At 39.1% G+C, this 244,104-nt stretch overlaps 2 protein-coding genes and 1 pseudogene across 2 annotated transcripts; 1 reads left to right on the top strand and 2 right to left on the bottom strand.

The window, feature by feature from the left end:
* The first annotated feature begins 20,464 nt into the window (after positions 1-20,464).
* On the top strand, positions 20,465-110,821 carry DNAJC3 (DnaJ heat shock protein family (Hsp40) member C3). The gene is made up of 12 exons (XM_030312874.1): positions 20,465-20,655; positions 38,569-38,679; positions 49,035-49,159; positions 51,319-51,393; positions 72,567-72,719; positions 74,224-74,405; positions 74,858-74,977; positions 78,483-78,588; positions 78,673-78,793; positions 103,971-104,103; positions 104,951-105,099; positions 107,040-110,821. The coding sequence occupies exons 1-12, from the start codon at positions 20,574-20,576 to the stop codon at positions 107,195-107,197; spliced, it is 1,515 nt and encodes a 504-aa protein (XP_030168734.1). The 5' UTR covers positions 20,465-20,573; the 3' UTR covers positions 107,198-110,821.
* On the bottom strand, positions 27,594-27,858 carry LOC115512145 (annotated as a pseudogene).
* A 5,683-nt stretch (positions 110,822-116,504) lies between the features above and the next one.
* Positions 116,505-242,968, bottom strand: UGGT2 (UDP-glucose glycoprotein glucosyltransferase 2). The gene is given in 31 exon segments (XM_032593625.1): positions 116,505-116,787; positions 124,798-124,924; positions 129,447-129,563; positions 130,833-130,947; positions 131,833-131,993; positions 133,642-133,824; positions 137,557-137,641; positions 138,701-138,793; positions 140,661-140,746; positions 146,086-146,170; positions 147,846-147,931; positions 148,284-148,442; positions 153,988-154,171; positions 160,389-160,468; positions 162,860-162,962; positions 167,657-167,752; positions 173,519-173,643; positions 178,801-178,932; positions 183,789-183,995; positions 188,735-188,829; positions 190,919-191,017; positions 191,108-191,231; positions 191,601-191,765; positions 205,853-205,984; positions 212,759-212,894; positions 213,468-213,553; positions 214,383-214,502; positions 224,645-224,701; positions 224,703-224,796; positions 229,522-229,598; positions 242,855-242,968. Coding segments are annotated over 31 exon segments (3,546 nt in total). The 3' UTR covers positions 116,505-116,764.
* Positions 242,969-244,104: the final 1,136 nt, after the last annotated feature.

A 244,104-nucleotide genomic window follows, 5' to 3' on the forward strand; every position in this document is an offset into this window, starting at 1 on the left:
TCAAAATTTTGTTTCTATTTCTCTTGTTTGAAAATAGCAAGTGTGAGAAAATGAAAATTACATTGAGGTAGGCAGTTGGGGTAGTGATTAGCACCCATTTATTATCATTTTTTTTAAGTGTATTTATTTTGAGAGACAGAGAGTGAGAGAGCATGGAGAAGGGGCAGGGAGAGGGGGAGACCGAGAATCCCAAGCAGACTCCACACTATCAGCACAGGGTCCGATGTGGGGTTTGATCTCACAAACCGTGAGATCATGACCTGGGCCAAAATCAAGAGTTAGATGCTCAACTGACTGAGCTACCCAGATACCCCCACGTCTATTTATCATTAAACACAATCAGGCCTTACATGAGTAAAACCAAGATTAGATACCGAAAGTGGGACTATGAAGCAAAATACCTAAAATGTATTGAACCAGACAATACATGTCATGTATGCCCTTATTTTGATCACCTGACTAATGTCTTTTAGTCATAAGTTTAATATCCTATATATAGTATGAACAGTCTGTAAAATGTATATGCAAAATTTGAGGAATAATAGAATGAATACTTGTATACTCACCACCCAGGTTAAGAAATAAAACATTCCTAGCATTTTGGAAAACCCTCTCTATGAACCCCCACTATCACGTCCCTCTCTACCTTCCTATTTAAAATTGTCCTAACTTTTGGGTTAAGTCATTCCCTTTTCCTTGTAATTTATACGCTATATGTATATCCATTATTGTACATTATATTCTTTACTTTTGAAAAACTGAGTAGCAAGCCCAAACTCTGTAAAGATGAGTCAGATGACTACCTGGGCCCATACTGCCTTTACACGTCAGCAAGAGGACTTTCACCCCAGCCTGGTTGTTTAGAAAAGTCCAAGGAGCTAGTGGACCAGGCCCTCCAGCAGCCTGTGCTTTCCCATTCTAGACCATGTCCCAGCTGCACGGAAGCCCAGAATTTCCTCCATAAACAGCCATGCTGACTTCCAGAACCTGCATGGGCTGCTTCCCAAGTCTGTCTTCTCAGAGATGGACTGCTGCTTATGGTTAGCACATGGGATGGCCTAACCATTTTAGCACTTCTAACAGAGTTATTTAAAAGCACTAGATAGTGTAGACATACAGGTTGGTGCTTATACACCTGTGCACACAAAGCCCCTCACTTGTTCGGATGGTGCCAGCTGGGAAGAGAAGAGTTGCTGCCCTGGGAGCTTGTCTGAGAATCCAAGAATTCTGCCTTCAAACCTGGCTTTTCCGCCTCAGCTTCCTTTGAGTAACTTAAAATGGGGTGCTGCTGGCAGGCAGTTATAGATGTATATTGCAAACTCTAGGGTAACCATTAAAAAAGTTACAAAGAGAAGTATTACTGATATTCTAAGAGAGAAGATAAACAGAACGATATATAAAGTGCTCAGTAAAGGGGCACCTGGCTGGCTCAGTTGGTAAAGTGTGCGGCTCTTGATCTCCGGGTTGTGAGCTCGAGCCCCATGTTGGGTGTAGAGATGACTTAAAAAAAAATCTTTAAAGAAATTACTTAAAAAATAAAGTGAAATAAAATAAAATGCTCAATTAAAACCAGAGAGGGCAGGAAAAGAGGGAGAAAAGAAATAAAGAACAAGTACAATGAATAGAAAATAGTTACAAACATGTAAGATGATAACCCAATTATATCAATAATCATTTTAAATGTGAATGGCCTATGCCATTTGCAACTACATGGATGGAACTAGATGGTATTAAAGCAGATTTCAGAACAAGGAAGATGGTCAGGGATTTAAGAGGTACTACATAATGATGAAGGAATTTATGTTCCAAAAGGACATAATGATCCTTAACATGTACGTACAGTTGACCTTTGAACGATGCAGGGGTTAGGGGTGCTGACCCCCAAACAGTTGAAAATTCATATATGACTTTTAAATCCCCCAAAACTTAACTACTGATAGGCTACTATTGACTGGACATGTTACTGATAACATAGTCATGTTACATACTGCATTCTCACAATAAACTAAGCTAAAGAAAAGAAAATGCTATTGAGAAAATCATAAAAGAGAGAAAATGCATTTACAGTACTGTAATATATTGAAAAAAAAAATCAATGTATAAATGGACCCATGCAGATCAAACCCGGGTTGTTCAATGGTTGACTATACTCCATCCAACAACAGAACACATGTTCTTCTCAAACTTGCGTGGAACATTCAGGAAGATAGACCACATTCAAGGCCATTTAACACACCCTAACAAATGTAAGAGAATAGAAATCATGCAAAATATATTCTCAGGTAACAACAGAATTAAACTAGAAATCTATAGAAGAAAGATAGCTGGAAAATTCCAAAATATTTGGAGATAAAACAACATACTTCTATGTAGGACATGGCTCAAAGAAGAAACCTCAAGAGAAATTTTTAATTTTGGACTAAATAAAAACGAGAACTTATCAAAATGTGTGAGATGCAGTGAAAGTAGGGCTTAGAGGGATATTTGCTGGTTACAAGCAAGTCACTTTTACTTACACCCAAGGGGACAGCAATTAGTTTTGCCTTTTCAAGGGAGGAAGCCTCAAAGATTTTGAGGCCATATTTTGAAATCACCACAGCAACCCATACCTCCCTTTGGTTGTTCTCTGTGGCCTAAGTAGTGAAATGGCCTGGTAGCAATTTCAAGTTAGAATTTAACTGAGCAGCTCATGGTGGCTCAGTCGGTTAAGTCTCTGACTTGGGCTCAGGTCATCATCTCGCAGTTCGTGAGTGTGAGCCCCACATCGGGCTCTGTGCTGACAGCTCAGAGCCTGGAGCCTGCTTCGGATTCTGTGTCTTCATCTCTCTCTCTCTACCCCTCTGCCGTTCATGCTCTGTCTCTGTCTCTCTCAAGAATAAATATTTAAACAAATTAAAAAAAAACAAAAATTTAATTGAACCATTAATGTATTGCCTTGAACTGACTCAGATCTGGAAGACAGGTTAAAAACAAAAACAAAATCCCAAACCTGTCAAGGAAGGTGGCTCAGTCCTGGCGCTTGTGGTGGCGGGGGAAGGGATCATACGTATCAACTCAGGACGTATGGTTTCATGACATGCCACACTTTGGAGCCACCTGATTAATTTATCACAACTGGGGGGGATATCCACAGGGGCCGGAGTATTTTAATTGGAATCTGATTGCCATGGCCACGGTACTGCCTGCCAGGATAACCAAGTGCAGTTTACCCCTGGTGGTTAGCAGCTTTCATATGGGCACACGCATCTTGAGCTCCTCCTGTTCCCCTGAGATCTGGGAGCCCATCCCAGTGACAGCGCTCGCACTCAGCATTCCGTGTTGAGAGAAGGCTTTTTGTACTGAGCTGTCACCTCTCTTAGGAGACGGATACAGAATCTGTTCACTACACCTTCATGCCTCCTTCCTTAAATGTATCTTCTTGCTCTGCAGAGGCTGGAAAGCTAAAACCCATGCCTTTCTCAGACTCCTTTCCAGCTCACATTCTGGAAGCAAATTGGTTTCTGCCAATTAGATACACTCTTGAATGGCATGAAAGAGAGAAGTGGGACAGGAACTATTTGCCTGCCGTCGTTTTTGCTGGCAAGCAAGGCTATGCGGATCAGTGTCAGTAGGTAAAGGCAGCTGTTGAACTAAGTGTGTCTAGGCACAACTCTCAACAGCATCAAGTGGCTGTTGAGACAGCGGTGCCTTTTTCTCTTATCAAAGGATCAAACTCCAGAATTTCACAGCTCCGATGCTGTCCTGCCCTCCACACACTCCTGTATCTCTGTTATGATTTTGCAAGCATCTAATTGGGTGCAATTATCTTACTGCTTAAACTACCTGCAGTGGTTTCACTTTTCCTACCATAACACTGGTTCCCCTTAACTGTCTATATGTTTTGTTATGAAAATGAAAGTTTATGTCAAAAATGTGGTGGTGGGGAGCTGCCTGGACTAGGTGAGCATCATCTATCCAATCCTTTATTCCCTTTTCCTCGAGTCTCTGTATTCTTTCCTTTAGACTTGTTAAGGCATTTCTGACTTTTGAGATGTAATTGGTCGTGGGACAAAATTCTGTACACATTTACATCGAATGGTCTTTCCCCAACTTGTTATGCACTGAATACACAATCTCTGGAGGTTCCCCATATCTGTACATTCTTCCAGGTAGAATATGGGGACCGTGCTCCTGATCTAACAACCTTAAAGTCTAATTCCCCATTCTCCAAGTTTCGGAGGGGACATAGTTTAGCAAATTTCTACAACTTCTTCTAGACTTCTAACTCTGGTGTATCAGTTGTCAGGATTACCTCCCCCTCCGCCTCCCCCTACCAGGGCCATTTGAAATTTGTGGCTGGTTGCCATAGCAACCGTGTGACTTGGGCTCTGAGGGAAATTATTAGTTCTCATATGCAAAGGTGGCAATGTGCCCTTGGCCAAAGAAAGCAGGGTGAGGGGTTATTTCAAGATGGCTTGAGGATTTCAGTTTCCTTTATGTCAGTTCCTCTCAAACTTTCATCAGAGTCCCCCCGCTCCCCATCAGAGCTGTGAAGACATCCTAAACCTGACAGCTATGAGCCCACCTGAGAGTCTCTGATTTAGTAGGTCTGGGGCAGGGCTAGAAAATTTGCATTTCTAGCAAGTTCTCAGGGGATGCCAATACCATCTCAAAGATGCACTTCATTCAGTCCTACAAATCCTCTTCAATGTTGCCTTTCCCACTAGCCTGGATGCACTCCCTCCTGATCATTTCTCCAACCTTCATGTGAAAGACGTACAGAGACTTGCAAAGTCAACTTGCAAAATCAGTTTCTGGGTTTGGTTTGTACGTCCTCAACCTTACAGCTTTAGAGAGGAACCGATTTTTTTTTCAAAGTTGCAGAAAAAACTGGCATATCACCAAGATGAAATTTTGAGATTTGATTTTGTTCTCTTGTTTTAAGTTATACACTGAGTGAAAAAATGACCATCATACCTGGTTGTCCGCCATTCGTCATCCCTTTAATTTGGTCAGTGAAGCAACTACGAGGCTCCCAGAGCCCCAAACTTATTGAATATTAACAGGAGTCTCAGATTCTTTTGCCTTATAGTAGTCAAATAACTAATTCCAAACACCCCACATTTCCCCATGGGTGCTCTTTTTTCTGGCACCACTTTCCCTGTTAATTAAGGTTCTTTGCTTGTCAATAACAGAAACTGATTATGGCCTGGGGTGACTGGCAGGATAGTAGGTAGTTCACATTATCAAAGGAGAAATCGATCAGCCTTCGTGAAAGACAGTAACCAGGTGAGATCCAGAGCTCTCTGTAACTCAGGGCAATCCCCCTGCCCCATCTACCCTCAGCCCTTTGAAATTCTACTCCAGATTCCATTCCTGTGAGAGGGAATGTGACGGACCTAGTGTGGATCATGTATTTGATGGACCCTAAGGTGGTAGTAGGAAAAGGGGCTTTGATAGAGATACAGTCAGTGGTTCGGAACCCAACATGACTGCATGGAGAGTGGAGTGAAACTCCCCAAAAGGAAGATATTCCAAGCAGAAGGGTAACAGATGTCTGTCTAGTCTGAACAGTACTGACTCTCTTTTACCACCCAGCTCTACGACCTTGCTTTTAGGAAAGGTATCCTGATGCTTTTCTTCAACAGGTTCTCTCTCCCTAAAGCGAAGGGTCAAGATTTAAAGATGCAGATAACACAGGACAAAGGATAGCACCTTTCTTTCTTTCTTTCTTTCTTTCTTTCTTTCTTTCTTTCTTTCTTTCTTTCTTTCTTATTTTGTAATTTACATCCAAGTTAGTTAGCATATAGTGCAACAATGATTTCAGGAGTAGATTCCTTAATGGGCCTTAGCCATTTAGCGCCCCCCCCCACAACCCCTCCAGTAACCCTCTGTTTTTTCTCCATATTTAATAAGAGTCTCTTACGTTTTGTCCCTCTCCCTGTTTTTATATTATTTTTGCTTCCCTTCCCTTATGTTCATCTGTTTTGTATCTTAAAGTCCTCATATAAGTGAAGTCATATGATATTTGTCTTTCTCTGACTGACTAATTTTGCTTAACATAATACCATCTAGTTCCATCCACGAAGTTGCAAATGGCAAGATTTCATTCTTTTTGATTGCTGAGTAATACTCCATTGTGTATATATACCACATCTTCTTTATCCATTCATCCATCGATGGACATTTGGGCCCTTTCCCTACTTTGGCTGTTGTCGATAGTGCTGCTGTAAACATTGGGGTGCATGAAGATAGCACCTTTCTATCCCTTTGAATAGTTTGGATTTTTCTCTCTCAGGGAGGTACATACTTCCTACTTATTGATTCTCCATCTAGATTCTGGGATCTTAGCTTCCTTCATACAGATACTAGGATCCTAACCAGCTCAAGACAGGACAGTCACTGTTGCTTAGAAAAGCATAGAAAATCAAACACATTCATAGGAATTTTCCCATTCTTTTCAGGGATGTATGCTGTTGCTTATTTTTTCTTCTTCTGTCTTGTTCTCCTGCCTTCTAATTTTAGCTTCACCTGCAATAGTAAGGGGAGACAGCGTTCAGGACCTGCTTCTGCCTCTTGGCCCTGCTCCTTGTGAAAGCCAGTCTCCCCCGCACCCCCTCAAGCACACATCGAGGCTTTATTCCAAAGGACAAGATGGCTTTCAGGAACCAGTACATAGTACGGGTAGTACCAGAGTGGCTGGCAACCAGAAACTGTATCAGTTGGCTTTCACCAGAGTAGCAAACAATCCCCCAATATCATATTGAGGATAGGAAAGTCTACTGTTTATGTTTTACATCGGCTGTAGGTTGCTGTGGCGTTGATGCATGTGGTCTCCTTACAGGACCTAGACAAGAACAGCAGCCCCTTTTCTGAGACATGCTTTTCTTTTGGAAGAACAGCTAAGTCACATGTTAGCTCTTGAAGAGGGAGTGATAAACCCAAAGTGGCAAATGGGGCACTCCAGATGAAGGGTGTATGAGGATATTTTGTACTATCTTTGGAACCCTTTATAGTAGGATATAGGTTTCCCCCAACGCTGAAAATAGGGCATTCCTAGGAAATCTTCTATAAGCTGCAATGATGTAAGGCAAACAAGCAATTACACTAATTTGTATGGAAAATGTTTTGAGCACTCCCAGACCCCAAAATTTACCTTTCTTGGGCACATCTTATGGATGCACAAAATACAGGGAGATAAAGCACAGATGCTTGCAGGGACATGTCAGAGCTCTGGTGGCCTGATGGCTGCAAAGCCGAGTCTAGTTTCCAGGGAACTAGGGGCTTGCACGCTTGCTGCTCACAGCACACGCTGCCTGTATGAGGGCTCCCTGCAAAACAAATGCTGGACACTATTTCTGCTTTTTTTTTTTTCTTCATAAAAGAGAAAATCCTCTTCAGGTTTCTTTTGGTTGGAGAAAACAGTTACTAATGTTGGTCTTTCGTAAAAGTGGAGTGGCATACCATGAATTTTTGAAAGGGTGGTGGGGTGAGGGTAGCTGTATAAATGTATAAATACTGAAACTAACAGTATACAGTATGTTAACTAACTGGAATTTAAATAAACACTTAACGAATAGTAAGGGCAATCCCGAAGAAGGCAGTGTGGGTCTGTATACTGGTTCCATGAAGTTACCAGGCACCCAGCTTCTCCCAGCTCTCTGCAACTTTCCATGTGCCCTGCCCCCTTGTGGTTGAAGATGGGTGCTGCAGTTCCCACAATCACCCTCTAGGTCACTGCATGGAGTAAGGGGAGACTATGCCTGTTAACATTTAAGTGTAAAATTATGTCAAAATAAAAAGTTAGGAAAAACAAGTGATTTGTGTAAACATTTCTCTTTTTTTAAGTTTATTTATTTTGAGAGAGAAAGAGAGCACAGGGGAGGGGCAGAAAGACAGGGAGAGAGAATTCCAAGCAGGCTCTGCACTAACGGCATAGGGCTTGAACTCAGAAACTGTGAGATCATGACCTGAGCAGAAATCTAGAGCAGGACCCTTAACCGACTGAGCCACCCAGGTACCCCAACACATTTCTTTTTTAAGTGAAATTTCAATAATTATTTTAGCTAGGTATCATAATGGGTGTCGTGACAGTGATGAATCCAATCATTTAGGATTTCTAGAAATTTGAGGGACTAGAAATTTAAGATTTTGACAAAGGGTATCATCAAATGGGAAAGAGGATCTAGTAAGAAGTGAAGCTTCATTATTTTTCTTGGAGGTAAATATAATATATAAGTCCAGGAAAAATTTCTTCAAGAATGACTCATAGGAACAATATCCTGGTGTTCTCACATGTTAAAAATGGCTGATCTGTGGCCTTTGTTCTTGTGTGTGTGTGTGTGTGTGTGTGTGTGTGTGTGTGTGTGTGGCCTTTGTTCTTACATAAGTTTTGCTCAATTGCCTTATAGAAATGAATGCCCAGCAATACAGAAAGTATAGACCCACCCAGTCTAAACTTACTTTATCTAATAAATGACCTGAACTTTTTGTCTGGCTGTTCATAGTGTTACTTCTTTTTCTTTAGAATTTAGCATTTTTACCTGGATATGTCTCAAGAGTGATAGTTTTGAAACAGTTTTTCCTGGTACAAAGGTACCTGAATTTAAGGTACAGATTCAAATCCTATTCTAATCTTGGAGAATTGTTTTATGTATTGATACATGTGTTCTCTTCCTGTATTTCCATTTTCTCTGTTGGGAACTCAGAAGTGTGTGTAGAATTGGATATTGCTTGCCTGCTTTCTCATCGACATTTTCTGCCAATCCTTATTTTAATTAACATTTTTATTGAAGTATAATATTCCTATGAAAACTGCACAGATCATAAATGCATAGCTCATTGAATTATCATACCCATGTAGCCACAACTCATACTTTAATTTTTTTTTTAATTTTTTTTCAACGTTTATTTATTTTTGGGACAGAGAGAGACAGAGCATGAACGGGGGAGGGGCAGAGAGAGAGGGAGACACAGAATCGGAAACAGGCTCCAGGCTCTGAGCCATCAGCCCAGAGCCTGACGCGGGGTTCGAACTCACGGACCGTGAGATCGTGACCTGGCTGAAGTCGGATGCTTAACCGACTGCGCCACCCAGGCGCCCCAAATTTTTAAAAACATTTTATTTAATTTCATTTTGCTTCCTTTTCTCATTCCTAAACCGTACGTATCTTTCTAGGTTTTCAGCATGATTTTCCTTTCCAGTTTGGCCTTCAATGCTGTAACTGCTTCTTTTTTCCTCCACATTTTTCCCTGAGTTCTGTCAGCTTTCAATTCTCCATTTCCTCCCCAGGCTCTGTATCTCTACTTGTTCTTTTGATGTATTGCATATTTACAGGAAAGTGCTACATACTAAGTATATCCTACCTATGATCATGCAATATATGCAACATCTAAATATATCATGATCTGTGGTCCATCAAAATACATAATATTTCCAATATGTAGGACCCCATATACTCTTCACAGATAATACCCATTACCCAGAGGTAATTTCCATTCAGGCCTTTTTCAGTATAGATTAATGTTGTTTCTTCTTGAACTCTTTCATATAAATGGAATTATCCAGTAAATTGTCTTTTGTATCATTATTTTTAATTGTGGTAAAATATACATAGCAAGGGGCACCTGGGTAGTTCAGTCATCTGACTCTTGATATTGGCTCAGGTCATGATCTTATAGCTCCTGGAATCAAGCTCCACGTGGGGAACCTGTGCTGACAGCATGGAGCCTGTGTGGGATTCTCTGTCTTTCTCTGCCCCTCCCCTGCACATGTGCACACACTCTATCTCTCTCTCTCTCCCTCTCAAAATAAATAAAAAGTATATATGTAGCAAAAGTTTACCTTCTTAATCATTTTAAGTCTATAGTTCAATATTATTAAGTATAGTCACATTGTTACAGTACGCACTCCTTTGTGTTTATATTATTAAAGTCATTATATGAGTTTATCATTTTTTAAACAATTCATTCTCCTGTTGAGATATTTTCAGTTTGTGGCTATTATACATAAAGCTGCTGTGAACATTATTGTACAAGGCTTTTTGCGGACATATGTTTTCATTTTTCTAATACCAATGCCTAGGAATGGAATTTCTAGGTCATCAAGTAGACATAGATATAATTAAAAAAAATTTTTTTAAAGCTTATTTATTTTTTAGAGAGAGGTAGGGGGGGGAGAGAGAGAGAATCCCAAGCAGGCCCTACAGGGCCACACGAAGCCCAATGTGGGGTTTGAACTTATGAACTGTGAGATCATGACCTGAGCTGAAACCAAGAGCAGACACTTAACGACTGAGCCACCCAGGCGCCCCAGATATAAATTTAACTTTGTAACACATTACTAAACAGTTTTTCCAAAGTGGTTGTAACATCTCATGCTCACCAGCCATGTGTGAAAGTTACCGTTGCTCTAAATGCTTGCAACCCTTGATATTGTCAAACGTTTTTCATTGTAAGTTATCCTGATGGGTGTGCAGCAGTATCTCATTCAGGTTTTAATTTGCATCTCCTTGGTGACAAATCATGTTGTGCACTGTTTCATGTACCTAATGGCCACTTGATTCTGTCCTTTTTGATTATGAAGTGAAGTTTTCCTAAAGCTGTTTTTGTAGGGAGTTTGTATAGAGGAAAATATGGGGCTGTGTTCCATGCTGGTCATCATTTTTCTTATGATCCAAGGATTGGTATGAATTGATCTAGTTTTCACTACTTCTGTGCAAAGGGAGACATGTAACCACAAGGCTGTTCATCATGTGAAGTTTCTCTTCTCTTCCATGGTGATACACTGCTTCTGGGAAATGATAATTAATCAATTATCATTTATTGATAATAAATAACAGCATTTATTTCAAGTCCATATCTTTTGTTTCTTGGAACTAGAATGTGCTGTGAGTAGCTTCTGTCACCAACCAGTGTATCTCATTCGTCTTGTTGCAAGCCAGGTATTTGGGTTTTGCAGTATAGGAAATGCCTCTACCCTGGAGAACTATTTTGCTGCATTTTTAAACTTTTTTTTTTTTTTTTTTTTTTTTTTTTTTTAGATGTGCATTATCAGGCATCCTCTCTCTGATTCCTCTACCGTTTGGCATTTCTCCCGCTTACTTTGGGAATTGGAGATTCAACATTCTTCTACATTTTGTTGAGATTGCAGTTAGCTTTCCTCTTTCTTATTTGTTGTGGTGATGCTGGTGACTTTGGGTGATTTCCAAGAAGGAAAGGAGATACTGACCTGTCACTACCACCTTCAAAGTAGAAGTTTTGGTAAATATCAATTACCAAATTAAAGCAGTTAGTTTGCTTCCATATTTTGCTGAGATTATTTATTTATTTTTAAAGTTTATTTATTTATTTTGAGAGAAAGAGAGAGATCGCAGGGGAGAGGCAGAGAGAGAGAGAGAGAGAGAGAGAGAGAGAGAGAGAGAGAGAGAATCCCAAGCAGGCTCCACACTGTCAGCCCAGAGCCCAACATGGGGCTCCATTTCAGGAACCATGAGATCATGACCTGAGCTAAAATCAGCAGTTGGATGCCCAACTGACTGAGCCACCCAGGCACCCCTATTTTTTTATTAAACATGAATGGGTGCTGTATGTTATTTAAGGATTAAATATATTAGAATGATTTTTCATCTACCTGTTAATTTGACATATTTCATTGAAAGACGTTTTGATGTTGATCTATCCTTGTATCCCAGGATAACCTCTTCTTTATCTTTCATTTTTAACTACCTGAATTTGATCTGGAAATATTCCATTTAAGACTGCTTTATCTAGTCTCATAATTTAGTTGATGATTTTCTTTTCTTTCCAATTTTATCATCTAGCCTCTTAAAATGAGTTGGAGAAATTTTCCTCTTTTTGATAATACTCTGAAATACTTTGTATATAGCAGGGATTACAAATCTGTGAGGGCCAGGTGGCTTTTTTTTAGGGAGAGACACATAATTACTAATTTACTTTCTTTAACAGCTATTGGCTTATCCAGACATTCTATTTTTCTTTTCATCTCTACTTTCGAACTTATTGGCATAAAGACGATGTTTTATTTATCTTTATTTTATTTATCTTTATCTTATTTATCTTTATTTATCTTATAAATTAAAACATCTCCACCATATTTGTAGTTGTGTGCTCCTTTTAAATTCTAATCTGCCTTTTCTCGATTTGTTTTTAGCTTGTTCTATTTATGTCTGTTTTGTAACTTCTATCAATAATGAGCTTTTTGGTTTAGATCCCTCATATTTCTTTGCCACTCCCAATACAGTAATTTCTGCTCATTTTTTATTATTTCTTTCCTTCTATTTCTTTATTCCTGCCTTATAGTGTTTCTAGCATCCTGAGCTGAACATATTGGCCATTTCACTTGCTGTAGCAGTATTCCACAAATTACGATAATGTAGCATTTTCATTATCATCTTGTTTTGTGTAATTTGGAATTTTCGTGATGATTTTGTTTTTACCACGAGTAATTTAGAGATATATATTCTTTTGTTTCCAAGCACATGACTTGGAAAAAAAATCTGCTTTTTGTGGACTTTCAATTTAATTGCACTAAAGTGAACATGAAATGAACATTAAATGAGTGTAAAATGAACATGAAATGAAAGTAAAGTGAAGTGAAATGCATGATACTGATTTTTTTAATATTTGTTTGTTTACTTTATTTATTTATTTATTTATTTATTTATTTATTTATTTACTTATAGCATGAGCAGGGGAGGGGCAGAGAGAGAGGGAGAGAAAATTCCAAGCAGGCTCCAAGCTCAGCACAGAACCCGACTCAGAGCTCGAACTCAGGAAAGGTGAGATCATGGCCTGAGCCGAAATCAAGAGTAGGATGCTTAACCAACTGAGCCACCCAGGTTCCCCTGTATGATCACGATTTTTAGGAATTTGTAAAATTTCCTTTGTGAACTAGGATTTGGTAGATTTTTGTAAATGTTGCGATTTGAAAAAAAAAAAAAGGAGGTCCTATTTGATAGGCAGAACATCATCTTTTTTGTCATACAGAGCTGTTAAAGTATTAGAAAAGCTTGTTAAGTTTTTGTTCACATTTACTAAGATTTTCTGGGGTTTCCAATCCTTACTATGATTTTTGTGTGTGCCTGGTCTAAGAGTTTCTGATAGCGGTATGTTTTAAATTTCAGGGACTAATCTTTTTTTTTTTTTTAATTTCCAAGATTATTTATTAATTATTGTGGTGGGTTAAATTCCTCAGAGCCTCAGAATGTGACTTTATTTGGAAATAGGGTCTTGGTAGATGTAATCGGTGAAGAAAAAGAGGAGAGGACACACACAACAATGCCACACAAAGGTGGAAGCCGAGATTAGAATGATGACTACAGGCTAAGGCATGCCAAGGATTGCTAGGGACCACCAGAAAGGAGGGAAAAGCCAGCAAAGATTCTTTTCTAGAGCCTTCAGAGAGAGGATGGCCCTGTCAGCTCCTTGATTTTGGACCTCTGGTTTCCAGAACTATAAGAAAAATAAATTTCTGTTGTTTTTAAAGCACACAGTTTGTGGCAATTTATTATGGCAGCCCTAGGAAGTTAACACAATTATTTTTTTTTATATCCTCCTGTTCTCATTTCGTTTATGCCTATTTTGTTCCGTGCTTCCTTTCTTGCATTTGCAGATGTATTGTATTGGGTGTCTTGTATGGATATTCTTATATTTCTTGCATTTATATCTATAAAGCATCCTTAGTCTATAAAGTTAATTTCCTCTTCTGTGAGTTCAGGCTCCGTTGTTGATTTGTTGCCTGTCTTTCTTGGCATGACAGCTCTTGATATGTTTTGAACTTTTATTTTGCAGTTCCATTTTGGGTGGACAAGTAGGTTTGTATTTGCTATTCCTCTGTGAGCCTCCTGAAGTGGCTGGCTCCTTTTCATAAGTGAGGCCTCATTTACTGCCCTCCGTCCATCAGCAGGCCTGTTGGCTCCGCCTCCAAAGTAGATTACAAATCCTACCACTTCTTTCCATCTTGGCCATTACCACCTTGAGCTATAAAACTTTCTGACTGGTAATTCTGTTATCACTCTTGCTCACTGAATCAGATACACTGATTGTCAACTGTGTGGGTGCCCCAACAAACTCCCCAGGGCCTTTGAAGTTACAGGGAGTCATGTCTCTAGTTATGGCCAGTGGAAGTGTAAATGACATGTGTTCATTTCACATGGATTCAAGCTCTATTTTTCTTTCTATGCCTGGGCAACCAGAAGATGTTGGATACATTATTGCCTACTTGTAGGGAGCTGTACAGCAGTTGCCTCATAGGGAGTTTCATAGGAACTGTGTTGGAATTTGTGTAGGTTAACTGTATCCCAGAAATTTTCATATGTTGTATTTTCTTTTTTATTCAGTTCTAATGTTTTCTAATTTCTGTTGAGGCTTCCCTTTTGACTCATGGGTTACTTAGAAGTGTGTTGTTTAGAAATATTTGAAGATTTCCCTATTACCTTTCTGTTATTGATTTCTTGGTTAGTTGTATCATGGCCAGAGAACATACTTTATATAATGAGTTCTTTTATTTTATGATTGCAATTATTTTAAATTGGTGAAGTTTTGTTTTATGATGTAGGATATGGTTTATCTTGGCGAATATTCCATGTGCACCTAAAAAGAATGTGTATTTGTGGGGCATCTGGGTGGCTCACTTGGTTGAACGTGTGACTTTGGCTCAGGTCATGATCTCACAGTTGCTGAGAGAGCATCGGGCTCTGTGCTGTCTCTGCTATCTCTGCACTTTGGATCCTCTGTGCCCCCCTCTCGCTGCACCTCCCCTGCCCACGTTCTCTCTCTCTCTCTGTCAAAAATAAATAAACGTTTTTTTTTTAAAAAAGAATGTGTATTCAGTAGTGTTCTATAAATGTCAGATGGATTCAGTTGGTTAATGAACAATTCTTCTGATTTTCCTTGCTGATTCTGTGTACTCATTCCATGTATTACTGAGAGAGAAGTATTAATGTCTCCAACTAAAATTATAAATTTCTCTCTTTTACCTTTCAGTTCCGTTAGTTTTAGCTTCGTGTATTTTGAAGATCTGTTGTTAGGTGCATATCCTCTAGAATTTTTATGTCTTCTCATTGAATTGATCCTTTTATCATTTTTAATGTCCCTCTTTATCCCTGGTCATTTTGTTTTGCTTTGAATTCTACTTTGTCCCATATTAATCAGTCATCTGGCATCTTTCTTTTCTTTCTTTCTTTCTTTCTTTCTTTCTTTCTTTCTTTCTTTCTTTCTTTCCACTTACTCATTTTTGAGAGACAGAGAGAGACAGAGCATGAGCAGGGGAGGGGCCGAGAGAGAGGGAGACACAGAATCTGAAGCAGACTCTAGGCTCCGAGCTGTCATCACAGAACCTGACGCGGGGCTCGAACTCACAAACAGGTTGAGATCATGACCTGTGCTGAAGTCGGACGTTCAACCAACTGAGCCTCCCAGGCGCCCCAGCATTTTCTTTTTTTAAATGTCTTTTTCCACAGCTGTCCTGAGATTTACTACATTTTAAAAATTGTGGTAAAAAAAGGTATAGCAAAATAAACCATATTAACCACTTTTTTAGAAGTTATTTTTACTTTGAGAGAGACAGAAACAGCACGAGTGGGGGAGGGGCAGAGAGCGAGGGGGTGAGAGAGAGAATCCCAAGCAGGCTCTGCTCTGCCAGCACAGAGCCTGATGAGGAGCTTGAACCCATGAAGCCACATGCGCACTCTAAGGAAGCCTTTTCAGGTTGTTCCTGGAATTGGAGGTTAGGGAGAGAGAGAACATGAGCAGGGGAAGGGCAGAGAGAGAATCCCTTCTTGACAGTGCAGAGCCTGACATGCTTGATCTCATGAACCATGAGATCATGACCGGAGCCAAAATCAAGAGTTGGGTGCTTAACCGACTGAGCCACCCCCAGATGCCGATGCCCCTAACCACTTGAAAAAAAAAAAGTTTGGTGCGCCTGGGTGGCGCAGTCGGTTAAGCGTACGACTTCAGCCAGGTCACGATCTCGCGGTCCGTGAGTTCGAGCCCCGCGTCGGGCTCTGGGCTGATGGCTCAGAGCCTGGAGCCTGTTTCCGATTCTGTGTCTCCCTCTCTCTCTGCCCCTCCCCCGTTCATGCTCTGTCTCTCTCTGTCCCAAAAATAAATAAAAACGTTGAAAAAAAATTAAAAAAAAAAAGTTTATTTATTTATTTTGGTAGGGGGGAGGAGGCAGAGAGAGAGAGAGGGAGAGAGAGTATCCTAAGCAGGCTCCAAGCTGTCAGCACAGAGCCCGATGCGGGGCTCAATCCCAGGAACCATGAAATCACGACCCGAGCTGAAATCAAGGGCCTGACGCCTAACTGACTGAGCCACCCAGGGGCCCCATGTTAACCACTTGTAAGTGTACCGTTCAGTAGTCTTAAGTATATTCACAATTATTATGCAATAGAGCTTTTCCATAATGTGAAACTGAAACAACAGCTCCCCATTCTGTCTCCCTCAAACTGCTGAGAACCACCATTCCACTTTGTTTCTATAGGTTTGCCTACTTTAGATACCCACCCCAGCTGTCTTTCTTTTGATTAGTATCTGCATGATAAATATTTTTTCCATCCTTTTACTTTTTCTTTTTTTTTTTTTTAGAGAACTCTATTGAGTTATAATTGATATAATTTACTCATTTAAAAAAATTTTTTTTTAACGTTTATTTATTTTTGAGACAGAGAGAGACAGAGCATGAACGGGGGAGGGTCAGAAAGAGGGAGACACAGAATCTGAAACAGGCTCCAGGCTCCGAGCTGTCAGCACAGAGCCTGACGTGGGGCTCGAACTCACGGACCACGAGATCATGACCTGAGCCGAAGTCGGCCGCCTAACCGACTGAGCCACCCAGGCGCCCCTATAATTTACTCATTTAAAGTGTACAGTTAGGGGTGACTGGGTGGCTCAGTTGGTTGAGTGTCTGACTCTTGATTTAGTCTCAGGTCATGATCCCAGGGTCATGGGATTGAGCCTGGTGTCAGGCTCTATGCAGAGCATGGAGCCTGCTTAAGATTCTTTCTCTCTCTCCTTCTGTCCCTCTCCCCTGCTCACATGTGCTCTCTCTGAAAAACAAAAAAATAAATGTGTACAATTAAATATTTTTAGTAAATTCATGGATATGTGCAACCATCACCACTACCTAATGTTAGAATATTTTCATCACCCCCCGAAAGAAACCCTGTCCACATTAGTAGTCACTCCCTATTCTTTACTCCCAGCCCCGGGATACCACTAATCTTGCCTGTATGGATTTATCTATCCTGGTCATTTCACATAAATGGAAGCCTACAATTTGTGGCCTTTTGTGACCAGCTTCTTTCACTTAGCATAATCTTCTTCAGAGTTCATTGATGTTGTAACGTGTATCAGTACTTTATTCCTTGTTTATAGTCAAACAATATTTTATTGAATGGATTTAGCACAGTTTACCCACTCTCTTGTTGATAGGCACCTGAACTGTTTCTACTTTTGATTATATAAGTTAGGAATGTCCGTGTAACAAGATTTTGTGTGAACATGTTTTCAATCCTCTTAACTATATATCTAGGAGTGGAATTGCTGGGTCATATGGTAAGTTGACATTTAACATTTTGATGTTTGTTTTCTAAAGTGGCTGTGCCATTTTACATTCTCAATAACAATATGTGAAAATCCCCATTTCTCCATATCCTCACCAACTCTTGGTTATAGCCATTCTATCAAGTATGAAGTGGTACCTCATTGTGGTTTTGAATTGCATTTCCCTAATGGCTAATGATTTGGACTATCTTTTTATGTACTTATTGACCATTTACATATATTCTTTTGAAAAATGCCTATTCAGATTCTTTGCGTATTCAATTGGGTTGTCTTTTTATTCTTGAGTTGTAAAAGGATATATATATGTATATACATATATATATATATATATATATATTTTTTTTTTTTTTTGGATACAATTCCCTTATCAAATCTACAATTTGCATTTTTTTCTTCCATCTTGTGTATTGTCTTTTCATTTTCTTGGTGTCCTTTGAAGCACAAAAAATCTAAATTTTTATGAAATCCACTTTAATTATTCCTCTGTGCTTGTGTTTTTGGTGTTGTAGCTAGGAACACTTTACTTAACCCAAGAACATGGAGATTTACTACTATCTTCTTTTATGAGTTTTATAGATTTTATACTTTATGGTCTAAGTAGGGAAGGGGTCCAACTCCATTCTTCTGCACATGGATCATTTGAAGTGACTACCTTTGCCCCATTGAATTGTCTTGGCATCTTTGTTGAAGTCACCTGGCCACAAAAGGAAGTTCATCATACCATGTAGACAGCTTTATAATTGATACGTTATTTCCTTTATTGTCCATTTTGACATTATCTGTCCTTTAATTATTGTGTTTATAAGATTAAATGCAATTGTTTCTATGCTTGGAGTTAGATGTAAGGATATAATTTAGATATGAGATAGATATTAATATCTATAAGTATATTAGATTTAAATATTTAGATATCTAGATATTCATATATATAAATCTATAGACATAAAATCTGGAAAAAATAAAGTCCTTTTGATTTGTTATCATATTTTCACAAGAAACCTTTATTATAAAGACATTGACTATTAGAATTCACTTTAGAAAGTTTGTTTTGAAGAGTTTACCCATTGTATGTAAAACATTTTATCACTAATTTCATATAATCAAAAATCAGAAGGCCTAGAACTGTACCAGTTTTTACATTTTTTTATTGAGCTATAATTGACATATAACATTGTATTAGTTGTAGGTGTACAATGATTTGATATGTGCACATATTACAAAATAATTATAGGTTTAGTTACTATCCATCGCTATAGTTACAATTTTTTTCTTGTGATGAGAACTTTTAACACCTGCTTTCTTAGCAACTTTCACATATACAATACGGTATTGTTACTTTTTCAAATTCAGTATTATTAACTATACTCTCCATGTTGTACATTATATTCACAGGACTTATCTTGTAACTGGATGTTTGAAACTTTTGACCACCTTTGACAACCACCAATTTGTTCCCTGTATCCGAGTTTTTTAGATTCCACATACAAGATCATATAGTATTTATTTTTCTTTGACTTCTTTCACTTAGCATAATGCTCACAAGGTCCACCCATGTTGTTGCAAATGGCAGGATTTCCTTTTTTATGGCTAAATAATACTCATGCAGGCATGCCACATTTTCTTTATCCATTAATTCATCTGTTAATGGTGCTTAGATTGTTTCCATGTCTTGGCTATTGTAAGTAGTGGTGCAATGAACATGGGGTGGCCACACAGCTGTTTAAAAAAATCAATATTAATTCATTACAACTGTCCAAAGATTCATCTATTTATTATCAATATTACATGAACGTTTTATTTATTTAATACTCAGTTGTATACTTATTGGTAAAGTAAGAAGTTTATGCTTGGCAATAAACACAGAACAGCATTACTGTTTTACTCCACCTAAAACATCAGCTTGCGAGCTGGATTGTGTTGGGGACGCCAGAGAAAGTGGCTTTGAACAAAACTTAACGCTAAAGCGAGTAACTTGAATCTTATCTTGTTCAGCTTCCTATCTCTCTTGTTGAGTTTCCTTTGATGAGGACATGATGCAAGATCCTTTCTAACAGGTCTCCCCCCTCACCCCCCTTATGGTTGACGCTGGCTACACTCTCCAGACCCCCTTGCTCTCTTAGCAGCTGTGCCTCCCTGGTTGTTTCTTCACAGAATCTTCCAGAATTGTTCTCTTTTCTGGGCACGCTGGTCCGCTGGCCAGTGGTGGGGAGGGGGTTCCCGAGCTTCCAAACCATTCTCGCGGGCCTCGGGTCACTAACGTACTTCTGCCCGGCTGTCTCCGAAATGCTCCGGGCCCCACCAGCTCACCCTCCTCTACCGAGCCCGGGCCTCTGGCCGTTTCTCGAGCACTCTTCAGAGGAGTCTGTACTCGTTCCCAGACGCTCGGCTGGAGGTAGCAGGCTCTGAGAATCCTGCAGTTCGCCGGTCCATTCCGAGACCTCCACTCCAGGCGCTCGGACTTCCTGGGACCTGGCTTGGCCTTCTCATCGCGGGCGCGGCGGCTTCACCTAGCTGGCCAAACAGCACACCGGAAAACCTCCTCCTCGCTAACCTCCGGCTTCAGGAGCGACCCTAAAAGGCTTCCGCGGCCTGCGCATGCGGACTCGGCGGCCGCCACACAGCCGCCCCGGCCGCCTCCCTCCCGGCCGCGGCCGTTTGGAGCTCCCTGACAGCTCCACGACCAGCGGACGCAGCCTCGTCTTGTGCCTCCACGTTGTCCTATCAGAGACGGGGCGGGGCGGCGGCCCCCGCAGCCTATCAGCGCGAACCACGATCCCGGCGAGCCCGGTAGGCGCGGGGCCAGGAAGAAGGCGATTGGGCGGCGGCGGCGCTCGGGGCGTAGCGTCGCCCGGACCCCGCCCACCGCTGCCTTCCTCTGCTGGGCGCCAGCTGCGGCTTAGGCCTGAGCGAGAGCCGACGGCGGGCGGGCGCAGCTGCACCCTGAGCGCCGGCGGGGCTGGTGGGCCCCGCACCCTCTCTCCTCCTTACTGCCCGCGCCCTTGGACATGGTGGCCCCCGGCTCTGTGACCAGCCGGCTGGGCTCGGTGTTCCCCTTCCTGTTGGTCCTGGTGGACCTGCAGTACGAAGGTGAGTCCTTCCCTGCTCTGGCCGGGGAAGCGGGCGCCCGGGCCAAGCCCCCTGGCGCTTCCCCGCCTGCGTCCCGGCGCGAGTCTTCCGGCGGCCGGGGCCGTGGGGCGGGCATCGGGGACTCCGCGCGGACCGGCTGGGCCTGAGCCCGCCCCGGGGCGGGGGCCGGCGCTGGGTTCCGGGTTTGTCCGGGGACGGGGTGGTGGGACTGGCGGGCCGCCGGGCGGGGACGGCGGGTTTGGAGGGAGGATCGGGACCGGAGGGGGTCGAGGGGGTCTAGGGGAGCGGGGCACCCGGCAGCGACTTCGGGAGTGTCCTGGGACGCGGAGTCGGGAGCAGCCGTCGGGCCCCGGCCTCGCTTGGGACCCTCGCTTGGCGCCTGGAGACACTTGGTCAGTGGTGCTGGGAGGAGGCAGTAAAGGTGGCCAAAGGGGAGGCTTCTTTCGATTTGGAGTTCCGGGGGGAGGGAGCAGTGTGTCCGGCCGCGTGAAGCGGTGGGGGACAGTGCTGACCGTAAAAAGTTGAGTAACCATCGCACTCCTGTACTCTGCGGTGGATAGAAGTTGTTTGGTTGTTGCCGGTGCTGGAATTCAAGGTCCCGGAGGGCAAGGCACAAAGTTTGTGGTTTTACTATGCTCAGGATGGTGTCCTTCTACTTAGGGCTGGTTTTCCTTTTTCCGAGTTCTCTTGGGGGGGAAAAGGCCCCCTTAAAGGTGCAAACGCTTAAATTTCGCTTGGGTCCTACAGATTGGAGTGTTGGTTACTCTAACAATAGCAAAAGTAGAGGGCTGTCCCATCCTAGAGGTCAGCGAGTGGAGTAAGAATTAAAGTTGAAGGTGCCAGTTGAACTAATGCTTCCAGCCTGGTGACTGTGACAAATAATTGGGCATAATGACCTATTACAGTCACTGATCTACTTTCATTCCTATGCAAAGGGCTAGTAGTCAAGGGGTCACACATTTCAGTATGAGACTTAATGTTAGATTTAGAGGAAGTGAGGAGCTGAAGTTGGGACTTGTTTATGGTAAAATCCCCTCAAAATTCTCAACTTCATTGATGTTGTTCTCCTGGTGAGCATATTCTTTTCTGAACCTCAAATCCGAACATATAGCGTGACAACACTGGGACAAAGAATTTGACATTCGTATTGCGCCAGTCTAGGAAGTTGAGATTTGAATGCCTGGACCACTTTTAATATGGGTCATGTACCTATTCCAGTTCTCTTGCATTTTCTAATGCTAACCCTCCCCCGCCCCAGTGTCACATTTATGTCCAGTTACTACTGATGGTTTATTTTGACCACTTAAGAGAAAGTTGCCTATGTTCCATTTAAAGCTTTTTTTTTTTTTAATGAAAGTGCACACTTCTATGTGATTTTCTTTTCCTGCTAGCTTTTGGACTACCTTTTTGGAATTGCTGTTCTGTATATCGTTCTGTAAGACTCTTTTTTTTTTTTTAAGTTTATTTATTTATTTTGAGAGAGAGAGAGGAGGGGCAGAGAGAGAGGGGGAGAGAGAGAATCCTTAGCAGGCTCCACACTGTCAGTGCGGGCCTGACGTGGACTGAAACTCCTGAACTGTGAGATCTGAGTCACCCAGGTGCCCCTGGTTCTGTAGAACTCTTAATATTTCATTTCCCTCCTACAGTATTTTCCAGAAGGAAAACTTTGTTAGGGAGTTTTTCTGTATAGGAGGCATTGGTGACAGTTCTCAGAGGAAAGCCAGAGTGCTGTTTTTCAGGAGCATTGTCTGTATGAGGGTAACAGGGACTTGGTACAGGTGGCAGGGAAGAAAGGGAAAAGACGTGAAATTTATTAAAGGTCTGTGTGCCAGGCACCTTTCTATGAGTGATCTCTTACGGAGGTATTTGATACTATTCCTCCTTTACAGATGCATTTAATTAAGTGTAGCTATAAGGTCACAGAGCTGTTAAATCTAAGAGCCATAAGTTAAGCTCAGTTTTTCGACTCTGAAGTTCATCTTGTGTGCAGGCTGGAGGCAGAAGTTAAGTGGCTAACAGTATCATGTGGGCCCAAACATTTGTAACTGGTGGCAGCTGGGAAAAATCAGCATTTTGTTTGTTTTTTTTTTGGCCACTGGCAGTAATGAACAGAAAGTTGATTTCCTGGCATGTTTAAAAGTGGTCCCCAAACTTGAGTGTGCATCAGAAGCTGCCTGGAGGGCTTTTAAAAACTGAGTGCTGGGTTCCCCTACCAGTGTTTCTGATTCAGTAGGTCTGGGTGGGACCTGAAATTTTGCATTTCTAAAAAGAAATCACTGGTGAGAATCACTGGTCTAACAAGACATATAGAGGAGTAGATTAGGTGTCTGCCATGTACCAGACACTAAATTTGGTGATGAGGATATAAAGATAAGAAAGAACCTCTTACCTGAATTGGCAAACTGTTAGCTCCTGTTTTCCAAAATAAGTTGTGTTTGGTTTCAGTAACCTCAGAGTCCTTCAGGGGGATTTAAGTCTGAGGTTTGGAGGGAGAGGAACTGAAGGAGAAGGGTGTGAGAAGAGTGAGTGTGAAGCAACGAGAGCTGCATGTGACAGAGAGGGTCACCAGTAATTGGCTTAGTTGGCCTAGTTTCTTCCGTACTTAAAAATACTCGTCTTTGGTTTTTTTCTAGGCTTTTCTGTTAATTGTAATCCAAAGAAAGAAACTATGTAGCAGTCTTATGAATTGAAAGATTACATCTCTTAGCACCCCCTTTTAAAAAGGCCCTTGAAAGAAGGAAGTCTAAAGCACTAGGTTAGGAGTAGAATTTTTGGAACAGAAAGAAAACTTTAGTAGTGTCTAGTATTCTCATGTTACAGATAACGTAGCTATTTTAATTCTTTGCTAATGGTTTGTTCTGTTTCAATGGGAGCACAGCCTGGGAACCAAACTTTCTTTTAACTCTTTTTCTTACTAACATGCTACTGGGACTCAATTTTTCTTTATTTCACTGAACTGACCTGACTAAACTGTTTATTTGGCCATAGGAAAAGAATAGTTGGAAAATTTTAAGTATAAGTGATATTGATAACTTCTATATTCGCCTAACCTACTGAAAGTATGTTTTGTCTTCTCTAGGATTTTCTGACATTATTTAAATTCGGAAAGAAAAAATAAAGCAGGGAAAATGAGTGACTTTAAGTAATATATATACATTAAGTATTTATTTATTTTTATTTTTTTTAATGTTTATTTTTGAGAGAGAGAGAGAGAGAGCGCGCACGTGCAAGAGCGTGAGCAGGGGAGGGGCAGAAAGAGGCAGACACAATCCAAAGCAGGCCCCAGGCTGTTAGCACAGAGCCTGACGCTGGGCTCCAACTCATGAGCTTCGAGCTCATGATCTGAGGTGAAGTTGGACGCTTAACTGACTGAGCCACCCAGGCGCCCCTATACCAAGTATTTTAGCAGGTGGTCAGATAGCTTCTAGAATTATTTTAATGCAATATGCTGTAGTTAGTAGTGTAAAAGTTCCAATTTACTTGACTAGTTATCGTTTGCTGAACAAGAGCCTGAAATGCAGTTTTGATTCTGTGGGACAGGTTGTTCTCTGATGGGATTCTTTGTAGTAATTATTAGGCTTTATTTTCTCATATGAGTGAATTAATTGTGGTTAAGTTGAATTTCTAGTGTCATGGTTTTCCTTTGATTAATGTCCAGCAGTTTATCTTTGTTCATATGGAAGTATCATGGGAACCCAGTCACCTGCTTTTTAGAACTAAGACATTTCAATTATAGATTTATTTTTCTTCTAAGATCTTTAGAAAGCTGTTTTTAAAAAATTTTGTTTATTTTTTGTTTTGTTTTGTAAATCTGATGAGTTTGTGTCATTTGCAGTTCTGGATATGGGAAAGACTCATTTAATCAGTCAGCAGAGGCTTACACTGTAGTGCTTTCTGATGAGATACACATAGTGTGGAACTCACAGTTTTTGTCATCGAGCTTACCGACCACTTGGGGGTATAAGACATGCTTTGTAAAGCATATATATTCTTTTCCCTTCTTTCTCAGTTTAGATTTAGTGGTCCACCTTGTAGTTGCTCTATTGAAAACAGCCTTTAATTTCCTTGCTTCTGTATTATTTTGTCTTACTCACTTGGCAAAATTTGACACCTCTTCAGTCCAACTTGGCAGACTTGTTTGTTGTACCTCCGAGTTGAACATGGCTGGAGAAAAATGGAGATAACCTTGCTGACTGGTTTCATTTTAAGCACATAATCTCAATTTCAAATGCATATGCAATACTGCCAACATTCCTACAATTGCCTTGTGTGTCTGTTCTTGAAAATCTGCATTTCAAACCTTTTCTTTCCTTAAATCTCCAATGTAACCCTCCTTTCCTCCCTTCCTTTACCTCATTCTCTTAGAACGTGTCCTTGTTTGAGAAAATGAAGGCCATCACAGGGTAGTTTCCTTTTCTTTCTTCCACTAAAGGCACTCACTAGCTTACGTGTATCTGTACCCAGTTTGCTACTTTTCTTATGTTAAAATGGATAAAGCTTCTCTATTCCTGGCAAAATCCAATTCGTATACTTATGTCCTGGATTCCATTTTCTCTCATCTTCTGAAAGTATTGCTCCTATAGTTATCGTTTTTCTCCTGCGTCATCACTTTGTTCCTCTCTGTGGGATCCTTGACATCAGCACTCCCAAGATGCTGTAGTGTTTCCATCCTAAACTGTTCTTTGATGTAGTGTGTCCCTTCAGCTACTGAACTGTATCTTTGCTTCTCTGGACAGCAGGACTTTGAAGAGTTGTTGATAGTCTCTATTTCCTCCTCTTCGGTTCTCTCTTCAACACGTTACTCCGCTGATAACTGCAAAGCCTTACATATCAGACTCTTATTTACTTACACCTATTTCGTCCTAATCTTCCCCTCATCGTTAGGCTCCCACCACACAACTTCTTTTACTTCCAAATGCCAACCTCATTTCTGACTGAGAGTCTTGATTCTTGCTGTTCCCACGGTTTGGAAAGCTTCATATGAGGTCTTCAAATGAACGTTCGTATTTCAGAGAGGCCTGACATACTATGTTAAAAAGCATGCTCTCCTTCAGTTAATAGTCTCTGTTTACTTTTTTGAATTTTCTTCATAAAATTTCACATTGTCTGAATTACCTCGTTTACTTTTCTTGCCTGTTATCTCAAGAATATAAGCTTTGTGGAAAGAGCTCTTATCTCTGTACCTAAAACATGCTGAGATGAAGTAGATTAAATATTTTTTAAATTGGTGAGTGAAGTTGGCTGAGATTTTGTTTGTTCGTTTGTTTTTTGTTCTGTTTTGTTTTTGCAAGGACTCTTCATACTTATTTTCTACATTCCTTGAGCAGGGGATCACATCACAACATTTATACCTTCACAGTTAATTGAAGCAAAGACAGACAATGTCCACTGAAATTGAGCAAACCTGGTTACAATAGATTTTATTTTCCAAGTTCATTTAAGGAAGATTTCGGTGCAGACATTTAGTTCAGATGTATTACACAACTACTCAGCCTTTTTTCCTTTCATTTTGGCTGAACCACTTTTTAGGTCATAATGACTTTAGGGTTTCCAGCTCAGTGTATTTTTATTGAAACTCTTTTGTCATTGGTCCTTAGTTGACTATGGAATTGCTAAGATAATGCACTTCTTGCTCTTTCTGTGGCCAGTTTCCACTTTTTCTGTGTTTCTGCCATGAGACTTCTTTCAGACTCTGCCCCCCTCTTGCTTGCATCTTGGATTCAGATCAGATCTTTTATAGACAGTATTTTGTCCTTTTTTTTTTTTTTTTTTTTTTTTTGGCCTCATGTGCCTTTGTAGAATGACCTTTGGGTTTTCCTCATCCCTAACATTTTTTTTCTTCCCTTTTAAAGATTTTATTTTTAAGTAATCTCTACACTCAATATGGGGCTTGAACCTGCAACTCCAAGATCAAGAGTTCCATGCCGTACTTACTGAGCCAGCCAGAGGTCCCTCTCATCTCTCACATTCTAAGTGCTCCAACCTGAATAGCTACCCTGGGCTTGTTTCTGGCCCTGTCACCTGGCCTTAGCTTGAACCTTAGTATCTTTGACCCTAGTTGTTGCCTTTTTTGTTCTTGTTCTTCAGTCTTGATTGTGATTCTCACCACATCATATTCTTTTTTTTTTAAATTTTTTTTTAAACGTTTATTTATTTTTGAGACAGAGACAGAGCATGAACGGGGGAGGGGCAGAGAGAGAGGGAGACACAGAATCCGAAGCAGGCTCCAGGCTCTGAGCCATCAGCCCAGAGCCCGACGCGGGGTTCGAACCCACGGACCGTGAGATCGTGACCTGAGCTGAAGTCGAACGCTTAACCATCTGAACCACCCAGGTGCCCCACTACATCATATTCTTAACCCCTCAACTTTACATTTCTTAAAATTCTTTAATTTTGCTCTTCAAAATATGATGGATTTCAGTACTAACTTCATTGAAGGACTTAACTACTCTACCTTGTTTCTTATGCTTCCTGTATATTTTGCTGACCTATGGTTATGCTCATCTAAGGAGGAACCTATTGTTTCATGCTATTAGGCGATGGCATGATGTTTGGTTGCCTAATCAGAAAACAGGAGATAGCTTGTTACCACTGCCACTGTATGTGGCAAAGGAATAAAAAGTATCCGTGGCTGAAAATAGGGTTGAGATACTACAAAAACAGCCATGATTTATAAATAATTTTTTCTTTTTACATATTAGTGTCTTTATGCATCTTTGGTAGCATCAGTTTGATTTGGTACTTGTTATCACATATTATATATTACACTAAGTATTTTGTTGTATGCTGCTGCCAGTGTATGTAAAATATACATATTCTTGTGAAATAGAAATTTATGAAAATGCAGAGAGATTGTTAAGGATTGACAAAAGTAGAATTTTAGTATGGCATATGTTTAGGGATAAGCTTTTCTACAGGCTTCAAATGTAGTGCTCCTTTGAATATTCACTGGTTCATGAAAAGTGGGTTAGAAAACCATCCACAGATTCATTTTTCTACCAAAAGGAACAGACCTTCTGGGGTCTGAAGGGATTCCTACTTGAAGTTACTCTAGTCAGCAGGGGATTGTGTTGAACCTTGTACAGACAGAATTGTTTCACATCTGCAGCCGCTTGAGAAAACTTCACAAGCTTGCACTCCTGCTTCCAAGGGAGCTGTTGAACCCCTTGCTTCATAGCCGCAACCAGTGGAGGAACCAGACATTGGATTTTATTATTATGATGAGTTGTGATACATTTAAGAAGGAAGATAGTTACATCAGTCAGTGAATATTGAGTGTCCACTGTGGGCAAGGTACTGGATGAGGTGATATAAAGAAGAAAAGATGGTTTCTTTTCTCAAACTTGCTTTTTACCTGGGTTGGGTTCTCAGGGGTTGTGAGAGGCCAGCAAACTGTGAAGGTCAGTAATTGAGACAGTGGTATTGCAACTTAAACTCATGTACTTTTGAGTGTGGAGATGTCATAGGAGCACAGAAGGGGCTTTCTCCACCCACCCTCTCACTGCAGTAGTTAGGGGAGGTCTCACAAAGGAGCCAGCATGTGAGGACGGAATCCTGTTGGGGTAGAAATATCCCAGGGGGCAAGTGGGAAAGTCCTTTTCATGGAACAGCAAGTGCAAAGGGATGTAGCATGAGAACACAGTCTCTTCAGGGAAGTACAACCAGTTCATGCTGATACAGGAGTGTAAAGTAAGAGGTGGAGGAGTGGTCATGATGAGACTGGACACACATCACGGGATCTGATCATGAAAGGTCTTGTTTGCCTTCAGAGCTGAAGGGGTTTATTTTTATTTTTGTTTTTTAAAAGTTTTTCTTTTCTTTTCTTTTCTTTTTTTAATTAAGTAAGCTTCATGCCCAGTGTGGAGCTCAACATGGGGCTTGAACTCATGACCCTGGGATCAAGAGTCAGCTGCTTAACTGACTGAGCCACCCAGACACCCCAGTTCTGAAAGGGTTTAGATTGAACTTAGCCAGCGATGTGAAAATACCGCATCCTTTTTATTAGGAGTGCGTTTTTGAGGGATCACTTTGGCAGCAGCATGGGGGCTGGATTTGGAAGAAGGTGAGAGAAGATCCCAGTTAGAAGGCATACCACCTCTTGCAGGGAGAAAGGCGCCTATGCAACAACCTTTATGCTGTGGCAGGGTCTGTTAGGGAGACGTGACCAAGGTGCACTGAAGGCATAATCATTCTTTCTGGATGATTGGAGAGGGCCACAGAAAATTCTTGTAGAGGAGGTGGTATTTACTTATCACATTAAATAGAAATTATATTGGACAAAATTGTAACGTAATAAAGATCTGAGTTTCATTTAGAAGGGACAGAGAAATGCTGGATACCTCTTGTAATCCTAGAAGGTGAGAGAAATTTAGTTTGAAGAGTAACTTAACTTTTGGGGTGAGAGTAAGGCATAACTTTTTTGGAGGGTATATACCAAATTAAATTTATCTGAGGGAACAGTACAAATGAAATAACTTAAGTGGAAGTGTTGGTATAGTTTACAGAAAAGTTAAAGGTAACCTCAGCATGCATGCTTATCTTTGGTGACCAGGGAAGTCAACCTCATGACTATGTGAAGCCAGCCTAAGGCTTAGCTGTCATTGTTACTTGTCTCCCAGGATGTGCTTATCAAAGAGATACTCTGCCATACCAATTCTGGGGCCCCCATTTTTTGATGGATTTCACCTGCTCATTCAGGTAATAAATGTCAGTGGAGTCACATAAGTAGCGGTCATTTTTGTCAGTGACCAGTTTGTGCAGTATTGTGCATTCAGTAGTGACAGATTTATGCGTTTTTCCAAGGTAACACTTGCACACTCTATTGCCTTCAGCCAGCTCTCTCACTTACCATGGTTTACTTTCTTGATATCCTGAAAGATTTGAGATTTGGTCACCTGGTTGGTTCTGCAGCTTCCTCAGTATCTTAGCATGTTTCCTCTCTTGAGATTGGAGAAGAAAATATCTGACAAAGTTCTTCAAAGCCACACCACTGAGGTCAAAGTAGTAAGGCATGGAGGCAGAAGTAGGTAGAAGTAGGAGTCAGAGAGCTCCAGGTTGATCTGGCAGTTGATGGTGGTCCCTGGTTCCTGGTTGTAGTTCTGGCACACCTGCGAGGGTAGCCAAGGAGGGTTCTTCTAAGGGCACTGTGGGGAGGTGGTGGAGAGTCAGTTGGGTGTTGAGCTCTGGTTCCTTCCAACCACTGTGAAAGCAGGAAACCACAATGACTCAGTGAGGAATGTCTGACCCAAAATGACTTGATGGAATAGTTCAAAGAACTTGGCAGATGCATTCCTTGCTTCTCACTAGACCTAGGTTCAAATCAGCCTTGGAGGTTGGAAACCATTGTGCTAAAATGTCATATTAAATGATGGGTCGAGTGAATGAAGCATACAGGGCTTAGTAACTGCGGGACACCTAGCCTAGATTAGATAGGGAAAAGGATCATGGCCTATGCTGAAAAGAAAGTTGGGCTTTGGAATCGAATCTTGTTTTGACAGATACTGTGAGTCTTCTAGCAGCATGGGTAACTTCTTTAAACCTCAGTTTTCTGAGCTGTAAGAGTATGAAACATGTTTATTTTCTAGGGTTGTTGTGAAAATTAAGTGAAATTATGACACTGAAAGTATCCAGCCCATAGTAGGTTCTTAATTCCTTTTGTGTTACATCTTTCCTGTTAAACATTTTCATAGTTGGATAAGGAAAACATTTTCACTAATAGTTTATCTCATGCCCAAATTTCTTCCCTCCTCGGGCAGTCTGGAATCTTGTATTGAGTACATTGATCTGATCCTCCCTTTGAGAAAATGTATCAGGAAAATGTTTTAAATGAAACCTTCATACTATTTTGAAGACTACCCCCTTCATACCCCCTGCATTTTGAGAATACACAGAATCCCATCGACATGCCCCTGTAATTACTTGAGCCTCCTGTAATGGGCTGGATTGTTCCAGAGTTCACACACAGTGCTTTCACCATTCTTATTTGATTCTTAGTCATTCTCTAATTTACCATGGCTTCTGTACACACATTTCTCCCTTCATGAGCGATGCACAAATTTTTGTATTTTACACTAGGCACTATAAATGTTTATGGATGGATAGCTTATATTAGAAATTATCTTTTAAAAAATGAAAATGAGCTATCTTTAACTGTTTTAATATTCCACCCCTAATCCCTTAAAGAGATTTAATATAACATTTTATTGTGGAAAATTGCACACATTTACAAAAGTGGGGAATGGTATATGAACCCCTAGGTACCCATCTCCTAGCTTTAACAGTTACCAACTCATGATTGATCTTATTGCATCTATACCCATGGATTATTTTTAAACCTATCATACATGCTCTCATTTCATTCATAAATATTTTAGAATCTGTAAAAGATAAGGATTGTTGTAAATTTTAGGATCTATATCACCTATATTCTCTGCAGTATCTGATTATAATGCTGTCCCTTTGAACTACACTTAAACAAGTGAGGCAGGGTGTTGTTGTTGTTGTTGTTGTTGTTGTTGTTGTTTTTGGGGGTGGGAGGAATGAAACCATTTTATTGAAGTGCTTGGGGGAAAGGTCCAGGGGTAGGAAGACAATGAGATCTAACATCCTCTGTCCTGTTGGAATCTCCCCAGCTGCACAGTCCTCTGAGAAAGGAGGCAGGGTTATTTTGCTTTTCTTTCCTGACTTAATTGGCTGCTTCGTTGTAAAATATTATATGTATATAGTGTTTGCAAATATTCTTTACAAGATTTTTCAGTTGCAAGTGATTATTCAATCAGGAACATCTTTCTCAGTTTATTAAGTTTGTACTGTATTAGTACATGAGTACATTTTTACTGGAAAAAGTTAATCTAGGAATATATGTTATATATTTTAAGCATAAATGAAATCAGAGTGTATATACTATAATGCAGCTTGCTACCCACCACACTTCTTCACATTCTTGTCTGCCTCTAATCTCTTTTCCACACTGCAGCCAGCAGGGGTCTTTTTAAAATGTAAATCAGGTAGTGAGTTCCTTAGTAAGACCCTTCTAATGATGTGTCTTTGTACTTAGAATAAAATGTAAGTTTCATACCTTGGCCTGAAAGGCCCATTGTGATCTATCTTGCTTGCATCCTCTATCCTTTTTTTTTTTTTTAATTTTATTATTTTTAAATATTTATTTTGAGAGAGAGAGAGAGCACACATGTGCTTGCGCATGAGCAGGAGAGGGTCAGAGAGAGAGGGAGAGAGAAAATCCCAAACAGGCTCCACCCTGCCAGCGCAGATCCCTACATGGGGCTCTATCTCAGGAACCGTGAGATCATAACCTGAGCTGAATGGGCTCTATCTCAGGAACAATGAGATCATGACCTGAGCTGAAACCAAGAGTCCGAAGTTTGACTGAGCCACTCAGGCACCTGTCCTCTATCCTTCCTAACATGCTGGAGCCTCCTTTTGATTCCTCGAAGGTGAGCTTGGTCCTATCTAAGCCCTTTGCACTTGTTTTGTACTCCTTGTCTGGACATATTTTGGCATTCTGGAGGCACTTGTCATTCAGGATCCTCCCTATCCCCATACCCCTTTGTGTTTTAACTCAAACATTATCTTCTTAGGGAAGACTTATTTGACCCCTTTGTATTAAGTACTCCTCCTTTCCTCTGGCAGTTTGTTATGGCACTTAGAAATGATTTTATCTGTCTTTTTCTCCACTGCTACAGCAATAAATGAATAAATAGTTGGTCTGTTCTGTGTGTTATGAATGCTGCATCCTTTTGAATTTGTAAGAATGGCCATTATATTCATTTTTAGAATTTTTTTATTATTTGTTCCACTAATTATTTCCCCTAAATTCTCTTACTTGGTATTAGTTTCTTAAAGATTGATTTTATGATTATCTTTGTAAATTTCAGAATTGCTCATTGCCAGTGTGAGAGCAGTTTGTGGGAGAAGGCCAATTGTCTGGAGGCTGGGAAATCCAAGGGTCCCTTCCTTTTCCTTGTACTGGAGTTTGGAGCACAAAGGACTGCATCTACCTCCATGGCACACATTCCCCGGAATGGTGTTTGTATGTGATTTTGCCCACTAACCCTATTCTGTCCTTTCTACATTTTTCCCCTAAGATTTCTGTTTCTCTGATGGCCTTCTTCTTTAAATAAAAATTCCCCCCTCACCCCCAGCAAGGTTATGCATTTATTCTTTAAATAGCTTCTGTAAATTTGAGTATGTTGGGAGGTAGGCTCATGTGCTAGTCCCTGTGGTCCACTTACTTCAAAACATTTTTGATGTAAGAGATTTTTTTTTTAATGTTTTATATTTGAGAGAGAGAGAGAGAGAGAGAGAGAGAGAGCACGAGCAGGGGAGGGGCAGAGAGACAGAGACAGAATCTGAAGCAGGTTCCAGGCTCTGAGCTGTCAGCAGAGAGCCCAACGTGGGGCTTGAACTCATGAACCATGAGATCATGACCTGAGCCAAAGTTGGATGCTTAACCGACTGAGCCATCCAGGGGCCCCAGTGTAAGAGATTTTTATAAGCCAGTTTTCTCTTTATTGAAAGGATTTAAATTTTTTAAAAACTTGATTTGGGAAAATCTTAAAAATATACCAAAGTAGAGGGAATAGTATTGTGAGCCAGCTTCAGAATTTATCAACATATGGCCAATCTTATTTCACTTATACTTTCATTTTCCTTTCAAGATTATTTTGAAGTCAGTGCTGTTCTTCATATTATATATTCTGTAAATACTTCAATATGTGGCAGAGATGCCAGTGTAATGTTCAAAAACAGCCTTTCTCCAGAGTCACTGATGGGAACCCTGCCCGCTAGGGCATTCTCATAAATGACTAAAGCCTGAGGGATTCTCCTCATTGCCTCTTTGAGGAAGACCACCCTGTTCATCTCTGTTATGGCCACAGTTTAACACACAGTGTATATTCAGTAACATTTGTTTAATGAAATACCTTGGTTTCCGTAGTCTTCATTATGAAAAGCAGGTTATTTTTGGATATGGTATGGAATTAGGTGGAACTACAGGTGACCCTCACTGTCAGAACGTAACTGGTTTCTGAATCGTTACTGCATAGTGAATTTACAGAGCAAGAGCCTATATTCTCATTTTTAAAGGGAAAAATAGGGGTGCCTGGTGATGAGGTTTTGGGATGATAGTGGGGTTTGTGGGGTCTGGAGCCGACAGCCAAGAAAGAATTCTTGAAGACATCTTTGGTGCAAAAGTGATTTTATTAAAGCACGGGGATAAGACCCATGGGCAGGAAGAGCTGCTCTGGGACCCTGTGGAGAGACTGCTTATAGAGTTGGGATTTGGTGGGAGGTAATGTCAAGAGGAAGTTTCCGAAGAGATTTTCATCTGCTAAAGAAGACTCACAGGATACTGGAGGCCTAGCTATTGTCAAGCTAAGGTGGTTTTTCCTCTAGCAAAGCATTAGCATTAAGACAGTAGGGAGTTCCTGGAGAAACTCTAGCCTCAGGTAGTTGTTAATGGGTTGCAGGTTATAAGGAAATTTAATTTTATCTGCTGTTTCCTTCTGCCTTTGTTTCCCACATCACCTGGGGGGCTCAGTCAGTTAGGCATCCAACTCTTGATTTTGCCTCGGGTCACGATCTCTTGGTTCATGGGATCTTACAGTGCTTGAGGCCTGGAGCCTGCTTGGAATGCTCCCTCCCTCTCTCTCTGCCCTTCCCCCTGCTCATTCTCTCTCTCTCTCTCTCTCTTTCTCAAAATAAAGAAATAAACATTAAAAAAAATAAAGGGAAAAATAATGCTTTCCCAGCCCATTGAAAACTCCCAACTAATTTCTCTACATGTTACTCACACACTCTTAAATGGGGTAGACGTCTTCACATTGTTGCCCGAAACAAACAGGGTTCACAGGATCCTAAGTTTTTGAGGCCATCAAGTTAAGGTTTTCTCCTTCCCTCCCTCCCCTTCCTTGTCTTCCTTGTGTGGAGGGGTCCATCAGGCAGCCAAGGTAATAAGACACTGCACAGAAACTAGGAATGCTGGAAGCTGAAAAAGCTACTTTGTTTAGTAGGGAAAATAGCAAGATAGAGTGCATTTCTTTCAGCTCTTTGCTATGTTAGATGAAATAAAGAATTCAGTTGCTTTTGATGGCTAAAGTGGCAGGCTCACATAGTTGCCCACATTGTTGTGGATATCCTGGACCCTGCACTCCTGGTCTTTCTTCACCCGCCCTCCACATCCAGCCAGTCACCGCAAGTCATGTGTAGTTGTCTTTCTCTCTTCTATTCCTCTGAGCAATCTACTCTTCTTTTTTTTCATGGCTTCTCCACACTCCTACTCCACACTCGATCGCCTCGCTGTCAAGTTACCTGGGTTGTTGTAACAGGATACCTTATAATTTCCCTCTTCCGTGCTGGCTATTTATGAGACTCACCTAGCACTTAAAGTGACCCACTCCAAAATAATTAAATCATGATGGAGAGGAGAGAGAGCTGAAATGCAGGACTTTAATTTCTCTGAAAGCCTCATTAATTCTCTTCCGTCTGGGCATTTAAATGTGATGTTCTTTGTGTTTGGAGTGTTGGTTTTTTTTCCCTCTTAAGGCTTTTTCATGCAGGCGGTATTGTCCCCATTTTTCCTTTGGGTTTCGGGTGATACTTCAGTAAAACCCCCCTCAGTGCCGTCCAGTAGAACTTTCTATGATGATGGGAAGTGTTCAATATTATGTGCACTGTTTCCTGGACTAGCCGGTAGCTTTCCAGCACTTAAACTGTGACTAATGACTGAGAAATCGAAATTGTTTTCATTTTTTAAAAAATTTATTTTTGAGAGAAAGAGCAGGGGAGAGGAGGGGAGGGAGGGAGAGAGAGAGAGAGAGAGAGAGAGAAATGAATGAATCTTAAGAATCTTAAGCAGCCTCCATGCTCAGCACAGAGCCTGACACAGGACTCCATCCCATGACCCTGGGATCATGACCTTAGGTGAAATTAAGAGTTGGACAATCAACCCACCAAGCCACCCAGGCACCCCAAATTTTAAATTTTATTTAACTATAGGTGTTAGGTGCCCTAACTTGTGTCCTTACAGCACCCTGCGTGTATTCCCCCACTACCACACTATATTGTATATTTTCCGAAAATTGTATTATTAAAACATTTCATAAAGTTGAAAGAATTTTGTAATGTATGCTCCTATATCCATCATCTCGATTCTGCCATTAATATAATTATCATACTTGGTTTTAACACATATTTATCTGGGCATTTCTCTACCCATTAATTCTTTTCAAAAAAATATATTTCAAGGGGCACCTGGGTAGCTCAGTTGGTTAATCGTCTGACTCTTGATTTTGGCTCAGGTCGTGATCTCATGGTTTGTGAGATCGAGCCCTGTATGGGGCTCTGCGCTGACAGTGTGGAGCTTGCTTGGGATTATCTCTCCCTCTCTTTCTGTCTCTTCCCCCACTCAAAATAAATACACAAACATAAATATATATATTTCATAATATCCGTGCAGATTTCCCTAAACACTTTAACATGCATATCATCAACAGCTTTTTGGGGGGTAAAATTTATGTATAATAAAATGTCCATATTTTAAGTGTCTATTTGCTGAGTTTTGATAACTGCACCTCCCTGTGTACCCAAACCTCTATCAAGATTACAACATTATCACCCCAGAAGGTTCTCATCTGCCCTTTCCCAGTCTGTCCTTTCTCCCACCTTCCCAAGTGATGATTGTTCTGAATTTTTTTCGGGCAGTGTCTATTTTAGCATCATTCTAAGTATCTGAATAGTGGAACCTCATGCTCACCATAAATGAGAAATGCTTTGGCTTCTTAGTTTCCATATGCACCCTTCTACACACGTTACATTCAATTTTGTGTTTGATTTTCAGCTCAATCGGCTGTGTGGCTACAAAAATAAGAAATTGTTTTAGGGCTGACATGGAAGCTCGCAGAAAGAGACTTGAGCTGAGGGCTCGGGCTGAGCTGCTTCTTTCTTTGTCTCTGAAAGTGCTCTAATGCACTCAGAAGAATCCCCCCGAACTACAGTCCTTACCTTCATCACTACTATTATTGGGGTCAAGTGCAACAACAGTCTCGGTTTTCTAGTTAGCATGGGATTACTGTCAACCACAAATGGTATCTTGATTAATTACGATTCTAATACCTGCTATGGATTACTGACATCTTATTTCTCATTGACAATGAGCTCATCACTACATTCAAGCTCAAGGATATGACCAAACTTGTCCTTAAATCCTGTCTTTGTGGGTCTGCTAGGACCATTCCCCAGTGCCAACTGTATATAAGTCTGGATCCATTCAGGAGACAGAGACCACAGAGTAATTTAAAAGAGGGAAGTTTAATATAAAGAATTGTTACGCTATGATAGGAGAATAACTATAAAGATGTAAAGGGAGCTCTAAAGGATACTCTGGGGCTAACAGATGGTCCTCAAAGAAGGGCCAACTTAGAGGGGTGAACTAGTAAAGTCTTGGGTTTAAGATCTTATTAGAGAAGGTAGAGGTACAACCTTAAGTTGCTGGTAGAAAAGTTTGCTGAGTTGCTGAGATTAGAGCTGGTCCACTGTAGCTGGGCAAGCAGGAAATAACCCTCTTAAGTGTAGTTGAACCCGGGTTGGTTGGCCTGTGTGTGTGTGGGGGGGGGGCGGGGGGGGAATCAGGGTGCTGTGTGTGGGCATAAAACCTGGACTTCATGGTGTCCTCATTGGGAGGTAGTGCCTGGTCAAGGCTACCAGGTTGCTGAGGGACTGGACCCAGGGGCATATGGCTAGGACTGGGAGCCACTGGGTATCCTCCCCATAGGTACCGTGCAGTAGGAACCAGAACAAAATAAAGATAGCAACAAGACCCTGAAGGTGTCTTTCCTGCAGTGCCCCTTCAGTACCTTTTACTTGACAGAGTGTAATATTGTACTCAGTATAAAGAAGAAATGCTTAAAAACTCCAGTCCATTTTTAAAGCCAGGTCCTGAAAGGTGAATTCAGAGGAGAGAGGTAGCACATTGATAACTGGCCTAGTCAGTCAGAGGAGGTTATTTTACTCACAGTTCCTCATGAGCTCCCCATTTTACCCAGAGTGAAACCAAAGCTGTACATGGCCCTCTGCTTCTTGACCTCATCTTCTAGTACTGTTTTCCTTGTTGGCTCTGGGGTAGCCATCCTGGTCTCCCTGCTGTTTCTGAAACATAAGCTGGGATTCTCCTGACTTAGGGCCCTTGCGCTAACTGGTTCCTCTTAGAAAGTTCTTTTTCTACATATCTGCCTGGTGAGTTCTTCCTTTCCTTTGTCTTTGCTCAGATGTCAGCTTCTCCATGAGGCCCGCCCTTGACCATGTTCTTTAATACTGGAAGCACCAGCACTTCTGGTGCCCTCATGTGGCTTGACTTTTTCCGTGGTACTTCTCACCTAACATACTGTGTAGTGTATGTATTTCTCGTGTCTGCCTTCTCCCTTCATAATGTCAGGTGCCGTGAGTGGCAGAGGTGTGTGTGTGTGTGTGTGTGTGTGTTTTGCTCACTTATACCAAATACCTAGAATAGTGCCTGATGCATTGTAGATGCTTAATTAGTACTTGAATATTAGAGTGGACTTGGTGATAATACCCATTAAAATGAGATTCTAGTTTAACAAAGGAATTCTGACTTTGTTGTTCGATGTATTTTTACTACTGGGTTATGCAGTTTCCCTTATATTTTGGAGACAGTTACATTCTTTTGATATGACCAGGGTGTATTTTTGGGTGGCTTATATGCTTTAAATGAAGCACTGTGCTTTATTAAGTTACCTTTTCTATAGCTAAAGCTATGTCTTTGGCTTCTGTGACTCTTATCTGGGCAAATGCTTGAGGGAGATAACTGTATTTTTAACATTTTATTCAGAATTGAATCTTGGTCATGGAGAGTTAACTGATTTTTGTTGTTGTTTTTAGGTGCTGAATGTGGAGTAAATGCAGATGTTGAGAAACATCTTGAATTGGGCAAGAAATTACTTGCAGCTGGACAACTAGCTGATGCTTTGTCTCAGTTTCATGCTGCAGTAGGTTTGTATCTTGGAAACAAAACCCTCAGTGGCCATCCTAGTTATTTCTAGTTAATAGCATTTGGATAACATTTAAAATAAACATTATTTAATGTTGAAAGAAAACATTTAAAAATATTTGCAGGATTTTGGGTGAAATAGACTAATAAAATAAATACACAACACTTAAATGCATATGTACCTAACACAAGAGAATTTTCCAGATAACTACATTTTCTACTGTAAGTATCAAGAATAAGTCAAGATAATTTTTTTTAAGATTTTTTTTTTTTAACCTTTATTTATTTTTGAGAGAGACAGAGTGAGAGCAGGGGAGGGGCAGAGAGAGAGAGGGAGACACAAAATCTGAAGCAGGCTCCAGGCTGTCAGCACAGAGCCCGATGCGGGGCTCGAACCCACAGACTGTGAGATCATGACCTGAGCTGAAGTCGGACACCCAACTGATAGAGCCACCCAGGCGCCCCAAGTCAAAATAATTTTGACAGAAAGCTTTTCTCACTGTATTATATAGTTTTTTACCCCCCCTAAAAGATTTCACTAAAGACGGTTTAATTTTCTTGATGACTTGAGATCAGAAGTATAGTTCTTTTACTTTGAGGCCCTTGGGGGTTCCTGCAGTCCGTTGCCTCTTCTGTGTTGGTCAAACTTCCTCACTCCCTTAGGCTGGACATCCTGTTTGCTCACTTATGTTTGTCTATAGTTTCTACTCTCTGCAGCTTTTAATCTATTGGGACTGAGAGAAACGAGATGGCCACAATAAATAGGTTCTAAGTGAGGGCTTAAAGGATTTTCTATATGCTTTTGTGCAGGACTTTCTGACACTGACTTTTTGGAATCCTCTCTTAAATTATACATTCTCACCTTTATTTGGGATGGTTAAGAGTGACAAGTTAACCTGTAGGGTAATGAGGTGGGTTTTTTATTTTTTTCTATATTTTTGATAAGATAAAGTTCTCACCAGAAGAATGATCATCCCACTCCTGTAATTTACTTTGTAAACAGAACATAATTAGATTTTGGTTTGGCAGTATTTTTCTTAATGCTTTTTTGTAAACTCACACTTTTATTACTGGTATTATTAACCCTCTGGAATAACAGGAAACCAAGGTTTTTAATCTTGGCTTTGCCACTTGATAATCCTATGATTATTGGTTAAGTTATGTAAGTAAATATAGATTTAAACAAGTTACCTGCATATTCCTAGCAGTTTTCACTGTGCCACCTAAAAAGGATTTTTTGTGAAGATTGGTGAGAATAATGTATATAAAGATTTTTTTTTTGAAAATAGGGTACAATCACACATGTAGGATCTGTAGAAATATAGTTTTTATATCTCTGAAAATTAAGACTTTTAAAAAACAGACTTGATATGTTAATAGAATTTTCTTAACTATGTGAAATTTCTGTTAGGTAGGTTTTTTCATTTTAGCAATTAGCTCACCTTGGGAGGTGGTAGGTAATCGGCACAGCAATTTGTACCAGTTAATTTTCACTGGAGACCATATACTAAATGACCATGTCATTACTGAGTCCACACTGTTCTGGTGGTTTGAGCTCTGCTGCAGCATGGTAATTAAAAAAATTTCAATTATTGTCTTAGATAAAGTGTGTCTTAAAAAATATTGATTCTTCCCTAGTACTACAAGAATATTTGCAGAAACTTACACCTCCTACCTATTTTCTACTTTATTATTTGCTTTTTTAAATCTCCCTTTTAGCAGAAACGTTAAGGCCATGGCATATTGTTACGGTCGTTTAAAATGACTTCTTGCTTTTCTTTAGCTTCACTGCTGTACTTGAACTCTTGAGATGGTTCTTCCCCAAAATACACAATAAAATATTATATTCATTGTCAGATGTCAGTTAGTAAAGCTAAGAACTGATAATTTATTTGTGAAATTCGGCGAAGGGAGAAAGTGAAGCAGTGCTAGTGCATTCAGAGTTCAGAGAGCTGTAGAGCTATGTGCCCTTTTGTTCGTCATGATTTGGCGACTTACAACAATTCTCAGAATGTTCACATGTCTTAATTTCTCAGAAAGACCTGTGTAGTTTGGGACATTCATCATCTTAGTTTGTGTCAAACACAGATTATAGCCAACTGTAGAAAACAAAGATTAAATTGTATATGATGGCAGTATACAGGAGATGGTGAGGGGGGTGGTGGTGTCATGGCCTACTGACCCTCCTATTAAAAGTGTGTTTATCAGAAAAGAACGTTAGATCCTCTGTTTCAGTTGTCTGGTTTACTAGACCTCACATTTAGCATGGCCACACTGGCTGCTTCAGGTAGCCCAGTGAGTTAGGGAGAGCGTCTCACCAACAGTGAATTTGTCCGGGTCTCCTGACTTGTAGACTAACAAGTTGTGTGCTTGTTGCTGTAGGCGGTAGAGCTGGGCTGCTGTAAAATATATGCCAATCTTCTGTGGTGAAATATCACCCATGGTTTAATACATTGCTTTAAACTGACTGTGTAAAAGAGTTCATTAAATGTTTATTCATTTGTTACACTTCCCAGCTTCTAAATTTTGTGATGTACTTTATTTAACTTCTGTGATTAGAAATTGATGTGAAAGTTTGTAATAGAATTTGGCTGGCAGCATTGTAAGTATCAATGGATCATTTCTTATTATAATGCTGTAGTTGACATTATTTATGGTTGTGGCACCCTTCCATTTTCATTCTTGAAAAATTACTAGGTGCATTTTGAAAATTACTTGGGCTTGGTATGTTTTATGATTACATTTTTAACACAATAAAAGGTTTATGTATTAAAATTCAGTAGCGTCACATTGTTCCTACAGAGTGGTACGGGTCTATCAGTGATATGAAGTTTTTTTTGTATCTGGCATATGAATATTTTTTGGCAGGAGTTTTAAGATTTAAGATGGGGAAATATTCTTGATCTGTCGGAAACTGTGATTTAAGGAAGGATGTTGATTATCACTTTCCAATTAGTCTTCTAAAACAGTTGCATCCATTTCAGTGTTATGAAGTAGTCAGACACAAGTATTGTTTAGAGATTTATCATTAGAGAAAACTGCAGTGCAATGTGAAAATGACCTGACTCTCATTCCCGCTGCATGGTCTTAAGGAAATAATGAATTCTAGGGTCTGAAATCACTTTTTTGATAGACCTAACAGAATGTCTGAGCTATATCGGGCAGGAATGCCTGTCTAATGTGGTGGATTAAATGGTAGGCATGTCTGAAATGATAGTTTTCTCTATTTGCTTGGTAAGAAAGTCAGTATCACATTTATAGTTTTGCTAAATCAAAAAACAAAACCTATGCCTACATTTATTTGTCACAAACGTATCATGGTGCTTTCTCATCACATTTGGACCTCATTTGTGAAATGGGGATGGGCATTTACTATTCACATTTAGACAGAAGGAAAGAAAGTACCTTAATGACTTTTTAAACATCATGTTCTAATGCAAAAGATTGTGAACTTCTTAAGGATAGGTAGAATCTCATTGTTGTTATTACCATTGTCATTATTTTTATTGAAGTATAATTAGTATACAATGTTAGTTTCAGGTGGATGGACAACATAGTGATTGACAATTCTGCACATGATTCAGTGCTCACCACAATAAGTGTAGTCATGTCATCATACAACATTATTATAGTATTATTGAGTATATTCCCCTACTGTGTGTTTCATCTCTTTTTTATAAAATAAATAATTCTTTTTATCTATTTTACCCATCTCTCTACCCCACCCCATCCAGTAGTCATCAGTTTGCTCTCTATATTTAAGAGTCTGTTGTTTGTTTGCTTATGCTGTTTTTTAGATTCTACATATAAGTGAAATCGTATGGAGGGTGCCTAGCTGGCTCAGTTGGTAGAGCATGTGACTCTTGATCTTGGGGTTGTGAGTTCAAGCCCCATGTTGAGTGTAGAGGTTTATTAAAACTAAAACCTTTAAAAATAAAATAAATGAAATCGTATGGTATTTATCTTTTCCTGATTTATTTCAGTTAGCATAAAGCATAATACCTTTTAGGTCCATCCATGATGTTGCAAATGGCAAGATTTAATTCTTTTTTTTTATGGCTGAGTAATATTCCTCTGTGTGTATGTGTGTGTGTGTGTGTGTGAGAGAGAGAGACACACACACACACACACACATCTTAAAGATAGGTAGTATCCTATTTTGCCATTATTATTTTACTCTCTGGTAGGTGCTCCGTAAAAGTTTAAATGAAAGGATAGAGTTGGGTTAGCTGGGAGCAAGAATAACATTTTTCTGTATTTAGACAAGTGTGGTCTTTCTGTTTTCCACTACCACTGTTTATAACATCATTTGTAATTGGCTTTCTGATGTATTTTCTTCATTAGTTGTATTTTATTACAGCTTATCTTTTCATATTTGAATAGTAGTTTGAAGATTAGACCTTAAATCCATCTCTCATGTTCAAGTTTCTAATAAACGAGTATAACAATTTGAATGGCATGTTTTCACATGAAATCTAGTATTTCTATAGGTAGGCTTGCAAGTATTTTAAATAATGAACTGTATTGTGTATTGAATGGATAACAGGATAAGTGATTATTTTCAAGGTTGTCAGATGTTGTTTTATGAGAAATTAAGCATGAATTTTATTTATTTATTTTTTTAATTTTTTTTTTTTAATGTTTATTTATTTTTGAGACAGAGAGAGACAGAGCATGAATGGGGGAGGGGCAGAGAGAGAGGGAGACACAGAATCGGAAGCAGGCTCCAGGCTCTGAGCCATCAGCCCAGAGCCTGACGCGGGGCTCGAACTCACGGACCGTGAGATCGTGACCTGAGCTGAAGTCGGACGCTCAACCGACTGAGCCACCCAGGTGCCCCAAGCATGAATTTTTAAACCGATCCTTGTTCAGTTGCTACTTCATGCACAATGATACAGGAATGGACACTAGTTCTAGGAACTGTTGGTATTTTAAGATGAAGATCTAGGGAAAACTATTTTGTTTTGCCATTCATGTGACCTCATACGACTAAGAACATTGATTTGAAGGCCAGGGAAATAAAAGGACAAATTAACTATTGGGACCTCATCAAGATAAAAAGCTTCTTCACTGCAAAGGAAATAATCAACAAAACTAAAAGGCGACTGACAGAAGAAGATATTTGCAAATGACATATCAGATAAAGAATTAGTATCCAAAAACTATAAAGAACTTACCAAACTCAACACCCAAAAAACAAATAATCCAGTAAGAAATGGGCAGAAGACATGAATAGACACTTCTCTAAAGAAGACATCCAGATGGCCAACAGGCACATGAAAAGATGCTCAACGTCACTCCTCATCAGGGAAATACAAATCAAAACCACACTGAGATACCACCTCACACCAGTCAGAGTGGCTAAAATTAACAACTCAGTAAACAACAGATGCTGGCGAGGATGTGAAGAAATGGGAACCCTCTTGCACTGTTGGTGGGAATGCAAACTGGTACAGCCCCTCTGGAAAACAGTGTGGAGGTTCCTTAAAAAATTAAAAATAGAACTACCCTACGACCCAGCAATAGCACTACTAGGAATTTATACAAAGGATACAGGAGTGCTGATTCATAGGGGCACATGTACCCTAATGTTTATAGCAGTGCTTTCAACAATAGCCAAATTATAGAAAGAGCCCAAATGTCCATTAACTGATGAATGGACAAAGAAGATGTGGTTTATATATACAATGGAATACTATTTGGCAATGAGAAAGAATGAAATCCTGCCATTTGTAACAACGTGGATGGAATTGGAGGGTATCATGCTGGGTGAAGTAAGTCAGAGACAGATCTCATGTTTTCACTCATATGTGGAACTTGAGAAACTTAACAAAAGACCATGGGGGGAAGGGAAGGGAAGGGGAAAAAATAGTTTCAAACAGAGAGAGGCAAACCATAAGAGACTCTTAAATGCAGGGAACAAACAGAGGGTTGATGAGAGGGGCAGCGGAGAGGGGAAAATGGGTGATGGGCTTTGCGGATGGACTTGTTGGGATGTGCACTGGGTGTTTTATGTAAGCGATGGATCACAGGAATCTATACCTGAAACCAAGAGCACACTGTATGCACTGTATGTTAGCTAACTTGACAATAAATTATATTAAGAAACAACAAGGTGTTCACTGAAAACATGAAAAAAAAAGAAAAAAAAAAGAGCACATTTATTTATTTTGAGAGAGAGAGAGCAAGTGAAGGAGGGGCAGAGAGAGAAAATCCCAGGAGGGGCAGTGGGAGGTGGGGGAGGAAAGAGAGAGAGAGAAGCGGGGGCTCTCCTGAAGCAGGGTTCGTGCTCACCTGAAGCAGGGCTCGGCCAGTGTGAGACTCAAACTCATGAACTGTGAGATCATGACCTGAGCCTGAGTCAGATACTTAATGACTGAGCCACCCAGGCACTCAGAACATTGATTCTTGATTGATATGTTGAGCCATTGTCATTTGATTACTCAATTTTGTAGGTTCATTGTTATAAAATGGGTCTCTAATCTGATTTCATATCTTAAAAATACCTAAAAACTGAAGAATAAAGTAAATGAAAGTGCTCCAGATTATTGTATATAAACATTTTTTATTTTTTATTTTTTTAAAAAAAAATTTTTTTAACGTTTATTTATTTTTGAGACAGGGAGAGACAGAGCATGAACGGGGGAGGGTCAGAGAGAGAGGGAGACACAGAATCCGAAACAGGCTCCAGGCTCTGAGCTGTCAGCACAGAGCCCGATGCAGGGCTCGAACTCACAGAGTGCGAGATCATGACCCGAGCCGAAGTTGGCCGTTTAACCGACTGAGCCACCCAGGTGCCCCAAACATTTTTTAATATATTTGTAATCAAATACTTAAAAGCTTTGTCATATGTAATCCTCATTAGAGGTTTTTCTGCATGGACTGAAATGGTCAGTTTTTCCCCAAATAGAAGTGTAGGTACCTTCTGATAAGTTGCCCAATGCTAGCATTAAGCATTCTTTTTTTTTTTTTTTTCCTTGAAAGAAATAGATACAGAGGTCAAAATAACCAACATCTGTTTTTCAACATGCCATTGCTGATTTCATATGGGAGAATGATCTGAATATCCTGGTGAGGCACATCTTTTTAAGAGCCAGGTCTGTTCTCTGGAATCCCTGCGTGGGGTGGCTGGCAGGGAGAAAGGGAACTGGGTGACCAGATGTTTGTTTGCTTTGCCTCCTGGATGGAAAGCACTCCAAATGGAAAGCTTACCCGGACCAGTGAGGTCAGAATCTACAAGCAGCAACTCTTTGAAAAGCAAGAGATGGCAGTGTCTGTCATACCCTCTGTGCCAACTTGGGAGGACTGCAGGGACCAGAGGGCAGGCAATGCAGCAGAGACGTTAGCCCCCTTCCTTTTTTGTCCCCTCTGAGAAAAACCTCTTCTGGGCTGGACAGAGTGTGACAACAAAACATTTGCTCCCTGGGTTTACAGACCTGGCTCTGGAAACAAGACCCATGGGAAGTGGACCATATTCATCCGGAGGCTGGGAAATGTTTCTCTTGGTCTGTGGCAGGGCTGATGTTGGCGTGCTTCCTCCTTGTCCACAACAGGATGGCACTAGGGAAAGCAAACAGAACAGAAGCCCTTCACATGAAGGGTTTCTTGGGCCTTCTCAATGAGAAGGACCCAGGAATCAAAGCCAGAAGCAAGGGAGGAGCTCCTGGGGTATGGTAGGGCTGAGGAGACCCTGTGGGAAAGCTGGCTAGCTCCAGGGACCCGCTGAGTACTACAGTGTCCTGTGGAAATGAAAGAAAGACCAAAGAAGCCATGTCTGTACTGACTTTAGCCCCTTGCTTGTCCTAGGCAGGTCTCAGTGTTGGCATTTGTTGTGGTGATCAGGAATTTGTTTCCATTTCCTTTTATTTGAATACCTTGGGCCAGGTCATATGGAGACACTCGAGTGAATTCATTCAAGGAGTTTTATTTTCTCTAGACTGAGGTATGTGTATAAATAATTGATACCAGAGGGAGTGATAAGTGTTATGGGCACAGTAAGAGGTATACTATATTATAGAATGTTATGGAAATTGAGGGAATGGAAGGTATATATTTCACATGTGTCATCAAATGAGTCATTTGAGCTGTGCCTCAAAGATTGAGTAGGATTTGGACATACGAAGATGATCATGTGTGATGTAAACTCCAGGTCTTAAATCATGTTACTTCTAGTATTTTTTGCTTAGTGTAAATAAGTCATGGAAAACTTAATTTTTTTTTAAATTAATATAAAAGCACTCCATGTTTATTATGAAACATTTTGGAATGTGTTTGGTATAAAGAAGAAAATCTGATCTCTCTGCCCAGATAACTACTGTTGACATGTGGTGAATTTCCTTTTACTTTCAGAGGCAGTCACTTAAAAGTGACTGGTATCAAGTCATTGTTCAGGCCAGTTATGCTGCCCAGACTCACATATTTTTAATTTATTGTACATTCTAAATCAAATATAAACTGAACCTAAAAATATTATATATCATTTATGCTCTTAAGTATAGTTACTCTATATCTTACTTTTTCCTCAGGCTAATTATAGCATTTTGTAGGAAATACCCTATATACAGGCGGCTGACTATGCTCTTTTTTTTTCCTGGTCTCCTGAGCAAAATTGATTAGGAAAGAAATTTTCAGTGATGTTTAGCTGGGATGTATGGATTGTTTTTGGTTTTTGTTTCAGATTTGAGGAAAAAATAGTTCTTTAATTGTTAAAATGCCCAGTTTTCATAGCTTTTCAAAAATATGATCCTAATAAAATAGTATAATGAAAAGTATGTTACAAAATTTTACTGTTTTGACCATTTTTAAGTGTATTGGGTTAGTGGCACTAAGTGCATTCACATATTTGTGCAACCTGCATCACCATCCATTTCCAGAGCTTTTTCATCATCCCAAACTGAAACTCTACCCATTAAGCAGTTGTTCCCCATTTTTCTCACTCCCTTTCTCTCCTTCCTTCCTTTGTTTTTGTAATAGCCATCTTAATGGATGGGAAGTGGTATCTCACTGTGGTTTTGATTTACCTTTCCCTAATGATTAGTGATGGTAAGCATCTTTTCATGTGCTTTTGGCCATTTGTATATCTTCTCTCATATATGGTTTTATAGCTTTACTTTCTCCTCCTGTCCTCTTTAGCTCAGCAGTGGTTCAGGTAGGTTAATGCCATTAACAACTGCTCAAAACCATATTTTGAATGATGACAAACCATCCTGTCATAGATTGCCATTGGTCATGTTTTTCAGATGATAAGACCTTCAGGGGTAGAACTTTCAGAGAGTTTTAGTTGTGAATCTTATAATGATAGAACTGTGCATAAATAAATATTTGTTTAAGACACGTGACTGGATTTGGTCAAGATATATATCTATATATCTATATCTATATATACACACACATACACACACACACACATATGTATTTCAAAATTGCTTTCTAGAAGGACTGTTTGGCAGCACAAGGTTTACTTCCACTGAGTAAAGTAGAATTAGCTAAAAAACCTAATCATCCATCTGTTTTCCTTCTTTCAAATATTGGTAACTTAGTCTTGTCTCATTTCCATTCTCCTCCTTTGTCCTAAGGTTTGTATCTTTATTTCTTCACTGCCATATTAATTGGAATTTGTGAGGGAACAGAGATTGTACATTTAATATGTCAGTTTAATTGGAAGTCTATAATTTTCTTAACTCTGAATAAAGCATAGTCACATTCTCAATCAGTATTTTTAAAAAAATTTTTTAATGTTTATTTTGAGAGAGAGAGAGAGCATGAGTGGGGCAGGGAGAAAGGGAGACACAGAATCTAAAGTAGGTTCCAGGGTCTAAGCTGTCCACACAGAGCCTGACACAGGGGCTCGAATTCACGAACCATGAGATCATGGCCTGAGCTGAAGTCGGATGCTTAACTGACTGAGCCACCCAGGTGCTCCTCAATCAGTATTTAACTTAAGGAAATTTCAGTAAAGACAAAGACTGAATTACATACTTATAAAAGTTGTGAGTCGAATATAGTTAATATTTTAGATCAGAGGTTGGCAAACATTTCCTCTAAAGAGCCAGATGATGAATATTTAAGCTTTTCAGCCATACAGTCTCTGTGCATTTATTTTTATTTTTATTTTTTGACAACTCTTTAAAAATGTAAAAGATATTCTTGAAGCCTGTGGGTTGGATTTGGCTCAGAGACTACAGTTTGCCAATCCTGTTCTGGATTTATTTGGAGTGATCTTGCTAGTCAACTGGACCCATTATTGATGGAAAGACTCTTAAATGCCTTAAGGGAATTGCAAAGTCTAGTATGGTTCAGGTGATTTGTGTTTTTAAGGAAATTACCAAGAGCTAATATTTATTATTTTAATTTTCAGATGGTGACCCAGATAACTATATTGCTTACTATCGGAGAGCTACTGTCTTTTTAGCTATGGGCAAATCAAAAGCAGCACTTCCTGATTTAACTAAGGTGATTGAACTGAAGATGGATTTTACTGCAGTAAGTGCATCTAAACTTTCTTTAAAGAAAACTTAAGGAAATTTGGAAGAGGTAATTTGTTTTTAAAGGTGAGGATCGACCTGTTAGGCATAGCTGGGGAGCATAGGAAGCTGCTGTGGTGTAGTAGACTGGGCCGTAAGAACAATCCAAAGTCCCTGGAATCAAAGATCTGTGTGAAAAAGGAACAGTGGGTAAATTTGGTGAATTTTAGAAGCTTGGCAGTGACATCATCCTTGTGGCTTAGAAAGACCTCTGTTTTTGGGGGGAGTGTAGGGCAAGATGTGAGGCTGAGTAACCAGTTGATCAAGAGGCTATTGAATTAACAGGCTATCAGGTGACTGACAGTAGTTCCAATTAAGGCTGTCATAGGAAAGATAAAGAAAAGGAGATAGGTCACTTACATAGTGGTTTGTAGTAAGGACACAGTTCTGAATTAGATGGCATCCTCCCCTGCAACCAACACACAAGCTTCAGAAATGGAGGAATTTACAGTCTAATGGGATATCCTGATGTTTGGCATTTAATGTAATGGCTTAAAGTAATGGGATAAGTTAGATGCTTTCAAAATTAATTTGGTAGCCCGTTTACTGTTTATATCCTGCCATAATCTAAAAAGGACTTGGGATAACTGATTAGATATGGGTGAATGTTTGGTTTGAAATATTATTATTATTTTAGGACAGAATTGCCAAGTGTCAGACTTTCTTTTAATCTGTTACTTTACCTAGCTGAGCACAACCTTTCACAAAAGTTGAGTAGTTCATTTTCCTAGTATTATTAGTTAGTTAAAGTGGCTTCGTTTTCCTTTTTATGTGTGTTGATGCGCTTAACAGAGGATCAGGGAAATTTTTTGTACTGTCAAAGTAATGTGTTAAGTTTTTTTTTTTAATTTTTGTTTTTAATGTTTATTTATTTTTGAGACAGAGAGAGACAGAGTGTGAGTGAGGGAGGGGCAGAGAGAGAGGGAGACACAGAATCCGAAGCGGGTTCCAGGCTCTGGGCTGTCAGCACAGAGCCAGATGCGGGGCTCGAACCCATCGACCGCGAGATCATAACCTGAGCTGAAGTCGGACACAACCGACTGAGCCACCCAGGCGCCCCAGTAATGTGTTAAGTTTTAGTGGAATGTCAGTGTGGTTTCTGTCTTATGGTCACATTGGTCATCAGAGAGTGGTATTCTTGGAAGAGATGGGATCATGCACATGAGAAGAGGAATACCAGAGATGGAGGGGGAAAAATGATGCATGGGAAAAGGGAAGAGGTGTTATTCGGTTGTAGTAGAGTGAATATTTCCAAAGTTAATAAAAACAAAATTATATCTAGAACTTTGATTGGTAAAGTCCCAAATTACACAGCTTTTTTTTTTTGTGGTGACAAAAAAGTTATTACGATGGCCAAAAAAAAAAATATTGAGATAAAATTCACATATCATCAAATTCATCCTTTTTTAAAGTGTATAATTCAGTGGTGTTTTAGTGTATTCACAAGGTTGTGCAGGCATCACCACTGTCTAGTTCCAGAACATTTTTATCACCCCCAAAAGAAATTGAGTACCCATTAGCAGTCCCTCCCCATTTATGCCCTGGACTCTGGCAACCACTTTTCTTTCTGTCTGTGTGGGCTTGCCTATTTGGACATTTCATATAAATGAAATCATTCAGTATTTGTCCTTTTGTGTCTGACTTCTTTCACTTAGCATATTGTTTTTACGGTTTACCCATGTTGTAGCACGTGTCAGTACTTCATTACTTTTAATGCTGAATAACAATAGCAATATTCCATTGTATGTGTGTGTGTGTGTGTGTGTGTGTGTGTGTGTGCATGTCACATTTGCTTATTGATTTATTAGTTGATAGGAATTTGGGTGATTTCTACTTTTTAGCTATTGATTTGAACATCCATGTACAAGATCTGTGTGGATACATATTTTCAATTTTGGGGGATATAGCACAAAAAGTATTTTTAAAGAAGCATATTTAATGCTTAAAAATTATACACATTCATTGGTTCCAGGAATTGTTCTCAAGAGTGCCAAGTCAAATGGGCATTGGAAAAATAAATATTTCGTTAATAGTTCATTAGTGTATTTGGTTTCATTCTTTGTGTTTAAAGAAAATTTGGTAATGCGTGGTTCTCAGAACGCCCTTTCTTTTTTCTAGGCAAGATTACAGAGAGGTCACTTATTACTCAAACAAGGAAAACTTGATGAAGCAGAAGATGATTTTAAAAAAGTGGTAAGTTCAGCTTGTATTTGGCTTTATGAAGATGTTGAACTCCTTTATGAAGATGAGTGAACATGTTGGACTTATTTTTTTATATAGTAAGACATTTAGTAATAACTTTGTAGCTAAAAGGGAAAATCATTTGATTTGTATATATAAAAATCACAGTTTCTGTATTAATACATAGTGACTGACATGAAAGAATCACTTTAAAAGTTGGAAGATAAAGTATATGGAATGAATATATAATTTTAATTCAGTTTATATAGCTCACGTGTTCTGCTTTGTTTTCCGTGAGGATCTAGAGATATCAACTGAACTATTCTAAAACTCCTCTAGATACCCCTGGGAAACACTTCATTTGATTTGAAGGAATAAGGAGACATTCTTAAAAGGGAGTTTTGTAATTTCCTGTATGGCTACTCTACAAAGTGTAGTGTTTTGAATTCATTGGGGGATGTTATAGATTACCTATAATTGAAAAATGATTTGTTGGAGAGACAGCCAAAGTCTTTATGCCCTCATGAAGCTTATTTTAAGACCTGCATTTTTGTTCCATCTGGATTTGTTTCTGAAGTGGTCTAGAAAGGGCATATATACAGTTGACCCTTGAACAAAATGGATTTGAACTGCATGGGTCCACTTTTATGTGGGCTGTATAAGTACTGTTAATGCATTTTCTCTTCCTTATGATATTCTTAATAATGTTTTCTTTTCTCTAGCTTACTTTATTGTAAGAATACAGTATATAATACGTATAACATACAGAGTATGTGTTAATTGACTATGTTATTGTTAAGGCTTCTGGTTAACAGTAGACTACTAGTAGTTTTGGGGGAGTCAGAAGTTTTATGAGGATTTGACTGCGTGGGGTGGGTGGCATCGGTGCCCCTAACCCTGTGTTGTTCAAAGGTCAACTGTATAAAACCCCATTGTTCATTATTTGCATTTTTGTAGTTTATAAAAATACTTAGTTACTAGATGATAACCACTATGAAAATAAAACTGAAATTTCTAATATTTTCATAACCTCAGTATTTTATACCCTTAGTATTTCATAACCTCAGTGTTTTCACAGTACTCAGTCATATGCAGAGAAATTAAACATTAGACTTAATTGTATTAAAATCTAATCAGCAGCTGTCTCCTGGTCTCAGTAAAACTGGATGTCCTTTTATGTTTATTTAATTTTCCTTACTACTTGGGAAGGTGCTTGAGAACAGGCTGAAGGATAGGTCGTGGGATGTGATGGCATCTGAGTCCCCAGCCTCGTTCTTATACATAGCAAGTGTTGTGAGAAATTTGTTGAATGGATGGATGAATGATAAAACATAAGAATGAGTTTCCTTCTTTTTAACAAATGCCTAAATCTATTATGTAGAATTGTTTCTCAATCACAACATTAGAGTAGCCTTTTAGGAATAACACAATTTAGAAGAAAGCTTTAGCAAAAATTAATCCTTACTGGGCATTGGATATATCCTTCTGGAAAAGTGAGTTCTTTGAATTTTGGGTATGTCTTCAGTTAATGTCTTTTCTGTGATCAATATTAAAACCTCACAGAGGGGTGGCTGAGTGGTTCTGTCAGTTGAACATCCAACTCTTGATTTCAGCTCAGGTCATGATTCCAGGGTTGTGGGATTGAGCCCTGTGTCAGTTTCCACATTGAGCATGGAGCCTGCTTAAGATGTTGTCTCTCTCCCTCCCCTTCCCCCTCCTTCTCCCCTCCCTCTCCCCCTCTCTCCTCTCTTTCTTCTTTCCTCTCCTCTCCCTCCTCCCATCCCTTTTCTCCCTCCCGCCCCCCTCCCTTTGCCCTCCCCTGCATTTGCTCTCTCTCTAAAAAACAAACAAAAAAAACCCTCCCAAACCTCACAGAAACAAAAGGGGGACTTTCCACTTTTATTTATTTTTTAAAATTTATTCATTTAACTTCAAGTAAGTTAACATACAGTGTAGTATTGATTTCAGGAGTAGAACCCACTTACATATGACACCCAGTGCTCATCCTAACAAGTGCTCTCCTTAATGCCCGTCATCCTTTTAGCCCATCCCCCTACCCACCTCCCCTCCAGCAGACCTCAGTTTGTTCTCTGTAGTTAAGAGTCTTATGGTTTGCCTCCCTCTCTGTTTTTATCTTATTTTTCCTTCCCTATGTTCATCTGTTGTGTTTCTTAAATTCCATGAGTGAAATCATATATTTGTCTTTCTCTGACTTATTTTGCATAGCATAACACCCTCTAGTTCTATCTACAATGTTGCAAATGGCAAGATTTCATTTCTTTTTGATGACTGAATAATATTCCATTGTATACACACACACAAACACACACACACACACACACACACACACACCCCACCTCTTCTTTATCCATTCATCAGTCAGTAGCCATTTGGGATCTTTCCATAATTTAGCTATTTTTGATAGTGCTGCTATAAACATTGGGGTGCATGTGCCCCTTTGAATCAGCATTTTTCTATCTTTTGGATAAATACCTAGCAGTCAAATGCTGGGTAATAGGGTAGTTCTATGTTTAATTTTTTGAGGAGTCTCCATTCTGTTTTCCAGAGTGGCTGCATTCCCACCAAAAGTGTAAGAGGGTTCCCCTTTCTCTCTTGCCAACGTGTCTTGTTTCCTGAGTTGTTAATTTGAGCCACTCTGACTGGTGTGAGGTGGTATCTCAGTGCGGTTTTGATTTGTATTTCCCTGATGATGAGTGATGTTGAACATTTGTAACTTCCTGATGAGTGATGTTGAACATCTTTTCATGTGTCTGTTAGCCATCTCGATGTGTCTGTTCCTGTCTTCTGCCCATTACTTCACTGGATTATTTGTTTTTGGGTGTTGAGTTTGATAAGTTCTTCGTAGTTTTTGGATACTAACCCTTTATCTGATATGTCATTTGCAAATATCTTTTCCCATTCTGTTGGTTGCCTTTTAGTTTTGTTGACTGTTTCCTTTGCAGTGCAGAAGCTTTTTATCCTCATGAGGTCCCAGTAGTTCATTTTTGCTTTTGTTTCCCTTGCCTCTGGAGACATGTCAAGTAAGAGGTTACTGTGGCCAAGGTCAAAGAGGTTGCTGCCTGTGTTCTCCTATAGGATTTTGATGGTTTTCTGACTCACATTTAGGTCTTCCATCCGTTTTGAATTTATTTTTGTGTATGTTATAGGAAAGTGGTCCAAGTTCCTTCTTCTGCATGTTGCTGTCCAGTTTTCCCAGCACCATTTGAAGAGACTATCTTTTCCATTCCATATTCTTTCCTGCTTTGTGGAAGATTAATTGGCCATACATTTGTGGGTCCATATCATATCTAGGTTCTCCATTCTGTTCCAATGATCTTTGCGTCTGTTTTTGTGCCAGTACCATACAGTCTTGATGATTACTGCTTTGGAATACAGCTTGAAGTCCAGGATTGGGATGCTTCCAGCTTTGCTTTTCTTTTTCAACATTACTTTGGCTATTCAGGGTCTTTTCTGGTTCCATACAAATTTTAGGGTCTTTTCTGGTTCCATACAAATTTTAGGATTATTTGTTCTAGCTCTATGAAGAATGCTATTATTTTTGATGGGGATTTCGTTGCACGTGTAGATTGCTTTGTAGTGTCGACATTTTAACAATATTTGTTCTTCAATCCGTGAGCATGGAATGTTTTTCCATTTCTTTGTGTCTTCTTCAGTTTCTTTCATAAGCTTTCTATAGTGTACAGAACTTACTTTTTTGGTTATTAGGTTTATTCCTAGGTATCTTAAGGCTTTTGGGGCAATCGTAAGTGGGATTGTTTTCTTAATTTCTCTTTCTGCAACCAGTTTCATTATGTTGATTTTATATTCTGTGACTTTGTTGAATTCATATATCAATTCTAGCAGTTTTTTGGTGGAGTCTTTTGGGTTTTCCACGTAGAGTATCATGTCATCTGTGAAGAGTGAAAGTTTGACTTCTTCCTTCCTTCCTTGTATGCCTTTTATTTCTTTTTGTTGTCTGATTGCTGAGGCTAGGACTTCCAATACTAACTTGAACCACAGTGGTGAGAGTGGAAATCCCTGTTCCTGACCTTAGTGACAAAGCTCTCAGTTTTTCCCCATTGAGGGTGTTACAGCTGTGAGTCTTTCATATATGGCATTTATAATGCTGAGGTATGTTCCTTCTACTCCCAACTTTCTTGAGAGTTTTTATCAAGAAAGGATGCTGTATTTTCTCAAATGCTTTTTCTGCATCTATTGAGAGGATCCTATAGTTCTTTTTTTTTTTTTTTTTAATGTTTATCCGTCTTTGAGAGACAGAGAGAGACAGAGCATGAGGGGGGAAGGGACAGAGAGGGAGACACAGAATCGGAAGCAGGCTCCAGGCTCCGAGCTGTCAGCACAGAGTCCAACGCAGGGCTTAAACTCACGAACTGCGAGATCATGACCTGAGACAAAGTCGGACCCTCAAACGACTGAGCCACCCAGGTGCCCCTGAGAGGATCATATAGTTCTTATCCTTTCTTGTGTTAATGTGGTGTATTGCACTGATTGATTTGCGAACACTAAGCCAGCCCTGCAGCCCAGCAATAAATCCCATTTGATCATGTGAATAGTGCAGTTGAGTGTCTCTTAGTTTCGGCTCAGGTCATGATCTCATGGTCCTTGGGTTCGAGCCCCGTGTCGAGCTCTGCACTGACAGCGTGGAGCCTGCTTGGGATTCTCTCTTTCTGCCCCTCCCCAACTCACGTGTGCATGCTCTCTCTCTCTAAATAAATAAATAAATAAACTTAAAAAAGAAAATAAAAAGAGAATACTCTTTAAGAAAATGAATGTCTGGTAGAATTCCCCTGGGAGGCCATCTGGCCCAGGACTCTGGGAGATTTGTTTGTTGGGAGATTTTTGATAACTGATTCAGTTTCTTTGCTGGTTATGGGTATGTTCAAATTTTCTGTCTCTTACTGTTTCAGTTTTGGTAGTGCATGAGTTTCTAGGAATTTGTCCATTTCTTCCAGATTGCCTCGTGTGTTGGCATATAATTTTTCATGGTATTCTCGTACAGTTGTTTGTATTTCTGTAGTGTTTGTTGTGATCTCTTTCATTCATGATTTTATCTATTTGGGTCCTCTCTCTTTTCTTTTTTATAAGCCTGGCTAGGGGCTTATCAATTTTGTTTATTCTTTCAAAGAACCAGCCAGCATTGCCACTTTTCGATTGTTTTCTGACGGTCATACTTCTGCTAGTGCATTCTTAAAATTGCCGTTGCTATTATTATTATAGGATACTTCCATGACAGTATGCAACTGAATTGAATGATTTTTTATTTTTAATTGAAATTTGTATTGAGATAATTGTAGATTCCCATACAGTTGTAATTAATAATACAGAGAGATCCTGTGTACCCTTTACCCAATACCTACTGTCCCCCAATGATAACATCTTGTAAAACTATAGTACGATATTACAACAAAGATATTGACATTGATACAATCTGTCTATTCAGATTTCCTCAGTTTTAGTAGTAGTGTTCATTTGTTTTTTTTTTTTTTTTTAATGTTTGTGTATTTATTTTGCAAGAGACAGCGATCGGGGGAGGGGCAGAGAGAGAGGGAGACAGAGAATTCCAAGCAGGCTCCTCACTGTCAGTGCAGAGCCAGATGTGGGGCTCCATCCCACAAATTGTGAGATTATGACCTGAGCCAAAACCAAGAATCAGATGCTCAATGGACTGAGCCACCCAGGCCTAGTGTCCGTGTCTGCGTGTATGTTTAATTTGATACACGTTTTATTTACACCGCAGTTAACATACTCAGCACTTCTGTTGCCACAAGGATCCTTCCTGTTGCCCTTTTATAAGCACACCCACTTCCCTCACATACTGTTTTGGCCCCTCATCCACTTTCGGCAACCACTAATTTGTTACTCATTTCTTTAATTTTGACATTTCAAACATTATACATGGACAAACATTATATAACCTTTTGGCATTGACTTTTTTTTACTCCATATAATTCCCTGGAGATTCATTCAGATTGTTGCATATATCACTTAGTTCCTTTTAATTGCTAAGTAGTCCATGGTATGTGTGTGACACTCGTTCATCAATTAATGGACATTTGGGTTGTTTCCACTTTTTCACAATTATGAATAAAACTGGTATGAACTTTTTTTTTTTTTTAATGCTACAGATATTCTTGCATAGGTTTTAGTGTGAACAGAAGTTTTCATTTTCCTGGGATAAATGCCTAGAAGTGCAATTTCTGGGTTGTGTCATAATTGCCTGTTTAGTTTTATAAGGAACCACCAAACTGCTTTTCAGAGTGACTGTGCCATTTTATGTTCCTCTGCATCTTTGCCAGTATGTGGTTTTGTCACTGCTTTTTTCTTTTTAAAATTTATTTATTTTGAGAGAGCACATGGGTGTGCCTGCTAGCAGGGGAGGGGCAGAGAGAGAGAGGGAGGGAGAGGGAGAGAGAATCCCAAGCAGGCTCCACGCAGTGAGCACAGAGGCTGACTGGGAGCTTGGTCACATGAACCATGAAATCATGACCTGAGCCAAGATCAAGAGTCGGATGCTTAACTGACTGAGCCACCCAGGTGCCCCTCTTTATGTATTTTCAATACTTTATCACATGTGTGGTCGGCAAATATGTTCTCCCTGTCCACAGCTTGTCTTTTACTATTCACTTTTACTATTCACAGAGAGAAGATGTTTTTAATTTTGATGATATTCAGTCTATCCATTTTGCTTTTTCTTCTGCATACACTGTTTTTGGTGTCCTGTTGAAGAACTATTCTCCAAGCCTTATGTTCCGAACGTTTTCTCCTATGTTATTTTTTTTTAAAGTTTTATGGTCTTATGTTTTACATTTAAGTCTGTGTTCTATTTTGACTTAATGTTTGTGTAATGTGTGAAGTTTAGGTTGAGGTTGATTTGTTTTGCCTTTGGATATGCCATTGTTCCAGCACCATATTTTGAAAAGGCTTTCTGTCCTTCACTGAAGTGCTTTCACACCTTTAAAAATAAGACGTTTGCTGTACTTGGGTGGGTGTATTTCTGGGTTCTCTCTTCTGTTTTCTGTGTGTCTATCCCTCTGCCATTCCTGTACTCTGTTGGTGTTTTAGCTCTATAAGGAGTCTTACTAGGGAGTGGAGTGATTCCTTCTCACTTTATTCTTCTCTGTCAGTATCGTTTTAGCTATTCCCTGGCCTTTACCCTTTTATGTAAATTTAGAATAAACTTCTCTATGTCTACAAAAAGCCTTGCTGATATTTTGATAGGAAAGGAATTGCAATAAGCTTAAAAGTCAGTTTGGGGAGAAATGAAATACTTATTATGTTGAGTCTTCCAATCCATGAACATAATATGCCTTCCCATTTGTTTAGGTCTTTGATTTCTTTTATCAGTGTTTTGTAACTTGCAATGTACAGATCCTGTACATATTTTGTTAAATGTATATACCCGAGTTCTTTTTTGGGTGTGGGAGGGATGATTTAAAATGGTACTGTGTTTTTTTGTTTTTTTAAAATGTTTTTTACATTTATTTATTTTTGAGAGACAGAGAGAGACAGTGTGAGCAGGGGAGGGGCAGAGAGAGAGAGTGAGACACAGAATCAGAAGCAGGCTCCAGGCTCTGAGCTGTCACCACAGAGCCCAATGCGGGGCTCAAACCCACGAACCGTGAGGTCATGACCTGAGCTGAAGTCGGACGCTCAACCGACTGAGCCACCCAGGTGCCCCTGGTACTGTGTTTTTAATTTCATTTTTCATATTGAATAATCTTTGTGATTTTTTTTTCTTCAGGAAAGTGTTCACATATTTAAATTTGTAGAAGAAATTAAAAAAAATTTTTTTAATGTTTATTTACTTATTTAGAGAGAGAGAGTGAGCAGGGAGGGGCAGAGAGAGAGGGAGAGAGAGAATCCCAAGCAAGCTCCACACTGTCAGCGTGGAGCCTGACGCAGGGCTCGAACCCACGAACCATGCGATCCTGACCTGAGCCAAGATCAAGAGTCAGACACTTAACCAACAGAGCCACCTCAGTTCCCCATGGGAATACAGATGGGAGGCCAGGTTAAATCTTAACACTGCAAAAGCTATGTTTATTATGTAATAACAATTTTGTTGTGTGTAATAATAATTATATTAGATTGGATTGGGTTTAGAGGAAGATTCAAGTACAGAATTTATTATTTTACAGTTATTTTATGTTTCACTTGGAATAAATTGGAAATACCTGGACTTAAGATTCAGATTAATAATTAGAAAATCTGACATGTATATCTTTTGTCTGAACAGTAATTACAGTGTCCCAAGGGTGTAGGTGTTAGAGCATCATGAAATGAGAATATTGAGAAGAACTTATCAGTTAACATATGTATATAAATGATTAAATTTTAAGCATTTGGAACCTTGATTCTACTGGGAAAATGATAAAAGAATGTTATCAGATGGACAACACGAGATATAAACCCAAACCCAGTGTCCACAGTGTCCAGTCTTTCTAAATGTAAAGATGAACATTAGAACTATTCACAGGACCACTATCTCTTATGTTTAGCAAAAATAGATAACATACAGCCCAACCTTGATGAGACTTTCCAGTTTATAACTGTTTCCAGTTATATAATACTGTTGACATTGCAAGTATAAATAGAACTTTTACAGAAAAATCTGGCGGTAAGTATTATGAAAGAAAAACATTTTGCCCAAAGATACTTATTGGAGTTCTATTTGTTTTGGAAACTATTAGAGAATATTGTGTCAGTATGATAGAATAATATTCATGAACAAGAATTATTTATGTTTGCTATTGATTTATAGACCTACATTACAAAATAAAGTCAATTAAAGGGCAAAATAAAAGTTGTGTGTAAATGCTATTTCTGATTACAGAAAACTTTTGTGTGCTAAACTGGTATAAGTGGCAATTGGTTAACATTTATAGTTTTTTTCTGTTTTAAAGTTGTATAAAACAAATTCTGAAGAAAAAAGACAAGTTTTGGAACAAGAGGCAGGAAGGAGCGTTGGGTTTTAGATCTACTTTTGTACTTTAGCCATGGTTTGTACAGCACTCAGCATGCACGGGGCGTATTGCTAAGGACTTGGATGGATTATTTCACTTAATCGCTATTCTGCCTCTGTGGTCTGGCATACTGGTAGTCTCATTTTCAGCTGAGCAAATAGAGGTTCAGAGAAGTTTGGTGACTTGCCCAAGATTACACCAGTAGCAAGAAAGTAGGTTAGAAAATTCTAGAACCTGCATTCTTATGCACTGTACTGTTGCTCTCTGCTGTCATTAGTAATTGTATGCATGCTCTGAGGGCTATTCCTGTCGAATATGGGCACAGGACTCAAACCTGTATGTGTTTCACATGGTACAGAACATTTGTTGTTATTCGCGTTAAGAAGTGTGAGAAAACGTGTATTTGCTTATATACAGACAAAAACCTCTGGAAAGATAAGCAAGAAACTGATAACATTGGTACTTCTTGAAAGAAAGGTGATTTTGAGAAGTTCTTCCCTTCTGAGCACCTTGTTTTCCTCATTGCAAAGCATAGAAATTGTATAGATGACATCCTATCTTTAACGTTTGGTACCATAAAGTAGATGATTTCTGGGTCTCGTTTGAAAAGATAAATTTTGTGTTATGACTGCATTTTATTTTTAGCAATTAAAGAATCCTTATTAATTTTTAAAGATTTGTGAATATAGATGATCCATAATAACTTGTTTGCTTTATATATTTTTTAGTTAAATGGACTTTTTGTGGTATTTAGGAGCATTTACGAGCCTGTTACATATAGTAAAGATTTAATCATACTAGTAAAGTGCTGTATACAACCAGGTAGATGTATTCAACTACATTTTACATAACGGAACAGAAATTTGAATATACTTAATCTCTTTTTGGGCTACAGTGAGAAACTCGTTCTTTGTTAGGTGTACAGGTTACTCTACTGTTGGAGGCTGTCCTGTAAATGAGCATCACGTCAGGTCCATACCAGCTATCCTAATCCTGATCAGTACTTTACGTGGTTTAGTTTGTCTTGGAGCCATCAGTGACTCCTGCTGTAGCCAGTGCATGTGGTCATTTGTTAGGTCAGTGAGCATTTGAGTGCATATTATTTGCAAGGCAGAATGGTAGGTGTTAGAGAATTGCTGATGAAGAAAACTAGTCTCAGCCTTTGGAGAGATTGTACTAGGGTAAGAAATAATCTGGCGAATATGATACCATATGACAAATGTTGTGATTGAGCCCTGTGGGAACAGACACAATGGTCACCTAACTTAGCTGGGATTTGGGAGTCTGGAGTCAAGAAAGGCCTTTTTAAAGGAGGATGTACTTGAAGTCTGAATGGTAAGAGAATGAATGAATCTGTGTTAGCAAAGTGGCTGGGAGGGCCATCCAGGCAGACGGTGAGCATCCTGTCATTTAAGAAAACGACACCTCTAGTACCACTGGAGTAGGGGTTTGAGAATGCTGGACAGGTAAGCAGGGGTCTGATTGCAGAGAGGACATATGTAGTGCTGGGACCTGGGTGTGTGTTTGTTCATTCGTTTAATAGCCATGGAAGGTTTATGCTGGGAATGTCATGATCAGGGTTTTGCTTCAGTAAAACCCAGACTACTCTGGAAAATGGGTTGGAAGAAGATGAGAGTGGAAGTAAACAGTCTGATAATTAAGCTGTTGCAGTAAGTAGTCCAAGTGTGACTTTATGGAGGCCAAAGATTAGGCTGGAGTAGGTGGGGATTGAGAGAAATAGGTGGACATTTAGGAGGTTGGATCAAGAGAGATGCAGTGATTGTGCTAAGGGAGAAGGAACAATTAGGTATGATGCCCAGGTTTCTGGATTGTTCAAATTGATTACATGTCCATGCTATTCCCTCAGATAGAAACTCAGAGAACAATTATTTAGGAGAGAAGGATGGGTAGAGAAAATATGCCTGTCTTATACTTTTTTTTCCTCAAGTTTTTATTTTAATCACTTAGTGCTCATCACAAATGCACACTCCTTAATCCCCTTAATCACCCACCTACCCCGCCCCCATCCCCTCTGGTGACCATTAGTTTGTTCTCTGTAGTTAAGAGTCTGTTTCTTAGTTTCTCTTTTTCCCCTTTGCTCATTTGTTTTGTTTTTTAAGCATTTTTTTAAAAAAATTTATTTATTTTGAGAGAGAGAAAGCATGAGAGTGAGCGGGGGAGGGGCAGAGAGAGAGAGAGGGAGAGAGAATCCCAAGCAGGCTCCGTGTTGTCAGTGAAGAGCCCTATGTGGGGCTTGATCCCACGAACTGTGAGATCATGACCTGAGCCAAGACCAAGAGTGGGACACTCAACCGACTGAGCTACCCAGGCAGTCCTGTTTCTTTTTTTTTTTTTTTTTTAATTTTTTTTTTTCTTCAACGTTTATTTGTTTTTGGGACAGAGAGAGACAGAGCATGAACGGGGGAGGGGCAGAGAGAGAGGGAGACACAGAATCGGAAACAGGCTCCAGGCTCTGAGCCATCAGCCCAGAGCCCGACGCAGGGCTCAAACTCACGGACCGCGAGATCGTGACCTGACTGAAGTCGGACGCTTAACCGACTGCGCCACCCAGGCGCCCCAGGCAGTCCTGTTTCTTAAACATCTTCTTTATCCTTTGATTAATCGATGGACACTTGGGCTGCTTCCATATCCTGGCTATTGTAAATAACACTGCTATAAATATAGGAGTGCATGTGTCCCTTTGAATTAGTGTTTTTGTATTCTTTGGGTAAATACCCAGTAGTGTGATTGCTGGGCCATAGGGTAGTTCTATTTTTAACTTTCTGAGGAAACTCCATTCTGTTTTTCAGAGTGGCTGCACCAGTTTGCATTCCCACCAACAATGCAAGAGGGTTCCCCTTTCTCTGCATCCTCGCCAACACCTATTGTTTGTTGCGTTGTTGATTTTAGCCATTCTGACAGGTGTGAGGTATAGTTTTGATTTGCATTTCTCTGACAGTGAGTGACGATGAATATCTTTTCATATGTCTGTTGGCCGTCTGTATGTCTTCTTTGGAGAAATGTCTGTTCATGTCTTCTGCCCATTTTTAAATTGGATTATTTGTTTTTGGGTGTTGAATTTTATAAGTTCTTTACATATTTTAGATACCCTTTATTGGATATGTCTTTTGTAAGTATCTTCTCCCAATTTGTAGGTTGCCATTTAGTTTTTGTTGATTGTTTCCTTTACTGTATAGAAGCTTTTTATTTTTTAAATTTGTTTTATTTTTTAAAGTTTTTATTTTAATTTCCATTACTTAACTTACAGTGTTATATTGGTTTCAGGTGTACGATATAGTAATTTAGCACTTCCACACATCACCGTGTAGTCATCACAACAAGTGCAGAAGCTTTTTATTTTGATATAGTTTATCAATAGTTTATTATTGCTTTTGTTTTCCTTGCCTCAGGAGACATATCTAGAAAAAAGTTGCTCAGCTGATGTCAGAGAAATTACTGCCTGTGCTCTCTTCTAGGATTTGTATGGTTTCAGGTCTTACATTTAGGTCTTTAATCCATTTTGAATTTATTTTTGTGTATAGCATAGGAAAGTGGTCCAGTTTCATTCTTCCACATGTTGCTATCCAGTTTTCCCAACACCATTTGTTGAAGAGACTTTTTCATTGGAGAGTCTTTCATTGGATGGTCAAAGATTAATTGATGATATAATTGTGGGTTTATTTCTGGATTTTGTATTCTGTTCCCTTGATCTATATGTTTCTATTTTTGTGCAAGTACCATGCTGTTTGATTACTACAGCTTTGTGATATAACTTGAAGTCTGGAATTGTGATGCCTCCAACTTAGTTTTTTTTTTTTTTTTCCTCTTTAAGATTGCTTTGGCTATTCCAGGTCTTTTGTAGTTTCATACAAATTTTAGGATTGTTTGTTCTATGAAAAATGCTGTTGGTATTTTGATAGAGATTGCATTAAATGTGCAGATTGCTTTGGGTAGTATAGATATTTTAACAGTGCCCTCCAATCCATGAACGTGGAATGTCTTTCCATTTCTTTGCATCATCTTCAGTTTCTTTCATCAGTGTTCTATAGTTTTCAGAGTACAGGTCTTTCACCTCTTTGGTGAGGTTTATTTCTGGGTATCTTACCATTTGGGGTACAGTAGTAAATGGGATTGTTTTCTTAATTTCTTTTTCTGCTGTTTCATTATTGATGTATAGAAGTGCAACAGATTTCTGTAGAGTAATTTTGTATCCTGCGACTTTACTGAATTTGTTAATCAGTTCTAGCAGTTTTTTGGTAGAGTTTTTCAGGTTTTCTGTATATAATATCATGTCAGCTGCAAATAGGGAAAGTTTGACTTCTTCCTTATAGATTTTTATGCCTTTTATTTCTTTTTGTTGTCTGATTGCTGTGGCTAGGATGTCCAGTGATATATTGATTAGAAGTGGTGAGAGTGGACATCCTTGTCTTGTTCCTGACCTTAGGGGAGGGGCTCTCCATTCTTCCTCATTGAGGGTGATGTTTGCTGTGGGTTTTTCATATATGGTCTTTATTATGTTGAAGTCTGTTCCCTTTAAACCTATTTTGTTGATGGTTTTTATCGTGAATGGATGTTGTACTTTGTCAAATGCTTTTTCTGCATCTGTTGAAAATGATCATATGGTTTGACGCTCTTATTCTTTTTTTTTTTTTTAAGTTTACTTATTTTTGAGAGAGACAGAGACAACATGAGTGGGGGTGGCAGAGAGAGAGGGAGAGTGAGAGAGAATCCCAAGCAGGCTCTGTGCTGACCTGAGCTGAAACCAAGAGTTGGATGTTTAACCCACTCAGCCAGCCAGCCGCCCCCGACTCCCTTATTTTTATAAAAATATCCTGGAGCGCCTGGGTGGCTCAGTTGGTTAAGTGTATGACTTCGGCTCAGGTCATGATCTCATGGTTAGTGAATTTGAGCCCTGTGCTGACAGCTCAGACCCTGGAGCCTTCTTTGGATTCTGTGTCTCCCTCTCTCTCTGCCCCTTCCCTGCTCATGCTCTGTTTCTCTCTCAAAAATAAAAAATAAACATTAAAAAAAAGTTTTAAAAATTTTCCTGATTCTCAGCAACTCATTTTATTTAATAATTTGTGATCTATAAATTCTTCCTTCTTATCAACTTCAAGATACAGTAAATGCACTTTAAACTCATCTGTTTTTGGACTTTGGTGTTTTATCTTTTCCTTATTTATCTTTGCTATCAATGCTTTGGGTTTAAGTGAAAAATCTTTAGATCAAGGCAGTGTTCCATGTGATCCAAATACAGTGAAGGTAATGATCAGTTTAAATGTTTATTTCATATTTCGGTATTTTTCATTTTGATGAAATTGGCAACTCACGTTTTGTTTTTGGTGAGAAGCCATATTATTAGATAAATATCAGTGCCAATTGCAATTTAATTTTTTATTTAAGTACAAAGCTTTGGTGTGATTTTTAATAAATAAACTCTTCATTGGTAGTTTGTGTTACTTGAAGACAAACTACCATAAATCTACCAAATGCATCAATATAACTTTAGGCATTGTTTTTTCCATCTTTAATCTTTTAGTACAGAAAGAATGATTGTGGTGCCTCAAGTTAACTAAATCAGAAATAACCAAAGTTAAAAAAAAATACTAAGTATTATGAACTAGGAAGAAAAGGGAGCAGTACTTTTAAAGGCATGAAATAAATTTAGTTATAATTTAATATAAAGATAGCAATGTGTGCTATAGCTTGCTACAGTTGCTCTCTTTTTCTTTGAATCAGAAATAATGCTATATATGGGTAATAGTATAAATATGCCATAATTCATCAGATATAAGGAGCTATCAATTGTAAGACATGTTATTATTTTATGCTGTATTAAAAGAATAAATGCTGCTGGTTAATAATGCCTTCTTATAACTTAATATTTTTATTTTGTGCTTATAGAAAGAGCTATTTGAGACTTAGACACAAGTTTTTATTATCACACTGCTCTGCTCATTGCCTTTCTGTTATACATTAACTTCATGAAGACTTTGGCAGTTAAAACCTGTATGTATAGTACCAACGGTGTTAATAACTGGAGTCAAGCGTGCTAGACCATTTTTGCGCATATGCAGTCATGTTGATGGGCTGATGGTAAGACTCATTCCACTGAGAGAAATCAAAGTATGCTTTATCACCTTGCTTTAGATGTGAGGCAGAAAGGGAAGAGGGAAGGATGAGGCTTAAAAGATAGCAGCAGTAAAATGGAGTTGGACTCCTAATTACATCAAGGAAAGAGGAATCTAACATCCTAAATAATAAGAGGAGCCATTTTTAAAAATTTTTTTTAACGTTTCATTTATTTTTGAGACAGGGAGAGACAGAGCATGAACAGGGGAGGGTCAGAGAGAGGGAGACACAGAATCTGAAACAGGCTCCAGGCTCTGAGCTGTCAGCACAGAGCCTGACGCGGGGCTCAAACTCACGGAGTGAGACCATGACCTGAGACGAAGTCGGCCGCTTAACCGATGGAGCCACCCAGGCGCCCCAAGAGGAGCCATTTTTGAACAGCATGGGATGGTGATAGTGACAGTGGCAGTGGGTTGGGAATGGGACGTGGAATTCTTCTTAGTGAAACGCTGTTAAGATGTCTTGCTGGAGATGTAAGGTGGGCAGTTGCATGTTTGGCGTCAGCGTACATGTAAGAGGGAGCGGTTAAGAATGTAGGCTCTGGAAGTGACTTTGAGCCATAGTTTCCTCCTGTGTAAAATGGAGATAATCCAAAATGCCCTTTAGGGCTTTTGGTTTAGCTTTAGAATATTGCCTGAAACCTAGAGAGGACTCAGTAAATGTTTTCTGCTGTCATGATTGATCTTCATCATCACCATCATCCAAAAACATGGGCTTTGGAGATACAGACCTTAGTTGGAAAGTAAGCAAGACTTCTGGCAAGTTACATAATCATTCAATTTCTTTATCTAAAGTTGGGGTAGTAAAATCTAGCTCATGGGTAATAGTATAAATGAAAAAAGAAAGATAGGCATGCAATGTAGGCATTAAGGCAAAAGTCCTGTTTTTTAGCAGTTTATACTTTAGTTGGAGGAAATAAGCGCTAAATATGTAAAAAATTAATAGCACAGAGATATTTATAAGAAGTGACATATAAGTTTGGATAAAACGATAAAATTAAGAATTAAGAACACGACTAGAAGTTGGGAGACCCACCTCACTTTTTCTCCTGATTAGCTGTGTGATGTTGGGCAAGTTATCATTATCCTGTCAATACTGTGAGACTCAGTATTTTCATTTACAAAGTGCGAGTTGATTGGGCAGGATGATTTCTTAGGTTACTTCCTTGTTAAGAGTTTCTTACGTGATTTCGGCATTTAGAGAGAAGCGATTACTACCATAGTATGGAACAGTTAGGGAGGCTAGGAGGAAATGGGACATGAAAAGGGTGTTGGTTTGATGAAAATTGTATGAGGGAACAAGAGAGTTTTGGAATCTCGAAGATACCTTTTTTCTTGTGTTATAATTGTGAGAAATTAGCCTATCCTCACATTTCCATGTTTCATTTCTGGTAGGTTTTATTTACGAATTTCACAAATATTTGAATTTATATTTTGTCAGGTTCATTGAACGTTCTTGCTCGTTTTCCTTGTACGTGCTGCGTCCCTCTAGGGCAGCAGTTCTTAAGATGGCTCTCAGGATCCCATTATACTAGTCAATATGGAGGCCTCCAGAGACCTTTTGTTTAGCAATATTTACGGGATTAGAAGTTAATTTTAGAAATTAAAAAATACTTATTAATTTAAAAGTAACAAACCCATTATGTTAATATAGATTTTTTTTGCATGCAACCTAACTATATTTTCAAAAACAAAAAGTTTAATGAGATAAGTTTTACATTTTTACAAATCTCTTTAATATGTGGCTTACTTGAAGACCATCAGATTCCCAGATCTGATTTATATTTTGGTTGAAGTACTATTGAAGAAAATGTGGTTTATACATATAAGCAGTTGGAAAAGGAAGAATGTTTTAATAGTCTTTTTATATAATTGTGGATACTCTTCGATGTTACACCAAAACTCCAGTAGTTATTGGTTAGTTGCAATGTGGACTCTGAAATCCTGCCAGTGAACTTGTAGTACTCTGTCATAATGAAATCCATTAGTTTAGGCTGCACTTTGAATGGGTACTTTGTCTTTTATCCATATGTGTTTTGGCCCCACAGACCCCTGAAAGAGTATTAAGGATTCCCAAGGGTCCCTGGATCATACACTGAGAATCACTACTATAGGATATATACCTAAGAGGATAATTGCTACTTTGAAAGTTATGGGCATTTTAAAGCTGGCCAGTTTGGCACTGTCTCGTTAAGTGGTTATTCCAATTTATATTCCCACCAGCAGTTTAGGGGGGTTCTATGAGCCCCATAACTTCAATACCACTTGGTATCAGTAGTATTTTTGCTGGCTTGGTTGGTATAAGAAATGCAACTTTACATCTTTTGTGTCTATTTCTCTTAGATTCTATTTATCCAACTGTTTCTTTTGTGTCAGTGAAGATAGTCCTTAAGAATATCTTTTTCTCTTAGTCGTTACTTCACGAATTTCAACATCCATGCTTACTAAGGTTTATAGATAATCAATATCTTTAGCTTCCTCCAGAAAATTACAGGGGCCTTAGAATACTTTAACTCAATCACCTACTCCCTGGCTTGGATATAATTATTTTTCAAAAATTGGGGCTTTTTATTGACATTCAAATTAGTATTATTTTTGTATAGATCCCTTAAAGACTTAGGAAAGAATTGGTGAAGGCAAATTCTAGGAGTTGCTAGAGAATATTGCAATATACCTCAAATATTACATATTTTTCCATGTTATCAAATAGTAACAAATTAAAAATGTAAACTTGTGCTACTTACCTCTTAAAACCATAATTAAATTTAATAGAATTGGAAGATTAATTTCTTGAGCAACAGGCAGTTTGGTGAATATATTTTATGCTAAAGTCTAATTTTATTTTGACCTTGAGTCAAATTAAGGTTTTATTATTCTGGGACTTTAATTGTAAAGGCATCCAGTTCAAGTTGGCTGGTATGGAATGCAATGATAAATAAATTGAATGGCCTTTTAAAGTATGTATTATGTCTTGCATCCTGTCCTCATTATGAATTTATATATTCTAGAAAGTTCAAAAAAGGAGCTTGGAATTTTTATTAGCATTTTTTGGAATACTCGCTATGTGGTGGTCCTTTTGATTTCTCAATGACTGCTCCTCAGGGTGTAAGCATTATTATTCCCCTTTTATTGGTGAAGAAAATGCAAATAATATACAGATAGTAAGTGATAAAGCCAAGGTTTGGGCTGAGGGTTTGTTTTTTTCCCCATTTAGATTTTATTTTAAAACATTAATGGTAGAAAATCTGTTTGGAAATATTCACAACCTGGCCATTGAAAAATGGTAAAACCACTATATTAGTTCTCTGTTGCTGCTTAACAAATTACTCAAAGTTAGCAGCTTAAAGCTTCCTACCTTTGTGATCTTACAGTTCATGGGGTCAGGAATCTGGGCAGGTTTAGCTGGGTCCTCTGCCCCAGGGTCTCTCCTAGGCTACAGTTAAGGTGTCAGATAGGCTTGCAGTATTATCTGAAGATTTGGCTGGTGAAGGGACTACTTCCAAATTCACTTTGTTGTTGGCAGGATGTAATTCCTCTTGAGCTGTTAGGTTGAGGCCTTTGTTTTTTCTGAGTGTCAGCCAGAGGCTTCCCTTGGTTCTTTCTTTTGTGGGTCTCCCCATAAAGCATCCCACAGCAGGCAGCTTGCTTCGTCAGAGTGAACAGGTGAGAAGGCAAGAGATGCCAGCAAGAGAGTGAGTGCTAGCAAGATGGAGGTCACAGTGTTTTGTACCTAACTAAGGAAGTGATGTCCTGTCACCTTTGTCACATTCTGTTTCTTAAAAGGAGTAGGAGAGGGGATCACACAAAGGTATGAATTCCAGGAGCCTGGGGGTCTTTTGGGGCCATCTTAGAAGTCTGCCCACCACCACTACCAACCTGTAGTTTTCATTTGAAATCCCAGAAATGGGAGTGTATTTAGATTAGATTAGAGAGCAGCTCACCCCTTTTAATAAGCCCCCCATCCCATAGCTATTACGGGTTTATATCGAAAAGCTCAGTGATCGCAGTAAACGGTAAGAAATAAGAAATAGAATATTGTCATAGGTAGCGGTTTGGTTGAAAGGGTCTGAAATACGAAACACTAAAGAAAGAGAAGGGATATCAAGAAATGTGAAAAAAGGAGAGGGAAATGCTAGCAGGGTCCAATCCCTACATGTAAATATCTTGGAGGAGCCCGGCCTGTGGTAAGAGTGAAAATTTTCATCTCCTTTAACCCTCTTTGAAAGTCCTCAGGGTTACAAGTAAGTCCTTAGTCTCAGACTCCTTTCTTCCCTCCTTGCAAGAATCTCCTCCCTCCCCTAGTTCCCTCCAGCCTCAAAGAGCTCCAGACGACCTGACCTCACCCCCTCTTTCTCATTCCCATTCCCATTGTCTGAGCACCAAGTGAGCCTGAGCTCCATCCTCAATCTCAGGCTTTAGGACTTTACCTGCTCTCACCTTCCAGCAAGAAAAATTGTGTGGTAGAGATTAGACTGTAAAGTTTGAGAGAGAAAAGGGACAAATTCCATACAAGAGGCAATCTCTAATCCATTCTAATGAATGTATCCTATTCAAAAAGGAGTGGTAGTATACGTACAGGAAACAAGTTATCAATAAACTACTTTTACCCACAGCAAAGTGATAGTGCCTGCACATTTTCCTCCTTCCAGTGTGGTCTGGCAGAAGTATTCAAGACCAGCCCGAAGATGATGAAACAGTCATAAATAAACATGCCACGGCCTCTCAGCAGCTCCCTTCAGCTGGATAATTCAGTCATGGAGGGACAGTCCTTGCCAGAGCAAGCTGAGGTTGTGAGTTCCTAGTTACCTATGAATACTTAGAGTCCTGTCCATTCCTTCAAAGCTAAGGATTAAACAGACAAAACAGAATACCTTAAGTATCCTGAAAACCAAATGGAGAAATGTAGAGCCTCTACCAAGAAATAATATGCTCAAGGTTTCTCATGTGGAGTGTTCTCTCCTACCAGGTAGCTAGTAGGGTGTTTTTTTAAAAAAATGAATCCACTAAAAGGAGAAGCAGTATTATTGGTCAGTTGAAGGAGAGACATTTCTAGAAATAATCTCCCATTGGCACTACCTCACCCCAAATTGGAACCCATCAACTATGATTCCCATCTTGGTAAGAATATTAGATTTCAGAAGTTATTACATATAAACTATAATTGCCATGAAAAAAGTCCCCCCCTCACCCAAGTCAATAGCTTTTAAATGTAGGCACTCAATTTTTTTAAGCCATTAAGGTTAAGATTGTCCATATGGAGGAAGAAATTGTTCAGAGTCCCTGTGCCTAGGCTGGGCTGGGAGCAAGAATGAACTGTAAGCAGACACAAGGGATCTTAAAAGTTTGACAGAAATGGCCTAAAACTGTGGTAGCGGTCACATACTTGGTACATTTGTTAAAAATCAGAATCACATACTTAAAATGCATGAATTTTATGGTATAAATTATACCTTTATAAAGTTATTAAAAAAGAGACAATGTGTACATGTCTTAAAACTCCATTAGAAGCCTTGTGATAAAGTATTACTCTAATTTTCCCCCATAAATTCTTCCTTACTCATTACACCTTAGCCCCTCTGGTGCCAAATCTTTGTTCTATAACCTCTAAAAAATACTGCCATCTCCTCAGTTTCCCTATGTTTTTCATTATTTTGGTAAAATCATTTTATTCTTAAAAATACACATTTAGGATATAGAACTAGAAGGCCCACTACATGAAACTCTCATTACTCCGCAGAGCTTAACCTAAGAGTGAGGAGGGTGCTGTCCTTACTTCATTCATCTCTGCTCTTTCACAGTCCTAAGTGTGTTTGCATCCTAGGAAGGTGCGGGGACCATAGGTCATTTCACAGCTCGCTCCTGTGTACCTTACAAATGGAGGTAAAGGTGCTCTCATGCTGGTCAGCCCTGGGGGCAAGTTCTTGCACAAGCCAGTTTTGCCAGCGTCTCTTACCCTTTTTTCCCCTGATGAATTTAAGTATTTACGATGGTCAGATCGTTGTGTGTGTACTATGGGTATTAGATTTAAGAGATTAAAAACCCTGCTTAATTTCTCTTCTCATTCTTATAGCTCAAATCTAATCCAAGTGAAAATGAAGAAAAGGAAGCCCAGTTTCAACTTGTGAAATCTGATGAAATGCAGCGTTTGCGCTCACAAGCGCTTGATGCTTTTGAAAGCTCAGATTATACTGCTGCTATAACCTTCCTTGATAAGATTTTAGAGGTAAGTTTCTTAGACATTGCAGCTGGCAAGCCTGACACATGCTGTGTTTTACTCTGAGGCACATTCATGCACTTTGACATGTTATGTATCACAAGCAACCTAGAGAGGATAAGATCACATTGGTCCTTGGGCTTTTAGCTCTTAAGTGAGAGATGGTGTTTATGTAGAACAAAATTTGGAACTGGAGTTTGCAGTAAATGTACTCGATGTGCTGTGGAATGGGAGTTACACATTTTTATACATTGCTTGCTTTACTGTTTTTGTTTGATTTTGCATGGGGGGGTGGAGAGAATTCTAGAAGTTAGATAAAGGGGGTGAAAGATGAAAGAACTGGTTGAAGAAAAAGGAAAAGTAATGTTTCAGGGGAAGAAGGTTTAGAGTGAGAAGTCTATAGGGAAGAAGCAGATGGAATGTTGACAAGCCCCAGAGGTCAAGACAAGAGCTCAGTCTATAGTTTCCTTGCCTCTGAAGGACTTAATGACAGATGGTTTCAGAAGGAAGTCTACTGAGATATTCAAGTAGGAGCAATCCTAATTCTTGTTTATTTATCATTTTCATGGCACTTTGATGTACAATTGCATTTAATCATGGCAGGAAACTTAACGTATGTAGAGTAGGTGCTTCTTTGATAATTTTATAGAGGAAATTGTGTGATACAGTCGAGTGGAATTCATGTTTTATTAAATTATTTTGTTTATGATTTGTTAAGGAAACATAAAGTTATAATTTTTATCTTCCAGGACTTAGATAACCATTTTTACCTACTTGATTAGCCAAGATATTTAATTTATGTACGTGTTGATTTTGGTATCTAAAATATGTGAAAAGTTGATATGACCTTAGAACAGCTCTAAGAAATGTGTAAAGATACTTCCACAGGCCCTATTGGTGACCTTTTGGGTTTACATTTTTAAAAAAAACTCATGCATTTATAAACATTTTGACAAAGTGGAAATGGTGAAGCCTCCACCTTCTCACATTGTTCTCCTCTTTTCTTTGTTTTTGTGGTATGAGAATTTAATTTCAAGGAGACAACATTTTACAAAAGAGAGTTCTATTTAGTTATTAGTAGAATAGAAGTATTTTGCAGGTTTAGAACCTAGATTTTATGTTTTGGAACTAGAAATTAGAATTGTTGATTAAGTACAAAAACCTGACTAAAGAATATTCTTTTCAAAATCAGATGTGCTTCACTGGGAGCAGCCTTCTAATAGTAATGCCATGTATTCTTATTTTCAGAGTTTTAAAATTATATAATTGAAGGAAGTAGGAAAGGGGCCTTGTTAGCGTATACATCCCTTCCCCCATTAGAATTGAAGATATCCTTGGAGAAATTATTTTGTCGCATCTGAATTGTATCAGCCTTTTTAATACTTTACGATATAGAAATCACAGTAATTGAAGATGGTTTCATGTTGATAAGTGTGTCAGCAAACTACGCGGGATGAAGTATGAGTGTGCATAGTTTACTGCTTCTTAAAGTCTAGTTCTCTTGTTTCTCAAGGTTTGTGTTTGGGATGCAGAACTACGGGAACTTCGAGCTGAATGTTTCATAAAAGAGGGGGAACCTAGGAAAGCGATAAGTGACTTAAAAGCTGCATCAAAGTTGAAGAATGATAATACTGAGGCTTTTTATAAAATCAGCACACTGTACTATCAACTAGGAGACCATGAACTGTCCCTCAGGTCAGCTCTAGTGACATACACATCTCGTCCTCATCCTCTTTTCACTGTTGGCAGTAAGATGATAATCCCGTTTTTAAAGACTTTAATTTTAAATTAAAACTGTGGTTAAGGTTGTTTTTATATTCTTTATTTGTATATTTTGTATTTTCCCTAAGTTATTTTATTTCCACATAGTTTATTTTCATGAGCTATGCTTATTAAAATAGAGATATATTTGCAGAAAGAAAATAGGGTGTTTAATGTATAATTCTACTTAAGTTATTATAATTTGAGTTAATACGTGTGTGTGGCACAATGCCACATGTAAAAGTATATGGTCAGTTGTTAAGTCAGTGTGTTTTGTTTAATCGTTACAAGCAAAAAATACCTTTAGTGTGATTTCTGTATTGTGGAAAACCAGTCATTAATTATTTTGACTTGGAGTATTTTCCTGTTTTTAAATACATGAGCAGTGAAGTTCGTGAATGTCTTAAACTGGACCAGGATCATAAAAGGTGTTTTGCACACTATAAACAAGTAAAGAAACTTAATAAGCTAATTGAGTCAGCTGAAGAGCTCATCAGAGACGGCAGGTAAGAATGTGTTTGTCTGCAGTCTACAGCCTCCCTTCTCTGTCTTTTCTGGGCACAAAAGAAGAGTTGAACTGCTTGCTCTCTTACTCATTAGCCATTGAGGATAGACTATCCTAGATAGCCCCGGGCCTTGGCAAAACTACTGCAGCTCTACTTAATATTATTATTTTTAAATATTTATTTATTTTTGAGATACACAGAAAGAGAGAGTGCGAGTAGAGGAGGAACAGAGAGAGAGGGGGACACAGAATCTGTAGCAGGCTGCAGGCTCTGAGCTGTCAACACAGAGCCTGACGTGGGGCTCGAACTCACGAAGCGTGAATTCCGTTGGATGCTCAACTGACTGAGCCACCCAGGTGCCCCTGTACTTATTTTTAATAAGGCGGAATATAAGTAATAGTAACTGCATAATATTCTTACCAGCAGATTTATTTATATTTCACCAAATATTTTTTTTTTTTTTTTTTTTTTTTTTAAATTTTTTTTTTTCAACGTTTATTTATTTTTGGGACAGAGAGAGACAGAGCATGAACGGGGGAGGGGTAGAGAGAGAGAGGGAGACACAGAATCGGAAACAGGCTCCAGGCTCTGAGCCATCAGCCCAGAGCCCGACGCGGGGCTCGAACTCACGGACCGCGAGATCGTGACCTGGCTGAAGTCGGACGCTTAACCGACTGCGCCACCCAGGCGCCCCTCACCAAATATTTATTGAGTATCTCCTGTGTCAGGCACTGACAATGTACTAAGGGGTGCAGAGATGAATATGACATGGTTTTTGGTGTTAAGAAGCTTGAAGATTAGTGTGGGAGACGGACATATAAACTGATTGTTAAAAGATAATGTGGGATCTAGAGTGATAGAGATGTATACAGAGTATATAGAGACTTTCTTGTGGTATAAGATTCTCAGTTAAGTCCTTTTGTTAGAGCACCTGAAAAATATTGTACCACTTCTTTGTGGCCTCCATGGTTCCTGATGAGAAACCCATGGTCATTCTGATTGTTTTTCCCTAAAATAACATATTTTCCTCTGACTGCTTTCAAAATTTGTTTTCTTTGTTTTTAGTATTCAGAAGTTTAATTATGGTGTATCTTGGTGTGGATTTCTTTGTTTTTATCCTATCTGGAATTTATTTAGCTTCTAGAATATGTAGGTTTGTGTCTTGTCAAACTTGGGAAGTTTCAGCCATTACTTCTTTTTAAAGATTGCTTATATTTTAAATATTTATTTATTTTTGAGAGAGAGACAGCGTGCAAGCAGGGGAGGGGCAGAGAGAGAGAGGGAGACACAGGATCTGAAGCAGGCTCCGGGCTCCGAGCTGTCTTTAGCGCAGAGCCGAATGTGGGGCTCGAACCAATGAACCATGAGCTCACGACCTGAGCTGAAATCAAGTTTGATACTTAACTGACTGAGCCACCCAGGTGCCCCTTAGCCTTTATGTCTTGAAATATTTTTTTAGCTTTACCCTCTATCTCTAGTTTTTGTCTTAGATTCTGATTGACATAAATGTTAGCTCTTTTGTTTCAGCCCCACAGGTCCCTGAGGCTCTGTTCATTTTTCTCCATTCCTTTTCTTTCTGATCAGATTTCGTAATTTTTTTTATCATTCCAATTCACTGATTCTTTTCTCTGTCCCCTCCATTCTACTGTTGAGCACGTTCAGTGAACTTTTTATTTGGGTTTTTCTAGTTTTCAGTTCTGATAACCAAACGTTATTCTTGTATCTCTTCTGTTTCTTTGCCAAGGCCGTCTATTGCTTTCATTTCTTTAAGCATGTTTGTCACTGCTGCTATTGCCAAGGCTACTTTAAGATCTTTGTCAGATAATTGGTTTTGGAATTTATTGTCTTTTCTCGTTCAGCTTGAGATCTTACTGTCTGTTGGTATGATGAGTGGTTTCTGATTGAAACCTGGACACTTTCATTTTATAAGACTGTTTTTTAATTTAAATCTGTTTTGCCTGGCTTTTTCAGACATTGTTCCAGCAAAGCAGGGGCGGGTATCACTTTGTTGCTGTCGGGGAGGTAGAAGTTTTCCCCGTTGGCATTTGTTGATAGCTGAGGTGTGGGGTTTCTCACTACTGCTTGGAGCAGGTGGAGGTTGGGGGATATTTACTTCCAGCCATGGATGAAAGTCCTAGCTTCCCACTTGGCCTTCTCTGACACCACCATGGTGGGGGTGTGGGCACACCTCGTCATAGCCTCTCCACTTGACCTGTTGGCATTGGGAGGGAGCCTTATTTTTTCTTCTGTGGCGTTTGGCTGGAGTGGAGCTGTTATTGTCATAAATTTTCTGTCTTGCCAGGCTGCCCTTTCCAGGTCCTGTGGCTTGAGAGAGTAGGCTCTTGCTGGGTTTTGGATTTTTTGTCTGCACCCATTGGCATTTCTGGGTTGCTGGTCTCTTCAGCTCCGAGTCTGCAGTATATGAAGCAAACAAAAAAACCCGGGAAGCTTTCTCATATTGTGTTTCCCCCTCAGGCCGCATGTCCTGGGCTGGTCTGCCTCCTTCTCTCCCCTTGCTGAGTTTTTTCATATGTTGACAAATACATAATGTGTAGGGGTATTTAATTGTACCTAGTTGGCGGAAGTGGGGAAAGTACATTCACTCCACTTTCCCAGAAGCTACCTTTTTTTTTCAAGTGAAGTTCAGTACTTTCTAACTGAACTTTTTGTTTTGATCTAATCATCATTTCAAATGTAGTTGTAAAAAGGAAAGCAGGGTTTTGCATGCTCTGTACGGCTTCCTACAACTGTTGTACTATCTTGGGAAACTATACAACACTATCCCAGCTAGGATTTTGACATCAATAACTTCTGTTTTAAGCGTTCTGCTGAAATCTGTGTTTTAATACATCAGCATTTAAATGTGAAGATTGTAATGCATTTTGGGAAAAATGTGCCACAGTGGCATATAAATATATTGTTTAGTGTGCCGTTACTGAGGAAAGTAACTTCGTGTATAACATGGCTAATATTTTTCACTAGTTTTTTAAAAAAGGCTGAAATAGCTTTTATTGTTCTCAGAAAGCTAGTAAGTTGGGAATTTAAGCAGGTTCTTTTTGCAGGGAACCACATTGTACTTAGTTGTGAATATTGACATTCATTGTATAAAATGACATGTAGATAATGGGCTTTGTTATTTCATGAAGGTGTGTAGGGACCAAGAAATAAACCTGATCTCTATTTTGCTGAAAAATGCCATGTGTAAGTCAGACTTTAAGAAGATGTTTTACTCCGTTTCAAAATCATGAGCATTATTCTGTAAAGAAATTCATCATTTTGTTTGATTGGTATTCACAGGTATGCTTTGATTTGTACATAGACATTTTCTGTGGTCATGTGTTCTATCTCCCAACTTTTGACTGATAGTAAGGTAAAAGTCGTGTTTGAAGTCACGTACTCATTTAGGTGAATTGATTGAGCAACGATTAGTGAAGAGTAGAGGGGTCTTTCTTTAACCCCTGAGATAGAATTTCATTTTTACTCATCATGATTTGCTCATTAATAGATACACAGATGCGACCAGCAAATATGAGTCTGTCATGAAAACAGAGCCGAGTGTTGCTGAATATACGATTCGCTCAAAAGAAAGAATTTGCCACTGCTTTTCTAAGGTAACAGTTGTTTCATTCGCAGAAGTGTGAAAACTTAATATATGGCAAAACAGCCATAAATCCTTTTCTCACATTTACTTATAGGATGAGAAGCCTGTTGAAGCTATTCGAGTGTGTTCTGAAGTTTTACAGACGGAGCCTGACAATGTGAATGCCCTGAAAGATCGAGCAGAGGCCTATTTAATAGAAGAAATGTATGATGAAGGTTAGTCTTCAAGGAATTTGATTTGCAGTATCTAAACGTTGATGTATATGAAATTAGCACATGTTTAACATCCTTTTGTTTAGAACAAGTTTACCAGAGTAGCTGGAAGTGTTGATGACTTTAGGAAGATGGCATTGAGTTTGAAAATTAGTCTTCCTTAGTGGAACTAGTACACCATATGAGGAAAGATTTCTGCTGTTGAAACCAGTTCAGGGGGATATAAAAATAAAAATTTCAGCCTTTTTTTTGTTGTAGACAAGTTAGAATAGATAAATAGCAAAATAAAAATTTAAATGATAGATTTCGTATCATCCAGAGATAAATGCTGTTCATTTGGGATTTATATCTTTCATACTTTTTCTGTGCATATATATTAGTCTATGTTTTATGCATATATATGTGCGTGTATGTATGTATATATATTCTATGCATGTGTACAGTATACATATTATACCTACAACATACATATATATGTCATATATGTCCTACATATAAATGATCTTTTTTTAAGTTTTTTTTTTTTTTTAAGTTTATTCTGAGAGAGAGAGAGAACACGAGTGGGGGACGAGCAGAGAGAGAGAAAGAGAGAGAATTCCAAGCAGACTCCGTGCTGTCAGCGCAGAGCCCGATGGGGGCTCAGTGCCATAAGCTGTGAGACTGTGACCTCAGCAGAAATCTGGAGTCGGTGGCTTAACCAACTGAGCCACCCAGACGCCCCTAAAATGATCTTCTGTGACCAAAAGCTGTTTAGTAACATTAGGGTAGTTGCTTATCCTTCTTTGTTCAAGTTGAAGTAACAGAGAGGTTTCTTGTTAGATGTTGTAAGGACCTTGAATAAGGTCAGTGTCCTATTTTCAGAAGATAACTAAAGTATATGGTCATATATTTTAAAAAAAGGAATCCTTTCATATTTATTGTTTTGTGGCTTTTTTTATGTGACTGTATGCTATGAACATTTAAATAAGATGGTTTTTAAAAGAAGTGAGCCTTATAGCCCTTATTGCAAAGTTTTCATTTCAATCAGGTAAAGCATTTTAAATTGAGAATGGTAAGAGTATTTTTCTGGTGAAACTTGGGTTGTGGTATTCTTCCCCCCCCCCCCTCCAATTAAGTGCTGGATATTTACTTAATAAAAAAGCATGCAACTATTAATATGTATTACATTTAATGTCATGTTAAAGTAATTATGATATGGTAAGCGGTAATCCTGGGTAATACTTTAAACATACTGAGAATGTATCTGTAACAATGATAGATTACATAGGTTTGTGGCACTCATTTTCTTTTAAGACAAACTGATCATTTGTTTTCTGCTTTTCACAATTTGAAAAGAATCTTGCTCCTAAGTGGTTTCCTATGAGTGCTGACAATTCTAGTTACTGCTATTTGTGGGACATTTTATAGTATAGTCCTTGAGGTTTGGTTGGGGCTTGGAATGTACATAATCCAAATGATCTTCAAGAAGATCCTATTGGCATCCTTGTTCTTTTCACTTTTGAGCTACTGTGTCTTCTCAGTGAGATTGGCCATACTGTAGGATTCTGCATTCCCGTTAGTGTTTGGAACTCTTCATCAAAGGTACTTTTGTCATTTGTATTTAAACCCTCAGCTCTAATTGTGAAATTAGAGAAGCCACAGAAGAATATGAAAAGCGCTGTTAAAAAAATGGTTAAATCTTGTAGGCTACTAAATGTAATTTGAAGATGCTTTTGTAACTTGAAAGCTAAACTGACTTGCTTTTTAGGGAAACTTGACAGCTTAATTCTTAAAAAGATGCTTCATACTAATTTAATAGAATAGATCTGTCTTCAGAGTCTGTTTTTTCTTTTAAAATTTCTTTTAAATAGGAGTCTATTGGGGTGCCTGGGTGGCTCAGTCACTTAAGCGTCTAACTTCAGCTCACGTCATGATCTCATGGTTTTGAGCCCTGCATTGGGCTCTGTGCTTACAGCTCAGAGCCTGGAGCCTGCTCCCGATTCTGTGTCTCCCTCTCTTTCTGCTTCTCCCCTGCTTTCTCTCTCTCTCTCTCTCTCTCAAAAATAAACAGACATTAAAAAAATAAATAGGAACTTATTCTTTGTCTTTGTTGGTGGGTTTGGATTATACACTGGGAATCTTTCTGAATTAAGGTTTTCAAGTAAAATGGCTGTTTGAGTCACAAATATGGCAATTAAGCAACCTCATGGAGAGACTGAGAATGGATTTCTAGGCCTCTTAATTTGGGGGGAGGTGCCGAGGACACCTGTATAACTAAAACTGAAGGCTATTACTTATTGAATTGAAGGTTTAGTAAATGATGAGATGAGTAAGTAATCTTACTTACCTAGGCTAAATAATATTTTGAAATCCTGAGTTAAAATATGAGGGCTTTCCATATTCTGTTTACTGGCTTAGCCTTTATTTAAATAAGCAATTAAAAATGATGGTAGGAATGTAGTGAATAGAGAAAAACAAAGTTTTAGGTTAGTGAATAATGGAACATGGAGACTTATTAATTTGGAGATTCTGGCAGAGTTATCAGGAAAGATATTAGGGGATTCCACTCATGAGAAAGTAAGTAAGATTGTTGTTTGAGGATGCCTCTGAGATCATGAAAAATGAAGGAGGCTCTTCAGATAGATGAGTAATTAAAAATTTTTTTTTAATGTTTTTTATTTATTTTTTGAGAGACTGAGTGTGAGCAGGGGAAGGGCAGAGAGAGAGGAGGACAGAGGATCCAAAGCAGGCTCCATGCTGACAGGGTGACAGCAGCAAGCCCAATGCAGGGCTCGAACTCACCAACCATGAGATCACAACCTGAGTCCAAGTTGGAAACTCAATTGACTGTGTCATCCGGGCGCCCTGAGTAATTCTTTTTTTTTTTTTTTTTTTTAATTTTTTTTTTTTTCAACGTTTATTTATTTTTGGGACAGAGAGAGACAGAGCATGAACGGGGGAGGGGCAGAGAGAGAGGGAGACACAGAATCGGAAACAGGCTCCAGGCTCTGAGCCATCAGCCCAGAGCCCGACGCGGGGCTCGAACTCACGGACCGCGAGATCATGACCTGGCTGAAGTCGGACGCTTAACCGACTGCGCCACCCAGGCGCCCCCTGAGTAATTCTTTTCATAGCTTTTCAGAGGAACAAACTGACATTGAAGCGATACTAAACAGCAAAGTTCCTTTGAATATAGGGATGATTCAAGTGCCATCCTTATGAGATAAGGAGTTAAACTGGCTAGAACTTAAGCTACATGACAACCTGTGTCTTTCTTTCATTAACTGATCCATCTCAGCTACTTGTGCCTGGCACATAGCAGGCACTCATATGTTTGCTGAATGAATGAAGGTAGGTAGTTTATCAGTAAGTTCATAGTGGAAGGAGTATGGGATTTGGAATTAGTCCTATATTTGAGTCTGTGTCATTTATTTTATTTTTTGTTTTTACTTGAGGAAAATTAACATAACAAAATTTGCCATCTTAGCCATTTTTTTTTTAAGTTTTATGACTGGTGCTCATCACCACAAGTGCATTCCTTAATCCCATCACCTATTTCACCCATCCCTCACCCACTTCCCTCTGGTGACCATCACTTTGTTCTCTATAGTTAAGAGTCTGAGGGGCACCTGGCTGGTTCAGTTGGTAGAGCATGACTCCTAATATCAGGATCATGAATTTGAGCCCCATGTTGGGTATAGAGATTACTTAAAAAAAAAAAAAAAAAAAGTCTATTTCTGGATTTGTCTCATTTCCTTTTTTCCCTTTGCTCATTTTTGTGTGTGTGTGTGTGTGTGTGTGTGTGTGTGTGTGTGTGTGTTTCTTATATTCCACATGTGACTAAGATCATATGGTATTTGTCTTTCTCTGGCTGACTTAGTTCACTTAGCATTATGCTCTAGCTATATCCATGTCATTGCAAATGGCAGTATTTCATCCTTTATTATGGATGAATAATATTCTGTTGTAGATATATACCACATCTTTACCCATTCATCTATTGACACACACTTGGACTACTACCATATCCTGGCTATTGTAAATAACGCTGCTATAAATATAGGAATGCATGTGTCCCTTTGAATTCGTGTTTTTGTATTCTTTGGGTAAATACCCAGTAGTACGATTACTGGGTCATAGGGTAGTTCTATTTTTAACTTTCTGAGGAACTTCCATACTGTTCTCCAGAATGGGTGTACCAGTTTGCATTCCCACCAACAGTGCAAGAAGGTTCCCCTTTCTCCGTGTCCTCGCCAACATCTGTTCTGTCTTGTGTTGTTGATTTTGGCCATTCTGACGGGTGTGAGGTGGTATCTCATTATAGTTTTGATTTGCATTTTTCTGATGATAAGTGATGATGAGAATCTTTTCATGTGTCCATTGGCCATCTGTATGTCTTCTTTGGAGAAATGTCTGTTCATGTCTTCTGCCCATTTTAATTTTTTTTTAAATGTTAATTATGAGTTTTAATGCATCAAATATGATAAAATCAAAAAATGTAGGTGAAAAGAAACATAACATAACATATAGAAATTTTTAGCATCAATTTTTCGTGGAAAACCAAGTGGTCAAAAAATAAACAACACTATGTAGAGGATTTGAGAAGTATACCAGGACTGTAAATTTTGAATTCTGTAGTATGCAAGTAGAGACTAACTCTTTTCATAGTCCCTCTGGACATTTGTTAAAATTAATCCTAAAATAACACTCAAAGAAAAATTCCATAAACTTTAAAAATAAGAGATAATATTCTTTTTTTGTGCATTCAACAGATTTTTTTTCAATTAATTAAAACATATATTTGTCACAAAACTTAAAATAATAAACATGAAGCTGTACCTTTAAAAATTACTGATAATGGTTTCATATTGATGGGAGTAATGACATCTTTTGATATCTTTCATGAGGTGTCTATATGCAACTTGGTGAAAAGCTTAGGTTCTAGGTTAAGTTTAATACCTGGTTGGTTTATTTCCTGAGATTTGACTTCTGTCAATTTTTAGAATACAGATTCACTGTAATGAGTCAGGATGGTGGCAAGTGCTGGGGGCTCTGTTAGATGGAAATGATGGACAGAGCTCACTGGTGACTGCATTCAGACGGTAACCCAACCAGCATGTCCACATATGGTGCTATGGAGAAGGATTCCTACTCCAATCTGGCTTCATTTAGTCCTGGAAACTCATTCTTTATGTTCTACAAGCATCTGCATATAGTGTGAAAATATGCTCAATAACATGCCATTGATTTTATTCTTGAGCAAATGAAGAACCATCAACGGTAGCGAAAGAGCCAAGCTTCACAATTAGTTGTTTGCACATGTGTCCCTTATTCTTTTTTAAAAAATTAATTATTTAAATTTACATCCAAGTTAGTTAGCATATAGTGCAATAATGATTTCAGGAGTAGATTCCAGTGATTCATCCTCTATGTATAACACCCACTGCTCATCCCATGAAGGGTCTTCCTTAATGCCCCTTACCCTTTTAGCCCATCCCCCCACCCACAACCCCTCCAGCACCCTCAGTTTGTTCTCTGTATATAAGAATCTATTATCCTTTGTCTGCCTCTTTGTTTTTATATTGTTTTTGCTTTCCTTCCCTTATGTTCATCTGTTTTGTCTCTTAAAGTCCTCATATGAGTGATGTCATATGATATTTGTCTTTCTCTGACTAATTTCTCTTAGCATAATACCCTCTAGTTCCATCCACATAGTTGAAAATGGCAAGATTTTCTTTTTGATTGCTGAATAGTACTCTATTGTATACATACACCACATCTTCTTTATCCATTCATCCGTCAATGGATGTTTGGGCTCTTTCCATACTTTGGCTATTATTAACAGTGCTGCTATAAACCTTGGGGTGCATATGCCCCTTTGAAACAGCATACCTGTATCCCTTGGATAAATACCTAGCAGTGCAATTGCTGGGTTGTAGGGTAGTTCTATTTTTAATTTTTTGAGGAACCTCCATACTGTTTTCCAGAGTGGCTGCACCAGTTTGTATTTCCATCAGCAGTGCAAAAGAGATCATCTTTTTCTGCATCCTCGCCAACCTCTGTTGTTGCTTGAGTTGTTAATGTTAGCCATTCTGACAGGTGTGAGGTGGTATTTCAGTGTGGTTTTGATTTGTATTTCCCTGTTGATGAGTGATGTTGAGCATCTTTTCATGTATCTGTTAGCCATCTGGATGTCTTCTGTGGAAAAGTGTCTATTCATGTCTTTTGCCCATTTCTTCACTGGATTATGTTTCTTGGATGTTGAGTTTGAAAAGTTATTTATAGATTTCGAATACTAACCCTTTATCTGATATGTTATTTGTGTATATCTTCTCCCATTCTGTTGGTTGCCTTCAGTTTTGCTGAATGTTTCCTTTGCTGTGCAGAAGCTTTTTTTTGATGAGGTCCCAATAGTTCATTTTTGCTTTTGTTTCTCTTGCCTCCAGTGACGTGTTGAGTAAGAAGTTGCTGCGGCCAAGATCAAAGAGGTTTTTGCCTGCTTTCTCCTCGAGGGTTTTGATGGCTTCCTGTCTTACATTGAGGTCTTTCATCCATTTTGAGTTTATTTTTATGTATGGTGTAAGAAAGTGGTCCAGGTTCATTTTTCTGCATGTCGCTGTGCAGTTTTCCCAGCACCACTTGCTGAAGAGACTGTCTTTAATCCATTGGATATTCTTTTCCGCTTTGTCAAGGATTGGTTGGCCATACATTTGTGGGTCCATTTCTGGATTCTCTATTCTGTTCCATTGATCTGAGTGTCTGTTTTTGTGCCAGTACTATACTGTCTTGATGATTACAGCTTTGTAATACATCTTGAAGTCTGGGATTGTGATGCATCCAGCTTTGGTTTTCTTGTTCAGGTTTGCTTTGGCTATTTGGGATCTTTTCTGGTTCCATACAAATTTTAGGATTGTTTGTTCTAGCTCTGTGAAGAATGCTGGTGTTATTTTGATAGGGATTTCATTGAATATGTAGATTGCTTTGGGTAGTATTGATATTTTAACAATAATATTTGTTCTTCCAATCCATGAGCATGGAATATTTTTCCTTTTTTTGTGTGTGTGTCTTCTTCAGTTTCTTTCATAAGCTTTCTATAGTTGTCAGTGTATGGATTTTTACCTGTTTGGTTAGGTTTATTCCTAGGTTATGGTTTTTGGTGCAGTTGTAAATGGGATCAATTGCTTGATTTCTGTTTCTGTTGCTACATTGTTGCTGTATAGGAATGCAGCTGATTTCTGTGCATTGATTTTATATCCTGAGACTTTGCTGAATTCATGGATCAGTTCTAGCAGTTTTTTGGTGGAATCTTTAGGGTTTTCTGTATAGAGTATCATGGTGTCTGCAAAGACTGAAAGTTTGACCCTCTCCTTGCTGATTTGGATGCCATTTTTTCCTTTGTGTTGTCTGACTTATGAGACTAGGGCTTCCAATACTGTGTTGAGTAAGAGTGGTGAGAGTGGGCATCCCTGTTGTGTTCCCGGCCTTAGGAGGAAAGCTTCCCCATTGAGGATGATATTAGCAGTTGGTCTTTCATATATGGCTTTTATGATCTTGAGATATGATCCTTCTATCCCTACTTTCTTGAGGGTTTTTTTTCTTTAATCAAGAAAGGATGCTGTATTTTGTTAAATGCTTTCTCTGACTCTATTGAGAGGTTCATGTGGTTCTTTTTCTTTCTTTTATTGATGTGATGTATCACACTGATTGAGTTGCAGATATTGAACCAACCCTATATCCCAGGTATAAATCCCACTTGGTTGTGGTGAATAATTCTTTTAATGTATTTTTGGATCCAGTTGGTTAGTATCTTGTTGAGGAATTTTGCATCCATGTTCATTAGGGAAATTGGTCTGTAGTTCTTTTCAGTGGGGTCCTTGTCTGGTTTGGAATCACGCTAATGCTGGCTTCATAGAATGAGTTTGGAAGTTTTCCTTCCATTTCTATTTTTGGAACAGCTTCAAAAGAATAGATATTAACTCCTCTTTAAATGTTTGGTAGAATTCCCCTAGAAAGCCATCCAGCCCTGGACTCTTGTTTTTTGGGAGATTTTTGATTACTGGTTAGGGGTCTGTTCAGATTTTCTATTTCTTTCAGTTTTGGTAGTTTATATGTTTCTAGGAATTTGTCCATTTCTTCCAGCTTGCCCAATTTATTGGCATATAATTGCTGATAATATTCTCTTATTTTTGTTTGTATTTCCACAGTGTTGGTTGTGATCTCTCCTCTTTCATTCTTGATTTTATTTATTTGGGTCCTTTCCCTTTTCTTTTTGATCAAACTGGCTAGGAGTTTATAAATTTTGTTAATTATTTCAAAGAACCAGCTCCTGGTTTCATTGATCTGTTCTTTTTGTTGTTGTTTTCGTTCCTTTTTTTTTTTTTTTTTTTTTTTTTTTGCTGTTTTTCCAACTCTTTAACGTGAAAGGTTAGGTTGTGTATCTGAGACCTTTCTTCCTTCTTTAGGAAGGCCTGGATTGCTATATACTTCCCTTATATGACCACTTTTGCTGCATTCCAGAGGTTTTGGACTGTGGTGTTACCATTTTCATTGGCTTCCATGTACTTTTTAATTTCCTCTTTTACTTCTTGGTTAGCCCATTTATTCTTTAGTAGGATGTTCTTTAGTCTCCAAGTATTTATTGTCTTTCCAAATTTTTTCCTGTGTTTGATTTCGAGTTTCATAGTGTTGTGGTCTGAAAATATGCATGGTATGATCTCAATCTTTTTGTACTTCTTGAGGGCTGATTTGTGTCCCAGTATGTGATTGGCTCTGGAGAATGTCCCATGTGTACTCTAGAAGAGTGTGTATTCTGCTTTAGGATGAAATGTTCTGAATATCCATCTGGTCCAGTGTGTCATTCAAAGCCATTGTTTCCTTGTTGATTTTCTGTTACATGATCTGTCCATTGTTGTAAGTGGGGTGTTGGAGTTCCCTACTATTGTGGTATTACTATCCATGAGTTTCTGTATGTTTGTTATTAATTGATTTATGTATTTGGGTGCTCCACGTTTGGAGCATAAATGTTTACAATTGTTAAGTCTTCTTGGTGGATAGACCCCTTAATTATGATACATTTCCCTTCTTCATCTCTTATTACAGTCTTTATTTTAAAAAATCTAGTTGTTTGATGTAAGTATGGATACTCTGGCTTTCTTTTGGTGACTATTAGCATGATATGGTTCTCCATCCCCTTATGTTCAATCTGAGGGTGTCCTTAGGTGTAAAATGGGTCTCTTGTAAACAGCATATAGATGGATCTTATTTTCTTATCCATTTTGTTACCCTGTGTCTTTTGATTGGGGCATTTAGTCCATTGACATTTAGAGTGAGTACTTAAAGATACAAATTTATTGCCATAATGTTGCCTGTAGAGTTGGAGTTTCTGGTTGTGTTCTCTGGTCCTTTCTAGTCTTTATTGCTTTTGGACTTTTTGTGTTTTTGTTTTTGTTTTTCTGTTTTTTTCATCTTTTCTCAGAGTCCACCTTAAAATTTCAGGTCTGGTTTAGTGGTCATGAACTCCACTAGTTTTTGTTTGTCTGGGAAACTTTTTATCTTTCCTTCTATTTTGAGTGACAACTTTGTTGGATAAGGAATTCTTGGCTGCATATTTTTCTAATTCAGCACATTGAATATATCCTGCCTCTCCTTTCTAGCCTGCCATGTTTCTGTGGATGGGTCTGCTGCAAACCTGATCTGTCTTCCCTCATAGGTTAAGGGCTTTTTTTCCCTTGCTGCTTTCATGATTCTTTCCTTGCCTGAATATTTTGTGAATTTGACTATGATAGTCCTTGCTGATGGTCAGTTTTTGTTGAGTCTAATGGGAGTTTTCTGTGCTTCCTGGATTTTGATGTCTGTGTTGTTCCTTGGTTAGGAAAGTTTTCCACTATGATTTGCTCACATAAACCTTCTACCCCTTTTTCTCTCTCTTCATCTTATGGGACCCCTATGATTTGGATGTTATTCCTTTTTAATGAGTCACTGAGTTTTCTAATTCTTAAATCATGTGGTTTTGCCTTAGTGTCTCTCTTGTCTTCTGCTTTATCAGTTTGTCCATAACTTTGTCCTCTGTATTGCTGAATTCCTGCTCTGCTTCATCCATCTTTGCCGCTGTGGCACCTATTTGAGATTGTATCTCAGTTATGGCATTTTTAAATTTTGACCTGACTGGATTTTACTTCTTTTATTTCTGAAAAAAGGAATTCTATGCTTGTTTCCACCCCAGCTAGTATTTTTATTATCGTGATTCTAAATTCTGGTTCAGACATCATGCTTGTATCTGTGTTAAGTCCCTGGCTGTCATTTCTTCCTGTTCTTTCTTTTGGGGTGAATTCCTTCGTGTTGTCGTTTTGAAGGAAGGAAAATAACTAGTAAAGTAAAAAGCAAAATTAAAATTAAAAAATTGAAAACAACACACAAAAAAATCAAATAAAGGATGCTAGATCCTAGGTGTGTTTTCATCTGGTTGTTTTAAGAACCTTGATAGAATAGAGAAAAAAGGGAAAGAAGAAAAAAAAAGGAAAACATTTGAAAATATAAAAAATGAATACAATAAAATAGAATGAAATGATGAAAATAAAGTAGAATTTAAAAAATTTACAAAAATAAATACAGTAGAAAAATTAAATATTTTTTATAAAACAAAATAAAAATAGATTTATCTTTCTGTATTCAAGAATAAGAAAAGAAAAAGGGAAAATAAATTGAATACATGGACCAGTGAACAGAATGAAATACAATTGAAATTATATCCAGTTTCCGCTGGAAGTCAAACTACGAAGCACTTTAGAGTCCATAAACTAAGCAGGCGGAGAGACTTGTGTTCCTCTAGAGCAGTTAGCCCAGTTGGACAGGGCTTGGTGTAACACCTTGTTTTCCACTAGATGGTGCTGCTTAATTACTGGGGTGGATCATTGTGGCTCGTGTAGGCATGTATGTGCATGTGCAGGAGGGGTGAAAATGGCTTCACCCAGCTACCCAGTCTCTAGCATCAGAACTCTGCTCTCGTCAACCTGCAGTCTAGCACCCCTCCTTTTTCTGTGGCTTCTGTTCACTCCCCTTTTCTACACTGTACGTGACGAACCCATCAGCCTGCCAGGTGGCATGTCCCTTCCGAGTTTTATCTCAAATGGGGCTGTTTCCAAACCCCTCACTTCTGAGGGCCCTGCAGTGTTGACCTGCTCAGACCCTCTGGGGGAGGGTCTTACTGAGCAATGGCTGGGTGCCGGCCCACCCCCAGGAACGTTGGGGCGACTGCGCTGCTGCAGATACCCCAAGACTGCAACTGGGCTTTGGCCCACCCCAGAAAAACCCCAGAAAAAGTTCACGTGATCATGTAGCAGCAGGGTTTCAGGGATTATGGTAAATCACAACACGCATCTGGCACCAGGTTTCACCCTTAATGTCCTTCTTCCAACACCAGTGAACGTGGCTGTTGTCCAGGGTCTGCTGGGACCTTTGCCTGTGGCGAGGCTGCACAGCCTCTACCCAGTGTCCTCCCAGCAGGGGAACCACCTCTCCCCCTGTGGCCCAAGGACCTCTCAGACCTCATTCTCTCTCCTGGGGATTCATCCTTCCCACCAGAGCTCTGCCAGATATTGAGCTGCAGGGTTTCAGACTCTGCACTCCCTATAGAGTCAATGTTATTTAAACCCTCTCCTTTCTCCCTTTCTTGTTCAGTCACTTGCGGGTATTTCCACTTTTTCTCTTTCTCCCCAGCTGCTCTCAGGGGAAGTGCTTTTCCTGTACTCTCCTCCCTGTCTCCGTCCTCTTGACACAAACAAAAATAGCTCCTTACCCTCCATGGCTTCTCCCTCCCCCAGTTAACCTCTCTGCACTACATACTTGCTGAGTTCTGTGGTTCACATTGTGCACATTGCTGTGTTAATCCTCAATTCAGTGTTCTAGGTGTACAAGATGTTTTGGTGTCGATCTTAGCTGCATTTCAGGGACAAGAGAGGCAAGAAAAAACCTTCCATGCTGCTCTGCCATCCTGTCCCCTTGTCCATTTTTAAATTGGATTATTTGTTTTTTTGGGTGTTGAGTTTTACAAGTTCTTTATATACCCTCTATTAGATATGTCATTTACAGATATCGTCTCCAATTTTGTAGGTTGCCTTTTAGTTTTGTTGATTGTTTCCTTTTGCTGTGCAGAAGGTTTTTATTTTTTAATATTTTAATGTTTATTTAAAATTTTTTTAAATGTTTATTTTTGACAGAGACAGAGCATGAGTGGGGGAGGGGCAGAGAGAGAGAGGGAGACACAGAATCCGAAGCAGGCTCCAGACTCTGAGCTGTCAGTATAGAGCCTGACGCTGGGCTTGAACCCACGAACTGTGAAATCATGACCTGAGCCAAAGTCAGACGCTTAACCGACTGAGCCACCGAGGAGCCCCAATGTTTGTTTATTTTTGAGAGACACAGAGACAGAACACAAGTTGGGGAGGGGCAGAGAGAGATGGAGACAGAATCTGAAGCAGACTCTAGGCTCTGAGTTGTCAGCACAGAGCCTGATGTGGGGTCGATCTCACAAACTGTGAGGTCATGACTTGAGTCAAAATCCAGAGTCGGACGCTTAACCAACTGAGTCACCCCGGTACCCCTGAATGTTATTATGTTTGTGTTACTACATTTGATGGAGTCATGAGTTCCCTAGGTCTATTCTCATTTTGCATAATTCTTTTTACTTTCTTTTGTGTTCAACTAGATCACTTTCCGTTCTTGTCTTCTAGGTCATTAATTCAGTCCTCTGCTTCTTCCAGCCTGCTGTTCATTTCATCAAGTGTGTTTCTCATTTAATTTATTGAGCCCTTTATCTCTGCTATGTTATTCTTTATCTCTGTTGTTTCACTCATGTTCTCCACTCTTTTCCCAAGTCCGGTGATTATCCTTAAAGTCTCCCTCCACCAGGCATGTTACTTATATCCGTTTTGCTTTAGATCTCTGGCAATGGCCTTGTCCTATTCTTTCATTTGGGACTAATTCTTCTATCTTGTCGTTGTGTCTAAGTCTCTGTGCCTACTTCTGTGTGCTAGGAAAGGCAACTATCTCCTGTTCTTGAGGGTGATGGCTTTGTGAAGAAGAGGTCCTGTAGTGCTCTGTAGTGTCCCCTGTTCCCCAAGGCCTGGCTCTTCCAGGAGCGTCTCCAGTGTGTACTGCGTGTGCCCTGCTCTCGTGCCCCTGCTGCTTTATCCTTCAGGCTGGTCATCTCCAGAGCCTTTCTTTGCCTGTTGTGGACATTGCTTGATCCCTGGCCTGAACGTGGTGAGTTCTAACTAGTTGTGCTCTGGTCGGCTTGTGAAATGTGACGTGTTGTCGCTGCCTCATCCCACAAATACAACTACATAACTATGAAGTCATCCTCAATACCCCCAAAATCCATCTGAAGACAGGAAAAACAAACTCCACAACTAAGAGTGGAGAAATGTGAAATGTGACGTGTTGTCGCTGCCGCTGGAACGGAGGCCTTGGAAAACTCCTGGATGGGGAGATGAGGTGTCAGAAGGGGTTTGGGCTTGTCTGGGGGAGGGTGCCAGTCACACTGGGACTGAAGTGGGCCTGACTGGGAAGGGCAGTTCTTCTGGTGCGTGGGGGGAAGGGGAGCTTGGTGTAAGCAAGTTAGGTAGTGAGCGTCCAGGCTCTGTGCTTATGCTCAGGGGCAGGGCAGGGAAATGGTGCTGACTGGTTCCTTTGTTCCCAGAGGGGGCCTATGTTTGAATGCTGCTTCTCGGGGACACACTCTGAAATGAGCAGCTAACCTCCCACTGTGTGCCCCTGGTGCTCTTCCAATTGCTGTTTCCATGCTGTATGTCCGCAGGCTGTTTGCCCAGCCTTTTCTCCAAGAGCAGTACAATGTGCTCTAAGTTCTCCCAGAGCCAATCACGCTGACCCTAAAATTCTAGGCTGTAAGCCCCGCTGGTTGTAAGAACCTGCAAAATTTGGGTCCTCTCACTTTCCTAGCCAATTGCTATGGTGATTTATTTTCCCTGCGTGCTCCTCTGTGTGGTACTCTGTCTTTTGCCCTTCTCTATGACTCCAGCACTGTCCCCACCACAGTGGCCACAATCTGTTTTTCTCCCAAAGAGTGTCTTTGTACTTCCTGCCTCTTTTGAGGTGGCCTCTTCTCCACTCTTAGTTGTGGAGTTTGTTTTTCCTGTCTTCAGATGGATTTTGGGGGTATTGAGGATGACTTCATAGTTATGTAGTTGTATTTGTGGGATGAGGCAAGCCTAGGGTTCTCTTACTCCTGCTGTCTCCAGCATCTTTAGCTGTTTTTAAGGTACGAGTACGTTCACATTGTTGTGCAACCACACGAAATGACAGGACAGTTTGTGGCCTCAGCTGGAAAACTCCAAAGATAGTGGTTGGAGTTATCTGAAGCCTTATCTAGTCACGTGGCTGGAGGTTGATGCTGGCTGTTGGCAGAGGCCTTAGCTGGGGCTGGTGGCTAGAGCACCTGCCTGTACCTTCTGCATGTGGCCTGGGCTTCCTCACAGCGTGCTGACTAGGTGCCAGGGCAAGTATTCTGTAACCCCAAGCCAAAGACTTTCCTACACTGGGGACCTCGTTCTTGCCCATGGTGTTTCTCCACCTTCTCTACCATCAGACGGGGAGAGGATCACTGGCAGAAGCCACAGTTCTAGGTCAACTTGTTACCCTCACCCCAAAGACCAGGAAAACCCCAACTCCAAGAGACCTCTCAGACTCCAGAACACTCCTCCTATGTTTTTTGGTACATTGTTTCCATTATATTCATTTTCAGGACAGTTGTTTGGACCTTGCATTGACTTCTCTCTATAAACAGTTGTATGGGATGCCTAGCTTCTAGGTCCAATCTGTGACTGCTGCATTAACTCCATTTGACACAGGTGTTCTGGTATTACTATGGATATCCAAAATTCTAAGAAAAGGAGCCGAGTAGTACTTTTTCTAGATAAAGAGCTGGCCTGGGCAAAATTGTAAAATAGATAAAGTTTGTCTTTGATGTCCTGTGTACAGATTCTTGTGTCCTCTTGCTTATCCTGGGACACTATCTCATGACACTCTCTAGGCTCACCATCTTCCACAAAAATATTCTGTGTTCAAGATTTATACCACCTCCTTGCTTCAGTGCTCTTGTGCCCCCCAGTACAGTAGTATTTGAGGAACAGTGGCTAATTTTAGGATATTTACATAAAACACGGATAGATTTCTATTCCTTATGATATAAGCAAGTGCCTGTGCCACCACTTACATGTTAGGCAGTGTTGGGGGCAGGTATAGAGCTACAGGGCTCATCCTGAGTCAGGAAGGACTGAGAGTGGATCATATTTGTCATGGCTGCTGCTTTTTTTTTGAGGTCATTGGCCAGATTCCCTGGCTCCCAATATATGGGGAGAAGGAAGGGAAGAGATTGGTTGTATTTAAGATCATACCTAAAGTTAGCTTTGTAAGTTGGAAGCTGCTTGTGTACAGTTGACCCTTGAACAACATGGGTTTGAACTGCATGGGTTCACTTACATGTACATTTATTTTGATAAATACAGTACAGTAGTATAAATGTATTTTTTCTTTCCTAGGATTTAAATTTTGTTCTTTAGCTTACCTTATTGTAACAATACAATGTATAATATATATACAAAATCTGTGTTAATCCACTGTTCATGTTATGGGTGAGGCTTCCGGTCAGCACTGGCTACTATTAGTTAAGTTTTTGGGGAATCAACAACTATATGCAGATTTTCTTTTGTGTAGGGGGTCAGTGCCCTAACCCTGACATTGTTCAAGGGTCATCTGTTCTGATGATGCTAGTCATATAACTGTGGGCCCACGTAGTCAGAATCTTGAAAGCAGGTATTTTTGAACCTTCCACGTCTTGAAATAGGTGCATCTCCCTTGGCTTCACCTAAGGAGTTGGAAGCAGGTTGTTAGCCTAGAAAATGGCTTAGTCCTTTGCAAAGACAACTAGTGTAAGATGCTGTATATGTGGATTGCTTAAGTCCTTTGGTTATAAATTCATGAACTGTAAGTCTGGCCTCCATTTTTATTTACATACAGACTGCTTAGCCATAGCCCCTTCTTTTCTTTTTAAAAGTGCATGGTTTCAGGGGTGCCTGGCTGGCTCATTTGGTAGAGCCTCCAACTCTTGCTTTTAGGGTCATGAGTTTGAGCCCCATGTTGGGTATAGAGATTACTGAGAAAAATAAAAGTGCATGGTTACAGGGAGACTACAAAGCTCCCTGCTCTGTGGGGATTAGCACATTTACCAATCAGCTTAGATTTAGCACATTTGCATATCATATATTGCTGGGCAAAACATGGTACCACTTGTATCTTGGCAACACTGGGACTTCCTCTAGGAAATACTGAGGAATCCATGAGCTTAATAGGAGATGGAGAAATGGAAATATTTACAGTAGTTCAGCAGCATTATGCAGCAGAAAAAGATACGTTACAAGCTAATTTCCAAATGATCAAAAGCATAAAGTATTGGAAAAAATATTAAGGAAAAAAATTGGGACAGACACCAGGTGTGGGAGATGTAGCTGGAACAGAAGTCCAGGGGCAGGAGAATGATGGGGTCCTTTGCTTTTCCAGTGGTGACAGGCACATCTGACTGGACAGAGGGGAAGTTTGGATAGGGGGAAGAAAGACATTTGATAGGTTTTTGTGTGACCTCAAATATTGAAGTGACTTCTTTAAGAGAAATAAAAACAAACCCAAGTATTTATCATGTTACAATAGAGACAGACTAAGTACATGAAACAAGGCCTATATTTATGTCTGTCTACTCCAGGGCTTAAATACAGTTGGTGAGATCTCCTGACTATTGATAGAGAAATTATAGTGCAGGATTTAGAATTTCATAGTCTGACAAACTGAAATTCTCTCTTTGTATTTTACTGTTGACACTATCTCTTTTCCAAGTGAAAAATTCAACACCTATGTATACAGCACATTGATACATAGCTTCAGTTAGTGTGCAGGCCATGTTATGTCCATGTTATGGACTTCCTAGAGGAAGTCCCAGTGTACAGAATTAAACCTCTACACTATTTAAATCAGCCTAAAATGTAATGGTTGAGCTTGCCCTCAGTCTAATGTTGGAATGCAGTCTACTGTAGGAAGTAGTTACATGCATGGAGTTTGACTTTAATAATATCAGAAATAGCTCACTGTTTTCTTACATGATGAGGCTATATTATAAGAGTTCTTGGATAAGGTCGTTGTCTTAAGAATGAATATGTAGAAAACAAGGTGGTAGAAAATTTATGATTTCCATTGTCTTTATTAGGACAGTCTCAAAGCAGGGAAACATTCCCCCTTACATGCGATTATGAGAAATTTCAAATACAGAAAGAAGTAGAAAGAATTTTACAGTAAGCACTCATGTCCTCACTATCTAGATTCTGAAGTTAATATTTTATTATGTTTTGTCATATTTAATCTGCCTATCCCTCTATTTTTCTGTCAGTTCATCTTTTTTAGATGCATTTCAAAACAATGTAGACTTTAGTTTACTTTTCCCCAAATACTTCAACTGGCATATCATTAACTAGAATTTGTTTACTGTTTTCCTTTTTATTCCTTATTGAGGGAGAGTAGTTTTAGATACAATGAAATGCACACATCTTAGGGATACCAGTCCTGAGTTCTGATACCCATGTCATCTATTAAAAAGAAAATTATTTGTGATACTTGTTAAAGACCTTAAGGAAGGCTTTATTCTTGTGAAGGGGAGTGGCTAATCACCATAGGTGTAGGGACCACTACTGCAGTGTGGGGTCTTGCAGTGAGGGGGAGACTGGGTTCAACTCTGACACCAACAAGGACAAGTGGGGATTTATAACCAAGGAGCATCATGGGGGTCACTGGATGGAAAATTACCAAGAGGAAACATCATGGAAAGGGGGGATTCTTGCTGATGGCAGGGCAGGGTAGGGAATGAGAAAATTGATCAGATACAAATTCAAATTTGGTCAGATACCAAAATCAGGGAGATGTTAGCTAAACTGACTTAGCAGGATTCTTGCTCAAACTGGATTATATAACAACCAAGAGGAAAACCCAAGGTCAGGCCCTTAGAAAGAGGTCTCAGAGGAGCCTGACTAAAATTTTGGTTAAAGAGAGTGTCAAACGCAAACTCCTATCAAGATACAGAACATTACATTTTCTTCTTGTCCCTCACCAATCAGTCCCGATCCACTGCTCAGGCAGCCCTTGTCCTGATTTTCCTCATTTAGTTTTTCCAATTCTAGATCTTCATATTAATAGAACCATGTTGTATGTCCTCTTTTTTTTAATGTTTATTTTTGAGAGAGTGTGCATGAGCGCAAGCGGGCAGAGAGGGAGACACGGAATCTGAAGCAGGCTCCAGGCTCTGAGCTGTCAGCACAGAGCCCGACGTGGGGCTTGAATTCACAAACCATGAGATCATGACCTGAGTAGAAGTCGGATGCTTAACCCACTGAGCCACCTAGGCGCCCCTCTTTAACTTCTAATACTGATAGTTTTGTAATTCTTTTTTTCCTTCTTAATATAGCTTGAGTTTAGCCAAATTTATTGGTCTTTTAAAGGCAACAACTTTAGGGATTTATTAATGTTTTCTATGATTTTCCTTTATTTCATTGATTTCTTCTTTGTTTCCTTCCTTTGACTTATTTTGGGTTTACTTTGTGCTTTTTGTGGTTGAATTGCCAATGATTTTAGGTCTCTCTCTTTTTTCCTTCAGTATAAGCATTTAAATTTTTAATGTTTTTATTTATTTTTGAGACAGAGAGAGAGACAGTGCACGAGTAGGGGAGGAGCAGAAAGAGAGGGAGACACAGAATCCAAAGCAGGCTCCAGGCTCTGAGCTGTCAGCACAGAGCCTGACGCGGGGCTCAAACTCACGGGCTGTGAGATCATGGCCTGAGCCAAAGTTGGATGCCCAACCGACTGAGCCACCCTTCAATATAAGCATTTAAAGCTGTACATCTCATATTTTGTTTTCATTATCATTTGGTTTGAAATGTATTCTAATTCCCTTCTTTTTTGACACATGGATTATTTGGATTTTTTTTTAATTTTGAAATGTTTGGTGGTATGTTATTAATTTTATGTGGTCACTGTACATACTTCATGTGATTTCCTTCCTTTTAAATTTATGTAGACCTGTCTTTTAGTCCAGTATGGTGTCTGTTTTTGCTGACTGTTCTATGTGAACTTGAAAATAATGTGTATCTGCAGTTGTTGCGTGTAATGTTTATGTTAGTTTTCCCATCAATTGCTGAGAGAGGAGAGTTTTCAAGATCTTTAATTACCTGTTGTGAAGGTTGCAAACTTTCTTATCTTTCCCTTTAATATTGTCCATTTTTCCTTTAAGCACTTTGAAGGTCTGCTATTAGCAACGCATGCATCTGTGACTGCTAAATTCTGTGCGTGAACACTGCTTCCTGTCTCATATCCCCTCCTACCAAGTCCAGAAAGGAGTATTTCAGTATTCTCAAAAAACTCAGAGGAAGAATTATTTTTTACCCCAGATTTTTATATATAGCAAACTATCAATTAAGGTAGTTTTTTGTAATTATTTGGAAATTTTCCTTTTCAGTTCCATATCTCTGTGGAAAGCCTGTGGCTTTATTTCTCTGTGAAAATTGTTCTGTTTAGTTTTTCTTTTAGGATCAGTTTGTGTTACTCATTTGAGTTTTCAAATTTAGCAAAGTAGTAGTCTCATTATTTTAATTTCTTCTATCTTATTTGTCACTTATTTCTTATTTTTGGTTTTGATCCTGCTTTCTTTTCCGATTAGGTTAGAGATATGTATTGATTTTTGCCAAGAACTAAGCCTTTTGACTTACCAGTTCTTTTTCTTCTTCATCCCTCCTTTGGTTGTGGTTTCTCTAGCTTTCTCTTTGGTAAGTTCATCCTCGAGGGGTTCCTAGGAAAATTTATTTTCTCATTTCTTTTATGTTTGTATCTTTATTCTTAAAAGGATGGTTTGGTTAGATAAGAAAATCCTTTGCTCACACGTTTTCTGTATCTTGAAGTTATTGTTCCATTGTCCCCTGGCACAGAATATTGCTCTGGAAAATCTGGGGCCAGGTTCAAAGAGCCCTCATCTTTCAAATGCATAATTAGACTAGCCAGCATAGGTCTCCCTCTTTACTGTTACCATCCAGTTTGCCCTGACACCTAGTGTGCCCTTTCCTGAAATAACAAATGAATTTACAGATTGAAAATGTCTTAAATTTAATCTGGGGGCGCCTGGGTGGTTCAGTTGGTTAGGTGACCGACTTCAGCTCAGGTCATGATCTCGCAGTTTGTGAGTTCGAGCCCCGTGTTGGGCTCTGTGCTGACAGCTCAGAGCCTGGAGCCTGCTTCGGATTCTGTGTCTCCCCCTCTCTCTATCCCTCCCCTGCTCACACTCTGTGTCTCCCTGTCTCTCAATAATAAATAAACTTTAAAAAAATTTTAAAAATATTTGAATTGTTTTGTTCTACTGGTTTGGTTTTCTCCTTCTGAGATCTAATTATGTGTAGGTTGTATTCCCTTTGCTTGTCGGGTATAGCTGCTGTTTTTTCTCTAGTCTTCTTAAACTCTTTATTTCCATTTCATTTTGTTAGATCCTTATTTTTTTCCATATGATGCTGCTTCCGGTGCTCCTTCTCATTTCATCTGTAATTCTACGATAGTTGTGATCTTCTTGAGTATTGACTACTCACATTTTTGTCTCCTCTTTGGCTCACTCTCTCTTTGCTGAGTTCTTATTCTGCTTTGTGATTACCCTTACAAGAGGTGATTGGATAAGTTCTAAAAATTCATGGCATGTTTGCTCAGAATTCTCATGTGTTTGGCTACTGTTCTGATGTGTGTTCATCAGGTAAGTCTTGGTGCTCTTTTCCTGTCTCTATTTAAAAGCTGTCCTTGAATTGATGCTGTACCATTTTCTTAAAAATCTATTTTGAGAGAGAGAGAGAGCGAGCGCATGAGCAGGGGAGGGGCAGAGAGAGAGAGAGGATCCCAAGCAGGCTCCAAGCTATCAGCATGGAGCCCGACATGGGGCTCGAACCTAGGAAGTGTGAGACCATGACCTGAGCTGAAACCAAGAGTCAGGCACTTAACTGACTGAGCCACCCAGGCGCCCCGATGCTGTACCATTAAAATGAATTATCCTGCCCTAGCTATTTGTTGGCAAGTCCTTTGGTGTGTGTGTGTGTGTATATAAGGGAGTGCTGGGGACAGGGCAGCCTTCTGTACTTAGCAATTGCAGTCCTCTCTGCTTCACTGTTTCCACAGAGATTCTGCCTCCTGCTAAAATGGCCTTTCTACATAGCTCTGCCCTCTCTGCTTCTCTGAACCAAACCGTGTCCAGGTCATCAGCTGCCAGCCCTGCTGCCCCTCTGCCACCAAAGGGGTATATCTTTTACACTTGAGGGTGAGCCCTCACCTTCAGAGAGCACATAGTTGCTGGGGTTTTCTGAGATGTGCTGCTCAGGGCTATTTTCTCTTCTCGTATTCTCTTTTTTCTGTCTTTTCCTGAGTAAGGTCTTTGCTTTATCTCCACTCTGTCTGGCTTTGGATTTCATGGTTCTCATAATATGCAAAGGATATAGGTTGTCACTTTAGGGTGAGCCCATACTCCTAGAAAGTTTTTGTTTTTGTTTTTGGGCTTTCTCACTATTGCTTCCCCCTCTCATCTTGGATTCATGGCTGATATTAGCTAATTTTAGCAGGCCTTGTACACTTTGATTGTTTTGCATGATATCCTGGAGGAGATGGTTGGTGTCCATGGACATATTTATATTGGGGTCTGATGTTCTCTTTTAGAGGCTCTCTAGGTCCCTGTACTGAGAATAGACTTTTAGGGGGATAAGGGTGGAAGCCGGAAACAGCTGTTCAGGTGTATTAACGGTGGACTGCATATGTCACATTGGTCATTGGAGAAATGGTGAGAAGCAGGTAAATTCTGGACATAGTTTTTGGGATTTGCTAGTGGACTGAAGGACTGAAAGAGGCAGTCTTTTGCAGCTGTGCACATCTGTCTTTGAAATGCTGCTTCTGCACTGGGGAGCTTAAAGCAGGCTTTAAGTGGGTGGGACTGTTCGCAGGGAGACTTCCCCTGTGGCGCTTGCCATCTGGCCCAGTTGCCAAAATGAACAGGAAATTAATCATTTTACTTATTGGGTGGAGTTCTTGTCCTTGTTTAGTCCAGGTCTGTTGTAGAGATCTGGAGTGTCCGTGGGCTTGGTTCTGCCACCCTTCCTGGTTCCCACAGCCACATTGGGGGCTGCGCCACGTGCGCATCTTCTGTTCGGTTCAGAGACTGATTCTTGGGCCCTGGTGGGGCGAATGCAGCAGTGGCGGCTGCACACTCACAGGGAGAGCCCGCCCAGACATCCCTCAGTTCTCTCCCGAGCTGTCCTGGTGGTTGCGTAAGCTGCCCCTGCTTGCTGAATGCTGAACTGAGGATCCTTGGCCAAACACAATGGCTCCCACATCTGTGAGGGCCTCTGCTTGCACTGGGGTTCTCTACACGTAGGAATCAAATGGGATCATGGTAATAACGAATAAACCTTTCTTTCAGAAATTTCTGAAAGTTTCTGGTCTGCTGCTGTTTTTGGTGCTGCCATGATTCTATTATTTTTGTGTGTGTCATTTCTGTGGAAGAGTGGGATGGAAGGGATGTGCCCTCCTCTGTCTGCCAGCTTGGTCTAGTTTGCTTTGTTCCCTAGGAATCGACTGGGGGGACTGGCAGAAAAAGGATTTGGGAAGATTTTTTAGATTCAGAGGATAGAGAATGAGTTGGCTGATATGTAATAGACGGTTTATTCAGGGCCTGAATATTTCTGGCTTATTCTGCTTTTCACGGATGCTTAATGACAGTATGGGATAAACATAATTGGGTGTTACTTTTATTTTTTTGAAGATTCCTCCTTAGAGTGTGGAATCGGAGTAAATATAATGTCCATGGGAAGTTTTAACATCACCTATAGTAAGTTTCTAATTAAATTACCTACCTGTAATCATGTGAATGTAGGAAACAACCTATATAATTTTATATTTTTTCTGTATGGGGAAAAATGTGCCTACCATAAGTTTTAATAAAAGATAGAAGACTGCTTCGAAGGAGACAGTCTGAACATTTAAGAATTAAAACATGTTTAAAATGTAGAGTTTGCATTAATAGCAAAATGGCATATATCAAAACATTTTGTATTAAGTTCCTTCAAAGTACATTTCCTTACTAGATTGTGGCATCAAGTGCTATGGGTATTAATTGTAAAGTTAACCCTCACTACTATTTATGATGGTTTTGTGTACTAAATTGGAAAGGTATTTTATGTTGTCATTGTGGATTGGGTGACTGTAATAATGTTTCATATTAATACGCAATACTAATGCACTGAGGTAGGAATTAGGATAAAAATTTAAACATACCATCCCCGACGGGCCAAAGGTAGCATGGGTGCATTTTCTATGGAGTGCAGGCTTATGACAGTAACTGTCCCTTATGCAGGGGATACCTTCCAAGTCCCCCAGTGTATGCCCAAAACTGCAGATAGTACTGAACCCTATATATACTGTTTTTTCCTATACATCCATATCCATGATCAAGTTTCACTTATTAATTAGGCACAGTGATAATAAACAATAATAATACAACAGTATTAATGAATAATAAAACGGAATAATTATAACAAAATACTGTCATAAAAGTTATGTAAATGTGGTCTCTAGAAATACCTCATTGTCCTGTACTCACCCTTGTTCCTGTGGTGATATGAGATGATGAAATGCCTGCAGGATGAGTCGAAGTGAGGTGAATGACATAGGCATTGTTGTGACAGGGCATTAGGCTGCTCTTGACCTTCCAGCACTATGTCAGAAGGAAGGATGATCGGCCTTCCTACTCCCTTCCAGGATCAGCTGTTGCCAAGACCAATGCTCAGGCATGTCATCAAGAGAGAGGTCTTTTCCCACAGTGCATTGCACTTCCATAAAAACTAGAATTTGCATTCAGCAGTCCATTATTTGAGATGTCTGTCCAGGGAGAACAATAAGGAAGACTTGTATTGGAGCTTCTCAAGGCCGCTCCTAGATTTGATGATTGGGTAGGAGGACACATGAGACTCAGCATACAGTTGTACTCAGGCTAAGATTTAACCTAGTGAAAGGGTACAAAGTAGTATCAGCAAAGAGAAAAGGCATATGGTGCAAATTCCAGAGGAAACCAGGTAGAGGATTCCAAGAGTGTTTCTCTGTGAAATTGTAGGACAAGCTAATTCCTCAAGATGTGTGAAGTGTTGCCTACTGGGGAAGTTTGGTAGAGCCACCACCCAGGGTGTTTATTTGAGGCTGATCAGGTAGGCACCTTCTGCCCACCCCCTACCCAAATTCCAGACTCCCAGAAGGAAAGAAGATGTTTAGCATAAACCACATTGTTTGTACAGACATTTAGGCACGGTGAGCCATTCTTACCAGGGAGTGGTGGGAACACTCCTGCAGCCCGTCTTTCGAGAGGTCAGCCAGGACCAGCCTTACCAGCAGGCCCTTCTAAGGATAACAGTTTCAAGCTGGCTATGTTGGCTCTTTTCTGGGTGACTTAGATATCCAGATGCCTTGTGTTCTAGATATTAAAGTATTTGAAAATGATATAAAAGACATAATGTGGATTGTTATCAGACTTCCCATACTGGGACAGTCAGTGTGTGTTGTTTTGCTTTGATTCATACTTTAAAAAACATCAGGTTTGTAACAGCTCCTGTTGAAACTCCTGGGTGACACAGACATTCTGGTTGCTGATGGTTCCTCTTGGGCTCCCTTTATAAGCCTCTGATTCTTCTGAACTGTGGACCCATAGCTGACTGTGCAGATTTTCTTTGTCATGGTCTTATTTTCCTTTGTAACAATCACTTCAGTCTTAGTGATGGTTAAGACTGCTTTGTATAAAGTATGGGCATTAAAATACCTCAAAGATGTGGTGAAGGTAATGTGGGAGGGTGGGCAAGTAAACAAATAGCAGTGATTGAGTGGGAGTAAAAAGCTACCTAAATTCAGCCTTAATTATGCTATGCCTTTCATAAGTTTGCTAACAAAATCATTACTATAACTTCTTAGGCTCTTAAGCAGTAATTGCACGAGAGTAAAGGGTCGGGATAGTGACTTTAGTATCAATCTTACCAGATAAGTAGAGGTTACAAATTGCATTACCTTTAACAGCATTATCTTAAACATAATTTAACAGCTATTCAGGATTATGAAACTGCTCAGGAACACAATGAAAATGATCAGCAGATTCGGGAAGGTCTAGAGAAGGCACAGAGGCTACTGAAACAGTCACAGAAACGAGATTATTATAAAATTTTGGGAGTAAAAAGGTGAGTTATTAATTTAAAATTTACATAAATCAACTGTTTTAAAGCTTATCATTGCTCTTCCTTTTTTCTCTGATTCATTGCTTTCTTTATGTAATTTCAGTCATGGATTAAACCTAATCATCTCTAACATAGTGAAGCTATTTTGTTACAGGCAGATTTCTTTGATAGCAACTAGTACTGCAGTGATAGGGAATTAGTAGTTGGTGACAAAGGTATGACACTGTAGCATGAATAGATCCTGCCCTAGATTATTTAGGAAGGGTAAGGAGGTAGGAGTGAGCTTTCTTTTGTGAGGACAGGAGGGAGAGAGGGGGAAAGAAAACTCTAGGCCTAAAAATAAAGTGGCACTTTTGAGAATTAACTTACACGCACTGAGATCTACAAAAGCTGGGTAATGTCAGACCCACTTTCCCTGAAGAAGGAACCATCAATCTTTTATCAAAAGTTGAACCTTTGTTAAGTAAGCTAACCAGATGCAAAATAGAAAGTGGGTTTCAGACTCAGAGTATCTCTTTTAATGCCAAGATTTGTATCATGGTAGGCTGGAAATTCAGAAAGCTTAAAAACACATCTGTGTGATTTTTTTTTTTAAAGGGAACATTGCAGAGATCAAAAGTAATTTCTCCCCAGTGAGATTCTGATCTTAGGGAACAAGTATCTGAGGAAGCCTGACCAGCTTTAATGATCATCCAGTCTGGATATTTAATGTTCAGCCTGTGACACCATGGGCACGATTAGAAGAACCAGGTTGCTAACTTGCCGGCGGGATCATAACCGTCTTTTAGTTTTTTGTGGCTGTGTGTTGGGCACTGCTTAACTAATGATTATTTATTTTCATACTTCTCAGAAACGCCAAAAAGCAAGAAATCATTAAAGCATACCGAAAATTAGCATTGCAGTGGCATCCGGATAACTTCCAGAATGAAGAAGAAAAGAAAAAAGCTGAGAAAAAGTTCATTGACATAGCGGCTGCTAAAGAGGTCCTCTCTGACCCAGGTAGTGTTTGTCCTTAGCATTTTCTGTTCTTCTGAAATGGCCGAGTCTGCGATGCGCAGACTTCTAGCTCCGTTCCTTTGCTGACTTGGAGACAGGGTCACACAGGGGGGACAGGCGGGCTGCTCAGGGCCACCCCGTAGGAGCTGGGGACCACTGGGTCCCCCGCCTTGCGGTTTCAGAAGTCCAGATGTCATGCCTGCCCCCGTCAGACTCAGGGCCCTTCTGTCTGGCTCAGTGGAAAGACCAACAAGCTTGGAATCAGAAGGCCTGATTTGACTCTTCGCTCTACTGCCAAAGTTCTTAGAGCTTTTTGAGCCTCAGATTTTACACCAGTGAGGGGGATGTCTTAGGTTCCTTCCACCTTCCCGGATCACTGATGAATTCTTTATACCAAACTTCTAGGAGCTTGATTAGGAAACAAAATGCCTTGGGGGGGAGGGGGGGCGGGCAGTGAGGGTGGGAGGTGTATACCTAGCCCAGGAACCTTGTCCTGAATCAAATGTTCATTAGATTTACTGGTTGCTGGAATGTTTTTATCATATGCTAAAATGGCCTGGAAAACGAGAGAGAAAATGAAGAAATTAGGTAATACTGAACAATGCTTAGACATTTCCAGAGGGAATTTAATGTTAAGCTAATACCTATTGCTTTTTTGTGCCTTTCCATGTCAGTAGGAGTAGAAGCTATGACTTGAGCTAGACAAATTCATCAAAAATAGAAGGGACTCAAGATTTATGCCCATTTGGCAATTTTTTTTTTTTTAATTTTTAAAGTGTATTTATTTTGAAAAGAGAGGGAGAGAGAGAGAGAATCCAAGCAGGCCCCACACTGTCAGCACAGAACCTGACATGGGGCTCGAACCTACATGACCTGGGCTGAAGTTGGACACTTAACCGACTAAGCCAACCAGGTGCCCTCCTTGGCAAATCTTTTTTGAACATCTGTTCCTGCTGTGGAATCGAAGCTGTATGGCCCTCTATTTGCATTTATAATCCTGTAAGGGAGGTGGAAATGGAGTTAATGAGCACAGCAGGATAGTCTATCTTTTCACTCAGCAAACGAGTGCCAGCAACATTCTCAAATGGTCTGTCTTCAGCTGGCACAGTGGACAGGTGGGGGGGCCACAATGGACTGGGAGCTGGGAATCTTCGGCGGGGGGTGGGGGGGGGGTGGTGGGCATATGGGGAGACGACCCTGGAGCTGAGCTCTAAGGATGGCAGGGAGCCAACCAATGGAGTTGGGGCCGATAGTCACAAAGTACCTACAAATGCAGTTCTTTTCTTGATGCTTAGGAGTTCTTTTGGTTCTGTTCCTTTTTCTTAGCCCCTGTTCTTATTTTAGGGATGAATAGTTTTTTCTAGTCTGAGTGTAGTCACTTGCTCTCCTGCCACCTGCAGGATTCCTTTCTCCTGTTTGCCTGCATTAGCCTCTGTCTCGTCAGAGACCCTCCTCAGGACTGAGAGGTACAGCAGTGAGGGCAGCCTCCTGTGCTGCACAGCAGGGAACCTTAAGTCCAAACAGAACTAAGAGTGAGGCGTGGAAAGCTGTTGAGACTGTGTTACTGGGGTGAGGACGGTGACGTGGCTGTTTGATCATAGGGGTGTGACTTTTGGAGGTCTCTTTCTTTGCAATTATTTTTTTCCAGAGAATTTCCTTGGGTAGCTTCTTGTGAGGAGAGAACATTCAGGGGGCCTGAATTTCAAGGAATACCCATTTCCAGCCCTGAACCTCAACCCTTTTTCTGTGACCGGTATTTCTTCTCTAGGCTATTTCTCCTGAGACCAAACCTGTGAGCTGGGCAGGAATGGGGGAGCCGGGATCTGTGTGTCAGGCATGACTGATTTGATAAGAGAGAAGCCAGGAATCCTGTGATGCTCCCTTCCCCCTCCCCAGGCCTTAGTTAATACCTGGGTCTTCATTTTCTGATTTCTTTCTTGTAGAAATGAGGAAGAAATTTGATGATGGAGAAGATCCCCTGGACGCAGAGAGCCAACAAGGAGGTGGAGGCAACCCTTTCCACAGAAGCTGGAACTCATGGCAGGGGTTTAACCCCTTCAGCTCAGGCGGACCTTTTAGATTTAAATTCCACTTCAATTAAACCAGCTGTTTTTCTGCTCTTCTTCCTTAATTTTTTTAAAGATTAAAAAGAAAGAAACCTTGTCCCGGGATCCTAATGGAAAAAAAAAAAAAAAAAATTCAAATCTCTTAGTTTGTCCATGACCAAAGAGTTGTTTTAATAGGAAAAATCCGTTCTTACCCATTTTAGACTGGAGGTTGATGGGTCTGAGAAGGCAGAGAGGCGAAGACTCGTTCTATTTCTGACAGAGCAGCTCATGTAAATGTTTGAGCCTCTGGAAGAGGGTCTGAGGGAGGTGTGCCTGTGCAAGCGCTCACATAGTTTTCTCACCGGAGCGGTAGACATTCTTCTTCACAGCCTCGCATAGCCCATCAGTGCCTGCACGAGGACGGGGAGCTGTAGTTTTTGGGAGAGCAGGTTAAGTTTTAGTATTCTTAGGATATTAACATTTTGAGCTGTGCGGTCCTAGGGACACCTTGGCTTAGATTTTGGTCAGTCCCTTTGCTTGCAGATACCTGTGAAATTACAGAGCCTCGTGAATGCACGCGCACTTGCACCTCTGCTGGCGTGAGCACGGCTGGCACTGAGGGAGGGACGGAACCCGCCTTTTGGAAAGCCTGCTGCCCAGTGGTAGCTGACATCGCCAGGTACAGACTTTGGATGGGTATTAAGCGTGCATTTTATGTCCAGTACCTGCAAGAGAACACTGAAGACCACTGAAACAGAACTGATTATAAAAATCTATGGGCCCTTTTGTTTAATATGAAACAAATTAACTAAAGGAGAATGGGTAATACAGCAGTGGTGTTACCTAAAATAGAACTGAGGTGCGGAATGAAATACTTTAATAGCTGAAGTTGTGAGTTAAACAGAATTTCCTGTAACAGGATTGGCTTGGAACTGTCAAGTTGCTCAGTTGACAGAGAGAGAGAGAGAATGCCGTGTGCCCCACTTGTAATCAGGGTGGTGGGGCAGCTTCTCTGACTGCCTGGCCAACCCTCTGGGGTTGCAGTCACTCCCACATGGGACTGTCGAGGCAGGAGTTAAACTGTAGACCCGCCCCTTGCCCGGACCTCGATGCGTCTGCTGTTCTCCTGCCAGGAAAAATACACATTTACAAATCTAGTCAGCTCTGGCTGTATTTCCATCATCAAGATGGCATCTCTTCTTGGGATTCTGTCTTCTTACCTTTTAAGAAATTAAGGTATTCAGTCTTTGTGTACTGGATAATTTTTTCCCTAAAAAGTATTATTTTAATCAAGAGCATTAAATATTTATGGAACTATTGATGCTGCATTTAAAATCTAAGAGAATTACTTTAGATAAGAATGATTACCTTCATTCTGGAAAGGTTTTTGTTTTTTGCCTCAGAGCATTTTGATGAGTATGGGTCTCTAATATATTGTTTTTATGAAGTCAGGCATTTTAATTTCAGTGGTGGGAAGCGTCCTGACCACAGCAGCCAAGCATAGAGCGTTTCCTTCCATGGTCACCCTGCAACGTACGTGAAGAAAATTTCTTTGAGAGACAAAAATCACATAGTTGAGTTAAGCAAAACATATATGTGCTTTTTTACATCTACTTAGAAGTCTGTTTCTTACCAATAAACTTAACAGTGCGTTTGGAAAATTAGGGAACAGTTTGCAGCTTTCCTTTCTTTTTAGTATCTTAAAATGCAAGCCAGTGTGAAGATGATTTCTAAGGGAAATTCAATTTTGCTTATTCTTTAATCTTAGTAATCTCATTACTCCACTGTGTCAGCAATATATTTTTTCCAGTCTGGTTCTTTGGTGTCTGTCGTCACTGACCGTTTTGCAATCTAGCAATGGCCTCTACCTACTTTTGAAGTAAGAATTTTCATGCAGAGTCAGAACAAGGAAATATCCAATCACTTGCCTTTCCATTCAGAGAAGAGGTCTAGAAGGAGCCCGAGGGAGTCAGGACGGTGGAGGGCTGGGCCGCGGGAGATGCATCCCCGGCGCCATTACCCCACGGACCGTCCAAGCTGCCCGGACGGTGGCTTGCGTTTTCTCTACTTGCAGTAACCGTCGTTCCTGCGCCTAAACCTTTCCCGTGGATTCAGTCTAGTTGGCGTAGCTGAAATGTGCAGTTACTTGCTCGTCTTCAGTGAACAGAGGAGAGAACCTATGGTGCCATGTGCCAGTGCCACAGAGAGGGCTCAGTGACAAAATAATGACCCGCAAGTCCAGCCCTGCTGGGTGTCAGAGGCCACCGCCTGTCAGGGCAGACAGTCCTCCGGGCCATCGAGGGAAAGTCGCTCCTCCTGCTGGCCCGATGGGTGAGGTCATCGCACGGACTGAAAAGGCACTTGTTTTGGGGCTCCTTCCATGTGCCACTCTCTAGGCTCTTGTCTCTGGGGCCCGCAGGTGCCCGGTCACCATGATGGCTCTTTCTGGAAAAGTAAAACCAGAGAGGTGCCAAGCCTTAGCTGTATTAAGGTCCTCCCTCCCTCCTCAGTAAGCTCTGGAAGCGAAGTCTCACTTGTCTGTACACTGTGGACACTTTGCCTTCCACAGCAGCCGGGAACGAGCACAGCAACCTAGAAACGCGAGAAAGGTCCTAAAAGAGAATAAACTAATTTAGTGCCCAGTTTTGAAAGTTTGTGCTTTCTTTCCATGGATAAATGAAAAATGGAGGACAACCTCAATAGTTTACTGTGAATTGGATGAACGTCATGCTAACTTTAAAACGTCTTCAGTCAGTGTTAAAAATGTATCTTAAATATCAGTATGAAAGCAGAACTTTTGGGGACTCTGATAATGGAATGTAAAAACTACCTTTTTTTTTTTTTTTTTTTTTTTTTTTTTGAGAAAAATGCTGATAACCAAGTAGGGAAAAAGTTCATAGAATCACAATTTGAAATTGGCAGCATTTCCTATTCATGGTGGAAAATGAAAGATTACACCTTTAAAGACATGAAATTGGTCAGCAGTTGTGACATTTACCATGAAAAAAATGCGTAAGAGACTTCCATTAAAAGTGGTTCCTCGGTCAGGTTGTGTTTGAGCCGCCTGCCTTAAAGCCCAGAGGTCACAGTGACGGGCCTTACAGACATTTTCAGAGTACACATCAGCGGTGGCACCTAGAGAAGTTCACGCAGCCTCGTTGAACGTAGTGATTTTTCCGTATTTGTAAAGGAAGGAGGAAGGCAAATGCTCATTTGTCCACAAATAACATCCTTACTCTAAATCAGATCATTCCTTTTGTTAGCAGAGTCTATGCTGTAATTGCAAATGATGTTAATAGGTGGGGATGATTTTTTTTTTTTAAATAGATCTCATTTGCTGAATGATTTAAGAGTCAGATTAGCCACTGCGTGGCCTTGTGTATAAGTAACAGGTTTTGTTGCACTCGTCTGTGGTCGGCCCCTCCTGCCTGCAGGGGAAGGAAAGAGTGTGGAGGAGGTGGATCCTGGAGATGTTTGAGAAGTTAAAATATTACTCCTACTATAAGGCTATAGCTGGTTTTGAGTGAGACAAGACTAAGTAACTTAATCCATCCCAAGTTAGTGTTTTAATAAACTGAAAATTAATTGAAATGGGTCTCAGATATGTCTGCAAATATGGGTACTATTTTTATGCCCATGTATTTTCACATTTAATAAAAATATTTATGGTCAAATCATTTTCTTGCTTTCGCTTCATTTTTAGTCTTTTGGAGAAGTCTCTCTTCCAACTTCGCCTGACATGTAGTCTGTGAGCGGGGTGACCAAAGGGCTCCTCCTTCATGTTCAGGTGAAGGAAAGTCAGAGCACAAAACAGAAATAGCTACAACTTCTTACCCCAAAAGTCCTAGAACAGCTAGGCCTTAAAGTGGACAGTTCTTCAGGTTCAATACTGTTAAAATCTAATACTTAAATTGGCTTGGTTGGAAGACTTTTATACTTAATTTGCACATTTCTGTTAAAGTCGTAAAACGGGGTTTGCAGTGCGGTCTCAGATTTCCAACTACAGACCCACATAGCTTTCTTCTCAAGTCTCCTGCATATCCTCAAAGACTAGAATACTTAGGACTTTCCCAACAAGCGCAGTTGCCAAATTCTTGCTAATAATCCTGCTGTCTTTGCAATCTATGAGCCATCAGCCTTAGTCTGAAGATCATGAAAATAACAGATGTGACAGCTGGCAGGAAAACAAGAAGAGGAAGGGAAGATCCATTTTCTCTTCCCAGATCCTCAGGGTTTTTCTCGGCGTGAAAGATGCTTCAAAGATAGCAAAGGATAACTCTTCTAACAAGTAACATTTCACTGTATTTTCTTAGGATTATATTCTATCACCTGTTGCAGTGTTTGGCTTCTTGCGAGAATTTAATGCATTTTATTACAAGTTACTAAGACCTCATGAGTGGAAATTGTACAATTTTTGTGCAAACAAAATAGCATCTCTTCCACCTGGATCCACTCTGGTTATGCTAACATGCAAGGAGGGCCTTGTAAGATGTGGTCTTTACACCCGGGGAAGTTTATTATGGCTGCTGTGCAGTGGAGAAAAATGGCACCAAATCCCAGAGAATCCTACTTGTCCTGGTATCCGTGAGCTGTTACCTGCTAGACCAAGTGCTGCAGAACACTTAGATTAAATAGGACTGTCAGAAAAATAAAAATAAAAAAAATAAATAGGACTGTCAGGAAGCCGTGCAGGCAGAAAGATACTGAGCAATCCTGGAGAAGTGTTCATGGATGGCAAAGCCCGTCAGTGCATTTTAGGACCACAGCACAAAAGCTCTTCCTGTGGTCTGCAAACTCTCCTGCATGACCCTGTCACCCCCTCCCCCTCCCGGCTAGCAGCCGGCTCCCACCTCGAGTTTCGTCCCCCATGTCCCTTCCTTCCTGACACTTCCCCTTCATAACATCTTCATTTGGAGATTTATTGAATGCCATTTGTTCTGGTCTGATAACTTCAAAAGGACACATAGTAGGTACTTAAATAGCTGTTGGATTGGCTCAGGTTATGGAAACTTTATATTTTGGCCTTCCTCAGATGAAGCCTTTTGGACACATTTTCTGGTAGAAGCAGAGGCAGGTTCAGTGACTTTTGTATGAGAAGGAGTTGGTGCTGCTCTAGATTCTCCTCTATACGATTAGTCATGTTTACTTCAAAATTCCTCTCAGCAAGGTCACTACCGTTCTTCTTCCTTCTCTACCTTCTCCCCAGTTTTAAATTAAACATGAAGTTGATCTTTGTCATTCAAACGTTTTGGTTTTGAACCAGTCTTTTAAAATTTAATTTGTATTCCCTTAATTCTTATCAAAAACCTTTAATTCAGGGAGATGTGAAAACATGGGTGGTTTTCTTTTCAAAATTTTATTTAAATTCTAGGTGGTTAACATACAGTGCAGTGTTAGTTTCAGGAGAATTTGGTGATTCATCACTTACCTTCAACACCCAGCGTTCATCACAAGTGCCCTCCTTAGTACCCATTGCCATCTAGCCCACCCCCCCACCCACCTCCCTCTGGCAACCCTCAGTTTGTTCGCTATCCTTAAGGGTCTCTTGTGGTTTGTTTTCCTCTCTCCCCCACTTCCCATATGTTCATCTGTTTTTTCTTAAATTTGACATAGGAGTGAAATACTGGTCTTTCTCTGACTTACTTTATTAGCATAATACACTCTAGCTCTATCCATGTTGTTACAAATGGCAAGATTTCATTCTTTTTTGAGGGCTAATATTCTATTGTGTGTGTGTGTCTTTATCCATTCATCAGTCAGTGGACACTTGGGCTCTCTCCATACTTGGGCTATTGTCAGTAGTGCTGCTATAAACATCAGGGTGCACATGCCCCTTCGAATCTGTGGTTTTGGTCCTTTGGGTAAATACCTAGTAGTGCAATGGCTGGGTCGTAGGGTAGCTCTATTTTTAACTTTTTGAGGAACCTCTACACTGTTTTCCGGAGCGGCTGCACCAGTCTTCATTCACACCAACAGTGCAAGAGGGTTCCCCTTTGTCCACATCCTTGCCAACATCTGTTGTTTCTTGTGTTGTTGATTTTAGCCATCTGACAGGTGTGAGGTGGTACTTCATCGTGGAAAAACCTTAAAGTGAAATCATATCTGGTAGGAAACAAGCCTGATATAGTTGGGCACGTCCATGTGATCAAAGACAACTTTTAAAATTCAAGTAATTAAGAACTGTAGGGAACAAGATACCTTCCCAAACCTGAAATTTTTAAACAAGGTTGTTTACAGTAACTTTTAAGTCAAGAGGTTCCCCTCTGGAATTTCTCAGAAAATAGAAGTTTGTATTTGATAATCTGAGCTTTATAATACACCATAAAAAGGGAGCAGCTGTCCCATTTCCATGGTCCCTCCGGGCTCCAGAGCAGCAGCATGGGCCCCCAGGGATCCCTACGGCAGACCATGCACCCCTGGGCCACAGAGTTGCCTGTAAGTTGAACTCTAGCCATCAGAGCCCTGGACCTCCCTGCCACTCCTCTCACTTTGCCACCAAAGGTAAGATTTTAACAAATCAACTGGTTTTTTGAAAATGAGTGGACCGCCTTAAGTCTACCAAGTCAGAGAAGCAGGCAAGAGGGGGCTGGACAGTACCTTGGACTTCATGGTACTGAGCCTCATCAGCACCTTTCCTCTGGAGCCAGGGATCCGAGACCTGTAGAGTCCTTCCGTGAACAGTCTTATTTGTTCTAGTGGGAAGTTAAATGTCACTAACTTCTTTGCTGCTATAGCTCAAAGAATGTCTCAGCCATGCTTTAGTCACTGAAGGATATTTGGACCTGACATCTACCTACCTTCTGCCTTTAAAACTGTCCTGCTCGGTGCCTGAGTCAGGACCTGGTACGTAGTACATAGGAACAACCATTTCCTTAAGCACCGCCCCCCCCCACGCCCTCCACCTTGTGTCGAACTACATGTTTCCTATGAAAGAAAAGCCTGATTTTTATTTGTTAGCTCCAAGGCTGAGATGGCGTATGGTGCTTTCTGGAAGTATTCTATTCTCTCTAGAAGCTCCGTTGTCCTCTGAACTTGACAACCGGAGCCAAAGGATGAGCACTTCCAAAATCTAACCTTTTGCATTGGAGCTTCTTAGTGGTGTGAACACTGAGTTGCCTTCAGTCTCAGTCTCATATTCTGGGTTTACTGTATGCCTAAAACATACAGGTTTTTACAGGATAAGCTCAAAATCTGCCAATTCTTGGGTAAACCATTCAGACAGTTTTCTTAAAGGAGGGGGAAAGAGAAGTGGATTATAACTTCACACATAGATCCTTTTCTTCTAGGATTTGATTTTTGTTAAAGTTTGATACAGGGCCTGCACCTGAATTCATGATCCAGAATGTACACTAAAGCCCCTGGCCTGGGCTACATTTCAGCATTTCCAGCTCAATGGAGCTGGTGGCTTTCTCTGGAAGAGCTGCCCACATGCTCAAGTCAGACCTGAAGGTCAGTTCCCACACTGTGTCCCTGAGGGGGGGAGGGGTAGATTTTTGTATGACACAGCAGTCCATAAGCACTTAGCGTAAAGATGAGCCATTTTATCAAAGAATCGCCCCGTAAAGAAGTATCTGTTTAGAAATCTGGATTTTTATTTTATATTTTTTAATTAAAAAAATTTATTTATTCTTGGGGCACCTGGGTGACTCAGTTAAGCATTCAACCCTTGATTTCAGCTCAGGTCATGATCTCATGGTCATGAGATTGAGCCCTGCATCAGGCTCTGTGCTGGACGTGGAGCCTGTTTAGGATTCTCTCTCTCCCTTTCCCTCTGCCCCTCCCCTGCTCAAGTTCTCGCCCTCTCAAAAAAAAAAAAAAAAAAAATTACTCTTTTAAGTAGGGTTCATGCCCAATGTGGGGCATGAACTCATGACCCGGAGATCAAGAGTCTCATGGTCTACTGACTGAGCCAGCCAGGCACCCCTTAAATTGAGATTTTTAAATGCAAGCTATCACTCACCTGAAATGAGACTTGTACACTGTGCCCTTCAAATCACAAGATACAAACTAGGAGGGGAGCATCAGGACTTTGTATTAGTCTGTAATTTCAGCTTATACTGCATGAAATATAGAATCTAGCATATGGGAGATGGCAGTTAGTGATAGACATGGGAACTAGTGCCTTTACCTACCCGATCCTTCTCCCCACAAAATTCTTAGACAAGCGAAAACAGAGACTGACAGTGAAAGAAGTGTAGGTACCATCTTACAGTCATTTGGGGATTCTGTCCCAAAAACCACTGCAGACCTCAGGTTAGCTGGGTTGGAGCATCTAACTCACTTGAGCAGATTATAGAGCCTCTTATCTACAAGCTTTATCAAACCATCTAGAACAATCTAGTTCCATCAGGGCAGGCCACACTCCATTTTATCACAGACAAGAACAAGTAACAGAGGCAGGGTGAGCAGGAGAGGGAGAGCCTTTGTGACTTCTAATTAGAAATGAATGAAGCAGCTGGGAACATGGAGGCTACTTTCAAATACTCTATGGGCTATGCTGCTGAATAGAGAAGGGCTAGACTTGTTCAGTAGAGCTCAAGAAGCAGGAGAAACCACCAGTGGACCGTTCTGGCTCACTGTAGAGCTCAGATGGACCAGCCTGCCTCCTGAAGCAGACAGCTCCCTATTGCCTTGCAAGGGTCCAGGGGGCTTGAGGCTCCACTAGGTGGGACTGCCATGGTGGCTGGGAAGCCCCTCTATTAAACATTTCCCACACCACACTCATCAGGAGTGTGGTGATCTCCTTAAGCAATCATGATTTCCCATTCTCAGCTCAGCCCCACTGAATCAGCTTCTTCAGGGGATGGGATTCAGATGACACTGAAGTCTCTTCCATTACTGAGATCCGATTTAGAATAGCTGGATAGTTTTTGAACATTTACTATTCCTATTCATCTATTATTAATACACGGCAGGAAAACAAACTTCATATTCTTAGTTTCCATTGAAGTGACTACTTTTATACTTCTTTTTTTATACTTATTTTGAAGGCATACAAAGCTCAGTAAGTCCATGAATATAATTTTGTGAAATAAAAATTAGAAACATTAAGAAACTACAAATGCAGCATTGGATGAAAACATCATACTGTTTAAGATAAATGATTACAGTACCACACAACTTTCATTTAAAAATAAGTTATAAATGGGCTTAATTTTTTTATTATTCAGGGGTAACCACAAGTCCTTTTTTCTTAGAGGAAAAAAACACAAAACAGCTTTCTTTCATTTTAAATGCACTTTGAGAATAAGCAAATATGGGTGCACAACAATCTGGAATACACAGACACAGATGGTTTGATAAATCCCCCTGAGAACCAGCTAGTCAGGTATGTTCTTCTACTGGGCTATCTGGCAAAATATCACTTTAATGGGTGAAAACCCAGGGTCTTAAGCAATAAGGAAAAAGAAATAATCTAGTTTTAAATACTCAATGGCCATTTTTTATATAACTTAAACTTATTCAATACATTAACTGCATGTATTTTTAAATATTATTTAAATTGAAGAATATGTCACTAATCTTTAATGAAATTTCCAAAAGCCTTGGCAGTAGTTCCACACTTCCCCAGCAGGTGGCAGATTTCTTGAAATACTTTCGTCGTGTTTCATAAGCCAGTGCTAGAGTTCATCATGTGTCAAAACTGTAGAGGAGGAAAGTTTATTTAGTGATTGAAATCTTAAATATCAAATGAGCTCAAATGTCACCCAAATCATAGGTGCTGGCTGAGGATCCTTTTGTTTGGTTAGTACCTTTTTGCTTATTAGTTGTTTGTACATTACTGTATCATAAGTACTTACATTTTACCACCTAGAAGGGAGCTTTCATGAGTCTATGAGGACAAGGACCATATCTTTGTTATCTCTGTTATCTCTAAAGCCTAGCACACTGTCTGGCAATTTGAAGCCTTGAAAAATACGTATTTATCACTTACTATGCACAAATAGCCTATCACTAATGTAATGGAACAACAAAGAGCAGAAGCCATATATGGTCTCCTTCTGTGATGGGAAGAGAGAGCAGTCAAATACTGATTTAGCTGATACAAATGCGAGGATCAGTGAAGACTATCAGAGACCAAAATGGTTTCTTTTGTATTACTGAGTTGTCACATACTAACTGATTTTAAAACACTGAGAATTCAGGATATTTTCAGGCAGATATGAATTAAAGTACAATGTAAATGCATCCTATTCCACAATTTGAGATGGCAGACTATGTTTCTTCTTCACCAAATTTCACCTGAGAGAAAATGTAAAGGGAATAATAATAATGAACCTAGGGAAGACATTAATTAAGATGTGATTGCCCCCTTCAAAAATAATCAATAGAAGATAAAGTAAAAAAAAAATTTCCCTGAACAGAGAAAAAAACTAGGTAATAGAAAATATAACCACAGAAATACAAAGGATCCTAAGAGACTACTATGAACAATTATACACCAAAAAAAACCCAGGGACAATCTAGAAGACATGAATAAATCCCTAAAAACATACAACTTACCATGAATATACTGTCTCATGAAGAAATAGAATACCTTAACAAACCTGAGACTGAATCAGTAATCAAAACCTCCTGAGAAACAAAAGTCCAGGACCAAAAGGCTTCACTGGTGAATTCTACCAACATTTAAGGAATAATACCAATCCTTCTTAACTTTTCCAAACAACAGACAGAGAAGGACACACCCGAACTCATTTTATAAGATCAGCATTAACTGGATTCCAAAACCAGAAAAGTGTACTTTAATTTTTTTTTTTCAATGTTTATTTTATTTTTGGGACAGAGAGAGACAGAGCATGAATGGGGGAGGGGCAGAGAGAGAGGGAGACACAGAATCGGAAACAGGCTCCAGGCTCTGAGCCGTCAGCCCAGAGCCTGACGCGGGGCTCGAACTCATGGACCGTGAGATCGTGACCTGGCTGAAGTCGGACGCTTAACCGACTGCGCCACCCAGGCGCCCCCAGAAAAGTGTACTTTATAAGGAAAGAAAATTACAGGCCATTATTCCTGATAAATAAAAATGCAAAAATCCTCAAAATATTAGCAAACTGAATTCAACAATACATTAAAAAGATCACATACCAAGATCAAGTGGGATTTATTCCAGAGATGCAAGGATGGCTCAATATCCACAAATCAATCAACATGATAAATATCAACAATATGAAGGATAAAAATCATCTCAGTGGATGCAGAAAAAGCATTTGAAAAAACTCAACATCTATTTATGACAAAAACTCACAACTAAGTGGGTATAGAGGGACTGTACCTCAATGTAATAAAGACCATATAGGACAAGTCCACAGAAAACAAACATTATATTCAACGGCAAAAAGTTGAAAACTTTTCCTCTCAGATCATGAACAAGAATGCCTACCCTTGCCCCTTTTATTCAATATACTATTAGAAGTACTAGCCATAGCAATTAGGCAAGAAAATGCATCCAAGCTGAATAGACATAAACTGTCAGTATTTGAAGATAACATGATATTATATAGAAGAAACCCTAAAGACCACCAAAAAAACTGTTAAAACTATAAATGAATTCAGTAAAGTGGCAGGACATAAAATCAATATACAGAAATCTGTTGTGTTTCTATACACTGATACAAACTATAAGAAAGAAAAATTAAGAAAATAATCTATTTACAATTGTGTCAAAAAGAATAAAATACTAGGAATAAATTTAACCAAGGAGGTGAAAGACCTATACCCTGAAAACTCTAAGACATTGATGAAGACACAAATAAACAGAAAGATATTCCATGCTCACGGACTGGAAGAATTAATATTGTTAAAATGTCCATACTATCCTAAGCAACCTATAGGTTCAATGCAATCCCTATCAAAATTCCAATATCATTTCTCACAGAAATAGAGCAAGCAACTTTAAAACTTATGAAGAACCACAAAAGACACCAAATAGCCAAAGTAACATAGAGAAATGATGAAGCTGGAGGCATCAGCATCCCTGATTTAAAACTGTATCACAGGAGTGCCTGGGTGGCTCAGTCATTAAGCAGCTATCTTCGGCTCAGGTCATGATATCATGGTTCGTAAGTAGGAGGCTTGCTTTGGGTGAGGTCGAGCCCCATTTCAGGTGAGCATAAACTCTGCTTCAGTGAACATGAACTCTGCTTTGGGTGAGCCCCACTTCTCTCTGCCCTTTGTGGGAAGATTCTCTCTTTCTCCCTCTCCAAAAAAACAAAACAAACAAACAAACAAAACCAAGAAAACTATATCACAAAGCTACAGTAACCAAAACAGTTTGACATTGCCATAAAAACAGATACACAGATCACTGAAACAGAATGATGGGCACTTATGACAAAGAAGCCAAGAATAGGCAATGGGGAAAGTACAATTTCTTCAATAAATAGTGTTGGGAAATCTGGACAGCCACATGCAAAAGAATGAAACTTTGCCCCATTCTTATACCAAACACAAAGATTCACTCAAAATGGATTAAAGACTCAAATGTAAGACCTGAAATTATAAACCTCCCAGACGAAAACATAGGCAGTAAGCATCTTGATATCAGTGTTGGCAATAATTTTTTGAATTTGTCATCAAAAGTAAAGATAATAAAAGCAAAAGTAAACAAATGGGACTACATGAAACTAAAAAGCTTCTGCAGATGAAAGAAACTATGTATCTGATTAGGGGGTAATATCCAAAATATATAAAGAACTCATACAACTCAATAGCAAAAATCTAAACAATCCAATTAAGAAAATGGACAGAGGCTCTGAAGAGACATTTTCCCAAAAAAGATAAATAGGTCAAAATCACTAATCATAGGGAAATGAAAATCAAAACCATAGTTATCATCATGTACCTGTAGAATGGCAATTATCAAAAAGACAATAACAAGAGTTAGCAAGGATGTGGAGGAAAAGGGAACCCTTGTGCACTGTTGATGGGAATGTAAATTGCTGCAGCCACGATGGAAAACATGGCAGTTCCTCAGAACATTACACAAAAAGAAGGAAATCCTACCCTTTGTACAACATGAATGGACCTTGAGGGCATTATGCTAAATGAAATAAGTCAGAGAAAGACAAATACTGTATGATCTCACTTATATAAGGAATCTAAAATAAAACAATACTGAGCTCACACACACAGAGAATAGATTAGTTGTTGTCAGAGTGAGGTTGAGGGATGGATAAAATAGGTGAGGGGTCAAAAGGTACAAACTTCTAGTTATAAAATAAGTAATAGGGATGTAATGCACAGCATGGTGATTATAGTTAGCAACACTCTATGGTATACTGAAAGTTGCTAAGAGACCTTAAAAGTTCTTATCACAAGAAAAACAAATTTTATAAGTATCTATAATTTCACAATATATACAAATAATGAATGTTACATGCTTGAAATGAATATTATAGCTATAATATCTTAATTTAAAAAAAGGAAAAATAAAGAATAATAGGTCATGACCAAGCTGAGTTTGTTTCTGGAACACAGGAAATTTCAATATTAGTAAATCTATTAATATTGTCTATTATATTAATAAATCAAATATAAAAACCAGGCAGTTGCTTCTATTTTTGTTGAGGATGTGGTTGATAAAATGCAACCCATTCTTGATAAAAACACTTATTAGAACAGGAATCAATGGATATTTCCTCAACATAAATTTTTTAGTCCAAAGCCATTATCTTAACAGGGAAACAGAGAAGGTTGGCCAAACAAAGTGAGAAAAAGAAGCTAATATTTAACATCATATTAGATATATCAACCAAAGCAATTAGACAAGAAAAAGCAATGTGAGGTATAATGATTAGAGGAAAAACCATTTTTGTTTGCAGATAAGATGTATGTAATCCTAGGGGAAAAAATTCAAGAGAACCAACTGAAATCTTACTATAAATAATAGTGGGATTCAGTATGATCATAAAGATTCATAAGCTGAAAACAATAATCTATCACAAGCAAATACCAGTAAGATACACTGTAAGAGAAAATCCCATTTATAATAATAACAAAAAGATGAAATACCTAGGGACAAGCTTAAAAAAGATATGGGTAAGACCTATATGATTAAAATGTTATGATTCTTGACAAACATAAAACTGAAACTGAACATAAAGATACAACATGTTCTTAGGTCAAAGAACAGTTTTCACAAACACGTCAATACTCCCTAACCTAAGTAATAAATTTAATGTAATCTTCCCTCCATCCTCTTCTCTACCCCCCACCAAAAAAGAAAAACCGAAAAATTTCTGGAACTAGATGATTCTAAAGCTTATATGGAAAAATACACAAGAATACCAGGAAAACAACAACAAAATAGTAATGAGGGGAGATGAGCCCTACTCAGTAATAAAACATGCTATAAATCTTCTAATTAAAAAAGTATATAATAGGCACATGTATAGACAGAGATAAATGGAACAGGATAAAAAATGTGCCAAATGAGACAGAAATAATGCAGGCATTTAGTGTATGATAAAGGTGGCAACACAAATCTCTGAAATAAAGACCATCAACTTTTTTCCAGTATTGGACAATAATCCTCTAGAAAAAATGAGCAAAGGATAAAAATAAGCAGTTGAAAAACAGAATTACAAATGTCCCTGAAACATATGACCAGATTCTCAACTCCATTCATGTTACAGGTTGAACTGTGTTTCTCCAAAATTCATATGTTGGAACCCTAACCTGCAGGACTTCAGAATGTGACCTTATTTGGAGATAGTCTTTACAGAAGTAATACGGTTAAAATGACATCATCAGGGTAGACCCTAATCCAACATGACTAGTGTCCTTGTAGGATGAGGAAATCTGCACAGAGACGTATACAGAGAGAAGACAATGTGAAGAGACGCAGCGAGAAAGTGGCTACCTACAAGTCAAGAGACGGCCTGGGACAGATCCTCCCTCACTGCCCTCAGGAAGGAACCAACTCTAAAGACACTTTGATCTTGGACTTCAAGCTTCTAGAACAGTGAGACAAAAAATTTCTTCTGTTTGAGTCAGCTACTTTGTGGTACTGTGTTAGAGCACCCCCAGAAAACTAATACAGCTTATAATAAGAGAAATGCAAAAGTTATAAAACAAGGCCTACTATAGCCTTAAAAATGATTGCCTCTTTGTGTTTGAGTAAAAGAGGTCTTCCAATTTTATTCTTTCTATATATAGTACTTCCATATTGTTTTCATGTTTATAACAGACTTACATTTGTAATTCAAAATTAAGTAAAAAATCCAAAAATCTTTTGTAAAACTTATTTTTACACATTCACAGGTATGTATACAAACATGCCATTTTTATTTAAGATGGGGCCAATTACAAATATTACTATATTTTTAACTTAAAATATGCTATCCACAAAATACATTTATCAAAATTCTCTTGAAAGACTACAATATTTCTTTGTATGTATTGACATTTATATAATCAATCTTCTATTAATGGATCAATTATTTCTATCTCATTATTAAAAACAATGGCATAACATGTATACATATTTCTCTTATGTATTTATGTATTTATTTATTTATTTATTAGAAAGAGAGTGCGTGCGCGCACATGAGTAGAGGAGGGGCAGAGAGAGAGGGAGAGAGAGAATCCCAAGCAGGCTCCACACCGTCAGCACACAGCCCAATGCGGGGCTCAAACTCGCAAACTGTGAGATCATGACCTGAGCTGAAATCAGGAGTCAGATGCTTAACCGACTAAGCCACCCAGATGCCCCTCACTTCTCTTTTTAAATGTAAACCTGACACACATATTTTAGTTTTTATACACATTGTAAAATTTCCTTAATTTATACAGCTGCTGTATGTATGAGCATATGAGTGCTCACTTGTCAGTAACTTCACTAACTCTGGCTATTATTAATCCTTTAACTCTTTCCAATTTGGGAAGAGAAACATTTCATCCGTATGTTCTGTGCATTAAAAAATTTTGAGGTAATTGTGTAAAATTTCCTTTCTGTCTTCTTTTCCCCACCCCTTTCTCCCCTGTTTTCTGCCTTCTTCAACTCCCTTTTAAAACAGTTGTATCACACCACTTACAGAATCTTCTTCTGAATTGAAATGGTGTCTTCAAATTATTTAAGTTATTAATTAAAAATAGGGGCACCTGGGTGGCTCAGTTGGTTAAGCATCTGACTCTTGATTTCAGCTCAGGTCATGATCTCACAGTGTGTGAGATGGGGTCCCACACTGGGCTTGGGATTCTCTCTCTCTCTCTCTCTCTCTCTCTCTCGGCCCCTCCCCTATGCCCTTTCTCTCTCAAAATAAATAAACAGTAGAAAAATAAATTCATTAACAAAACATGGATGTGTTTTAAATACTCAACCTCTCAGAAAATAACTGCATTAGTTTTGTTAAAGAATACAAAAAGATGAAACACAATTTCATGCTTATGTGAGACAGTTTATAATATTTTTTTAAGTTTATTTATTTTGAGAAAGAGTACAAGGGTGCACACGCATGTGCTTGCACAAGTGAATGAGTGGGGGAAGGGCAGAGAGTGAGAGTGGGAGAGTGAGAGTGGGAGAGAGAGAGAGAGGGAGGGAGGGAGAGAGAGAGAGAGAGAGGGAGAGAGAGAGAGAGAGAGAGGGAGAGAGAGAGAGAGGGAGAGAGAGGGAGAGAGAGGGAGAGGGAGAGGGAGGGAGAGGGAGAGAGAGGGAGGGAGAGGGAGAGGGAGAGGGAGGGAGAGGGAGAGAGAGAGAGAGAGAGAGAGAATATCCCAAGCAGGCTCCACACTGCCAGCACTGAGACTGATGCAGGGCTTCAACCCACAAACTGTGAGATCATGACCTGAAATCAAGAGTCAGACACTCAACCAACTGAGCCACCCAGGCGCCCTTATGTATAACATTTGTATGTTTATATTTAACATTTCAGCTTCTAAAAAAAATAAAGCTGAGGGAAATAAGAATATTATTCTGAACCACTGGGAAGAATTACTGTTGAGGATTAATACAACCTGTTTGAAAGTCTCTAACACTGGAGCTCAGTGCTATTTTTAAAAAAGAGTAAAGAAAAATTGAGAGAACTAGGCACTAATGAGGAAAGCGAATTAGGAGGCAATCAAGAAGTTTACAGCAGCTTTAACAGAATATTCAACACTTACTTGTTGAAGGTTTATGTAGAGTGCTGAAATGCCTAGGTAACCACATTTTAATCTTAGAAATGGAAGCAAATCTAGTCCAAGTCACCCTCCAGCCCTGAGGAGGCTACTAGAACCAGGAACACATGGGAAATCCATATTCCACATGGGATTAATTCGGGAGATAGGAGGTAATATTTCTAGGTTCCATATAAGTCTTTCACTAAACTTTAGGGCTTGGATTTTCATATTTAGGACATTTGGTGTAATCCTAAAGACAAGCATGTTTTCTACTTTTATTTTCTACCTCTTGTGTCAGAAGGCTAATGCTTTGGCACCCATTTATGTGGTGATATGAACTGAAGTTACATCCATGGGGGAATAGATTCTCTATCCATGTTTTAAATTTGTGAGTTTAAGTCCACATAAAATGAAGTGCTTAATAATGTCACAAATTTTCTGAAAGAAATTCTGACCTGATCATTTACTAAATTCACCAAGAAATGAGTTTGTAATCTATTTTAATTTCACTTCAGGCAACATATGATTCAGACACCACCATAGAATGATGACTTACTTGCATTTTTCTTCTTGTTTTCTAGGTGTTCTAACAGTTGTCGTATCTCAGTGTCATACTCCACCCATTCTGGGACAATCCTGGCAGCAGCTTTTAGCTTAGGTTCTTTTGTTTTGGGATTATTGCACTAAAAGTTTAAATAAAATTTGGTTAATGAAAGATGACTTTCCTTGTATGTTAATTATGCTTCATTTAAGGGAGGAAGGGCGGGAGGGAGGGAGGAAGGGAGGGATAGAGTGAACAGATCATTGTCCAGGAGAAAAGGAAATACTTGAGAACATTACTATGTCACTACAGCATACAAAATGCATTTTATAAAAAGCAGAGCCCTAAGTACTAAATATTTAAATCACTAACAAATAAAAGTACTTAGTTTAATAGGGAAAGGATCAAGCGAAATGACAAATGATAGTTTATGTAAGCAGTAAGTATTTAATGCAAATACCTCAATCAGAAATTTAAACAAAAATTGTTTAAAAACATTCTTATGGTTAACAAGGAGTCTGTCAAACACTTCTCCAAAATGTTTTGGCAAAAGATCTAATTACATGATTATTTTGTAAAAGAACATAGCAGACTATATTAATAAGTATTCTCTTATCTTTCTTTGGACTAAAATCTGGTTTATATACTTGTGTTTTCCACAGACAAATATTGTTAGCCTTTAGAAATTCCTCGAGTTTGTTTAGCAAAAGCATTCCCTCCCCTTTATATGCTTCTGTTCTAATTAGCAACTGTGGCGATATTAAAAATCAGTTAACTGGAACTCATGTGTCAAAATACTGATAGGGTGAAATTCACAGGAGTTTATAAATCTCATGTCTAAACATATTAACTAGTCTACCTGACAGATACAGTGGAATAACGATGGGTACAGATCCTCAGTCCTCATGGTTCCAACTCTTTGCTTACTGGTAGTAAGACCCATACATTTCAGTTAACTGTGTGTGTGTGGCGGCGGGGTGGGGGCTGGGTGGGGGGAAGATCTTAGCTTCATCACAAGGGAGGAAGCTGAAATAAGATAATCTCTATGCTTCCACTGATATCTGACCGATGTAAATGACTCAGCGAGCAGTTGGTCCTATTATGGGGTTTCTTGGGAAATTAAGAGGTCAAAAGGCAAAGTGAACAGGAAAAGGTTCTGATTCTGGATGTATGTGACGGTACAGCTGACAAGATGCTAATGTGCTGGATGTGAGGTGTGAGGAGAGAGGTCAAAGATGACCCCAGAGTGTGGGGCTTGAGCGACATGAAGAATGGAGATGCCATCGACCAAGACATGAAGGACTATGGGAGGAGGACAAATGTCACAAAGTTCCAGAAGCATCCCATTTGCTCTTTACAAGACATTAATAGAGAACACATCTTGAGCTCACTTTCATGCGACGTCTTGTAGTTGCCGCAACTTGCTTTCTCCCTAATTCCTTATGGGAGAGCTACTGGTTATGTACGAGCCATGAGCCTATTGTCTTTTTTTTTTTTTTTATGTTTATTTATTTTTTGGGAGAGAGGGAGAGACAGAGCGTGAGCAGGGGAGGGGCAGAGAGAGAGGGAGACACAGAATCTGAAGCAAGTTCCAGGTTCCCAGCTGTCAGCACAGAGCCTGATGCGGGGCTCACTCACAAACTGCGAGATCATGACCTGAGCCGAAGTCGGACGCTCAACCGACTGAGCCACCCAGGTGCCCCGAGCCTGTTGTCTTAATCCCTTCCTCATCAAATATTTTCACTTCATTCCATTGTGGATTTTTTCCTATAGTAATATATTCCTGAAGTAAGTGGGAAAAGGAGATTTTCTCTGCAGAAATTAACCTTACAGACATTATGTTCTATGAAGTAAAGATAATGGAACTATTTCCATTTTAATCCTGTCAGAAACTGTTAAAATACTGTGTTTCCCTTAGTTTTCTGTCTACAATTCCCCCCCCCCCGCCCCCACAATCTATATTGGTGGTGCTTACATGGGTTATCATGCCCCCCAGGGGAGCTTTGGCAAGGTCTGGACACATTTTTGGGTGTCATGACTGGGGGGTGGTGGGGCACTACTGCCATCTAGTGGGTAAAGCCAGAGATGCTGCTAAACGTGCTCTAGGGCCCAGGACAGCCCCCCACAATTATGAATTATATGGTCTCAAATGTCAATAATGACCAGGTTGACTGAAACAGAGCCGAGATGGTACCATGATATTCATAAATGCTCTCATCCTCACCTTTGATCATTAATCATGCTTTTTCCTCTTCATTAGGCCATTTCCTTGGGGTTTGTCTGCATTCCCTTAACTTTTTTCCCCAAGAAGTTGGCCCAAATTAGCATGTTCTCTCATTTTTAAGTGTTTCTGTGGGAGGGATGGCTATCTGTCCACGAAAATTTATGCCATCTTTTTTCTATGTAGACCTATCACTAAGTAGCAACTGCCCATCTGGGAATGACATTTCTTAGCTCCCCTTACATCTAAATGTGGCCCCACAACCAATCCACCAAGGGGCCGCAGCTTTTAGGAGTCAGGAAGCATTCCTCATACTCTTTTTCTCCCCTCCAGATCAACACTACCCAACAGAAATATGATGGAATTTTAAATTTTCTAGTAGCCACATATAAAAATATAAATGGAACAGGTGAAATAAACATATAAACATATCAAAAACACCATCAGTCAATATGTAATAAATATAAATATTATTTATATTTTTATATTCTTTTTATTGTGCTGAGTCTTCAAAATCTAGTGTGTATTTTATACTTTACAGCACATCTCAATTCAGATCAGCAATATTTAAAAACAATTTTTTCTTTCTAACGTTTATTTATTTTTGAGACAGAGAGAGACAGAGCATGAATGGGGGGAGGGTCAGAGAGAGAGGGAGACACAGAATCCGAAACAGGCTCCAGGCTCCGAGCTGTCAGCACAGAGCCCGACGCGGGGCTTGAACTCATGAGCCACAAGATCATGACCTGAGCCGAAGTCGGACACTTAACCGACTGAGCCACCCAGGTGCCCCAGATCAGCAATATTTTTAAGTGCTCAATGGCCACATGTGGCAAGTGGCTGCCATACTGGACAGATCAGCTTCTGATGGCTACAGATGATGACAGCACCTCAGAGGATGAAGGAGCCACAAGATGGATGGAGGCTGGTCCCATGATGGACAGGGAAGCTACTCACTGACAACACCCACTTAGATCTGGACTTAGGTGAGTGTGACACCACTGAAATCTGGGGTTTGTTATAGTTAGCTCATGTTAACCTAAGTGTTAGAGATCCCAAGGAGACCTTATGTCACTAATGTATGAGTCACAACCTTATAGGTCACAGCACAACCTTAACATCTTATGAGTTATGTTCAGTAAGGTTCTTGGTCTCTCTTTAGAAAATTCCCTTGCTTTCTTCTTAACAATGCCACCTTGATTCTGCTACTTTCTATCACCTTTGACTGCAATCTGACAAGTTGGCGTGCTACCACTTTCCTATACATTTCTACACGTACCTAGAAAAAGGTCCCTAGATTTTATTGTCCTGTCTTATGTTCAAAACTGCATGAATGCTAATATTTGGATAGTTTATTTTTTAACGGAAGATCTTATAAATAATTATTTTAAACTCAAATTAGCACATAAAAACAATATGGTCAGAAAAAGAATGACGATATAACTATTAAAGACACTATAGTACTGGAATGTAAGTTCAAGATAGCTAGACAATACATTAGCTTGAAATATTTCATGTCTAGGAGAAATAGAGCATAAACTGCTTAAAACTAAAAGTTAAAAATTTTTCTCAAAAGGAAGGAAAAAAAACCCAGATATGTATAGGATAATTCAAGTAGACACATTTGGGAAAAATATTGGCAGGAGAACCAAACTGATTGTCTATTAAGATGATAGTTAATCCAGGAACATTTCAGCAGCTCATGGTCTTTCTCTCAGATGCCGCTGTGCATTAAAGAGGAACCCAGCAAGCCTGAGATCGCTATCCTCGGAAAGGCCTGCTTGCAAGGAGGGGCCTCGGCTGGCATCTGGGAACTTGGGTTTCAGGAGTGTTCCCACCATTCCTGATAAGAATGGCTCACCATGCCTAACCTGTGCCAACCACATAGTTTATGCCAAATACGTGCTTTCCTTCTGGATGTTGCGAATTATAAGCTTTTAAAGTGTCAAGTGCCTGGTATGTGACAGGCAGGGGCGTGCTTATGGGACCAGCCCTCAATAAGAATCCTGGCTACTGGGTTCCTAATCAGCTTCCCTGGTAGACAACACTTCACATGTGCTGTGAAATTCCTTATAGCTTCAGGGATTAAGCTTGCCCTGTGAGGCTGCATGGGGAGAGGGCTCTTGGAAGCTGGCATCTGGTTTTCTCTGGACTTTGCCCCATACATCCTTTCCCTTTTGCCCTGTACCCACTGGAATAAAGCATAGCCATGAGTATGATGATATTCTGAATCCTGTGAGTCCTCTTGTGATTCAGCAAACTTGGGGGTGACCTTGGGGGCCCCCAGAGACAGCCCTATACTTGGCCAACCTAAGTAAATAGAGCAAATAGACTAAGCAGCAGTGTGCCACATGTGTGCCATTCCATTTGTAAAAGAGAAGATACTTCTATTCGAACATTTTCACATCTGCTTATACACAAATGACAACACACACGCACTCACCAGATCGATTGTTTTGGCTCTCTGTTTGGATTCATCATCACACCAGGTTTCACACCACAGCCAGTCTTGAGGAAGAGACTTAATGGCCACTTGGTAAATCATATTATTGGGAAGATCCTATAGAAGAAAAATGATTTAAACACAGAGGTATAGAAATTAGAGTCAGAGGGAATGAGGTTGATGAGGTCAATTAAATTAAAAACGGGTCCAAAGAATCATATGCAGATCTAAAATATCTATTTGAAAAAAATTTTAACGTTTATTTATTTTTGAGAGAGTGTGCGCGCGCATGAGGGGGAGGGGCAGAGAGAGAGAGAGAGAGAGCGAGGGAGAGAGAGAGCGAGGGAGAGAGGGAGAGAGGGAGACACAGAGTCTGAAGCAGGCTCCAGGCTCTGAGCTGTCAGCACAGAGCCCGACATGGGGCTCGAACCCACACCGTGAGATCATGACTGGAGCCAAAGTCAGATGCTGAACCAACTGAGCCACCCAGGTGCCCCTAAAATATCTATTTTTAAGCTAGTAAACATTTAATCTGACTCAACCATCTTGTGTCATGATGAATCCATGCCCTAGAACTATGCCCACAGCTGCCCTGGACTTTACCCCTCGTGTCAGGAATGGAGCGGGAAGCCCAGAAACCCACCGCTCTTCACTGCCCCAAGCAGACAGCCTCAATGCCTCTGCCTGACCTGAAACAAGGCGACCGATCACCCACACCGTGCCTGCTCTTGCTGTTTATGGCTGCCATCGCTGTGCTCTCCAGATTTGGAGGTGACCTTTCGTGTCCCTGTTAGGAAACAATGCTCCAGGAGAATTCTCACATTTCTGCATGCTCGGGGCTTTCTAAGTAAAGACTGCTGGCGCCTGCGTTAAAGGAAGTTTAAATGGCAAATGAGCCTCACAGGTGACAAAGCCCTGAATCATGCCCACAATCATGTGAGTGACCGACCCAGTCAAGTCTTCAGATTAGATGGCAACCCCTGGGTCCACAAAGACTTCAGCGTTGTGAGAGACTGCAGCAGAATGTCCAGCAATGTCAGACCCAGATTCCTGACCCACAGTTACTGTAAGTGGCTAGGTTTTCAGGTAAGTCATTAGGTAGCAACAGATAATGAATACAAGATTGTTGTGGGATTTGGATTTGACAAACAAAGCTGCTACTATTCATGCACAAGTATTTGTGTAGACATATGCTTTCATTTCCCTTCAAAGAGAATAACTGGTCATATGGTAGGTTTAAGTTTAAATTTTAAGAAAACCCCAAACTGTTTTCCAAAATGGAAAGGGAGGGAGAGGCTGAAAATATAAGGTTTTTAAAGTTTACAAGCAGGGAACTGGAGCAGTCTGGATCTATGCACTGCAAATGAGTAAGAACGTTCTACTTACCTGATCTAGGTTTGACAGACTGTTTGGATCTTGACTGAGAGCTTGGTACTGGCCCCGGAGCCTGTCACCGGCTGCAATTCTCCTGAACTGCTTGAGATCCACTACATACAAGGCACTGTAAAGGTGAACAGTCTTTGGTGGCTCATGTTGTTCACGTATTTTTACTTTCCCCCAGTGACTATTTACAGTAATGGGATTGACTTCAGATATCTCTGGGTCTAATAACAACAAGTCCTTTCCTAAATTTTCTCCCAATTCTAAAACTGTTTCCAAGGGTTTGAGGTTTGTTATAATACTGTTAGGATCCATATCGTCTTAGAGTCACCACAGGTTTTTCCAAGATACCATGGAACTCATGGCTCTACAAAACAACATATTTGAAGACAGCATGTTCATTTTGTTATATGACAAGCCAGTTTAAGTCTTCTGTTGTGGTCAGGTGCCTCTCCCCTGAGTTCTATTACTTGGTTTAACTCCTGGCTCAGTTACGCACTAACAGCGTAAGCCTGGGCAAGTTACATGAGTGCTTCATCCCTCTGAAACATCTATTACATGAGGATGATAACAGTATCTCAAAAGGTTGTCACAGAAATTTTATGAGTTGATACAGGTAAAGTCTTGGGGTGCCTGGGTGGCTCAGTTGGTTAAGTGTCTGACTCTTGATTTCAACTCCGGTCATGATCTCACAGTTCATGGGATTGAGCCCCGCGCTGGGCTCTGCACTGACGGCACAGAGCTTGCTTAGGATTCTCTCTCTCCCTCTTCCACTTGCCCCTCCCCTGCTTGTGCTGTTCCTCTCTCCCAAAATAAACAAACAAATAAATATTAAAAAGAGATGAATCTATGTTTAAAAAATATATACATGTAAAGTCTTGTAAGAGTGATTAGCACATAGCAAACACCAATTGGTTGTCATAATTGTCTGATTTCTAAGAAAACAGAGTATTGAGATCCAGTAAGTTATTTGGTTACTAAAAAGTAAGAGTATGGATTTTCTTACCTGATATGGTATTTCCTTCTTAAAAGATGTGATGCCCAGTATCCCTTTTTCCAGAAACGATACCCATCCATTTCAGTGCGGCTATCACAAAATGGGGTATACCCGTAGGGCGCTCCATCCAGATCAAAATCTCGGAGTTCTTTTAGGTCATGTCTTACAATCTAAATAATTAAAACAGTTTCTCTGATGAAGCCTATACAATAATATAACATTATGCTATTATAATAAGCCTTTTTTAACGTGAATCTCAAATTGTCACCTGACTGTAGAAGCAGAACTGTGTTTTCCTCACAGCTCTTTCTTTTTTAAAAATTGTTTTTCAACGTTCATTATTTTGAGAGACAGACAGAGTGTGAGGGGGGAGAGGCAGAGAACAAGGGAGACACAGAATGTGAAGCAGGCTCCAGGTCTAAGCTGTCAGCACAGAGTCCCAACACAGGGCTCGAACTCATGAACCATGAGATCATGACCCAAGCTGAAGTTGGACGCTTAACTGACTGAGCCACCCAGGCTCCCTGCTCACAGCTCTTTCAAGCAGTAGGGAGTTTATGAAGTTCCCTTTTCTCTTGTTCGTACAGATGAAGAGAAACCTAAAATGCATATGCCTAGTCTATAGGACAGTGGTCTTATTAATAAGAATAGTCTGTCATGTCATCTTAATCAAGATTTCTTAAACAATATGCATTTTGGGAAGAAATTAAATATTTCACAAGTTCATCGCTCTTAGTTTATCAAGGTACGGATTAATAATTCAAAATCATTTTTATGATAAATCTCCAGTATTTTATATTGGCCAATATTAGTCTGAATGATGAAGAAAAACCTCTTAATTACCCTCAATGGCTTTAATGAAATAACATTAGCGTGTTCCAGTTTTTAATAGACTCTAGCCTGCTGGAAAATGCCACTGTGTAAGCTGGGGGAAGGTAGGAGAAATATGTTTTATGTTAGACAATATGTTTTGAAATGCTTAGCTCATTATCCACATTTTCCTGTTTTCTTCATTTTTAAGGACAATGATTCATATTTGTCAACTTGGAAACTAACACAAAAACAACAATAGAGTTAACAATACAAGTAAACTCTAATAGAGGATTTGAAAATACACTTTTGTCCTAAATATAAATACTAACTTGTGTACTTAATTTATATAACATTATTATTTACTGTTCTTCTTAAAGATTCTGTGTATTTTGCAAATATTTTTCCCATTAGTGATTACAAAGGCATGCAATGCAAGGAGGGAAGGGGAAAAGTCATAATTTTTGGATATGTAAGTTTTGAAAGCTAGGTACCAGAATGGGTTTTTGGGGGATAAATCTGGGACATTTTTCCCCTTTAAGTGTAAGGATGATGAGGTTTTGGCTATTGGCTAAAGGCCCAAGAATGCTGTGGGAGGTACAAGCAAGAGAGGAGAGCTGTCTGTAATCGCCAACTTTTTCACCAAGAAGCATAGCTCCTTTTAAGCAAACAGCTCATACATTCATAGGAACTCACACAACTACTTTTATCATGACTAATTTCAGTACTTATTTTTAATTACCAAAATCAAAAAACTACCACTTCAGGGAGAAAACTGCAATGTCCAAATAATAAATGGTACTTCTTGTGATACACTTGATTTTCCCCTGGAATTCTGACCGTTTTTTTTTAAAGATACTTTCCTTACATATCACATTCACGTCTTACACATTTATGCAGCAGGGCAACAAAGACAATAATGAGCACCAGCAACATGAATTGAGTCCCTGTACTCAGAAGTGCAAACATAGTTTAAGTATTACTGAAAGCAACAGTTAATCTTATTACCTGGTCAGCATCAACAAAAATGATTTTGTCCACCGCTAGGGGAAAAAGGACATCGAGGAAAAGAATTTTGTAGCCCCAAATAATCCTCTGTTTTTCCGTCTGCTGGTGAAGCCAGCGGGGCCACTGATACTGCACTAGCTCGTACTGGAACCCATATTCCTCAGCCATGTGAGGAATCACCTCCTAAAAATGCGCACACACACACACACGAATCAAAGAATATGTTCATATGTTTAGAGAACAATTTAACATTGGAAAGAGTTTACCATAAATTATTACAAACTAATTGGTAAAAAAGTGTAAACTATTTCTACGACTTATATTCCTTAATGAGGAATAGGAAAATGCTGACAAATATCAAAATATAAGTATACATAAAACTATACGATCTAATGACATTAAAAAATAGGTACACCGTATTAACTAGCAAGCTTATCAACTAAGATCAATGTTCCCCTAGTTTTTATCACTACTGTTTGACTTGAGAAAGCCTGACTATAAAGGAAAAGCATTTGGATCTTGGAACATCGACACAGCAAACAGTTTATGTTTATGTCAACATACTGGCTGGTCAGACAGCTACAACATGAAGAGGGGTGCAAAAAACCACAAAATGAGTTGTAAATTGATGAATTAGGTTCTCCACATGAGTTTCATGTCTGAGATTTATGACTACCTAATTCAAGGATTAAAAACACAGGGTAGTCATTGTGGGTGTGAATGTCTGATATTTGATTCAGGGTCTTAGAGACTTAAAGTATCTTATTCTGTTTAAACCAGAGCAGTTAATGAAATACACTGTTGGTTAAGTTTGGTTCAAGAGCCCCACGTGAGAGGGAGAATGGTAAAGGGGTGGGGAAAGACAGGTTAGCACACAGAGAATTTGCTTTTTCCTGCTCAGTTCTCATTTGTAGCTAGCTGCTGGTTATATACTTAAATTTTCTCCTTGCTTTTGTAAGAACAACGTAGATTTAAATTATGTTCCTTAGTATAAGCATTGGTTTTTATTTATGAATTATAATGCTGTAATTATGGCTAGACCAGTCATTGAGAATCACTGTTTTGATTTCAAAATTTAAAAATATGTATTAGGAAAAATTAGAAAAACTTTCTAATTCAGCAAATATGTATTAAAATTTTCACTGAGGGCTACCTGGGTGGCTCAGTCAGTTAAATGTTGGACTCTTGATCTCAGGATCATGAGCTCCAGCCCTGCACCGGGCTCCACCCTTACTGAGCATGCCCTATGTGCCAGGCACTATTTTAGGTCCTAGGGATACAGATGTGAACAAAACAGATACAAATTGTGGCCCTCATGATGCTTACATTTTAGAGGTGGTGAGTGGATTAAATGAAATCAGTAAGTTATCTATAGAAGACAGCGCTAGGAAAAAATAAAAAAGGAAGGGAAGCAGAGTGAAAAATCAGAAGGGACTGTAACTTCAGACTGTGTGGTCAGGAAAGGATTATTCCCTACGCAGGCAGAATTCATTAAATGTTTGAAGGAAGAGAGGAGGTACATTTTGAAAATTGGAAGGAAAGGATCTAGGGTACTAGTAATTTCTATTTCTATATCTAATTGCTGGTTACACAGGTGTTTTATCTTTGTAAAAATTCATCAAAGCTGCACACTTACGATTTGTACACATTGTACATGAAAAGCTTCAAAAAGAAACATTTTAAGGGAAAGGAACAAAATTCCAAGGAAGGAAAATATTATTTCAGATATGGTATTACTTTTGGCCATGTGGGAGAACAAGACCTTTATGCAGACACAGCACTATATTTCTACTGAATGGTATATTTCCTGCTGAGAGAATCTTACAATTGTATTATCTCAGTTTATGTAAAATTAACCAATCCCCTTATGCAGTATTTGCCTAGTAGGATAACATCAAAAACTTGCTGACAAACTAGTAGGACTTGTTGTTTATATGAATGGGTTCTTTTTCGGTTTTATCTACTGCTAAATGCACACAGGAGGCGGCACTCTTGGTGGTTGCGGAAGATGCTGTTACGTGAGGGTTAAGCACCAGGCTGTGAGGGCAGCACGCCTGGGATCAGATCTCAGCTATCTGCTGAATTAGCTGTTTGATCTCAGGACTCTGCTTTAAAGGACAAAGCTTGCTCAGAGAAAGGTTAGACCCTTTGTCCCAGGCTCCCGGTAGGTAACCTCTATGCCTTCCACTGTCCTGCCTCAGTCAACACCAAATAGTCTACACAAACAATGCAACTTACCGCTGGGACTGTGAGCCACAACGTATCAGCTGAACCTCTCGAGGGGCTGGAGGCAAAGGTAACACTGTGGCAGTCAAGTGGGTCTATGTGGCCAACCCCCAGTAAGAACTGTGGACACCACAGTCTGAGTGAGCTTCCCTGGTTGGCAACACTCCATGTGTATTGTCACGTTTTTGCTGGGAGAAATAAGCGCTGCTGCCAAACCCACTGGGAGAGGACAACTGGAAGCTCTGGGTCTGGTCTGCCCTACGCGTCTCTTTGCCTTGCTCATTCTAACCTGCACTGCTTTGCTGTAAACTGTAACTGTGAGCATAATGGTGTTTCTTTCTTTCTTTTTTTTAAGTTTATTTTTGAGAGAGAGCAAGTTGGGGGGGGGGGGAGGGGAGAGAGGGGGGGAGAGAGAGGGGGGGGGTGGGGGGGAGGGGGGGAGACAGACAGACAGACACAGAATCAGAAGCAGGCTCCAGGCTCTCAGCTGTCAGCACAGAGCCCAATGTGGGGCTTGAACCCATGAACCATGAGATCATGACCTGAGCCGAAGTTGGATGTTAACTGACTGAGCCACCCAGGTGCCCCTCTTTTCTTTCTTTTTTTTTAATTTATTCATCTATCTCGAGAGACAGAGAGTGTGCAAAAGTGGGGGAAAGGCAGAGACAGAAGGAGAGAGAGAGAATCCTAAGCAGGCTCCACACTGTCAGTGCAGAGCCTGACACGGGGCTCGAACCCACGAACCATGAGATCATGACCTGAGCTGAAGCTGGCAGCTTAACTGACCAAGCGGGCCAGGCACCCCGATAATGGTGTTCCTTATTTCTGTGAGTCCTTCTAGTTAATCACTGAACCTAAGGTGAACTTGGATACCTCCCCATTGTGCAGGCTGGTTATGTAATTTCTGAGTCTTGGTTTTCTGTGAATAGAACTTTATGAAGAACAAATAATGTAGGTAAATCATTCAGCAATGTGCCTGGCAATATTAAGGAATAACAACATGGCTGGCTATTTTTATTTCTGCTTTACCGCTGGTTTTGGTTTAGAAAAAGAGAACTCCTTTGAACTGCTACTGAATGAGACCCTAATGATTAGTCCGCAGTGAGAATAGGGAGAAACAGGGTATACTTTGTAGCAAGAGTGTGAGGCTGAGTACAGGGGAGCAGCTGTTGGCCCCCTGAAAACTTCTCAGGATAAAATGCCTCACACTTCTGAATATAGTCCCCAAACCACTACCACAGCAGTCACCGCGCCTCAGAAAGATCAAAGAGCCTTATTATTCCTGGGACTATCGAACTACTTCCTATGGTACGGTTTTCATGTTCTCTGGATACTACTGTTCTAGTCTATCTTTGTAAAATTATGACAGAATCTAATTCTTTTTATTGACAATCTGTACATATCTTTCACTGCCAAGTTTAATTATATTATCATGAAAAACCACTAATCCTTCTGATTTTGAGTTTACTTAAAAATAAACCATCTCCTTCTGTCCTCCTAAACACTTCTCTAAATAAAAACAGCATAACATTTTTCTTAAGCCAGATAAAACAATGAATACCAAAACTTTAAAATTAGAAACAGTAATTTCAAAAGGCTCATTCTGAAAATGTTGTGAACTTACAATGACATAAAGAATTTACTTTTAAACATTGAACCACTCTATAATAAAAAGGTTAATGTACTTACTTTAAATGTTGGTGAGAGATAATTTTTTAGAAACCAGAATTTCACAGGTGTTTTGGTGTTACGTAAAACAGAAAGCATCATAATTCTGTATAGAGGAACATTTAACCCAGTAAGTTAATATTAATAGGAGTTCATCCTGCTTTTCCTAAGGCTTTTTAATTATTATATATATATATATATATATGCAATAATTATTTAAAGTCATTAATTTTTCACTATGAATTATGGGGAAATAGACTGAAGCACCTTCACAAATTATGGTTACTTATCAAGTATGTAATGTGTAAGAAGGTGTGTGTATATATGTATATATATATATACATATATACACACACACACACACATGCACACACACTATACAGAATAAATTGATTGCTTTTTGTTTGTTCCACTTGACTCTGAAATACTCTTGTTTAGTTGATTACATTCTAATCTCCACTCTATTACTTTGTCATTAACATCAAGTATACAGAAATGGAAGAACTGAATGATCTATACTAGTAAACTCATGGGATAGGTCCCTTGTTTTGCTACGCTAGACCTCTGACTGGAAAAGAGACAGATGTATCTAAAATACCACATATAGACATATACTTGAATATCACATCTTCAAATATTTTTGAGGAATTCTCTGATATCCTTCTCTATGAAAAGTTAAAAACAACAGCCCTAAGGTTTGGAATTTAGTTCTCTTCTTATTCCCCCTCCTCCTTCTTATAAAATAAAAGGGAAATTTACTATATATATTTTTTCTCACATATTATTTTGTCATAAAATATGTTCATTTCCTAGCCTTAAAGAACACTGATATTCCAAATCAATTAAACTCATGAAATTCGACTACATTTTAAAGATATACTTCTCTCATAATCTTAGGTTAAAAAAAAGAAAAAAGCAAGGTGCAGAACGACATATACTTGGTTACTACTTAAGTAAAAACAAGTTAAAAAATGAAGAAGATATATATGCTTATCTACATACATCCTTGGCAAGTTACAAAAATAATATTGGTTTCCTGTTGGAAGGAAACTGGGTAATAAGGAAACAGGTGGGATTCTTTTCACTGTACATTCTTTTATTCTTCTGAACTTTTGAAATTCTTTTTGAACCGCTTTTCAAAGCATTTGATAAAAAACATACCTACCTTAAAAAGCGTTCATATAAATGGCCAGAAGCAACTGAAAAAATGTTTAGAACGTCTGCTTCATCTTTTTCTTTATACAAACTTCTTGTGAAACTTGGAATAAAAAAGTAGTGATTGACAAGTTCTTAATCTGCATTTGCACACTTTACAAACCTACATAATTTAATATGCATACTAAATTTAATATGCAATAGGAAAGCCTCTCAAAATAAGCTCCATCTCATACACAAAATTACTGAATCTTTTTATTTGTAGTATTCATAATTATAATTTCTGTTTTCTTCAGGTGTAAAAATTTATTTAATTAAAATTTTCATTTTTATAGGCACAGATATTTAGAACGACTACAATTTGGAAAAAAATAACTTACAATCACCACAGATGTATTTTGCCAAATAGGAACTGTTATGACAGAGTATTTTTCAAATCTTATTATAATCTCTCAAATAAGAAAAATACAGTTGATACTCCAAGTTAGGATTAAAATTCAGATAAAGAAGTGACAGCATTATAACATACACAATACTTCTGTAAGCTGAAGGAGCTTCCCCCCTGAACATGTCTTTTCTCCCTTCCTACACAGCAGTATTTGTTTTTGGTACCCTTTCCGTACAGCAAGTGGCCATGCTATTGTTTAACAATTACCTATATTCATTCTTGTCTCCACTTTCTGGTTTTAATGGAAGATTATGGAGAGATACTCTTTAAAATGCTCACATTCTGCTTCATTATCCCCTGTCAAATATACCTACTCTCCAGATGATCTCAAAATGAGGGGGTCTGAGACCTTCTCAGTCAGTAATAGTTCAATGCACATAAAGGGACAAGAACACCATTCTTATCAAACAAGGCACCAACTACAGAAAAAGAGGCCTAAACTGGGCAAGATCCCAATGATAGGAGTGCCCCTGATTGGCGTAACACAATCCACTTAGGTTGCTGAATCTGGCTGGCTCAAAGTGTCTACAGAAATAGACAACTGATAGAAATTATCTCTGGGAGACAATAATCTCTCAGTGGTTCTCTCTCATAAATCAAATGAAGCTCAGATTTCTAAAACTGGCTTTCACAGTTCTCTACAATGTGGATCTACAGCAGACGCCTTTGTTTTTGCCCATCTAATGTCCTTTACGTTTCTAGTAACAATCGCCTGGTATTTTTCTGGGGGAAGCATTCCTCCTCCAGTTGCATTCTGTGAGTCTGCGATAGGCCTGCCCACTCGTTCTAGAGGTGGGCATACAACCCAAGTGTGGTTAGAGTCACAGGAACCAGTTCAGTTTGGGACAACTGGCTAACAACTGGACTCATGAGTCAGCCCTGGAACTTTTGCTGGCACTATATGGAAAGATGGCAAACTTTTCCTTGTAAAAGTTTCTCTGAAAATGAGGGAGGCACAGAGAATAGAACTAAGACATGGAAAAAGAGTTCCTAGGCCACGTCACCCGAATGCCCAAAGCCAGCTCTACTCCTGGACTCTCTACATGTGAGCCAATATATTCCTGTTTTGATTAATATTTATTAATATTATTAACATCGATTCCTGTTTGATTAGGCCTTGACCTAATTTATAGATTCCCTATTATATTCAATGCCCCAGTGTTCTAGCTAAGCTGGGCTATTTTCTATTTGATCTCTTTGACTTCATATAACCAGGTACCTTCTCTCTATCTCCAACTTCTGAAGTCTTGTCCATCTTTTAGAGCACATCTTAGCCAAGAAGTATTTCCTGAGGTTCCTCCTAACTAGATAAAGTCTTCTTCTCCTGTGGTTCGCAGGGCACTTGATTTTCAGCTGTCTTATAGCTCGTTTCCTATCCCGTTTTATCAACACTTGTGTATCGATCTCACCCCACATGAAAAGAGGATCTGCTTTACTTAGATGTTTACCATCTGCAGGCCTTCCACATACTAGACTCCTGATGGATCTATCATTATATGTTAAAATATTCACTGGTAATTACCTTTTAATAGAATCCCACATTCCTTTTTTCTTCTCATCTTTATCGGTTAGGAGATCTTCCTTAATTTTGTCTGGCTTTTTTTGCACCTAGATAGCACGGTAAAGAAAAATCTTAGAATTGTGCAGCTAAGTATTATGCAACGTGCTTAGAAAGTTAGAAAGTGCAAGGTGACCCCTGTAAATCTAAGACAGTTGCAGTGACGGAGCCAGGGAAGATCTTAGTACATTACAGACACAATCTGGTTTCAATTATCAGTTCAATCTCATTGTTAGCTCTTTTGGTGGTAACCTCCATTCTGTTAAATAATGTGCTTATACTTGTATTTACTGATTTTTCAACTTCAGGCTTTATCTACCAGCATATCTGCAACCACAGGGTTTAGGTATTTTTCATTCTTTGGGACGACAGACAAGCAGCTCCCTTCTATTGGTCTGCCTCTCTTTGTCTGGAAGTTTTGGGAGTAGTATCATTACCATTAGTTCTTCTACTGAGTATCTTTGTAGCTTCAAATAATACTTAAATGTCTATTTTTTGTTCCAACAATTTCAGGTTTCTCTCGCATGTAAGATAAGAATACTAATGGTATTTCTACCTTTTCCCTCCGCCTCCCACCTTACATTAGCTGAACTTTTACTTTAGCATCGTATAAGGATAGGTACTACCTACATTTACGCTGGTAAACGTAATTATATCTACTGCATTTTGCTACGTTTATTTTACAACTTGAAGATCAGCAAATAGTGCTTATTGTGAAGATGTAATTATTATTCACTGCAGAGTCTGCAAGGCCACTGAAGCTGTATTTCCTCAGTGCAGTTATAGTAAACTGACCATCGTGCCACTCATGGGAGACTCTGGATATTTCAAATGGATTCTGTTTTCTTACATCCCACCAACACATAAACATTTTTTCTTGGAATTTTATTGCATTTATTTTTCCTTGTAGTGAGATACGTTTCTTCCTTACCACATACCTAATATTTCCCAGTTTATTATTCATGTTTATTGCCTGGAATTCCTGTCCTCTTGGAAATGTTTTTCCCAGAGCTCAGTAATTAACTGCCTATTTCTTTCAAGGATTTCTTTGCATTGTTTTTCAGATTAATTTCACCATTTCTTGATGTACCTATCTTCCTCTTTCTTGGTCTTCATCTTCATTGGACTGGCAAACATCTTCAAGGGGTGTGAAAAATTTTTCTAAACCTTCACTCTTCAGAAAATAACTTTGTCTTTAAGAATTTGGTTAAAGAATCCTAGCTTCAAAATAATTTTCCTCAAAATACTAAAGGCTTTGTTTTGCTGTCTGATAACATTCATTTTGAAAATGCAAAGTCTGATGCTAGGATTAGTGTCATTCTATGACTCTGACCTGCCTTTTCTCCCTGATAGTTATTAGGGTCTCATGTGGGCCATCTTTCACTCACGGTAATTTATGGACCCTTATGAACATTATTCCCTCTCCTTCTCTGTGAAATACCCTCCCTCTTTTTTTTTTTTTTTTTTTTTTTTTTTTAAGATTTTTAAGGAATCTCTACATCCAACATGGAGCTGAAACTTACAACCCCTAGATCAGGAGTTGCGTGCTCAACGGAGCAAGTGAGCCCGTGGATTGTCCCCCTCCTCCATTGTCTATTCTTTCTCTATGGAATTCCTATTCATGGGCTGTGGAATTCATGGGCTGATCCTTAACATTGTTTATCTTTTCTGCTCTCCCTTTTCTGTCTTTTGATATAATTCTGAGATGGATGGTGAGGAGATAAAACGGTGTTATTAAAAAAACAACAGAAGGACCGAGGTGGGTGGTCTGATTCAGGTAGGGCATGATTATTACCTCAAAGATTTGATGGCTATGGTGAAAGAGTTCAACCTGCTCTGTACTATAGACCAAGAAGTCAAATTAGAACCGATAGGCAGAGTGCAAAAATTCAGCTCAAGAAAACCTAAGCGGCTTTTCAATGGTCAAAATAGCTCAAAGATGGAACTGTCCTCTCGTCCCCCAGCCTGGTAGAAATGGTCTTTCTTTCTTGTTTGCAGGGCTAGGATAAAACTTCCTGGAATGCTGGTCCTATAGGGCTTGGTTGAGTTAGTATCTTAAGTAGCTGGTCTGGGTTTTGTGGGGTTTTTCTTCTGAAATGACCAGAAAGAAATGTATTAAAGAAGAGACTGTGTTACTATTGAGAAAGAAAATCAAGGTCAATACAGGAGGAAGAGAATCAAAGATGAATGTGAGCAACATGTATAACTGATCACAGGATAAAAAGCAGAGGTGATAAGGAATAGGTTATGATATGGGATGCAAGGTAAAATTTGGTGATACAGTAGTTTAGAATCTAGGCAATATGTAAGGTGTGAGGTTTGGTAGCCTGCTGTTATTGGATCTTAGAAGTTACAACCACATTGTATTTTCTAGTTATCTTTGGAAATTAATTTCTGCTCTACTGCACTGTAGATGGAGGATACACCCTGTACAATTTCATTCTTCTGAAATTTGTTGAGACTTGCTTTTCAACTAAATGCAAAGTTAATTTTTATAAAATTTTATGTGTATTTGAAAGAGTATTCACTTGGTGTTACTGGGTGTTGTGTTCTATATGTGTTTAGGTCAAAATTTATAATCTGTTAAAATCTCTATCTCTTGATATTTTGGTCAGTTTATTGTATCAGGTACTGAGAGATGGGCATTAAAAAAAATCCCAGCATGATAGAGAACTATAAATTTCTCTAATTCTATTCCTGCCTTATATATGTAAAATGACTTTATCTTAGTAAGGTTATTTGTCTTGTTGTCCTATATCTCTGGTATTAGTAGAGCTATGCCAATTTTCTTTAGCTCAGTATTGGCCTAGAATACTTTTGCCACTCTTGTATTTTATTTTCATCTTCATCCTAAAGTTGTATTCTTAGGTATGAGGTGTACTTTCCACAAATGACATGTAGTTGTAATTTTAAAAAATCCAATATCACAACCTTTGTCTTTTAATTAAAACATTTAGTCTATTTACATTTAATGTAATTGGGTTAAATTCTAACTTATTATTTTGTTCCTCCTCCATATCCCATATATTCTGCTTTATTTATTTTCCTTTCTTAGTCTATTTATATTATTTCATTCCATTTTTCCTTTTTATTATGACATTATGCCTTGTTTCTATTCTTTTAGTGGTTATCTTAGAAATTAAACTCATATTTGCCTGAAAGCCTAAAAGTAATCATTACCCTTGCTCTGATCAATATAAGAATTTTACATGTTATTGAAAACAACCCTATTTATCTTATGGCTTAAATGCGATTGTTATTTTTAAATTCTGTATATTTAAAAAAATCCTTCTAAGACATTACTTTTGTTTTATATATTCACTGTTCATAGAATTATCCACATAATTTACCATTTTCTTCTCTCTTTAATCTTTTAAAACTCAAATGTCCCACTAGAGGTATTTTTTTTTTTTCCTGCCTGAAGTACCTCTTTTAGAACTTTCTTTAGTGTGAGAGTGCTGGTGGCAAATTCAGTTTTTTCCATTTGTCCGAAAATACCTTGTTTTATGTCTCCTCTTGAAAGATATATTTTTAGGGTAAATTATTCTAGCTTGGCATTCTTTTTTTCACTGAGTGCTTTTAAATATCATTCCAGTATCTTTTGGCTTCCATTTTTATTGCTGAGAAATCAACGGTCAGACTATCTATAGGTCTTTGAAGGTAATTTTTCCTTTTTCCTCTGGTTTCTCTCAAGATTTCTCTTTGTTTTCTGCAGTTTTATCATAGGTGTGAATTGTCTTGCTTGGTAATCACTGGACTTTCTGAATATGCAAATTGGTAACAGCCATCAGTTCATGAAAATTCTCAGCCATTAATGCTTCAAATATTATACTTTTTTCCTTTTTTAATGTGAGTATAGTTGACACACAATGTTACACTTACCTTATTCTTTCATCATTGTCTGGAACTCCATTTAAAATGATGTTAATTATTCAATACTCATAAAGCACTTTACAAACCGAACTATCTTATCCTTATAACAAACACGTAAGGTATTATTACCCCCAATTTATAGATGAGGAAAATGAAACAAAGAGGCTAAGCAATCTGTCCAAGGTCACACAGCTAGTGAATGACAGAGCCAGGTTCACCGCAATCCTGGTCTCTCAAATTTCGCACTCTATTCTCTATGTCTTTTATGCTCTCTGCTGTACTATACTCTTTTTAAATGTCTGTTACATTTGGAATATTTTCTGGCCTTTCAGCTCACTAATTCTCTCTTTAGACATGTAAAAGTTATCCACCGAATTCTTAATTTTGGTTATTGTATCACTCAGTTTTAAAAGTTCTACTTAAAAAAAAAATCAGATATACACTTTTTAATAGTTTTTTGGTCCCTGCAACTGTTTTCAAGTTTGTCTTTCATTTCTTTAAACTCTGTAAGCACAGTTGTTTCAGAGTCTGTGTCAATAATTCTAATACAGGAAGTGTTTATGTGCCTGGTTTCTGTGTTTGTTTCTGTTGGTTTTCTCTATGTATTTGGAGATAGTAATCTTATTCTAGGGATATATACGTGTTTCTTCCAAATGTCTGTACAACCTCATTAATCTGGAACTAGTTTAGTGCAAATCCAAGGCTCAGGGTTCCCTGGACCACTTGCATGATACAAATTTGGGTTAAAAGACTGTGTGGAATAATTTACTAGGGTTCATCCTTACCCTGAAGCTATAGCCAGCTTATCGTAGAGAGGGTCTTCTAACAGATTACCCGCTTTATATGGGTCCAGGATTTTACTTTCTGTCCCCATCACCCTGCAAATTAAATCAAAATGATAGTTCAGGTGTACCAGGATGGACAACTGTTCTCAGGACAAGAGAAGCTTCTGTGCTTACTTCACTAGGCTCTTATTTTCCCTATAATTTTGGTTTTGTATTTCCTTGTTTTTCTTATTATTTTGGTACTGTCAGCTCCTCATTGCTTTTAAGATGTTTCAAACACACTTATCCGACATCTTTATTAGTTTTAAGTAGGTAAATTGGTCCAAAGAAATAAATTTGCCATCATTAAAAACTATTTTTCTATCTTTCTTTTTTTTTTTTTTTTTTTTTTGGTAAATGAAAGAAACATCACTTTTTCTTTCAGGGCTAACTTTTCAATCTGTGCTCTTGATCTCAACTCTAGAGCCTAATTTGTAACACTATCTGGCTATGGATACAATAGATATGACAGACCCATCCTAACTTAGAAAAAGTCTTTCCTTTTCTTCTACCTTCAAGCTCTCTGCCTTTCTTTCATGAACTTAACTCTCTTCTTCCTTTCATGCCACAGTTCCAGTATGACATTTTAGGTAGTAAAATTATAAAATTAGTTTGAAAATAATCAATTAAGGACAAAAAAGAGAATTCTTAGTCTAAGAACAAAACCCATGAAGAGCTTCTGCCCCACACACTTGCACTTCCAGTATTTTGCTCTTGAAGCTGTTTATCACAACAATGACATCTCCCAGGTCTGGTTGAGAGTCAGTTCCTTCATGCCTAAAAGCAGAAAAACCTGTAAATGTCTATCATCAACTCAAGAAGAGACATGTAATTATGATGGTATAAATAACAGAATAAATTCATTTTGCAATAAACACAAGTATAACATCACTGTGTATATGTATATTTGCTGTTTCTATAGTCAATTAAGATATGCTATAATAGACAATTTTCAAAATTATCCAATTTTAACTTGATACAAATTAAAACTGTACAAAAGTAACTCACTAAATTCCATATTGCCTAATCACTGAGCAAGCTCAAATTATCGCTGATCTTTGCCGTAGTATACCAAGACTACCGCTAAAGTCAAATCTTTCAGGTGTTTTTGGTATATTGCAATGATAATTAAAATATGAAGTGTTTTTGAGACTTTAAAATAAGTTGTTATATATCATAATCGAAGGAATTCTACACCAACAACTTTTCAATATCCACCAGCTATTTTCAAATAGCAAAATTTGAAGTATTAAACCCATAAAACTGAAGATGTCTATTATGCTCATCTGCATGACCTGAATGTTTTATATTATAATGTATTTCATTGTCCAATTTTTGAAATCGCATGAACAAATCAAGTATGATAGCTCTGACCAAAAATTTTTTTTGGTATCATTCTATGTACAGAAAAATGCTGTTAAAAACATTTACAATAAAGCACCAAAGCTGAATTTCGTCAATGAGGGAAGGCAACCAGATGTCAAATTAGTAGATACTTTGAGTTTAGTCAGATTTAGAACACACACCTGAACATTTTCCTGAAATGGAAATCTGAATGGTTACAGGAGTATGTTGACACATGCCTCTGACTCCCTTTTTCTCCCAATTCTCCAGCTGAGGTGGCTAAACCAAAGTAGAAGGCACAGCCATCCCCGACAGTTACCACCAGGAAAAAGAAAGGGTTCCAATTTTTGTGCTAGTAATGTCAAATTTCTTAGAATTTTCAAGAGTTTCCAGTCATAAATGTTGCTCATGGACACCAGCAACTTTAGCCACTGAATCCACTGTCCATCAAGAGCAGGTAGAGCCAGGTCGCACACACTGCAGCGAGACCCACACAAGATCTAAAGCAAACTCCCTCCATCCAACCAGATAGTAGAGGTAGTAGCGAGGAAGACTCTTACCCTATTTCAGGTATTATCGCAAGCACTTTATAGAGATGTTAACTCATTTGATCCATACACTCATCCTTTGAGGAGGGTACAATGATTATCCTAGACCCAAAAAGCCCAGGTAGTTGGGATGTTCGCCACTGCACTATTCGATCTTTAAGTAATGCTAGGCAACTAAAAGTCACTGGATACATAAGGACAGTCAGCAGCTTCAATGAAAGGAACAAGCTAAGCAAGCAGTCAGAGGACATGGACTTCACTGAGAAAGAATTAATGCAGGGAAAAAGGGGAGCATTCAAATAATTTACATTCTCAATGAGATTTGGAAGAACGCAGTATCTCAGTAAAAGCCATTTGCTGCAAAATGAAAGGATTCACTACATGTCAAGAAGCATAACTTTTTTTTTTTAAAAATGGACACATATTTATTTTCCTGGGAATCCTAAATATAAATATATTTTAAATTTTTGTACAGGAAAAATCAATCACCCTCTCACTTCTTATCCAAGACATTAAAACCTTATTTACACAAAAATTTTAAAGTGGTTTATAGAACTCACCCAACTATTTGATAAATATCTTCAGATTTTCCTTGGCGTAATTTCAGTATCCAAGCACCTGGATTTGCTTTTAATTGAAAATATCCCTTTTAGGATGAGAAAAATATGATCACAGTTATAGGACTAAAAGCCTCCAATTGTTCAAAAAAGATTATACATGAATCATTCAGGAAAGTGTTTACTAGACTGGAGTGGATGAATTCTATAAATGAATTACAAAAAGGAGATTTTGCAATAGCCTGAATAATATATCCTGAAAGTATGATTCCCTTCATTTTTGTTTTACTTAATTACCTTATTTAAGGATCAATTTTGTTTTCTGGGAGCTTTTCAGCAATAGCAGGATAAAATCTATTTCATCTTGTTATCAGGAAAACTTCGAGGATTTCCCCCAAACATGTAATTACATACAATCGATTAAGTACTGATAATACTTACGAGATTGGCCATCACTATTGTATCGACCACAACAGGTTTGCTTTTTGTGCCTAGTGTGAACTGCAGACCCCGAGGAGGCTGTTCTGTCACTGTATCGAAGCAGTGTCCTTCAAGTAGTAGATATTCCAGCTCATATTCTGCGGTGACAGTTCTCTCAATCTATGGGGGAAAACAGGTCATTATTTCTGGTGTTAGTAATTCTCATAATATAAATTTTGTAATAAATAAACGTAATTAATATCAGTCAATGTATTGTGGGGGCAACTTCAAGTCTTTCATACTAGTGACTTAATGGTTGAGGCAATTTCTTCAAGACCAAAACTCATGATGAGTTTTTTTCTCCTTTCCCATGACATCAGCTCTACTCCAACCTCATGATATATGCACCAATGTCACAGTCAGGAAAGATGTCATCAAGTTGGAGTATTTGCAGATCTCTTCAACAGAGAGTGAGATGGGAAACTCAAGGAATCTGCTTCATTGGCTGTAGCCCTTGAGCTCCTCCAGATCTGGCAAGAAAGCCAACTTATCACCTTTCTTGTAATATAAAAAGTTAATATTTCATTGTTTTGCACTCAAAATAAAATATGCTCATCAAAAAATTGAGCAAATATAAAAATGTGGAAAAGAGAAAAAAACAGAAATTACCCACAGATTTAACATTCACATAACACATAACATTACACATAACACATTTCTTTTTCTTTTCTGTAATTTTTTTTCTAAGAAAATGTAACCAGCTGTTTCATTAAATAGTTTTCTATGAACACGTCCCTGTCTCTACAAATCTCTTTTTAAATTTTTTTTTTTCAACGTTTATTTATTTTTGGGACAGAGAGAGACAGAGCATGAACGGGGGAGGGGCAGAGAGAGAGGGAGACACAGAATCGGAAACAGGCTCCAGGCTCTGAGCCATCAGCCCAGAGCCCGACGCGGGGCTCGAACTCACGGACCGCAAGATCGTGACCTGGCTGAAGTCGGACGCTTAACCGACTGCGCCACCCAGGCGCCCCTCTACAAATCTCTTTTTAAAGAGCTAAGACTTTTGGGCACCTGGGTGGCGCAGTTGGTTAAGCATCCGACTTCAGCTCAGGTCATGATCTCATGGTTTGTGAGTTCGGGCCCGATGTTGGGCTCTGTGCTGACAGCTCAGAGCCTGGAGCCTGCTTTGGATTCTATGTCTCCCTCTCTCTCTGCCCCTCCCCTGCTCATGCTCTGTCTCTGTCTCTGTCTCAAAAATAAATAAAACATTGAAAAAAAATTAAAAAAAAAAAGATCTAAGACTTTTTCCAGATTTCCCTCTATTGCAAATGTATTTTAGGGATAACACTTTTTCTCTACTTGATATGAAAAACATAAGCAAACATGAGGCTGAATCAAATGGTAAGTGACTTTTACATAGTTTGGTAATTTTGTTGAGCAGATGAAACAGTGATGCTCACTATACGGTATCATTTTATTTCGCTGTGAGTTTTTGACACTATTTTTTGGTGTGTTTAGGATATAAAGTATTTCAAAACATTCTCTATTGGATAGCTGCTTTTCCTCACAATCACCACAGAAAGAATGATAATACTTGTGTGCAGCATTTCTCTTCAAGTTCAGGTCTTAAGAACAAGAGATAAGTACTTTCTTTGACAACAGTGCTTGTTTCAACGTTAGCTGGGATCTGAATTACTTGAACTTCTACCAGTCTAGCAATGAGCTTCACCTACATCATGCACGTGTGCCCCCAGTCCTGACAGCACCACGTGTGCAAGGAAACATTCACAGGAGACGGTCTCAGGAGGGGAGAAGAGTGAAGTCAAAACAAAATCACAGAACTTTACAGACGAGGAACTGTACCTCACAGTGGTCACGAAGCTGAAATATTTTTCTTTAGGAGTTACATATTAGGGCAAAGTCCAAATACACATCAGTTTGAGACCAGTAATACTTTTATTTTATAATACATTAATGTGAAACTTTCTCTTGTCCCTATAGATTTGGATAACAGACATCAATTCTACGGACTTCCTCAAACTACAACACCAAAAACAGACAATCCATTTTTCAAAGAGTTGTTTCTAGTGAATATTATAAGTTCATTTCAAATAATTTCATTAAGGTAATTTAAGTTAAATTGGTTTCTATTATCAAGGTTTATTTTTAGCAAGGACAGGAGTTTGTGGTCTTTTGTGATGTTTGCATTTCCTTTATGTGCTTATCTGTTCTAAATGTTAGCTTATTGATATGAGACATGAATTTAATACCTTACAAATATAACTTTGGGTGCATATTAATATTTCTAAATATAAGTGTTTATTGTTCTGTGGCTAAATAGTAAGGAAGTTAGCTTCTTCCTTTAAAAAATATAAGTTTAATTATAAAGATTATCATTTGGATTTATTAACAATTATCTATGGTAGTAAAATATGAATTCTTTCACAATTACACTGGCAATGGACATCTAAATTACAGCTGACCCTTCTTGTTACTATGAGCACTGGGTGTTATATGTAAGTGATGAATCACTGAATTTTACTCCTGAAACTAAAATTACATTATATGTTAACTAACTAGAATTTAAGTAAAAATTTGGAAAAAATTAAATTACAGCTGGCCTTTGAACAACATGGGTTTGAACCGCACGGTTCCACTTACATATGGATTCTTTTTTTATAAATACAGTACAGTACTGGAAAAGCATGTCCTCTCCTGTATAATTTTCTTAATCAGGTTTTTCTTCTCCAGCTTACTTGGGTGCTATACGTAAGTGATGAATCACTGAATTCTATTCCTGAAATTATTACACTATATGTTAACAAACCTGGATTTAAATGAAAAAAAATTTACATCCATGTTTTTAAAAACCACTACAATAGTGTTAAAGATAAATATTGAAATAAAATTTCCTATTATAAAAAAAGAATTTTAAAAATTAGTAATTTATGAAAAGTACAATATATACGACATACAAAAAATATGTGTTGATTGCTTATGTGAAGTAAGGCTTCTCGTCAACAGTAGGCTATTAGTAGTTAAGTTTTGGGCAGGAGTCAAAGTTATATGCAGATTTTTGACTGTGTGTGTGTGTGTGTGTGTGTGTGTGTGTGTGTGTGTGTGTGTCGGGGGCAGGGTGGGGGGGGCGGTGTCAGCAGCCCTGCCCCTGTGTTGTTCAAAGGTCAACTGTACTGCTGTTTCGGAGGCAGCTAATAACATTGTTCTATGAATTCCTTTTTTTTTTTTTTTTAAATTTTTTTTTCAACGCTTATTTATTTTTGGGACAGAGAGAGAGCATGAACGGGGGAGGGGCAGAGAGAGAGGGAGACACAGAATCGGAAGCAGGCTCCGGGCTCTGAGCCATCAGCCCAGAGCCTGACGCGGGGCTCGAACTCACGGACCACGAGATAGTGACCTGGCTGAAGTCGGACGCTTAACCGACTGCGCCACCCAGGCGCCCCAGTCTATGAATTCCTTTTTAACACAGCCACCTCCTACTATCCTTTAGCAATCTTTTATTCCTCACTTTCTCTTTAGGGGTAAACATACACTAGTGTTTCAGGTGTTTTGGTATCTTTCGGATACAGGCTGTGATTTAATATAACTGAGGTGTCTTCGGATGAAGTTCTAATAACAAGCTCTGAGGAGAACCACTTCTAAATTCCAGGGAAGAGGGATTGTCTCACTTTAAGCTTCCCTAGAACCACTTCTGTCACCTTCGATTTTGGCATTAATGATGGTTGTGTCATAAACACATGAACAAAAGTCCTGGTGAGGGAGAGTTTTACGCCATCAAATGTTTTTAGGTGTCTATGAAACGTCCAGGGATTAGACGCGAAGGAGTACTTGCACGAGCCAACGCGTGGGACAAATCTCTATCTGCCTCATTTTTGTCAGCCGTACTTTCCCTTTTACCTGCAACTCCTTCTCTCTACTCCAACAAGTGTCTCTACTTTGTGATTTCAGATTCTTCTAGGATTGTTGCGGGTCATACTGGAAGTATGTACAGAACATAGCGGGAGAGAAGAGACTTACAAGTAGTTAACTTTCATAGCCCCGAGAATTTGTAATTTCCTTCGGTTTATTCATATAATCTATGAAGTCAGAAAAAACGATTTCTCTTTATTTTAGTCTTCTAAAATAAATGTAACTATTGTTCATTTAAATAGCTTCTAGAAGCATCTGGCTGGCTCTTTGTATAATTTTTAATATATATTTTAATATAAATATATATACATTGTATATTTATTAATAGCTTCTAAAAAGACACTGCTGTATCCACTAGTCACAACAATGTGTAGTTAATCTCCATTAATTAATAGCTGCTTAACTTTTTACCACAGATTCACTTTAAATCTTTTCTAAGCCGTGTTAATTCTCCCACCTCAAACTCTTTAGCATTTGGGTTGGAACTTATAAACTCATCTTATTGGTATAGATCACTGAACTCTCTTAATGGAGAATCTAGACAATCCTTTAAGAGAGCTGGCTGATCACAGAGAAAACAGGATTGCTTTTTACGTTTTGACAAACTCATTTCTGAATTTTCTCTCCTGGATTATGTTATTTTGCTGCCTTTCTATTCTTTCCCGATATTTGAAGGACTGATTATTGGTGATGGCTATGGCAGGGTTTTAGGTCCTTCTCTGGGTGGCTGAGGCTGACAGCAGTGGGTGTGTTCCCCGGAAGTGATGGGAAACCACACAATCTATTCACAACTGGATCTGAAGAAACCCTGGAAGGGAAGTCTTTAGACAAAGGTAACACATGAGAAACAAATATGATGAACAATCTTAACCATTTTATCAGCGGTAAAATGTTCACAGCCTAGGTTAAAGCAGTAGCTACAAGAAGCTGCCACACTCAGAGCTGGAAAACAGGTCAGGGCTACGCAGAACCAAGCCAAGAGGGAAGACACTAAGAAGGAGGGATTTGCTCCCTTCTCTGGATACCTATTCTCTAGGTAAGCTCTCCTAAAATGCTTCTGTTTTTAGGAGTATTTTGGGGTGCTTCAGTGATATCCAAGAATTCTGCCACTGGTCCAGTAATGTCATTAGCCACGAATCAGTTCTGACTTCTGAATCCAATTTTTTGAAAGACCGAGTGTATTTTAAAATAGTCTCCTCCCCTTTTGTGGGCCCTGGGCAGAATGTAATAGGTGGGGAAGAGAAGGCTGGACATTTCCTGGAGAAGGATCACAGGGTGGGGGTGCAGGGGGTGGGGCCAGAGGGTGGGCAGAGGTAGGGTAGGGAGTGTAGGGGGCAGGTGGGAAGCAGTGCACCCAGTCTGCAGTTTTGAGAGCGCCCTGTTCCCTGCTTTCTACCCTAATCTCGTTTGGGCTGCTTTCTACCCTAATCTCGTTCGGGCTGCTTTCTCTGGCCATGCAGTTTCTCTGAGGGGCAAAATAGGTATTCACGGTGTTGTCCTAAGTCATCCAACTCCATATTTCCTACGTCGTTCATCTTAGAGGAGCACCTGTGAAGTAGGGGTCTGAGGCAACAAAGAAGGTAAGAGTACCTAGGAACCTGGAAAACTAGAGAAGGTGAATTTGTAAATTAAGCAAACTCAAAAATCAAAGGAAAGACTGGATCAGGACCTAGAACCATAAGGAAGAAAATTCTGGGAGCAGCCATGGCACGATCAGTCATTGCTTACAATTACAGTGGCTGACAAGAATGTACCTTATTCCTCTTATCTTATACAACTTTACAGGACAACTTACATCCTTGAGGTGAATATTATCAAGGTCACAATTGCTGTGTACTGTTTCAACCAACCAGCCTTCAGGAGTAATCATGTTGAGGGTTAGAAGGGGCGCTTCAGGGATATCCAAGAATTTTGCCACTGGTCCAGTAATGTCATTACCCACTAACATCAGTTCTGGCTCCAGAACAAAACGATAAAAGCTGTCAACAGAACATAAATAAAAATACATACTATGACCAAAACTGAAATTTCTTCTAAAATATTTAAAAACTGAAAATCACTTACAAACATGACCAAAAAGTCTCAAATTAAAAAGACTAAAACACACTGTAACTGCAGAACGGTTGATGCTTATAAATGGTAAACAGTCTGTTTACACTGTCATCTATTACAAGATTGTATATATCATATATCCTTGTTAATTATTTCTTAATGAACATGGTTAGAATGCTTTTAGGATATACCGACTTATGTGGGGTCTAGTATTATGAGCTGTATTTGCTCACTGATCCTTCTTCAGATTTGACCATTTGTCAGCCATTTTATTAAATGTTGGCACCACTAATTGTATGAGGAGAAATGATAACCAGAAAGCAAATAAAATTCAAGCTAAAATTCTGATGAAAGTTCAATTAAAAACAAATAGGACTGGGGCACCTGGGTGGCTCAGTCAGTTGAGTATCTGACTCTTGACTTCAGCTCAGATATGATCCCAGGGTTGTGGGATCAAGCTCTGTGTTGGGAAATGCAAGGTGCAGGGGGAGGTACAAGGTGAATGAGGGGTGAACAGGGGTTATGAGCCATCCCTGAAGAAGCTGAGAAGAGAAAGAATGCAGAAGAGGAGAAAAAGTCTGGGCTCCTGAGGAGAGGTTACTAAGAGAGCAATTTATTTTTCTTTAAAAAAAATTTTTTTTAACGTTTATTTATTTTTGAGACAGAGAGAGACAGAGCATGAACGGGGGAGGGTCAGAGAGAGAGAGAGGGAGACACAGAATCCGAAACAGGCTCCAGGCTCTGAGCTGTCAGCACCCAGCCTGACACGGGGCTTGAACTCACGAACTGCGAGATCATGACCTGAGCCGAAGTTGGATGCTTAACCGACTGAGCCACCCAGGCGCCCCTTTTTATTTCTCTTCTTAAATTGAGTAAACTCTCAGGACGGAAAGAAAAGGGTTGGCAGGGAGGTCGGCAGGGAGGTCAAAGACATGGAACAAAGGAGCTATGTGGCAAAGCAAGTGTGGGTTCCAACAGAAAGGGAGGATTAGCCAAGAGGAGATTCAGCACCCCTTCCTCTACCCCACAGGAAGGCTGGGACACGTGGGAGACACAGCAGGCTGCCCACAACCTGTGCCACGTCTGAGAAGGAAGGGACAGTATTCTAAAGCAAAGGGCTTGGGGACCAATGTGTCATCTAGTTTTCTTGGTAGATGCTACTGAGTAAATAATACTCTGTTGAGTCCATAGTTCCAAACCAGTTTCAAAGTCTTTGTGTTGTGCAGCATTATTAACTGCTCAAAGCATCTGTCTGGTACATTAAGGGTCATTTCACCTTAGAGAGATCAAGTTCTTTCCTTCCTAATGGATTATGCTTCCTTATGTTCATTATTCTTACTCTTTATAGAGATACTATGGAGAGCATCTCTAGTCATGTGAATAAAAATTCTGTACTCATGGAGCTAACTGACCTCTCTCCATTAGTGGCTAAAATAAGATGAAACCTTTTGTTTGGATTTAGAGGGACATAATAAAATTTGAAATACACAAGATAAATGAGAAGTATGAAAAGTGAATGAGATATGAGGACATGAGTCTCAGGAAAGGAATGAATGTACCCTAAATTTTTATCTTAATTCCTTACATTTCCCATTTTATTGCTTTCCAAATACTGTATTAAAAGTATTTGCCATGTTTAAAATATCTGCTCAAGGCAATAACCTATGTTTATCAATTACAACAAATACAATTCGATAAGTAAATAAGGGACTAACCGAATGTAACTTTTCTGTCTTGTGTTTGCATAACACATTGACAAGGCTTTTTTTTTTTTTTTTTTTTTTTTTTTTTTTTTTTTTTTTTTTTTTTTGCCCCGTGACAACTGAAAGATCCTGCATATTCCTATCAGAAAGGGTGGCTCAAAATGATAGTGACCCTGACCCAGAAAGGGGAAGACAGATAAATTTTTGTCCCCACTTTAGAGACCATGTTATTTCAACATAACAGTTTTAATGTGAAATATTTGCATCTGTTCTTGTGCCAGTACCACACTGTCTTGATGATTACAGCCTTGTAGTAGAGGCTAAAGTCTGGGATTGTGATGCTTCCCGCTCTGGTTTTCTTTTTCATCATAACTTTGGCTATTCAGGGTCTTTTGTGATTCCATACAAATCTTAGGATTGTTTGCTCTAGCTTTCAGAAGAATGCCAGGGCAATTTGGAGTGGGATTGCACTGAACGTGTAGATTGCTTTGGGTAGTAATGACATTTTAACAATATTTGTTCTTCCAATCCATGAGCATTGAATATTTTTCCATTTGTGTCTTCTTCAATTTCCTTCATAAGTTTTCTATAGTTTTCAGCATACAGATCTTTTACATCTTTGGTTAGATTTATTCCTTGGTATTTTACAGTTCTTGGTGCAATTGTAAATGGGATCAATGTCTTGATTTCTCTTTCTGTTGCTTCATTACTGGTGTATAGAAAGACAACTGATTTATGTACACTGATTTTGTATCCTGAAACTTTGCTGAATTCATGTATCAGTTCTAGCAACTTTTTGGTGAAGTCTTTCCAGTTTTCCATGTAGAGTACCATGTCATCTACAAAAAGTGAAAGTCTGACTTCTTCTTGCCAATTTGGATGCCTTTTATTTCATTTTATTGTCTTATTGCTGAGGCGAGGACTCCCAACACTATGTTAAACAACTGAGAGTGGACATCACTGTTGCGTTCCTGATCTCAGGGGGAAAGCTCTCAGTTTTCCCCCATTGAGGATGATATTAGCTGTGGGCCTTTCATATATGGCTTCTATGATGTTTGGGTATGTTCCTTCTATCCCGACTTTCTTGAGGGTTTCATGAAGAAAGGATGCTGTATTTTGTCAAATGCTTTCACCATCCAAGATAGGACCATACAGTTCTTATTCTTTCTTCTATTAATGTGATGTATCACACTGATAGATTTTTGAACACTGAACCAGCCCTACAGCCCAAGAATGAATCCCACTTGATCATGGTGAATAACTCTTTTGGTATACTGTTGAATTTGATTTTCTAGTATCTTGTTGAGAATTTGTGCATCCAATGTTCGTCAGGGATATTGACATGTAATTCTCCTTTTTAGTGGAGTCTCTGGTTTGCAAATCAAGGTAATGCTGGCTTCATACAATGAGTCTGGAAACTTTCCTCCCATTTCTATTTTTGGAACAGCTTGAGAAGGATAGGCATTAACTCTGCTTTAAATGTCTGGTAGAATTCCCCTGGGAAGCCATCTGGCCCAGGACTCTTACTTATTGGGAGATTTTTGATAACGGATTCAATTTTTCTGCCAGTTATTGGTCCGTTTAAATTTTCTATTTCTTCCCATTTGAGTTTTAGTAGTGTGTAGGTGTCTAATTTGTCCATTTCTTCCAGGTTGTCCAGTTTGTTGGCACATAATTTTCATAGTATTCTCTGATAATTGTTTGTATTTCTGTGGTGTTGGTTGTGACCTATCCTCTTTTTATTGGTGATTTTATCTATTTGGGTCCTCTTTTTGAGAAGTCTGGCTAGGAGTTTATCAATTTTGTCTGTTTTTTCAAAAAACCAGCTCCTAGATTCATTGATCTGTTCTACTTTTTTTTTTTTTTGATTCTATATTGTTTATTTCTGCTCTAATGTTTACTATTTCTATTCTTCTGCTGGCTTTGGGATTTCTTTGCTGTTCTGCTTCTAGTTCCTCTAGTAATGCTGTTAGATTTTGTATTTGGGATTTTTCTTGTTTCTTGAGATAGGTCTGGATTGCAATGTATTTTCCTCTTAAGACTGCCTTTGCTGCGTCCCAAGGGGTTTGGACTGTCGTGTCTTCATTTTCACTTGTTTCCATGTATTTTTTTAATTTCTCCTTTAATTGCCTGGTTGACCCATTCATTCTTTAGTAGGATGTTCTTTAACCTCCATGCATTTGGAGGCTTTCCAATTTTTTTTTCTGTGGCTGATTTCAAGTTTCATACTGTTGTGATCGGAAAATATGCATGGTATGATCTCAATTCTTTTATATGTTTGAGGACTGTTTTGTGACCCAGCATGTGATCTATCTTGGAGAATGTTCCATGTACACTCTAGAAGAATGTATACTCTGCTGCTTTTGGATGAAAAGTTCTGAATCTATCTGTCAAATCCATCTGGTCCAGTGTACCATACAAGGCCATTGTTTCTTTATTGATTTTTTGCCTAGATTATCTGTCCATTGTTGTAAGTGGAGTATCAAAGTCCCCTGCAATTACAGTATTCCTATCAATAAGATTGCTTGTGTTTGTGATTAACTGATTTATGTATTTGGGTGCTGCCAAGTTGAGAGCATAAACATTTATAATTTTTAGCTCTTCTTGAAGGATAGAACCCCATGGTACTGGTACAAGAACAGAAACATAGACCAATGGAATGAAGAACCTGGAATTGGACCCACAAATGTATAGCCAACTAATCTTTGACAAAGCAGGAAAGAGTATCCAATGGAAAAGAGACAGTCTCTTTAGCAAATGGTGCTGGGAGAATGAAACTGGACGACTTTCTGACACCATACACAAAAATAAACTCAAAATAGATGAAAGACCTAAATGTGAGACAGGAAACCATCAAAACCCCAGAGAAGAAAAACAATCTCTTTGACCTCAGCTGCAGCAACTTCTTGTCTCCAAAGGCAAGGGAAATAAAAGCAAAACTGTACTATTGGGACCTCATCCTTTTGCACTGCATCCCTCATCCTTTTGCACTGCAAAGGAAACAACAAAACTAAAAGGCAACCAATGGAATGGGGGAAGATATTTGCAAATGACATATCAGATAAAGGATTAAACTTACCAAACTCAACACCCGAAAAACAAATTATCCAGTGAAGAAATGGGAAGAAAACATGAACAGACACTTTTCCAAAGAAGATATCCAGAGAGCCAACAGACACATGAAAAGATGCTCAACATCACTCATCATCAGGGAAATACAAATTAAAACCACAGTGAGATACCACCTCACACCAGTAAGAGTGGCTAAAATTAACAACTCAGGAAACAACAGATGCTGGTGAGGATGTGGAGAAACGGGAATCCTCTTGCACTGTTGGTGGGAATGCAAACTAGTGAAGCCACTCTGGAAAACAGTGTGGAGGTTCCTTAAAAAATTAAAAATAGAATTACCCTACAACCCAGCAATTGATCCTGCATGAATCAATACAGGAGTGCTGATTCAAAAGGGTACATGTACCCCAATGTTTATAGCAGTGCTTTCAATAATAGCCAAATCATGGAAAGAACCCAAATGTCTATCAACTGATGAATGGATAAAGATGTGTTTTATATATACAATGGAATACTACTTGGCAATAAGAAAGAATGAAATCCTGCCATTTGCAACAATGTGGATGGAAGTGGAGGGTATTATGCTAAGTGACATAAGTCAGTCAGAGAAAGACAGATATCATATGTTTTCACTCATATATGGAACTTGAGAAACTTAATGGAGGACCATGGGAGAAGGAAAGGGAAAAAATAGTTTCAAACAGAGAGGGAGGCAAACCATAAGAGACTCTTGAATGTGGAGAACAAACTGAGGGTTGACAGAGGGGATGGAGAAGGGGGAGAAATGGGTGATAGGCATTGAGGAGGACACTTGTTGGGATGAGCACTGGGTGTTGTATGTAAGCGATGAATCATAGGAATCTACCCCCCAAACCAAGAGCACACCATATATACTGTATGTTAACTAACTTGACAATAAATTATATATAAAAATTTTTAATTGCATATAATAAACATTTTCTGTATTATTAAAAGATTATTCTACACTAATTACATCTCAATACTTCTGAATAAGAAATGAGACAATATCATAAAGTTCATTTTGACAATTCAGCTCTGAAGTACTGACAGTATACAAAAACAAAAATGGTTTAATTCAACTTTATATAGGTATTTCTATATCACACTTTCAAAAATACCCATGGACAAACATAAATCCATGTAAATACTGAAATTATGTCAGATCAATTTTACTGGTTATTATAATTTTGCGCCCATTAAGGTTAATAAATTATCTTTGGTCTTCTGATCTTTTTTCAGTTAACCATCTTGTGAAGAAAAAAAAAACAGACCCAGTAATTATGGTTCTTTCTTTTAGTCTTAGCATCTGCAAACCTTTTGAAATGAAATTATGTTCACTCAGACTCACCTCGTTAAAGGGGCTTCTGAAAGCTTACCCCTACAGTTCATGAACAACTTTATCTTCATGTTGATAATCTTGCCAAGTACCTGTTAGAAAAAAATTCCCATATTTTATATTAAATAATCTTAATATCTAACATTTATTAGGCCTTTACTATGCACCAGGCACTGTGTTCACACCTTTAAAAAATGTTTTATTTATTTTTGAGAGAGAAGGGGTGGCAAAGAGGCAGAAAGAGACAGGAACAGAGGATCTGAAGAAGGCTCTGTGATGACAGCAGTGAACCTGATGCAGCACTTGAACTCACAACCCAAAAAATCATGACCTGAGCCAAAGTCTGACACTTAACTGACTGAGCTACTCAGGTGCCCTGCGTTCACACTTGATATTCATTATCTCATGTGATCCTCACAACAGCCTTTAGAGGCGACCACCTTCACAGCTGAGCCACAGAGAAATGTAGTAGTAATTCACCCAAGATCACACAATAAATCATGGCCAGGGTCAGATTTGAATCCAGACAGTTGATTTCATTGCTCAAGAGTTACGCAGCCTCCCTTTTGCCTAATGTGACTTTCTTTCATGGTCTCCATATTTCCTTAGTATTGAAGAACAAGTAAAATAATTGCTGGAACTATGACATGTGAATACAAAGTGCTGTCCTCACGGCAACAATGGCCAGGGTGCCCCAGTCCATTTGGAATTCTGCCCACGTGGTAGAGATGTAGGAAGTTCCTAGCTACATACGGAGGAAATACTGTCTCTTTTCCTGGGGCATATGATGTAGAAGAATTATTAATTTTGGTAGTCCCTACCTCTAGAAGGCAAGTCAGTGCAGATTTGAAAGATATTAGTCAACAGAGGACATAGAGAAAGACAGAAGGATGAGAAAAGCCACATAGAACAGGAAAGAACAGGCTTGAGAAGGAATCAGGACAGACTAAGGATTTCAGAGCCCTATTTCCTATTCTATCATTCCTCATATTTGCTACAACAGAGGTCACTGAGGCACTGTTTTTCTCAAGTGTTCAATGAGAAACTATCCATTTCTTCCAATAAATTATGTTTTATAGCATAAATTTTCCTTATGGTAAGAAATAATAAATTATATGAAGTGCTGAGGTGCTCAGAAGGAAACATGTTATTATTTCCAATCACATAAACTGGGATCCAATCCCATATTTTATATTTCCATTTAAATTCCTATTTTATTCCTAAATTCTACCTTTACATAAAAACTTCGGAGGTAAGCAATGTTTTTTTTTTCTGAATAATGACTCTGTAGGAATAGGTATTTATACACTAAAATGCATCATATTAGCTCCATGCCTTACAGATACAATGATTGATTACTGTTTTCTTTTAAATTTATTTATTTTGAGAGAGAGAGAGAGAGAGAGAGAGAGAGAGAGAGAGAGAGAGAGAGAGAGAAAACACAAGCGGGAGGGGGGGCAAGAGGGACAGAATCCCAAGCAGGCTCCATGCTGTCAGCGCAGAGCCTCATGCAGGGCTCTCGTCAGTGAGACAAGACTGGATGGGTACGCCCTTGCTCTCCCCTTCCAGCTCACAGGAACACAGAGGTGGGTCAGAGGAGCCTGACTGGATCTCAGGCCATGAGACACCAGCCGCTTCAGGAGGAAGACTGAACTACCACACAAAGGCTGGCCAAGTCCTCACACCGTGGGGCCGCCTTAGCCACTCCAGGCTGCTGTGAGATGAGAGAAATAAACTCCAGTCTTGAAGGTTCTGTTACTTTGGCCAAACTTCCTGAATCTAACCTTCACTCACCTGTTTGGCTATTGTTACTTATTATACCATCGGCTTCTCCAGAAGCCATTTCTTCAGAACTCGAGACAGGGTGAAGACAGGAAGACCGTGTGTTAGTTAGCTCAGAATGCTGCCACAGAATACCACAGACTGGGTGGCTTAAACAACAGAAATTTACGAATTTTCAATCAAGAGGCCGGCTGATTCCGTTTCTGGTGAAAGCCCTCTTCCTGCCTTGGAGGCAGCCACCATGTTGCCACGTGCTCACATGACCTCTGCTTTGTGTGTGTGTGTGTGTGTGTGAGGCGAGAAAGAGAGCTCTCTCTCTTCCTCTTCTGTAAGGATATAAATCCTATTGGATTAGGGCCCAAACTGTAAAATCTCATTTAACCTTAATTACCCCCTAAAGGCCCCATTTCCAAACACAGTCACAGGAAGGGTAGGGTTTCACCATATAAATTTCAGGGGAGGTGGAGACAACAATTAAGTCCACAGCAACACCGAACCTTGGGCCTGCCATACACCTCGTGCACAGCCTTACACCACTCCATTTTCTACATTGAAATATGATTAAAAAGTTACACAGAATAAAGAATCAAGAGGACATAAACACTATACTTGAAAACAGACCTGACAGATTAATGATAAATTTCAAAACAAAAGTATATAATAAAATGACATATATAGAATACAGAATAAAAATATCTCACAATCAATAACTGGGCCATCTTCTGTGCCTCTCTTGTCAATGGATCAACAATAGCAATGACATCAAAGAACATACCATTCTCTTGAGGCTTTATCTTTATAATGCTACGAAAATAGAAAATAAGATGAAAGGGGATGAGTTAAATCTCTTTAATTATCTAATAAACCTTAATCTCAGCTATATACATTCTTATAAATTGTTCTCTTTCTCACTAGATTAAAAAAACCTGGTTATTTCACAGATGAAAATGCAAATTTAAAAGCCTCATGTTTGTGTTCAATAAACTACAAAACTGGAAGGAAACAGAGAAAATAAGAACTTATGAATGAGTGATTTTTAAAAACTCTTCAAAGAACAATACTATTACAGTGAAAACTCTAACTTTAACCTCCCCCAAATTCTCATGGACCATACAACATAAAAAATAAAACCAGGTTACTTTTGTGTTGGTTGAATATATTTTTTCAGATTTGAGAATAAAATTAACTGTTCAGTAGTTTTTTTGAATTTAGTATTTAAAAAACTCCAATATATCATGTAACAGGAAAGTTCAGGAGGTAAAAGCCCAAATTTATCATACTTATTTTTGGCCCCAGGCACCTTCTCCCGAGCTCCTCCTCTCAGTCTTCCTGCTTGTTTCTTTCACTGAACTAAGTTCTAAGTTGGAAGATGGACTCATCTTTACAAGGAACACATAGCACAGAAGAGGCCAGTGAAAGATAATAAATTTTATATTTAACGTAATTCAAAGTTAAAAGTATATACTTGACTAAAAGTACAGAATATTCAATTGAATTACTGTTTTAACACTGTAATAATACAGGAAGTCAGTTTTTTGAGATGTATGAATTATATTTTATGTATTACAAAGGGATGAAGGTTACCAAATCAAAATGTATCCCTGTAAAATTACAGGGATATAGTCTTCTTTGGTGCAGAAAGACTATAAATATCTAGACTTTTTGCAGTGAAGGGATGAATTTCTCAGCAATAAAAGTTAACGTAAAAGTCACTTCAAATATGGGTCCTTTGACAAAGAAATGAAAGATATTTTATTTTATATGAAGTTGACATGATTTAATTTTGTGAAAAATAGGAGTGACAGAATCAGACAACATATCCTGCTACGGAACTATTACTAGAAATAAGGACTACAAATCAGATGTTTTGTTTTTTTTTTTTTTTTAATTTTTTTTTCAACGATTTTTATTTATTTTTGGGACAGAGAGAGACAGAGCATGAACGGGGGAAGGGCAGAGAGAGAGGGAGACACAGAATCGGAAACAGGCTCCAGGCTCCGAGCCATCAGCCCAGAGCCTGACGCGGGGCTCGAACTCCCGGACCGCGAGATCGTGACCTGGCTGAAGTCGGACGCTTAACCGACTGCACCACCCAGGTGCCCCACAAATCAGATGTTTTAAAACTGAAGAGACTATCTACAGTGGTTAATTACTTTAGTTATGTTGGTGACAATTTTACCAATTATTGCTATACTTGTAGTGTTACTCAAAACTTGTATTTTCTGTATGTGCTGTTATGGTGGCTAAAAGCAGGCATCTGTTTACTCAGACGACTGCCGATTCTGTGAGGCTGTCTGTATCCGAATCCAACAGTCCCTCCCCATCATCTATTTCTACATGCATTGATGTAGACTCATGACCATTTTCTGAGCAAAATCCTGAGCCTATTAGTAGGTATTACATTGACTAATCCAAGAATGGAAGCAGCACATCTTTTTTCCCATACAATATTAACAAAAAGATGCTAATTCCACCTACACCACCTTTTTAAGGCAATGGATGTGTATTCAATTGCCAAGAAACTAGTGTTACACTTTATGCCATTAGCCAGGAAGAATGATGTCAAGTACACTGACAGTCAATAATTATTAAAAGCTTACGTCAAAGAGAGCCATGAAGGTTGGCTTGAGGTAGGTATGTGCAGGCCTTCAAGTCTTAGGGATAAACTAAGCACATTTTAAACAGGCCACTGCAGCAGGAAAATGCTCAGCCAATATCATATCCATTCCATGAACAGATGTTCTACTGAATTAAGTCTGTTATGATGTTATTAGTTTGTATATAAAGACAGGTCAAGTCACCCATCTTAAAAGATGTTGAAGGGGCGCCTGGGTGGCGCAGTCGGTTAAGCGTCGGACTTCAGCCAGGTCACGATCTCGCGGTCGGTGAGTTCGAGCCCCGCGTCAGGCTCTGGGCTGATGGCTCAGAGCCTGGAGCCTGTTTCCGATTCTGTGTCTCCCTCTCTCTCTGCCCCTCCCCCGTTCATGCTCTGTCTCTCTCTGTCCCAAAAATAAATAAACGTTGAAAAAAAAAATTAAAAAAAAAAAAAAAGATGTTGAAGACACTATTCGTTCTATAGTATTCCCTCCGCAAAGATTTCTCAGAGAATTTCTTTGTCCTCCCTCTTCTAAAAACAGTTACATTTCGAGGGTTGATGGGGGGTGGGAGATGGGTATTAAGGAGGGCACCTGTTGGAATGAGCACTGGGTGTTGTATGGAAACCAATTTGACAATAAATTTCATATTAAAAATAATAATAATAAAAATAAATAAATACAGTTACATTTCACCTGAACAACTCCTCTGTTTCCATCGTGGACTTCGTGAACCATGTAAACTGGAAAGCTTACAGTGAAACTTGGGGTGTGCTCATGGCAGGCAGAAAGAACGGCCATCCGCCCTGCAACCTCCTTTCCTTCCTGCCTGCATTGTGAGCTCTAAGCTCCAGTATCAATAGCCTCAGAGGGACTGCTTAACCAGCTCCTACAATTGTGTAAGGTCGAACCCTACAACAATTCTTTTATAAATGAATAACGAGTTCTCATCTACACAACCTCCACATGTGTATGCGCACATGCGTGCACACGCACACATGCACGTGTGTGCGTGCGCGCACACACACACACACACACACACACACACACATTAACAGCATTCCAACTGCTCTGATTAAGCCCTGCTTGTACAGTCCAGCATTGCTAATGTGCTTCTCTCTACCTTTCCTAGGCTTCCAACACAAAATCCAACAAAGTCATTCTTCCTTCATTAAATTAATACCTTCACTTAGGTTATCATTAAGTTTTGCTGACCTGGATCCTACTTAAGGTAGGTATTCACATCTCTCCCCAGATTAAGAGGAGTTGATTTTATGGTTTAACTTTCAGGTCTAATCTTCTTTCTCTTATTTCCAAGTGTCATTATTTGTGTAACAAATACACATAATAGCTGCAATGCATTAAATGTTTATTATATTCACGGCAGTAGGCCTGAGTCTCATAAAACCCCGGAAGGGTAGGACTCCACACCCGCATTTTATAGATTAAGAAACTGAAGCTATGAGAAGTCACAGGGCCATGATAGACTGGGATTCAAAAACTGGGTTTTTTGGACAAGAAAGCTCATGCTATGCTACACAACCAATGTTGACCCAGATGAATTTATCAGCACGGGTAAGCACATAGAAAACAAAAGTTAAATGCCTAAAGTATATACATGAACTCAGAAAATGGCAAATTATCTTATCTGCATGTTATAGAAGGCAGGCATTAGGTATTACTGTATAAACAGAGATGCACATCAATATGTACATACTGCATATCCATTTATACATTTTTATAAATAACAGAAAAAATTGGAGAATTGCAAACCAGTATCAGAAAGTCACATCATACCTTCTGTCTATATAAAATAAGGCAGCAGGCTTAAAAGCAACAGATGCATTGAGATTTGAAAGTTAGACAAATTGAAAGTTAGAGAAAGGGAGCTGAAACTAACCGACAATAAACTATAAAAATCAATTGTTTCAGACATTTAATACGGGAGTAAATAAGTTCCAAACAAATCAAAATTCCTAAGTACAATATAGCTTAACAGAGCAGTCTAGTGACTAATGTTTACAGTGATGGTTTTGAGTAATTTGTGTTAAATTATTTCAGCACATGGCATTTAGAAGTCAAAGAAGTTTGTAAAAAGAATTCCTGTAGAAAAGAGGGGCACCTGGGTGGCTCAGTCGGTTGAGCATTTGATTCTTGATTTAGGCTCAGATCATGATCCCGGGGTAGTGGGATTGAGCCCCGTGTCAGGCTCCACGCTCACTGTGGAGTCTGCTTAAGATTCTTTCTCTCTCTCCCTCTGTCCCTCTCCCCAGCTCTTGTGCTATCTAAAATAATAATAAACACTTAAAAGTATTGAATCTTAGTTATCTGAAAAAAAAAATAAAAAAATAAAACTTCCTTCCCAACAGTGCTCCTTTCTTTAGAAAGTTATTTTCCCTGAGTATACAACTGCACATGTGTAAAGACCTCTTGAAAGTCAGACTTCCTGGAGCTACAGCACGTATTACCATCTAGTAGTACACATGAGCAATGTAAGAGTGCATCTACCATAAAATCAGAAAACTTACAAGGTACTCTCAGCCATCATGAGTCTATGTTAAGGTATTCATCTCAGTTTAGTTTTATAGGAGCACTGATTAGAAAAAGATCACACAATGAAACATGTCTATAGGTTAATTATATAATGTCTATTTTTTCCTCCAATTCTATGCGGTCCCTAATTAAAAACAACAGAAAAGGTTCCCTTCGGGGGAAACAGATAATTGTATGTAAGTAGACAGAGCTTGATGAATTTCATTTCAAATATCTTAGAGCTGCAATTTCTTTTCCTAATCTTGTCAAATACATTTCTTCTCTAAAAATTTTTAATTTGGTCTAAATTTTGCTATAAGTGGAAACCATAACTGAGTAAAGGATACAGTGACAGAAAATATATGTTCTTACCTGTGATTCTCTCTAAGAAATGTGATATCATACCGAGATTCACGTTTAGGCAAAGAGGAAATAAGGGCATCAGCTTTCATAATAAGGTCACTCATGCTAGGTAAACAAGATAAACAACAGATGAGTTTTTCTGAGGAGAAAGGTCCATATTTCATGTCACAATTAATGCCCTGAGAAATGGAAATTTAATGTAAAATATCTCCAATAGACAAGCTTTATATAAATGACTTTTCTTCCAAATTTGTAAGTAGCATTTGTCAGTTTTTTTAAAAACTTATTTTGAGAGAGAGCAAGCATGGGGGCGGGGAGAGGGAAGGAGAGGGGGAGAGAGGGGGAGAGAGGGGGAGAGAGAGGGAGGGAGAGAGAGGGAGGGAGGGAGAGAGAGGGAGAGGGAGGGAGGGAGGGAGGGAGAGGGAGATCTTCTTTCTTTCTTTCTTCTCTCTCTCTTTCTACGTTTCTCTTCTCTTTCTTCTCTCTTCTCTTCATCTCTCTGGTCTCGCTCTAAACTACTCTCTATAGCGCGCTCTTCGAGAGGAAATCCCAAGCAGTGTCCACACTGTCAGCACAGAGTCCAATGTAGGGCTTGACCTCATGAACCGTAAGAGATCATGACCTGAACCAAAACCAAGAGTCGGATGCTTAGTCGACTGAGCCACCCAGATGCCCCTAGAATTTGTCAGTTTAAAGATGACTGCTGCTTTAAAAACCATCCTTTTTTTTTTTTTATCATTGACATGATCTTTAAACACTTATAAGTAGTGTTCTTAACAGTGCCTGTAAGGATACGGTGCGTCATTCAATTCAAGGCAATATTTGCTGAGTGCTGGTTACGTGTTCAAGCACTGGAGCCCACCCAGGAAAGAAAGAAGAGCAGGAAGAACAAAAGGGAGAATTTCCAAAATAACTAAGAAGTCCAGACTTGTATGGTCACAAATTAGTTTGAAAACTAATTACGACTGCATAAAACAAATACCTAGATTAAACATAACCGAATTTGAAAATCCATGCCAGAGGAAATGTATTATATGTTCACTGATACATTGGGGCAGAAAATGTTGGCTAAACTTTAAGGAAAGTTTTTGAAAAGAAAGAAACAAGAAAAGAAACGATAAGCACTTCTTTTTTATAAAGAAATTCAGATGCAGAGTTGAGAACTTGTATCTCTCTACTATATCAGCTTTGACTACAAGGTTCTGACATGTAGGACTTCACATTCCTTCTATTTGTATTACACACCATACCTTTCACAGAGCATTGCTTAATGACCACTTAATAAACCTGTTTAAAAAAAAATTTTTTTTACATTTATTTATTTTTGAGAGACAGAGAGAGACAGAGCATGAGCAGGGGAGGGGCAGAGAGAGAGGGAGACACAAAATTGGAAGCAGGCTCCAAGCTGTCAGCACAGAGCCTGATGTGGGGCTCGAACTCACAAACCGCGAGTTCGTGACCTGAAGTCGGACACTTAACGACTGAGCCACCCAATAAACCTGTTTTAAATGAGTAAATTAACCAAAATCATAATCTCTATTCCTAAACTCCCTCAAAGGTATTTATTAGCCACATAATCTCTAATATGTGAAATTGTAGACACAATGGAGGAAATATGGTTAAACATGCTCCCCATGTTTCAAGGAGACCATATGCACTAAGAGAAGAGGAAATGAGGAAAGGGAAAATTGGGGGCCCCAAACAGCCTTTTTGTAGATTCTCTCAATTCTCTCTTTTTGCAAAATACTCTGAACTGCAGAAGGGAACATGCACGAGAAGGTCAGCACCTCCTGTCTAAGGAGTGGAGATGGTCTCCGAGCAGAGCAGGCAGTAATCACTCTGCTCCAGAAACAGGTGTCACGTGCTCCCCCAGCAATGGTTCCAAGGACTCTGTCTTTTGCACCCAGAGTTCCACCTTCCTAGGTAGCTAACTCTTGGAAGACATGAAAATAAGGACGCATATCTTAAACATATGTTCACATTTAAGCATATATGCATTTATTCTAACCACAACATGATGTGTTTAGCATTATGTGTGTGCATGCAATGACTTCAGACAATTAGAGGGGATGTTCTTATAGTTTAGTGTTGGTTTTTGTTGTTTCGGTGGTGGTTTTGGTCTGAAATCCACCTCTAAAGTGGCTGAAATAGCTTCCCAAACCTATTTAAAACTATTTTTTGCCAGATCAGATTAAAAAAATTCGTTCTGAAATGTTAACGATATATTCACAAAATTCAGTATGACTTATATGCTTTCCAACATAAGCTAGACCTAAATTATTTAACCAAAAATAACTTTTTTTGCTTTTTAAAGTTTTCTTTTTAAAATATCCACTTGAAAATAACTGTGGATATTATCTCTTTACTGCAGAAATGCCCTTACACTTTCCTACTTTATTTATAGTTTTCTATGTTAACATCATTTCCTAAATGATGAATTACTCCCTAAAGGAACAGATTAAGCAAGGACATCCATTTCATCCGAATCAGAATTCTGTATTTAAGACTAAGAATCAGAATTTTTAGTTCTGGCAGGAAGCCTAGTTGTATGCCATAAGATGTGTGGGTACACTGAAAGTAAATGGAAAAAGATAAAACAGAAAAGCATTAACCAAAAAGAATGTTGATGTGGCTTAAATACGAGACCCCACAGACTTTAAGACGAAATTATAGCAAAAGGAGTAATATATAATGATAAAAGGAACAATTCACTAGAAACATAATTCTGAATCAGAGTATATATAACTATAGCTCAAAATATTTAGAATAAAATTTGACAAAGTTGCAAGAATTAAATGACAGATCCATAATCATCATTGCAGTGTTTTAACAAACTTCATCTAGTAACTGACAGATAAAGAATAATTCAGTATTTCGATGGTTGGAAAAAAAATAGCATGTTCAAAATAATAAATGTGTAAAATCTTCCACACAATTAGAGAATAAGCCTTAAAAAAATCAGGCATGGAACAATGATAAAGATTAACGCTGTCTCACAAAATTTGTAGAAATAAATACCAAATAATTGATTTTCATAAACCATGTTCTCTAATCACAGTTCAAAAACAAACTGGAAATCAACTAATAACACACTGTGCCACTTAAAATTTTTAAAATGCATCTTATTCATTTATTTATTCAATAAAGATTTACTGGATGTCTAACAAGATCTAGGCACAATTCCATATAAGGAAGATAAAAATGATAAAATGGACAAGGAGTTTGCCTTCATGAAGAAGACACTATAAATATTTCAAAACATCTTAACAAGCAAATGTTAAAAAACCCAGAAATCTGAACATGTTAGCAATGAATCATAATGAAGCATTTATATATCACAACTTATGTGATACAGCTAAATAGAGTTTAGAAAGACACTTTTAAGCCTGTAATTTAAGGGTATGTAAGGAAAAAAAATGTGATATTAAAAAGCTTAGAACCCAACTTGAGAAGTTTATGAAAGAGAACAGATGAAAAAAATAGTAAAAACTGAAACTGATAAAAACAACCAAAACAATTAAGAGCCTGCCAGGTCCTAAATCTACATATATGAAAAGTAAAACAGTAAAATAAGTCTATCCTAAATTAAGCAAACTAGAACAAGAGAAAGGCCAACAGGAGATGTTTTAAAAGCTAGAAGTTAAAGTACGAAGCTGTTACAATTCACAAATGACATGAGCGTCTAACATCAGATAAAATGTTACAAAAAATAAGAGAGTTGAGCAAGGAAGATCAATATAGAATTTATTATTTATTATTTATTATAGAATTTATTATTATTCCTGTAATTTAGCAATAAACAATTTGAAAATATAAAGTACACTATTTATAATATGGGCTAAAAGTATAAAGTACAAGGGAATAAATCTAAAACTACATGTGTAAAAACTCATGGGGAAAAAATGGAAGCTTCACCAAAGGATCCAAAAGGAACACTAAGTAAGTGTGTCAAACTATCTACCTACATATTCTTATATACATATGTTTATATATAAATCATATACCACATATAAATTGTATGCCAGATACATCAGTTATATACCTATATGTTATTTTATATGTTTTATATATTATACATTCATATAGCCATACATAAACAATATATGTATATATTTAACAGATGAGATAATTTAATATTACATAAAAATGGCAATTCTTAAACTAATCTATAAATTCACGGAAATTCTCATAAAAATTCCAGGACAGTTTTTTGTAGAACTTGTTATGCTGGTTCTAATTACATTTATGTGGAAAAACACGTAGCAAAAAACAATCGATGCAATTTTGAAGAAGAGACAGAAGAGAAAATTTTTGCTATTATCAAAATTTATTATAAAGCTGTGGTAACTGGAGTGTGGGACTAGCATGAGACAGCATACCAGTGGAACAATATAAAGATCTAAGAAGAATTAAGGACATGAGCTCAGGTCATGATCTCAGTTCATGGGATCGAGCCCTGCATGGGGCTCTGTGCTGACAGTGCAGATCTGCCCCTCCTCTGCTCACTCACACATACACACTCTCTCTCAAAATAAATAAATACTTTTTTAAAAATCCAAGAAGAACTAAAGATATAAACCAATAAAAAATCAAAACTGTAAAACTTTTAGAAGACAATAAAGGAGAATATCTTTATGAACGCAGACTAGAAAAAAATTCTTATATATCCTATAGATACACACACACACACACTCACTCACTCACTCCCTCACTCACACACAGAGACCACAGACAAACCATGACAGAAAAATCCTGATAATGTTTTGACATTAAAATAAAAATCATCTAAGTATTTGGTAAAAAAATTCCAATAAAAAAGTAAATAGTCATGTCACAAACTAGAATATAATATTTGTAACACATATAACTGATAAAGATTAGTATACAGAATCACAGAGAATATGTTTATAGATCATTAAAAGAAGAAAAAAAGCCCAACAGATAACTGAGCAAAAGACACAAACAGGTATTTTACAGAAGGGTAAACGTGAATGAAAATAATCGTATGAGAAGATACTCAACTTTACTAAGAGTCAAAGAAATGCAAAGTAAAACAAGCCACAATTTCACATCCACCAGACAGAGAAAATTATCAAGTCAGACAACTCCAGGTATTGGTAAGAACCTGTGGAAACAGAACTTTCACCTTTCTGGTGGGAGTGTTAATTGCTGCAATGACTTTAAAGGGTATTTAACAATATCTGGTAAGGCTGAAGACACGCACACCCTACAACCCAACTGCAACACCCCTGTGCTCTAGAGAAACTCACACTGCACAAGGAGACACTGAAAGCCGGTTCACTCCAGCACTTCTGTAACAGTAAAAACACTAAAGCCAAGTTCACTGTACCTCAGTAATGGACTGCATAAACGAGCTACAGAATATTCATTAAACACCGAAAAGGAATTAAAATGAACTGCGTACATGAACCTGGATGAAGCTCCAGAGGAAGTAGAGTGCAGAGGAACCTACAGGAAACAGAGTTTCTCTATAAAAGTCAGGCATTCGACCCAAACAACACTGCTCATGGATATTCAGAAATGAAGCAAAGTATAAATATGAGTATGGAATCATGCACACAGCATTTAGGAAAATGGTTACTTCTCAGGGAGGATGGAGACTGTGTAGGTGGGTAAGAAACAAAGAGGACAGTGAGATCCAAGGCAAATAAAACAAACCATTAACATGTACAGTTTGGTGGTGGTGAGTATGTGGATGTCCTTTATTATCATTTTTAAATATTCTCTACATATCGCTTATATCTTTAATTGTGTACATATTTGAAATATTTTCTATTCTTAAAAAGAAAAAAATAAGATGCAAAATAGCACATCCTGAAATGAATTTCTCTTACGATTTTAAATACTTACTTCTTTGAGCTGATTTTCATATTTTCAACAACGCCTTTAATTTTCTCTACTAAATTAGTAAATGTTATCTTTTCCAAGAAGTAAAAATCTTCTGTATAGAAATTTTCATCTAAAGGTCCTAAGAACTTAAAATAAAAGTAGTTTTGTTATTGTATACCTTCTAGAAGATACCAGTTTGGGACAAATATTTTCTCATCAAATAGATATTTAAACAACAACCGATTAAACAGACGGTGGCGATCAATCCCACCACTTACTAAATCTACCGGGAGACAAAGAGAAAAAGGTTTTCTCACTTTCATATTACAAGTAACATTTGCATAAACACCAATATCTAACTGACAAAATAGAAAAGTAGTAAATTATTTCCATTAGAAAGTTTTACTTTGAAACATAATGCTTTCAAAAACCTAAGGCTTTTCATTCTAAGGTAAATTATGAAACGGTCTGTATTTCATAAGTCTTTTATTTTCAATTTGCTTTTCCATTCATCTATCAATTGTGGCCTACATGACGTAGATACGAATTAATACATAAGCAAGGCATAAACGAGCAAAAAACCAAAGACAAATCACATAATCTCTTAAACATACCAACCCATCTTCATCTAACTGATGCTGTATAAATGGTTTGGACCACAGTAAGGTCATGTATGCAAGTCGGCTGTGAACCAGTTAACTCTAGAGGAGGAGTTGTCAAATTGTCACACGCCTAATTTCGAAATTAATCCATGCAACATCATCATATTATGAATGCAAGCACCGATGTAGAAGGTGAGCCTGACATAGTCTTATGCCCTAAACACTTACACTTAATGACAACCACAAAGTATAGCATCCAGAATCCTTTTTTTCTTGGTAAACAGACCAGAATTAAATGGTTGTAGCAGATTTTCTCACTCCCTCGACTGCTTCATCTGCTTCTGCAATTAATATTTTTCTAAAATGAATGAGGTATAGTTCTTGAATTTTTTATTATTTGCTCATATCACAGGTGATATTAGCTGGGATGTTAGCATTCCAACTAAACAAATATCATGTTTCACCCTTAAACATATAAAACGGGCTCTTCAAAATGAAAAAATGGATACCATAAAACTAAAAGTACACATAGAAACATTTCATTGCCTTAAGATTTGGTATCACTTTTGAGATACTTTGAAAGCACTTTCAATGTTATATTTTATGGACTATGAATAGGAGGCCTGGAAAATAGCTGAATTTTATCTGTACCACCTCTATTGATTTGAGCAGTTTTGTTAATAACTCAGAAAAAGGAAATATAATCTCAAATTATTTTCTTAAGGGGTTAATTAGATTGGCTCTCTTCATTGATTAAATTCACCAGAGAACTGGCTCTATTTCACCTATGTGAGTGCAGTGTGAAACAGCTAGGAGAAACTTGATTCTTGTGGGATAAAGTAACATAAACAGTATAAAATCACATAATGTCTAAGTTGGGAAAAGGAACACTGAACTTGAAAATCATGTACAAACATAATAAAATGTATCTGGTGCTTCCATCTTCTTTACAACATTTTGGAAATGTGATTTTTCAGTTATACGGAATAACTGTTGTAACAGAAATGCATTACCTCTGACAGCTCATTAAAATTTTAGAAAACTCTGTTAGAATGTTCATCCACACACTGAGCTTTATAAAAATCTCTCTCCACTCATGGACATCTCAGTATGATTCTATATTGACTCTCTCATCAAATGTAACACAAATCAGGTCTACAAATGTACCCACTATTTCTCATGACAGCCTTCAAATATTTAAAGAGAAAACAGGAATTAATATTTACTGAAAATCTGCTCTGTGTCTGGGGCTGTTTTATGTGCTTTACCTATAAAAGTATATTTAATCTCTGACAACTCTGTAAAATAGACCATCACCATTCCCACTGTCCAAATGATATTTCTAAGCCAAGTCTCATAGAAGTCATATAATTAATTAATTAATGGTGAAATGGAATTCAAACAGAGATCTGTTTGGCTAAAAAAAAAAAAATAACAAAAAAGGCCCTGCTTCTCTACTGCCTGCTACGCCGTCTTTCGCCAATTTGTAAACATGTAGGTTAATGACAATAAATCTGTTATAATTATAGTGGCAGTATTAGAGTTTTATTTAATACTAAAAATAAATGCATTTTTAATTCTTCAGCATCTTAGTAAGAAAGTATGAGATAATCACCACCCCCCAGTTTTGATCATTCATAAACAACCTGAGTATGTTCCAATTCTAACAAACATTTGGACAGGTTCACGATGAAGGCTGATTCTAAAATGTCAGATTTCAAGCATTAAACGATCTGGCTGAGAGTTGTACCTATCTGCTGCAATTGCTGTGACTACTGTGCTTTAAGGCCTCACTTTGAGAGTAACAAGCTAAGTATTACATTACACAGCTCTAAGCCACAGTACTTGCTTTCAGATACATTATACTTTTCTATTCAAATTACAGTTCCATAAATTAAAAACATAAAATTATAATTTTCTACTAATCAACGTAAAAGCCAACATAATTTAACTTAATATCTACCTCCGGCCCAACCTCTTCCCTGAATTCAACTCATATGCTCAAGTGTCAGCCCAAGGGCAGGCACAGGACCAGAACTGGCCACTGAACTCTTCCTACAACCGGAACTGAATTTCCATCTTCCCTCCCCTTCCACTCGTCCTGAGCAGCCTCACTTTGCCAGTCACACGGTTCTCTCCATCCCACCCCAAGTCTGTCAGTAATTCAGGTCCACTCTTCCTCCACGATACATCCCTCACTTCCTCCTCCAGGGCCATTCCAGTCCAAGTCACCATCAGCTCTCACGTGGACTACTGAACTAGCTCCTGACTGCTCTCCTGATGCCCTATGTTTTATTCTCTATTGAACAGCCACTAGAGATGCGCAAAGAAGACATAAGTCAGACCATGTCAGTCCTCTGCCCAGAAGTAAACTTCACAACTCACTCACAGAAAAGCAGGAGTCCTTACAATGTCCTGAAACCCTACGGGATCTGGTCAGCAGCTACTTTTCTGAAGCTTCTCTTCTGACTACTCTCTGTACTGGCTATTTTTAGGACACAGTGATCATCTCACCTCAGGACCTTTGTACTCACTGTTCCCTCAATCTAGAACATTCCTCTTGCACATATTCCACTCGGCTTGCTCTACCCCCCCACCCCCCTCCCTGCCTCCTCTGGCTCTCTCCAAATGGCACCTTATCAATAAGGATGCTACTTGTTAGGTGTCACTGCCCACCAAAATATAAACTTCATGAAAACAAGTTTGTTCACTACTATACTCTCAGAACCTAGAAGATTGATCACAGCAGGTGCAAAATTAGAATCTGAATATTTTTGTCAATTTCAAGGAAGATGAAGTGAAACAATTATTCTAGGAGAAATAAGGTAAATATAACTATAACATTTGCTATCGATAACATGGGTAATATGTGAATTACATTAAATAACAGCAAAGAAAACATAGGGTAGCCTTTCCACAACATATAATCAAAAGACAAGGTACTAAATACAGCTGGTGTAATTTTTTTCCCTCTTCACCCCTTACAGTGCTAGACAGAGCCAAAGGGACAGAGCCATATACTGCAAAACTGTTCTAAAAAGCCACATTTCCTCCCCAAACAACTGTTAAAAATAAAAAGCAATGACATTACTGGGCTTCCACAAACCTTGCTTATCAAATTCACAAATACTGTGTATTAATGCAATAAATGGCAACCATTGTCACCAATTTATAAAACAGCACCATACAAAGATGAACACTTAAATACAATTAGCCTGAAAACTGCTACATTGAAGCAGATATATTTGATCTGCAGAGGCTTGTGGATGTGAGACCCTCACTACTCTCCAGTTCCTAGTCTTTATAGAGTCAGATAAGAAAAAAATGAGCATAATTTTCAGGGAAAATGATAGGGGAATAAAACATTAGATAAAGAGAGCTTCACCTAGAAATGTAGAAAACAAAAACGTTAAGAGCGCACTAGACCTTGGAAGACAATTTGGGTCATATAATTTGGTAGTTCAAACAGAGGATGCCAAACATATTGCATTAGTTGATTTCTTTTTTTTTTTTTTTTTTAATGTTTATTTATTTTTGAGACAGAGAGAGACAGAGCATGAACAGGGGAGGGGCAGAGAGAGAGGGAGACACAGAATCTGAAACGGGCTCCAGGCTCTGAGCTGTCAGCACAGAGCCCGATGCGGGGCTCGAACCCACAGACCGTGAGATCATGACCTGAGCCAAAGTCGGACGCCTAACCGACTGAGCCACCCAGGCACCCTGTAGTTGATTTCTTAATAAATCTATGCACCAGATTCAATTTTTTTTTTATTAAAAAAAATATTTTTTTTTAACGTTTATTTATTTTTGAGACAGAGAGAGACAGAGCATGAACGGGGAGGGGCAGAGAGAGAGGGAGACACAGAATCGGAAGCAGGCTCCAGGCTCTGAGCCATCAGCCCAGAGCCCCACGCGGGGCTCGAACTCATGGACCGTGAGATCGTGACCTGAGCTGAAGTCGGAGGCTTAACCGACTGAGCCACCCAGGCGCCCCCCAGATTCAATTTTTTAAAACTTAAATCATTACTGAGAAAACAAGATTCTCATGCTCAAAAAATATTAAGTAGATATTAATTTTGTAGGTCTATAAAGACCTCTCTAATAAGAAAATGTTTCCGATATACCAAGAGAAAAAAATGTGATATAAAATTTTATACATGCGTGTATATAACAGGATTAAATTATGTATTTTTACAAACCAGACATGCCTATGTAGGGTAGAGAAAAGAGTTAGAAGGTAAAACAATAAACTATGAATAACCAATTTCATTAGGAGGGTTGAAGTAAGTGATTTTTCTTATAGATTTTAATGATTACATTAATAACTATGACTTTATATTTCAAAAATAACAATTCGGTACTTATGGAAGTTAACACAGTCAATTGTAGAGAAAAGCGACAAGAAGAAAAAGGCATCACAACATACTTTCCACATCTATAGCAACAGTGGCTCTTAGTTGCAATGTTGTAGTAGTTGTTCTAATCCTTACATTAGAACACAATAACAGCTATTCCCATACGAAAGCTCTTTCACTCCACATTCGATGCGTCCATCTCTGGGGGAAGGGGTGGGACCACAGGTAGTTTATGCTGACCCCTGTCCACTGTGTCCAGCACAGGAGCCGTATCTCCTGCGTGTTGTGACAGGCCCCCAGGTCACGGGTCAGTGAGAAAAAGCGAGCAATTGCGTTTTCTACTTACTTTCCCATTGCTGACAATACCTATTTCTCCAGGACGAATTTTAAGTACATCTTGACAGAACAGCTGATGAGTTCGGAAAATATTCACTCCAATGGTATTATATTTTTTCTGAAAAGCGTTCTTATCCATCCCCTAAACCATAAATTAAGAAGGATGAAATTAACAAAAGAAATATAGCAAATCATTTTTTATTTAAAAAAAATTTTTTTAACACTTATTTTTGAGAGAGACACAGAGTGTGAGCAGGGGAGGGGCAGTGAGAGAGGGAGACACGGAATCCGAAGCAGGCTCCAGGCTCTGAGCTGTCCACACAGAGCCTGACGTGGGGCTCAAACTCACAGACAGTGAGATCATGAACTGAGCGGATGTCGGACTATTAACTGACTGAGCCAACCAGGTGCCCCAGCAAATCATTTTAACAAAGCCTACTTTAATATATTAATGCAAAATTTGAAATTATTCTAAATTCTGATTTAAAAAGCACTATTTTCATCTGAAACTACATTTTATTTATTTAAACTTAACTTTATTTTTTATTTTAAAAATTTACATCCAAATTAGTTTATAGTGAAGCAATGATTTCAGTAGATTCCTTACCCATTTAACCCATCCTACCTCCCACAACCCCTCCAGCAACCCTCAGTTTGTTCTCCATATTTATGAGTCTCTTTTGCTTTGTCCCCCTCCCTGTTTTTATTTTTGTTTCCTTTCCCTTATGTTCATCTGTTTTGTCTCTTAAAGTCCTCATATGAGTGAAGTCATATGATTTTTGTCTTTCTCTGACTAATTTCACTTAGCATAGTACCCTCCAGTTCCATCCATGTAGTTGCAAATGGCAAGATTTCATTCTTTTTGATTGCCGACTAATCCTCCATTGTGTGTGTGTGTGTGTGTGTGTGTGTGTGTGTGTGTGTGTATATATGTATATATGTATATATGTATATATATACCTCACATTTTCTTTATCTGTTCATCCATCGATGGACATTTGGGCTCTTTCCTTTGGCTATTGTGGATAGTGCTGCTATAAACGTGGGAGTGCGTGTGTCCCTTCGAAACAGCACACCTGTGTCCCCTGGATAGACGCCTAGTAGTGCAATTGCTGGGTCGTAGGGTAGTTCTATTTTTAGTTTTTTGAGAAACCTCCACAATGTTGAAACTACATTTTAAAAAAGAATATTTCTTTGCCAAGCCAATTATAACATTTGTAAATCCTGTTACAAGTAGATATCACATGCCACATTCATTCTTTGAAGATTTCAGGTGGATTACTGACTAGTAATGCTAGGGAATATGCTAGGGAACATCAACTTAAATACAATTTATCATTAAAGAAATTAAACAAATGTTAATTAAATTCTGAACTCAGTACCCCATTTTGGTACCCTCAGTGAAAAAAAAAAAACAGTGTTTAAAATAGAAATACCCTATCACACCCCATTATACCAACCTCACAAAACCAATTCAGTAATAGTGCATTTTATTTCTGAAATATAAAAGTAATCCTTGGTGAGAGTCAAAAAATCTATGGACATTCACAGAAAATAAACCACGAATAGCTTCTTCACATCTTCACACTAAGAAACACTCTCCATATCAGTACTTATCAAAGTTTAATGTGCAATCACCTGGAAGCCTTGTTGAAATGTAGTTTCTACTTCAGAAGATCCAAGGTGGGGCCTTAAATTCTGAATTTCTAGCAGGTTCCTGGTACGCTCCCACGATGGTAGAAATGTTCCACTAAACAGTCCAATATGCCAGCCACAGCCATGGATGGTTACCGAGCACTTAAAACGTGGCTAGAATGACTGGAGCACTGAATTTAAATTTTAACTTAATTTTTTTTAAGTTTGTTTGTTTGCTTATTTATTTATTTAGAGAGGGAATGAGTGTGGGAGGGGCAGAGAAAGAGAGGGAGACAGAATCCCAAGCAGGCCTCCAGCTGTCAGCACAAAGCCTCACATGGGGCTCGATCTCATGAACCATGAGATCATGACCTGAACCAAAATCAAAAGCTGGATGCTTAAACAACTGGAATTTTAACTTGATTTTAAGTTTAAAAGAGCCACATGCAGCTAGTGGATACAGTATTGGACAGTGCAGCCTGAGATCCCACTTACATCCAAAATCTCCATCTCAATCATCCCCTCTAACCACAAACTCCTCAACTTCCAGCTCATTCAACCTAGTGTCACCATACCAACCATTACCCAATCCCTTCTGTCCTCTGCCCCTACCACCTCGTTATTACCCATCACACCTCCCATAATTTCCTCCTGAGTTATACCTCAAAGGCCTTTACTGCAACACAAACTTGCCATGCTTAGATCCCTGGAATGCTTCCCTGAAGTCATATTCACCTGGCAAAACCTCAACTCTGTTTAAGCACGACTCTGCTTCCCCTGTAACTGGAACCAAAATAGTCTTAATACAGCTGGAAAAAAAGCTGCAACTAATAGTGACCTCACTTTCAGTTTACAGTCGTTAACATCTAGTGGGCCCTTAGAAACCCTCCCACACTAATCTAGTTAATTCACTTTCTCTCTCTCAGAACAAGAGAAGAATATGTGGCATTTGCTCCTCTTCCCTCAAACCTCTAATAATACCTACTCTCACTCTAGTACTTGGCGAATGAACTGAATTTCTTCTGAAAATGAAAATAATCAGAAGTCCTTTATCTTGCTACCACCAACTAAATCTACCCTTCTGCAGCCACGCTCACATATTCTGCCTTCTTTCCAGTAAAAATGGATGAATGGTTCCTTTTCTTTTTTTTTTTTATTTTTTTTATTAAAAAAAATTTTTTTTTCAACGTTTATTTATTTTTGGGACAGAGAGAGACAGAGCATGAATGGGGGAGGGGCAGAGAGAGAGGGAGACACAGAATCGGAAACAGGCTCCAGGCTCTGAGCCATACAGCCCAGAGCCCGACGCGGGGCTCGAACTCACGGACCGCGAGATCGTGACCTGGCTGAAGTTGGACGCTTAACCGACTGCGCCACCCAGGCACCCCAATGGTTCCTTTTCTTAAGACCAACTGTAAACACCTGTCCAGGGGATCCCAGCACCTCTTATCTACTCAAGAACTCTGCTTCTTCTCTGCTCCCCTCCCTATCCTCCTTTCTCATTGTTTGGATGGACTGTCTCCATTAGCCTACAAAAAGTAACATCTCGCAAATTTAGAAAGTCTTGATGCCAAGTCCTTTTCTGGCTACAAAATATTTCTCTGTTCACGGGAAAATAAAGTTTTTTGAAAGAGCTACCTATACTCACTATCTCTAGTTCCTGATTTCCCATTCTCTTTTCCATCAAGTTTACTTTTATACCTACTACTCCACTGAAACTATTTTCATCAAAGTCACCAATGACCACCTTAACAAGTAAATGGTCAATTATGAAGCCCAATTTCAGGAACATCTGCACAGTTGATCATTCTGTCCTTGAAATACTTTCTCCAACTGACTTTCAAGATACCATATTCTCTTGGTTATCTTCTTAACTTATGGCTGTTCCATCTGTCTCCTTTGCTGGATCATCCTTTTCTTGCATACCTCTATATATTGGAATATTCCAGAGCTCCATTTTTTAGCCCCTCCTCCCTCACCCAACTCATTTCTGAGGTATCTCACCCAGTTTCTTGGTTTTAAATGATATATAATGTTGGTAACGCTCGAAGTGATGTACTCTAAAAATACCCTGATAACCCTGAGTTGATTTCAATACTCATTAACTCAACTGTCAACTCAATATCTCCCCCTGAATGTCCAACAGACATCTCCAACTTAACATGTACAGACTTAATGCTTGATCCTCTATGTGTCCAAATCTTCTCTTCATCTAGACTTTCCCATCTCAAAAAAAAGGCACCACCATTAATTCTAGCTGCTTAAGCTAAAATGTAAGGATGTTACCTTCACATATCACATACAATTGATCAGCTAATTCTGATTGTAACAAATATGTACCAATCACCTCACCATTCCCACCACTACTACCTAGTCCAAGATACCATTATGTCTTGTCTAGATTACTGCAAAAACATTCCAATTGTTCATCCTATATCCACTCTTGTCTGCCTACTACAAAATTTCACATGGCATCCATAGTCACCTTTTTAAGGGTTATTCACTTCTTCAAGATTCCTCAGTGGTTTCCCATCATACTCAGGAAAGACTTCAGTTCCTTACCATGGCCTACAGATTCCTGAAATATCTGGGTTATGTTTCTGACCTCACCTCCTACTACTCTCCACATCACGCTCCCTATTTTGCTCATGATGATCTTCTGCCTGTACCTCAAACCTGGAAAGACAGTCTCTGCGTCAGTCCTTTAGACTTACTGTGTTCCCGGATCTGGTACATTCTTCTCACAAATTTTCTCATTACATTCAGACCTCTGCTCAAACATAAGCTCTTTAAGAGATGCCTTCCCTGACCACTTCAGCTAAAAGAGCGTCCCTCAAACTATCTACCCTCTCATTTCTTTGTATTTTTCCAGTACCATTTAGTTTGTCTGCCTTTCCCACCACCGTGGAAGCTCCACAGGAGCACGGACTCAACATATCTGCCTTGTCCACGAGTATACCTCCCTTGTATGGCAGACAATCAATTGATATTTTTGAGTGGATTAACATATCTTCTTTCTTGAGGATCATCTTCCATCTTTAGAATTTCCCTCATACTGGACCCTTCAGTGAACTACCTGAGTATGACTAACATAGCCCTTGAACTCTCGATCTTCACATACAAGTCCTAACTAGAATGCTATCAACTTCAAGGATCATACAGTAGTAGCAGAAATACGTGAAATTTGGTTGCCTAAGTGCCTTGATGCAAAGTCACATCACTGTCTTTTCCCGTTGAAGGAATGTTTATTATCCCCAATTGATTATACTTATTTATTGACATTTTTCAGTAGCATGACCACATTGGCTTATACATTCTAAAAATGCAACAGATACTTCTTACTCCAAACAAATAGCCACTGACCTCAGTAAGGAATGTGTGAATTTTTTCTCCAGAGTAAATAGCTGTAGCAGTTTCTTCCTTCGCCAGTTTCCTGAGAAAGTTTTTCAAAAAGCTGTTTTTCTGTGTAAGAAAAGCTGCCAAAATTCCTCTAGAAATAGCGGTGTTTTCTTCATTTATTTTCGATGTAGGATTATAAATAACTCCCAACCGACTATGAACACTTGTTTTCTGCAAAACACATTTATAGGTGGAAAAGATCGGTATCTCACGTATCATTTTACAGCCGAACTTTTCTCTTTCCATTCGAGCTTGTTCACTTTAACACACAGCAGCCCTCACTGCAGAGGTCTTTCTATGTGGATGGTACTGAACGTGTACCTACTGACATAGCCAGAAAACAGTCACTTTAGGAACTCCGACTGCTTCACCTCTTTGTATAACGAGTCTTTTAGAAGATACTTTAACCACTTTTTGTATGTGAAATAACACATATAAAACAATACACGAAACAAAAATGTAGAATTCAGCGAGTTAACCCATAAAAATATAACCCAGGTCGAGAAACAGAGCATTGCCAGCAACCCAAAGACGTCTCTCAGACACCCTGCCAATGACTACACCTTTCCACTTTTCTAAAAACAACCACGATCCTGTTACTTATTTGTAGGATCATTCTTGCTTCTTCTTCTGGTTTATCACCTACGTTTCATCATTAAACCTTTAACCTATTTTGAGCTTCATATAATCATACAGTATATATTCTTTCCTGCCTTGTTTCCACTCAACATAATGGTTGTGAGATTCATCAACACTGTTTTGTGTATCTTTAGTTGCTTTATTTTTTAGGACTGCATAGATTTCCACTGTATGAATATACTCTTTTATACATTCTATTGATGCTGGACATTGAAATTTTTTTTCAGGTTGGTAGTGTACAAACAGAGCATGAAGAATACATCATCACTCATGAACATGCGGAAGCTGAATCTAATTAAGTCAGACATAGCTTCCAGTGTAGAGGAGATATAAAGGCTAAGGGACAAGTTAAAAATACTGTAAGGAAAAAAAAAATCAGTGAAATTTGTAAGGTGGGATTTTTCTAAAAGGCAACCAGCTTGGTCTCTTTAAAAAGTCAATAGACAAAATGTGGATGGGACTGTTCTATAATAAAAGAAACTAATGAAATGTAACAATGAAACATGTTTAGATCCTAGCTTGAAAAAAGAAAAGACATCTTTGTGCAAACAATTTAATGTAGGCTTAGTACTGGCAATGGGATAGTGGTATTGCAGTTATGTAAAATATCCTAATTCTTAGAAAATGCATATTAAAATACTAAGGGATGATGTATGCTGATTTCTGTGACTTACTTTAAAATGTATGTACTTTAAAATATATGCTGATTTCTGTGACTTACTTTAAAATGCAGACTATTCTGCCCTTCCTCCCCACTAACAACAGATAATCAGATAAAACAAATGTGGCAAGATGTTAAAATTATAGAATCTAGGTGTTAGGTATATAAGTGTTCATTATGTTAGTCTCTTAAAGTTTGTGTACCTATGAAAAGAAAACATGGCCTCCAAAAAACAGACTCAGAGAGATAAGGAGAGACCCCAGTGAGAGAAAGGCAAAAGTTAAAAGCAAGCTGGCTGAAATGAAAATGAGAGAGGCTCAAAATATAATACTGGAAAGAATAAAAATAAGAATTGATACCGCAGATAATTCAATTAATGAACCAGATCAAGAGTTAGCAAATGACAGCCTGTGGGTGAAATCCCATCTGGAGCGTGTTTTTACATGGTCCTCCAGGCAAAAAAAACGTGAGGCGGAATGAGAGATCGGCCATGGGTTTAACAGAGAGAGAGACTCAGAGAAGGAGAGAGATGAAAAGAGCTGTCCTGGGATCACACTCATCCCTGAGGTTCCGGAAAACTGCATCTGTGTTACAGTGGCCCCACTCAGGGTAATGAGAATGGGACAGGGGGCACACTGAAGGCATTCCCTAAACAAATACTGCTAAATAAAAAGGTCCTCTGACCCAGGGGCAACTGCTAGGAAGTCAAGTTTAAAAATAATATTAAAGTCCTTCTCGGCAGTCTGGAAGACCAAACCAAAGGTTGAATCTTCTCAGGAGTCATCAGGGAAATTCCAAGATACTATTCCACTGTGAATATGGGGCAAAATCATAAAATCTCTAACCTGGAAAGCAGCCTTTAAATCAAGCAGACATCCAACAGTAAAGCGTGAACATCTAACTGCCTGGGGGTATTTAAGTATAAACTTTGAACAATAATTGGCTTTTGCTGACTCAGAGGCAGTCTCCAGGAAACCAAGATCAAAGATAAAAACAAGGGAAAAAGTCTGAGCAGGAACATCAGAGAAAAACAACGAGAGGGAGATAGACTAGAGAGAGAGTTCAGTCATATCACTAAACAAACAAATGACCAAACAGTCCAGGTGATGAAGTGGTATGGGATCCAAATGTGCTCCAGTGTATTATCTAAAATGTTTGGTTTTCAGTAAAAGATTGAGATATGCAGTGAAAGAGGACAGTATGATTCATACTAAGGAAAAATACCAAGCATCAGAAACTATCTTTGAGGAACCTTAGATGATGGACTTAACAGACATACACGTATCTTCAAAGAACTAAAGGAAACCATGCTTAAAGAGTTAAAGGAAGGTACAACAACTTATTACACTGATGATAATAACAAAGCAATAGAAATTATAAAGAAGAACCAAATGGAAACTCTGGAATTGGAAAGTACAATCACTGAAATGAAAAATTCACTAGTGGGGTTCAATAGATTTGACTTGGCAGAAGGATCACTGAATTTAAAGATAAATCAACAGAGCTATAGTCTGAAAAACAGAATGTAAAAAGAACTAAAATGATCAGATTCTCAGAGAAATGTGGGACACCATTAAACATACCAATATGTGCATAATGGGAGAGCCACATACATTGGAACTACTGGGAAAAGGCAATCTGTCAGCCTCGCAAAGAACACGCTACCAAAAATTCTTGAGAAGAGACAGAAGGCAGAGGTGATGTACTCCACAGACCTCAAACACCCCTTTTTGAATGTGCTGGTCTGCAGGGCTTGAATGAAGCCAGAATGTGCTCTGAGACTGCCTAACATGACATGAAAATTCTCCCAACTGATGTTACTATGTTTCATCTAAAATGTATTAACTATTCTTGATGTGGTAGTGCCCCTCCAAGATGGCCCCCGATGATCCCTACTTCTTTATACTTGTGTTTCCGTATTGTTCCTCCTCATACTGGATAGGAGCGATCTGTGTCATCAATAGGATATTATGGAAGCACAGTGTGTGACTTTTGAGGCCAGATCATAAAACACACTGTGGCTTCTGTCTCTTTAGCACTCACTCTAGGGAAAGCCAGCTGTCACGTTGTGTGGACACTTAGCAATGCTAAAATGGGGTTTATGTGGCAACGGAATGAGATGTTCCGTGAAGAGCCAGTGACAAACTGAGGCCCCCTGCCAGCAGCCACGCAAGCCCTCTTAGCAGCTGATGCTCTGGTTCCAGTCAAGTCTTCAGACAACTGCTGCCAGAGTCCTGACTGCACCCTCACAAGAAACCCTGAGCCACAGCCACTCGGCCAACTCACTCTTGAATTCTTAAACCCCAGACACTCTGAGAAAATGTTTATTGTTTTTAAACCATTAAGTTATGGGGTAATTTGTTATCAGCACTAAATTTACACTTAGCTAATGCAAAACAAACAATTTCATAAAATACTTTGAGTTACGTTTTGTAGGTGTTTTTAATCTAGACAAACTTTTATGCTCCCTTAGAAATATGGAAGGTTATAGAAGAGTATTTTTAAAAAATGTTTATTTACCTTAATGAGAGAGAGTGTGAGTGGGGGAGGGACAGAGAGAGAGAGAGAGGTGGGGATAGGGGGTCCAGAGGAGGCTCTGTGCTGATAGCAGCCAGCCCGTGCGGGGCTCCAGTGCACAAACCAGATCATGACCTGAGCCAAAGTTGGATACTCAACTGACTGAGCCACCCAGGTGCCCCATAAAAGAGTATTTTTAAATAAATATAGAAATGTATACTATCGAAGTATATTGGTTTGTAATTCTCTAATAACAAAAAAAAATTAAGGTTGACTTAAGGCTTAAAATACTCTTCAGTGAAAATTTATTTTCTTTTTCTTAAATATTCAGAGAAAGAAAGTGCTGCCTGACTATGTGATGGAAAACTGCTCTTACAAACTGCTTTTGGTTAAAACTAGATTTGGTGTCACTGATGTAATGGTAGGGTCTGGACCATTCACTCTGTTTTAATAGCCTATTTATAACTACTATGTCTTAGTTCCAGCTGCTACAACAAAGTACCCATAGACAGGGTGGTTTATAAACAACTGAAATGTACTACCTACAGTTCTGGAGACTGGGAATCTGAGATCAGGGTGCCAGCACGGTCAGGTTCTGGTGAGGACCCTCTTCTGGGCTGCAGACTACGGATCTGTCCATGTATCTACACATGATGGACAGAGAGTGAAGTAGGCTCTCTGACCTCTTCTTACAAGGGCACTGATCCCATTCATCACCCAATTCCTTCCTAAAGGTCGCACCTCCAAATGCCACTGCACTACAGATTAGATTTGAACATCTGAATTTTATGGGAGACACAAACATTCAGTGCATACACATTGCAGACAAGTATATGTCTAATAGCAAGGGCAAGCAGGAACACACAGGTCTGAATCATGGACGACTGGCAGGGTTTTCTTTTCCTGGTCAAATCTGCCTATTGTACATGGAGACTGAATTTGAGTTCCCGTTTTCGCCTCTTTATCAACAAGCTGAAGGACTTAAAACATTAACGTGGAGGAGAATAAGATTTAATGCATGTTCTTCATTTGGCTTTCTCAAAATTAACAACAAATTATAAAATTTTTGTGGTAAGAGTATCTAAATACTCACCATGTGCTTTAATGCATTAAAAAGTAGTTTTCGCCCAGATGGTTTGTCAAAATCAGCAATAATCCAGAGAGTAACCGAAGAAATTACATCATCATCTGAAAGTATCAAATAGTTTAGTCAAGCTACCTCTTTTTAAAATTAAACTAAAAGCAGGGGACATTTCCAGCTAACAAAATACATTAAAAAGTATTAAGCTAATTTTTTGAAAATAAGAAAATATTGCTAAAGATTATACACACACACACACACACACACACACACACACACACACACTGACAGGCATATAAAAACACTAGAAGAGTGCTATATAAGCTTTAAATAAACTTGGATACCAAAAAGAATAGTCTCTAAGGGACATACCTGTGGAATACTTTTATTAGTAGACAAAAGTTGTATTATACTTATGTTTTTGGAATTGGCGAGCAAAATGGCCTTCCAGCTACAGCTATATACTTTTTTAAATTGAGAATTATACCCCACATAGATGTAAAACTAGATACAATAAAGCTTATTAATAGATACTAAAAACAGCAATATTAGCTTACAATTCATTTATTCCCAAACCTCTATTATTAACTTGGTCTAATTCACATTACCTGTGCCATCAACATTAATACAATTCTTTTTTTCAGAAAAATTTGAAAATTTGGAAACCACAAGGAGAAACAATTTTTAGTTATGAAGTCACAGTTAAATGGGTTTAATTTCATCTAGGCTCTGTATGCATCACCTGTACACTTGTCTAGCCATCATTAAAACCTACACAAAAGCTAGTCCTTTAGATCACATAACCTACTTGAAACAATTATAAAATGTTTGCCAGACCAAAAACTTACCCCTGAATAGATGTGAGGCCACCATTACTACCACACTCAGTGATATCTAACTATATGAAAACTATAACAGAAAGAGGGCTGACATTGAATTCACATTGAAGCAATTTAAGTGTGAGGCAGTAGCAGCACATTCTTTTCAAAGAAGAAAGGTAAAGAATTCTAACGCCTTTTTAAGGTCAGCACTTTCACCATCATAGTTAGTAAACTGAGAACTATTTCAAAAGTGCTAAGTAAATTTCTCACAACTCCATCAGTTCTTTACACGTTTATATAAATGCCAAGCAAAAGGAAATTGGGTGTTTCCCAGTTAACATTCTTTTAAATTGCTAGAGATTTAAGCAAAGGCCATTAATTATAGGCTAACTTATTCTGATGCCCAGAAGGAATTTTTGAAATACCCCTCAGAACCTGAAAAATAGACTTCTCCTATTTTTATTCCTTGTTTCTGTTTCCTTTTCCCTTCACTTGTCACAGTCAGGACCTTATTCTGCCATAACATAGAACTGCACTGTATTTTATTATTTGTTGGATTTCTTGGAGACAGACCACTTTATGAACATAAAATCTGGGATCTGTTAGGAAGTAATTCTGGGGCCATCTGATCCAATCTTGACTCCATGGCATTCTAAAAAACTGGCTGGGTGGCCTCTGCTTAAAACTCTCTATAAAAATACACCCCTTACTATGAAGTTCATTTTATCTTTAGATCACTCTCATACACTGAGACAAAACTCAGTCTTCTTTTATCTTTCACATATTGGCTCTCATTTTTCTCTCTAGAGCAAAGATCATCAAATAAAACAAAGCAAAACCGAACCAGCTGAACTCCAACTATCCTTGTCTATTTCGAATAGGTCACTGTACTCTAACAAGGCTTGGCTCCACCATCGACTTCCCTGTCCAGGCTAAATGTGTATTTCCCAGTACATTCCTGTATCGGTCTCCCTTGTTTTCTTATAATCACCAATGTAAACAAAAATCCAGAAGTTTAATCAGAGGGTAGAACTACTTCTCCTCTGATCTGGGAATTATACTCTTACTCGTGCATTATAAGACACGAGGTTACACAGTCCGGAAAGTCTTTTATCACTTTCTTAAAAAGGTGAAAAGTGGAACAGCTTGCTTTAAGAAAAGGCAAAAAAACAAGATGAGCCCCTGAACATATAACTAGGGTAGAAGGTATTTTCCCAGCACAATCCTTGTATCCTAAAAAACTACAAACTCTGAAACTGAAAACCAGACCTCTAGTCAAATGGCAACATACAAATTCATTATGCAAACACCTCACTAAAATTGCAAATTTTGCTACTTTAGGAATAAAGTCAGGAAAATAAAATATGCTCATTACCTTCTTGGGTTAAATAATACATGTTCTTTGCTATTACAGCACTCTTATCTTGCGAATCCAAGAAAAAGAACGTAGAGAAATCTTCAACATCAGCAGTTACTGAAAATTTTCATATTAAATGTTAAATAACCACTTAATAAAACATGCACAATCAGTAAGCATTTGTAGAAAGTATATGGATCATTTTACCTGATGTGGATATTAAATTAAGGTACTGCCATTTAGCATGCAAAATCAAAGGATTTATACGGGGTACAACATTATTCTTATCCATAAGGAAATCAACTGCATTTGTTCGATCATTTAATCGACCCTGAAACAACAAAAATATTACTGAGGTAACACAGATAATTTATAGGGATATGTTCTAAAGTTATGCACAGAATATACTTAAAGGCTAATCTAAAATAAATAAATAAATAAATAAATAAATAAATAAGGCAATTAGGATTCATACAATAAACTTTACATTTACAACAAATATTCCTGTAAATACCTGAATTTTTTTCCAATTAAGCATTTCTGATGTAATTATGCACAGATAAACTTAGTTAATTATTACTTTTAAATTCGTTACTAAGTGATCAGGATGGAAACTTTTGCTACAGAAAGTTGTTTTAATGCAAAAAATCATTTATAAAAATATCATCTATCATGTACTTCCTCATAAATGCTTGCCTACCATAAAAACGTCCCTCTGTAAATATACCGTCGCGTCCATCATTCTGCGAAGAATGGCCATTTCTAGTTCTTTCATATTGAGCTCTTCAAGCTTAAAGGATTCTCCGTTATAAAGAGCTTGAGGCAAAGGACCCAGGCCAGTCATCTTATAAAAGCTTGCTCCCACCTATTTAGTTCAAAAAATATCAGAGTTAAACTGAAAAACGTCTGTCTGGAAAAGAAATGCATATGTAAAAGAAGGGACGGGCATTGGCGCATTTTGATACGCCACAGGAAAAAAAGGTTAATTGTGCTAATTTCATTTGTCCTTTCCGAACATTATTTAAAGCAAAGTAATCTACCTATGGAGCAAGAATCAGGAAGCTTTTCCTGTAAAGGGCCAGCTAGCACACATCGCAGCCTCTGTGGGCCATCCAGTCTCCGTCTCCACTACTCAGCTCTGATGCTGTAGTGTAGCAGGGGTATACACCGATGCAGGGATGTGGGGCTACCTCCCAAGAAAACTGTATATATAAAAGAGGCAGTGGGAGGGCAGGATGTGCTGACCCTTGTGCACAGTATAACATTAAAAAACATACCATTTATCTGGATCAGATATTCATTCATCCCTGCATTCATTTGTTTCATTACCGATTTTTCAATTCATGCCATCAGCATTAGACTAGACGCTGTGAATACAAAGCTGAAAGTCGGCCCTCAAGGGGTTCACACAGACACGGCCAAAACAGAGGCACGTGCAAGGTTCTGCGGCAGCCAGGAAGAAAACTCGAGGATGGAGAGGAGGGGGTCAGAGAAGCCTCTGGGAAGGGGTGACAGGGAAAGTCTTAAAGGGTGAGTAAACATTTGCTGGGAAGATAAAGTGGGAGAAGTGCATGTGAAGACAGGAATTGGGGGTAAGAGAACACAGCCTCAGGCAACTGCGAGTAATTTTTTTTTTTAATTTTTTTTTCAACGTTTATTTATTTTTGGGACAGAGAGAGACAGAGCATGAACGGGGGAGGGGCAGAGAGAGAGGGAGACACAGAATCAGAAACAGGCTCCAGGCTCTGAGCCATCAGCCCAGAGCCCGACGCGGGGTTTGAACTCACGGACCGCGAGATCGTGACCTGGCTGAAGTCGGACGCTTAACCGACTGCGCCACCCAGGCGCCCCAGGAATTTTTTTTTTTAATATATGAAATTTATTGTCGAATTGGTTTCCATACAACACCCAGTGCTCATCCCAAAAGATGCCCTCTTCAATACCCATCACCCCCCTTCCCCTCCCTCCCACCCCCCACAAACCCTCAGTTTGTTCTCAGTTTTTAAGAGTCTCTTATGCTTTGGCTCTCTCCCACTCTAACCTCTTTTTTTTTCCCTTCCCCTTCCCCATGGGTTTCTGTTAAGTTTCTCAGGATCCACATAAGAGTGAAAACATATGGTATCTGTCTTTCTCTGTATGGCTTATTTCACTTAGCATAACACTCTCCAGTTCCAACCACGTTGCTACAAAGGGCCATATTTCATTCTTTCTCGTTGCCACATAGTACTCCATTGTGTATATAAACCACAATTTCTTTATCCATTCATCAGTTGATGGACATTTAGGCTCTTTCCATAATTTGGCTATTGTTGAGAGTGCTGCTATAAACATTGGGGTACAAGTGCCCCTATGCATCAGCACTCCTGTATCCCTTGGGTAAATTCCTAGCAGTGCTACTGCTGGGTCATAGGGTAGGTCTATTTTTAATTTTTTGAGGAACCTCCACACTGTCTTCCAGAGAAGCTGCACCAGTTTGCATTCCCACCAACAGTGCAAGAGGGTTCCTGTTTCTCCACATCTTCTCCAGCATCTAGTCTCCTGATCTGTTCATCTTGGCCACTCTGACTGGCGTGAAGTGATACCTGAGTGTGGTTTTGATTTGTATTTCCCTGATGAGGAGCGACGTTGAGCATCTTTTCATGTGCCTGTTGGCCATCTGGATGTCTTCTTTAGAGAAGTGTCTATTGGGGCGCCTGGGTGGCGCAGTCGGTTACGCGTCCGACTTCAGCCAGGTCACGATCTCGCGGTCCGTGAGTTCGAGCCCCGCGTCGGGCTCTGGGCTGATGGCTCAGAGCCTGGAGCCTGTTTCCGATTCTGTGTCTCCCTCTCTCTCTCTGCCCCTCCCCCGTTCATGCTCTGTCTCTCTCTGTCCCAAAAATAAAAAAAAACAAAAAAAAACAAAAAAAACAAAACATTGAGAAGTGTCTATTAATGTTTTCTGCCCATTTCTTCACTGGATTATTTGTTTTTCGGGTGCAGAGTTTGGTGAGCTCTTTATAGATTTTGGATACTAGCTCTTTATCCAATATGTCATTTGCAAATATCTTTTCCCATTCCGTTGGTTGCCTTTTAGTTTTGTTGATTATTTCCTTTGTTTGCAGAAGCTTTTTTATCTTCATGAGGTCCCAGTAGTTCATTTTTGCTTTTAATTCCCTTGCCTTTGGGGACGTGTCAAGTAAGAAATTGCTACGGCTGAGGTCAGAGAGGTCTTTTCCTGCTTTCTCCTCTAGGGTTTTGATGGTTTCCTGTCTCACATTCAGGTCCTTTTCCCATTTTGAGTTTATTTTTGTAAATGGTGTGAGAAAGTGGTCTAGTTTCAACCTTCTGCATGTTGCTGTCCAGTTCTCCCAGCACCATTTGTTAAAGAGACTGTCTTTTTTCCATTGGATGTTCTTTCCTGCTTTGTCAAAGATGAGTTGGCCATACTTTTGTGGGTCTAGTTCTGGGGTTTCTATTCTACTCCATTGGTCTATGTGTCTGTTTTTGTGCCAATACCATGCTGTCTTGATGATTACAGCTGTTGTAGAGGCTAAAGTCTGGGATTGTGATGCCTCCCGCTTTGGTCTTCAAAATTACTTTGGTTATTCAGGGTCTTTTGTGGTTCCATATGAATTTCAGGATTGCTTGTTCTAGCTTCGAGAAGAATGCTGGTGCAATTTTGATTGGGATTGCATTGAATGTGTAGATAGCTTTGGGTAGTATTGACATTTTGACAATATTTATTCTTCCAACCCATGAGCACGGAATGTTTTTCCATTTCTTTATATCTTCTTCAATTTCCTTCATAAACTTTCTATAGTTTTCAGCATACAGATCTTTTACATCTTTGGTTAGGTTTATTCCTAGGTATTTTATATTTCTTGGTGCAATTGTGAATGGGATCAGTTTCTTTATTTGTCTTTCTGTTGCTTCATTATTAGTGTATAAGAATGCAACTGATTTCTGTACATTGATTTTGTATCTTGCAACTTTGCTGAATTCATGTATCAGTTCTAGCAGACTTTTGGTGGAGTCTATCGGATTTTCCACGTATAATATCGTGTCATCTACAAAAAGTGAAAGCTTAACTTCATCTTGCCAATTTTGATGCCTTTGATTTCCTTTTGTTTTCTGATTGCTGATGCTAGAACTTGCAACATTTTGTTAAACAACAGCAGTGAGAGTGGACATCCCTGTCATGTTCCTGATCTCAGGGAAAAAGCTCTCAGTTTTTCCCCATTGAGGATGATGTTAGCTGTGGGCTTTTCATAAATGGCTTTTATGATATTTAAGTATGTTCCTTCTATCCCCACTTTCTCAAGGGTTTTTATTAAGAAAGGATGCTGAATTTTGTCAAATGCTTTTTCTGCATCGATTGATAGGATCATATGGTTCTTTTCTTTTATTAATGTGATGTATCATGTTGATTGATTTGCGAATGTTGAACCAGCCCTGCATCCCAGGAATGAATCCCACTTGATCATGGTGAATAATTCTTTTCCCATGCTGTTGAATTCGATTTGCTAGTATCTTATTGAGAATTTTTGCATCCATATTCATCAGGGATATTGGCCTGTAGTTCTCTTTTTTTACTGGGTCTCTGTCTGGTTTAGGAATCAAAGTAATACTGGCTTCATAGAATGAGTCTGGAAGTTTTCCTTCCCTTTCTATTTCTTGGAATAGCTTGAGAAGGACAGGTATTATCTCTGCTTTAAACGTCTGGTAGAACTCCCCTGGGAAGCCATCTGGTCCTGGACTCTTATTTATTGGGAGATTTTTGATAACTGATTCAATTTCTTCGCTGGTTATGGGTCTGCTCAAGCTATTTCCTCCTGATTGAGTTTTGGAAGCGTGTGGGTGTTTAGGAATTTGTCCATTTCTTCCAGGTTGTCCAGTTTGTTGGCATATAATTTTTCATAGTATTCCCTGATAACTGCTTGTATCTCTGAGGGATTGGTTGTAATAATTCCACTTTCATTCATGATTTTATCTATTTGGGTCATCTCCCTTTTCTTTTTGAGAAGCCTAGCTAGAGGTTTATCAATTTTATTTTTTCAAAAAACCAACTCTTGGTTTCATTGATCTGCTCTACAGTTTTTTTAGATTCTATATTGTTTATTTCTGCTCTGATCTTTATTATTTCTCTTCTTCTGCTGGGTTTAGGGTGTCTTTGCCGTTCTGCTTCTATTTCCTTTAGGTGTGCTGTTAGATTTTGTATTTGGGATTTTTCTTGTTTCTTGAGATAGGCCTGGATTGCAATGTATTTTCCTCTCAGGACTGCCTTCGCTGCGTCCCAAAGCGTTTGGATTGTTGTATTTTCATTTTCGTTTGTTTCCATATTTTTTAATTTCTTCTCTAATTGCCTGGTTGACCCATTCATTCTTTAGTAGGGTGTTCTTTAACCTCCATGTTTTTGGAGGTTTTCCAGACTTTTTTCTGTGGTTGATTTCAAGCTTCATACCATTGTGGTCTGGAAGTATGCATGGTATGATCTCAATTCTTGTATACTTATGAAGGGTTGTTTTGTGACCCAGTATGTGATCTTGGAGAATGTTCCATGTGCACTCGAGAAGAAAGTATATTCTGTTGCTTTGGGTAAGGGGGATCCTGTGAGACAAAGTACCAGAGACATCGCTACAAGCATGAAACCTACAGACATCACAATGACTCTAAACCCATATCTTTCTATAACACTGAATGTAAATGGACTAAATGCGCCAACCAAAAGACATAGGGTATCAGAATGGATAAAAAAACAAGACCCATCTATTTGCTGTCTACAAGAGACTCATTTTAGACCTGAGGACACCTTCAGATTGAAAGTGAGGAAATGGAGAACTATTTATCATGCTATTGGAAGTCAAAAGAAAGCTGGAGTAGCCATACTTATATCAGACAAACTAGACTTTAAGTTAAAGGCTATAACAAAAGATGAAGAAGGGCATTACATAATAATTACAGGGCCTATCCATCAGGAAAAGCTAACAATTATAAATGTCTATGCGCTGAATATGAGAACCCCCAAATATATAAAACAATTACTCACAAACATAAGCAACCTTATTGATAAGAATGTGGTAATGACAGGGGACTTTAACACTCCACTTACAACAATGGATAGATCATTTAGACACACGGTCCATAAGGAAACAAGGGCCCTGAATGACTTGACAGATATATTTAGAACTGCAAGTAATTTTCTGTGTCTACGGTGGGGAGAGTTCTGTGTGTGGGAGCAGTAAGATACGGGACAGAGGCCAGCTCCTGAAGGCGCTCAACATCTGCATTTTACCTTGGGAATGACAGAAGTTACTAGCCAATTCATCTGCTATTCACAACTATGTATTATTATAGCTACCATCATTGCTAACATTCTCATAATTACTCTGTGAAGCTAAGTACTACCATTACATCCATTTTACAGATGCTGAAACACACACGCAGAGATGAAATCACCTCCAGGGCCACCACGCAGCTACTGCATTTCATTTAATTTTTTCAAGTTTTTATTTAAATTCCAGTCAGTTTAACATACAGTATAGTATTAGTTTCAGGTACAGAATTTAGTAATTCATCCTGTACATACAATTCCCAGTGCCCATCCCAACAAGTGCCCTCCTTAATGCCCATCACCCATTTACTGGGCACTTACTGTGTATTAGGCTTATGAGTGCACATAAATAAAATGCAAATTCTGTCCTAAGGGAACTCATAGCTTAACAGAGGAAGAGATGGACCCATTAAAAACAAGTGTGAGTATAGCACCCAGGGGTTCCAAGGAGGGCATGGTCAGTTCCATCTAAGAAGAGGGTAAATACTGGTAAGTAATAGGATCAGGTGTGCTTATTTAAAAAAAAGACCACAGCAGCAACGGTGAGAAGGAAAGACGTGGGAGAACACGCCCTGGGAGTGTCGCTCATGAACTACAACAATAGCATGGGAAAGAGAGCAAAAGCAGAACAGAAATCAGGGGTGATGGGCAAGGAGAGAACAAGGCAGTTTCTGAGACATTCAGCTGGCTGGACGGCCAGAACATAACCCTGTACTGTTTGGGATGGTAGGAGCAAAGCAGTGGGTTAGGATGGCCATCAGGCTTCTAGCATAGGTGGCCAGGGTGAATGATGATGCTACCCTGTAGGACAGGCATAAAGAAGAACAAAATGGGGTAACAAGGAAGATGATGGGTGTGGTTTTAGATGCTTTTGATTCAGCATCCTTACGGGGCAATCAACCAGGTATGGGTATGTCTCTGCTGGAAATACAAGCCCTCTTCTGATTTACTCCATGATTTCTAATTAGGCCACCCACCCATTCCAAAAGCTTTAAGTACCACAAATAAGCCAATGACACTGAATTTTATATTTTTAGCCCTGTAAGAACAAGTTGCCAAACAGGGACTTAACACCTAATCTAACTGCAGCTTCAGTCTCCCTCAGAAAATTTTCCATCAGATCAGTACCAATGAGTCTGTCACAATGGCAGAGAAGTAGTCTACATATTAACCCCCCTGCTTTTCCCCTAAGGGAAAGCCTCCTTGCCCAAAACAACCCTTTTCTTTTGCTAATAACGTTCCTGCCCCACCTCCTTCTCTAAAAATCTTTCCACTTAGTGTAACTCCTCAGATCATCCTTCCATTTGCTAGAGGGGATGCTGTCCTATTCATGAGCATTAAAAAAAAAAAAAAAAAAAAAAAAGCCATTTAGATCCTTAAAAGTTACTCTGTTGAATTTGTGTCATTTAACAGATTTGGTGGCAGCAACGGGGTCCAAAGTGAACTTTGCCAGCATTTGGGGGCAAGAAACACAGGTGTAGGAGCCGCAAACCCTTTGAGCTCCTGGTCTTTCCTGCCACTTCTAAGAGCTGTGGGTCAGTTCCTGTCAGTTCTCTCTTCTGAAAGACAGACAATCCCATACACTGTGCCCTCCAGCGACTGACTCAAAATGATGGAGAGTGCTCTTTCAAAAAAAGGCAGGTCATGGTCACCTCACTGCTCAGTATCTTCTCAGACTTTTTACTGTTGCCACGGTCTTCTTCGACTGTTCTGAGTTCCAGTTAGACACTGTTCACTGTGCAATCCGCCCCCTTCCTTCCATGACACACACACAACACAACTCCACTGCTACCCACACAGAGGCAACACCAATTGCTCACAGTTCTTCACAACTCTGGACTTCCTAACACTGTCCTCTGGGATGTCAATCTCCTGCCACTTTCTTGTTTTCTTTGATTCAACTTTTCGTCCTACTTCAGGACTCAGCTTGCCATCCCCCACTCAGAGACTGTATTCCTTATCTCCACCCCCAGAGCACTCCTCTTTCACTCTATGTGCTGTGTACCTGGGGGTCCCTTCCAGTGAAGACACATGTCCATCAATCTCGGGGACTTCTCGGGGACAATCTCGGGGACTTCTCGGGGACAATCTCGGGGACAAATTTCTCTGATGCTTTCCTTTCCTTTGTTTTCTCTGTTCTTCCTGAGTCTTCTGGATTGAGACTCTACTGGTTTGCCATTTATTCTTATTTTTATTTCTTTCTCTTAATTTCTCTCTCTGCTCTATTACATTTTTATTTTATTAAAAATTTTCAGGAGATTTTCCTTGCACGCTATTCTTTTACGTCTTGTGCTTGAACATTAGAAGTACTCAATAAACATCTGTTGAAAGTGCAGATAAAGTTTGGATGGAGAGAGAAAATTACGGGAACATGAGCTGAGAGAATAAAGGCCTAAACTCGTCAATTTTCTTCATGATGCAGGAGTCAGAATGATTTTCTAGGTGTGAAGAGGAAGGCAGGAAAGGGGTTTAGGGAATGGATGCAGGTTTAGAGTAGAGTTTGGGAGGGGTAGGGAGTGGAGAAGACCCAGCTCAACTGAAGGGTTGTCAGGTAACACTGGGACGGAAGATGTAGACCATCCTTACAGGACAGTTGCAGGAAAGGACGGCAGTGAACCGAGAGCAAACAGGGGGCATGTACGCACATAACACAAAAATGGAACTTAGTATTTCTGAAGAGTGTACTGTGTCCCTAATCTTTACAAAAATCCTTAATATTCATAACTTCAGGAGATGATGACTGCAGACATCTTAAAATAACACAACAATACAAATTTCACTACTTAAAAGTGGGCTTCTAATTAAATACGGTAGGTTCATCCACATACATGCTTACCTCTTCTCTCTTCACACATTTCACTAAAGTGAGAATAACAGAATGTAAGAGCCCGCAAAGATAAACGGGAGAAAAGACAAAAAGCAGGCGAGCAAAGTAAAAAGTGAAGTCACACCTGTGCAGACAGAACGGAACATGAGTATTTTTCATCATCGCTGGAGACACTCCGGATCCCGGACGGAGGATGAGAGCAGAGAAAGTGGAAACTAGCTGAGAGTCTGCACAGGGAGCAGCTGGCTCTCAAGGGCCCTCTCTCAACCCCGAAAATCCAAACTGTTCTGCTTTTCTTCTTCTCTGCTGAAACTGAATCACAGAGACCAGCCTCGGTGATGACAGGCAGGGTGGAGAGCTGAGAAAGGGGACGGAGACCAGGCGGGAGATTCAAGGAAAGTTCCCATCCTTCACACCCAGTGCTGGACCACAATAGTGGGTTCCCACACATAACTCGTGCCCTCACCTCCCACAGGTGCACCCTCTTCTGTCACATGTACTCCTTCTAAGAAGAAAATAAAGAATTCTTATTTGAAGAATCAAATGCTGCTTTAACTGCAGGTCAGCTCAGCTCCCCGAGCGAGGCTCACCAACTCACAAGACCCATGTGTTTGTGATCTGCTTTTCAGGATTTCATACTTCCATGTGAAAGACAACCAGACAGTGTAAGACATCTGACAAATGCTTCGAACACAAAAGAGAGAAATTGAAACGAATGAGAAAATGGAAGCTTTAGAAGGCAGAGGTAATGCAGGGAGCACAACAACACATCACAAAACACTTGTAGCTAAGACAGTATATTGCGTCCATGAAAGAAAAACTGGGATGCTATAAAACAGGAATATGAGGGGCGCCTGGGTGGCGCAGTCGGTTAAGCGTCCGACTTCAGCCAGGTCACGATCTCGCGGTCCGTGAGTTCGAGCCCCGCGTCGGGCTCTGGGCTGATGGCTCTGGGCTGATGGCTCAGAGCCTGGAGCCTGTTTCCGATTCTGTGTCTCCCTCTCTCTCTGCCCCTCCCCCGTTCATGCTCTGTCTCTCTCTGTCCCAAAAATAAATAAACGTTGAAAAAAAAAATTAAAAAAAAAAAAACAAAAAAAACAAAACAGGAATATGATACAAGAGGCACCTTCAGAAAATTTTTAAAAAACTGAATGAAAAAGACAAAGGAACAAAAAAAGAAGAAAAAGCAAATAGAGACCCAACTCAGAAAACTCAGAAAGGCCAGAGAAAATAAACGAAAGCATTAGAGAAAGAAAAAAGAAATCCCCAGAATTATAGATATGAATCTATTAGAAGGAACTCACCAAATACTCCCTACATAGAATGAAAGAGGATCAATACAAAGACAGATCATGAGATTTCCAAACACCAGAGATAAAAAGATTCTAGAAGCTTTCAAACTGGATTAAAAAAAAAAAAAAAAAGGCAGAAAGACAAAAGAATTAAAATCAGAATGATATCACTGGTCTCCACAGCCTATCAGAAGATAGGAGACAGTATAGAAAAGCCTCCAAAACTTGAAAGAAAAATGGTTACCCGCTCCAACTACCAATAAGACACAAATACAGTATAAGATTTTTGAACATAAAGGAATGATAATTTTTCTCTTAAGCATATTTGCTTGGGAGAGAAGTAAAATCAGAAATAAATAAAAAATAGGAAATGCACAGTGCTAGCAAAACCAGAGATAAATCAGAGAGCCTGTAAGTGGGAACAGCAAAGGCAGACCCAGAAAGGACAGTGGTGCTTCAGGCCCAGGGGACGGCCAGTTCACTTTAGAGGAAGGGGAACATGGCTACAGGAGGCATTCTGGGGGCTGGTGTGCGTGAAGGAACGTGCCGGTTTGTTCGTTGCTATGTTTATTTGTATGAAAATCTCTGGATAGATATGTGACCGATCTACTATTTGGATACATTTGCAGTTAGAACACTCCACAAATGGGTAAAAATATGGAGCAAATCTTAAAGTTTAAAAAGGGTTACTAAAAAATGGAAGGACAATCATAGTATTTGATTTACTAAACAGGGAATACTTAAAAACTCAGACACACTAAATATTCACTTACCCAAAAAGGTGTTAAAAACAGAGCTGATAATCAGCTGGTTTGCACTATACAGACTTTACCACTTCCTAACGTAATAAAATACTTCTGTACCACTTGGTAAATAGCTGCTGTCCTGGGATGGCGATTGCCCATGAGAACCATCGTGACCTCTTTGTCACACTCCCAATGTCGACATGATTCAGCCATTACAGGGTAACCATCAGCATGAGGGCCTCAAGACTCCACTCCAGCTCTAGGACCTGCCTCGGGTTGACTCTCTCTCTGACTGGTTGCTTGTGAAGCCACAACAGTTTTTAAATATTTTAAGTAACGCTCCTAGACTTGGAGAGACCAAGTGAAAGTCTGGAGGTAGGAAAGAGCTCAATCCCCCATGACTATAACAGAAACTCAGCAAATGTATCTAAAACTTAAGATGTGCTGTGCAACTGAAGGAATACAAAAGAAGATGACTCCTTTTCTTGAAGTAACAACAGTCCAGTTGGAAATGAAATTTACATCCATATATGGTATGTATAAAAAAGGCAATTAATGGGAAACGGTAATATTGGGTTGTGAATACCAATATTTAAGGATAACATGGTGTTATACAGATGATGTTTTTATGGCAACTGATAATAAGTACTATGTTTTGGCGATATGAGAGCTCAACTTAAAATCATTTGTGTATCAGCAGAGACTACTGTTATATTTACCCAGAATCGACATGAATAAATGAATCCATTTCTTTCCACATATAACTTAGATTATGAACAATATTTTAAGCTAAATAAATATACTGAAATTAAATAAACAGCTTGAATATTTTTACCTAGCTGTTCTTAGGAATGTATTTTATTTAAATGCACTTCATAGCCTTAGGTACATAGGTGTTATAAAAGGCTTTATTCATTAATTTTTTAAAGTTTATTTATTTAGAGAGCCAACACAGGGGAGGGGCACTGAGAGGAGGGGAGAGAGAGAATCCTAAGCAGGCTCCATGCTGTCAGCAAGGAGCCCGGTGCAGGGCTCAAACTCGTGAACTGTGAGAACATGACATGAGCCGAAATCAAGAGTCAGAGGCTTCACCGACTGAGCCACCTAGGCACCCCACAAAAAGTGTTAAATACTATGATTAACTTGAACCTGAAAAAGTTTTTTTTACAGAAACAAAGCATATACAAATCAGTAAAAAATCAATAGGCTGTTACAGATTTATAAAAAAAAAAAAAAGGGAAAATCAATTAGAATTTTTTTTTTTTTTTTTTTTACTCTGGAATGAGAAGTGATTCTTAGTATCACCATTATGCATCTATCAGGCAGGCAGGCTCAAGAGATACGATTTCTGCACAAGTGTTAGTCCCTAAGGAAGGTAAGGTCTGACTGGAAATTGTGCTCTACCACTTAGTAGCAAGCAGAGAAGAGCCCACTTCTTTAAAAAAAGTAAAATAAAAGGGGCTCAGTTGGTTGAGCGTCTGACTTAGGCTCAGGTCACGATCTCACAGCTCGTGAGTTCGAGCCCCGCGTCAGGCTCTGTGCTGACAGCTCAGAGCCTGGAGCCTGTTTCGGATTCTGTGTCTCCCTCTCTTTCTGCCCCTAACCCACTTGTGTTCTGTCTCTCTCTCAAAAATAAATAAACATTAAAAAAATAATAAGATTAAAAAATTAAAATAACATAGAATAAAAATATAAAAAATAAAAAAATAACAAAAAAAAAAAAAGAGAGAAGAAAAACACAGCATGTAAGGTTTAAGAACAGAATTACTTCCAGGACTCCTATAATTACCATTCACCATCAGCTGATATTAAAACCCAACTGGTGCAACCTTTTGCTTTCAACCTGTGCAAATAGGATCCTTGCTATATAAAAATTCACTGTTTTTCTATTCTGTCAGTTTACATAATCACTATAGGAAATTTGGGTTCCTCTTTCCCTGTTAAGAGTACCTGAAGTATATTTGTAAAAAAATAATTTTCTTCCTAAATTTCCTTGGTCTGGTGAATAGTTTTATTAAAAGAGATGCCTCTATGCAACTTGGCCCTACACGTTCATCTTGATTGCTTTTTAATTTTTTTTTTAATTATATGAAGATAGAGTCATGAAAACAATCAATGAAACTCTCACTTTTGAAATTATGATTTGGAAAACCATTTGTGCAGGACTAAAAAAACTCCCTAATTCCTACCACACTGGCTTTCAGTTGCATTGAGACCACCGGACTCCTGGCTCTGCTTCCATTCTGGTGTAGCCTGTGTGCCCCGGAGGGCTCCCCATGGGCTACTGTTGGGGCCTCTCCCAGTAAGGCCGTGTCCATATACAACTATGACACTTCACCCTGACAGCACTTTACCCAGCCACCTCCTTCACTCGCATGCCCCAGTATCTTAGACTTTACAAAAGACACTCCCGTAAATTTAGGGTAGGCATTTCCAGCAGAAATTCAGCAGCACAGCAATTCTTATACATGGCTTTACTGTACCCCCTTCCTCGCCCCCAGAGCAGCAGTCTCTAAAACTTCACTGCTCTCGTGACGTTCCATCCCACTGCGCAACCGTCACTCTCAGATGGCTTTGTCTCCTCAGTATTTCATTCAGTAGATGTTTACTGATTACATAGTATGTTCTAGTCACTGGGCCCTGGGCTTGCAAAACTCAACACGAGCCACGATCCCCACTCTTACAGAGGATGTGGACCAGTGAGAGGGCAGGTAATGAACTGCCAAGCGTAACCAGTATTATGCAGGAGTACACAGTACTATTTCAGCATGTGAAATTAGCACGAACAACTTAATCTCACCTGGAGGGTTAGGAAGGGATGCCCAGAAGTTCTTTCCAAAGTGTTGCTTTTTCCCCAAAGTAACATTAAAGCCAAGCACTACAGAGAAGCAGGCACAGGCTAGGAGAGAAGGGAGGCAGTGTGCAGCAATGCTCAGGAGGAGCCCATGCAGCAACCTGAACTAGTCCGCCTGTGTGGCGGGAACAGAAGAGCAAGGAAAGAAAAGAGTCGTGAAAGGCAAGACCAAAGAGAAAACAGGGGCCAAGGCCGGGGGGTGGGGTGGGGGGTGCGGATTACAACACCAGCGATCCTGGCCTTTGCCGTTACCATGGAGAAATACTGCATACAAGAAAGCCAGGATCAGATCTGTGGTCTAAAACCTCTTACAAAATGCAAGAACCCATCTAGAAAACTTGACGCCTGTAGGAGCATTAGAAATTCAGCCCCAGCAGTGCTCCATCTTCCCAGGTTTGGTTCTTGCCCCAGCCTTTACCTACAAGGCCACCTTTCCATTTCTTGAAATACAAATTATGTTCCTTACAATTTTTTAAAAAAAATTTTTAACGTTTATTTATTTTTGAGACAGAGAGAGACAGAGCATGAATGGGGGAGGGGCAGAGAGAGAGGGAGACACAGAATCTGAAGCAGGCTCCAGGCTCTGAGCTGTCAGCACAGAGCCCGACACGGGGCTTGAACTCACGGACCGCGAGATCATGACCTGAGTCGAAGTCGGACGCTTAACCGACTGAGCCACCCAGGCGCCCCCCGTTCCTTACAATTATACCCGCAAGTTTTCTATCCTATAAATCCTGAGAATTCTCTTTTCTCGTACTTTTCGAAAGGTCAACAGTGGCAATTTAAGTACTGGTGTACAACTTGCGACAGGTCTCAGGGTCTAAAACCCCTATCATGAGTTAATTTTATTGAGATCATTTATTCATGAGATTATGGTAAAAGTTTCTTGGATCCTATTTTCAAAAACTTACATTCCAACTTACCTTTCTGTCATTATCATATTTAGAATGAATTCCCAAAATATCCCAGATATTAGCATCTGGAAAAACATTTAGGAGAACACTCTTCACATTGTCCACAGTGAGTATATTGTCATTCTTCACTTTTTGGTACATCTGTAGAAATAAAGATTTTATAATTAATTTTCATCTTATGGCAATTAGTTTTCTTTCTTTCCCTGAGTATGCCGGCAATTTATAAAAACAAGCTTTCTACTTTGTAAGTTCTAACTATACCATATACATACATATATACACACATTCCCCCATTCACAAATAATTTTATTAAAAAAATTTTTTTTTCACATTTATTTATTTTTGAGAGACAGAGACAGAGCGTGAGCAGGGGAGGGGCAGAGAGAGACACAGAATCTGAAGTGCACTCCGCGCTCTCAGCTGTCAGCACAGAGTCCGATGTGGGGCTCAAACCCATGAACCATGAGATCATGACCTGAGCCCAAGTCGGATGCTTAACTGACTGAGCCACCCAGGCGCCCCGATAAATAAATCATTTTAACCACACAATATTTCTTCTTCCAATAAAAACTGCTTTATGAGTATTCCATAGCTTTCAAAAATACTGTAACAAATTTATGTTATGTTCTATTTTGGTCTAACTAGACACTATGATTCTTAGTAAAATGATGGTTTCCGTCATTTAAAAAGGTATGTATAAAATATTTCAAATGCCTTATTTCACAAAGGCTTTCTTTTCATTCTAGGCTTCCTCTGTACCTCCGTTCTTCACCACCCCACCCCCCATTCCCACTCCATCTCAAATGTTGTAAGCACACTGGCATGAGGTAGGCTGTTACTCCTTTATTTTCTTGTTTCACTTGTCCCTCATTGTACACCATGCCAGGCACTCCGCTAGGCATGGGGAAAAGGAACTACTCTGCACCAAGAGAGAAGGCCTCTCTGAGCAGAAACCTCAGCTGAGACATAAACATGAACACAGAGTTAGCATTAAGGCAGAAGAAACCAGTAAAGTACAAGTACCATTAAGTAGCAGTTTGATATACAGGTATCCCTCGCCTCTCAAAAGTTCACGTTATGCCACTTCTCTATTACAAGAGTGACATCTGTTTTCACCAACCAAAAGAAATCCAAAGAGGATTTTTGCTTTTATGAAAAATGATAAAAAAGTGAAAACAGTGTTCAGCATCTGTTTTGCAGTGAGTGAGGACAGTGTCCCCACCAAGCTCCTTCCCCAGGAACTACATTCAGGAGCATCTCAGCATCCAGCCACCAGAGTCTCAATTGTGTCTATGAACATCTGTGCTTAATTTATTTTGTGCATATCATTAGCAAGGTGTGTCCTAAGGTACCAGAAAAGCCTTGAAAGAGGTTAGTTTTTGGTCCTGGAAAATACTAGAAACATTTTTCCATATAAACTGATGGTAACTGCTTCTTTACTTCATACCATTTGTGTCTACAAAAGGTTTCAGGAATGCTCTACTTCAGGAGTGGGGGAGACCTGTATTAGTTGAGAGTATTATTCTCAGTTTCAATTCACTTGTATCATTATGGCCAGAGACAATAAGGAATCAGCATTCTTCTTCATTTTCATTTTCTCAGTGTAAACCTGGTAACCTATTCCTTTAAAAAGAGGCAGTCTAGGGGCGCCTGGGTGGCGCAGTCGGTTAAGCGTCCGACTTCAGCCAGGTCACGATCTCGCGGTCCATGAGTTCGAGCCCCGCGTCAGGCTCTGGGCTGATGGCTCAGAGCCTGGAGCCTGTTTCCGATTCTGTGTCTCCCTCTCTCTCTGCCCCTCCCCCATTCATGCTCTGTCTCTCTCTGTCCCAAAAATAAATAAACGTTGAAAAAAAAAAAAAAAAGAGGCAGTCTATAATTAGATCACACAATTTAGTTTTATGAGCTTCTCAATTTATGGGCAGGTTTTCTTCTCATATTGAGCAGCACATGCTATGATCTTAGTAACTGAAAAAAAAAGCAAAAATTTCAGCCTTCTATAAAGCATAAACAGGGATTAGAAAAATGATATTTTGAATACGGCAAAAGTTATATATGAAAAGTTACTGAGATTAGTCCTTTTACAAATTAGTCATTTTAAAACAGTAGATATTCCTAAGGTATCTAAGGCAGCTAGAATGTCTAAATTACTTAGATATATAATGATCCAATCTTCTCATACATTAAAAAAAAATTTAAAACTATTACATAACTCGGTAAGCAAAAACAGCAATTTTGGGTCTCTACTTCTCCATACAAATTTTATTTATTTTTCTATTCTTTCTTGCTTTATTAAGGTGTAATTGACAAATAACACAATACATTTAAACTGTACAACATGATAATTTGGCAAATGAATACGCCGTGAAAGAACTGCCACCACTAATTAATATATCCATCGCTGCACACAGGTTTTCTTTTTGGTGAGAACACTAAAATTCTAGTCTTTGCAATTTCAGTTACACAGAATAGTATCATCAAACCATAGTCAACATTCTATATATTAGATCTCCATAACTCATTCCCCTTAAAACTGGAAGTTATACTTTTCGACTAACATTTTCTCACTTTGCCCAGCCCTGTGCCAACCGCTTTTCTACTCTCGGTTTCTAGGACTTCAGCTTTTTTAGATTCCACATACAGGTGATATCACACAGTATTTGTCTTTGTCTGATATATGTCACCGAGTCTAATGCCTTCCAGATTCACCCATGTTGTTGCAAACGGCAGGATTTCCTTCTTTTTAAAGTCTGATGTTCTAATTCACGTATATGATGCACCATTTTCTTCGTCCATTCATCCACTGATGGACACTTACATTGTTTCCATACCTTAGCTATCATGAATAATGTTGCAGTAATCGTGGGAATACAGATAGTTCTTTGAGATACTGATTTCCTTTGGAAATACACCTAGAAGTGGGATTGCTGGTTTAAATTGTAGGAACCTCCTACAATTCTAATTTCTTGAGGAACCTCCAGACTTTTCCATAATGGCTATACCAGTTATAGTCTCAGAGGGTTCTGTTTTCTTTACATCATGCCAGCATTTGTTTTCTTGTTTGTTTGATAATAGACACCCAAGGTGACAGCTCATTGTGGGTTCTGATTTTCATTTCCCTGAGGATTAATCAAGCTGAGCATCTTTTCATACACCTGCTGGTCATCTGTATGTCTTCTTTGGAAAAATTTCCATTCAGATCTATTGCCCATTTAAAAAAAATTTTTTTTGAATGTTTTTTTTTTTTTTAATTTTTTTTTCAACGTTTATTTATTTTTGGGACAGAGAGAGACAGAGCATGAACGGGGGAGGGGCAGAGAGAGAGAGGGAGACACAGAATCGGAAACAGGCTCCAGGCTCTGAGCCTTCAGCCCAGAGCCTGACGCGGGGCTCGAACTCCCGGACCGCGAGATCGTGACCTGGCTGAAGTCGGACGCTTAACCGACTGCGCCACCCAGGCGCCCTGAATGTTTTATTTTTGAGAGAGAGACAGAGCACGAGTGGGGGAGAGGCAGAGAGAGAGAGAGAGGGAGGGAGACACAGAATCCAAAGCAGGCTCCAGGCTCTGAGCTGTCAGCACAGAACCCGACACAGTGCTCCAACTCACAGGCTGTGAGATCATGACCTAAGTGGAAGTCGATGCTTAACCAACTGAGCCACCCAGGGGCCCTTCTATTGCCCTTTCAAAAAAATTTTTTTTTTCCTTTTGACGTTTATTTATTTTTTAGAGGAAGAAAGAGCGGGAACGGGGTAGGGGCAGAGATAGAGGGAGACACAGAATCCAAAGCAGGCTCCCAGGCTCCCAGCTGTCAGCACGGAGCCTGACACGGGGCTCAAACCCACAAACTGCGGGATCATGACCTGAGCCGAAGTCAGACGCTTAACCGACTGAGCCACCCAGCTAGCCCTTATTGCCCATTTTTTAAATGAGTTATTTTTTTGTTTTGTTTTGTTGCTGTTGAGTTGTATGAATTCCTTGTATATTGCAGATATTAATTCCTTACCGAATAGGTAGTTTGCAAATATTTTCTCTCATTCCACAGTTGCCATTTCATTTCACTGATGGTTTCCCTTGCTGTGTAGACATATTTCATTTTGATATAAACCCCCTATTTTTTTTGTTTTTGTTGCCTTTGACTTTGTTGTCAAATCCAAAAACCATTGCCAAGATCAATGACGAAGAGCTTACTTACCCTCTATGCTTTCTTTTAGGAAACAGTTTCAGGTCTTATGTTCAACTTTTTAATCCATTTTGAGTTAACTTTTGTATATGGTGGAAGATAGGGATCCAGTTTCATCATTTTGCATGTGGATATTCAGTTGTGCCAATTTACTCCACTCTGCTTCCTACTAATCCTAATTTTATGTTGACAAATGTTAAATTTTAAGTCCCAAATTAGATCCATTTCATCCTCTGCTCCTTTGTACAGTTATTGTCATTTGTACTACATCTATATGTTAAAATCTACTTTAGTCAATCTTGTGCAATTCAAACACAATAAAATATATTCATATAGCCTTTTATATTCACCCATATATTTACATTTTTATTTATGGTTACCATTTCATTTTTGTGTGTGAATCTGAGTTACCATCTGGTGTCATTTCCTTTCAGCCTAAAGGATTTCTTTGTATTTCTTCTTCTTGGTATTTCTCCTGAAGTAGCACGGAATTGGAAGGATCCTAGTTCATGTTACTTCTTGTTGAACTTCTGAAAATAAACTTATTTCATGTTGTTTGTCCACTTTTGTGCTTATGGTGAGATGGTTAATGTGTTGTCAGTTACCTATCATGGCCAAAAGTTAAAGTCTTTAGGTACTTTTGCATTCTCAAACATGCATTCAACAAATATTCATCAACTATGTAATATCCTATTTTTTGGATCTTAATCTTGTAAGGTAGGAAGAGAAAATCAAATTACTTGTAAGTTTGTATAGCCAGTGTGGAGAGCTGAGATACAAAGTCAATTGTTTTGCTATAAATACTGTACTTACTCTACCATAACTCTCTAACACATTTCAATAATTTTCATAGACTTTTATAATTTTGTCTGCTGTAATATTTCTTTCTCCTGATACTATATTTTCAAATTATTTCATATAGATAAAATAATTTTCTCATGAAAGCATTGGAATAATATTAAAGAGACTTTATAGTTCAGGTATTTTACTAAAAGACTAAATTTTGCTCAAATTATTCTGAATTAGTGAAGCTAAGTCACCTAAAGGATACATTTCCAACAGAATGGTATTAGCTCAATCATGTTTTACTTTTCCATGGGCTATTGAAATTTTAGGGTCAAGAGCATACATTGTTGGTTTTTTTAATGTTTATTTATTTTTGAGAGTGAGACAGAGAGAGCACAAGCTGGGAAGGGGCAGAGACAGAGGGAGACACAGAATCCAAAGAAGGCTCCAGGCTCTGAGCTATCAGCACAGAGCTTGACGCTGGGCTTGAAATCACCAACTGTGAGATCATGACCTGAGCCAAAGTCGAATGCTTAGCCAACTGAGCCACCCAGGTGCCCCAAGACCATACATAGTTTGAATAACCATGACCATTCTCACACTTCAGACCCTGGTGAATTCTAGTATGTTATAGGTATTCCTTCCTCATTCATTTTTCCCTCTCTTTCCTCTAATAAGTTAGCACAACTTGTAGGCTATGGCACACATTTAATACTTTTATGCTGCTTCGTAGTGAATCCTATGGTTTCAAAATGTAATTTGTTTTTCTAAGATACTACAGTATTATGTTGAACATCACAGTAGATAATTCAAAAGGCAAGCGATTGAGAAATATGCCATCACATGCAAATTAATGTCTGATATAAGAGTCAAAGGAGAGAATTAAGATTACTTAGGTAAAGAGAATTTCAAAGGTCTTCAAGTTTTGTTAGTTTTGAATGTCATACTGATCCTTTTACGATAAGGTAGCCGGACTTCAATAAAAGATATGTCAATCTGAAGTCCTTATAAACTCTTACACTAATCAGTTAGTAAAATAGACTGAGATACAAGAATGACACATATTCCACAGCACTCTTTTACAGAACAAAGTGTATCCCCAAGTCACTGAGGGACACATTACTGTGTCCCAGGACAGTGAATGAATGAGGTATTTAGTGGTTTTCCCGGGGCTACAGAAGCAGGGTAGGGAGTTTACAGGGCTTTGGTAATTTCATTCTCACTTTGAAGAAGAACCAGTCCTTGTAATAACGGTTGAAAGCAAAAGACCAATGAATTAATGAAACTAGTTTTTAATCTATGATCTGACGTCCTTAATAATAACAATATAGTTCTTTAATATATCTTTTCCATGATGGGCCATAGTAGTTTCAAAACCTCAATTACAAAATAATCTTCTCACCTCTTGTTCTTTAATCAGGTGTTTACCAACTTCTAACTTTTCTTATACCATCTCTTTGTCAAACTCAGTACCCATCCTACCATTTCCCCCTCGATTTGCTGTCATGACGTGATCTCCTTCTCCTTTGAAATTCTCTAAGGAGGGTCTACATATTTTGTCATTTAGAATGTTTAACTTTGCAGTAACCTCTTTTATTCATAATCTTGTTCAAGACCTCATTCAAGAATTCATCCTTGACTAATCATTTTCTATGAGTATGTTTTCTTCTAAACTTCTATATACAATCTAAATTCCATTAGTGGCTGAATAAACCCAAGAAAATTCATCCACTCTGGCACAGTCTCAGTTGCCTAATTTGTAAAGTGGGGACGACATTATGTATTTCAGGCAGAAGCTGCAAGAATTAAATTCATCATCTGTATTAATCCTCACAATCATTTTTTTTATAAACTTTGAAAGATAAAAATAATAAATGATAGTAATTACAGGAATAGTGCAGGAAAACCCACTATACTTTCTAAAGAAATTATACCTCATGTACACACTCACATGTACTACAGAAAGAAACGCTTGTGACACATCCTGTTCTTCTGCAATATAGTTGAAAGCTCGCCAAAGAGCGACACCGACATCATCTGCTCCATCAACTTCATCATCTGTGTTAACAACGAACACAAAACCAATTCTGGGAAAAGAAGGTGAAGAAGGAATGTCACAACTACCCCTTGAGTCACAACCAACCACCATTTTTAAACATTACTAGACTACAACATCTAGATGGACGGAATGTGTTAATAGAGGGGGGAGGGGAAGTACTTAATTTGAAAAGGTTTGATTTGTAATGTCTATTCACCAACATCCGCCTACCTATTGGATTTTTCCAAACTGTCAAACTCTCTCTGGTGGTGATATTATTAAAGGATTGTGTTTTTCCAAGGATTGTGTTTTTTCCAAAAAAAAAAGGGAAAGTGTATTCTTAACCCAATCCCAGGGAAATGGATCCATCTATAAGCACCCAAAGTAATGAGATCACTCTCTCAGGAAATAACGGGATAAATGAGATTACCAAGCAGCTTTGATTAACATAGTCGATCATAAAGGTAAATGATACTTCACAAAAGAGCTGTGTTGTGTTGGGCATTAGAGACCACCACTGCTTTGAATCCCACATTAACACTCGATGCAATACTCCTTAATACAACATGAATTTCACAGATTTCCTTCAGTTGATAGTTGAATGTTATAAACTGACAATTACCTAAGAGGAATTTTGTGATAATAGAGAAGTTCAGCAAGTTTTATAAAGTCCAAGGTATATTCTTGGGCAGGATCAATAAACAGAACCTAAAAGAAAGTAGATAGTTTATAATCACTATTTTGTTTTAACATTTTGGAATTTTCATGAAATTCAAGTTTAGTCGGATTCCTGTAGCTAAAAGTATGAAATTCAAGGTACAATCTTTTTTTTAAAGAAATTTCTAGCAATACTAAAGAATTTTATATAAGAACTTCACAGATAATGAAGGATTTCTAAAGGCTGCACATCTGAATAAGACATGGAATTTAATTACCAGATTATTCATCCTCTTTCTGAACCACAGCACAAAGAAAATTTTTTTATGTGAAATGAAATATCGTATTCTAAATGTGCACTGGATTTTAATATTTTTAAAAGATAGTAAATGAATTTTGAAAAAAAATAGCATTAACATAACTGCTCTCTCTACCTTGCTGTAGGAAATTTGTCTTTGTGGGGAAAAAAGTATTTTCTACACATTTCAAAGTTCTATAAGGTTATTTAATATTGTAATAGTGAACTCAGACATGGATGGTAAAGTGATATTTATGTGTTTTTCCCTGAAATGTACTAAACTTTAATCATTAGTTCTTTATTATACAGAAGGAAAAAGTTCAATCAAATTCCTTTCAGAAAATGTAAAAGTAACTCACCACCAATATCATATTGGTATTATAAAAGCACATGTAAACAAGAAGAGGCGGATTATGTGACACTGCTGGCTTTGGACAGTCAGTCATGCCACCTTAAGCTTGTTGCATCAGGTAAGTATTTCCTTCTTATTACACAGATGTCTATTTACCAAGAACAAGGTAATCCAAAAAGAATGCTGACATCTCTATAAAAGATGTATATAAAATGTCAAAATAAACTCACCAAATTATGAAAATTACGCCTTATGGAAGGTACAGTTCCAGGGAACACTGGCTTTAGAAGCTCCTGGCAACTTGTAGGCCATGTAATGTACAGATCATCATTTTCTAGGTCATTGATCCACTAGAAAAGAATCCAGAAATCTTTAAGTATATTAACACTTAAATCATCTTAAAGCCAATTTTTATTCTATCAAACAAGTAAAATCATACACAGAAATTTATGTATTTCTGATTAAATGGAAGAAGCCAGTTGAATATTCTTTACATTAAGGAATACATCATGTACAACAATTTTTATTACCATGGCCTTTAAGAGTAAGCCTTCCCCCGCCAGAACAACTGACTTCTATTCAGGTTTGTTTTTCATATTAAAAAATAAAATTGGGGGTGCCTGGGTGGTTCTGTCAGTTGAGGGCCTGCCTCTAGATTTCAGCTCAAGTCGTGGTCTCATGGTTGTGGGATCAAGCCCCTCATCAGACTCTACGCTGGGTGTGGATCCTGCTTAAGATTCTCTCTCTCCCTCTCCCAGTAGCCTCCCCCAACCCTCGCACGTGTTCTCTCTCAATAAAAATGAATAGGTAAGATTGCATAGAAATTACTCTCCATAAACTATTTGAGAGAGATAAGTGTTTATCTTAATTATCAGCAGTAGAGGAGGCAATGAGGTCCTCCACCTCCCTTCTCAAATTTAAACCCTCAGACATAAGGAAAATAAAACATGATACCTTGGAAAGCCAATTAGAATCAAGAGGTAACTACTTACACTAGACTAAGCCGCCTGCCTGAAACATGCTAAAAGCGGGCGGAAAACATATAAACATTTGTTTACATGGAGGTAAGGTCAACCAACAATCAAGAGTCAAGGAGTTACAATCCTTGAAAGCAGGAGGCATTAAGGGAAAAGCTCCATGCTCACCTCAATTCTATCCCTAGGGGCATTTTCAAAATTGCAGCCTGGAAGAACTAATTTAAACTGAAAGTGACAGCCATATTGTGCTGGAAAGACAGAAGTTAAAATTAGGGTTTCCTAAATGGTAGGAACTGGGCCAGGGTGGGGGTGGGGAGAATACAGGAGAGGAGGAAACTGCAGGGAAGAAAACAAACCGTCTTTATACAAATTCCTCTCATTTGCTGACTACTAACCTGCACACGTGAGCATACACACACATACTCACCTCAACACTGCCAAAAAAAAAAAAAAAAAAAAAAAAGAAGCTAGGGGGAATTGACACTGGGAAGTTGAAACTGCAGCCAGGGCATGGTAATAAGGAGACAGAAGTTGAAGTTCAAAGTGTTAAGACTTTGGTAAACACTGTGCTTTGAGAAAAGGAGAGGGAGGGCTAGCCCCTAGAAGTGAGACACACAGAAGAGCTCTCACAAAGCCCAGAAACCTGCCTTAACAGAGCGGGGGGAGGCCTGCTGCCTGGACTGCTGGGCAAACCTTACAAGCCTTTGCTTCCGTGACTTTACATCGGCAATTTGGGGCTCCTCTCAAAAACTGCCATGTAAATAAAGGACCAAATATTACAACGTAAGAGAAAAACCAGATAACATAGGACTTACACAAGGACTTTAATGATTTACATATTAAAAAAAGAACAAAAATAGGGCCACCTGAGTGGCACAGTCGGTTAAGCATCTGACTTCGGCACAAGTCATGACCTCATGGTTTGTGAGTTTGAGCCCCGCATCGGGCTTGCTGCTATCGGCATTAAACTCGCTTCAGATCCTCTGTCTCCCTCGCTCTCTGCCCCTCTCCTGCTCATTCTCTCTCCCTCTCCCTCAAAATAAATAACTTTAAAAAAATAAAAAGAAAATGGATGGAAGGATGGAAAATGTTAAGAGAAAAACCTATTTTTTAAAAACAGAGCCAGCAGGATATTCTAGATTTTACTTAGTTTTTTAAAAAAAATTTTAAAAATGTTTATTTTTGAAAGAGAGAGACAGAGCACAAGCAGGTGAAGGACAGAGAGAGAGAGGGAGACACAGAATCTGAAGCAGGGTCCAGGTTCTGAGCTGTCAGCACAGAGTCCAACATGGGGCTCAAACCCACAAACTGTGAAATCATGACCTGAGCCAAAGTCAGTTGCTTAACTGACTAAGCCACTCAGGCGCCCTGGGATATTCTAGATTCTAAAACTCTATACTTAAATCCTAATTAGTTCTTATAGTTCTTAACTGTAGACTGGACACGGAGGAAGACAGTGATAAGTCAGCTGGAGACAGGTCAATCAAGTGTATATTAACTAAAGTACACAGAGAAAAAAACAGTGCAAAAATTCAAACAAAGGGTAAGAGAGATGAACGACACAGGCAAACGGTCTATCACATGCCCCTGAAAGTCCCAGAAGAAAGGAGGGAGGAGACCATTGGGACTGAAGAAATTAGGCGGCTTCTGCAGTGTTCTAGAGGTTTTGGAGAGCTGAACCAAGTCAGAGGCAGTGGTTTCAGAGAGAAGACTGAATTCAGAGACACACACACAGAGGGACAAGTAAGAGGGAAAATCTAGGGTAATTCATGGCTTTCAGAAAGGAGCAGCATACCAACATTGAGACAGCAGCTGTAACAGAAGCAGGTTGTTGAGGGGAGAGGACAGGAAAGGGAGACGGTTCAGTCCGGGACGTACTGAAGAAGTCCATAAAGACACGTGGGCAGGGGTAACTAGGTCAGCTGCAACAATTTCCATTTTGTGGTTAACAAGTATGATGGGGATTTGTGATTAGCTTACTTCTGCTACCATCTGTCCTGGTAATACTGAGGGGAGGGAGAAGGGAGAACTTCAGTCTCCCTGGAAAAGTAGGTAGTGATATATCTTGTTTATGTTTCTGAGATAACTCCTGCCAAGATGTGAAGGTAATGGGAACAGTTCTAAAGATCCTGGCAATATGCTAGGAATCCCCTATGAACTGGAAATCCTGGTAGACTCTAGCAGTGTCTAGATCAGTTCATTGTTCTCTGGGAATCCAAGGCCAGTGGAGGAAAAGGCACCAGAGTAGAGGATGTGAATATCTGATCCCCCTGATAACTTAATATTGGTTTTATGTGAAAAACTGGCCTTATAATGCTTTATGTATCTGTCCCACTGAACCTGATTAATGATTGGAGGCAGAGTCACTTTTAATATGGATCAAAATAGCTGGAGGTGTTTACTGAAAATGCAGATTCCTTGGCCGGCCTTCAGACCTACCAAGTAGCAAGAATCTCAGAATAGGGCCTAGGAATCTCCATGTAAAACAAGTGCCCTTGGTGATTCTTACCACAAATACTGCAGTTAGAACAAACACTACAGCAATGGCCCAATTTATAGCATGGGTGCTGGGTAAACTCACCTACGTGATACCCTGATCCACTTTGGAGAACTACAGAGACAATGGAAATTGGGTGCATAGGCCCAGAGACTGAACTGCCCATTTCTCACTTCAAGTAAATTTACAGAAGCAGCAGCAATGAGCTTTGTGAGCTTTATGAGCGTGACCTCACAAAGCTGCATCGAGAGCTGGCATTGAAATTCCAATGAACTACCTCTATTAGTTTCGTTGGTCGCAACTCTGGCCTTTGTATCTACTGGGCTGCCAAGACACTGAATAAAAGACATTGTTATTAACAGAGTAGAACCTACCAGACAATCTCCTCAGTGTCCTAGGAGCTACACAGGTCAGCAAAAGGACACAAGACTGATCATGGTGTTACACGATGACTCTCTTTCTGAGAGAAGCAAAACACTTAAAAGATTTATAATTTATACCTTTGGGTTTTCTTGAGGGAGTGGCATCAGCAAAATGGCTAAGGAATTCCAAAACTCCACCCTTACATAAAAGCAACAAAAAACGAGAAAATCTGGGGGGGGGGGGGAATCAACATCATAAGAACTATGAAAACTAACCAAAAGCTTGCAGCAACCTTGAGAATACTGAAGAAAAATGGCTGAGTCTCAGTAAGAGCAGTGAGATTTGTGGTGTGATAAGTTATCCCAGCCCTATCTTCTGCTACCAAGCTTATCAGTAGCTTTGACAACAGCAGCCTGAATTCCAGTACCAATACTGGAGAAAGTACAACGGACCTCATTCTGAAAGAATTCTAGTTTTTGTTTGAACGGTCTGGTGACTTCCTAGAAAACCCACTGAAAACCAGGGCTTTATCTGACTGAGTCGTAACAGTGTTAGAGCTGCAAACCCAATTTGAGGAAAACATTTATGGGCAAATGTTTTAGTTACTCCTCCCTGAGGCAACAGAAAACGGTTGGGATGAAAGCAGAGTAGTCAAAATCCAGTGAAGAAAGGTTGGGGAATGAGACGTTTTAGGAAATAGGGTTTTAAGACATTCTGGCATATTCCTGGGATTTTCTAAACGGCCCTGCACATGCCCAGGGAAGACTGAAAGGCCCCGAATTCTCTTCTCAGGTTGACTCTGAAGTTCTGTGCAAGCAGGGAGTGAAGGCTGAGGCACATGCACACCGCTTGGCTGAGGGTCTGACCCAAGCTGCCCCCTCCTCCCTCAGCCACACACATAGAGCCCGTATTCAAGACTGGGAGGTTTTCTGGGTCCGGGGATTTAAGTAAATCTCTGTCCAAAATTGAGTAGATGACTAGGCTAGAATAACAGAGATTTCCATGGCCACACACAAAAAAGAATATAGACTTTACAAAGTTAGTTCAGAGAAGACACTAAACAAATGATAAAAACAACAGCAAACAGTAACAACAAACCCAGGGAGGGTGAGAATCTGACTTCTAGTTCAAGATGTCCCATGTTCAACAAAAAATTAAGAGGCATTGAAAAATCCTAAAATATACATAAGAAAACAATTCCATTTACAATAGCATCAGGAAGGATAACATACTTAGAAATAAGTTTAACAAGTACTAGGCTTGTACACTGAAAGCTACAAAAGATCACTGAAAGAAAATAAAGACCAAATGGAAAGGCATCCCATATTCATGGATCAGAAGACTTAATGTATTAAAATAGCAATACCTTCTAAATTATCTATCGGTTCAATGAAATTTCAATAAAAATGCCAACTGTCCTTTTTCCAGAAATGGACAAAATGATCCTATAATTCATAATGAAGGGCAAGGGTCCTAGGAGTGCCAAGATAATCTTAAAATAAAACAAAACAAATTTGGAGGACTCACAATTCCAATTTCAAAACTTACAAAAACTACAGTAATCAAACAGTGTGGTGTCTGCATAAGGGTAAGATACAGATCAATGGAACTAAGAGTCCAGAGTAAACCCATGTGTCTACGGTAAGCTGATTTACAACATTATGGGGCTTGGATGGGAAATTTGCTGTCATAGACTGTGGGGCCCACTGTGGGTAGCAAGTTACATTCTTAATCTGGGTAAAGAATTCATTTCCTCTGCCTGTGCTGACTAGTGTTTGTTTTTAATCTTATCACTGTCATTTTGTGACAAAAACAAAGAATTAGAGCTGTTTTGATAGGATGACAAATGGCTAGGGTGACTTGGGAACTTTAAAGAAAAGGAAATTGAAGAAAATGATCATAAGCAACTCAGGAATATGGCTACATCACGGATATCCCAGAATAGAAGACAGAAAATTGCAGCTAGGGGCAGGGGTAGTTTTGGTGGAATATGACCCAGCCCCCTTCATGATGGGGGGTCTGGCACATTAGACTGAAAAGGAATTATAATGCAAAGGAGCCAAGCACACAATTGTATGGTCATTTTTACAGACTTTAACAAAATACTAGTGAAACCTGATGTACTGTGGCAAGACAAGAAACAGGAAACTAAACTATATAAAATTTAAGTTGTGTCTCCTGACGTCTGGTGAGAGAAACCTAAAATGGTTAACCAAGGATGGGAGAATATTCAATGACCTTCTTGAGTTTTTACTCAACTTTTAAGCAAGCAGATTTTAAGAAATAAACTGCCAGGGTTTGTTTTGGGGAGGGTATAAATACAGAGGTCGAAGTAATCTAACTCAGTGACTCAGCTTTTTCTGTAAAGACAAAAAGTACAGAAACAGATCCAGGGGGAGAAAAAGAATTAAACGCAAAGTATTGCTTTTGTTCATGAATAACTGTTTTGACATTAAGGCATCCAACAGATTTTCTGAGTGCTTCCTATGTGATAGGACCTGTTGGATGCTGAGGATATTTAACAAAGTCCTGGTTTTTATAGAGCTCACATGCCACTGGAAGAAGATTATATGTAAACAAATAAATACATATCATATTGGGAGGTAGCAAATCTAAGCAAAAATCAAGCTTATGCATGAGTTAATTTTGCTTTCACAGACCAAGGTGAAGAGTACCCAAACCCAGAGTTCTGCATTTCTTGCCAGTTTTTTTTAAAGGAATCCAGAAAATCAACTCTCACAAATAATTATCTACTGAAAGCAGACACTTTCCAAGTGGAAAAATAAAAGCATTTGAGACACAAAATTTCCCTTAATAATATGCAAAAAAGGGTATTTAAAAAATTAAGCTATTATTTAGCCTTTAAAAAGAATAAAATTCTGCCACATGCTACAACATGGATGAACCTTGAAAACAGTATGCCTAGTGAAATACAGACAGAAATGGGCAAACACTATATAATCTCACCTTTATGAAGCACTTAGAAAAGGCAAATTCATAGGGACAGAAAGTAGAACAGAGGTTACCAGGGAGTTTGGGGAGAAGGGGAGAAGGAGTTATTGCTGAATGGCTACAGAGTTTCTGTTTGGAACGAAGAAGTTCTGGAAATGGATCTTGGTGATGACTTTACAACACTGTGAATGTACTTAATACCACCAAATCACACACTTATAAAGGTTAAAGGAGCATATCTTATACACATTTTACCTCAATAAAAAATTACTTTGATACTCTTAGAATGGAAAAGAACGTCTCCTAAGGTGTCCAAGAGCTGGATCAAGAGAGCTGTCACAGCAGTGCAGTGGGGAAATGGCACTGGGGGGACAAGGGGCAATGGGGACAGCATCAGGCTGCCCCTCTCCAGTGGTGACTGGCCTTCGTGGCCAACCCGGGAGGACCAGGATGTTATTTTATAAATGGAGCTGCAAGGTTTCCTTATAGATTTATTTCTTATTAAGAGTAGTCTTGAAGACTACTTTCCTTTTCTTATTGTAGCCCACACTCCCAGTGTCTTCTACAAATGCACGAATGCTTGAAAGTCACAAAGTATTAGGATTACTAACATGGTCATTCCTTTTTCTGATGAAACATTTTTAGAGAAGACATCTGTTAATGGAGCTTAGAGATTTCCAAGTCAAAGTAAAATCTAGCCAATGAGACAATATGGTCTAAAGAGCAGTAAAACACAGTAGCAATAAACATTTATAACAAGGCACTTAGTGTTCTAGAGAATACACTAATAATACACTAGAGAATAAACTAATTAATAACTTAGGGAATATGGCATTTCGTTGTTGCTGTTGTCTTTCCATGATTCTTGGATGGTAGACTAAATTTGTAAGTGAGAAGGCTTTTCAGGTAGGATAGAACTATAAAAACTGAGATACTTCCAAGAAAATCCCTTAAATTTTTACATGAGACAGTTAGCAAGATGTTCAGAGAGGTTATGCCTCTTTACATTAAAAAAAAATTTTTTTTTTCTGGGGTGCCTGGCTGGCTCAGTCAGTGGACCGTGTGACTCTTTTTCTTGAGGTTGTGAGTTTGAGCCCCACGTTGGGTCTAGAGATTACTTAAAAATAAAATCTCTAAAAAAATTTTTTTCCCCGATCATAGAAAGTAAAATATACCTGCTAAAAATTTGGCCTTTACAGAAAGCACGAAGAAAAACACCCAACTACCCCTTAAACCACATCACCCATTAATAAGAACATCTTGATACATTTCCTTCTGATCCTCTATCTTATCATGTAAGATAATCTTTTTTTACTTAACATGTAAAACATTTTTTTAATTTAATTTTTTTTGAATTTAAATTAAAAAAATATTTTTTACTTAACATGAGAGCACAGTCATTGTTCCTGACACATCCTTATACACACAATCCTTATAAACATAATTTTGGTGTCTGAATAATACCTGAGCACATGGATATAAAATTTACAACATTTCTCTATTACATACTTAACTCATTTCTATTTTGCTTTAAAAACATGCAGTGGTGATCATATCTTTGGGTATAAACACTTTTCTCCATTTCCCACTATTTCCTTATGTGAGTTTCCAGTGAAATTACTTGATCAAAGTCTATAAATGCTGTAAAGGCACCACAGCCACAACTGCTTCAAAGTCTTTGCCAATTAATGCTCTTTCCGTTTGTCTTTATATCTGTCTATATTTCCTCAATTAAGTTGCAGTTTGTATTATTCATTATTAAGATTATTACATAGTAAAGATATTATCCAGGTACTTGCATTTTTATATTATGAATAAATCATTGTGTCTTCCAAGTGGCTTTTGGAAATAAAGCTTTTGATCTGCTGTCACTTCAAACCCATTTTACTGAAGTCTTATTAATTGTAACAGCTGTCTTGGAGGAGTTTTAGTTATATAATCTGCCACATGATACTTTTATTTTCTCCTTTCTAACTGCCAAACTTTTTTATACTAATGTTAAATCATAATGGTGATATTATGTTGTAATTAGAATGTTCCTAGTTTCACGACTAAAAATTATGTTTTATGTTGGTTTGAGATAAATATTTACTTATTCGTTCAAAGAATATATTTATTGAGTACCTACTAAAACCAGGGGTATAATGGTGAGAGGAAAAAAATGGATAAAAATTCCTACTTTCAAGTTTATATGGTCTAGTAAGAAACAAAGTCCTCAAAGAATCACAGAACAAAATTGCAAAATTATAAAAACTAACTGCCCAAAGTATAAGGAAGGATTGGTAATCGTGTAACAATAAATACGTACACAGACACACACGTGTGTGTACGTGGCAGGGTAGAAAGGGTTAACTCAGTGGGCCGCGCTGCTCACACTTTGCACGTTCTGTACAAGGGCTTGTTTCCGTGACAAAGGTCCTCTAGGTTGGCTTCCGGTAACTGAGCCCTTAAGAGGTTCCGACTGCGGCCTCTCTCCCTCGCGGAGGACCTCGCTGCAGGCTCCGGCAGTCTGTACAGAGCGAACGTGAACATGACAGGATGAACACCTGCCTTCCGTCTGAGGGCCAGGAGCTTGAGTGGCTGACCTCAGTCACCCAGCCACCGTATGCCTACACGACAGACCGGCTCGAGCGCGCCTGGCGTGCATGGTCACGCGGGAAGTGAAGCACGTGGGAGCTTGTGCCCGGTCTCCCCTGGACTTCACCTCGTGCTTTCTCCCTCTGCGGACGCCACTCTGTGTTCTGCTCACAACAGCCTGTAACCTCGAGTATGACAACTTCTAGGCTCCGCGAGTCCTTCTGGTGAATCGCCGAACGTAAGGGGATGCTGGGACTCTGCACAGGGCACACAGGAACACATCCTCCAAAGCTGCTCTTGGTCCCAGCTGTTGGGAGCTGCAGCCGGAAGAGCGAGCAGGAGCTGCCTGGCTGGAGGGAGCACGACGAAGGGAAAGTGGGGAGAAGAGTATTTCACAGCCTAGAAAGGAAAGGAGGGAGAAGGCCACCGACAGCCTCACGGGCCTCACTTGGGAGGGCATTGGAGCTGCGAGCAGGCGGGGACGTGAGCAGACGCCCAATCCCGCAGGTGCAGCACCGACAGGAAGGCTTGCGGCCACTGTGAACTGGCCAGACGAGCTTGTCGTGATGGTAGGTGGCATCCTTACATTCCACTGATTTTAATAGTGGATGTTCAATTCTTGCTGTCATTCATGGGGTTATTTGTGTTTATTATTTTTTTTTAAAGCTGGGACGGATCCTGAACGAGTGAGTTCTTGTGAGGAAACGCAGAGAACAGGACGGACAGGAAAGCTAATACAAGAAATCAGAGGGGAGGAGTCTGTATTTTCACTTTTCTTTGGAGTCTCCTGCAACCTTCTCCAAAATGCTTACATTTATTTGAAGGCCTGCCAACAATGGGTTTTACGTTCAGTCTTAAAGCTACTAAAGGTTTTTAAACTACATGAGGGGCGCCTGGGTGGCTCAGTACGTTAAGCGTGTCGGACTTCCGCTCAGGTCACGATCTCCTGGTTAGTAGGTTTGAGCCCCGCATCAGGCTTTTTACTGACAGCTCGGAGCCTGGAGCCTGATTCAGACTCTGTGTTTCCCTATCTGTCTCTCTCTCTGCCCCTCCCCTGCTCGCACTCTGTCTCTGTCTCTCTCTTAAACATAAACATTAAAAAAAGGAACTACACATAAGCACTTACCATTATAGAAGAATGCCTAATATCTAATGCATAGGTATGGTCCCAAACCATGGGATTTTAATTTTAAAAATTTGCTCATATCTTCTTTGCTGATCCCAAGATTGTGAAGGCCATTCATCATTTTTCCTTCTAGTCTCAGCATATCCAAAATTCTTTTAAAGAAAAGAAATGAGTTTTACTTTCATTTGCCACATTAAAAAAAACTTTAACGTTTATAAGTTTCTTAAAGCATTAGAAACAGATTCCACTGGTATTTTTATGAATATCAGGAAAAATATAAAACTTATTAACAAACAAGGAGTTCTAATTATCTAGGGTAAGCTCATGTTGACTTTTTGTGTACATGGACAGAGTCTATTTAAAAGGCAAAGCAACAAGATATATTTATTACACTGTTTAGCAAAGAAGTGAAGATATGCTCATCCCTGAGCAAGCCAAAAATGAAGGGAAAAATATACTAGGTCACCATTTTGGTAAATCAACTAATAAAACAAGGGGACCCATGATATAAAATTTTAGCGCAGAAAAAAGCCCCATTAAACATGAAAGTTCACATCTGTTTAGCACACACTAAAATTTCTCATCATATGTAACACTTTGAGAGCTCTTAAACACGACAGGAAGATTACTGCTACAAATAACAACATCAATATACAATCCCACTGGCAAAAAGTTTGGGCAATTTGATTCCTTACACTTCTACTGATCAAGCTCACACTGTGTTCCAGGTAAGTCTACGTCCTCCCCAAACAGAGCGCACCTCACAACCGCCTCAGGACGTCCTGGTGATGCAGGCGAGGCCCAGACGGTTGGTGGTCTCCTGCCCAGGCCTCTCAGTGGGTGAGGACAGAGCTGGGGTATGAATGCTATAGAAGGCAGTGCTTCCCTGTATCTGTAAAGGTAAGACTTTACGGGTAGTGGTAAAGTGTGTGTGTGTTTGCAAAGGTAAAGCTTTCCTAGGCAAGAAAGGACTTTATTGCTTTTTGAAACCAAGTGTTAAAATTCATATTTATAATAGTTAACTGAACTGCTTCATCACAAAATCCAACCACGGAAGAAGTCACTTCACTTTTCAGAAATGAACAGAATCAGAATAAAGCAATGTGTGGATTTCAGAATACCATGCTCAGGCAGGCCTGGAGAGATCTACATTTAGAAGGCTGAGATCTAATATCCGAACTCTTACAAAAGCTGGTTTTTGTTAGTGTTTTCAGCTGGCCTGGATGACTTGGCTCTGAATGTCTGTACCCCAGGCACTCCTGACCACTGCTTTACAAAGCACCGTTTTTACCCACCCGCCTCCAATCTATGAGAAGATGACGTGTATGCTCAAAAGAGCACTAGCTTAGATCCCCCAAATCCCAATCTAATTATAAGATTTAGTCTGGGCTACCATGCTACTTCATGTGAGGCTTCTTGAAATTCTTAACCCCTTTGGTCTAAATTCTCTTATTTTGTAAGATAAGAATTCCGGATTGCTTGCCAGTGCTCTCTCGTTTTAAAATTTTATGATGCGGGGCACCTGGGCGGCTCAGTCGGCTAAGCCTCCGACTTCAGTTCAGGTCATGATCTCGTGGTTCATGGGTTCGAGCCCTGTGTCAGGGCCTGTGTTGACAGCTCAGAGCTGGAGCCTGCTTCAGATTCTGTGTCTCCCTCTCTCTCTGCCCCTATCCTGCTCATAGTCTTTCTCTCTCAAAAAATAAATTAAAAAATTAAAAAAAAATGAACATTTTACGATGCTTACTGGTCACTCTTTTTGGACAACTTTAATATTCTCCACAGGTTTTGTATCTACCATCTTTGTTATCCCAACCTAGTCTCCAAAGGAAAACCATCGAGAGAAAAACCTGATCGAGTTACACAGTACACTGGAAAGAGCATGAGGTTTGAATCCTGCTTTTGCCAGCTGTATCCCTATCTTTGAGTTACACTAGTGTCATTTTCCCATCTAAAAGAGAGAATGGTGATAATCACTGTAATAAGGTATTAAGATTAAATTAACTCACTACTGGGCATACAGCTGTCCTCTATAAGCATTAGTTTCTTCCTTGCTCTTTTCAAATCCTGAATTTTGGCTACCAATGGGGAAAAAAAAAGGTTCTTTAAATATGGTAGGTCTATTATTAAGAAAATGCCTTATATCTACAGATTGTGAAACAAAGTAATTTCTCATGCTTCTCTTTGAAACAGGTACTATCTTTAGGTTGGTTTAGAGCCCTTCACTGGCTTCTCCAGCCCTGAAGACAAAAGGCAAAAATCCGAAACTGGGTCGCGCAAGCTGACCCTTCTCACATGTGTGGCTTCAAGCTTCTTCTGGCTTCTCACTCCACAGCCCGGCCAAAGGAATCCGCTGTCATTTTTCTCCAAACACCCCATTGCTTGCAGAACCTCTACTGTCCACTTTGCCTGATTCGTCCTTAAGTGTTAGCTTAAATTATCACTTCCTTGAAGAAATCTGACATTTCTACTTGTCCCTATGTTCCACCAAGAACTAGTTTAATCTCTGGAGTTATAACCTCCCAGAGCACTGCATTTTATCTTTTATAATTCACACTGTCATTATATATTTGGTATCAGTTATCCGACTAGACCACTTATTTCTATCTCTACCATTATACCCCCAATATCGACCAGCTTCTGTAGCATGCAGGCACTCAGATATTTACTGAATTGAATTTTAATATTGAATTAATTTGCAATACTGAATTCTAATGCTGCGTGCATTACAAATACGTATTTATCAAGAGCCCCGAAGGATTGTGAGTCAGATAACTCAGATACACAAAGAAGCCCCACACAAGCAGGGATATCAAGACGCCTTTGTTCCGTCTGTCTCTTTGGCAGGGTATACTGTGGTGACACCACTCAAGCAGAACAGGTTGGTTATCAAAATGCTTAATATCCACTGGCACCAACGTGTCTGGTCAAATCTGTGGCTGAGGTGGATGTTTCAAGGAAAAGATGAGTCGGTGGCTCTAGGGCACAGGTGTGAAACACCATTTAGGAGCTCCAAATTTGCTCAGCCCTACCTGCCTTCCTCCCTGGTCACTGCTACAGCCTCCTGCTGTCCAACCTCGTTGGGGAGGAGAGCCAGGCTCGGCCTGGGCCATGACTGAACCACTGCCGGCCTGACCCATGGAGGCTCCAGCTCCTCCCACTACTTCCAGGACCTGAAGGTCACGGTGCATGGTATCAGGCCTCAACAAGCCAAAATGCAATGAGACAGGAGATGGGAAAGAAGCTAATTCCTCACTCCCAATCTTTTCTTAAACAGGCAATTCTGAAGTACTAGTGGCACAGGACCTTGCTCTAGATTTAGGACATAATTTCAGTAATAGGATATTTTCCTTCCTTCTCCTCTCTCCTGAATCACTTCCTTTCATGCTCCACACCGGTTTTATTCTACATGTTCTGATTTCTTTTGGAGAATTTGTTTATTTTGGGCTAAAAATGCCAGAAAACCTAAATATCCTCACGCGTTTTCTTTTCCTCCTTGAAGGGAATTACAGTAGTTACGACTAGTGATTTTGTATTACGTGTTGTGCAGATCGCTACCTACCAGGTGGAGGAGCCAAGGGGGCTTTATTCTTGAACAGCCTAAAGCCTTTCTAAATTACTGGGCAAAATGTTCCTATGAAGACTTTCCCGAAATCTACCCACCATTCTTCTCCCTCTCTCAAAAAAAATTTTTTTTTTAATGTTTATTCATTTTTGACGACACAGGGGTTGTGTGGAGAGAGAGAGGGATACAGAATCTGAAGCAGGCTCCAGCCTCGGGCTGTCAGCACAGAGCCCGAAGCGGGGCTCGAACTCACGGACCGTGAGATCATGACCTGAGCTGAAGTCAGACGCTTAACCGACTGAGTCACCCAGGCATCCCTTTTTCTCCCTCTCTTAAACCCACTTTCACTGTTCCTAAGCACAGTTGAAGTTTTGTCCCCCTGAAGCTCACAGGCCAGGAGCTAACAACCACTCTACTCTATGTACAGTACTTAGCCTACAGATACTTCATTATCATTTTTCCCAAGGATCCAACTAAATAAAGAGAAAAGCCTCATTTGAACTACTATGTTTCTCAGTCATTCCTATATTTTCCTACTCTTTCCAAATTGGTAAGAAAAGATGATAAATATTTAATTAACTGAAGTTCAATGAAGTTTATTCAATTGAATTAAATAGAATATCTGAACTAAAGTATGTGTTTACTCAGTTTACCTTATTAATTTTTAAAGTAGTTTTATGCTTCTCTTTAAATGTAAATAATTTCAGATTGAGTTTTCTTCTGTTTGACCCTTGACTAATTTATGGATCAGTGGCCATGATAAACACAATACTTTGTAATTTTGCCCTACAGCATTTTTCAAGAACTGTTTTTGACCTAAACAGATAATATCCTGCATTCTATAATTTCAAATTTCCTTTCTGACAAATAGAAGTCCTTTAAACTCTTTTTGTTTTCATTCTTCTGGGGAAATGTGTCATGTTCCTTTCAGTTCCTTTCTGGAGGGTAGAAGTCCTCAGCTGCTCAGCCCAATCCCAAGGAACTTCCCTGCTAACGGACAGACCTACTCATGAAAGACCGTTCCCAACAATGTGACAAGTATAGGACGAAAGTTCAGAAACTTCAATTTTCACATCTGAACAGATGTTGCCAAGGTCTCTCCCAATTCTGCGTTCTAAGACACTTGTAAGTACTCCACCAAAATAATAACAGAATTCTGCCCATGGCAAATACCAAGACTTTCTGAAGTCTTGCACAAACACATGTATTGACTTACCTTTAAAGTAATTATTTGCATTTTGGCAATACAAAACTTAGGACAACATTTGCCTTTATACAAGTCATAGTTAGTTTGTATCAGTAATTCAATACTTACCTAAAGGATCATAAGCACATCATATCCACACGAAGTCCATTTATGAACAGACAAGCATCACCTGGCTGAATTTCAATCTAGCATGAAGACCCTTGAAATAGAGCAGGGGAATGGTTAACCAAGTCATGTACCAACAGTGATCTATGCCAGGAGTCAGCAAACTTTCTGAGGGTCATTAGTAAGTAGTTTAGGCTTTGCTGGCCACATCATCTCTGTCACAACCACTCAACTCTGTCCTTACAGCACGAAAGCAGCCACAGACATGTAAACCAAATGGGCGTGGACTATGTTCCAACAAAACCTTATTTATAAAACAGGTGGCAGGCCAGATTTGGCCTATAGCTGCAGCAGTTCACCCACCCAAGCTAAGTGATGGAAATCTTATGATAGGTTAGAGATACAAATACCCAAATATTTTGATTCTGCAATACAGGATATTAACGGTCCACTTCAGGGCTCCTGGCTCTGTCAGTTAACCATCTGACTTCAGCTCTGGTCATGATCCTCGCGGTTTGTGAGTTCAAGCCCCACATCGGGCTCTGTGCTGACAGCTCAGAGCCTGAAGCCTGCTTCGGATTCCGTGTCCCATCCCCTCTCTCTCTGCACTTCCTTGCTCTCAAAATGAATAAACTTAAAAAAAAATAAAGTTCTAATCTATGACAATTAATTCATTTTGTATCGCGTGTGTATGCAGTTGTATACACACTTAGAATTTGATAGGTGCCATACACCTAACCCAGGACTCAAAACTTGGGTGTATCTGTAAATATTTGTTGGAGATCACTCTAAGTTCATAAAGGCTTCCATTAAAGACTTATCTCAATGTTGTTTTTTCATTCAGTAAATATCCCCTGAGCACGCGCTCTGAGCTAGAAACCACTCCAGGCACTAGAGCAGTAACAAAAGTACAGAATGTGACCTTCTTGCCAGTGAGGGGGTCAAATCAACTTTAAAGCCTAGTCTTGCTACTTAGTCACGGTAAAGTTTGGATACAGTTATTTGCTTCCTATGTCTCAGTTTCATCATCATCATCTGCAAAACGGGTGTACTTATTCCCATCTCACAAGTTATAGGCTGTAGATGTGATATATATCGGTGCCTACTCACATATGCGGCACTCACAAGCGAAGCTTTTATTATTACTGTTAGCAGGGCAGGCAAATTCATTTAGAAGGAAAAACAATTTCAAAACAGTGCATTTCAGTGATGCTATGTGAGTGACCTAACGGAGACTTCTATAAATTATTCTGGAAAGGCAGGTGAAGCAATTAACATGAGGAGATTCAGAGAAGGCTTGGCAGAGGTAAATTTTTCTCTATGGCGATCACTCACCACGACAGGTTACATAAAGAGAAGGGAGAGAAGGAACTAAATTTGTAATAGGACAGAAAGTATTTCCACTTGATTTACAGAATACTAGCAAGAGGTTAAACCTGAGAAGATTCATAGGTGAAAATAGGATTTATCTTTAGCTATTTCTATGCCTTTCTATCGAAGACTTATTCTAAGAAATCTGCATTCCAACTTCATAATCTACAGATGTCTAATGAACTCATCACTGGTTTCCCCAAAACTTGCCCTGAACCTTCACACACATGGCCTCCAGCTCTCTCCAGCACCTCATTCATTTTTAGGCATCTCAATAGTAAGGAGACAGCATATCAAGTACACAGATCTGTACTAAATTGCTAATTCCCTCAAGAATGCTGATGCCAGCCCCTGTGCCTCGAACAAAGAAGATACTCAAAAAAGGGTAATAAATTAAACTCAGTGGATTTGATTGCTGTCTACTGGCGACTGGCCGACAAGTTCTTTCTCATTCCCCTCAGAGGAGTGAGCCTTAAATCCTGGAAAATTACCCTGAGAATATGATTTAAGGTAGCTTTTCGCAAATCAAAAGGTAACACTTCAGTTTCCAGCAATATGATGAACCAGAGATCCTGAAATTCTACTAAAAAAAAAATACAACATGCTGGATTAAAATATTAATAATGCCCTCTAAATAAATGGTTTAGTTCTTAAAAGTAAAGCATCTAAGGGCAGAAAAGAAGTAGGAAGAGGAGTCAAGGATGTAAGTGAACACTGAAGGCCCTGCCCCCAAGGAAATCTCAAGCTTCCCAGGTAGCCTAAAGCTTAGGGTTTTAAGGGTGGGCCCACCCAAGGCAGGGAGGAATGTCAGATCCTTGTGCACACAAAGGAGTATTATACTCACAGTGAGCCTGGCAGAAACAGCATAGAAATTTGCCGATCTTCCCTTGGTTCTTGGCAGGGGAAGAACAAGTTTTCAGTAAGGATTCATGACCTCTTTCATTTTTAGGAGTTTGAGGCTTGACTTCACACTATTTTTAAGGTCTAAAACACATACACAGACCTTTTATTGGAAGCAGAATTAAGCTGGGGGTACTCCTAGGCTTTGAGCAGAAATGAATACAAATTCCCAGTGAGAAACAGGACCTCATTCAAAAAGAGGGGATAAGCTGAGGCTGAGGAGAGATCCAACTGGCAGAGAAGTAGGGAAACCTGTAGTTCCCTCGTCCCTCAAACACAGCAGTGTTGAGGCCAAAGGACTTTGAATTCCAAGAGTCCAGGCTGCAGAGTGACAAAGACGTCTCCAGGGACCCACGGGGACAACCTGGCAGGTCATAGGTGCGTGATTGCAAACTGGGAAAGATAAAACAGGCTGTATAACGCAGGGACGGGAGGGATCCCCTTCTGCACAGAGACAAAGGGATGAAAAAGAGAGACTAAGGAAGCGTAGGACTATATCTGGACAAGAGAAAAACCACAGAGTAGGACAGAGAAAGATCCAATCTCAAACTGTGGGGCTTCCTCTGAACTGAGGCCGGCTGCCCTGTTTGTGCACCTGGGGAGGAGGGGAGCCAGTCCTGGGCTCGGTACCTAGTTCAGAGGTGCAGTCTGCAGTGGGAGAAAGTGATCCTCCCCTTGGAGTGCTGTGGGAAGAAGGTATATAACCATTCAAAGGACAAAGGCTGCCTGTGCCCACCAGCCAGAAGTCATATCTGCCACGCGGAGTGGCTCTTCCCCGGAACTGGGGTGCACAGAGCAGAGCCCTTTAAGACATCGGGGTTTAAATCCCAGCCGTGAGCCAAGGAGATGCGAGAGTTGGGGGAGTGGGGCAAACTGCTCCGTTCACGCCCTCCTGCGGCACTGCAAGGATGGCCTGAACGAGTGGTTTGGGACACCTGGTCGGTGAAGGAGAGACTCAAGTGTCACCATTTTTCTCCCCACCACCTCCAACATGTGGCATCAGGGAAGGGACAGCAGGTTCACAGTGGAGGCGGGGACCTGCCCACACCAAACCACGCCCCTCTGTGCCTGCTGACTCTGGATCTACTGGGGCAGGGCAGATGTTAACCAGACAGCCCCTTCTCCAGACCAGTGCTGCCCCTGGTTCCAAGGCCCCCAGTGGTTTTGCATTTTCTAATTCTTGGACAATTCTTGTTTTGTGTGTGTGTGCGTGTGTGTATATATAAAAATACACACACGTTTTTTTTTTCCCCCTCTTCCTTTTCTCCTTATTTCTTCCCTTCTCTAGTCTGGTTATTCTGGTTGTTGGTTTGTTTAAGCAGACATATTGAATCTATTCTCTTTACTATTCTATATCTCCTTCAGTTTCCTCTCTGTCTGGATTAAGCCATAGAGTTTCTCTGCTCAATTTTCTTTTCTTTTTCCCTGCTCCTGTCATCTCTCTCTTTGTATGGGATAAGGCCTCTTCCATCAACACCATCACCCCGTTGTTTTGCTGTAGCTGGTGTTTTTGTTTTGTTTTTCGTTTTCTTTTCCAAGGCTACTTCAGTGAACAAATCAAAGCACACCTGGTGGAGGGTCCAAAACATCACGATGGGTAGGGAGATAAAGCAACCACAGTCACAACAACAGAGAGCAAGTAGCACACTCCAAAAAACACCTCCTGAAGGGCCAGGCCCTGGAGACTGTATGACCCCTCTTTAATATAGTAGTGCAGGACACATAGCAAGCTTTTAAAACACATAAGGGACAGGGAACTAGCCAAAATGATGAAACGGAAGAATTTTCCTCAAAAGAAATTTCAGGAAGAAATGACAACTAAAGAATTGATCAAAAGATATAAACAACATAAGTGAACAAGAATTTAGAATAGTCATAAGATTAATTGCTGGGCTTGAAAGAAACATGGAAGACAGCAGAGAATCTATTGCTGCACAGATCAAGAAAGTAAAAAATAGTCATGATGAATTTAAAAATGTTGTAAATGAGGTGCAAATAAACTCGAGGCAGTGACAGCAAGGATTCAAGAGGCAGAGGGGAGATTAAGTGAAAGAGAAGACAAAATTATGGCAAAGATGAAGCTGAGAAAAAGAAAGATAAGAAAATTCTGGACCACAAGGGGAGAATTAGAGAACTAAGTGATAAAGTGAAACAGAACAATATCCATATCATAGGAGTTCCAGAAGAAGAAGAAAGAGAGAAAGGGGCCGAAGGTGTACTTGAACAAATCGTAGGTAGGAACTTCCCCAATCTGGGGAAGGAAACAGACATTGAAATCTAGCAGGCACAGAGAACTCCCTTCAGATGTAACTTGAATCCATCTTCTGTGTGACATGTCATAGTGAAACTGGCAAAATATGAAGATAAAGAGAGAACTCTGAAAGCAGCTAGGGATGGACAAATTAGACACCCACTCAAATGGGAAGAAACAGAAAATTTAAACAGACCCATAACTAGAAAAATGGGCCTTAAGGTCTATAAGGGTACCCATAAGGGTAGTAGCAGACCAATCTACTGAAATGTGGCAGGCCAGAAAGGAGTGGCAGGGAGTTTTCAACGTGCTGAAAAAGAAAAATATGCAACCAAGAATCCTTTATTCAGCAAGCCTGTCATTCAGAATAGAAGGAGAGATAAAGGCTTTCCCAGACAAACAAAAACTGAAGGAGTTTATGACCACTAAACCAGCCCTGCAAGAGATTCTAAGGGGGACTCTGTGAGTGGAATGTTGCAAGGACCACAAAGGACCAGAGACATCACTATAAGCATGAAACCTACAGATAACACAATGACACTAAATCCGTATCTTTCAGTAATAACACTGAATGTAAATGGACTAAATGCTCCAATCAAAAGACACAGGGTATCAGAATGGATTAAAAAAAAAAAACACAAAAAACAAGACCCATCTATTTGCTGTCTACAAGAGACTCATTTTAGACCTGAGGACACCTTCAGATTGAAAGTGAGGGGATGGAGAACCATCTATCATGCTACTGGAAGTCAAAAGAAAGCTGGAGTAGCCATTACTTATATCAGATAAACTAGATTTTAAACTAAAGGCTTTAACAAGAGATGAAGAAGGGCATTATATCATAATTATGATGTGTATCCATCAAGAAGAGCTAAAAATTATAAATGTCTATGCACTGAATTCAGGAGAACCCAAATATATAAAACAATCACAAACATGAGCATCTTATTGGTAAGAATGTGGTAATTGCAGGGGGCTTTAATACTGCACTTACAGAAATGGACAGATCATCCAGACAGAAAATCAATAAAGAAACAATGGCCCTGAATGATACAATGGACAAGATGGACTTGACAGAACTTTTCATCCTAAAGCAGCAGAATACACATTTTACTCTAGTGCACATGGAACATTCTCCAAGATAGATCATATGCTGGGTCACAAAACAGTCCTCAATAAATATAAAAAGAACTGAGATCATACCATGCACATTTCAGATCACAATGCTATGAAACTTGAAATCAACCACAGAAAAAAAATTGGAAAGCCTCCAAATGCATGGAGGGTAAAGAACATCCTACTAAAGACTGAATGGGTCAACCAGGCAATTAAAGAAGAAATTAGCAAATATATGGAAACAAATGAAAATGAAAACACAACAGTCCAAACCCCTTGGGATGCAGCAAAGGGAGTCCTAAGAGGAAAATACATAGCAACCAAGCCTATCTCAAGAAACAAGAAAAATTCCAAATACAAATCTAACAGCACACCTAAAGGAACTAGAAGCAGAACAACAAAGGAACCCCGGGCCAGCAGCAGAAGAGAAATAATAAAGATCAGAGCAGAAATAAACAATATAGAATTCCCGCCCCCCCCCAAAAAAAAAACAAAACAGTAGAACAGATCAATGAAACTAAGAGCTGGTTTTTTTGAAAAAATAACCAAAATTGATAACCCCCTAGCCAGACTTCTCAAAAGAAGAGAGGACCCAAATAGATAAAATCATGAATGAAAATGGAATTATTACAACCAATCCCTCAGAAATACAAGCACTTATCAGAGAATACTATGAAAAATTATATGCCAACAAACTGGACAACCTAGAAGAAATGGACAAATTAGACACCCACACAATACTAAAACTCAAATGGAAGAAATAGAAAATTTAAACAGACCCATAACTAGTGAAGAAATTGAATCAGTTATCAAAAATCTCCCAACAAATAAGAGTCCTGAGTCAGACGGCTTCCCAGGGAAATCTACCAGACATTTAAAGCAGAGTTAATACCTATCCTTCTCAAGCTATTCAGAAAAATAGAAACGGAATGGAAAACTTCCGGACTCATTCTATGAAACCAGCAATTACCTTGATTCCCAACCAGACAGAGACCCACAAAAAAGGAGAATTACAGGCCAACATCCCTGATGAACATGGATGCAAAAAATTCTCGACAGATACTAGCAAATTGAATTCAATAGTATATAAAAAGAATTATTCACCATGATCAAGTAGGAATCTTTCCTGAGCTGCAGGGCTGGTTCATATTCGCAAATCAATCAATGTGATACATCACATTAATAAAAGAACGGATAAGAACCACATGATCCTGTCAATACATGCAGAAAAAGCATGTGACAAAATACAGCATCCTTCTTCATAAAACCCTCAAGGAAGTCAGGACAGCAGGAATATACCTAAACATCATAAAAGCCATACATGAAAAGCCACAGCTAATATCATCCTCAGTAGGGAAAAACTGAGAGCTTTCCCCCTGAGATCAGGGACACGACAGGGAGGTCCACTCTCACCACTGTTGTTTAACATAGTGTCGGAAGTCCAGCTAGCTAGCATCAGCAATCAGACAACAAAATGAAATAAAAGGCATCAAAATTGGCGAAGAGATCAAACTTTACTTTTCGCAAATGACATGATACTCTACGTGGAAAACCTGAAAGACTCCACCAAAAGGCTACTAGAATGGATACATGAATTCAGCAAAGTCACAGGGTACAAAATCAATGTATAGAAATTGGTTACATTTCTATACATCAATAATGAAGCAACAGAAAGAGAAATCAAGAAATTGATCCCATTTACAATTGCACCAGAAACCATAAATACCTAGGAATAACCTAACCAAGATATAAAAGATTTATGTGCTAAAAACTATAGAAAACTCATGAAGGAAAATGAAGGAAACGGAACATCCCATACTCATGGACTGGAAGAATATTGTTAAAATGTCAATACTGCCAAAAGGAATCTACACATTCAATGCAATCCCAATCAAAATTGCACGGGCATTCTTCTTAAAGCTAGAACAATCAATCCTAAAATTTGTATGGGAACCACAAAGACCCCGAATAGCCAAAGTAATACTGAAAAAGAAAACCAAAGTGGGAGGCATCACAATCCAAGACTTTAGTCTCTACTACAAAGCTGTAATCATCAAGACAGTATGGTATTGGCATAAAACAGACACAAAGACCAATGGAATAGAATAGAGTACCCAAAACTGGACCCACAAAATGTACAGCCAGCTAATCTTTGAAAAAGCAGGAAAGAGTATCCAATGGAAAAAAGTCTCTTTAGCAAATAGTGCTGGGAGAACTGGACAGCAACATGCAGAAGAGTGAAACGAGACCACTTTCTTACACCATACCCAAAAATTACTCAAAATGGATGAAAGACCTAACTGTGAGACAGAAAACCATCAAAACCCTAGAGAAGTAGGCAACAACCTCTTTGACCTCAGCTGCAGCAATTTCTTGATCTACACATCTCCAAAGGCAAGGGAATTAAAAGCAAAAATGGGACTTCATCAAGATAAAAAGCTTCTGCACTGCAAAGGAAATAATTAACAAAACTAAAAGGCAACCAACAGAATGGGAAAAGATATTTGCAAATAGACATATCAGACAAAGAGTTAGTATCCAAAATCTACAAAGAACTTACCAAACTCAACACCCAAAAAACAAATAATCCAGTGAAGAATGGGCAGAAGACATGAATAGACACTTCTCCAAAGAAGACATCCAGAGGGCCAACAGGCACATGAAAAGATTCTCAATGTCACTCATCATCAGGGAAATACAAATCAAAACCACACTCAGATATCACATCACCACCAGTCAGAGTGGCTAAAATGAGCAAACCAGGAAACTACAGATGCTGGCCAAGAATGTGGAGAAACAGGAACCCTCTTGCACTGCTGGTGGGAATGCAACTGGTGCAGCCACTCTGGAAATAGTGTGGAGGTTCCTCAAAAAATTAAAAATAGAACTACCCTACGACCCAGCAACAGCACTACTAGGAATTTAGCCAAAGGATACAGGAGTGCTGATTCATAGGGGCACATGTACCCTAATGTTTATAGGAGCGCTTTCAACAATAGCCAAATTATAGAAAGAGCCCAAATGTCATTAACTGATGAATGGATAAAGATGTGGTTTATATATACAATACTGCTTGGCAATGAGAAAGAATGAAATCCTGTCATTTGCAGCAATGTGGATGAAACTGGAAGGTATTATGTTGAGTAAAATAAGTCAGTCAGAGAAGGACAGATATCATATGTTTCATTCATGTGGATTTTGAGAAACTTAACACAAGACCATGGAAAAGGGAAAGGGAAAAAAAATAGTTACAAACAGGGAGGGAGACAAACCATAAGAGACTCTTAAATACAGAGAACAATCTGAGGGTTGATGGGGGGGGGGTGGGTAGAGGGGGAAAATGGGTGATGGGCATTGAGGTGGGCACTTGTTGGGATGAGCACTGGGTGTTGTATGTAAGCAATGAACCATGGGAATCTACCCCAAAACCAAGAGCACACTTTACACACTGTATGTTAGCCATTTGACAATAAATTATATTAAAAAATAAAGCAGAGGCTGAAAAAAAAAGGGGGAATACATTGTAACATATCCCTTTAACCACCAACAGAGCTGGGCCATTACCAGAAACTAAAAAATTCCAACTGGGTGGATCCCAGAAGACTGGTAGAGCTTTATCATGGTAAATTTGCTTATAAACACATCTGGAGGGAGGCCCCCAAGCTGAAACTGCATCCATTCTGGATTTAAAATTGAAGTCAGATATATTGTAATATAGAAGAGGTTCTCCCTCCCCTGCCCCCAGGATGAGTGATGAGAGAATATAAGATTCTAAAGAAATGTTTTACAGAAGAACTTTGGGAAGGATATTCTAATCTTGGGATTTTCTCAAGAATTCTAAAATTGCTGTCTCTTCTAAGTAATTAGTTCACATAATTAGAAAAGGTGTGAGCTTTTATTTGAATTAGATATAAATCCTTTACTTGGATCTTGTATTTAAATACCTGCATTTGATTATGTAATTATGAAATTGAAACAATCTGTTTTACACTGCTGAAGTAAAAAACAACAAAACAACAACAAAGTTACCAGATCACCCTATCATATCTCCATTTTATTCCCCCAAACCAAAAAATGTTATGGAACACAAACAGCTCTTACAAGCAAATAAGAACAGATACACAGTAGACTGACATTTAATTTAAAACCAGGAAAAGCAGCTTCTGGTAAATCTCTGATCAAAATAACAATTCTGAACTTCGAAGGGAAATGTGCCATAGTTTGGAGTGAAATCAGTTGCCTCCTGAATAAAATCAAACCCAAATATACTTATGTACCTTCAGCACAGTCATAATATTTCCAGAATAATTTCCGCATGAGTTCAAAGTCAAACCACATAAAAACCTCTACACAATTCTCATGCCCATCTGCAACCTTTCACTCTGTCTCCCAGCCTCTCTTTGTGGCCTGTAGAGGTGACCGGGTTTTTTTTCCCCCCAGTTTCTCGTTCATCCTTCTGGTGTCCCTTTATGCAAACACTAATATGTCCAGATATACATCTGTTTTCCCTGCTTCTTTCACAAAAGATAGATCCGCTCGCTGATTACACTATCAAACTTTCTAATTTAAAAATCTGGTGTCTCAGTTTAACTGGACCTGTATTTCTATTAGGAGTGAAGACAGATCATCTTTCTACATATTTAATGACCACTATTATTCTTTCTTATGCATAAACCTCTTGTTTACACGTTTTGTGGGAACTGTACTCTTTGGTGTGTGGGAGGATATGTCACAGCAGTGACGTACATCATGATTGTTCCAGTGCTCAGTCCACACTCAGGAACACTGCAAGGGATCCTGGGATTCCCGGCCTCTAGTCCCCACCACCCTCGTCTCCGTTTTTTTTTTAGGTACCACTCACATGCCCCACACGGTAGCAGGTAACATGCACTACTGGTCCAAACCCATTTAGCCAAGATTAATGACAGGAAAGCCATTACCATTCTTGTCCTTCTCCCAGCATGCTCCAAGGGAGATGGCTGAGACAGCAATATACACCACGGTTCCTTAGTTTACGGATTAAATTCAGATTTCTTGCTCTGAAATCAAAGCTTATTTCAAAATTATTTCACTGATTCCAAATGGAGGAGAGGTAGAAAGGTGATGGCAGGTGGTGGCCCCAGTGGCCCTGAGCAGGCTGGAGTGACCATCCATGATGGCGATGAACAGTCTGTGCTGGTGTCCCCACGGGGCAGGTCCCTACTGTTCTTTTAAATTTTCCACAGTATCCTGGCTATTATTCCTTGCCTATCTTTTCATGTGAAGTTTTAGATTTGTCAAGTTTCAGAAAAAAAAAAGTCACCTTTGGTATTTTTATAGGTTCTGATTACAACTATAAATTAACTTAGAATTCACTTCGTTGTCAAGATGCTGTTTATGTTACTATTATAAATGGAGTCTTTCTTCTGACATCTTCCAACAAGTTGTTTGAACTAGTTGTTTGCAATATTTGGAACCCACTGATTTCTCTAATATATTAGCGTGTAACCTATTACCTTTTGTTGGGGACTAAAGCATGTCCCTCTCCAAATTCAAATAACTGAAGCCCTCACCCCCGATGTGACTGTATTTAGTGACAGGACCTACAGAGATGTAATTACAGTGAAATGAGGTCATGAGGGGTGGTGCACTTCGTATGCACAGAAAGGCCATGTGAAGACACCACCAAGGAGGTGGCTGTCTGTCTACCAACCAGGAAGACAGCCCTCACCAGAAACAGAATCTGCCAAAACCACGATCTAGGACTTGTAGGCTCCCAAAGTGTAAGAAAATAACTTGTCGAAGCCACCCAGTCCATGGGAGCCTGAGAAGACTAGAACACCTTTCTGTCTCCAGTTTTTGGCTTTTTCACAGATTCTCTTACGCTGCATTTCCCCCCAATTTTTATACTTCTAACATGTTTCTCTTAACTACTCATGTTGGCTAACAGCTAATACAATGATAAATTACAATGACAATAATGAGCTTCATTGTCTTGTTCCTGATTTTGGTAAATATACAGCTGTTTATGTTGCTATTATAAATGGAGTCTTTTCTTTTCTCTCTGACATCTTTTCCAATAGTAAGATGGTTTTTAAGCTGAGATACACACAATATACCTGTGCACACTTTAAAAAAAGGTCTCATTGATTCTTTATGAAGTTTTTAAAAATGTTTTTACAGTCAGGAATAGATCTTGAATTGTGTAAAATGCTTCTCAGCATCTATGGAGAAAATCGTGCCACTTTACAACAAATATCCAATGATATTATTATATGAATAGACTTCCTAATATTGAACCATCCTTGCATTCAAGTAAACTTGATTATGGCATATTATCCTTTTATTAGTTTCACTATTTTTGTCTTTTAGTGCATTAATTTTTACCCTGTATTATTTTCTTCTGCTTTCTTTTGATTTTCTTTATTGCTTTTCCTAACCTTTTAGGTCCTAAATTTAATTCCTTTATTTTAATCTTTTATTTTTACTGATGTAAGATTTTAAGGCTTTTCTCTGAACTTTGTTTTGTGCCTCAAGATTCTAATAGCTTGTCTTTTTAAAATTTATCAAGAATACTGCAATTTTGATGTGTATTTTATTTTCCCTTCTACTTAAGAGTAAAAACAGAGTTTTAATCTCCCAGAGAAGAAGCCATGTTCTCCTGATTTTTTTTTTTTTTTAATCAACTTCCAGTTTGAGTGCACAGGGATGAAAGAATGTTTTTTTCTATTATATCTGCTTTCTAGTTTTTTTTTGGGGGGGTCATTACTCCATAACAATTTGAGAAAAGACTTTTCTCTGTTATCAGGATATAAAATTTATTATATATCTGTAACACCTATCACATTGATAATGTTTGGTCGTATCTTTGATTTTTGACTACATCAGTCTTAGGTAAATTCTGTTTTCCCTTCCATCTCCAGTAGTTTCTGTTTTATGAATATTCCTACAGTGCTTTGATGGATATTAATAATTGTTACACTTTCATCAGTCTCATACAGGGCCATTTTTTGCTCATTAATATTTCAGGCCTGAACCTAGCTTTATGGTATTAAGATCACTACCCCTGTAACACAGTATTTGCTTGGTCTACCACTGGCCCATCTTTAATCTTTAACATTTCTGAATTAGTTTAAGAGTTATTTCACATTTATTAGCTAATGATTCAAACTGACACCTCTTGGTAATGTCAAGTTTATTTACATTGGTTGATACGACAGAGAGTAGCTGCAACTGTCATTCTTCCATGTTGCATTCACTCTTTCCGGGTGTGTTTCTAAAATTCATTCATGAATGGATTGTGGGGGGTGCATGTACATTTCTTTTTTTTAGGTTCTTTTCCAAGGGAAGATTTAGATCTCTGTCCACTAGCTACTCTTACACATGTATCTTCATGTAATACCCTCAGCTCTTTAAAAGGTATCTACGCTGCATGTTCCCCCCAATTTTTATACTTCTAACATGTTTCTCTTAACTAATCATGTTGGCTAACAGCTAATACAATGATAAATTACATTTATCACTGTGCACTTTTAAGTATGTTTAGGCTCCACTGCGTGATTTTTCAGCTTTAATCCACTCCCATGATTCCCGAGTATCTCCGTTAAGGCAGTCAACAAATTTATTCTATTTACTACCTCCCTACTTGTATTAGTTGCAATATTTTACTATGTCAGAGTGGGCACTATTTATATACTGCAGCATCGCCCTTTCCCTCACCTGCGTCTCTGTTATTAGTTGGACAATAAACTCATTCAATGACCAACTAGGCAGTTTTTCTGCCAAAGCATCTTCTATGAGTTCTTGATCAGAAAGAAATTCCTCAGGGAGCATGCTTTCCCTGAATTCTTGTTGTTCAACATTTTTTGTAGTCTATATATGCATATCTATCTGAGAGCTAGTTTGAAGGACAGTTTTTCTTTCTCTGAGAATCCATAGGCAGAACTTCACTGTCTTCTGGGGTTGAATACTGTTTTTGAAAATCTGATGCCAATCTGGTTTTCTTTCTTTATAATCCTTATTGCTAAATGCACAAATAATTCCTTTTTTCCTACAGCCTTTCTTTATTTTGATGATTCTTGGTCAATTTTCCTAGTTATATGGTGTATCCTTTAAATAATGTGGATTCAAGTCTTTTATTTCAGAAAATGGTTTATTACAGTTTTTAAACATTTGCTCTGTCCATTTGTTTGGTTTTCTATTTCAGAAACTCTACTATAGGAATGCTGGATTTCCTTTACCTGCCTTTTAATTATCATCTGTCTTGAATCTTTTCTGCTTTCTTTGCATTTCTTAATTCTATCCACTATGTCTTCTATGGGGTTTTCTAGAAATTCAATTCTCCCTTGTGCCTGCCATTTGTAGTTTTAGCTTTTACTTCTGAAATGGTTGCTTTCTATATCTTTGCAAAGCCCTCCCAGCTCTGGTTTCCCATTCTCTGGTCCTATTCTTGGCCCATCTTCGCTGTGAGTCACTGTAATTCTGTACTGTGTTGCTTCTCGACTTCAGTAGCTTTTCAAGCACACATCTGAATGTCGTGTTGCAATCTTCCTCTGCTTAGTGAGGTTTCTTCATTTACACTGTAATTCTGCTCCTCCTTTCCCCCTTTACAGGGAGATCTTTACATGGATGTAGTAGTTCTAGCTTTCTGATAAGCATATCTGAATCACTTAGATTTTCTCGCACTAGACATTAGCAGGGGAGATGGTTTGGGAGTGAAAGAGGCAAAATTAGCCTTCCAGGTTTCCTGCTTTGAAGTTTCCTTATTGTCATCAACAGTTTCAGCTGGGTCACCCAATGTAGACAGTCTTCCTCAGATTCTCAAATATTAGCCCAGCTGAGAGGCTCTAATCACCAGGCACTTTTTCTCTTCACTTTGCCACTAAAGGATGATGACCTGGTCTCTTGGATGAACCACCCCACCCCCACCCCACAGCTAGATTTTCTTAAATCTGCCACTCCGTGCACTT

Source organism: Lynx canadensis, chromosome A1 (assembly GCF_007474595.2).
Source record: "Lynx canadensis isolate LIC74 chromosome A1, mLynCan4.pri.v2, whole genome shotgun sequence".
NCBI classification, from domain to species: domain Eukaryota; kingdom Metazoa; phylum Chordata; class Mammalia; order Carnivora; family Felidae; genus Lynx; species Lynx canadensis.

What these genes read in the sequence shown, in the direction of transcription:
- DNAJC3 (XM_030312874.1), top strand. Translation starts at nt 20,574, where the DNA reads ATGGTGGCCCCCGGCTCTGTGACCAGCCGGCTGGGCTCGGTGTTCCCC. An exon ending in TCAGTTTCATGCTGCAGTAG is followed by an intron (nt 38,680 to 49,034) that starts GTTTGTATCTTG and finishes TTTAATTTTCAG; the next exon opens with ATGGTGACCCAGATAACTAT. An exon ending in TTTGCCACTGCTTTTCTAAG is followed by an intron (nt 78,589 to 78,672) that starts GTAACAGTTGTT and finishes ATTTACTTATAG; the next exon opens with GATGAGAAGCCTGTTGAAGC.